This window comes from Sus scrofa, chromosome 1 (assembly GCF_000003025.6).
Source record: "Sus scrofa isolate TJ Tabasco breed Duroc chromosome 1, Sscrofa11.1, whole genome shotgun sequence".
Classification (NCBI taxonomy): Eukaryota; Metazoa; Chordata; class Mammalia; order Artiodactyla; family Suidae; genus Sus; species Sus scrofa.
This window is the reverse complement of record NC_010443.5, coordinates 146,008,825-146,258,719: the sequence shown is the minus strand read 5'-3', so window position 1 is coordinate 146,258,719 and position 249,895 is coordinate 146,008,825. Positions and strand designations below refer to the sequence as shown.

Below are 249,895 nucleotides of genomic sequence, written 5' to 3'. Positions count from 1 at the left end.
CCCTGGGTAATTTAAAGCAGCACTTACTGACCCACAGATTGCGGGAGCTGCCCTCCCAGTTACTTGCCCCCAACTTTGCTCTAGGTCCCAGCCAAAGCACCCCGAGCCTGCTTACCGGCCCCGCGCCCACCCTGGTCAAAATGGAAGTGAACGGGCACAGCAAGGCCATCCCGCTGGCTGAGGGCCCACCGCCTGCTGCGGTCCAGGTGCCCACCGGGCCCCCGACGGTGCTGAGCCCTGGCCTGGCACCCATGCTGGCCCCCCCACCACGCCGGACGCCCAAGCAGCACAACTGCCAGTCATGTGGGAAGACCTTCTCCTCGGCGAGCGCCCTGCAGATCCACGAGCGCACCCACACAGGGGAGAAGCCCTTCGGCTGCAGCATCTGCGGGAGGGCATTCACCACCAAGGGCAATCTCAAGGTGAGGGTGCGGCTTCGGGGCTTCTGCTGGGCCCGGCCCAGGGCCTCACAGTGCCGGTAGCCTGAGGGAGGCGCGTGTGCACCTGTGGGGGCAAGTGTGCCAGCTGGTGTGAGTCTGCAGAGCACATGTGCCCATGGGGGTGCATGAGCGTGTTCTCACATGTTGGTGGCAGTGAGGACACACACACTTGCACTTGTGCCAGAGGCCCAGGGCCAGTGCTGCCCTGAGTCATGGGACACTGACAACAAGAAAATTGGGCCTCTGCTCCCTACACATGACACAAACGATGCCAGTTCTGCTCAGAGGCCAGGGTCAGTTCTGTGTGTTTTTTCCCCCAAGGCAGAGTGTGTGTGTGTGGCCATGCGCCCATGACCGTTCAGCCCTGTGGCCACACCCTCAGGCAAATATGCCACCTTCCAGCCCACGTCCAGGGCCTGCTGGGGTCTCAGTGACCCCTTCGGAGACCATGGAATGATCAGTAGCTGCGGCTTCCACTGACTGGGAGGACAGAGCCACCTGAGCACTCTACTGGCCACAATGCCCAGACATTTCCTCCATGTTTGGTAGAAAACCATAGAGAGGCGAAGTGAAGTTGGGAGTTCCAAGCACAAGACCGATTAGAGGGGCAGGGGAAGGGTGCTGGGATCTTCTGGGTGGCTTGGAGGGGGCGGTCTCACACCCAAGGGGAAAGTTATCCTATCACATACCAAACTGAAGCTCACCAGGGAGTTCCTGTCGTGGCTCAGTGGTTAATGAACCCAACTAGTATGCATGAGGATGCGGGTTCTATCCCTGCCGTTGCCCCATGGGTTGGGTATCCAGCATTGCCTAGGAACTTCCGTGTGCCAGTGGGTGTGGCCCTAAAAAGACCGGAAAAACAAACAAACAAAAACCCCAAACAAACCTGAAGCTCTCATTCTGGCTTGCTTTTTGTACTTAATGAAAGGAAACGTTGCCTATTCTGGTGTCAGATGCTCAGCAGACCCGCTCACCAGGGTTTGTCCCAGAGTTGGGGGTGGGGGGCTGCTGGTCTTGCACACAGGCCTTTGGGCACTGGGTCTCTGTCCTGCTGTTGCCCGGACGTGAGGCTGGGTCTGCTCACAGCTGTCACGGACATGTCACACCATGTCCCTGCAGGTGCACATGGGCACACACATGTGGAACAACGCCCCTGCCAGGCGTGGCCGCCGCCTGTCTGTGGAAAACCCCATGGCTCTGTTGGGTGGCGACGCCCTGAAGTTCTCGGAGATGTTCCAGAAGGATCTGGCTGCACGGGCCATGAATGTGGACCCCAGCTTTTGGAACCAATATGCCGCGGCCATCACCAATGGTCTCGCCATGAAGAACAACGAGATTTCCGTCATCCAGAACGGAGGCCTCCCCCAGCTCCCAGTAAGTCTCGGCGGAAGCGCCATCCCCCCCATGGGCTCCCTGGCCGCTGGGCTGGACAAAGCGCGGCCCGGGGGCAGCCCTCCGGTCGTGGGCCTGGACAAAGCCAGCGCAGAACCAGGAGCTGGCCGGCCGTTCACCAGGTTCGTGGAGGATAACAAGGAAGTGGGGATCAACTAGCCCCGCCCTCCCTGCCGCCCCCGAGGCTCCGCCCAGAGGACATCAAGGGGTCTGGGGAGGGGAGGGTGGCGCGCTGCCCAATGGTGGTCTCACGCTGCACAAGCTGCCCGTGCAGCACACACTGCACGACACTCTCTTGGTGGTCATTTCAGCTGTTGAGAACTGCAACCTTTTAAGTAAATGTAAGTCAGAAAGACACCCTTGGAAAGCCCCTTGGGTCTGGAAAGGGCTCAGACCACATCCAGCCCCTGGAGAGGGCTCCCGCCCTGTTCCAGTAAAACTCATTCAGTGGTTTAGTTCGAATTAGTTAGGAACTTGAACTCTGTTTTGGAACTCTCATCTCGAAGACGTGGTCCAGTGCCCCTGACGCCGTGTCCCACGGCAGTACCTTATATGTAGTATTTATAATGTTAAGATTATGCGGGTAACAGACAATACAGCCCACCTTTAATGGAAGCTTTTGTACTGCAGAATTCATCAGGCTATGTGATTTTTTTTTTTTTTTTTTAAGCAAGATATGTTTGACTCTAAATAAGTGGGTCATTTCCATGCAGGCAAAATTGTGAAGTTCTGTTGGGAAAAAGCATGCTTTTTGTGTGCAAGCACCTGTCAGTAACAAGCCTTTTTTTTTTTTTTTCTTTTTTTTTTCTTTTTTTTAATTGAAATGTTTGTAGCTGCTCTGTGGACAGTGTTCTCTAGCGTGGTCTGTAGCCAAGTTACAGACAGACGTCACCGTAAATTATTCACAACATTATAGCAGTTGTGAATAAATACTTCACATTATCAAAGCTGTACAATAAAAAGGTAATGTTTGTATAATGTGGTTGCAAACTCTTAATTTATACTATTGCACTTTTAGTATTTTGTATTAGGGAGGTTTGCTATAATTTGAAAATTTTAAAAGATGTAAAGTATTTTATAAATAGTACTTTGATTGAAGGAAATGAAAAAAAAAAAAAGCTGTTACAGTCTTAGGTCAAATGATATGAGAAATTTGTGCTTCTTAAACAGAAAAGCCACCAAGACTTGTCACTTCCTCAGTAAACTAGGGCCTGCCATTTCTTAAATCAAATGACTTATTTAACTTTTCTACAGAGCTCATTTAAAAACTTGACCGGCCGTAACAAAACTTTGATGCATTAAACTTAGGACTGTGACAGCCATATGAGCCAGGAAGTACCTAAGAGAGCATAGGTGTGATCGCGCCGTCACTGCCACCGCTCTTTGCTCACACCCAGGAGCCCGGGCTGGCTGGCCTGCAAGCCTTAGGGGTCCTGCTCACTAAACCGGGGAGACGAACCGGGTATCAGGCAGAGGAACCAGTCAGAATGGGGGGCTTTTCTGAGTTCCTGGCTTATTTATTTATTATCTTCTCAGATGAGAACAAAGTGCATGTGTCTGACTGGTCAGAATGCGGTACTGAGTGGTCACTGCAAGTCGCCGTGCACTGCAAGGCCCCGTGGGGCGTCCTGCACTCTACCTCATGTGTGTGGTGCAGCGTGCTGGCGTCCGAGGCCCTGCACCTCCTCCATTAGCGTCGTCCCGGGGTCACCATGCTGTCGGGTGACGGCACGGGCAGGCGAGGCCCTGAGAAAGGAGTCAGGCGGTTGAGACTTCTCAGTGGAAAGAGAAGTAGGACAATCTTTCCAACACACCCACAGCAACAAGTCACACAAGAACAGTTCCAGAGACTCACAAATAGCAGACCGAGCAGTGACCCCGGTCACAGATGAACACTGAAGTCCCTCTGCGGCTCTGTCCCTCTGGAGCTGGGGGACCACCCATTGTATACCATCTCTTCTCATGGGATGGGCAAGGGCGCGGGAAGAGGAAACCGAGGTGCTTAGTGTTGCTGTGTTTCAACAGTGAATGTTCTTATTTATCTGTGTCCTTTTCAGTGTGCTTTTTTTTTTTTTTTTTTTTTTTTTTTGCCTAGTCTCTGGTACCATGTAGTGGTCTCTCCTCCCCAAAGGATGTGTATATAATTTAAGTACAGAAATGTAAAGAGCTGTAAATAAGATGGCTCCTGACGGGACAGTGAGGCCGACCGCACCCTATGTTCAGGGCCAGGCCGTCCCCTCCACGTGGTGAAGAGACACTATTTTTCTATTGCAACCATGTCGGGCCGGGCCTCCGGGACCAGCGGGGGATTGTTACCTAGATCCAATATTTTTTATGATGAAATCTGTGGCTTGACACATCTGCTGATTGAAATGGATGTCTTAGTCTAGGTTACTATTTTTGTCATATGGAATTGAATAAAATGCAGGATGTAATATTCTTTCCGAATGGTGTTCCTTGATTATTCTAATAGAAAAAGTGGAATTTGAGGTTACGGTCATTTATGGTGGCTGTGTATCCATGGTGTTTCCCCAAGGAAGGTCAGTGAGCGTTGATAGCTTAGATTTAAGCCATATCTAAGTGTATCTTGATTGGGCTGAACATTTTCATTTTTCACTTTTTTCTAAAATAAAAATGCATCATTCTAATAGTGGATTTTTTTAATTTACATCTTTGATGGAAGAAGATATGGTAGAAAATGCCTGATTATTAGAGACCATTGGTAGTGTCCCCAGTGACTGCACTCTGAATGACCTTCCCGTTGTTGGCATTGAGTGGAAATATCGGCTCTTCCGGTCACTTGAAAACTAAAAAGCAGTGCCTTCGATCATAATTCAGGAAGGAAAGCCGTAGGAGGAAGGGGCGAGGGCTCAGAGTCACCGACGTCGGCACCTGGCGTCTGTCTGGTCCAGGTGGAGGGTGTCCTTCACTTTAAAAGAAGCTTTACCTTGTCGATGACATTTGATAAGACTTAAAACTTTAAATAATTTAATAGCTCCTGGATTTCAAGATATATAATCCATTTCTTCTTTTTAGAAAATAACTACTGATATCTAGAAGCCACAGTGAGCTTCACTTGGCAGGCGCTGGGTGAGTTGAAAGGAGTGATGAAAATACTAACCACTAAACCACCAGGCCTTCCAGCAGGTACCATGTGGCATAAACCTTAGGAAGTAAGCCCTATTGATTTCAGAGCTCCAATAGCAATTATGAGAGATGAACTAAGTCAGATAGTAGAGTCAACTTTTTAAAAATAGGGTAAGGAAATAGCAAGGATTCCTACAACCCTTTAAAGTGATATACGTTAAAATGCAAAAAAAAAGGGGGGTGGGGATTTGCTTATTATTTCAGAAATGTTTCTGGAGTCAAAGCAGAGGTGCTTGGGCTTAACAAGCACAGGTATTCTTTCTGACATCAACTCTAGCTGCTGAGACCATATATCAAAGAATCATAAATGCCAACCATCCCCCAAATTATTTATTTAAATGTATTTCTATTCTAAGTTCATTACAGGAACCATTAGCATTTAGAACTAATTAAAAAGTAGCGCTTAAGGGCTAAAAAGCAATTGTTTTTAAACCCTCGCTGTTGAGTTTTGTCCCCGTGGGAGCTTGGAGGCAGCATGGATTCCCACCTGCTTGTCCCCTGCGTTTGGCAGTGGCTGTCCCACGCTGCCAGGGCTGAGGGAGCTAGGCCAGCATCTCGACTATGTCTTTATTCCTGGGCTGCGCAAACGTTTCCTGCTCAAGCACGTTCAAGTCACTGTGTTTCTTTGGCTCCCTGTCTGAACTGCGGACTCCACACCCTTCATTTCTTGCCTCTGCTGCCTGCTTGCAGAGGAGTAATAACACTGCAGACATGTCCTTCTGTGTCCAGCCTGTCACCCTGCAAGCACGCCAGCCAACCGGTGGGCCTCAGGGTTCAGTCCTAGTGTTTTAAGCCCTGTGCTCATATGCGAGTTACTGGGACTGACGCAGTGAGCACAGCACAGAGTTCGTTCCTTGGAAAAGTTTTTGAGGGACACAGTGGTTCTTTGAAAAACAGAGGCCAGGGAATGTTCCTATGAGCAGGTTTACTGATTTTTTAGCTGTTAAAACTTGATGCACAAAATGAAGAAGAAAATTGAATTCCCCTTTTCTTTTTCACTTAATCAAGAAATACTGTATATTATTTCAGCATATTTTTATGATGGAAAAACTTTAACATGAAATCACCATAGAAACATTCTCCTGCCGCCCTTCTGTCAACATTTTTGTGCCGAGCTAACAGGCGTGGGTATGCTGGTGTCGTCTGCGGTGGCCCAGAGTGGCAGGTTCTGTGGTGAAGCACAGGCAGGGGCAGGGCCAGGCTACCTCCTGGCTCTGGCTGTGCCCTCCTCACTCGCTTCCTTATCTGTAAAACTGGGGAGAATTTGACGATAATAAAATTTCCACTTCTAAAAGCCAGTGTTTTTTTTTTTTTTTTAAGAGAACAGCTACTAAATACATCTTTTTTTATCCCCTCGAAATTCACGAAACAGAATAATTGACAGTATTTATAAAGAGAGAAAATATAAATGAGTAAGATTATAATATGAGAAATCTATTACAAATGACTTTGCTAAAGAAAATATGTGGAATCATATTTGGACCATGAAAAATGTGTTGGTATCTTTGACTTTTTTTTAAATCATTAAATTTATTGAAGCTTTTAAAAATGCAACTATATTTAAGGTAAAATAAAATCATTCTCTGTGAACATCATGCTGACTGCATTTTCTCTCAGAAGAGTCTTGTAAGAGCAGTTTCTTGTCCTGAGCACTACACGCACGTCCTGAACAGCCCTCTGGAACATCATGCATGTATGTCCATTGACAGAGATGCACAGAAGAGGGTGCGGTTGAAAGCAATGGTTATCTCTCTTGCTCTCTTCAGTAGAAGGTTAGAGAACCTGACTGTTACCCCTGGATTGCCTGTCCTGATGTGTAACCAGGTCTGCCTTTTTCTGGCTTCTTCCGTTGCCTCAGGGGTTGTAACTGGACAGCTCTGCCTCTAGCTCATCCACTTGGGACTGAATTCGGTGTTTCACTGAGCACTGGACTAACTCAGTGGGAAGTAGCCAGAAAGCCGGTGAGAGAGGAAAGAGGCAGGGGGTGTCAGCGATGCGGGTGACACTCGTGTTCTGTTATGGTAAAAGATTCTCCACGTCATGCAGTGGAAAGCATGATTCATAAGCCCCCGAGTGAAGGGATCTGTGCGTGGCCATGTGACTCACTCGCTGTATCTGATTCAAACCTGGAAATAAATGTCCGATGACTGTAGTCCCAAATTTGATCATTTGTGAACGTGGGAATTTTGCACACCTTCCCCCCTTGAATTCTAAGTTGGTCCGATACATATATTTTTATGTTATAGTGTTATCTGTAACACCAGAGATGTGCCACAACTGCGACCTACTCCCTCCCTCTCCATCTCATACTTGCAGGGCTCACTGACTCCATTCATTAATTTTCTTTCTAGCTTACCCTGCAGGACACCTGAATTTTCATACCTTTGTACAAGTAGGGACATAAATATCTAAATGACAGACATCCTCACATCTCTCACTGGCAGATCTCTTGATTATCTGTCTCACATCGAACATTCCTATCTTATTTTACTTTTCCTATTTGCTGGCGTCAAGACAGTTTAGGAATAACTCTCGTTATGACCTAAGTTTACCGAGAAGAAATGTGTCTGATCCTCCCACAGACACCGACCCGGAGAAAAGGCAGGCAGCCTTCGGAAAAACGTTTTCCACCCTTCAGATGACGAAAGTCTTAGGAACACACACTGGGAAAGGCATGTAGGGACTCATGCAGTCACTTAATCGAAAGATGAGTTAGATTTTGAATTATTGATCCATTTTCCTTCACAAATAAGCCTAGAGTTGTTTTGCGTTCCCTAGGAAATTGGCTGGTCTGGGCATGGATCTTGGGGCAATGACTGTGCCTGAGAGCTGGACACTATATAATTTCCTTTAAGTGTGCTCTTCTTCCAGCATGTTCACTCTTTATTTGGTGTCTTATTGGGGGTTAGGTGTTTTGCTCTGCTTGTGATATTCAGTAACAGATCTCTGGGTGTGGGCCCTTAAAAGCAGAAGCAGGACGGGTGAGTATAGACCTGAAGTGCCGGGGTTGGGGTCACAGAGAAAAGAGTTCTATACCCAGACATTCCATATTTGTGACTTTCAAAAAAATCATACTGATCATTCAGAGAGGTAGGTACTCTGAAGGCACCGCCGTATGAAGGTGGACAAGCTGGTATTTTGTAACATCGTCCATAGTCACTTAGGCTGAGTGAGTCACCCAACCAGCTGGTTATTTTAGCCCCATAATGACCAGCTCCTTGTTTATTAATACATGTTGAGAAAAGACCACCAACTAAATAAGCAAACCTGAAAATTGTACCGGCGATGGAAATAAAGACTAACAGAGGCATAAAGAATATGAAACTCACTGATATCTCAGAGAGTTTTATAGCTGCATTAACCTCATAGATTTTCAATTAGGAGCTATAGGCAATCGGGGAAAATGAAGTTTATCAATAAATATTTGTAAATGATTAGCTTTTCCTTAGGAAAACCACTATTTTTCCTAATCTCATTTTGTAGGACCTGAAAACCCTGGCACGTTGTCTTAAGGTCTCCCAGATCATGTATTCACCGTGAGCTCCTTGTCAACTTGAAGACCCCCCCCCTTTACATTTGTTTCTTTGCTATCTCTTATCCAGAATTTACCTCCTGGTGTGATGGTTCTGTTTCTTCAATGTTTGTCTTAATCCTGATTCTGCTGCTTTTAAAATTGTTTTGCTGAAGTAGGACAGCAAGTTTTAAATTAAAATCATAATTTGGTCCTTTTCAAGGCTGGCCCATGAGGCTACACTCTCAGCCCAGGCATCATTTTCTTCAGTGGATGTATTACATACTCAGTTTTAGAAATATAGGCCCGGGATCTTCCAAGACATGAAAATCGTGGCCACACTTGGTATTTAATGGAAGACAAATGCAAAGTTTTCTCACAAGCCCAGACCGTGTCACGGTCCCTTGTCTGCTGGTTTCGATTTGGTTTCTGGCATTCAGGCCAGCAGGCTGCCTAACTGGGGGAGCCCCTGGGCCACCTGAGAGACACCTGCATCTCTGGGGTGGGGGCGCAGTGTGCATGCTGCCCACCCAGAGACCCTGCCTCTTGCTCCCCCAGGAGTGATTTGATCATGAAGACAGGCAGAAAAGGGTGGCCCAGTGGTTCATTTTGCCCATCCTATGTGGTTGATGGTATCTGACTTGATTCACTTTGGGAGCATTAAGGGAATAAGTATAGACAATTTAAAAGTATAAGTGCATTAAAATTGTACTTGTATCCCAGGAGAAGTTTCCATCATACCCCAAATTGAGACTTAGTCAATGAACTACAAAGAGTAGATCTTTCAGAAAAATGACATTGCCTGACTCTTGATAAAGCTCAATTTAATTTTTTATTTTTTTATTTTTTTTTACTTTTATTTTTTGCTTTTCAAGGCTGCACCTGGGGCATATGGAAGTTCCCAGGATAGGGGTTGAATCAGAGCTGCAGCTACCAGTCTATGCCATAGCCACAGCAACTCAGGATCTGAGCAGCATCTGCGACCTACACCACAGCTCATGACAATGCTGGATCCTTAATCCACTGAGCAAGGCCAGGGATCAAACCCGCATCCTCATGGATGCTAGTTGGGTTCATTACTGCTGAGCCATGACAGAATTCCTTGAAAATATTCTTAAATCCCAGTGTTTATCTCACAAATCTGTAGTAAGAACTAATTTAAACTGTTTTGATCTTCACTGTTTAGTAGAAATTTCTACTTTGTTGATAAGCTATATGCACCTGAAAGAGTAACTCTTTAAGAATCGACTTTCTGGGAGCTCTCATTGTGCCTCATGGTTTACAAACCCAGCTGGTATCCACGAGGATCCAGGTTTGATCCCCGGCCTCAATCTTTGGGTTAAGGGTCAGGCACTGTCTTGAGCTGCAGCATAGGTCACAGATGCAGCTCAGATCCCTCGTTGCTATGGGTGGTGTAGGCTGGCAGCTGCAGCTCCAATGAAACCCCTAACCTGGGAACTTCCATGCCACAGGTACAGTCCTAGAAAGACCAAAAAAAAAAAAAAAAAAAAATCAACTTTCTGGAGTTCCCTGGTGGCTCAGTGGGTTAAGGATCCAGCATTGTCACTGCTGTGGCTCAGGTTGCTGTTGTAGCACAGGTTCCAACTCTGGCCCCAGAATTTCTGCATGCCATGAGGGCTGCCAAAAACCAAACCAAATCAAACAAAACAAAACAACAACAAAAAAACCCCCAAGAATCAACTTTCTAAGGAGATGCCCTTAATTCAGTTCAGTAAATATTTGTTTCTCTAGAATAACAAGTTAAGCTTTTGAGCAGAAAATAAAACTGAGCTTATTTATATTATTAATGCATGCTATCAGAGGTGAGAAGAGGCTGGTTTCTCTAAACTTTGTATGCAGAGAAAGCAGTTGGCATATGTCTGCAAGGGTAACTTGGTTGTTATGTTGGAAAATAGTCAAGGTTTCACATGCATTGAAAAATTATATATCCAGTATGATTTGTCTTTTCCACACCTTTGTAATTAATTAGATGAGAGCTTTCCTTTGGATGCATTGGAATTCCCTTAGTGGACTGTTGGCTTCACTGTGAGTGCAGCCACCTCTGCCATTACAAGGATGTGTAGTAACCTTCTCTTTCCCAAGCAGTGAAGTCACATCCTTCTCTGCTTCTCCTCCAAGGACTATTGGTGGTTACTTCCCATCCCTGCACCTGCAGTTACCTTTGATATTTAAGGTAGAGTCCATTTCCTTTAGAAACATGAAACCAGTCTTGAGACCTTTCTAAACATATAAAGTACTTCCAAAATTAAAAGTAAAATGTGGTACAAAATAAGCTCTCCAGCCCTTGAATGCAAGGATGCCCACAGGTACTTGAAGCTACAGGTAAGGAACTCTGGTGCGCTGCTGGCTTCCATGACTTCCAGGTGCCAGGCAGGTGGAGAGCAGCTTTCTGGCTCCCTTCAAAGACACCGTGTCTGCCTGTCTGCACCTGTGCACAGGGACAGGCCTGCATCACTGGAGGAAAAACCAGGGCAGCCTGGGCATTCCTGGTTCCAGCCCCCAGGGTTCCCATGGGCATTCAGGCTGTTCTCACACCCACCCACCCACCCCCTCTGTGGTCAGGGTGTGAGGGTTCAGGAACTGAGGACAGAAAAGGATCATGAGGGAGGCAGCCGGGACACACGGGAAGCCTCAGACTCACCAGCTGCCTGGATGTGACTCATGGCCCGGGTTCAGATGGCCCCAGAAGTCCACCTGCAGCCTGCAAGCCTGCACACTCCACCCTCCAACCGATGGTACCCGCATAGGTGGAGAAGCAGCTCTGCCCCCTCCCGGAGCTGCTACCAAATGGTATCACACAGGTAAAATGTGCCCTTGCGCCAAGTACAGCCAAATTCCTGCTCGCTGGCCAGGCTCATGGCCCAGAGGACCCTGGCAGGACCTCATCCCAGGAGGGGCCCCTGTCCTGTCACCCACAGGTGCAGCATGAGCTCTTGAAGGTAGCTTCCTATCTCAGCCTCCAGAGTTCCTGCCACAAGTACCATCGGTGCATGGAGCAGGACAGTACTGGTGAGGTCACTACCTCTGCTGGCCTGGGTGTCCCAGGCCTGGCAGGTGGTGCCACGTCCAGACTGAGATCTGAGAGTGACTCGTGGGCATTAGAGCGAGGCCCCTGTGGAGGCCTGGCCTGACCCTCAGGCCCCAACCCCCTGGCCTCTGGCAGGAGATGCTTCAAGGCACCCCCACATCCCGCCCCAAACCCTGAGCTGAGCTGAAATCCGACCATCCACAGTATGCTCTGCCCTCCCCGCCCCAGGCAGGGGCCTCCTTGGGACATCCCCCTTTAACCCCCCACTGCCCACTGTGTCGCTGTTTTACCTCAAATGGGCTCCCTGGGGACTGCAGGGCCGCAGGCTTTGGGAAGGAGCGCTGATCTGGAGAGTTGGCTCGCTAAGGAGTTAGCGCTGGTCATGAAACAGAGTCAACCTGAAACCCAAACCTAAACCTAAACCACTTAGCTCTGGTCACTGAACAGTTAACCTAAACAATAAGAGCAAATTATAATACGTGAACCCACATCGTAGGGGGTGGACCAAAAAGGAAGAAAGGTTTGTGCTGGGATGCAGGCAGATGAGAAATACAACAAAACATCTGTTCAGTCCTAACAGCCCTGACTCTTCAAAAGATGGGGGTGGGGGAAGATGGGGGGTGCAGGGAGAATGTTGATGGGTAGATGGATGGATGGGTGGGTGGGGAGGAATAGTAAAGGTGGAATTCAATTCCTGCCCCATGAAGCAGCGTTTAACCAGGAGACATCCCCTGCCAGTGCCTGCGCTGTTTCACCCTCAACATTTCACACCTCCCCTCTTCTCAGTGGGTGTCTGTGGAGCTTAGCAATGGCCCTGGAGTGGAGTGCACGTCAGGATCACATGGAGGATGGTCAACTCACAGCTTCTGTGCCCACGCTGGAGGCTCTGATTCAGCAGGTCTGGGATGAGGCTTGAGATTTTGCATTTCTAACAGGTTCCCAGGTGATGCGGATGCTGCTGGTCCAGGGACCACACTGTGAAACTGCTGATGCGGTCACCAGAGCAGGGCTTCACCAGCATCAGCGTGGAGCTTTTCAAGCCCAGCCAGCCTCTCTCCAGACCAAGTGAGGGTAAAGCCCATTGGCTCTTCAATAGGATTTAAAGCTGCAGCAGGCTTTGCAAAACCATAACATGCCGACCACCTGGGGGTCTTGCTGAAAGGCAGATTCTGATTTGATGTGGGGCCTCAGATTCTGCATTTCTACCAGGATCCCAGGGAAGGCAGCTGCTGCTGGTCCAGGAACCACACTCGGCAATGACAGAGGAAAAAGGGAGCTTTGAATGTTGCTTAAAGATAGAAGTTCAGCACCACCCTGGTGCCCAGAGTCCATTCACCCTTCTTATTCTCTGAGGCCCTTTTATCAGTTAAGTTTGCACTGGGCTGTAAATATTACAGACACCCCACCTCATAGCTCCAGTAGAGGCTGACTTTTCTCATTTAACCAAAGGCCAGAATTTGGTGGTCGCTGGGGATGATTCACTTGCCCATCAGTGCCCCCAGAGGCATTAATATGTGGTTTGGCCTCATGCTACTCCCCTCATGACCACAAGTTGGCTGCTGCCACACCAGGGATTGCATTCATGCTCACACACTTGGCACCTGTGGTGTCCATGTCAGAGGCCCTCAGGTGGCCTGAAGCCAGTGACCCACCCTGGCACTTGCTGAGTGCCAGAGCTGTGCTGGGAGCAGAGATGAAGGCACAGGCCCTGCATGTAGCAGATAGTTGTGAAGGTGACAATGACCCTAGAATTAGTCTCACCTTCACCAGAGGCGCGTTCCTGGTTCCAGCTCTCACCTTCATTGCCAAATCCAAAGTCTGATAAAGACGGGCTAGTGCCCTGAACTTAGTGTTTACATGCCGAAAAGCCTCAGAATTTTGATGAGGTTTGGGTGAATCAGGAAGAAAGCCAATCTGCCAAAGAACTTAAATATTTTCTGCTCCTCCCCCTCCCACATCTCACTAGTGATTATTGACAGGCAGTGCTGAATGGCTTTTTGCGCTCACATCTCTCTGTTCAGCTTAATGATGTGGGAACTGCAGATGGAGGTGAGGGTAACTTGAAAAGAAAAGGGTATTATTGGTAAATGCGCTGGAAGCCTCACAAATTTGAGAGGATAAATTGAAATTTTACAGGACTAATGAGTTTTTGAAAACTGTTAGCCAGGCTTGTCCAAACTGTTCTCTCCCTATTTAAGATTTTCTAAATTAGAAATTCAGAAGTTGTGTAGCTGTTTTGGTCCTGGAATAAATAAACAACCAAAGTAGATGGTGTGTTTCCATTTATTGAATCTACATTGTCTTTTCCATCGTAACCTATATGTTATTTTTATTGCAATTGATGGTCTTTTCAAAGCACCTACTTTATTGAGACCAAATGTAGATAGTTTGTAACATCATTGAGCTTAGTTGTCAAAGAGAAGTGATTCTAGATGTCCTCACATTTGATTTTTTGTTTAATGTATCCTGGGGTCCTAGAACATTTTCATATAAGACTAAAATTAAATTTTGAGTTAAATGCACCATGTTTTTGTTTGCTTGGCCATGGCATGCCATGGTTTTTTGGCCATGTTTGATGTGGGAATCTCAGTTTCCAGACCAGGGATTGAACCCAGGCTACAGCAGTGAAAGCACCAAATCCTAACCACTAGGCCACCAGGGAACTCCCAAATGCACCATATTTTTGAAATTGTTGTCAATACAAACAGCTTATAACCCATTGGTTAAAACCTTGAATTTGACTATTGGGCTTAAGTCTTAGAGTCAAATTTGAATTAAAATTTATCACTGAAAACTGCTGTGAACCTGAATAGAGCCACCTTTATATATTTGAACCCAGAAGCCTCATTGGAAGGGGTGAGACTGTCAGACACTTTGAACCACTCAAGTAAACTTTATTTTTATTGCAGTTGTCAACTATTTCATCTGATACCATTGTCAGCTGTTTAAATACACCTTGCCTCAATGGTCTCAGTTTGCTGCCCTGGAGAACTGTTATCCTCATTCATCAGCTGAGAGATTGTGTTTTACTTGGCATTTATACACTTCCATTATATAACATTATGTAGCTGAATGTGAGAAAAATACTAAATATCCTTAAATTTTCTTCCTAAGCAGATCACCTGATGTTAATTTGTCTTTTGCAAAAAAAAACAAAAACAAAAACACGTTATCTGTGAAATAGTTTGTCTGTTGCCTTGAAGTGTTCTTAAGTGAAACGCAGATAAAAACTAAGTTTTGATAGTGACAATAATTTGAGAAATAATTATAAATTCTAAGTTGTGGGGTTTGTTTGTTGCCCATATCAAAAATGTAACAGGTATTTTCTTCACATGAATTCAAGTTTAATACATGCTATTGTTTCATATTGACTTTAGTGGATTCTGACATTTTACCCATCATCTTCAGATAAGCAGTTTGCACAGAGGCCCCCCCTTTTTAAATTTTATTTATTTATTTATTTATTCATTTTGTCTTTTTAGGGCCACACCCGCGGCATATGGAGGTTCCCAGGCTAGGGGTCAAATCAGAGCTAGAGCTGCCAGCCTACACCACAGCCACAGCAATGCGGGATCTGAGCCACATCTGCAACCTACGCCACAGCTCATGGCTACATCAGATCCTTAACCCACTGAGTAAGGTAGGGATTGAACCCACGTCTTCATGGATACTAGTCGGGTTTCTTAACCACTGAGCCATGACAGGAACTCCTAGGTGCCCCATTTTTTAAACTAAAACTGCATATTCATTCTGTTACCTTTGTTAAGAGAGATTTAAGGGTTTCCACCTGAGCAGTAGTCTTCAAAATGTGAGTTGTAACCCACATGTGGGTTGTGAAATCCATTTAGTGGCTCTAACCCAGAATTTTTTTTTAATGAACGAAAATACACTAACAAATGTTAGACTGCACGGCAAGTTAATACTGTCCATTCTATGGTGAGTCCCAGTGTATACCCATATATGTGTGTCGATCTCCATGTGAGGTGGTCGTGGCCGAAATATTCCAAAATCATTGCTGTATGGGCTCATTTTTTTTTTTCCTATTTTTCTGTTCCTTTTCTGTCTGTCTTGTCTTCCTTCCTTCCTTTTATGAATCAATAGTTTACTTAGTAAGGATTAAAGTCAAGTCTATAAAATCTGAGGTCTGTCAAGTTTCAAATTTGGGTTCCATCACTTACTAGCTCTGTAATCATTGGCAAGTTGCATGACCTTTATGCCTGTTCCCTCAGTGGTAAAATGGGCATAGTAATAGCACCTGCTTCATAGGCTCATTGTAAAGTTATATGAGTTCATACACATATTTGTAAGGAGCTTAGACCAGGCACGGCATATGGTGAGTACCACATAGGTTTAGCTGAAACTGTTGACAACTGTTTTTTTGTTCTGTTTTGTTTTGTTTTTGTCTTTTTGCCATTTCTTGGGCCGCTCCCACGGTTTATGGAGGTTCCCAGGCTAGGGTCCAATCAGAGCTGTAGCCGCTGGCCTACGCCAGAGCCACAGCAACACGGGATCCGAGCTGTGTCTGCAACCTACACCACAGCTCATGGCAACACCAGATCCTTAACCCACTGAGCAAGGGCAGGGATCGAACCCGCAACCTCATGGTTCTTAGTCGGATGCGTTAACCACGGAACCACAACGGGAACTCCAAACTGTTGACAACTCTTGAGTGCAATCTCTTGCTCCAATATTCACAAAGTAGCTTTTTGATTGTTAGCATTTTTCCATATGCTATATCCATTGTTGTTCTTTCAACATTACTAAATGATGATATGTACACTTTATATTAGAATTGTTTATATACTGATTAACTATTCTTGCATTTTCTGGGAGCAGAACTTTATTAGATATTAAAATGAATAATTCTTATTTGAATTTAAATATACTGGAATAAACTTAATGAGGTTTTCAATTATAAGAATCATTCACCAAATATATGCAATACTAGTATAGTGGTGAAGAATTTTAATAACATTGGATTATGAATATGCATATGGAAAGGTCTTTAGCGACTTGATAACAAAATGACAAAATGCAACAATTTTTTGTTTTGGCCTCATCATTGGCAAGGGGAATTTCCTGGGCCAGAGGTCAAATCCATGCCACTGCTATGGCAATGCCACTTCCTTAACCCACTCTGCCACAACAGGAACTCCCCGAAGCAATAATTTTTTTTTTTTTTTTTTTTTTGTCTTTTTGCCTTTTCTAGGGCTGCTCCGTGGCATACGGAGGTTCCCAGGCTAGGGGTCTAATCGGAGCTGTAGCCACCTGCCTACGCCAGAACCATAGCTACACGGGATCTAAGCCGCGTCTGCAACCTACACCACAGCTCACGGCAATGCCAGATCCTTAACCCACTGAGCAAGGCCAGGGGTCGAACCTGCAACCTCATGGTTCCTAGTCAGATTCCTTAACCACTGTACCACAACGGGAACTCCCCCGATGCAATAATTTTTAAGGCAAGATACACTCAAGAATAAAAACTAGGATCTTTTCTTGAGGTTTTTGGAAGATTATTTATAATTCATCCAGGAAATTAAGAATGTTAGCTCTAACTGTACCAAATAAATGGAAAGGCAAGGTATAACTGTCCAGGCAGAGCTGGTGTGAGATTCTGAAATAAATCACAGATAAGAAAGCTAAAATAAAAAAGATTTTTACTTATAGTAGTCTGTCCTGCAAAAAACTATCAGTAGATAAAAACCATCAGAATCTTAATTTTGTAGCTTTACTCAAACCAGATACTGGGAAGACGGTGTTGAATAGTTACAGCAAGGATTTCATCCTAATAAATGACTCCTCTGACTTTTGAAATTGTGTCTTTCTGGACAGGTAAAAAGGAAGGAAGCATAATTTGGTGACCAAAGAATTATAAGCAGAAAATTCAGGAGATGTACAATTGATTAATGGCCTTAACTTTACAAGGCATAGCCCCAAACCAGACAGTTGTCTTGGCAAACACATACTTTTTTTCTGATGATCCAAGAAATACTTTTTGTGAATTATGAAAGAAAGCATGTGCTCACTGTCTATACACATGGAATTTTCCAAGACCTTCTTTCCTTTAGTGCTGTAAATGTAGCCCAGCAGTGAAAAAGTAGCCCACCCAGCAATCCAGGACGTTTTCTTTTCAGCAGAATGGGCACAACCAGTTGAGAAAAAGATACTGTGAGTTCAAACAATTGAAGCATTTAGACACGTTCTTACCAAAATAATCTGAGCCCCACTTCACACCACACAAGGACAGGCAGGGACAAAGTCCGTGTTCCAAGCACATGGCCTCCTGGCAGGAGCCTGAGCTGCCTCCTGAGGCTGCCCTGAGGGTCAATGCATGGGGAGGTCTGGCCTGTAACTGCCTCCCACGTGCACCCCATGTGGCAGCAGCCAGGTTAAACACAAAATAGCCCCCTCGTGCTTGGTCCTCTGGCTTAATTTCTATCACTAACAGTACAGAAACCTGCATTGCAAAGTGAGCTTTGAGGGAGAGGCTGGGTGTCCAGGCTGGAAGGCGGGGATCCCCTCAGCGCTGGAACGTCCCCAGAGCACCTGGCTCTGCCAGAACCCAGAACCACAGACCCATCAGTAGCGGGCATCTGTCTGGGACAAGGGCCCAGTTGAGCTGCCTGCCTGGGTCAGAGGACATGAGTTATGTACATTCCCAGGAAGAGCCAGCCTGGGGGAACTTGCTGGGGACATGCCTCTGACAGGAGACAAGGACTGCTGCACATGTTAGAAGCAGTATCAGGACACTTCGCAGGTGAGGTAGCTGATGTTTGTGCCTACAACGTGGGAGGCGCAGTCACCAGCCCTGCGGCGTCTGCGCATCCACCTGCTGACAAGCTGCCGGTGCAGGCACAGGGGTCCAGGGAGGCTCCTGGGTCAGAGACGGCTCATCAGGTGCAGCAACGGCCAGGGTCCAGCCTCTGGCCCCCATTCCCACAGGCGAGACTTGAAGCCACAGGAGAGGCCCCAGACCCAGGCCACTGAGCCGCTTCTGCATGGCAGGAAGAACCCCGGCCCCTGCCCCCAGGGGGCTGCCGCCCTTCAAGCCCAGGCTGCTCACTATGCAGACATTCTGGAAAAGCTGGCCCACAGCAAAGGGCACTCAGCACCCCACTCACAGGATGGACGAAAACACAAGAGGTCTGTCCGGTAAAACCGTCTCCCAACACTAACTCAGCCTGGCCTACAGGTGCCTCCACCTCTCAGACGCTGCAGCCCCTGATGAAGCTGGGATCCCACAGTGTCTCTAACACTGTCAGGGGGTTTATGTGCCTTCAGATTCTGGCTCTTTTTAGATAGAAAAGTACTGGCCGTATATCGGAAAATCTGAATAAATGCCCAGGTTGATGGCTCCTGCTCCCTGGCACATGAGCCAGTGTGCTCCTCAGACCCATTTTCTCCTTTTGATTTTCTGTCATGAAACATAACGTGGAAAATAAGACAGAAACAATGCAGTCACCTTAATCCTGTGGCTAGATTGGCTAAAACTGATATCATGACGGCATTAAGAGTATTTCTCACAATTGTCATTGCCTAATTCACCTTCTCAGAATGACATTGATGGAAGATTCCTTTCAAATGGATGACTTTTATGCTGCATCAATTAGGTTTGTGAGGAAAAGAAATGAAATCCGACGGTGGGTGAAGCAGAGAAGCATTTCCAGCCATGTCACCGTGGAGAAAATGTTTCTGCCCATTGCTCTCATCCCCTTTACTAACAAAGATTTGCGTTTTGTGAGTTATGTTGACTGTATGGATCACGAGAAAAACCACCCTGACTTGTTGTTGCGTCCCCACAGTTCCCGCAGGCCACCCGCCTGCCCCCGCCCTTCCCCAAAGCTCCATACCCGCAACACTGCGTGCAGACTGATGGACGGAAGCACCTCAGGAGCCGCCCTTAGCGAGCCGCCCTGAAGGCAGAGGCTAAGGGGCCCTGTTTGCGTCTTGTTTCACTCAGCCTGTGGTTATTTCCTGTCCTAATCACCTACCCAGCCCAGTCCCAGCAAATTAAATAATTCAGTGGTGAATTATCTAACTTTTTGCTGACAAACACAAGCTTCTATGATTGAGCATGTTAAGCCAGTCTCTGGGCGAGGCTCTGTGAACCCCAGCGTGCTAATGTGGTCCAGCCCCAGACCCCACTGCTTCCCAGTGCTGCCCAGCACCCAGTCACACCATTATCCTCTCAAAGCCCAGAGTGGAGGCCAGGGTATCTCAGGATTTGAACTCAGGGCCCAGATACAAATTTGCACATCACTCTTTTTTTTTTTTTTTTTTTTTCTTTTTGGCTGCACCTGCAGCATGTGCAAGTTCCCAGGCCAGGGCTGAAACCCACACCACAGCAGTGACCTGAGTCACAGCAATGACCATGCCAGATCCTGAACCTACTGAGCCACCAGGGAAGTCCACATCATTCTTTTCTAGGACAAGGACAGAGGAGGACTCTCCTTTGTTAAAAAAAAAAAAACAACAAAAACTTGAATGGAAGGCATCTGTCTATAAGGGAGGTAAAATAAAGGACGAAGCCACAGTCCTTTGCTGGGTGGGCTGGGACACTCAGAAGCCAGGGACGCCATGAGCTCCCCAGCTGAGAAAGAATGAAATAAGTAAAACACTAACACACCGTGAATCCTGGCATTTTCCAACTTTGCCACTTCACTATCTATTCTGCCTTTTCTAATCCACATCACTATTAATAAAGCATGGACTCTAGTTTATATGAATGTATCGATATTGGCTCATTGATTGTGACAAGAGTGTCAAACCAATACAAAATGTTAATAATAAGGGAAACTGGATGTGGAGTATATGGGGATTGCTTGTACCACCTTTGCAATTTTTCTATAAATCTAAAACTGTTCTAAAATAAACTGTTTCTAAAAATAAACTAATTAAGGAATTCCCTTTGTGGCTCCGCCGTTAATGAGCCTAACTGGGATCCATAGGGATGCAGGTTCAATCCTGGTCTTGCTTGGTGGGTTGGGGACCCGGCATTGCCGTGAGCTGTAGTATGGGTCGAGGATGCAGCTCAGATCCCAAGTTGCTGTGGCCGGGGCGAAGGACATCGGCTGTAGCTCCGATCTGACTCGTGGCCTGGGAACCTCCATGTGCCGAGGGTGTAGCAAAAAAGAAAATAAATAAATAAATAAATAAATAAATAAATAAACTAATTAAAAGAATGACCTAAACCAAGTCATATCCTACATCACAGGTTGTGATGGAAGCTGGTCTATCTCTCGCAGAAACACAGAAATGACACACAAGCATAAGAATGGGGGGGTGGGGGGTGCACAGCCTCAGGTCAAAAACCCTTTCCTGCACAAACAGGAAGCAAGATGCAGTAGAAGGGCCGCGGGACACCACACAGCCACGAGACAGAAACAGCGCTGGGATGTGCCCTGCATCCCCTTTCCACAACCTGCTTCATTGGCTCTCAGAAAAGTCTGTCATGTGGCAACAGTACCCAAATGGGTGTGTCCACACAGGTCACACAAATCAGCCCCTTCAGCTAGAAAACCATCCAAGCCAGTTGCTAGAAACCTCTGCTTGAAAACCACGGGCAGCTTCTGTTTCACCCAGGGGTTAATCTCTGCAACTGACCTTGCACTAGAGGACGCCACCTCCAAATGTCTCTACTGGGTGACAAGCATATGACAACTTCAAAAAGACGGCCTTTGATCAAGTCTCCTGGAAATGTTGTCAGCATATTCAGGAACCAGCATACTAGGATAGATTGTCTAACGCGTATTATCCTCCTTCTGCCGTTTTTAATGGTGCTTCAAATATATATCTACATCATAAAATTTTTCCCCTTAGGTAAAATCGTTCCTATTTTCAGAAAACATGGTCATAATATATTAGTCCACCTCACCTCTTATAACCCACCAGGGTATTTCATGAAACTATGAACCGAAATTGCGACAAACACCCATATTCATGTGACTGTAAAGGAATGAGTATTGAAAACATCTGTATGTGTACATCACGATGTTTTAAATATACATACACACATTCATAAAAGCAGACGAGGATGCCACTTTGCAAAAATCACCTAAAATCGCACTAGTTCCATACACACAGAACGTGAACCACTTGCAAAGGGAGCATCACGGGGCAGAGAGGTCCCTCGTGTCTGCACAGCACCTCAGCGTCTTTTTCGCACAAGCTTATCCTCTCTATAAACAGAGCCTCACCGATGGTGATCCTCATGCGGCAAAGACATTGTTACAACAGCACATACCACTTGGGATATTCAAGTACATGCTGACCATCAAAAGGCTGATATTTACTCACGTTGTCCAAAGGAAACCACTCTATGTCCATTCCTCAGACAGAAAAACAAAGGGCCACAGGAGCTCTGCCATCCGGTGTTACCCTGAATGAAAGGGCTGTCACGAGAGCTTGAGGAACCGAGGGCCCAGCAGCCACCCCCTCGGCCCCACCGTGACGGGTGGTCACCCCCAAGAGCTGGGCTGCGCTTTCTGCTCCTGCCACCTCAGAGTGGTAAACGCAGATGCAGCTGGCAGCCTTGGAGGCATTGCCACTCCACACACACTCCCAGCAGCCTGTTACCATCTTGTAAACGGATGGCGGGGAAAGAACTTAAGGGGGAGAACTTACTGACCTGTGGAGTCTCCCCAGGTAGTGTCACTGTGCAGAGTAACAGGCACACAAAAGCTGGCCCTCAGGATGAGTATCACTGCTCCTCACGGCAGGAATTCTGTTGTCCCCTCACCAACTTAGTTTCCATCTTCATGTGTCTGCCATCCTGACCCCCACCTGGAACCCCTGATCTGGCACAGGCAACACAGAGCTGGGAAAAAGCATTAATGCTGTGGGTCTGAGGCCCTCCTCTCACCTAGACTCCCTAAGGAAGACTGGAGGGCTGCCCTCATCAATTCTTGAGCCAAGGGCTTGGGCCGCCCCAGATCAGCACAGGATCTGAGTGACAACGGATGCTTGCCATGTCTTTGCCTCCAGCTATGTAAGTGCCCTCCTGTAAATTCTAGAACTGCCCCCTGTGAGGACACTCAGCTACATTCAGGTGTTCTGGCCTGTCCTGCATTGATCGGCACTTCTTACCCAGGGTCTGTGTGCAGAATCACCATCTCAAAAAGGTCCCAGGTATCTGACAGAAGTGGCCCATTCTTTGAAAACCTGAGCCCAAGCATATCTGAGGTAGATTCTGGAGATCAAGGATACTAGATCTGGATGTAAATGGTCAGGACGCTCCCTGTAGGGAAGCCCCAGGCCTGGGCTCTGATGGGGATTCTGGGCTCAGACACTCAGGGCAGGAAGTATTATAGAAACACTCACAGAACTTAAAAAAACCCATGTGCCCTAATGTCTCCAAAAAAGTAACTGTAGAACGTGGCTGTGGAATATAAGATTGTATTTAACCTAAAATAGCCTAAATATTACCTACTAGTTTACTAATAAGAAGCTTGAACAAGCTTAAAATTACAAAGGAATGAAGACCATCAGCTTAGAAATAGTCACTTTGTGTCCAAGGACAGAAGGTAAAAATGTGGTGGGCCAGGTCCCGGGTGAATCCAGGAAACCACTGAGAAGCTGGTGAAGCTGGGGTCTGACGGGAAGCCCAGTCATGAGTCATTGTTTCTACTGATTTCTCATGTCCCAGCTATTGGAGTTATTGGTACAAGTCAAATTATCCAGCCCAGTTTTTTTGGTTCCCAGAAAAGTTCTGCTAAGGACTAACTAGCTGCCTGCCTCTCTCTTGCTGTGAGGCCATTGTTTCCACAATTGCCACTATAAAAAATAAAATACTTAAGGCCTCAAGAGCTGCCCTTAATTAAATTGCCAAGTTTCCTGTTGGGGGGTTATCTGCAAATTATGTTGTTTTCTTTTTTTACTAGAAATGATCATTGTTCGGAGGGAAACACTGTGAAACCCGATTAAGGATCACAGCGCTCCTGAAAGGGTATGGACAAATGAATCATGCTGATGTCCTACTGTGTGTCCTGAGCCCACAAGCCTCACAGCCGCCAGCATAGAAAGTCAGCTATGATACCACCCCCTCGGTGAGAGGGGAAAAGTGCAGCCCCCTCCCAATGCCAGTTGAGAAATCTGAAATACTCTGAAAATCAGAAGTGGTCTTGTAACTTATTTGATGGTGAACCTGAACTAAAATGAGGTCATTTACAGAAGGGGTGTGAGCACGTGTGTCTGTGTATCCAGTGTGTACATACACATACATACATGGATCTTCATATTCCCTTGTGGTGAATGTTCGCCATCCACTGCAGGAGTGTGTGATTGACTGGCTGGCCCCTCACCTCCTTGGATGCAACTGGAGGTGTGCATGCGTTACTTTGCTCAAATCCAAAAAATCCTGAATTTTGAAGAGAAAGTTCTCAATAGATGGATGGATGTTCCATGTTTGTGGTTATAAAGATGCCCATTTCTCTCAAAATTTACATAAGGACTCAGCACAATCCTAATGAAAATCCAGCAAGCTATTTTATAGAAGTTTGTGAGCAGATTCTAAAAGTGAGACGAGACAGCAAAGGGCCATGGACAACCAAGATGACCTGGAAGAACAAAGCTTGGAGATTTACTACTGGATTTTAGGACGTGTTACAAGCTTGGCTGACTAGTCAGTGTGTTCTCACAATAGAACAGTATGTCCAGAAACATAGGTAACAGAATGTGGACCCTTGGTGCATGACAGAAGCAGAGTGGGGAGGAAGGATGTTCTTTTTAATTAAGAACACTGGATCATGTGCATGGTCATGTGAAAAAACGCAGAACTTGGCCCCTATACCAAAAAAAAAAAGCCCCGCAAGACACAAAACCAAACAAAACAAAACAGTCCCAGTGAACAATAGAGTCAAGTGTGAAAATAAAATAATAAATAGAAATTACAAAGAATAATATGCCTTTATGGGCTAAGAGATTTTTCAGAAGAGAATATTAAATTGTTCATGTTTTAATGTTTCAATGACTAACATTCAAATGACTTTTTTTTTTTTTCTAATGTCTTTTTGCCTTTTCTAGGGCCGCTCCCACGGCACATGGAGGTTCCCAGGCTAGGGGTCCAATCGGAGCTGTAGCTGCCGGCCTACACCAGAGCCACAGCAATGCCAGATCCGAGCCATGTCAGCCTACACCACAGCTCACGGCAACGCCGGATCCCTAACCCACTGAGCAAGGGCAAGGATTGAACCTGCCACCTTATGGTTCCTAGTTGGATTCGTTAACCACTGAGCCACGATGGGAACTCCTCAAATGACATTAAAACATTAAAATGACTCATTTTAATTTTGTCAAAATCAAGGACTTTATTAATCAAAAGGTGAAAGACACAAAAAAGGCAAGTAGGTGAGAGGACATTAGAACATAAATAATGCACTTGTGTTTCCAGGAAGACAAGTATGTCTACACATTCCCCTCCTCCAATTTCAATGTTTTTCCTGTTCATTGTAGAAAATGTGGTGAATATAAATAAATATGAAATGTGAAATTCACCCCAATCCCACTACTGCTGAAGTATTTTGCTGACATTTCCTGTGTCCCCCCCCCAGTCTTTCTCGAGGTACAGACACCACATCTACACAGATACATGCACTGAAGAATCAGCATGGTATCGTGCCAGCCCTGGACTTTTGCGTCTGGCTTGATGACTCTGACTTGGGACACGTGAGGTCACTCCCCTGCTGTATGGATGCTGATCATTTCTTTGGGGTCTTTGTGGAACAGGCACCCCCAGTTTCTGTGATCACCTGGAAGGTCATTGTTTCATATGTTTCCATGACAAGGTGACTCTCCCAGAGAAGCTGGAAATGTGCTTGTGTGGCTTCCACGGGCCTGGCTGGATAAAAAATAAGGTAAAACACAAGTACAATATCGTTGAAAAGTTTCTTCAAATGTCCTTCCAAGGTTCCTACTCTTTAAGGACGAAATACTGAAGGTCAAATATTTAAAAGGAAACCACATCTATGACCCTAGGTGGTTTTCAATCTTTATAAATATATTTAATAATAGTTGTTCTGTCCATAGGTATTGAGTCGACACTTACAAACATACATTCTAATGTACATGCCTTGCATTTTAATTACATGGGAAATTGTTTTGAAACAGCATGGCCTCTCAAAACAAAAGCTATTAATTCAACTTTCCCAGTGCCTGTAGCTTTATTTTGTTTACCTTGATCTTTTCACACCATCATTTCTTTTCTCTGGGGAGGGAAAGAGTTGTTAACATATTATATTATGCTTCTGTATTGCACCAAAAGAGCTTTTGGGGGCCAATCCACATTCCACAATTATCCAGGTTTTGACTGAGAAGAGGTGAGCCCCCTCACAGAGGCCAAGCTCACCTGGACAGGGCCATGCTCACCTGGATGGGGGTCGGAGCCTCTATTCTGGTCTACACCACCTCTGTTTAATGGAGCAGTCGTTTATACGTTTCAGTGGACAGAATCAAACGGTGATCTGAATTTATTCCAGGCAATTTCTCCTTTTGTTTTTCCTAATTCATGAGTATTAATATTCTTTAATAAGGATTTTTTTTATTTTGAGACTTTTTTTTTAGGAAGGGAGCTCGGCTTCCATCCTTTCTGGAATGTGCGGCATTAGTGAACTTCAAGTGATGGATATTCACGAAGTGAAGAAGCAACTTTGTATAGAGGGAGGAGAGACGAGAGTGATGCTAGGTGAACTGATAACCACTACACTAGGGATATTACTGTAACCAAGGCTCCTACCGAAACACACCACCATCCCTGACCATTATGCCAGTTTGACACCCTGTCCTGCACGCTCTCTCGAGTGAGGCAGACCTGATGTGGGTACCATACTTGGTTAACAAATATCTGAGCTAAGAAACCAAGGGCAGGCGGTGCCCGGAGGAGGCTGTGGGGCGGGTGCTGCCAGGTCCAGCACAGCGCCAGGTGCCAAGTGCATATCCTCGGACTCAGCTCTGATGCAGATCATCTGAGGTTGGCACTATTATTCCCCTCCTTGGGGTAAGGAAGCTGATACTCAGAGTTTGACATGCTCCAGGTCCCAGGGAGGGACAGGGGGGATGAAAACCCAGTGGCTTACTCCCTGAGCGCTCGCTCTCAGACCACAAGCTGTATTCACTCCAAGACTTTGATAAAGGCATCACTACACCTTAAAGTACATCTGACAATAAATGTGTCATATTCTCTCATGACTGTTAAGTTTCTAATTAAAATTTTAAAAATTTGCCCCAAATTTTCAGTAGGAAGAGTGGAGATTTAGCACTAAAAAGTAACAAAATAGTAATAAACATCTGTGTGGTATGCTTTCACAAAACAAACAAACTTGTTGGAAAAGTTAAGTTCCTGGAGCTTTTCCTTGCGGGGGGTGGCAGAGGAGTGAGGGGTGCTGCTTTACAGCCTTTCTTCTTCCTAATGGGAGTGCCCCAGACACTCAGCGGACAGAGCTCAAGTGTAAGAGGTCCCTGGCTGAGGCACTAGACTGCATCCATGAAGGATGTGCAGTCTTTCCAGGTAGGCTGTGCCCCGGCTGGCCGTCAGGCTGGGCATCACCCGGCCAACCTCTCCTGGTGCCTGGGCTCTGAGATGCTGGCTCTAGGACATGTTCTGATTCTTACAAATGTATCAGGCACACCTGAAAACCCTCGGTTATAACAACTTGATAAACTTACACTGTCTGAACACCCCCAAGGGAAAAAGGGTTTTAGCTTCTGGTTTGTTTTATTTGACTATTAAAATCAGAAATACTCCAAATCTAATAGAGGGAAACATATTAAAAACTAATACTGGAAATGATTAGGAAAAAAGTTAGCATTCAGCCCTGCCCTAGGCAGCCACTGATCTCTGTTCTGGGCCTGGAACAGGCCCTGACCTAATCTGTGGAGTATGACTGACTCTGTGATGAATTGTTTATGATTTGTGTTTATCATGTAAAACAGTTTAAATAAGGATCTATCTTGACTGCAGGCCAGTGGCCCGTCAGGTCATAATAGGTGCAAAGAGGGGTTTCAGGAAGGAAAGCCAAGGGGAATAGGGGGTGGGGGCTGGTGGAGTGTGGGGAGCACTGTCTGAGGAGGGCTAAATGCTATATGGAAACAGTTCCTAGGGACTAGGGTTTTTAGGAGTTCCCTGGTAGTGGCTGGTTAAGGACCCAGTGTTGTCACTGCAGTGGCTTGGTTGCTGCTGTGGCACATGATCAATCCCTGGCCTGGGAACTTCCACATGTGGGAGGGGGTGAGACCAAAAAAAAAAAAAAAGGAGAGAGATATTGGGGTATTTTAAAGAGCAATTCATGAAAAGAGCCAGAAATGTCTTAATTATGCACTTTTTCAATAATGATTAATGAAGTTCAAGTTCTTCCTGGATTTCTAATACCTTTAAAACATCTTTTAAATGTGAATCATTAGAATCTGAAAGCAGGGTTCAGCTGGGGAATCAAGACACGTTTCTGTGACTTGCATGTTTGCTCATGAGGGGGAGCCTGGCTGGGTACCTCAGGCCTGCTTCCCACAGGGAGGTAGTACCTTAGGAACTTTGCCCAAACAACAGTCTCTCTCCAGACTTCACACAGACACACACACACACCTTGTAGATGGCGCATACACACAAGCACCCATCCTGCAGATAGCACACACACATGCATACACACACACACCCTTCAGATTGCACATACATACATACAGCGTAGATGGCACGCACGCATACACAGAGCCTGCAGACTACACATGTACACATGCACGCACCCCATTACACCCCCAAACACATCCAGAGCTGAGAGCCACAGGGCAGCCAGAACACCCTTTAAAAACATGACCCAGAGCACAGAACTCCAAGTTCCAAAGCCTCACCGACCACTCACCCCTGGAGCGAAGGCCCCTGTTGGCCACCTGCCCTGGGCCCCGACTTCCCTTTTGGCTCCCTTTTGGGCCCTATGCTGGTCCGGGAAAGTGTCATGATGGGAAGATCCCTGCTTCTTCTTCAGATGGATAGCAGGAAGGGTACAGGCCCCAGGGAACATGGTGAGGACAGCCACCTTGACTCTGGGCAAGTCGAAGCCTGGGCCACAGCCTGGCCAGCTCATCTGGACCTGCTCTGGTCCCCACCAGGCACTTCGTCCCTTTCACAGTGAGACTGTAACAGGAAAGCAGGGTCCCCCAGTGGAGTTGAGGACACTTGCTGTCAGCTGGCTAAACACAGAAGGTGTCCCCCAACAGGGAAAGAGAGCAGAATGCTATGCTGGAACCAGCTTCTTCCTGCTTTACTTTAATGTTGTGAAATCAGCATCTGGAATAACTCAGCTCTGCGTTTTCTGTCATGAAATATCTAAAAGCCACACACCAGATCTTTTAGTTTTAAAAAATGAAAACGAGTAAACATTTCTGCATCCTGACATAAAGAAGAATGTTAATGCATCTCTGAGTTCTTGGACATGACTAATATGAACATTTAATTTTGTCCCTATAAACTTGCTCAGCTGTAAACAAACAAACCATCACGAGACTGGAATAGATATTAAGCTCGTTGACTGGACGCTGGAGTAAATAATGACATCAGAGTAAACTCAAGCCCTGCAGATGTTAGACAGAAGGAAGATGTGTTTCACATCGTCACTGTATATGTTACATTCCAAAGAATTCACCCATTTAAATGCTCGATGTGGTGGCTTTACTTTAATATATTCACAGAGTCATGTCTCTGTCACCACCATCTCATTTTGGAAGCTCTCCTTCACTCCCAAAGGAACCCCCTGTGCACTGGTGATCCCACCCCTTGCCCTTCTCTCCCCCAGCCCCAGAGGCCGCTAACCTACTTGCTGTCTCCATGGATGTGCTCGTTCTGGACATTTTACACAAATGGGATCCAGCAACATGGGGTCTGAGAAAGATTATTTTTATTGTAATTTAGTAGCTCTACACCCCTACCAAGAGCCTTGCATTGCTCTTCCTAATGACAAGCAATGGAAGAGAACCTGGTAAAATTGCCCAGATGCCTGGAACTGGGAGAGAGGGAGCTCCATGGCTGTCGTGTCTCCAGCCTTTCAGCTCCTATGCGATGCTCCCACCATGTCCTTGCTGCTGGCACAAGCCGAGTAACCACCCTCATCCACTGAGTGTGTTGGAACCTCAGTTGGCCTCCAGGGATTTCCACAGTCAAGGATCACTCACTTTCGGAGTTCCTGTTGTGGCTCAGCAGGTTAAGAACCTGACTAGTATCCATGAGGATGTGGGTTCAATCCCTGGTCCTGTTCAGTGGGTTAAAGATCCAGAATTGCTATGAGCTGTGTTTGCAGATGCAGCTCAGACTCAGTGTTGCTGTTGCTATGGCTGTGGTGTAGGCTGGCAGCTGCAGCTCCAATTCAACCCCTGGGAACTTCCATATGTTTCACCTGCAGCTCCCCCCCCACACACCAAAAAAAGGGATCACTCACCCCTCACTTCACAGGTCTGGCCCAAATTGGCATCTGAGGTGTGTACACACACAGGACATTCAAGCCCTGAATGTCCAATGTCCTAGTTCCCACCACACAGTGACAGTGACCCTGCACCCCCTCAAGGGCGGCCCTACATGGAACTTACTGGGTGGGTCTATTTCTTTTCTTTCTTTTTTTGGTCTTTTTTGCCATTTCTTGGGCCGCTCCTGCAGCATATGGGAGGTTTCCAGGCTAGGGGTCTAAACGGGGCTGTAGCCACCAGCCCACGCCAGAACCACAGCAACGTGGGATCCAAGCCGTGTCTGTGACCTACACCACAGTTCACGGCAACGCCGGATCGTTAACCCATTGAGCAAGGGCAGGGATCGAACCCGCAACCTCATGGTTCCTAGTCAGTCGGATTCGTTAACCACTGCGCCACGACGGGAACTACCGGGTCTATTTCAAAGACAGATTGCTTCTTATACACAAACAGCTTAATGTGCAAGAACTCATAACCAATCCTGGAGAAAAAAAAATTGAGAAAATCACATTTTCTAACCAGTTGACAATTTTCTTTGGTGGTTAGTTTTAATTAGCAATCTTAATTCTGTATATATTTTGTTATCATCTCACTCTCTTAAGCCTACTGTATTTTTTTACTATATCAACCAAGGCAATGATTACCACTGATTATTCAGTATGTTCTCTATTCTTTTTTTTTTTTTGTCTTTTTGCCATTTCTTGAGCTGCTCCCACAGCATATGGAGGTTCCCTAGCCATTTCTTGAGCTGCTCCCACAGCATATGGAGGTTCCCAGGCTAGGGGTCTAATTGGAGCTGTGCCAGAGCTGACCTATGCCAGAGCCACAGCAACGCGGGATCCAAGCTGCATCTGTAATCTACACCACAGCTCACGGCAACGCCGGATCATTAACCCACTGAGCAAGGCCAGGGACCGAACCCGCAACCTCATGGTTCCTAGTCGGATTCGTTAACCACTGAGCCACGACGGGAACTCCATGTTCTCTATTCTCATGGTAAAAATTCAGAGTGGTAATTTTGCACAAAGGTAGTTTTATACACAGTCAATGTAGAGAGTTATAATATTATGGCACTAGGTAATTTCCTTGGTAACACGTTTCCACTACCACTTACACTGCAATTCTGCCTCTAAATCAATCAACCTAGTCTGGACTCCATCACAGAAAAAATATACTAACTTGTGAATCATCTAATTTGGAAAAAAAATTTTTTTTGAAAGAAAACATTTTAAAATCTGTTGAATCCAGGGGTTCTCATTGTGGCTCAGTGGAAACAAACCTGACTAGTATTCATGAGGGCACAAGTTCTATCCCTGGCCTTGCTCAGAGGTTAAGGATCCGGCATTGCGGTAAGCTGTGGTGTAGGCCAGTGGCTACAGTTCCCATTTGACCCTTAGCCTGGGAACCTTCATGTGTTGCCAACGTGGCCTAAAAAAAAACAAAAAACCTTTCGAATCTAAATTATTGTGACAAATGAAACACAGGTGACACAGTAGCAAACTATAACTTCGTGTAGTTGAGGGTCTTTCCCTCATCCTTCAGATCACGGAACAGGAATGGGATGCTGGCTCAGGCTCTGCTGCCCTATTTCCTTTAGAAACATCCTAAATAATGACATCAGGTTGCTATGCATTTTCCCATGACAGTTTTTTTTTTGGGGGGGGGGTTTGTTTTTTGACAATTACAAAAAGAGAATAAGAGCCTCACCTTAAAATGACTTACTTTGTACCAGGGCAAGGCCAAATGCTTAAAATATATGACCCTGTGACCTTTTCCTAACAGTCTGATGGGGAAGGTGCTACCACTGGTACCAAATAGCTAAGCCACGGGCTGAGGAGATCAGCCTGCCTGGGGGGCACGTGTGCCAGGACGAGTGATGGGGGTCTTCACTCAGCTCACGCCCTCAACCCCAGCAGCCATCGGCCTCCAGGACTGTGCACTTCTCTTGTGAGGGAAAGACATTTTCCTTCTTTTTTTTTCTCAAAGAAAAACACTAACAAGGCTTTTGGAGGGCTTTCCTGAAGCTTTGTGCTATTTTCTCATTGAGCATATGGCTTTCAGAGGTGGATGTGTAATACCCGTGGCACATTTTATAAAGCTTTTCCAGATTAAGTTCTAAACACCCTCCAAGTAGCACTTAGAAGCAATTCCTGACCGGCCAGGTCCTTGCTGTGTCCTGCAGGGGTGCGGGATTTGGGTCTGCGTGGTGGTGTTGTCACAACTGGACAGTAGCTAAGGGGAGACACTGGCACCTCCAACGGGGATGTGAGTGAGTGGGTACCAACAGCCTCAGCTTTTCCTCCAGAAAACAGTCTTGGACACATGTGATCAGGACCCACGTTCTGTCCATGGTCAAAAGACATCCAGTCCTTTTTGTCTCAACTTAGACTAAGATTTTCACAATATAAAATTTTCAGAAACTGCCTTTGGCATAGTAAGTACAAGTAATTTATCAGATAAAAGAATGTCAATGACAACTACAGTATAATTTGTATGGTGACAAATTGTACCGTCCTTCCTAGGAAGAAAGGGACACCGCTGTGCTCGGAGTGGCTGGGGGCAGGGTCATGAAGAAGCACTTGTGTTTGATGTGTGGCTCCCAGAAACACCACCCGTCCTTTCAGAGGTGGATGCAAATTACACCTAATAAAGTTATTAGACATAATTGCTGCTTCTTGTCTGCTGCACACTTGGCAAGTGAGGGGAGGTGGAACAGCCTGGAGGGAGCCATGCTGTGTATCCCAGAACGCAGACATTTGATGTGGCACTCCTGGTCATCACCCAGGTCTGATGTGGTCTCAGTTATGCAACTCAATTTATAATAGCCCCCCAAAGAATAAAATACTTGGGATAAATTTAAGCAAGGAGGTGAAAGATCTGTATGCTGAAAACCATAAGACATTGATGAAAGAAATGGAAAAAACAAATAAATGGAAAGACATCTCACGTTCATGGATTAAAGGAATTAATATTGTTAAGATATCCATACCACGTACAGCCATCTATAGATTCAATGCAGTTTCTATCAAAATTCCAATGGCATTCTTCACAGAAATAGAAAAAACAATCCTAAAATTCATATGGAACCACAAACAACCCTGAATAGCCAAAGTAATCTTGAAAAAGAATAAATCTGAAGGCATGACACTTCCTGATTTCACACAATGCTACAGAGTTAATCAAAACAGTATGACATTGGCATAAAAACAGACACAGGGAGTTTCCATTGTAGCACAATAAGATCAGTGGTGTCTAGAACACTGGGACATAGGTTCCAGCCTTGGCCCAGCACTGTGGATTAAGGATGCGGAGTTGCCACAGCTGTGGTGTAGGTCACAACTGTGGCTCAGATCTGATCCCTGCCCCAGGAAGACCATATGCTGCAGGGTGGCCAAAAAAGAACCCCCCCACCAAAAAAATACCCCAGACATCTGGATCAATGGAACAGAATAGAGAGCCAGAAATAAACCTACATATGGTCAACTAATCACTGACAAGAATGTTGAGAACACATGATGGGGAAATGATGGTTTCTTCAATAAATGGCACTGGGGAATTCCGTCATGGCTCAGTGGAAACAAATCTGACTAGTATCCATGAGCATGCAGGTTCAATCCCTGGCCTCACTCAGTAGGCAAAGGATCCAGTGTTGCCGTGAGCTACTGTGTAGGTCACAGATGAGACTCAGATCCTGTGTTGCTGTGGCTGTGGCAAAGGCCGGTGGATATAGCTCAGATTCGACCCCTAGCCTGGGAACTCCAGTATGCTGTAGTATGGCCCTCAAAAGACAAAAAAAACAGGGGTGGGAAAAATATGTGCAAAACATTTATCTGGCACAGGGTTAACATCCAAAATATATAAGAAATTTATACAACTCAGTAACAATAATGACAACAATACAACAATTACAACACATTTTGAAAATGGGCAAAGGACTTCAGTAGACATTCTTCCTATGACATGCAAATGACCTACAGGTATATGAAAAGATGCTAAATTTCACTGATCTTCAGGGAAATGCAAATCAAAACTATAATGAGATATCACCTCATACCTGCTAAGGAAGCTATTTATTCTCAAAAAGACAAGTTGGGGAGGGTGTGTGAAAGGGAGCTCTTGTTCCAAGAGTATTTCAGGACATAAGTATTTAGAGGCAATTTAACACAGGAATGTTAGGGTAAGATTGCTGGGTTATATACAAAACTGCCTAATAACCTACAGGACAATAAACTATAATCTTTGGGGTTGTCAGTTGTTGATGTGGTTACCTAGCTGGTGTAACAATGTCAGTTGTCAAGTGTGATTAACTAGCTGGCATAACAATATCAGTTGTCGACAGTGGTTATCTAGCTGGTGTACAATATCAGTTGTTGAGAGTGGTTATCTAGCTGGTTGGTGTTAACCATGTTAGTTGTTGAAGTAGTTGAGCACCTGGTATAACAATATCCATTGTCAAGTGTGATTAACTAGCTGGTGTAACAGCATTGGTTGCTGAGAGTGGTTATCTAGCTGGTTGGTGTTGACAGTGCTGTTGTAAGAGCTGAGGGAGGGAAAGATGAGAAAGTTCATTTAGGAATTAGGAGGTCACTTACCTTCGAAACCTGGGTTCATGGAGTGGTTGTGGTTGGCATCTAAGTCACATAAAAAGCACTTAAGTAGCAAACTGGCAACCAGAAAGTGGGAGTGACTACTTAAGAATATTAATTTTTTAAATGTGTAAGTTTTTAAAAATAATACATGGAAATATTTAGTCAAGATGAGTCTAGAATCTAGAATTTCATGTTGAACACACTGTTTCAAACACACAGCCATAATGGATACGTAAATTATGAAAACAAAATGAAGACACAGCAAACAACAGTTACTGGACCAAAAATAGAGTGGTGTGAGGGCTCCGCCTGCTGGCTTCTGGGTCTGGGAATAGGTGATGGGGGTGTGGACCAAGGGCTTGGGTGAGGCTGTCCTATTCAGGGTAGGAAGCTAAACAAACCCAGTGACAACCTACCAACCAACCAACCAAATCCTGTTACTGACTGCTGCCTGAAGTTTTCTTGCAGGCTGGAAGCCTAGATGTAGGATGACAAAGACCCAAACTGAAGACCAAGAATTAATCCAGCTGCCTCCAGATTCCAGGCCTGGCACACTACCCCATACTACAGCCTTGAGATGCCATGTGGGCTTGGGTTCTTGGCAGAGGATGGAAGCAGCAGCAACAACGCTAAACAGGGAGTGAGGACAGAAAGAGTCACTTAAAATGTGCCTGCAAACGAATTCCAAGACATGTGAAGAAATCTAATGCTAAGAAAGACAGTTAACACAGCAACGAGTAAAATATTTTTCACTCCAGATAATCAAAGGTATGAAACAAAACAGGTAGGCAGAAATGAAATAAAAATAAATGGATAAAAGAAAGAATGGATGAGAAATCTTTGAAATAAGTAGTGTGGTCACTGAAATAAACAACCCAAACTGTCAAAGACAAAAGTAAGTCTGAGACAAAATTAATGAAGACTGTTACAACTTTGTAGCCAGGGATCCATCTGCTGCCACTCCTTTCAGCAAGTGATCAAGGGTGTTAGAAAGGACAGCATTTCTGAGAGTAAAAGGAGGAGACACTGAGTGTCCATCAAGATGGTTTTGGGGGTGGGGGAGATGTCCTGCAGGGTCTTCAGGTAATTTTGACGGCCCTCCTTTGGCTGATTGGGCAAGTGAGCAGTATGGGGCCATTTCAAAAGAGGAGTGCTGTCGGGTATTCTGTGTTCTGCAGAACTGGGGGCTGCTGGGGCACTTCTGGAGCCAGCATCCTCCTGAGAAGTGACTGGACCGCGGGGGGTGGGGAGGGCAGCAGCCTCTCAAGACTGACCACACCTCCTTGCCGGTTCCCAGGCAGCTGTTACCAAAATGCCCACCTCCTGGGAGTGGGCAGAGCGAAGACTTCACTGCTGCACCCTGAGCATTTTGGATCTTGGAAAATAAAACCTATTCACTTAATACATGGTTTGGAAGTATGACCACGTATTTGGCCAGGAGGAAAACCTCAAATTTAAAAAGCTGAGGTTCAGACCAGATTCCTAAACTATAAATTAATAACAAACGTAAATATAACCTAATAACTTAATTGCAAAATTCAGGACTCTGAGGACGTAAACTGTTAGACCATTCATTGCAAGCAATTTATGGGAATAATGAAATCTTAGGAAATAATACATACAGGGAATTTTTTTTCAAGTATTCCTATACTTGATTCTCCAGGGTAAGGTTAGAGGCTTCAGGGAAAGCGGGGGCCACCAGTAGAAAGGCACTCGTGCGGCGCTAAGAGAGGCTGCGCAGCTACAGAACACGCACCACCAGAGTACCGCGGTCGGGGCTTTCTCAGGCAGTTCCTGGCTGGGAGCCGCAGGGAAGACGGGGGAGGGAGGCTAGCTTCAGCCTATCGAGCGAAGAGATCGGAATTCCAGAGTTTCCTCAAACACAACCTTCCCACCGACACGTGCTGGACACTCCAGACCTTCACGCTACTATGGAAACAGGAACTAGTCACCAGTCTTTATTTACCCGAGGGGGACCTGCAGGGACCGGGTGCGCACGGGCGCCACTGGACCAAGCAGGGAGGTGGGGTCGGGTCGGCCCGGCAGGACGCCGAGATTACGCACTGCGCTGAGGTGGGCCATGCTCCCGTGAGCTGGGGTCCCGGGCGTGCGCGGCAAGGCGCTCGGTGGCCTCGATCCGGTGTCAGGGAGGAACTCCGGCCAGGGACGAACCCAACCTGCGCGACCTCCCAAGCTCCAGAGTTGCTCAGCAGCCCCACCCAGCTCCGCTTTGGAATGGTCAGCCCGCCGCGCATGCGCGCACGCGCCCTGCACAGCGCGCTCGCCGCGCGGTGATGTCATCGGTCGCCGCCACGCAGAGGTGGGGCCTCGGAACCTTTGCCACACTTCTCTCACCTTCGCCGGCGTTGTCGTCATCGGGCCCGGACGCGTGGTGACGCCATCAAGCCCCGACGCATGGTGGAGGGGCAGGGCGCGCGGGCTGTGCCTCAGCCGGGTTGAAGCTGAGGGGAGAGGGAGGGGAAAGGCTGCGAACCGAGGGGGATCTGGGAGGGGCGGAAAGGTGGCGGCCAGAATATGGCGGACCAGATCCCTCTGTACCCGGTGCGCAGCGCAGCGGCGGCGGCGGCCTACCGCAAACGCGCGGCCTACTTCAGCGCAGCGGGGCCCGGGCCGGGGGCCGAGCGGCCCAGCAGGTAACGACCGGGCTGTCCCTCCTCCCGCCTCGGCGCCCCTCCCCGGCCCGGGTGGGGTGTGCCCAGGTGGGGTGTGCTCAGATGGGCCGCCCCCGGAACCCCGCCGGCGCGCCTGAGCTCGGGGAGGCCATTCAGTCTCCGAGAGGGGCCCAGGCGCTGCCCCGACACGGATGCCCTGGCCGCCGTACTCAGCGGAGAGAGGGAACAGCCTCGGGTCCCTCAGTAACACAGGCACCGCTGGGCATTCCCGCGGCTCGGATCACGCAGTTGTGTCTCTGAAACTTACTGTGTCACCATGGAAATTTGAAGCTGGAAGATACAACTTCCAAGTTAGCGTTAGAAATGCAAACCTTGTAGGGAATCACTTCCCCAAATGTAAAGAGCGAGTGAAGACATTTCAGTTTGTTTACTAGGTACACTTTTTACTTAAACGTATATGTACCAAGTACTTTTTGTGGACAAGAATTTTTGCTTTTAAGAATGGGAAACAGAGGTTCAGAAAGATTAAACTCTTTAATGTGACCATAGTTGGTTAAGCAATGGAATTTAAAAGTGCACACCTTTAGTTTCAAATGCAAGTCTCATACCCTAGTTGGTTTTAGCTCTAATTTCTCACCCAAAGGGAAGAATACTACACGTGTAAGTGATAAGAGAGTTACAAAAAGAAAACTTATAAAAAGGAGAAATAATGCCTTTTTTAGTAGTTAAAATTTTTTTCCTGAGGGATTAAAGAAGCAGTCAACCTTTAGTACATAAAGAAGGGTATATAGATTTCAATATGTAGTTGCTTCAGGATTCAAGTTTTAGAATAATTTCTGGCTTGGGCTATCTGAGAGGCTGTAACATATAGTAAAAGGAGTACATCTTAATAAAGTTACAGAGTTTAATTGAATCTTAGTTCATTTACATACTAGCTGTTTGATCTTAGGTAACTTAAACTATGAGCCCTAATGATCTTAGGTAACTTAAACTATGAGCCCTAATTTCCTCTGCTGTAAAATGGGGGAGAATAGTTTTTCTTATAGGATTGTTTGAAGATTACAGGAGAAGTTAATAGGTGTTCGTTTGTAGTGTTTGGCCAAAAGTGGATTCTCCAGAAATCTTTCTTCCTTGACATTACCTATATAAGAGTAATTGCATTAGTAATATTCTCAGGTGGGTGATTTTAGGAGATATTATTTGAAAATATGCCACCTGTTTCACAATAGGTTTTCATCAAAGCTCGCATCTATTTTTGCTTCATGTATTTTAAGGCTCAGTCATTTGGTATATATATATACATTTAGGATCCCTATGACTTCAATATGGCTTGTGTCTCTTTGGGTCTCTGGTAATTTTCTTGACTCTGGAGTCTAGTAGACTAATTTATCCGCTCTAGCTTTTTGTGGACTGTTTGCATTGTGTTAGCTTTCAACCTATGCAATCTATCTTTCAGCCTTTCTATGTTGTTGAATTTGTAGTGAGTTTCTGTTGGATCATGTTTTTCCATTATTCGGTCTGTCAATCTCTATCCTTTGGTTTACATGTTACATTTAAAGTAATTATTGATACATCAGAGCTTAAGAGTGCCATTAGTGTTTAAGTGTGAGAATCATCTGATTCTCATTCCTATTTCTCTTGCCTTCTTTTTCCATGAATGCTTTTTTGATATCTCTAAAGTATTTTTTAGTGTGAGTCTTTTCTGTGGTTTTTGCTTTGGGTATTACAGTATACATATGGACTTATCACCATAGTGACAATACACCATAGTGTATTGTTAGTATTTTACTATGTGGACTGAAATGTGTAAATCTATTCATTTTGATTACTTTATCTGCCTTCTCTCCCCTGCAATTTAAATGTCATGTGCTGAGTATTAGATAGTGTTATACTTTTTGTTTAAATAATCAAATAGGGTTTATAAAACTCATGATGATAAAGATAATTTATTATATGTACTGATATTTTTGATCTTTCTGTTCTTCCTTCTTGATGTTCCAGGATTCTCTTTTTTGTTTTGTTTTGTTTCCTTTCTATTTCAAGACCTTCCTATAGCCAATTTTGAGCCAATTTCATTTTAGAAATGTGTTTATTTCTCATTTATTCCTCAAGGATAGTTTTATTGCATACAGAATTCCTGGTTGTCACTTCTTTTCTTACTGATTGAAAACTCTTGTTCCACTTTCCTCCCAGCCTTCAGAGTTTTTGATAGGCAGTCTGTTGTTCAAATTGGTGTTCTTTTATGTCTCATTTCTTTCTGGCTGCTTTAAAGTTTTTTCTTTGTCTTTATTTTTCAGAAGTTTTAATTATGATGTATCTTAATTCTTTGGGTTTAACTCATTTAGTATTCACTAAGCTTCTTAAATCTGTTGGGGTTTATTTCACCAAATTTAGGGAGTTTTTAGCCATTTTTTTCTTAAAATACTCTTTCATTTCTCCTCTCTTTTTGGGACTCCAATGATGCAAATATTGGATCTTTTGTTAGTGTTACATGATTCCTTTAGGCTCTTTTTTTTTCACCTCCAGACTCTTTTCTCTGTGTTGTTCAGACTGTAAATTCTATTTATTTGTTCTCAAGTTTCCTAATTCTGTCCTACATCATGTTCAGTCTACTGTCGATCCCATCCAGTGAGGTTTATACTACTATATTTTTAAACTTTATAATTCTTGTTTCAAGAGAATTTGAAATTGATTGTTGAAGTATTTTTATGTTTGCTGCTTGATATTCAGTATCTGAGTTAATCTTAGTTTTGGTGTCACTTTGTTGTCTTCTCTAATTCATATTGTGAATGTTCTGGTTCTTTGTATATTGGATGGGGTTTTTTTTTTTTTATTGTTTCCTGTTATGTGTGTCAGGTGAAAAGTTTTGGAATATGATTAGGTCCTGTTAGTTAATGGTATTGAGTTCTTCTCTCCTTGCTGGTTTACTGTCTAGTTGTTTTATCAGTTATTGAGAATGGGTAGTTAAAGGCCCTTGACTGTAGTAATGGATTTGTCTATTTCTCCTTTTAGTTTTATCAATTTTTGCTTCACATATTATAGTTCTCTTGTTTGGTGCATTCATGTTTGAAATTGGTTTGTGTTCTTGATGGACTGACGCTTTCAGCATTATGTAATCTCCCTGCTTTTCTCTACTAATTTTTTTTGCTCTGAGGTTTACTTTAGCTGACATTAATATAGCCACTCCTGCTTTCTTTTGATTAATGTTTGCCAGGCATATAATTTTCTATCCTTTTACTTTCAACCTACTTATATTTAAAGTTAGTTTCTTTTAGTAAGCATATTGTTGGTTTGTATTTTTTATCCACTCTACCAATCTTTGTCTTAGGACTGATGTATTTAGAACATTTGCATTTAGTGTAGTGATTGATAAGTTAAGGCTTAACATCTGCATTTTGCTTTTTGTTTCCTGTGTTTTTGTTTGTTTGTTTTCTTTTTCCTGCTTTCTTGTGAGTTACTTGCACATCTTTTAGAATTCCATTTTGATTTGCCTATGGTGTTTTACATTGGGTCTCTTTGTATAAATATTATTTAGCAGTAGTTCTAGGTATTGCATTATATATTTATAACTCCTCACAATATACTTGTGTCAGTATCTTATCAGTTTGAGTATAGTGTACAATCCTTACCTTACATCCCTTTATTCCCCCTTATTGGTAATGTGTTATGGACATGCCTCATTATTGTGCTTTGCATTATTGTGCTTTGCATTATTGTGTTTTTTACAAATTGAAGGTTCATGGCAACTCTGCATTGATTCAGTTTATTGTCGTATTTGCTTTATTCTGATGGTCTTAAACTAAACCCACAATATCTCCAAGGTATGCCTGTATCTTGTAAAATTATATGTAAATTTTGCATATGTAGAAGTACTTAAATATTTCCCTTTCATTGAGTTAGAATTGCACATCAGTTTTTTAGTTTTTGTTTCATCTTTCAAACATAATTTAGAATTCTCAAGAGAAAAATGGCCTTTTTTATTGACCTATTTTCTTTTTTTTTTTAATTTAAGTACAGTTGATTACAGTGTTGTGTCAATTTCTACTGTACTCATATATTTTCTGTTTCTGTTGTTCTCTTACTTCCCAGTGTTGCAGAATTTTTTATTTTGTTGTTTCTGTTTTGTTTTAAGAATTCCTCAGCTATTTTTTGAGGTTAGGTCTGCTGGGAAACAAATCTCTTCGTTTTCCTTCATCTGAGGGTGTCTTATTTCCTTTTCATTCCTAAAGGATATTTTTACCAGATACAGTTTCTATCTTTCAGCACTAAAAAAACCTTATGTTACTTCTTTTTGGCCTCCATGATTTCTGATGAGAAATCTGGTGTCATTTGAATAATTTTTCCTTTGTAGGTAAGATGCCATCATTTTTCACTACTTTCAACCTTTGTCTTTAATTTTCAGGAGTTTGATTATTATAGCCTTACCATAGATTTCTTTGAGTTTATAGTGTTCCACTTAATATCTTGAATTTTTTGTCAAATAGAAGTTTTCAGCCGTTATTTGTTTAAATATTGTTTGATCATTCTTTCATCACTTTTTCTGATACTCTGGTGATAACTTGTGAGATCTTTTGTTTTAGTCCTCTATGGTCACTAGTTCTGTTCATTTGTTTTAAATCTGTTTACTGTTCCAATTGGGTGATTTCTGTTGTTCTGTCCTCAGGTTCATTGATTTTTCCTCTGTCTAGTCTGTTCTGCTGTTCAGCCTACCCAGTCTCTGTTTTTGTTGTCCTTGTTGTTTGTTTATTTTTCAGTTTCACAATTTTAGTTGATTTTAACTCATATGAACTATTGCTTTAATTAATCTATTTTTTTCATATGCTTAAGGCATGTTTTTTAATTGCCTATTGAGACATTTTTATGGTGAATGTTTTAAAACTCTTGTCAGATAATTTCAGCATCTGCTTCATTTTGACGTTAGCATCTCTTAATTCTCTTTTCTCATTCAAGTTAAGATTTTTCTTTGTTTTTTTTTTTTTTAAGGGGTGTGTGTGTGTGTGTATGATGAGTGATTTTTATTTGTATCCTGGACATTTTGGTGTTATGCTGTGAGACTGTGGACCTAATTTAAGTCGTCTGTTTTAAAAAGAGACTCATTCTGAGAACAGATGGCTGTTGTCTTATTATCTCTAAAATATTAGTGTGTTTCTTGGTAGAGACAATGCAATTTTTTTAAGTGTTAGTTTTCTCATTCCAAGTGTCTATACACGATTTTCTCTGAATCTTAAAAATTTTACACTTAGGATGATCTAAAAAAGTATTTTACTGGCATTCCCATTGTGGCGCAGCAGAAATGAATCCAGCTAGGAACCATGAGGTTGCATGTTCGATCCCTGCTCTCACTCAGTGGGTTAAAGATCTAGTGTTGCCATGAGCTGTGGTGTAGGTCGCAGACACATCTCGGGTCTGGTGTTGCTGTGGCTGTGGGGTAGGCTGGCCGCTACAGCTCTGATTGGACCCCTAGCCTGTGAATAACTGTATGCTGTGGGTGTGGCCCTAAACAGACAAAAAGACAAAAAAAAAAATTTAAAAAAATAAAAAATATTTCACTAGCTATAAAGATGAACCTTTTCCTTTGCTGTGATCATTTGCAATTGAAAGCTTTTTTTTTTTTTTTTTTTTTAAAGTACATAATGATTCTTAAGACAGCATTTATCAAGGTACCCAGGTCCAGGATTTCTTAGAATCAGAGATAAATTCTCAAAATATACAGAATTTGCTTTAAAAGGACTCTGTAATTCACTTGTTTATGAAATTCTTTTATGCTTGCCAGAATAGAGATATTTTACTTAATTTTCCAAACTAACAGTATTAACGTGAAGATAGAGTTGGTGGTTGGAACAGCACATTTTGGGCAACTGGATTGTGTATCCGGAGCTAACTGGCCTGCCCACCTGTAATTTCCAGGATTGGCATTTACATATATATTGTACCATTAACTCTACTTCAGAAGTTTGTTGCAATTTATGTATAGCATTGGTGTAATTTCTTCTTCAAGAAATTGTTTTGTAGAATATTTTATAAGAGGGATTGGTAACTCTGAGGTTACTGTGTACACAGTTCATGGCTGGGGCACCTCTCGGCCTTAAGGGACTGCCTGACCCTTGTTCTTGTGGCTTATTTTTGCTATTGATGTCAAAGCATGCTTCGGTGGCACTGTTCCTTTAAATTTTTTTAAACTATTGTGTTTATCTTCTCTGCTGTTGTAGGAGGGAGAGGGTTCCAGTTTCTCAGTAGTTCATGCAGTTTTGCTGCTTATTAATGACTCATCAGTGACACAATTGAACTTGGAAGCTGTATTTGATGAAGGAAACACGCATGTGTCTTTGTAGCATTTTGTTGCTTTGTTTTTCTGCTTTGTTAATGTTCAGGCAAAGAGGGAGTGTTTATTTTTCTTAAAGAAGGTTTAAGCATTAGGCTTATTTTAAATGTTTTTCTCACTTTAATATCAGTTGACGTCTCAGGAATGTTTCTCATCAAAATGGAAACAGTATGTCTGTTAGGTACTAAGATAAAAATGTTAGTTTAAGACCATTATTGTATTGACTTACTTTTACTTAGGTACATGTAAATTATGTGCCTTCCAGTACTTGAATGTTTTGTTGAAAGTTCCTAATTTTTTTAAACCTTTGGGAGCCGTTAAGATAGTTGTCTTCAGATCTTAGCATAGCAGTACTCTTGGGTTTGGTATCAGCTATTCTGTCGTCTTTGTTCACATTGTTTTTACTCATTTGAAAAATATGTTTCCAGAATTATACTTAATTGCTGGAAACGTTGATTTTTCTTGAGTGACAAACCAATTAAGTGTGTATGACACCAGGCAACAAAGACACTTAAGATTCTCTGCTTATTCTGTCTCTGAAAAAATCCATTATTCATCATCTTATTGTTTTTAAATACTGAGATAAAATTTTCAATACAATAGGAAAATTGCTTTGGAAATGGAATAAATTGCTTGCCAGTTCAAAGGCTCCATTTCCGAAGTTGAGGTTACTAAACATGATGTTGCTTATGTTCATTATCTTTCAGACTCATTGTACTACTTTTCTAGCATTAGACTTGATAAGATTGTGACTTTTGCTAAAATGCAACACAGCTCCTGAAAGAACTTAATGAAAAAACTAAGAAAAATCTCATTTTGTATACTATGTTATAATATATTTAAGGGCTGTTTTGAATTTTAATTGCATTTTGTATAAACATTTTCTAGATGACTATTTTAAATGAAGTGATCTCACACTGAAGTAAGAAAAAGGAATTTTTGAGAGGAAAAATATTAATTCTGTTTTAGGTCATGTAATCTTTTGCCTAAACTGTGTAAAATGATAGATAGGTTCCTTGCTGTAGGGATGTTAGTAATTGGAGTTGTCTGTAGATGATATGGAGAGATTAAAACAACTATCTCTTTGATGAGTGGAGTAAGGTATTCAAATTAGGGGTGAAAATAGTGACTGCCACCTCTAACATTGGCTTTCAGCCTGAGGTCTTCTTCCTTCTTATTTTTGGTAACAGTATGGTATCCCATCATATATTAAGCAACTCTAATCATTGATATTAAGGCTTTTCCATGCTTGTTGGGTGACCGGCACAGCATGGTGATAAAAAAGTTGTTGACATTCTTAACAGCAATTAAGAGTGTCTGGTGACCCAAGACTGTTGGCCATGGCAAATGTTACCAATTGTTTTTTTCATTTGTTTTAATTTGCATATTTTAAAAGTACTTTTTGAAAACAGAAATTCTTCCCAGATTTAAAAACTTCCACAAACTTCCCCTTTCCACTTAGGCTTCACTAAACTCTGTTTGGCTTCCCAAGCCTATGAGGCTTGCTGCTGATGTCTTCAGCTGCTTGGTGTTCCTCCACTTGGCTTACACCTCCTGCCACACTGTCTTTCTCCATTCTTGGGGCCTCTGGGCTCTGCAGCCCCTTCTAGGTCTTTTTAGTCACTTCTTGAAACTCAACTTCCTTGACCTAAGGAACATCCCTCTTGTCATTTCCAGTTTTATCACCTCCTTTATTCTCTTCCTCGCACATTTCCTGTTTTTGTCTTGTTAGTACTTCAGCCCTGTGTGAGCAGGGCTTTGTGTGTCTCTTCACTTATGTACCTGCAGGGCTTGGGAGAGCGCTAGCACACAGTAGGCACTTCAGTGTGTATGGAAAGGGTTGGAGTTCCTAACGTGGTGGAACACAGTTTTGTGAGTATAGCTATGTTTCTTCCTTTGTGAATTGTCTTTGTTCGTCTGTCAGTCAAAGTGTTTGCCTTTTTATGGATTTGTGAGAACTGCGTATAAAGAATCATTTTTCTGTCAATGTGCTGCATATATTTCCTCCAGTTTCACGTTTGCTTTAAACTTTTCTTCTTCAATGATGCAGAATACAGGCCTCCAGAGTCCTGGCTGTAATAAGGACTCAGTAAACTTTATCCATACATTTTCCCTGGCCTCTTGGTCTGAGAAGCCTTCCGGAATTCTTTTTTATTCTAGTTTATTGTCTGATTGACCAGCCTGTTCCCAGATGATCACTCACTTGAGGGGACTTGCCCATTGTGTAACAATTCAGCAGTACACTGGCTGTGGCAGCCAGTCAGTGGGAGGGTGGAGAGAAAGGGCCTCATGGGAAGGGCACATGGGGAACAAGGTAGTGATGAGGGAGTGCCCATCTTCCCATGGTTACTTGGCTGCTGGGGACCAGGGCGTCATCAGCAATATTCACAGAAATTTTTTCTTTTTAAAAAAATTGTGCTAAAGTATATGTAACCTGAGAGTTACCATCTTCACCATTTTTAAGTGCACAGAACAGTGGCACGAAGCCACTTCCCCATTGTTGTGCAGCTACCACCAGCACCTCCCCATGAAACTCTTTCTTTCACCTTCCCAGGTTGAAACTCTGTCCACACTAAACACTGACCAACCCCCCCCCCCCCGCCACCCCCCATGACCTCTGCCTGCCTCTGTCTCTGCATTTGGCTACTCTAGGGACCTCATGTAAGTTGAATCATTCAATATTTGTCTTTTCGTGTCTGGCTTGTTTCACTGAACATAATGTCCTCTAAGTTCATATCCTGGCTTGTATCAATTTTCTTTAAGTCTGAATGATATTCCATTGTACGTATGTTCCACCTTTGTCTATCAATATTTGAGTTCTTGTTCTTTCTCCTAGTAAACTTTTCTATGTCAATTGTCTAAAACTAGGGAGTTCCCGTCCTGGCTCAGTGGTTAACAAACCCGACTAGTATCCATGAGAACTTGGGTTCAATCCCTGGCCTTGCTCAGTGGGTTAAGGATCCGGTGTTGCTGTGAGCTGTGGCGTAGGTTGCAAACTTGGCTGGGATCCCTAGTTGCGTGGCTGTGGTGTAGGCCACCAGCTACAGCTCTGATTCAACCCCTAGCCTGGGAACCTCCATATACCTCAGATGTGGCCCTCAAAAGACAAAAAAAAAAAAAAAAAAAAAAAAAAAAGTCTAAAACTAGGAATTAGATGAATATATGTGAATTGCTTAGAGTGATGCCTGACAGTCTGAGCTTGCAATAACTGGTGCTGATTTCTCCCCCTCATGTCTTCCACACTGATTATTAATTTTAGGGTTCAGGACTAGCACATTTACTGTTTCTTTCACTCAGTCTTGTTTCCTGCTCAGTCTCCTTCCTCATGGGATGTACTCCCATTGTTCTTTGGAGGAGGGAGACATGGTTACCTGGGTGGGTAGGTTTGGGGGCTGCAGAGTAAGGCTCCAGATGTCTCTTGTAGCTCTCAATCAGTTCTTATCTCAGCATCCCTCCAAAGCTGCTGCAGAGCTACCCAGTGCTACCCATCCCCAGCCCAGCTTCATCCTCTGGCCTCCATTTCTCTCTACGAGAAGTCCATGGACATTTGAGTGGATGTGCCTCTATGCATAATAAGTTGTTTTTCACTGGCCGTTTTTAAGAATTTTTTCATCTTTGATTTCAGTAGTTTGATTACAGTGTGCTTTACGTGATTTTCTTAGACTTTATCCTGTTTCAGGTTTTCTGTCTTGTTTAAGTAGACCGTAGTATTATTGTCTGTCTCTTAGTTATGTTGTCACTGTAGGTTTTGTCTTCTGTATGGATTTAGAGGATGTGAGGAGAAATTTCAATTCAAGTGACAGCCCTCATTTTTAAAATCAGGGTAAGCCTATCATGAAGATTTGATGTAAAATTAAGTAAAATAACATTTGTGAATCTCTGTTATAGTTTCTGACAAATTGTAGGTTCTTAGGAAGGTAAGAGACATAATAAATATACAATTCAATATGTCTGATTAAGGAAAGATAAAATGGACTCTTGATGGTAGGCTTCCTGTGTTTGGAATCAGCAGATTGTTGAGCTTTTCTAAAAGAGACTGTGGTTGTGGAGGAGATGTTTTTCATTGACTAGAAAGTTTTAGTAAAGGGAATAACAGACAGAGGTAAGTGGGGCATAGCATTCTTGCTCTCTCTGCATGTCAGTTCTGACAGTAGGCCACAGAACCATGTTCCCACCTGTGAACATAAGACACCCACCCTCATAGTTCAGGTCACTTCCATGTCTTTGGTTGATGTGTGTAAATTTAGTCAAATTTTACCTCTCATCAATCTGTAATATAGAGTATTTAGATGTGACTTGTTGGAGGTGTTTATTTTTTGCTTTTAGATGACTAATTTTTGTCTTCTGGGATTGAACACACTGCAGGGTGGCTCTGTTGACCTGACTGCACTGTGGGGGGTGCTGCTTGGAGAGTCCCACTCATGGGAATGTAATGACAGCTTCCTTGGTTAAGTTTTTTGCAAAGGAAAGTAGTGTTACTGTGCAGCTTTGTATGGGGACAAAAGAAAAGTGTGATAAGTAGAATTGGGCCAGCTCTTGCCCTAAAGGAAACTCCGACTGTAGGCAGGAAACTGCTTGGCCTGCTTCAGTGCTTTCTTCTTACCTTTATCCAGGTACCAGCTGGAAGATGAATCTGCCCATCTGGATGAAATGCCATTAATGATGTCAGAAGAAGGCTTTGAGAATGATGAAAGTGATTACCACACGTTACCACGAGCTAGGACCATGCAAAGAAAGAGGGGGCTTCAGTGGTTTGTCTGTGGAGGCTGGAAGTTCCTCTGTACCAGGTTTGTACCTAGTGCTGCCTGATTTTCTCCGAACAGAGGTTGCATAGTTACTTCTAAGCTTAATTGCTAAATGCTTTTATTTCTATATTAAGCTAAAAAAGCTGCTCTCCAGATGACATCATGGAGCATGTTAATAGCCTTGTCAGAACCCATCAGTGCTAATCCAAAAGGGACAGAAAGCCAAATTCACATTTTGTGAGATGTTTTAATGCTTAAAAGATGGAGGAAATTAGTGATTTTGCAATTAATGCATGGTAGGATTAATTCTGATCACTGTATTGACATTATACACTCCCCTTTTTTTCTGTCTGATTTTATGTGTCCCTTGGTACCTGTGGAGGAGTGGTTCTAGGACTCCTGCAGTTATCAAAATCAGTGGAGGCTCAGTTCCCTTATATAAAATAGCCTTGAATTTACCTGTAGCCCAATACATCCTCCCCTGAACTTTAAATCATCTGTAGATTACATAAACTTTTTATTTTTATTTTATTTTTTTGTCTTTTTAGGGCCACACCTACAGCATATGGAGGTTCCCAGGCTAGGGGTCTTATCAGAGCTGTTGCTGCCGGCCTACACCACAGCCACAGCAATGCCAGATCTGAGCCGCGTCTGCGACCCATACCACAGCTCATGGCAATGCCGGATCCTTACTTAACCCACTGACCGAGGCCAGGGATCAAACCCACAACCTCATGGTTCCTAGTCAGATTCGTTTCCGCTGTGCCATGACAGGAACTCCAGATTACATAAACTTTTATCTTAAAATAAATTCAGACTTGAAATAAATTCCCTTTTATTTTGAATAAATTCAAACTTAGAGAAAAGTTGTAAGAATAGTACAGAGAATTCCTATTTGTCCTTCATACAGATTCACCAATTTTTAATGTTTTTGATTTATTTTCTTTTCTTTATATCTTACTGGTTTTTTTTGTTTGTTTGTTTTGTTTTTTGCCTTTTCTTGAGCTGCTCCCGTGGCATATGGAGGTTCCCAGGCTAGGGGTCTAATCAGAGCTGTAACCACTGGCCTGCGCCAGAGCCACAGCAATGCCAGATCTGAGCCTCGTCTGCAACCCACACCACAGTTCACAGCAACGCCGGATCTTTAACCCACTGAGCAAGGGCAGGGATCAAACCTGAAACCTCATGGTTCTTAGTCAGATTCGTTAGCCACTGCGCCACAGCGGGAACTCCTATATCTTACTGTATTTTCAGAGTCATTTCAGACTAGGCTGCTGTCTGTCTTTCTTTTTTCTTCTTTTTAGGACTGTACCAGTGGTACATGGAAATTACCAGTCTAGGGGTTGAATCAGAGCTGCAGCTGCCAGCCTGTACCACAGCCACAGCAACACCAGATCAGAGCCATGTCTGTGACCTACACCACAGCTTGTGGCAATGCCAGATCCTTAATCCACTGAGCAATGCCAGGGATTGAACTTGAATCCTCATGGATACTAGTCGAGTTTTTAACCCACTGAGCCACAATAGAAACTCCCCATTTTTTTTTTTTTTGTCTTTTGTTGTTGTTGTTGTTGCTATTGCTTGGGCCGCTCCCGCAGCATATGGAGGTTCCCAGGCTAGGGGTCGAATTGGAGCTGTAGCCGCCGGCCTACGCCAGAGCCACAGCAACACGGGATCCGAGCCGCGTCTGCAACCTACACCACAGTTCACGGCAATGCCGGATCGTTAACCCACTGAGCAAGGGCAGGGACCGAACCCGCAACCTCATGGTTCCTAGTCGGATTCGTTAACCACTGCGCCACGACGGGAACTCCCGAAACTCCCCATTTTTTATGAGAAGTAGCTATCCATTCATAGAATTATTTTCCCTTTATGTAATATATCTTTCCTTGGATGCTTTTATCAGCATTTTGTAGTTTTCACTGTGTTAAATTTATTCTGAAGTATTTCTTTCTTTTTTTTTTTTTTTTTTTTGTTTTTAGTGGTTATAACTGGTACGGTATTTTAAATTTTGGTTTCCACATGTTTGTTGCTATTGTATAGAACTATGGTTGATTTTTGTATGTATGTATGTATGTTGCTGAATTCAAGTTTTAGTGCTAAGAGTGGTTTTGTAGATTTCTTGACGTTTTCTGTATAGATACTTGTATCATCTTCAAATAGGGAGAGTTTTATTCCTCCCTTTACAATCTGTTTGCTCCTTCCTTCTTTCTTCCCTCCCTCCCTCCTTCCCTCACTGGCTGGAATGTGTGTACACTACCGAGTAGAACAGCAGTGGTGAGAGTGCATGTCCTTGCTTTGTTCCCAAGCTATGGAAGAGTGCTTTCAGTATTTCACTGGTATGATGTGAACTATGTGTTTTTTTTGTTGTTTTTTTTTTTTTTAATTCCTAAAGCTATTCATAGTTTTCTTTTATGAGTCTATCTTGTCCTGGGTTGGTCTAATACATACAGTCCTGTCAGATCCAGAAGCACTATCTACAGGTGTCAGATTGAGCATTGTTGTGATGGTGGAAGCCACCTGGAAGGATGATGTTCCTAAAAATGTCAGTAGTGTAGGTGTAGGTCTGTGAAGAATACAGGGAAGGAACTCCTTGGGGAAAAGGACAGTTTGGGAAAGGAAAACTTTTTTTTATTTTTTTTTAATTTTGCTTTTTAGGGCCATACCGCTGTAGAGGGAAGTTCTTAGGCTAGGGTTCATATCAGAGCTACAGCTGCTAGCCTATACCACAGCCATAGCAACGTGGGATCCGAGCCACGTCTGTGACCTACACCACAGCTCTCAGCAATGCCGAATCATTAACTCACTGAGTAAGGCCAGGCATCGAATCCACATCCTCATGGATACTAGTTGGATTCGTTTCTCCTGTGCCACAATGGGAACTCTGGAAAGGAAGACTATTAATCCACTTTTACAGCAGCAGAAAAAATAGGGGAGGAAGAGTGAAATGGTGGAGAAGATGGCTTTTATCTTGTTCTTTTTTTTTTTTTTTTTTTTGTCTTTGTTGTTGTTGTTGTTGTTGTTGCTATTTCTTGGGCCGCTCCCGCGGCATATGGAGGTTCCTAGGCTAGGGGTTGGATCGGAGCTGTAGCTGCCGGCCTATGCCAGAGCCACAGCAACTCGGGATCCGAGCCGCGTCTGCAACCTACACCACAGCTCACGGCAACGCCGGATCGTTAACCCACTGAGCAAGGGCAGGGACCGAACCCACCACCTCATGGTTCCTAGTCGGATTCGTTAACCACTTTGCCACGACAGGAACTCCCTTATCTTGTTCTTAATTGGGAACACGAGTTCATTTAAGTGAGGAGGTGTCTGGAATATGGATGAGGACTGAAAAAATGAGAAAATTGGTCATGCTTTGGTAGAGATCATCAATAATCAACAAAGAAAAATTAATGATCATGCATTTGTGTTGAACCCGGCATAATTTTATGACTCTCTGTCCATCAAGGAGTGACCTGAGCTGTGGAAACCAGCTGTGGAAGTATCGGGGTGGGGAGTTAGGGTGAGAGTGGCAGTCAGTGTTGTGAGCTGGGGAGATAGCTGCAGCAGAGGAGTTTTGAGTGGTACCACAATTCCAGTTTGATGGATGTGGCCTGTGGTTCAGAGGTATGTGTTCTCCATAGGCTGGGATGGAGGGGGATTGGGCCCAGTGGTGCTCCTCAAAATGAGCATCCTTACCACTGTTTACAGCCAAGAACTAGAATAATCCCTCTTGCGATAGTTAAGGGCCAAGCCAGAAATTGAACCAGGGGCTGAGTTGACCAACCAAAACCCTTCCTTGCTCTTTCCTCCCTGGATGGGAAAAGTGCTAGGATGACGAGGTGTGGTCCAAATGAGGTAGGTCTTGATTTGCAGTCTTGGAGTAGATGCATGCCTGGTCTCACCCCCAGAAAGGGAACTTGACAGGAAGGTCACTGGGATTGAGAAGACTGAGAATCTGTACCTAATGTGTGTGGAGGATTTTGAATGACACAAGTTGCCGGAAACTCTGAAATGGGAGCGGGTACTGATGGGCATAAAAGTGTAAGGACATGTCCTCGTTTTAGTGATGTGGGCTTCAAGAGGGCATTGTGTTTTTTGGAAGTGGTGTTTATTCATACCAGTCAAATAGTTGCCAAGAATTATGGACATTGTTGAATGCTGAATGCACTGTTGAATTAGTTATTTGTGGTCTTTTACAGGATTTTTTTTTTACCAGATGGAACAGAGCCACATTTTGGATTTCATTTGTAATATTCCTTTTCTTAAGGAGGATATAAGAATTTATTTGAAAATATAGATGTTAACAGCAAAACTGTTTTGGTGATATGGAAATAGCTCAGTAATATGTGCTGGCTATGTATAAGGTCTTTATCTTAGTTAATTGTGATCACGAGGGAAAAGCTAACTGAACCATCCTGGGACTTTGATCAGTCTCTGTAGCACTTGCTAGTGAATGTCTTCTTTCCATGTGGAATGAGAAGTGACCTTAGATACTGTTACACTCTACCTGTTGAGTAGGCATCTCTATACCAAGGGATTGTTAAGGAAATAAAACTTGCACTTACAGAACAAATTGTACATTTAGCAACTTATATTGGTCTTATTTTCTCTACTTCTTACACATTTCCAGTTTTGAATATTTGCCAGCCTTTTGTATTTTAAATACCAGGCATTTTAAAATTCAGTGTTACTAAGATTATTAGCGGATGGATCAAAGCGAAGATATATAGTGTTCCTTAGTCTAATGGCAGGAAGAAAATGTATTAAAGATAGATAGCCAGGAGTGAGTTGGATATATTGCAGTGTATTTCTCTTGTAGATTCTGTGAGGAGTGAGGCTTGTTTTAACATTATTCTTCACTTCAGGGATTGAGTAGGCTTTCATCTCTTCCTGGCTTAAGAACTGCCTTCTCATTTTTATTATTTGGCAAAATTTCCAACTCTGACACATTGAAAAAAATTTTCTGTAATCTGTCTTCTAAAACTTTAAATGTCCCTCACGGGAGTTATTGTGATGCACACCGGTATATAGTTCTCTGGTCAGAGTAATGCCTTTCTCACGAGATTTACATTTCACTCACTATCAAAAATCACTTTGTCCCTAGGAAAGTGGAGCCCCTGAATGGCATTTCCATATGAAGGGAGGGGGAATATCAAACGCCTGGATTATTCCTGGCTCTCAATGGCCTCTACACTTCCAGTTAATCTGCAGCACATTCTGAGTGCAGAAACATGGGAAAATGCTGATCTTTTAAGAGGACATGAGTGCTCTGTTGCTTTTGGCTTGGTAACCAAAGTACCTGTTGGACATAATAATTAATTATTTATTTTTTGGAAGGATGCTCTCTAAATTCAGAGAGTTATTTAATTATGGCTACTTAAAATTTTAGAAGACAGGATCTTGGTATATAAAGATGCTTTATTTAATATCAGAGCACTACTTTGATGATAGAGACATTTTGCAAAAAGCTACTAATCCTAACATGTTTTAAGAAAAAAGTATACTTTGCGCACAATTGGATTTAGTTTCAATTTGACTTGACAATGTAAGGCCATTTACATATAAATGGGAAAGTGTCTTCTGAATACTGAGTAATTTAGGAAATGTTGGGTGTGCATAGAAATGTTCTGGGGAAAAAGCTCCTCTTTTCTTCCAGGGGTTTCTCTTTGGTTCTCCTTCTTACTTACAGATATTTGCCAGTGTATTTTACTTATATTACTTTACCCTCAAAAGTTGAAATAATTTTATTTTCCCCCTTAGCTCTACAACTCAAAGCTTACACAGACTTTACAAGTATTTTCTTTAGTTTTTGGGCTTTTGTCCTTCACTTTTAGCATGAAAGTCACCTGTCTTCTCTTCCTGGTCATATTTTCTGCCTGCGTAATCCAGTGGCAGTTCTGAGGGAGCCCCAGGCTTTTAAAACCTTAAGCCTGTGTGTTCATTTAATATTGTGAAGTAGTGGGTGATTTAATAATGGTTTTCTAACCTCTACTTAATTCTGCCTTTCCACAAAGAAGTAGTAATATGATTTGAATTTGGTAATAGTTATTAATAGCAAAGTTTTGAATAATTTAGTTATATCCTGGAAGTCTGGGAATCTTAGTTTTTTCTATACAGGGTTATAGAGAAAAAATAAACTTTTGAATATATGTTTTTAGCCTTTGGTATTTAAATGAGAGTTTGTAGAGTGTGAGGTTTTGGATGTTAATGAGGTGTTTCATGTGCTGCTGACAGTGGTGTAGGTGTTGAGGTTTTTATTCCTGCTGATGTTTACAGTATTCGTTTGATGAAGACAGTGGTTTTGCATTTATAGAGCCTTCTGCTGTAGAATATGCTGATACCAGCATAAACTCTGTAAAGTCCACATTTGAGAAATAATATATATTTTTCAAACACAGAGCTTTTTTGCCTATCCAGTTTCATTGTAAGACTTGTCTGACTTTTGCACATTAAACCACTAAACTAGGTAATTGTGTGTTTCAGAATAGAAATTCATATCTGAATACATTCCTGGTGGCTTTTTGCGATTTTAGAGGTGCTGAAGAAGGTGTGCAGTCCGAGGACTATTCTCTTACCTGCTGAACCAGCCCTACTTTCTCTGTGATGATGGGTAGTATTCTGGATCTGTGATGTCCAATATGGTAGCCACTGGACAGGTGGCTATTGAGTCTTTGAAATGTTGATAATATGACTGAGGAACTGGACTTTTAATTTTACTTTAACAGTAACTTTTTGTGCTAATTAGTATCCTAAGGTTGGAGACATTTTGAATGTGACCCTGGAAGCAGGACGTGACAGCAGAGCTCTGAGTGCCTGCCCCGTGGTTGGCATTGTGCCAAGAGTCACAGTGTGTTACTCCCTCTACAGGTGAGGAACTTAGACCAGGGAACTGCCCCCAGCTCGCTTGCTGGGCATTCCCTCCAAAAGTATGAGTTTAAAATCCAAGTTTTTTTCCATTGAGTCTTCGTGCCTGCTCATGAATTTTTTTGTTTGTTTGTTTTTATGATAGTACCTGCGGCATATGAAAGTTCCTGGACTAGGGGCTAGGGGAATCAGAGCTGCAGCTGCTGACCTATGCCACAGCCATGGCAACACTGGATCTTAGCTACATCTTCGACCTATGCCGCAGCTTGTGGCAATGCCAGATCCTTAACCCACTGAGCGAGGCCCAGGATCAAACCCACATCCTTGTGGACACCATGTCAGGTTCTCAACTTGCTGAGCCACAATGGGAACTCCAAATTTTTCATTTATTTCGTCATCTGTTGAAGTGCTGCTGGGCTGAATTAGGCGAAGGACAGGCCCCTATGAAAATGAGCAGGAGCCAGCCTGCCTGTTATTGCAGCAGGAAGGAAGAACACTAGGTTGAGGGGGGGATTGGCAGTCAGCCATGTTGCTCTGCTGAGTTGTTTTGCTTGGATAAATCACTTCTCTCCCTGGCCCCCAGTTTGCTCTCCTGTGAAAGGTGGAGATTTGGTGTCTGTAGTGTGTAGTTGCAGATGACTGAGCCTTGGGGCACGTGTAGTAACTAGATAGAGGTTGGTGGTTGAGAGCTGCCCTGGGGAGGAGCTTGGGAAGGGCTCTCATGAGCTCTCAGCTGTTGGGTGCCACGAGGAAGAAGAGACAAATGTGGCACAGTGTGGTTTTATGTGGCTGTTGGACATGGGCTGGGGGAAGCACCCTTGTGAGGAGATCCAGGTCCTACTGTGAAAGCAATAGGAAGGTGAGCTTATTATATTTTATTTCAAGCCTTGTTTAATTTTTATCTCATTCAAGCATAAATAAGATAAAATATTACCAACATTTACTGAGATCTGCTTGACCAGTCCCATTCCCCCCAACTAAAACCCAGTAAGGGGTATTTTAACAATCTTAGTAAGGGGTATTTTAACAATCTTAAATCATTTAATAATACCCTGATTTATAACTGTTGGGGATTTAAAAGTATGCTTTATGTCTGTAGATACTATCTGTTCTGATTTAATTTTTAAAAAGTGATGGTAGGCAGTGGTAAGAAATTTCTGTTTTTGCAGAGTTGGGTCTTTGCTCCAATTGAAGCAGATGGTGGGGTATGCAGAAAGTTTTAGAGCTGATGTGCTTGGCATTTGTTTGGCATTCCTCAGCACCCTTCCATAGGACAGCTCCTCAAGATAGCAATGCTTGACTCTCCTGCAAACCCCTGTCCTTGAAGGCTGAAGAACTAGGTGGATATTCAGAAGGGATATTCTGATTTCAGCTTAAACCCTTGCATGTATTCCCCACACAGGTGCTACCGTGGATGATTTGTGAAGTAACATCTAAGTGTTTAATGTTTGCAAAGTGCATTCTAAAGAATAAAATTAGAATGATTGGAGTAGAGGGAAGATATGCAGTGATTTAGACATATAAGTCCTGTTCGGTCAGCCTCATTTTATAATCATACCTTCTAAGACTGCCATTGTCATGAAAAGTTTCATGCCAACTTTTGAGCTTACTTTGTCACAGAGTGAAGTTAAGAATTTCTGCCTCATCCCTCTTGCTTGCCATTCTAGCCTTTACTACATTTAGAAGATGAAGTTTAACATCTGCCCTTCCCTTAATAAACTTTTTTTTTTTTTTTTTTTTTTTTCCTGTGGCATATGGAGGTTCCCAGGCTAGGGGTTGAATCAGAGCTGCAGCCGCTGGCCTACCCTACAGCCACAACAACAGAGAATCCGAGCTGCATCTGTGACCTATACCACAGCTCTGGCAACGCTGGATCCTTAACCCCCTCATGGATACTAGGCGGGTTCATTACCACTGAGCCATGAAGAGAACTCCTAATAAACCCGTTTTGAGTCTTGCTCTACATTTAGAAATTTTAATTAAACTGAATTGTTAATACTGAAGTTTAAATTCATGATTTTTTAATGCTTAATAGAGATGAATTTGATATGTTTTCATAATTTTCTGTAGTATTTTACGAAAAATTATCCCACTAGAAGCTTTATACTCTCTACTCAAAAAATAATGGTTTGGAAGTCCAGGGAGGGGAAGAGTTTGTGATCCTGCAACCCTGACACTATTGGAGCAAGGGGAGATTTACAATTAAAATACTTATGGCATAGATGAAGATAGTACAATAAAGCTTTTATTACATTAGTATAGTTCACTAAACATTAGTATCCTTTCTAATTTTTTTTTTTTTTTTTTTTTTTGTCTTTTTAGGGCTGCACCCTCAGAGTATGGAAGTTCGCAGGCTAGCAGTCAGATTGGAGCTACAGCTGCAGGCCTGCACTATGGCCAGAGCAACTCAGGATCTCAGCCGCATCTGCAGCCTATACCACAGCTCATGGCAACGCTAGATCCTTAACCCACTGAGCAAGGACAGGGATCGAACCTGCATCCTCATGGATACTAGTCAGGTTCATTACCACTGAGCCACAATGGGAACTCCCCTTTCTAAATATTGAATCGAGCCATGAGTCTTAGTTTTACATTAATGCTAGTAGAAGAGTCTTTTTTTTTTTTTTTTGGCTTTGCCCTTGGCATACAGAAGATCCTGGGCCAGAGATTCAACCTGTGTCACAGCAGCAACCTGAGCCACTGCAGTGACCTCAGATACTCAACCTGCTGTGCCACAAGCGAACCCTGGAAAGTTATCTCTTAAAAGAGGAAAAAGATGACTATCTAAGAGAAGAAGGTGTCATATCCTAATTCATTGATGTCTGAGAACCTTTATTATCAGATCACTGAGTGGTGTTGAGAATTACCAATAACATATGGCAGTTCTTTTCTCAGCATGTGAAACATTGACTCATTGAGAATGTTAACAGTTTTATCTTGCCAGTAAGAGAGTCTAAACAGGGAAGAGAATTTCCCTGAGGTTCTAGAGTCATCGCACACTTAGGCAAGCTCTTTCAGTATTTTTATGTCAAATTTAAATTAGTATAGCTGACCTATTTTAAGAAAGTCCTTACAGATTAACAATACTCTACTATTGGTGTCTGGTAAATCCAGAACCAATCAGTATTGCTATACCTATGTAGATTAAAGACTTTTTAAAAAAGTATACACAATACATATCTTTTGCTTCATGCAGTTGCTGTGATTGGCTGATAAATATTTGTCAAAGGAAGAGAGAACTGAAAGCTCGCACGGTGTGGCTTGGATATCCGGAAAAGTGTGAAGAAAAACATCCCAGAAATTCTATAAAAAACCAAAAATACAATGTATTTACCTTTATACCTGGGGTAAGACTGTTAAACTTTTGAAAACAGGCTGCGTATCAGAGAATGCTAACTTTGTTTTCATTTTTTTCCCTTGTTAATTCTGTCGTATCCAAATCAGAGTCCTTTTGCTTTTGAACCATTGGTGTTTCAGATAATTGTTAAATAATTCATATGCATTTTTAGTAACTGTATGATAGAATTCAACTCAAGAAAATTTATAGTTTGATTATTGCCTTCATTCTAGAGAAACACCAGATTTATATTGTAGAAATAATCAAGTAAAGCTAAATATGGTTATCAGAAAATAAGCCTTAAATTTTGTTTGGCTGGGAATTTGAAGGGAAAAGTGGAATATATATAATGTTTACAGCTTGCCAAAGCTTTCACAGTGAAAGTAAAATAAGTTTTTACACAAACATAACTCTAATAAAATATCTATAAGTATTTATAGATATCTTTTCTCCTTTACATTATAAATTTCAGGCCTTGTTATATTGTTATATCAGTAGGTTCTCTTTAGTGGGTATTATGCTAAATTTAAATTCAGAATTTTGAATATTTATTACTTTTTTGTTGCCAAGGATATTTTTGGCTTAAGTTATAAAACAAAGATTATATACATTTAGAATAGTTGAATACTTTTTTGCTTTTTATCCATTTTTCCTATTTTAATAGACAAACTGATTTATCTTTCTAACGGCGAAAGAAAGCTGGTACTGATTATATTTCCATATCAAAGTTTTTTTGACACAGTCTAAGTATTAGCTCTTACGCTACTTTGCAGAAAATCTCCTGATTATGTGAAATGCAGGCTGCTTTGTCTTTCATATTTTGATTTAAATAACCATGCTGACTTTATATTGGGCATTGATTAGCTCTTACCATCTGCCCCCATCCATCCAGTAGCCGGCAGTTGCTTGATATCTAATATGCTCCTTTATTAAAAGACTTGGAGCTAATGGTTCCACAATTAAAAGACGGATCTTTTGTCAGGACAGTAAAATGTAAACTGTCTTTCAGGTAGATAAATATTCTCATCTTTATTGAAGAAGCTACTATTTTCTCCTTAGGTTTTAATTATTAAATACTCACAGATTGGCTAGGTATTGTACATTTCCTAAAGGCCACCGAGTTCACTCAGCAGACAATAAAGTCTGGATTACAGTGGTCTAAAACGGACAGACAGTGCAGCTTAGTCTTATCCCATTGAGCAGCGTAGCTGCTAGGATGGCTGTCCTGAAGAGACCTGTGGATGTGTCTGCACAACTGTTACCGTGGGAATGACTTCTTTCTTAGATTGTCTCTTAAATTAGTCTTTTCATCTAAAACGTAGTATTTTAGAAACATTTGGTAATTGCACAGTAGGAATTCTATGCCATTTTTAGCACAAATGGCAATTTCTGAATTGCTAATAGATATAATTTATGCTAACTGAGATTTTAAAGAAATCACTGAGGAAAAAGAGAGCTTTCTCTCCTGCTGAGATTAATTTATGAAATGATTCAAAACATTTTTAGACAGCAATTGAACATGATTATGAATATAAACGTGTTATCAGCGTAACTGATTTTTCAGTCACACAGAGAACTGTGGAATGATGTAGATAACTTCATTATATAAAAACTGTAGTTCCCGTTTCTCTAAGTCAACAATAAGTACTTAACCTATTGCTCTGCCCTTGTTAAAATTTCTATGCCTTCCAAGTTGCGTAAAAACATGGCATCCCAGGAGATTTTGATTGCAATTTGCAGGTTTGTAAGTTTCACTATAATTGTGGTGTGCTATTTAAGTTATTTTCATCTATAAACATGAGTTTTGTTCCAGTTTGAGTTTCAATTTAAATCTAATAATTTAAGGCATTTGTGAATAGAAGTCTATTAATATACTAGATCTTACATATTCTTTCTTAAAGATAATTCTATTTGAATTAAGAAACAAAAAAATTACAGGACTTGCATTCTGAAAAGATTTTATTGAATAATGATTTTTATTTGGTTTCTATTTGAAAATATTGTTGAAGGCCAACTACTAAGAGTCTGAAGAATATTCAGGTAGCTGTCTTCCTGAAAATTGGTCTGTAATTTACACATTTTTATACTTTATCATTTCTTATATTTTTAGGGAAGTAAATATGGGAGATTAATTTTTTAATGTGTGAATTTATACCTATATATGGTTTGCTTGTTCACTGGAAATTTTAAAGCTACCAGGATGTCCCCATTCAGTAAACATGGCTATCATATTTTGTTTACCCTTTCATAAATATAAGATTAGCACCAGTTTTCCATAAGATTTTCTGAGTTGATATAAAGAGATACATTTGTATATGTGCATATACTGACATAACATTAGGAAGGTTTTGCTGTCTCATTTGGTTTGACGTGAATGTAAAGATTTATAGAAATGAGTGTGGAAAACTGTAAAATTGCATACAAGAAAATAAATTTTTTACAGGACACTTTTAACGTAGTTAAAAGTCTTAATTGTCTTTTTTTCAGTTTATTTTAGGTATAATATGGGGATAAACTTACCTCTCCTATGATTTAATTATTGGAAAACCAATGTCAAAATTCATAAATTTATTGTGACTCAGCATAGTCTCATTGATGGAAATTTAGTTGATATTATGCTGATTTTAATCATTTAATTAAGGTATTAAAGATTTTCTTTGACGAGACTGTTAATTTTTTCTTTTTCTTTTTAGGTTTTATATGAACAATTCAAGTTTTTCTTGAATCTCTATTTTCTGGTAGTATCCTGCTCACAGTTTGTACCAGCATTGAAAATAGGCTATCTCTACACCTACTGGGCTCCTCTGGTAAAAGCAAAGATTTTTGAAATTCAGTTAAATTATTAAATATTTAAAATATAGTTTTGAGTTGAGACGGTCATAAGATAAATTGATAAGATTTTAAAAATGTGATATTGTTGCTGTGTCATTGAACTTTTGATAAAAGGTTTTACAGGGCCCTCTGCAGCCCTCCAGGGGTGTGAGGGCAGTGTGTTTTCTGGGGGTGCTGGAGGTGACAGAGCACCTTCACTGGCTTCTCCCTGCTGTGCTGCTGCAGCTGTTGGGAGTGATGATGAGGGTCTGTGGGGTCTGCTCAGTAACTCTGACATCCTGACAGATGGGCACTTTTTACCATTGGCTTGTGGTGACAGTTCTAAAACATCTCAGAGAAGTTCTGACCATTTCTGGTTGACACCTTGCTATGCACCATTTTTTGAAAGGCAAATGCTGTTTGTCATTGAATATTTCCATTTCAGACATGCTATCTTGATATTTTTATGCTGTTTGCTGATAGTTTTCATTAATTTTTCAATTTATATAGATAAAAATGTATGTCTCCTTCCTTGTTTTCACCTAGAAAAAAGAATTCTTCCCTCTGGTTTGCTCCCTTCTGGGCAGATCACCAGCATTATCTGGGCACAAAAACACAGTGAAATGATCCCTTTAGTGAGAGAGCCGAGCTGCACTCAGGTTTCCCACGGAGGCCCTGCCTTCAGAGCTGGAAATCTGAGCAGTGTGCTCTTGAGTTGATCTGCTCTGGTTCGTGCAGCCACACCACCTACACATTACTGTTCTCTCAGACGCAGCAGGGAGGGCTAGAAGAGGGGGCAGAAATTAGGTTTACCAGACAGGTTGAACCAGCCTCTCCCTCTTCCTGTTCTGCTTGTGTAGACTTTAGGGTAGTGAGGATCTGACAGTGAAAGCAACTTAATGTGTAATATAAATACAGAATTACTGAATAAATGAATACCTTTTCCACTTATTAAGTTGCCAGATTAAAAGAGACATTGTGCTGATGATGTAAAGCTGAGATACTCATCCACTGTTAGTGTAAACAAATCTGTGTAGCTTTTTTTGCTTTTTAGGGCCGCTCCTGTGGCATATAGAAGTACCCAGGCTTGGGGCCACAGCCATAGCAATACAGGATCTGAGCAGCGTCCATGACCTACACCATAGCTCACGGCAATGTCAGATCCTTAACCCCCTGAGCGAGTCCAGGGATCGAACCTGCTTCCTCATGGATACTAGTCTGGATTGTTATTGCTGAGCCACAGTGGGAACTGCCCTGTCTAATCTTTTTGGAGGGTAGTTTGGGAATATATATAAAATACCTTAAAATGGATTCAGCATTTTTATTTGAGAAATTTATCTTAAAGAAATAATGATAGGTGACAAAGTCTAAAGAATGCCTTTAATGTCTATATTTTTGATGACAAAATTATTTGAAAAGTCAATTGTCTAACAATGGATTATGTTATATGCCATGTATATGTTAGAATGTTGTGCTACTATGTGGCTTTGAAAATGATGCTTAGAAAAAGTATTTAATAATGCTAAATAATGCTAAAGGTGTGTATATTAGAATAAATGGGAAAAAGTGGGTTAAACCATGTATGGAATGAAATTCTTTGATCAGCCAGCATTGAGTTTGTTTGTGTCCAGCACTTGTCGAAGCACTATTCATTCAGCAGCGAATAAGACAAAGCCCTATCCTAGTAGAGCTTCTGTTCTGGGGGAGAAAGACAGTTTAAATAGATTCATGATGCTAGGAAGCCTGCCATAAATCTGTGAAGAAGATACAAGGCAGGGTAGGTGAGGGATAGAGGATGACTGGGTTGTTTTAATGGGGTTGTCGGTGAAGTCCCCTCTGCAGAGTGGCACTGGAATGACATCTGGACAGTAGGAGAGAGTGCACGGGCCCTAGACAGAACAGGCGCTGCAGGCAGAGGGAACCATAGCTACAGAAGTTTTGGGGCTGCAGGTGCTTGGTGTGCTGCCAGACTGCGTGGACCAGGGACTGTGGTTGTAAAGGGTCTGCAGGGGGATGGGCTCTCAGATTTCACCCTGAGTGCAGTGGGGACGTGTGTCTGTGTGTATGGCACATGTCACATGAAAGGGAACACAGTTGATTTAAAGCCACACAAACAAAAAGAGGGAATATAGGTGACTTTTTCTCCTTTTCTCTCTCTTCTCATTGGAGATAATTCTGAATTTGAGATTTATTGCTATGTATCTCTTAGTAATTTTGCTTCTTATGTTTGTATCATTAAAACAAGATATATTTTTCATGCTTTAAAATTTTTATGTAATGATTATCTTACTCTACATGCTTTTGCAACATGCCTTTTTGGCATTACATTGATTTATAAAATTGATTCGTGTGGACACATATATAACTACTAGTTCATTCATTTTTCTCTTCTTTAAAGTATTTCATTGTATGAATATACACAATTGATTTGTCCATGCTCCTGGGAAAGGAGACTTTTAGGTTGTTTCTAATTGTTCTCAATTACTGCTGTAATGATCAGTCCGATTGTATGTTACTCCTGATGTGCTTGTGCCAGAAATTCTGTAGGCTATGTATGCCCTCATTAAAAAGTGCTATTTAGGAAGTTCCTGTTGTGCACTAAGAACCCACCATAGTGCCTGTGAGGATGCAGGTTCAATCCCTGGCCTTGCCCAGGGGGTTAAGGATCTGGGCGTTGCTGCAAGCTGTAGTGTGGGTCACAAATGTGGCTTGGATCTTGCATTTCTGTGGCTGTGGTGTAGGCTGGTAGCTGCAGCTCCAAAATGACCCCTTATGCTGCAGATGTGGCCGTAAAAAGAAAAAAGAAAAAAAACTGCTGTTTATTTTCTCTATTTTCTAATAATAGTGGTCTAACACTACAGAAATTTTAGTACTTAAAATATGAATCTTAAAAATGTTTTTGGGTATAGTAAGAATTGTAAATCTTTATGCATTACTGTGTTCCTTTTGTATTGTTGTTACCTTTTGTCTTTTTTCTGTCTTCATTTATTGTATGTTTTAGAACTAGTATAAATTAAAGGGAAAAAAGAAAACTAAATAGTAAAAGAATTTTCCCTTTTTTAAAGTCCAGTTTTCTCAAATACTTTCTTTTATTTTGTTTTATAGGGATTTGTCTTGGCTGTTACTATCATGAGGGAAGCAGTTGATGAATTTCGGCGTTTTCAGCGGGACAAGGAAGTGAACTCTCAGCTATACAGCAAGCTTACAATAAGAGGTTAGTAAGACACTTTTAATTCAGTTTAATCATTGTTTAATGTAATTATCATTTTAGAGTTAACATAAATGCAGGAAAACATATCTCAATTTTGTTTTTGAAAATAGTGTTATGTGATTGCATATTAATTTTCTTGAGTAATACAATGGATATGATTTCAGGGTAGATTTTTATTCATTCCCTAGATGCTTGGAAGTATGTGTATGAATACAAATATATACACCCATAAACACGCACATATACATATAATAATTATAAAATGTGGTCTCTTATGGTTTGTATATAATGCATGTGTATTTAGACATATGTAAAACCCAACTGGTGTTTACACATTTTGCGTGAAGCATAATATCATTCATCTAAAGTCATGCTTTGCATTATATTCTAAACACAGTCATTAACGTCAGAAATCTGGTTCCATGGCCTTAAAATATAATTAAGGAAAGGAACTTTGAGCACCTAAAACAAAAGTTGTGATCCAAAATGGTAACTGATGTTTGCTAATCTCCCCATAACCTTCATTCAGGGCTTTAGCCCTTGCTAGTTTGCTTTTAAGAGTTGTTTATTCGGCCTTTCAGTCCATTGTGGAACAGAAGCAATGTATTAGGAAGAGAGTGGGTGGTGCTGTTACAGATGGGCATGATGATAGTAGGAAGTGTCAGTGAACCCTTGACAAGAGGGAAAACATTGAAAAATTAAATGGACGTTCATAATAATACCTTGGAGCCTGTTTGAAAGTGGAGAAGTTTAGAGTAGATTTTAGATCTTCTCTTTATACATGGACATTTGTACAGTGAACTCTTTATTTGAAACAATCTTGTCCAAAAAAATTATTTTACAGTTTATTGGGATATTTTTCACATACATAAAATTCATCCATTTAAAGTATGTAGTTCAATTGTTTTTGGTATATTCACAAAGTTATGACAGCATCATCCCCACCTAGTTTCAGAACATTTTTACATTCTAGAAAAAGCTCAGAATATATATAGCAGTCATTTCCTGTTCTTGCCCTTTCCCTGTCCTACTCCAGCCACACCCATCCACTGACCTTCTCTCCGTCTCTGGATTTGCCTCTTCCAAACCTTCCACATGAAGGGAATCATGCAATAGGTGGCTCGTTGTCACTGGCTTCTTTCACCTGACATCATGTTTTCAAGGTGCATTCATATTGGAACATGAATGAGCTGATGGCCTATACCACAGCCACAGCAACATGGGCGCCTACCCACGTCTGTGACCTACACCACAGCTCATGGCATTGCCAGATCCCTGACCCACTGATCCAGGCCAGGGATCAAACCCACATCCTCATGTATACTAGTTGGATTCATTTCCACTGTGCCACAGGGGAACTCCCCTTAGCTTCTTTTTGTTGCCAGATAGTCTACTGTGCAATATATCACATGGATAGACATTTGAGTTGTTTCCACTTTTAAGCCATTATAAATCATGCTGCTATGAACATTTGTGTACAAGTTTTGTGTGACATTGGCTTTATTTCTTTTGCGTGTATATCTAGGGATGAAATTATTGGATTACATAGTAATTCCATGTTTTTGAGGAATTGGAAAACTATTTTCATTCTTGGCTGCACCATTTTATGTTCCTACCAGCAATATAAGAGGGTCCATTTCCTTCACATGTTCAACACTTGTCATTTACCTTTTTGATTGGAGCTGTCCTAGTGGGTGTGAATGGTATTTCACTGTGGCTTTGATTTGCATTTCCCTGATGGCTAATAATGATGAACATCTTTTCATGTGCTTTTTGGCATTTGTATGTCTTTGGAGAAGTATTTATTCAAATTCTTTGCCTGCTCTTAAACTGGGTTATTTGTTTCAACTGCTGAGTTGTAGAAGTTCTTTCTATATACTGGATTTAAGTCCTGTGTTAGATATATGTGATTTGGAAATATATCATCTCATTCTGTTGGTCGTATTTTTCCTTTCTTGATGGTGTCCTCTGATGCAGAAAAGTTTTAATTTTCTTGAAGTCCAAGTTCATCTGTTTTTTGTTTTTTGTTTTCCTTATGTTGCTTATGTTTTGGGGTTGTATCTAAGAAATGATTTGCCAACTCCAAGTTGCAAAGATTTACTTCTATATTGTCTTCTGGAAGTTTTATAGTTTTAGCTCTTACTTTCAGACACATTTTCATTTTATATTTTGTGTATGGCATGTGATGTGGCTTCACATTCTTTTGCATGTCAGTACCAAGTTGTCCCAGTATCATTTGTTGAAAAGGCTATTCTTTCCTAGTTGAATTGAAAAAATAATTATTAAAAAGCTCTGAGCCTAAAAGTAGTAGCATGGTGGAGGGAAGGTGTGTTGTAGAAAACAAGGTAAGCTTTAGTTTTGGGAAAAGAATCCCCAGAAAGCCAGGTAAGTTAGGTGTAAGTTTGCTTTTTCTTTTTTAGAATACAGTATAGATCCTGGATTATGTTTTAACTTATTTTATATTGTGGTATTTGGGCTGAGCAGAGATTTGTTTCTGTGTATTGATTGTATCATTCAAAAATAAAGGCTATGGTGATGACAGAGTAGGCAGCTTCACTAATCAAGCAAAAATTGGCAGCGCTGACTTCATCAGAACTCTGGGAAATAGTTACAGTTTTACAACATCCAGATGATTGTTGAGTCCATGAAAAGGCAACCTGAAAGTAGTAGGAAAGGTTTTTGTTGTTTTCACCTGCTCTTGCCCCATCCCCTCCCCACTGTGGAGCTTGTCTTGAAGATAGCAGCAGCATGCTCCCAATTTGGAACTCTAGACCCAGGCTCCTAAGGATGTAGAACAGGACTTAGTTGCAAAGAATTGAGTTGGTCTGTCTCACCTGTCTGGGGCCTACTTAAAGGACTGACCCAGTTTTCTTGTCTTTCTCTTGGAGCTCAAGGAAGGAAAGCTGAGAAACTGCAGGTGTTTCTTGTTATGTAAGGCTGAGGGACAGCTGTAGTAGCCAGGGAGAGATTCAAGTTTGGACACACAGTCTAGATGTCCAGTTCATGCAGGAAAAGATGGGGAGAGAATCGAAAGTGCCCTGGTTTACCTGAGGAATTTTGAAAGCCATCTACAGGGCCAGAGATGGATGCATGCCCCAAATGACCTGAGAAGGTCTTTTGCTTCTCTCCATCTCTAGGCTCAGTGAAGGCAGGAGTGAAGGCTGAGGCAGAGTTGTAACAGTCTGGCTAGTGACGAAGTCCACAGCACAGAGCCTCATCTGCAAAGGCCAGGAGAGGCTCTGCTTTTTTCTTTCTATCCTCTCGTGCTCTTCCCTTCCCCCTTTTTCTTCCTCTCTTCCTTTCTCTCCTTCCTTTCCTTCCTCCCTCCTCCCTTTCTCCTCACATGCAGGGAAATCTCTTTCAAACACTGGATGAACATAAGCAAAAGTAAGAAATACCTGAGAGATCATATATGCTTGTCAGAAAAAATCAGGAAAGTCCGTAAATATAGATGGCTGCAGCATATATTAAGCAACAACAACAAAAACCCAGAAGAGTTCCCCTCATTTCCTGAGTTACCAGATTATGATACTCAAATGTCCAGTTTTCCACAAAAAATTACAAAGCATGCAAAGAGAGTGTGCCCCATTCGTAGAGGAAATGAACAGAAAATGTCTCTGAGGAAGCCCAGACATTGGACTTCCTAGGTAAACACTGACTCCTCCATCTCACATATGTTCAAGTAGCCAAGGGAAACCATAGCTGACTTGCTAAAAGATAGCAGGAGAATGTTGTATTAACAAATAGAGAGTATCATTAGAAACATGTAAGTCATAAAAAGACATGAGAAGAAATTCTGGTGCTAAAAGTACAATAAATGAAAAGAGAAACTTACTAGAGAGTTTCAGTTAAGCTTGCAGAAGAATCAGTGAACCTGAATGTAGGCCACTTGAAATTATCCATTCTGAGAACAGGAGGAAGAATGTAGAAAAATAAATAGATCCTAAGTGAATTGTGGGGTAGTGCAAATGTACTAAGGTACACATAGTGGGAATCTTAGCAGAGGAGAGAGAGAGCACAGAGAGAATATTTAAAGAAACAATGGCCATTAACTCCCCAAATTTGATTAAGAGATGCAGATCTACACATTCAGGAACCCCAGAATGATAAATGCAGAGATCCACACTAAGAGTCGTTGTAATCAAATGGTTGAGACTCAAGGGCCCACAAGAACATCCTGCAAGCAGCAAGAGAGAGGACTCATCAGATTAGGGGTCCTCAGTAAGATGATGAGAAATCTGCAGACTTCTTATCAGAAGCCTTAGAGGTCAGGGTGAAGTCGGGTGGCATTTTTAAAATTGAAAGAGGAAGAACTTTCAACATAAAATTCTGTATCTGGTCAAACTGTTGCTCAAAAATGAAGGAGAAATTAAGACAGTCCCAAATAAATTTGGAATTGAAAATAGAGAACATATACCCATGTTCATTGCTGCACTATGTACAGTCACCAAAGCTGATAACAATCCAGGTGTCCTTCAGTGGATGAGTGGCTAAAGAAATTGTGGTGTCTTCATACATTGGAAGAGTATTCACTGTAAAGATAATGAAATATCGATATATGATAAACATGAATGGACCCTGAAAATACCGTGTTTTGTAAGAGAAGCCAGAACTAAAGGTCATACACTCTATGATGTTATTTTTTTGGAAGAACTCAGACTATCTAAGTTAATAGAGATGGAATGTAGAGGATGGCTCTCATGGCCTCGGGGAGCAGGGATTCGGGGCAGCTGCTTGAGGGGCATGAGCTTCCCTTTGCGGTAATGAACAGGATGGGAACTAAGCAGAGTTGGTTGCACAAATAATGTGTACTAAATGCCACTGAATTATTTACCTTAAAGTGGCTGTTTTTATGTCATTTTCATCTAAAATACTGAGGAAGACATACTACTTTGTCTTACAGTTCTGTAATATTTAAACTCAAAATAATCTAAAAACAATTTTGGTAGCTTTATTTCAAATACAAATGAAAATTTACCTTTTTTTTCTTTCTTTCTTTTTTTTAGGGCCACACCCGTGGCACATGGAAGTTCCCAGGCTAGGGGTCTAATTGGAGCTGCCACTGCCGCTGCTGGCCTACACCACAGCCACAGCAATGCCAGATCCAAGCTGTGTCTGTGACCGACACTACAGTTCATGGCAATGCCAGATCCTTAACCCACTGAGCCATTGAACCCACATCCCCATGGATACTAGTTGGGTTCGTTTTCACTGTGCTGCAAGGGAAACTCCAAAAATTTACCTTTTTAAAAAAACAGGTTGTCATTGTTAGTGATCTAGGAAATGAACATTTTGGGTATAGGTGATGATAACGGTAGTGCTGCTTTTTGACTTCCTTTTGTATCAGATGACATTCCCAGTGTTCGTGCACATACCCGCCATCCAAGGTGGGCTGGTGTTACCTCCACCTACAATGAGAAGCCTGAAGCTCATGCTAGTAATTTGCCTTAAGTCATCATTGTTCTTTGCAGATTTTGTGTTTGAATCTGGGGCCCTCTGACCTCAAACCCAGTTTGAGGTGTTATACATTGCTTTGTGTCTGGTTATTCTTATGTTAAATGATTGATAAGTAAAACTTAGAATATAAGAAGTACAGGCTTATGCTTATTATTGAGTATAGTTTAAAATTTATTTCCTTGTCACGAATATTTTTTGCTTATCTCCTGAATTTCTAATATTTCACAATTATCTATTCTTCGGCATTGATGGTTACTTCTTTCTCTAATTTACTGTGGTTTGTTGGATCATTTTACAGCATTTGAACTTTTTATATTTGGAGTTCTCCAGCACTGAGCAAATGTTTTGTGTTATATTTTTTTCTTTTGGGAAAAAACAAAAGCCACTTCTACTTTTAAATGTGCTAATATCTTGAAGGTGCTTTGTTTGCAAGCAAAGAATATTTTAACTGTAAATACTGAATGATTTTTGGTTCTTTATTTCATTGCCTGATAAGCTGCTTTTCTTGTGTGGTAATTTTCCTTTGTTTCTACTATCCTTCCTTTTTCCTTTTTTATGACTGCTTTTATTATTCTTTATCTCCGTGTGGATACCATCAGAAGCAGAGTCAAAGAAGAGAAAATAAAATAGGTTTTCCTGCTTCTTGGCAGTTTTTGCAAAAATTCCTGATGTTGATGTGGCCATTCTACTTTTGGATTCTTGGAATCAGTGCAATTTTTTTTTTTTTCTCTTGGTGGGGAGAGGTGTTTAAATTGTATACTTTGGTTGTAATCATCCACTTGACTGATTCTCAGTTCATTTCCACAAATATTTACTAGGTACCCACTATATGTAGGCACCATGGTAACCTCATGAGATTCAAACATGATTAAGTCTTGAACTAACTTTTTAAAGAGCTCCTATAGTCAGTGTTCAGCAGATAGGATAAATTCAGCAGTCGTTGTTTGTTTGTTTTAATCAGCCACCAAATCTCAACAGGGCTAACTCAGGTCAACCACTACTAGTGTATTTCCCAAATTTAAACCTAAAGCTAACATAGAACTTGTTATTTAGAAATGAAATTTGAATTAATTCTGTGCTGTTGGGTTCTTCATACAGTTTGTGATGATTGTTTTCCATAATATCTTAGTTATTTCTTCGAATAGTTCTGGCATTTTATTGTTTAACATGCTTTTAAGTATTCAAACATAGGAGAGAGAAAAATGTCTGCGACTTGAGCCTTGTGTAAATTGTGTGTGTTTGTGTGTGTGTGTGTGCGAAGGTGAAAGAGAATATATGCATGTTTACATGTTTCTTGTGGTCCTGTTTCCTTGTCAAAAAGGGAACCTTATCTGTGCAGGATACAGACAGAGACAACTGTGTTCTTTATTCCTATGTATTTCAATATCTTCGATTCATATTATCAGCACTGTGGGGTTCTACACTTGTTAATGTTTTTAGTTTTGTCATCTTTTAGTGACATTTACTCCATTTGTGAATAATAATTATTCCTTGAAAATCAAGGGATTTAACAACCCTTCTTTTAGTGCCTTTTACATACTGTCTATGCATTATGTCACTTTCACTAAGTCTTTCTTGTCTGAACAGTATTTTAAAATAATTCATTCCAGTATTCAAGAATATTCAGCATGCATTATTACATTTTTACTCTGAGTAATATTTATCAATATTATGTCAGACACAAATGCTTTAGATTCATTATCTCATTTGTTTGGTTCTCTGGCTGAATCTGGTGGACTCAGGGCTGGAGACACGTATACAGGAGTAGATGTGTTTACTCATTAGCCACATAACCAATAGGTCATCCTAAGAGGATCTGTATGAATTCATTTCTTCAATGATATTAAATTTTGAAATTTTTTTTATTACATTGTTTGGAGATCAGGGCCTGGAAAACATGAGACTTAACTTTAAAAACTACTAGCTAGCACCCAGTACCTTCTTACACAGACACACAGGCATGGTGTGTATGTCTGGCAGTGTCCTCTGCTTCCATTTAGTAACTGGCATCCCAATACTTGTTACCTTTAATGGGCTTTAAAGCTTTCCTGGGTAGCCTCTTCTGGGAGCTTCTGGATTCTACTGGTAATTACATGGATGATATAGACTACTTTAGCTTGCGGGGTAGTTTTAGAGGGGAAGTGGCTGGCTAATATAATTTATCAGGTGAATAGCATTCAATGTTTTATCTTTAAATATTTCTTATTACCGTGTAATAGTTATTTTTCTTTCTTTCTTTCTTTCTTTCTTTCTTTCTTTCTTTCTTTCGTTCTTATTTATTTATTTTTTTTAGAGCTGCACCTGCAGCATATGCAAGTTCCCAGGCTGGGAATCAAATCAGAGCTGCAGCTGCTGACCTTTGCCATAGCCACAGTAATGCTAGGTCCTTAACCCACTGAGTGAGGCCAGGGATCGAAACCACATTCTCATGGATACTAGTTAGGTTCTTCACCCGCTGAGCCACAACGGAAACTCCACAGTATAATATTTTATTATTCTGGTATTCTTTCTAAAGCAATCCCAACTCTTTTTACTGCAAGAAAAGGAAAAAGATGTGATTGGGTTTAATTTGAGCATCTTAATTTTTTGTTACTGCTGAAGAATATTTTTTTAAAAAAACACTTTGATTATAGCTAGTGAGCGTTTAATAGTAAAAATTGGTTACTTTTGGCAAGATGCTTTATAATATTTCCCCCAGGCGATAGTATTTCTTTTTTTCATATTTCCTAGGCTGTAATTTATACAGTTCATTTGTGAATATATTTTATTTCATTCTGCCTTAATTTTACTAGAATGTAAGTTCCATGAGGGTTGGCCTTTGCACATTTTGTTCCCACTTTTGTTCTCAGCTCATGTTGGGGTAGGGTATCTGTATCCCCTGAGTAAACTGCCTTCCCTTGACATGCTCAGCTTCATCAGCAGAGGTCAGGGGAAGCCAGGTGATGTTTGCTCTTCAACTTTGATTTTCATTTTTAGAATAGTTTGAGCTAGACTAGATCCTTTGTGTTTCCATATGACTTTTAGTATCAGTTTGACAATTTCTGTTTTTAAAAAAAAGCCTGATGGGATTTTGATTGGGATTACATTAAATCTATAGATAAATTTGGGGGAGAATTGACACTTCTGACCCATGAATGAAGTATATCTCTTCATTTATTTAAATGTTCTAAAATTTCTCTCAGCAATATTTTTTTCAGAGCATAGGTCACTTTCATAATATAATGTAATGTAATATAATACTTATTTCCCAATTACCTGCTTTGCTTCATAATCTGGTTTAAGTTAGGCTCCTACTTCCACACCCACTTAAAATGTTGAGAGAGTTAGGGGAGAGTGCCATTCTTACCCAAATAGTGAAGACACACCAAATAACCTACTGATAGAGTAGGTTATCTGCCCAGGAAGCAGTACCTATTCATTTGCTTTTGACCTTCTAGAGGGCTCCTTATATGTGACCCAAGTGTTATTTTCAAAAGTTGTTTAATTATCTTCCACTCTTATCACCTTGTGTGTGTTTTGTTGGAAAATAAGTAATACATTTTCAACCATATTTGATAATGTCTTTTTCTAGTTAGAGGTGGCTTATAAGGTTATGGTCTTTCTAATCCATTCTGATACTTGGCCCATTTCAACTGCTTAGGAATAGAATGGTTGTAAATGCCTCCTGTTCTTTTAAAATGAGTTAAGTTAGGTGATTCCTGCTGTGATACAAGGGATCAGCAGTATCTCTGCAGTGTCAGGATGCAGGTTCGATCCCTGGGCTGGCACAGTGGATTAAAGGATCCAGCATTACCTCTTCTGTGGCATAAGTTGCAACTATGGACCTGATTCCTGGCCTGGGAACTCCATATGCTGCGGGGCGGACAAAAAGACAAAAAAGGGGTTAAGTTTGGCTAGAACAAACTAAACCTCCTAGAAGGGCATAGGATCTGAAATTTGGTAGACACTCCGATGTTTGAATGTTTCTAACATTTTAAGCACATCGTGTTACAGTGTGTTAACGATACCGTTGATGCTTGTGCAAGTTACAGAGACCTCATGGGGTTATATTTGCTGTGGAATTAGGAGGTCTGGGGAGGGAGGGGTTTCAGTCAAAAGGAACAGTAAGTGCGGAGAACCTGTGAGAGTAAAGCATAGGCATCACGTACGTGTAGGTAAGGTGCCAGATTAAGATGGAGCAGGAACAAAGGGAGACTGAAATGTAGTCAGCAGGTAAAGCCAGGAAGTTAATGTGAGACCAGTCGTGAAGAGCGTTACACATACTGCATATTGCACTGTCTTCTGAGTAATTGCCAAATAATGGGAGGTTTGGGGTAAAGGTAAACATAAATCTTAATTTCTGTAACTAGTCCATTTGGAATTTATGTTGAGTTAGAGAGATAATAACAGTGGGGAACATTTAGTTGTATATTCTTTCTACGGTGAAAATGATGAATGGCAGTGACATTGGTAGGCAGGGAGCATGGTTAAGACACTTTGGAGGAAGAATAGTTCTTTGAGTAATTTTTGATCTTTCTTCAGAGGAGACAATAAAACTTGGTTCATGGAACAAGTTAGATGGATGCTTTCCTTTCGTGAGAAAGAAACATGTAAGCCATCATACTTTGGAAGCGTAGTGGCAGGGGACATGTATTACTAGAAGAAATTCAGTGGAAGGATACACCTGCAGTGGCTTAGCGAGAGGGGAGGACTGTTGTAAGTGTAACTTCTTGAATATGTGCTTGACAATAAATTGAATAGGATATTTTTAAGGAAAACTGTCGGTAGGTTTAAATCCTGGCATGTGCTTTGAAGTATTTTTGTTACTGTATTTAGGACTTGCTTCTCTGAAGTGTAGCTCTGAATTTATTAAATGTGAAATGTCCATTAATAAATGCTTTGTGTTGTTGATGGTTCTGTTGGTTTGTGAGAGCAGGTGGTAGTTGTGTGTTTTATATGTGCTGTGACTTGTAAAATGTAGGGAATTTTTATTGTCACCAGTCTCTTACAACTCAGATATGAACACCTTGCTTTTTAGGATCAGCTATCAGTTCAGGTCACAAAGGGTAGCTGGAAATCAAACCACTAGTCTAGGCATGGGCTGATCAGATTAAGCAGCTGAAGGTCATGGTGCTGGGCTGTCCGTGGTGGACAGGTGCTTTCCATGGGCACAGGTAGCTTTCCTCCATCTTGTCTGCCAGTGTCCTAACTGTTCTCTGGGAAAGAGAACAGAAGAGAGGTCGGTGAGTTCGTGTGGCAAGGACCGTAAAAGAAGTGCAGGAAGTCCCCTGAACACAAGATTAGAATTATTAGAGAATTAAGAACTGTTGGATGATTTGACCAATCCTTCAAAATTTAGAAATTGGTACTTTGAACATATAAGTGAGGCAGATTATCATACTGATTTGACACTGTACGTTGTTTAGCCATCTCATATTTTATTAATATTGCAATATTATAAGAGTTGAGAACTTTCAACATTGCATTTTACCATAAACTACTTTACTTAAAAGTGTAATGGGTAGTAAGTTCCATAGAAATTAATAGCGATCAGTATATAATGCCTAAAATTAAAGGCTATTCAATATAAATTGTGTCTGTTACCATGGGAGAGGATAATGAATCTCTCAGAAGTGTAAGACCTTCATTAAGGAGTCAAAAAAGGATCTGTTTTCTCTGTTTCAAAACATTTTAAAATTATTTATTACATGTATTACATCTTGCAACTACAACTGTTTCTTTTTCTCTTCTTTTGAAATGTGTCTATTACAGAGAATGTAAAAAAGCAGAAGGAAGGAAAAGTGGATTGGACCATAGGAGAAAAAATTAAGCTAAATGATAAGATAGGAAGTCTGTTGAGTTAATACTCAGGGAGTATGAGATCAGTGGTAGTGATCTCTACTACCTGATGCTTAGCTATAAAAAAAAGACCGTAGTCGGAGTACAGACATGAAACTTAAAGTGACCAACTGAAAAAAAAAATTACAATAGGCATCCTTTTGCAGGTATGTTTTTTGACTATTAGTATATTTTTCAATTGTAAAGATATCTTAAGATTGTTTCATTTGTATTCTAAAGAACACTGCTATTTTATAAAATGGATAAAAAGTAGCTTCACCTCCCCCCCCAAGTAACTCTAGCCATAATGCATATATTGCATAATTGAAGAACATGGAAAAAAAATTTTTTTTTGTCTTCTTAGGGCCATACCCACAGCATATAGAGGTTCCCAGGATAGGGGTCAAATTGGAGCTGTAGCCGCTGGCCTACCCAGAGCCATAGCAACACAGTATCTGAGCCACATCTGTGACCTACACAACTCATGGCAATGTCAGATACTTAACCCACTCAGTGAGGCCAGGGATCGAACCTGTGTCCTTATGGATGCTAGTCGGGTTCGCTAACTGCTGAGCCACAGCGAGAACTCCACATGGAAAAATTTAATGGCAAAAATGTATTAACATAGTATTTATGAAACTTTTTGATATCCTCAAAACAAATCATTAGTTACTGGTATGGTTCTATTCAGCTGCTTTAAGATGTATTTAGGGAATCAGGCTTTATAATAAGGTGATGTGGATGGTCTAAAAGTCAGTGTAATGACTGGTATGTTAGTTTTTGATAATTTAACGTGAACTTAATTCAGTTAGCTTTCAGAATAAATTGAATATGAAAGAAGTGGACCTTTTCTCGTGTCAAAACAGTAGTTACAAAAATGTAGAAATAGATCCACAGGGCTGTTGCTGGTCCTAAAAGGGAGATTGATGGAGGAAGACAAAGATGGAGTCGGGGAGCAAGGGAAGTGGGGAGAGAAATGGGAGACAGGAGGGAGGGCGGGAGGAGACCAGGGAGAAAGAGCCCAACCCAGTTGGGCTCACCAATTCTGTGGGACGGCCTCACACTGTCCACGTCAGTGTCTCTATCCCATGGCACTAACGTTATGTAGATTTGTATGCTAGGTTCTGTAAACGGATAGAAACTGTATCCATGATGACAAATTTACAGTATACCATGTAGAAGCACCACTTTTTGTGTAAAGCTTTAGACCTTAGTTTTCAGCCCTGACCTCTGTGAACGTAGTAGTGGAGGGTGATTCTACATATAATTTTCTTTATTTATATCAGTTATGTGCCAATCAATGCCATTCATAGTTGTTTTCTGTTTTTTGGTTGTTTTTTTTTGTCTTTGTCTTTTTAGGGCCATACCCGTGGCATGTGGAGGTTCCCAGGCTAGGGGTCAAATCGGAGATGTAGCTGCCAGCCTACATCACAGCCACAGCAATGCAGGATCCAAGCAGCGTCTGTGACCACAGCTCACAGCAAGGTTGGATCCTTAACCCACTGAGCAAGGCCAGGGATCAAACCTTCATCCTCATGGGCACTAGTCGGGTTCTTAACCACTGAGCCACCACAGGAACTCTGCCATTCACAATACTAATGTAAGGACTTTACATCTCCATGTTATTCAGCTTCAGTCATCAAATAATTTAGTACTATTTTTGATCATCTGTAACTTGACTCAGACCTGAAATAATGGCAGATATGGGAAGAACCTTTCAAAAGGAATCTTCTTCCTCATTCCCACACATTCTTTGTTGGGGGATAGTAAATTATATTTGGGAGTTGACTGAGAGAATTTAATTTTAGCAACTATGTATATCTGAAAATAATTTTAAAAGTATAGTACAGATAAATTTCTAATATTTTTCCTCCCAAAGTTATTTCTAAAGTATTATTTATCAACTGAAAGTTTAACTCTGGTGTGCTATTATTTCCCTGAGTTGATTATACTTCTTCTTTTTTTTAAGGTAAAGTGCAAGTTAAGAGTTCAGACATACAAGTTGGAGACCTCATCATAGTGGAAAAGGTTGACGCATTTTTAATATATTTTAGACTTGTATATACCAGTTATTAACATTTAGCCTTATTGCAAGTAACTTTTGAATCTGAAGGAAATTATTTGAGACAGTTATTTTAAATCTTATCATCTTTGTGTAAGATTTGATATATATGAAGAAAAAAAACTAGAATTTTATATAGTCTGTTTTGCTAAAGTACTTTACAGTGTGTGCAGGTAAAGTCATATTTTTGTCTAAAATAAGACATGTTAACTGTTTAATGTTGCATTGTCAGAATTGTCTTTTGACCAAAAAAACTGTATTAGTTAGAACCTATTTATAACAGAACATGTTTCAATTCTAGAGCTTCCTTTTACAGATAGATATACGTAATTATCGGATATTAAATCTCATGGCTTAAAAACTTAAAGAAGGAAAGGTAAATGGAAGTAAAAGAGGATTAGAAAGAAAAAGTTGAGGTCAGGGTGGGAAGAAGCCATTAAGAAACCTTGTGGTGGTCAGAAGTGGCCATCGACTAGCCACTGCTGGCCCGGAGTGTGACTGCGTGGGCTCTGTGCGTAGAACCTGCACACACGGGTTTCCTGAGGAGTGCTGACTGAGTGCATGGTCTTTTTTAAGGCTGTAGAACAACACTTAAAGATAGAAAATGCTGCATTTTAATAAGGCCTCTTAAACAGCGTAGTTTGAGCCGTTGGTACCAGCCGACATCCACATGGGAACCACATGGGAACGCACGCAGCCTGAGCCACCTTGCGGAGCTGTTTAGTAAAGGAAGCCTACTTCCTCAAGACAAGAGTGGTCTTCATCTTGTTACATTGATCGCCACACAGAAAATGTGTGATTTTACAGAATGGGAGCAAATTAAACATAACCAATTTGCAAATTATTTATGTAGTATTCAGTTACATGGACACAATTAGTTACTAACTTTTGGTGCATTGTTAGATTTTGGATGGTTTTTCTTTTCTGCTATTAAAAAATGCTATAATGAATATGTACATGTATCTTTGCGGGTTTCTCTAGGATAAATGCTGACAAGAGATGGCTGAGCCATATGTTATATTATCATATAAATTTTGATGCAGTATTTTAAAAAACCCAACATTTGTTTTCTCACAGTTTCTGTGGTCAGGAATCTGAGTGCAGCCTAGCTGTACTTCCTGGCTTGGGGCCCCTCTGAAGGCTCCAGTCAGGGTGTGTGTGGCAAGTTTCAGCCTAGTAGCCATTGCCTCTGGCCCCTCTGGGCTGTAGCTGATGCCTGTCTTATTCTTGGGGCTGTTACCATGCTTGGTGCCTCTTGGAGTCAGGGCCTCAGTTCTATGAGCTGGTGGCCCAAGGCCGCCCTTGTTCCTGGCCACATGGACCTCTCCACAGGGCAGCTTACCACCAGTCTGCTGGCAGGAAGGGAGAGAGAGTGTCAGTGGTAGCAGAATGGACCAGTCTTTGAGATCTAGTCCCCGAAGTGATGCCCTGTCACCTTTGGTTTTCCTCTTGACTTTGAAGAGGATGTATAGTGTGTGTTTTGGAGTTTGAAGGTTGGAAGAGATTCTCTTCATGAGTCACATGAGCTCTGTTTATTGTTTACTTTCCTATTTACCCTTTTTCCTTACCTTTGCTGTTTAGTTTGGTGGAGCAAGGTACTCGCCTTCTTATCTTCCTATAGTTCTCCCATTTTACTGATTAACAGGTGAGCCCTTCTTGGCCATCTCATTAGACAGACAGATGTGAAAGAGAACTCAGCATCTGTTTCTGGGTGCTACTCTTCAGTGTCTCTGGCCTCACAGGTGTGTTCCCCACTAGGAAGAAAGATTGGTGAGAGACACAGGCCTTTGTAGACCTCCAGGTGAAGGTTTCCCTTTGATGTGCTGGTCGTACATCTCTGTGTTTGTCACTTCGGTGTCCAGTGAGTAGCATGTTGTGGATGATATTCCAGTGTTATATGTATATGAGCATGTGTGTTGTACCCTACACTGCTCTAAATTTAAAGATTTGGTGGCAGGATGGATTGGGAGCTTGGGGTTAATAGATGCAAACTCTTGCTTTTGGAATGGATTAGCAATGAGATCCTGCTGTGTAGCACTGGGAACTAATGTCTGGTCACTTCTGATGGAGCATGATAATGTGAGAAAAAAGAATATATACATGTATGTGTAACTGGGTCACCATGCTGTATAGTAGAAAAAAAAATTGTATTGGGGGAAATAACAATAAAAAAAATTTAAATAAATAAATAAGCCAGAAAAAAAAAATAAAGATTTGGTGGCAAAGTTAGAAGAAATACTTATAAAATATTTTCACTAACCTTTAGAAAGCATTTCTGCTTACTAAAAAAATAGGAGTGGCTCCGCTTACCTGATTTAGTTTTTTATTTGCTAATTTTACATCCATTTTTATATAAAATCTTTTCATATGTTTTACTTACCTAGAAAATTTTGAATATTCAGAAATTTGATATGTAGTTTCCAATAATTACTGTGAAATGCTAAATTTTTAGTAGTGGGTTCATGATATTTGTTAAGCCAATCTTGTGATTTTTGTAGCGACGAAAGGTTTTTTTCTCGCCGATTGACATAACCATCATAAGGAAGTAGCAGATTGGTAGCAAATGGCTTTGTCCTTTTACTTTTTATTTAAAAATTCTGATAATGCTTACCACTAACCAGAAAAGCGATTTCTCTTTTATTTAACCATGTTTCTACTTAGAAATCAGTGTTTGGGTATTTCTGTAGTGGATTTTATGTTATGTTGTAGGATAATTGTAATTTTGTATCTAAACATGGAATTAAAATTGGTACATTGGTATTCATTTTATGAATATTTCAAAGAATGGTGGTAATCAGATTGAGGTCAGTGTCTCAGATGTCAGTAGTTGTAGAAGATAAGAGGGGAGCAACCTGGGACAGAAAGTGGAAAGAGAATGATGTAGGCCTCAATGTTCACTGCATCTGAGTTTAAACTTCTAGTTCCTGACCTCATTCAGTGGGTTAAGGACCTGGCGTTGCTGCAAACTGTGGTGTAGGTCTCAGATGTGGCTCGATCTGCTGGCTATGGCATAGGCCTGGAGCTGCAGCTCTGATTTGACCCCTAGCTCAGGAACTTCCATTTGCCACAGATGCAGTCCTAAAAAGAAAAAAAAAAAAAAAAAATGAAACATAGTAAAGAAGACCTAAATGAATGGAAAGACATCCCATGTTCATGGGTTACAAGTGTTCTGTTGTTAAAAGGGTAGTACTTCCAAATCCATGTATAAATTCAGTTCTGTCTCTCCCGACATCCTCCCTGGTTTCTTAGTAGAAACTGACAGGCTGATTCTAAAATTCATATGGAAATACAAGAGATTCAGAATAGCCAAAACAATTTTTTAAAATATGAGCAAAAGTGGAGTATTCACACTTCTCCATTTCCAAACTTACACAGAGTTACAGTAATCAGGACAGTATGGAACTGGCATAAATCAAAAGTTTAAAAGAGTCCATAAATAGGAGTTCCTGTCGTGGTACAGTGGTTAACGAATCCGACTAGGAACCATGAGGTTTGCGGGTTCGGTCCTTGGCCTTGCTCAGTGGGTTAAGGATCCGGCATTGCCCTGAGCTGTGGTGTAGGTTGCAGACGCGGCTCAGATCCCACGTTGCTTTGGCTCTGGCATAGGCTGGCAGCTACAGCTTCGATTCGACCCCTAGCCTGGGAACCTCCATATGCCGCAGGAAGCGGCCCTAGAAAAGGCAAAAAGACAAAAAGACAAAAGAAAAAAAAAAAAAGAGTCCATAAATAATTAAATTTGTGGGTAATTGATTTTCACCCAGGACACCTAGAAAATTCAGTGGGTGGAACTGTGTTTGGGCGGGTGCTTATTTCTGATCAATACTGATTATGAGATTCTTCCATGGTATGTGCAGCTGTAATTCATTTTGTTGTTACATGGTATGCCTACTTGGGTTGCTTCTAAGTTTTTCTTGTTAGGAATGATACTGTGTCATATTTAACCATGGCTTTTGGCTCACACATGCACACGCTGTTGCTGCATGTATACTGAAAAGTGGACCTGTTGGATTTTGGAGGGTGTGTATATTCCACTTGTGTACCTCCTGCAAATGATTTTGCAAAATGATGCGTCAAGTTATACTCAGATCAGAGGTACGAGTTTCCATTATTCATGTTTGTCAGTACTCGGCATTGCCAACCTTTAAAATTTACCATTTCCTGTATGTAAGTAGTAGTTGTGGCATTAATGTGCATTTCTTCGAAAACTAACAAAATTAGACACCTTTTCATGTGATTTTGGATTCTTGTTTAGGAAGAACCTTTTGAGAATCTCTTGCTATTTTTCTTCTGAGTTATCCTTTCTTAATAGTTTGCAGACCTTCAAGTATTCTGTATGGGAGTCCTTTATTACTTTTATGTTGCAAATATCTTTTCCTTCCTAGTGTGCTTTATGGAACAGAGATTCTTAATTTTAATGAAGTCTACCAGATTAATCTTTTCATTTATAGTAGGTTTTAAAAAAATTTTTTTTTGGTGGTAGGAGGAAGGAGTCATGTTTCAGACATCTCTTCCTACCAAAAAGTCATGAAAATATTCTTCTGTATTATTTTTTAGGTTTTGTTGTTTTGACTTGGACATTTAGCAGTGTTGTTCATGTGGAATAGATTTCCTCTTTCAGTAGTAGAGGCAGGGTGTGGCCTCTTCTCATCTTCAGGGTTATCTGATATTCTCAGCGCTGTGTATTGACAGGATGTCTGCAGTGCTGACTTTCTTATAAACCTAATGTCTGTATGTGTGGGGGATGACTTCTGGGTTCTTTGCCCTTACGTTGATTTATAATTTCTCTCTTGGTGGAATACCATCTTGTCCTATTACTGTAGTTTAACATCTAGCTTTGTTAAATTGTAAAGTCAGCCCTCCATTGTTGTTCCTCACACTTGTCTCAGTCATTCTTGGCCTTTATGTTTCTCTGTAAATATTAGGAATATCTTGTCAGTTCCACCAAAAAACCATGTTAAGACTCTGGGTTTGTGTTGAATGTATAGATAGTTTATGGCCGCTTCACATCTTTGCGGTACTATAGATTTTCATTTCAGAATTGTTATGTTCTTTTTACTAAGAGTTTATTTAATTTCATTCAGGAACATTTTACGGTTTTTTGTTCAGAGGACTTGCCCATGTTTTATCAGTTTTATTCTAATGCTGCTTTTTTCTTATTACCAAAATGGCCTATTTTTAAAAAATATTTACGCTCTTGCTCTTTGTTATTGGTAAAGATGTTTTTATTTTCTGTGTCATTAGTTTTGCTCTTATATTTGCTTACATCCTTGTACTTTCTCTGGGATTCATTGGCTGTGTTTTTTTTCTCTTGCTTTTAAGTGGCTATTTAGGAGTACCCATCATGGCTCAGCAGTAATGATCCCGACTAGTATCCATGAGGATGTGGGTTTGATTGCTGGCCTTGCTCAGTGGGTTAAGGATCTGTCATTGCCATGAGCTGTGGTGTAGTTTGCAGACATGGCTTGGATCCAGTGTTGCTGTGGCTGTGGTGTAGGTTGTCAGCTGCAGCTCCTGATTCGACCCCTAGCCTGGAACTTCCATATGCCATGGGCGTGGCCCTAAAAAGACCAAAAAATAAAGGGATATTTAGTTCTTTGTGTATTTTTAGCCTCCCTTTTCTAGTCTGTGCAATTTAATTGTGTATATTTTCCAGTCTTTGGCTGTGTTCCACTTTTTGATATGTTTTTATTACCATTTTGTTAACAATATTTTCTAATTTCCTTTGTGATTTCTCCATTCACCTGAGAGTTTAGATCTTAATAATTGCCTTCTTTGTTCATTCGTTCTGTTCTACAGCACACTTTTCTTAGCTTTAACAACTTATATTTATTTTTGTTGCTTGCTGATTGACAAGTAATTCATTTCTTTATTGTGTATAGATAAATCTTTGCTTAAGTCTCAAAAATAGAAATAATTCATGAAATTATATGAAACATTCTTATAATTATATATTTTTCTTTACTTTTATATAGCTTTCCCAACTAATTATTCTAATTATTAGTAATACTAAAATACTAATCATTAATAGTAATAGCGATTAGATAAGTATATGAGTAGTGACCTTTGAGTTTTTTTCCTTTTCTACTTTTTAAAAGAATATCTCCTCAGGAGTTCTCCTGTGACACAGTGAGTTAAGGTCCAGTGTTTTCACTACAGTGGCTCAGATCACTGCTGTAGCACAGGTTTAATCCCTGGCCCAGGAACTTTCACAAACCATGGGCTTGGCCAGAAAAAAAAGAGTATCTGAATATCTCCTCAAATTTGTGTAGTTCTTGTGTAGTTCTTGTTTGCTCAGTTGTGCTTTTCAGCATTTACTGTGTTTTGTTTTTGGTATGCTTTGTTTTGTGTTAGGTGTTAGAAGAACACTATCCTCACTTTCCAGGTCTTACAGGGAGGACATAATTCTGTATAAGGCAGTAACTTCTCTATTATATGTATGAGTTGAGGTACAGTAGAGGCCACAGAAATGGCAATATTTCACATTTTTTCAGAAATGGAGCAGTGTTCAAGTCATCCCTAAATGCCACTTACATGGTTCATTGATGGGGGAAAAAAACCTCAGAGTTCTAATTAAATATGAATTAAAATATTCATATTTGTTACATAAATTATAAATGTTAATTGTTTCAGCATAGAGTTGAATTATGACATTATTTTAGTTGTTTTAGTAACTATTTCTCCTTTGGAATGGAATTGTGTTAATTTATAAAATTGCATAAAGATAATTAATATTTTATATTATTCTGCAGAATCAAAGAATCCCATCGGACATGGTATTTCTTAGGACATCAGAAAAAGCAGGTATTTTTATTTTTATTTATATTGCTGGTAATTGGTATTTTGGCAATTTAAGTTTCATTTTGAAAGATAACAGTTAAATTTATTCTTATAAGAATTTTTCTTTGATGATATATTAAATTCATTCATTTATAAAGCACATTTAACTGTTGATGTTTAAAGCACTGATTTACTGTTTAATATGTTTGTTTAAGAAATACAATCCTATCAGAATCTATATATCAAATCCATTTTGATGTCTAAATATTAAATGATATTGCTCAAAATTTTATTGCTATTCTGCATTTGTAGTTTTATTCATCATTTAGCAAACATTTGTTTAGCATGTGCCAGGCACTACTTGTTGCTTAGGATACAAAAGGGAGTAAAATTGAGTTGCTCCCTTTAAAGAGTTCATGATGTACTTATTTATAGAAGTACACGCATTGACACTTAGCAATGCTCTGGTTGTACAGGTAATATAAATATTAAAAGACCTGTGAAGGTAGCATGAGGGAGCAGACAGTTTGCCTAGATGAGTTGAGATGGGCTTCATAAAAGAAATGATATTTATATGACCCGAGCTTTAAAGAATAAGAAGGTGCAAAAGGGATTATGAAAAGGAAGCCTCGTGTGGTCAAGGAGAAGAACCATCAGTTGGAAATCAGGAAACCTAAAATCTAGCCTGCTTTGGCCAATTAGGCCTAATTCCATGACCTAGCTAGCTATGTGGTCATCCATTTTCATCATCTCTAAAATGATGGGAGGTTTATTCAAGTGATATCCAAAGCTGTTTATGCCTTACACCTCTGACTTTGTTGAATAAATGAACAATATTTTTATGGGAAATTTAGCATGTTATTTTTGTTTTGGAAGCTCAGCATACCTATTACTTGTAGCTTAAGAACTCTAGAAAGGACATGGTTAAATTTTATAGTTGTTGATTTAGTTTAGTTTTTTTCTTCATTTCTAAACAGCATTTTTTAAAGAACATTTAAGTCAGAAGAAGAAAAATATGTTCTCTTTTCTCCAACTTTCGTTTGATTATTTACATCCTAAGATGAGGCTGCCATTAACAGGAAAATTTAGTTAAGCCTAGTAATCAAGTGACCTCTCTACACTTGATACATTTACTTCATTGTGTGCTACTTAATGGGAGGTTTGGTTTTGGTATGGAGCTGAGGCTGGAGAGCTACTTTTCCAGCCCTTTGCCCTTTCCTGTCCAGGTAGATGGGGCCATGCCTTAAGGTCTGGCTGAAAGTCATGTGTACCACTTCCTGTCCTGGCTCTGTCCTCCTCTGCAGCCATCTACTCTTCTCTTCCCTGCACAGGCTAGATGTCTGTGACTAGAGTAACCTGTTAAAGATGGCAGAGCTTCCCTCTCTCTAGTTCCTTAGTGACTTGTGGAACAGAGTCCCCTCCCGTTCCATTATCAAATGGATTATATATGATAGAGAAGTATGATTTCTTAAGTACCAAAGTTGCAAGGTTATCTTTTACAATAGCTAGTGTTCCCTTAACGCCTACAGAGCTATAGCAAGCAGCTAACACCTCTGCCTTCCCCTTCACTTCTTGCTTGTACAAAGCCTCAAGGTCAGCCAGGTATGAGAGATTTGGGACTCTCTGGTTTTCATGGGCATGTGTGCAGCCCTGTACTAGTAGGTGGCCTTCTGGACTCTCAGGAATATGTTAAAACTTTTGAAAGCTCCCTTGTCATTCAGTTTTTCAGCTTTTATTTTACATTTTTTGGTCAGCTTGTTGTTTACCCCAGCTTTATCACTGCCTAAGGTAGCTGTGATATTAAACAACTGCCACCCATTATTTCTGACAAACATTCCAGGAGAAACACCATTCTCAGTGAATGAGCTATGGTTTGGGTCCAGTCCAGACAAGCCCAACCTGGTCAGGTGACTACAGTTCTCTGGACATGGGGTTTGGGAGTCCTGGCCCTGGTTTTTTCCCCTTATTGGCTACTAGACTGTTGGCTTTTCTCAGTTATGATGGAATTTGGCTAGGGAGGGGGGCAGGATATTGGAAATGGGACAAGTCAAAACACCGTACACTTCACTCTAAGGTGGATTTAGCCATGTTTCTAGAATAAATGCACCTGGGATTGGTGCAAGTCTTTGCTTATTTTCCAGAGTTCCGAAGGAGTTGCTTCTGACAGTACTAATGTTCTCATTACAGTTACAGAGGAATGGGTTTTGAGAGATTTTTACACTGCCATCCCTATTTATATTACCTACTTATTTGTGATTGTTTGTCTTTATAAATGTATTCAGTATAATGAATAACAAAAATGTTTGCATTTGGGAGAATGCTTTTATAGTAATTGTCCTTGTAGTGATTCTGGTAGAAACATATGTAAGATTAAGAATATTATCCTAAATATGGGAGTTCCCGTCGTGGCGCAGTGGTTAACGAATCCGACTAGGAACCATGAGGTTGCGGGTTCGGTCCCTGCCCTTGCTCAGCGGGTTGGCGATCCGGCGTTGCCGTGAGCTGTGGTGTAGGTCGCAGACGCGGCTCGGATCCCGCGTTGCTGTGGTTCTGGCGTAGGCCAGTGGCTACAGCTCCGATTAGACCCCTAGCCTGGGAACCTCCATATGCCGCGGGAGCGGCCCAAAGAAATAGAAAAAAGACCAAAAAAAAAAAAAAAAAAAAGAATATTATCCTAAATATGGAAATGGCTTTAGGTAATTAACTAAAAAAAAAAATAGATTGTATAGATTATATTAGAAGATAAAATAGCAAAATCCAGCACTTTAAAGCTGGAAGATTGTTAGAAATGTACATTTTTCAGAGGAAGAGTCTGAGTGCTGGAAAACGTAAATGCCTTGCTGAAATTTTGGAAATTCTTTCTCAGCTGCCATGTCATTGTTATGGCATAGTGAGATAGCAGAGCATAAATAGAATATTGGGGTATTAGGCAAAAGAGACACTCTTTATTGTGCTAACTTCAAGTAAATAACATCATATCCAAATTGATTTAAAGATGATTGTTTTAAAAATTTTTTTTTTTCTCTAATTTTGCTTTGTATTCTGTGTTGTAGGGACAGCTTTTCTCTATAGACTGATGATATATTTTAGAGGTCATGGATCTTTCTGAAAATCTTAAGAATTATTATTATTATTTTTTTGTCTTTTTGCCGTTTCTAGGGCCGCTCCCGCGACATATGGAGGTTCCCAGGCTAAGGGTCTCATTGGAGCTGTAGCCGCTGGCCTACGCCAGAGCCACAGCAACGCAGGATCCGAGCCGCGTCTGCGACCTACACTACAGCTCACGGCAGGGCTGGGTCGTTAACTCACTGAGCAAGGCCAGGGACCGAACCCACAAACCTCATGGTTCCTGGTTGGATTCATTAACCACTGCGCCTCGAAGGGAACTCCAAGAATTATCTTTTTGTTCCTTACAAAAATGTGCATAATACACACATATGCTAAATTTTTGAATGTTACATATTCCTGGAGACTTAATTATGGATCCAGTTTTAGGACCTTACTGTAATCTGTTTTAACTTATGGTTCTATTATGTTCCTCAGTTTTATTATTTTTTTCTTTCAAATTTAAATTGTTAAAACAATTACTAATACTCTTGTAGACATATTAAAATGTCAAATTACTATTTTTTGATATTTCTCTTCTCTTTATAAGATGGACCAGATAGCTTCCCAGCTATATAAAAATTGTGTTGTAATAATGGTTTCAATTAAGGAGTCTTAGCTTTAGAAATTCTCTTTGGAAGGAAGGAAATTATAAAGATCAAAGAGGAAATCAATAAAATAGAGATTCAAAAAACAATAGAAGAATTAAAACTAAGAGCTGGTTCTTTGAGAAGGTAAACAAAATTGACAAACCCCTGGGTAGACTCACTAAGAAGAGGAGAGAAAGGACCCAAATAAACAAAATTAGAAATGAAAAAGGAGAAATCACAATGGATACTGCAGAAATACAAAAAACCATAAGAGAATACTATGAACAACTATATGCCAACAAATTTGACAATCTGGAAGAAATGGACAATTTTCTAGAATCTTACAGCCTGCCAAAACTGAATCAAGAAGAAACAGACCAACTGAACAGACCGATCACTAGAAATGAAATTGAAGATGTCATAAAAACACTCCCTACAAATAAAAGTCCAGGACCAGACGGCTTCACAGGCAAATTCTACCAAACATATAAAGAGGATCTGGTGCCCATCCTCCTTAAACTTTTTCAAAAGGTTGACGAAGAAGCAGTACTCCCAAAGACATTCTATGATGCCAGCATCACCCTAATTCCAAAACCAGACAAAGATACTGCCAAAAAAGAAAACTATTGTCCAACATGACCAGGTAGGGTTCATCCCAGGTTCACAAGGATGTTCAATATTCGCAAATCAATCAACATCATGTCCTACATTAACAAAAGAAAAGTAAAAAACCATATGATCATCTCAATAGATGCAGAAAAAGCATTTGATAAAGTCCAACATCCATTCATGATCAAAATGCTTGCCAAAGTGGGTATAGAGGGAACATTCCTAAACATGATCAAGGCCATTTATGGCAAAGCCACAGCAAATATAATACTTAATGGAGAAAAACTGTAAGCTTTCTCACTCAAATCTGGAACAAGACAGGGATGCCCACTCCTACCACTGCTATTCAACATAGTTTTAGAAGTCCTAGCCACAGTAATTAGACAAACAAAAGAAATAAAAGGTATACAAATAGGAAGAGAAGAGATAAAACTGTCACTATATGGAGATCACATGATACTATACATAGAAAACCCTAAGAACTCAACCCAAAAACTACTTGAACTGATTCATAAATTCAGCAAAGTAGCAGGATATAAGATTAACATTCAGAAGTCAGTCGCATTTCTGTATATCAGCAATGAAGTGTTAGAAAAGGAATATAAAAATACAATACCTTTTAAAATTGCACCTCAAAAAATCAAATACCTCGGAATACACCTGACCAAGGAGGTAAAGGACTTATATGCCGAGAACTATAAAACTTTAATCAAAGAAATTAAAGAAGATGTAAAGAAATGGAAAGATAGTCCATGTTCCTGGATTGGAAAAAATCAATATTGTAAAAATGGCCGTACTACTCAAAGCAATCTACAGATTCAATGCAATCCCTATCCAATTACCCAGGACATTTTTCACAGAACTAGAACAAACAACCCAAAAATTTATATGGAATCACAAAAGACCCAGAATCGCCAAAGCAATCCTGAGAAACAAAAACCAAGCAGGGGGCATAACTCTCCCAGACTTCAAGCAATATTACAAAGCCACAGTCATCAAAACAGTGTGGTACTGGTATCAAAACAGAATAGAGAACCTGGAAATAAACCCTGACACCTGTGGTCAATTAATCTTTGACAAGGGAGGCAAGAACATAAAATGGGAAAAAGAAATCTATTCAGCAAGCATTGCTGGGAAACCTGGATAGCTGCATGCAAAGCAATGAAATTAGAACACACCCTCACACCATGCACCAAAATAAACTCAAAATGGCTGAAAGACTTAAATATAAGACAAGACACCATCAAACTCCTATAAGAGAACATAGGCAAAACACTCTCTGACATCAACATCATGAATATTTTCTCAGGTCAGTCTCCCAAAGCAAAAGATAAACCAGTGGGACCTCATCAAACTGAAAAGCTTTTGCACAGCAAAGGAAACCCAAAAGAAAACAAAAAGACAACTTACAGAATGGGAGAAAATAGTTTCAAATGATGCAACTGACAAGGGCTTAATCTCTAGAATATATAAGCATCTTAGACAACTCAACAGCAAAAAAGCCAATCACCCAATGGAAAAATGGGCAAAAGACCTGAATAGACTGTTTTCCAAGGAAGATATACAGATGGCCAACAAACACATGAAAAAATGCTCAACATCGCTGATTATAAGAGGAATGCAAATCAAAACTACCATGAGATTGATTCCACCTCACACCAATCAGAATGGCCATCATTAATAAGTCCACAAATAACAAGTGCTGGAGGGGTTGTGGAGAAAAGGGAACCCTCCTGCACTGCTGGTGGGCATGTAAACTGGTACAGCCACTGTGGAGAACAGTTTGGAGATACCTTAGAAATCTATACATAGAACTTCCATATGACCCCACAATCCCACTCTTGGGCATCTATCCGGACAAAACTCTACTTAAAAGAGACACATGCACCCGCATGTTCATTGCAGCACTATTCACAATAGCCAGGACGTGGAAACAACCCAAATGTCCATCAGCAGAGGATTGGATTCGGAAGAAGTGGTATATATACACCATGGAATACTACTCATCCATAAAAAAGAATGACATAATGCCATTTGCAGCAACATGGATGGAACTAGAGACTCTCATACTGAGTGAAATGAGTCAGAAAGATAAGACAAATACCATATGATATCACTTATAACTGGAATCTAATATACAGCACAAATGAACGTTTCCACAGAAAAGAAATCATGGACTTGGAGAATAGACTTGTGGCTGCCCGACAGGAGAGGAAGGGAGTGGGAGGGATCAGGAGCTTGGGGTTATCAGATACAACTTGGATTTACAAGGAGATCCTGCTGAGTAGCATTTAGAACTATGTCTAGATACTTATAATGCAACAGAACAAAGGGTGGGAAAAAAATGTATACATGTAAGAATAACTTGATCCCCATGCTGTACAGCGGGAAAAATAAATAAATAAATAAATAAATAAAAGAAATTCTGTTTGTTTGACTTTATGTAATTGTTTAAGTTTTTAAATTAAAGCCTGGTTTTTAAAAATATGAATGTTCATAATTTTTTGTGTATCTACTAACACTGTTAATATTATTATTTTTTAGTTTTCAGTTTGGCAAAACCTGATAATCCATTGTCTATTATATTAAGAATCTTTAAACCCTGGCCAGTACAAAAGTTAAATCTGTGCCCCATGTTTGAGTTTGGACAGTAGCCACTGGGCGTTTGTCAGTACAGCTCGGTGAGTCTCTTGGTGGCAACGTATTGACTGTGTATTAATACCGGGTTTTCTGTTGGGCTGTCAGTTGATTGTTTAGAATGTAAATGAAGCTGTTGATGGATCTGGTGACTGATGGCTTAAATTCCAATTAATCAATTGCTTCATCAGTTTCTTAATTCAGATCAAATATCTCCTGAATGCACGCAATTCTTTTAGTGGTATTAAGAGAAATTAATGCTTTAGAACTAATTTTCATCAATCTCTTATAAATGCCAATATCTTTTTCACTTGTCTCCTAAGTGATGACATTATAGTTTAAGTGTTTGGGACATATTACAATAGCTCAACTGTCACTTGTTAGTGGGTGAGGGGTAGGTAAATGACACTGTACTCATCCACATTCTCTCTGTGGTGCTATTCATCTTGCCACTAGCTTAAAAATTTCATGCAGAGTCATTAAGTCATATAAATGATTTAGAAATTAAGTTTAATGGCAAACGATCTGGTATTATATATGCAAAGTCAATGTCTATTTTTCTTTTATTGGGCACATACTGTAGCCTGTCTCTTTCAAAGCTATTGGATTTGTGAGCTGTGGCAGGCAGTCTGCTAATATATTACAGGGTAACTTATTACGATGTATGACAGACTCATGTGCTCTGTCTCACAGTGTCCCATCAATTACTTTATCACCACTTGATGCGGTTCTCCTAGGTGACATATACACTAGTTGATCTTCATTTGATTGTCATTAAACTTGTCCTTTGCTGTCAACTCTTGTCAATTATACCAAATAAAATCAAGTATTCATAAGAAGTCAGTAATAGGATATAAGCAGACCAATTTAATAATTCATTTTTACCGAGCCTTAACTGGCATCAGTTGTAGCTAGTGCCTGCTGTTAAAAAATTATTAGATATAGTTCATATAAGTAAAGTTGGTCATACTTCTGATTTTGCTACAGCTCATCCTCTCTCTCTCCCTTTAAATCATATTAGTTACTGCCAGCCTATTGATGTTAACTGTACTTGAAGATAAATAATACATCAGTTTCGTCTAAATTTTAAAAATAGCATCTAATTATTTAACCTGATGCATATCCTTTTACTTTAAAGAAAGCAAGTATATTGTGTCCAGTGTTTAATAAGTTTATAGACCTCTAGGTGAGGTATTAGTTTCACTTTTAGAAACACAAAATGTTTGAAATTTAAGAGACTCTAAGATTCTCACCTTTTTATATTTTATATGAGAGAAAGCAAACCTCAAGCAGAGCTGTTGGCATTGACACCTCAAAGTATACGTCAATACGCCATCTAATATATAGGCAGAGTCTAGAATCCAGCCCCTTTTAAGTGGCTTTTTTGCTTTATAAAACACCAGACATATGTAAACATGCATATATTTAAAAGGAAATAAATCAGTCTTAAGAAAAAGGTTTATAAAATAATGTGCACTGCAAATTTTCTTGCACTCCTTTTTAGTTGAAACCACTCAGTTATTCTCCTCATAAATGTTTTGACAAATAATGCATAAAATTTTATTTGCATACTTGCATATTTTTTCAAAGTACTTGAATCAGATGAAAGTCTCATAGATATATCTTCAGTTGATAAAATAGATGACTGAAAGGGTTTTCTTTTGCACTCCATCTTACTGCGTCTTACAAAAGTGGCATACCCTGTACAAATCTAGATTCATGTTGGTAACACTAATGCCCAGGCATAGGTAGTTAAAAGAAGGAAATGTAGAAGTCCCCATAGTGGCTCAGTGGTTAACAAACCCGACTAGTATCCATGAGGACACAGGTTTGATTCCTGGCCTCACTCAGTATGTTAAGAATCCAATGTTGCTGTGGTGTAGGTTGCAGACGCGGCTCAGATCCAGCACTGCTGTGGCTGTGGTGTAGGCCGGCACCTACAGCTCCAATTCGACCCCTAGCCTGGGAACCTCCATATGCCACGGGTGCAGCCCTAAAAAAAAGAAAAAAAAAAAAAGAAATGTAACTGGCGAGAGGGTCAGTGGGGCACATTTTAAGTATTAATTGCTGGTGGCTGTGATTAGTTGAAAGTGCATTGGCTGTAAGAAGAAAGCCTTTGGTATCTCTGTGGAGCAAGATAGCAAGAAAATGCTCATAGATGTGCAGGAGTCCATGTTTTCTAGGGCTTCAAGGGAGGGTGAGGCTAGTGTTGATGTGGATTTGCATGAACCTAGTTTAGTTTTAGAACATTGTGCAAGAGGTGTACTAGACCAAGCCGTGTGAAGATAACAGTCTTACATATCTACCTTAGCTAAATGATAAGTTCCCAATGTATTCCATTCACTGGCAGATTTTAATATTTTCTTCTAAATTTTACAGCCACTTCAAAGTAAGTCTTATTTTTCCCACTGTGCACATGAAATACTTAATAGGGTGAAGTAACTGGACAGGGAGCATCGGTGAGTGAATTAGAGAGCTAGTGCTCAGCCCAAGGCTGTCTTTTCTCACTGTGTTGCAGCAGCCTCTCCCCACCCTGCCACCAAGCTTGCAGCGGCTGGATGTGAGATCTCAGATCCTAGACCAGGAATAACACCCAGGCTGCAGTGGTTAAAGCTCTGAGTCCTAACCCTAAGACCACCAGGGAACTTCCCATGTGTTACACTAGCTTTTAATTTTTTTTTTTCTTTTTTTCTTTTTAGGGCCATACCTACGGCATTTGGGAGTTCTCAGGCTAGGGGTCTAATTGGAGCTTCAGCTGCCTACCCTATGCCATAGCCACAGCAACTCAGGATCTGAGCCGCATCTGCCATCTGCACCACAGCTTGTGACAACACTGGATCCTTAACCCACTGAGCAAGGCCAGGGATTGAACCCATATCCTCATGGATACAAGTCGGGTTCTTAAGCCTATGAGCCACAGGGGAACTCCAGCTTTTACTTTTTAAATATAAGGGCCTGGAGCAGGGAGCCACCTTCAGTACTGTTGACATTTTGGGCCAGATATTTCTTAGTCATGATGGTCTATCTCAACACACTGAAGGGCGTTGAGCAGTGTTCTTGGCCTCAGCTCCTCACTAGATGCCAGTAGCACCCCTCCCACCCCTACCCCCGGTGCCTATTGTGAAACTCAGTGGTCTCCAGAAGTTTCCTGCAGGTAGAATCACTCCTGGTTGAAAACCACTAGAGGACTTTTTTCATTGAAGAAAATCCCTGAAATAAATCTTAAGTATTCAATTATATATCATTCAGTAGTAATTGTTTTAATATTCTTCTGAGAACTTTCTTGGTGGTAAGAACAGGTTGATGCTGTGGAATTTGAGCCATGACCTACCCTGGCTCCAGTGTTGGAAGCTTCTGCTCCAAGCCAGGGCAGCCAGGAAGTCAGGGGCTCCATCTTCTTGCAGCTCCCAGGCTGAGGCCAGGGCCTCAGCCTGGGAGGGGTGCCCACCAGTCTCTCATTTTCCCCAAACTGGGTGGGCTCGGCCCAGCTCCCTGGACCTCCTTATGCTGCCCAGCTCCAACTCAGAGGCAAGAGCCCTGTCCTGGTCTTGACAGGCTAGGAATACTGGGGCCCTAGCTAGTGGTCCCCCCACCCCCACCACCTTGCTTATAGGGCAGAGGTGACATATTTGGATGGGCCCACAACTCCCCCAGTGCCCACTTGTAAGCACGGTGTCACTGATGATAAAGCTGGCTGCTGTGCCACACCCATCTCCTCTGCCTAGGCCCAGAGCTTCTGCACAGGGGATGAACAGAGATCTTTTCATCTTTCCCTGTGGACTTCTTGGGGAGCAGAGCTTGCCTAAATTCACACATCAGGGCAATGCTGAAATCAGTGGAGAGCTTGGTGGCCGGCAGTTCAAAGGAAGGATCTGTGATAACACACCAGGGAGAGACAGAGCAGCACCACCAGAAACCTCATAGGCAGGTACCGGGAAAGCGTCAGCCAGCAGGAGGCCAGTGGGATCATACCCAACCCTGTGTGCCTACCCCAGCTGGCTCTGCCCAGGGGCTTCTTGAGGCAGACCTAAAAGGCTTCTGGGACATAGGCAAATCCTTCAGCAGCTCCTGGCCCTGGGGCCTTGGCACAGTGTTTGGAATCCCTGCTCTCTTCCAAGGGCAGGTCATGCAGAGCTGAACTTAGTCGTATGCGTTCCCTTTGGCCTGCAGTTGGTATTTATGCCCAGGGCTGTGGTCTCAGGAACAGCTGAGAGAATACTTAAGCTTTAGTCCTGACTAAACTGGGGGCAAAATTATGAACTTCCTGAGATGTGAGAGTAACCTGCAAGCCACACCCATTCAAACGTAAGGGGTGAAAATCTGACCAACTAATAAACAAGTTCAAGCACGACTTTTTACCAGTAAGAGGTTTATGTGGAACCAGGAACAAGTCCTGGAAAGCCAGGGAAAAAAATCTGAGTAGGGACATCAGGGACATGCACTGCAGAGGAGAGAGACTTCGCAAAACATCATTAATAAACCAACAACTGAACAACCAGTGTCCAAGTGAAATCCCTCAATGCAGTTCAAGCTGTTTGGTAATGTTATTTTACATCACAGGGATTTGGAGTCGGGTGGACCTAGACGTGGTGTTGATTCTGTGCTTTCTGTTGAGACGCGGCGGGAGCCACCTCTAAGCCTGAATAGGGGCAGTGTTTCCTGCCACTCTGTCTCATTGGACATCAGATATCATATGTGGGCCACGACTGGCACTTAGTAGATGCTCAGTAAATAATAACTTTTCCATTTTTTAGGAGAAAGTAGTGACTTCCTATTATAAATATACACAACTTCATACATTTTTGAGCGGTCAGATCCGAGATAGTTTTTATATAAGTTCCTCCCCATAATAATCTTCGGAAGATATTTTCTACGTGAGCCAGACCAAAGAACTGTGCTTGTATTGAATCCCCGCTATTGTTCCCTGTTCCTCTGTTGTTACTTTATCCCAGACCCTCTCCTGCCTCTGCTTTGGCCCCCACACTGGTCTCTTGTATTTTGGTCCTTTGGCCCTCAGGGTTCAAAGGGATTCTGATTATGACAGAAAGAACTTTGTACTCACAGAGCTAGTGTCCTGCTTTGCTAAAGAGTCTTTCTGAATGCTCGGCATATGTTACGGGCCTTCTTTTGCTTGACTCTCTGTCATAGCTCTTTTCCAGCTGAGTCTTTCTGCCTTAGGGGCTGTCATAGAAACCCTCCACCCCATTTCTAGAACAGGGCTCAAAAACATGTGCCCCATGTAACTCAGTTTAAAGTTTTATTTTAGTGCTTTGAGGCTGACTACTTGTGGTCAATCACATACTATATGCTTCTCCTAGAATATTTTTTTCCTTTTATTTTTATTTGGTTGTCTGTCTTTAATTATTAAACTGTAACAATAACAAGATCAGTCAGAATTATAGTACCTGGAATGATGCTTTCAGTATAATGGTGTTCATCTGACCGCAGGTTGTGTGTATACCTGTAATAGGTAGGCTAGGCTGTACAATGTGAGTTAATTTTATTTATTTATTTATTGTCTTTTTTCTTTTCTTGGAGGTTCCCAGGCTAGGGGTCTAATAGGAGCTGTAGCCTCTGGCCTATACCACAGCCTCAGCAACACCAGATCTGAGCCGCATCTGCGACCTACACCACAGCTCATAGCAGCTCCAGATCCTTAACCCCCTGAGTGAGGGCTGGGATCGAACCCACAGCCTCGTGGTTCCTAGTTGGATTCATTAACCACTGAGCCACGATGGGAACTCCAGTGTGAGTTAATTTAGAAGCCAACAGTGCTGCCTTTTTATTCTTTCTCAAGTTTGTTTGTTTGGTTTTTTTTTTTTTTTTTTTTTTTGGTCTTTTTAGGGCCGCATTTGCGGCCTATGGAGGTTCCCAGGCTTGGGGACGAATTGGAGCTGTAGCCACTGGCCTACAGCACAGCCACAGCAACACAGGTTCTGAGCCGCACCTGCGACCTACAGCACAGCCCACGGCAATGCCACATCCTTAACCCACTGAGCGAGGCCAGGGATCCAACCCACTTCCTCATGGATGCTAGTCAGGTTCGCTAATGACTGAGACACTACAAGAACTCTTTCTCAAGTTCCTACTGCTCATATCTAGACATTTCCTATAAAATCTTCACCAAGTCTTCATTTTCTTTTTGTTAAAGATTAAGTAAATCTATTTTTCTTAACCTACCATTATTTACAACCTTACCAACCACTTACTTAGTTTTATTTTTGTTTGTTTTAATTATAAATATCCGATAGCATTATTTTAACCATTTAAGAGTTAAATAACCGTATTATTTCAGCTGCTTTATGGATAAGGGATGTTTAACAGATCTTATTAGATATAAATAAAACTTGTCCAGTATCACTTCTGTAGGAAGATGTTTTCTGAATCCTGAACAACTCAGAAACGGCCACACCTTGGCATCTTAGGTTCTCTCTTCACCAGTGATGGCAGCCTATAAACAGCTATGAACTTTGTAAGGCTGTTGACCTCTTGTTTCCTCTAACAGTAATGTTACTGAGTCATCTTATATCCATAAAGTTAAAACCCATTTCACATAGTACACTTAAAGTTATGTTTTCAATAATAAAAAAGAACTATTCAAAATAGTGTAAAAAACTTTTATTTAATGTTTCTGTTCTACTATAGTGATCACTATTGAAAGCTGACCTGGCATAAGGCAGTCTCTTCCTCTGGATAAAAGGGAAAAGGCCATGAGGTAACTTATTGATGAAATTAGCTGCTGAAGTGGACAGGAAATGCAGCCAGCCAGTAGTTGTCCTAGCACGAGTGCTATTAAATGACTGTGTAAGCAGTCAGCCGTTCACCAGAGCTGCATTGGTACTGAGCGGTGCTGATCAATAGTATAGTTCTACATGATGTGATGGATAGGAGCAAACACTGACAGACAGGAGTCGGGGAGCTCAGAAATACAAGTATGAGAAAAGTACAACTAAAAATAGTCTCCCTCTTTGCAGGTGTTCAAATGCAGATTTAAATGTGGGTTTCTGTAGTGCAGTTTCAGTTATTTACAGTGTTTCTTTCCTGCAAAGATTATTTTCTATATTAATCTGAATATGTTTCTTAAAATTTTTTATTTTATACTTTATTTTTAAGAGCAACTTTAGGTTCACAAAAAAATGAGGAGGTACAAAGATCTCTGGTGTACTCCCTGTCTCACAAAGGCATATCTCCCCCATTATCAACATCCCCTACCAGAGTGGTACCTTTGTTACAGTTGATGGATTTATATTCACACATCTTCACCCAAAGGCTGTAGTTTACATTAAAATTCACTCTTGGAGTAGTATATTCTGTGGGTTTGGACAGCCATCATTATATATAATATACAGAGTGTTTTCAGTGTCCTACAGATTTTCTCTGCTCTGCCGTTTACTCCCAACTCCATCCCTGGCAACCACTGGTCTTTTTATTGTCTCCACTGTTTTATCTTTTTCAGAATGTGATGCATTTGGAATCGCATTGTATTCAGCCTTTCAGTTTGGTTTCTTTCACTTAGTAATAAATATTTAAATTTCCTCCTTATCTTTTCATGACTTGATAGCTCATTTTGGTTTTTTGCTGAATAATTCTCCATTGTCTGGATGTACCACAGATGATCCATTCACTTACTGAAAGATATCTTGGTTGCTTACAGGTTTTGGCAGTTATAAAGCTGGTATAAAATCTACACACAGGATTTTGTGTGGACATAAGTTCCCAGCTCTTATGGGTAAATGCCAAGGAGTATGATTAATGGATTGTAAGGGTAGATTATGTTTAGCTTTGTAAGAAATCACCCATCTGTCTTCCAAAGTGGCTGTACAGTCTTGCATTCCCACCAGCAACGAATGAGAGTTCCTGTTGCTCCACATCCCCACCAGCATTTGCTGTTGTCAGTGTTCTGGAGTTAGGCCATTTTGGTAAGTGTGTAGTGGTATCTTGTTTTATGTTGCATTTCCCTGATGACCTATGATGGGGCTAATCTTTTCATATGCTTATTTGTCACTCTTTATCTTCTTTGTTCAAGTTTGGCCCATTTTTTAAATTGGGTTGTTTTCTTATTGTTGTGTTTTAAGAGCTCTTTATATATTTAGGATAACAGTCCTTTACCAGGTGTGTCTTCTGCAAATATTTTCTCTCAGTTGTTTTCTAATTCTCCTGCTAGTGTGTTTTGGAGAACAGAAGTTTTTAGTTTTAGTGAAGTCCAATTTATCTTTTTTTTTTTTTTTAAGGCACCACCATACCCAGGGTCATCTAGGTTTTCTCCTAAGTTATCTTCCAGGAGTGTTATAGTTTTGCATTTTACATCTAGGTATAGGACCATTGTCAGTTAATTTTTATAAAGGGCATTAGGTCTGTGACTGGATTTCTTTCTTTCTTTTTTTTTTTTTCATGTGCATGTCTGGTTGTTCTAGCATCATTTGTTGAAAAGACTAACTTTGCTAGATAGTATTGCCTTTGCTACTCTGTCACAGATCAGTTGACTATTTATGGAGTTCTATGTATGTGTTTTCTACATTCTGTGCCCTTCATCTATGTCTACTTTTTCACTATACCATCTTTGTCTTGATTACTATATCATTATAGTCATTTTTTTCAATGTTAGTGAATGGTGTTAAAATACACATAACATGAAATACACATAACCTCCAGCCCCTGGTATTCTACTTTCTGTCTATGAATTTGACTACTCTTAAGAACTTCATGTAAGTGGACTGATACAGTATTTGTCTTTTTGTGACTGGCTTACTTCACTGAGTATAATGTCCTCAAGATTGAACCATGTTGTATATTGCAAAATTTCTGTCCTTTTTAAGACTGAATAATATTTTATTATATGTATGTACCACATTTTTTTAATCCATTCATCTGTCAATGGACACTTGCATTGCTTCCATATTTTATTTATGGTAAATAATGCTACTATGAACATGAGTTTAAAAATGTCTCTTTGAGACTCTGCTTTCAGTTCTTTTGGGCATGCACCCAGAAGTGGAATTGCTAGGTCATACGGTATTTCTTGTAAAAACTTTTTAAGAAATTGCCATACTGTTTTGCATTGAAGATCTTTTTCCATCCTTTCACTTTCAACCTCTTTGTGACTTTGGATATTAAGTGAGTCTATTGTAGACAGCATATGGTTTTTATCCATTCTGCCAATCTCTGTCTTTGATAGGGTTGTTTACCCCATTTACATTTAAAGTAATTACCAATAAGGAGTGATTTCTTTCATTGTGCAGTTTATTTTCCGTATACCTTATAGCTTTTTTTGTCCATCACTTCCTAATTACTGTCTTTTTTTGGTTGACATAGTGAAATATATAAATTCCTTTTTCAATTCCTGTTGAGTATATTCTATATAGCTATTTTTGTGTGTGTGTGGTTACCATAGGGATTACATTTAATATCCTAAAATTAAAACATGATTTAAATTTATAGCAGCTTTACTTCAATAATATATACAAACCCTACTCCTTTACAGTTCTATTCCCATCCTTTCAGTTGTTGATGTCAAAAAAATTACGTCATACACTGTGTGCCCCAAAGCATAAAGTAATAGCTGTTTAAACTGTATTAGCCTCTTAAATGATGTAGAAAATAAGATTAGGAGTTACAAACCAAAGTTACAGTAATTCTAGCTTTTAAACTAATAATTTTTTTCTTTAAAGTTATTGATCTCTTAAATCACATAGAAAACAAAAAGTACAATTACAAACCATTGTTACAAGAAAGTTACTAGCTTTTATAATTGTCCATGCATTAATAACCTTAATTGAGATCTTTATTTTTCCACACATCTTCAAGTTACTGTTGATTCATTTCACCTGAAGGCCTCCCTTGAGTATTTCTTGCAGGGCAGGTCTAGTCGTCACCAGCTTCCTCAGCTTTTGTTTATTTGAGGATGTCTGGATTTTCTCTCACATTGAAGAGCAGTTTTGCTAGATATGATGTTTGGTTGACCATTTATTTTCTTTTAGCACTCCGAGTTTATTGGCACACTGCCTTCTGGCTTCCATATAAATGACTTCTCTTTCTGATGAGAAATCTGCTAGATATCTTATTGCTGATCCCTTCTATGTAATGATTTTCTTCTCTCTTGCTGTTTTGAAGATTTTGTCTTTTGGAAGTTTGCTTATAATGTGTCTTGGTGTGGGTCTATTTGAGTTCATATTACAGACATACCTCAGAGATACTGCAGGTTTGGTTCCAGACCATAGCAATATAGTGAATATCAATAAAGTGAGTTACCCAGATTTTTTGGTTTCCTGGTATGTGTAAAAGTTATATTTACACCATACTGTAGTCTATTAAGTGTGCAATAGCATTATGTCTAAAACAAAATACAGATCTTAAAAGATGTAGAACAGAAATAATTACAGTAGTAAAATCTAAGAACACTGATCACAGATCATTACAACAAATATAAAAATAGCAAAAAGTTTAAAATATTGCAAGAATTATCAAAATATGACAGAGACATGAATACAGCAAATGCTGTTGGAAGAATGGCACTGATAGAGTTACTCAGTGCAGAGTTGCCACAAACTTACAAAGTTGTAAAAAATGTAATATTTTCAAAGTGCTACCAAATGAGGTGTGTTTTACTTGGATTTTGTTAGGGTTGTTGCAAGTATATATTTGTGTCTTTCACCAAATCTGGGAAGTTTTCAGCCATTATTTCTTCAGATGCTCTCATGGTTCTTTCTCTGTCTTATTCTTCTGGGACTGCCGTGGTGCATATGTCAGTCCATGTGGTGGTGTTCCATAGGACTCTTAGTCTTTGTTCACTTTTTTCCTTCTGTTCCTCAGACTGGATCATTTCCATCGTCCTGTATTCAGGTTTGCTAATTCTTTGTTCTCTCTGCTCAAATCTGCCTCCCTCTAGTGAATTTTCATTGCACTTGATTTTCTTTTTCATTTGTTTTTAGGTTTTCTCTCTCTTTATTTATATTTCCATCTTGTTCAGTGTTTTCTTGACTTTCTCCACATCTTTCTTTAGTTGTTTGAGCATGGTTTTAGATAGTTGCTTTAAAGTCTTTGTCTAGTAGAACTACCATCAAGTCTTTTTTGAGGACTGTCCCTGTTGATTAATTTTCCCCATAAATTGGCCATACTCTCCTGTTTATTTGCATGCCTTGTGATTTTTTTTTTTTTTGAACACTGGACATTTTAATCTAATAATTTGGTAAATTTGGAGAACTGATTGTCTCCCAGTGGTAGGACAGCTTGATTCTCTAACATAACAGTAATAGGATTGGAGTGAAACTCCTCAAATACTGTAGCTCATTCAGTGCGCATGCATGCGTGCGTGCGCGCGCACACACACACACACACCCACACCCACAGCCAGACATACCTAATTGACAGTCTCCTTCTGAGGATGGTAGGGTACCTATTCATTGCCTTGAAATGTAGTTAAATAACAACAGGAATCAGTGCTTTCTTACAGGAACTTTTCCACCAGGTGAGCCAGCTAGATCCAAAGAGCAGAAGCCTCTCACTTTACATTTTTTTTTCTAGGTAAAATGTGAAAAGGGAGGTTAGACTACTGCTTTCCACAACCTCTGGTGCAGTAATGGATCTCTCTAGTGAGCACTGAGCATAAAGGGCTGGCTGTGGGCATCAGAGCAGAGCAGGACCTTATGTTTCTGGATGGAAGCAGGGCAGCAGTGGGAGGGTCGGTGAAGTCTGATCTGGGACCTGGGTGCAGGATCCAACTTATATGACCCACAGAGGGAAGGGGAGCTGGTTGGCTTGGACCGTGAGTATTCAGTCAGTGACATGCAGAACCAGGCCCTCCAGCAGATAAATTGGAAGGGGTAGGGAAGGCCTATGATCACAAGTGACTTTAAAGACTTCCCCAGAGTGGGCAAGGCCCAGCAGTGGTGCTAAGGATGCACATTTTGGTGGTAAACTGAAGCAGAACTGGGAAGTGCAAGTGGTAGTACTGCTACTTTACAAGCAGGGCAGGGGACTGTGATGGGTGGGGCTCACACAGCGTCTCCTGAAAGATCCCACAGTTGGTACCAGGTGGACATGTGCTTGTGTGGCTTTCTGAAACTATTTCATTTTATAATTAAATTTTTGAAAAACCTCAGAAGTCACTTGAATTCATTTTGTGATTTAATTACTAATTTGCTGCATTGTTTTATATGCTTACTTTTATTTTTTAGTGATCACTTTGTTAAGGTTTGACATAATTTGGCTTTTTAATGATTTTAATTGAATTATTTAAATAATTTCAAAGTGAATAGTGTAAACTAGGATGTCCTCAGAAGGGTGTTGCTTCCATTCCAGTCCCATTCCCTGTTCCCTTCCTCCGTCTGTGGTAGTGTCCCTATGTACACACACTCACACAGACACACACACATGCACACCATCCCCACCTTGTTCTTCAGGAGGTGGTGTTACTTTGTTCCCAGTATCATGCAGCTGGCGTTTTTCATTTCACAATTTATATCCTAGAGAGGTTTTGCAGATTATCTATCTATCTATCTATACACATATATATAAAATAAAATAAAATACCTTTAGTCAAGAAGGCCAAATAGGAGATAAGTTATTAAACAGTTAATGACCTATGTCTTTTTAGCAAACACATTTTGTAAGTCAAATAAATAAAGACTTGTGAGGATTTTTTTTCATGGTACCCTCTAGATATATCATTTCTGTACCCCACTGTGCCTTAAATAATGGTTTTAAGTACCTACAACTCAGGAACTTTTCTCTTATTTCAAGGTTCATGTTTTATTCGAACTGATCAACTAGATGGTGAAACCGACTGGAAGCTCAAAGTGGCGGTGAGCTGCACGCAGAGGCTGCCAGCCCTGGGGGTGAGCACTGTCATTACTCCCTCATTTATAGTGATCTTTTTCTCTATAGTAAGGTCAGTTCTGTTTATACCAATTAACTTAATTAATGGTTTGATAATTTTTGAAAATAATTTTTTCATTACTAAATTCATTGAAAATTATGCCCATGTAATTTCTCTGGTGTCTTAGACCAGTTTGAAGTGTAGTTTCGAGTGTTCCTGTTGGCTTGACTCTTAGGTTTTCTTTCTTTTCTTTCCCTTCCCTTTTTGTTTTTCTTTTAAAACCCTCTCATTTGAGTAATCTTTGAAGTTGAGGACTCTTGGTGGGGGTTAGAAGAGTGACTGACTCCAGGAGTCCTTGAGACACTGCTTTGGCAGAACCCAGATGGGCTTTCCCCTTTGAAGGGGAGACTTCTCTGAGTGGGGGGGAAGTGAAGAGTTGCTGCGTTTCAGCAGCGAGAGAAGGAGACAGACACCCTTGCTTGTCTTGCTTGGCCTGTGTGACCTGGGAAGTAGGCAAGAGGTGGACTAGAGGAAACCATGCTTATGGATTTAGAGTTCTCGGTGATTTCTCACTAGTGCTGCGAGTTTCCTAAGCTGCTAGACAGCCTTTTTTTTTTTTAATTAAAAATTTTTTTTTTTTTTTTTTTTTTTAGCAAAACCACAGTTGTGGCCATTTGGTATTTATTTTGTGTTATATGTGCTATTTATGTGAATGAGAGAAGCTTTATCTTACATGGTTTGCTGATATTCATTGGAAAGGTGAAGACAGACTGAGATTGTCTAAAGAATGACCTTGGACCCAAGCAGTTGTTGGTTAAGGGAAGAGAAGTGAATACTCTAGGTTTGGTCACTTTCCTTAGTTTGGTTGGATCTGGGTAGCAGTAGCTGCCTGTATTGCACATAGTTTATAGTTAATCACTGTGAATAGCAGGAGCCTCCCTCATTCTTGTACTTCTTGGACTGTTTGGAAACTAAATATGTTGACATGTATAAGACTTGGCAATATTTTGATTCTTTAGGTATTTTTGATTGCTTATACTTTAGGTAGTCCCTAGGTTGAAATTCATTCCTTCATGTGTTTTATATATCTTTTCCACAATCTGCTGGCTGCTAACAAGAGTTGCTTCTTCTGTCTGGTGTTATACCATTTCATGTACAATTGAAGAATCTTGCACCGTAGTCTTCCACATCCTCCTCCTCATCCTTTTTGTGTTATTGTCTCATCCATTTTACTCCTATAAACCACGCATTACTTTTTGTTTGTTTAAGGTAGTCAAGTATATTAAAATGATATTAAAAAGTGAAAACTATCTTTTCCGTTTTTCCCTACCTTTACCAGTTCCTGGGCTCCTCTTTCCTGTGTGGATGTTGTTTTCCTTCGACTCAAAGAGCTTCTTTGAACACATATTGTAGGAGAAGTCTGCTAGGTTAATTGTTACAGTTTTGTTTGAAGGATGTCTATTTCACCTGTGTTTTTGAAAATATTTTTCTATGCATACCACTGCTTTCCTGAACTGTTCTTTGTGCTTGTCCTTATCGTTTCCCTGTGGTTCTGCTCTGGGCATTTGAAAGACTTTGGTGATGGCTTTTAGTTTGTCTTGCTTAGGTTTGTTCTCTTCTTGTATCTCTGGGTTTGTGGCTTATTCTTCTCTATCCTCCTTCCTGCCCAGGCCCCACTCACTCTCTAGGACAAGAACGACACACATGTTAAACTTGACATTCCCGCAGGTATCCAGCTTCTCCTGCTCTCTTCTCTGCCTTGTTTTATTTCTGTGACTCAGTTTTGATTGTGTCTGTTGCTCTCTCTTTAAATTTGCTAATTTTATCTTGTTCAGGATCTAGTCTTCTGTTAAGACCAACTTAACAATTTTTTATCCCCAAATTTTTTTATATTTTTAATCTCTGGAATTAGGTTCCATGTATTCACTCAATTTTGTTATTGTTTAAATATTTTTCTCTCCTAATGTGTTCATAGTTTCATTTAAATCTTTCTGCAGTTTATAGTATTTATTCTTTGTCTGTTAATTCCATTGTCTCTCTTATCTCTGGGATGTCGCTTTATCCCACCCAGGGTGGGTGTTAGTGGATGGAAACAGACTCAGGGAACACTGCAGATCACTGCCACTCCTTTCCTCTCTGTTCCCTTCCATTGTTGGCACAATCCAGCTGCCATACTTCCTTGGGCTCTGTTGTTCCTAAATTTACAAAGACTGTAGCCTTCCACTTGGCTTTCCCCAGCCCCCTGGTACAGAACCTCCCTTTTATGCAGGAAGAGGCCTCCCGTGGGGCTCGCACCTGTGATACCTTCTCCTGAGGGTCATAGGCCTGCCATTCTGCCAGAAGCACTGGGTCCTGTGTCTGAAAACAGCTGTCTCATATATTTTGCTCGTTTTACAGTGTCTTTAGTGGGGCAAGTTTCATACCAGTTATAAAAATATAGCTTGTAGAAGTCCTTGATTAATTCTTAGTGAGAAATCTAAATGTCTTTCGGACTAAGCCTCATGACATTTCAAATTATAATTAAAAGATGGTCCCGCAAGCATAAGATTTTAAAAATACCACACCAGTGGGTCTTTATTATTGGAGGAGTGGCTTATTTTAGGGACACACCTGCCAGGAGGATGAGGTGCCCCCTGGGCCATGTTACCACTGCCCAGAGTGTGCTTCATGCCACTGTCCTCTCTCTTACCTCACAGCTTTCTTTGCATTTCAGGCTAACCAGCCCCCTCTCTTAGGACCCATTCTTTCAAAAATGAGATGGAGTTGAATTTTTCCTGATTATAATAGTAGTGTATGCATTGAAAATAGTATATAAATCATAAGGAAGATGAAAAAAATCACTGCTTAGCTTTGGCTGCCATTCACACATGGCACAGATTCTTCCTGAGGGTGCCCTTCCCCTTGCCACACACAGGCACAGTTGGATAAAGCTGTGTATACTTTTTCCTGTTAAGATATTTATTCAGCAGTATGTTTGGTTATGTTAGAAACTGTCCACCTCTATAGGTGCTTTTTAACTATAACTGATGTAACCAGCCTTGTATCAGTGAACATGTCAGTCAGTACTTTTGATGTTTTATGAATAGGATTAGAGATCAAAAGATAGGCATATTTCAGGGATTTTGATTCTTTTGACAAAATAGACTCCAGTGACTCATACATCTCCTATGTATTAATTAGTCAATTGACCTGTCAGTCTTCTCTGATGACTGTGAAAATGACACCCTGTTGAAATTTTCATTTAATTTTTTTGTGAAGTTGGAGATATCTTATTTAAGAAACTATATTTCTCATATTTTTATAAGTTTCTGTTGATGTTGTCTGCCGATTTTCCTGTTGTATTTTTTAAAAGAGGTCTTTATATGCAGTTGCTAATCATTTTTCATCTTTTCACTTTGCTTTAATCTCTTCTAAATATCTTTGGTTATAGTCTCTTTCATCTGCATAAAAGTTATGCGTGCTTATATAATGTGACCTACTAGTAATTTTAAAATAGTCTTTAAAATGATTACTTATATGGAGTCCCTGTCGTGGCTCAGCAGTTAGTGAACCCGACTAGCATCCATAAGGACACGGGTTCGATCCCTGGCCTCCCTCAGTGGGTTAAGGATCTGGCGTTGCCGTGAGCTGTGGTGTAGGTTGCAGATGCGGCTCCAATCCCATGCTGCTGTGGCTCTGGTGTAGGCTGGTGGCTACAGTTCCGATTGGATCCCTAGCCTGGGAACCTCCATATGCCTCAGGTGTGGCCCTAAAAGACAAAAAGACCAAAAAAAAGGTTACTTATATACTGTGATAGAGGTGCTAATAATCACTACAGTGACAATCATATTACAATACATAAATATATTGTTAACTTATATACCTTAAATTTACACAGTGTGTTATGTCAAATATATTTCAGTAAAAATATTTGAAAAATAGGTACTGTACTGCCTTTGGTTTTATGCAAACACTATTTCCACTCCATGATTATATTTCAATGATTACTTTTAAAATAATTCCAGGTTTACACAGGAAATCGCCAATCCATCTAGCATTTGTTTTGAGTCAAGCTGTGAGTAGGAAATCAAACTTAAAAACAACCTGCTGGCCAGTCACAGCAGTATGTTTGCTGAATAGCTCACTGTTTTAGCACAGATTTTAAATTGCTCTTGGTGGTTCCTGTTTTAAACTCTTGACATCACTGTGTGAGTTGTCCAGGATTCGCCAAACCTTTGCAGAGTACGTGTTGCAAATCACTTCTCCCAGTATGTTTCCTGGCTTTTTGCTTTAAAATATCTTTTGCCATATAAATGTTTTAAATTTTATTTAAGTAAATATTTATCTGTTTTCCTTTTTGCTTGTGGGTTTTGCGCTGTGCCCAGAAGGCTGTTCCCCACCATGTTCATTGATCATTCAACCACTGTGATGTTTGTCAGCGGGTAGTCTAAAAGGGAGAGGCTGGTCATTAGCATTTATTGTCTTGTAATTATTAAAATATTCCCTGCACACAGACCATGAAGAAGGAAGTTCAGTCATGTTGCTAAATCTGTGTGGTTGAAAGATAGTTTTACGAGTGAGGCCAAGTAGGCTCTTTGATGACAGCCCGCAGCTGGGCCTGAGTTTTCTCTACACCGTCTCCTCTGCTCTTTCTGGCCTCACTGAGATTCCCTGTGTTTTCTACTTGCTTTCCTTCTTTTTTTCACATGGCAAGATAAGCTGTGTGGTGCTTTGTTACTGAAGACCCCCAGCTTTCAGGTCTCAACTACTTGTTCAGATGGTTTATTTTTAATCCTGAGACAGTTGTGAAGCCTCTTGACTCTAATGTAGCTGGAGCCCATTGCTGGGTTTTTGCTGCTTCTTTTTCCACCTGTGTGTCCTTTTTTTTTTTTTTTACTCTAGCATACATCCTCAAGTAATCTTTCCAGGATTGAAGTGGGAGAAGAGATCAGGAAGCCCAAGTGACTGGAAGGGTTTCTGTCTGCCCTTAGGCCTGTCTGGGGGCTCTACTCCCAGGAGTTCCCCTGCTGGCAGGGACACCTGGAAACAGTGGCACAAAGTGACCATTTGTAATGGGCTTCACTTGTTGAGTGTTAGAAAAGAAATTCAGTGTTAAGACACTGTATTAGGAAGAATTTTTCTGAAAGAAAAACTAAAAAACAAGTATGTGATATGTGGAGCGTGGGTCCACAGTGAGAGAGACTACATGTGGAGCAGGGGCCTGCAGAAGGCAGGTAGCAAGGTCCACACCTTGATCATGGTGGTATCATAGGTGTGTACTTGTAGTAAAATGCAGAAAGTTGTACACTTTAAATATGCAGAATTTATTGCTTATAACTTATATTTTAAGAAAACATTTAAAATTCTACTGTGATATTATCTAATATCTTTGAATGGTCCCTTTGCCATGATCACAGGAAGTACATTTTATTATATTCAATATTATAAGGATGTTTTTCTCATTTTTATTCATGACAGATATGTATAAATTGCAAAATACTTAGAAAGTTAGATTGTACAGTTCATACAATGCAAATTTTAAAAGTTTATGGCTGATACACTTTGATGGAGAGTGCGTTAAGCATTTGGGTGAAATAACTGGAAAATGAAGGTATTTTCAGTTTTGATATCATAAAGCCAAAAAGCTATGTACTTTTGGGAAAAGGAAGTTTATCTGAATTTGTGATTCATCCATCAGTTTAAATTTGTACCTTCATATAATTTGGCATATTATATATAGACTTTTTCATAGAAAAGAAAGCTCTAATTTCATTATGGATATAGGCAAGGCAATTTGGTTTTTCATTTACACTGCCCATCACTATCACTCATTTTGACTTTTCTGTCTCTCTAATGTAGTGGATTTAGGGACTATTTGGTGTCATTCGCCGTTTGTCTCATCCTCAGTGGAGCATTGTGTCCATGGTGACATCAAGAATGAGTAAACCTGGAGTTCCCGTCGTGGCGCAGTGGTTAACGAATCCGACTAGGAACCATGAGGTTGCGGGTTCGGTCCCTGGCCTTGCTCAGTGGGTTAAGGATCCGGCGTTGCCGTGAGCTGTGGTGTAGGTTGCAGACGCGGCTCGGATCCCGCGTTGCTGTGGCTCTGGCGTAGGCCGGTGGCTACAGCTCCGATTCAGCCCCTAGCCTGGGAACCTCCATATGCCGCGGGAGCGGCCCAAGAAATAGCAACAATAACAACAACAAAAAAGACAAAAAGACAAAAAAAAAAAAAAAAAAAAAAAAAGAATGAGTAAACCTGCAGACCCTAGAGCTCTTTCTAAAGAACTGAGGATGCCGCCAAGAATTGCGTTGTGTTCCAGAGTAGCTAATGTAATGACAGCATTAACACCCTAGGCAGCCACTTGCTGGGAGCTGTGCTGCAGGTCCCATAGTGGCAGGTTTGGTTTCTTACTGCTGCAGAGGTGACTGGAAGGAATGCGTTTCAGGCACCAGAGACATTTGGGAAATGCGTTTCTGGCTTTTGTGATCAGGCAAATTTATTAACAACAATGAGGTCACAACAATTTTCAATAAATCATGACTTGCTGATTTATTTCAAAAGATCCATATAGCAGTAAACAATACCATTTACATTTAATTAGTTTTATTGAACGAAAGGCAATTTTATTTGTAATGAACCACATGTTATGATTAAGGATGTATTTTAATGACCTTTAAGTAATGCGAACAAATGTTGCCCTTGACCTAATAGCAGAGGCTTTCCTACATTATTGAAAACTTCAGAATGATTTTTAAATTATCATGAAACGCTTCGAATGACATTCTCATTATTGTGCCATTATTCAGTCATTTGATGTCTAATATACTAGATGAAATGCATTCTCTAAATGTTCATGTGCATGTCGAAATATGGAGATTGTTGCCAGGCAGTTCTTTATTTCCATGTATCAAAAGGTAGTCCGTTATGTAAGAACTTCATTTTTTGAAAATTGCTGTGATGGTGTAGTACTTCAATGATCGGTGATCCTCAAACTTGCCTTATCTCAGGAAGTGGTTGGCTGCTTATTAAACATCTTGGCTGTCTTTCCATATGTCTAAAATTATTATACAGTGTATTTCTTCTTGTGTGAACTAGCTTGACTTAATTAACTTGAAGAGGCATTTTTATTAGCTAACATATAATAAGCCACAATAGCAGACCCACTGTGGTGAACTGGTGTGTTTTGAACTCGGTGGTTACAGTGGCATGTTCTGTGGAGGATCATTCTGAGCGTAGCTTTGGGGGTTCAGTCATGAGGCTCTATCCCTGCCTATGATTTTGGAAGTAGTGCATCCCACGTGTTTATTATATTCTGCTCTAAGGTCTAGAGTGGTCTGTTTCCTGCACTGATACATCCCAAACCAAGAGAGGTTTCTTCTCCCTCACGTAACAGCCCAGAGGTGGGTGGTCCAAGGCTGGGGAGGGGGGTGTGCAGCTCTTTCTCCCTAAGTGACCTTCAGCTGTGCCCCAGGGTCTGCTCCCTGCAGCTGGGACATCAAGAGGGGAGAGCGTGGAGCTGGGGCCCACAGCCCCTCAGAAGGAGCTGTGTGCAGAGACCTGGCTGTGCCCAGCGCGGGATTGGAAGGTTTGCCTCTAGGAGATGGAAACATGCAGAGTAGTCTCTGTCCCACTGCCTGCGTTTGTTTTCCGTCAAGTTTCTTTCATTTCTTCCTTCACGTCCTACTGGGTGGCTTGCACTAAGACTTTTCAGTTGGTTCTCTTGGAGGGTTTCCCTGCCTTCAGAGCAAGGGGCTCCATACAGAATTGTGGTTGTGATTACCATTTTTATTAGAATCAGTTATTTCCCACTTGTTCTTCGAGGAACTAGAAGCAACTTGAAAATTTATGTCCCTCACCTTGATTAAAGTAGGAAATAAATGAAATGTGAACTGCAAAATAGTAAATATGTCTTCTAGGAAGAAAAGAAGGCTCATCATTTTTAGATTGTGGCCTGTTTCTATTGAAAAATATTTTCTGGGAGGGAATGAAGCTTGGCATCCAGCTCATCAGTCAGAGCTCCTGCTGACAGGGCCTGTGACCAGGAGGGGCCCTCCTGACAGGGAGTGGAGAGGCAGCAGGAGCCTGCATGGAAGCGACAGCAAAGGGAAGACCTGTATTGACCAGAAACTGAGCCTCCGTGAATAAGGAGTTGCAGGAACACCAAGACTGAATATGGGTCTCTAGTACATTGTAAGAAACCTGAGAGCATGTTATAGTCCAGACAGAAGCTAAGGAAAAAGGCAGAGAGGAAAGTAAGACCTCTTAGAAAGACACGTGATTGAGTCTCTCAGAACGAAGGAGGGAACAGAGTGGTGGTTAGTGGATCTAGCTTGGTCCCCAGCACTACCTGTAATCCTTTCCTCTGTGTGGTTTTTAAATGTATTGAGGTAAAATTGGCATACAATAAATTGCACTGTTAAACTGAACTCTTTAATACGCCAATGAGACCATCACCGTAGTATAGCAAAACACCTGTTGCTGCCAACCTTTAATCCTGTGTGTGTGTGTGTGTGTGTGTGTGTGTGTGTGTGTGTGTGTGTGGTCAGCGGTAGTTCCTTTCATCCATGGCCAGGTTTCACACTTTTCCACTCTCCTTTAATTTCTGATCCCCCTACCTTTCTCTCGTCAGATGTCTTGCCTTACAGAGAAAAATGATTATATCCAATGGAAATTCCCTACATTTCCCACCAGTAAAGAAACAGTGTTGTCCCTCTTGGCACCCACCCGTTTACCTGGTAACTGTTACAGCCAAGACTGGTTCCTTCTCCCCTCCTATCTGAGGGTAAGTCTTCCACACCTCACTAACCCTGCCTTCAAGACCTTGATGGGCCGGCCGCTCCCTGCCCTTCCTTTTCCTCATGCCCTTCTGCTGGCCTTGTTCTCTTGGGCCTCAGGCCTCCAGCCAACTCTGCTGTCTCACTTGTTCCTTGCTCAGTTTTAGATTGAATATATTTAGAAACCTGTTTTACTTTGTCTATGGGCTTTTTGGCTGTCCCGCTGCATTTTTCTAGTGGTTGCCAGAGGTTGCAACAATGCATTTAACTGAAAGTGTATTGTGAAAAATTAAAGTTGTATCATTTCACATTAAATTAAATTAAGAACCTTGTAATTGAATAGATCCATTTATCCCATTCATCCTTGAGGCTAAAGCACATTGTGCATTTTTTGTATGCATATATTTTTGTATGCATTTACATACTTTTTATATGAAGTATATCTACATATATCATAAACTGTTCTGAAGTTTTATCTGTAAAGAATAAAATGAAAATATGGATTTTTGTTTTTCTTTCGATAGTAACCATTTTTTGTTCTTCACCATTCCTTCCTAAAGATCTGAGTTTCTCCTGAATATCATTTCACTTCAGCCTAGAGAACTTGTTAGTATTTCTAGTAATTTTGTCTACTAGCAGTGAATTCTCATTTTCATTTATTCAAAAATATCTTTGTTTCACCTATTTTTGTGAGGAATATTTTTTGCTGAATATTGAATTCTGGGTTGACAAGTTTTTTTCCCCCAAAGCATTTTAAATATTTTGTTCCACTGTGTTCTGCTTTCATTATATGTGATGAGAAATTAGTCTTATTTTGAAAGTTTTTCCTGTATGTACTTTTTCATTTTTCTCTAGGAATTTTAGAGATTTTTCTTTATCTTTTTTTTTTTTTTGGTAGTGACTTTGATAGTTTTAAATTTTACTAATCTGTCTAGGGGTTTCCTGAATCTGCACATTTATGGCTGTCATCCAATTTGGCATATTTTCAGTCATTGTTTCTTCAAATAGCTTTTCCCCACCCACTCTGAGACTGCTCCCAGGAACCCAGCTGTGAACATGTTAGATCCTTTCTGCTCTCAGGCTCTGAAGCCAGGCTCCTTTTCAAGACCTTTTCCTCTGTGTTCTTCAGATTCAGCATCTCTTGACCTGTCTTAAAGTTCACTGACTCTGTTCTGTCATCTCCAATCTGCTCTTAAGCCTATCTAATGAATTTATTTCGGTTGTATTCCCTTCAATTCCAGAATTTCTGGTGGTTTTTTTTTTTTTTTTTTTTTTTTTTTTGTAAATATGTTTTCTTTTTCTATGCTGTGATTTCCTATTTGTTTATTCTTTAGGAGAATGTTTTCCATTAAAAATTTGAGATATTCCAATAACTGCTTTGAAATTCTCATGTCTTAATTCTGATGACTGGTCATCTCATTGTTTGGATTCCACTTGAACATGGAACTTGTGTTCTCTATTCTTCATATGTCTGGACACTTAGGTGGTAGCTTCAACATCACTGGTACATTGTAGAGACTGTTCTTCCAAAGAGTATGGAGTCTTTTGGATTGGTTTTGTTTTACCTAGTACTTACCTTGACAGAAGTCAAACCCCCCAACCCCGGCTTTCCTTTTCTGGCTGAGCTGGACTACCTGCACTCTGTGCCCCATGCACAAGAGCATATGTCTTGGAATGCGAGTGCACAGGACTGGGCCCCCCTGAGGCACTCTCCTCTCTCATGCTGCTGCTGCTGCTGCAGTCACTCTCTCTCTGACCTTTAATGTCTGGAGACCTGTGACTTTCTAAGTGTTAGCAGCCACAAAACGTAAACTCATAAAGATGGCAAACTCTGTGTTTGGAGGACCCTCAACACCACCCCCAGTTTTGATAATTCTCTTGGAGGACTCCCAGGACTCAGCATGTAGGCCCACTTGTAGCCACGATTTATTATGGTGAGAGCACACAAGGCACAGTCAGCAGAAAGAACAGGCATATGGGGTGATATCTCAGGCAGAAGCTTCCAGACTTCCCTCCCAGTGCACTCACAGGATACACTGAACACCTCCAGCAATAAGTGGAAACACGTATGGAAGGTTTCTCCTGGAGACTCACAGGGCCTTTACTAGGGGCTGGACCTGGAGGTACCCTCTGCCTGGCACATACTAAAATCCCAGACCCAGATGCAAAGCAGGCATTGGACATAGGCCATGTTGCTTGGCTAAGCAGTGGTAGGTGCCCTCTCTTACCTAGGAACAGTGGGAACTCTCCTGAGATCCACATTCCCAGGCCCCAGCAAGGGCCAGCCTCTCAAACAGGGCTTTCTCTGGCCTGCTGGGTTAGATTTCTGCACTGCCCACTCACTTGGCCAAGGCATATTTGCAGCAAGAGGACAGGCAGCACTGTTGTCCTACGATCTCGCCTGCACTCTGGGTGCCACAGCCCTTTGGGAGATGAGACAGCGCCCACTCTCTATGATGAGGAACTCAAGCTATCAGGTGTGCTGAGCAGCCCTGGGGTTTCAGATGCCAGCCTTTGGCAGAAGCTCTCGGGGCAGGAGGGCACTATGCAGGCAGTTCTGAGGAGCGCAGGTGACCTTGTCCCACTTCCTCTGCTCCTCCCCAGGGTGGGCCATTGCTTCTGCTGTCACAGCATTTTTGTGTACCAGGCAACATTCCTAACTCTGTCTTTTTAGTCACTCCCTCCTCCCCAGACCTGTCAACCGAAAGGGTTTGACACAACACAAAGCATTTTTTTCAAGAAAATATTTTTATGTAACAACCAGGAAGACACATCATGGTCAGGAATTGGTCAAGAGGAACTTCGAGTCTTTAGACTTTTTCAAGTGGCTTTCAATATCCCCTACCCCTTTCACCCTGACCATTTATCTTGGGAGTGGCCCAGTGTCCATTTCTAGAACAGAGGCACTAAGTAATAAAACTGCCTCATGAGGCATGTGTATGGGAGGAAGTCTTGGGAAGTGGGGCAGGCTCGTGTCCTCTGGGGCAGCCCCAGGTGCTGTGTATAAGTATCTTACAACTGCTTAAGACACATACCTGTCATTAGGTAGTGGATGTCCATGAGAATCAAAAGAAATCTCCACACCTCTGCTGAGCTTAAAAATTGTTTCTTTGAATTATCTTCCATCCTAATTCGTAGAGTTGGCACACAAAATATAAGAAAATCAACCATCACCTTTTATAAATAATATTTGAAAAATATTAATTGGTGATTGAAAAGTTTCCAACTAATTTTGTTTACTTATTATGTAATTAATTCAGATATTCTGCATTCCAGGACCTTTTTTCGATCAGTGCTTATGTTTATGCTCAGAAGCCACAACTGGATATTCATAGTTTTGAAGGCACATTTACCAGGGTAAGTTAAGTCTTTCATTAAACGTAAATATATTCATTAAGTTAAAAATAGCAAACCTGTATTTTGAAAGAGTAATTAAATCAAGTATCAATTCATACAAATTCTGAACTAAAATGTGAAGATCTAGAGAATGTTACAAGTGCTTAGATTTTCTGTATCAAATGTCTTTGGGATACATTCAGTGTCCCAAAGTTTTTTATTTACTTAAAAAGACAAAAAAATTTTTAAAAAATTTTTAGGGCCACACCCACGGTGTATGGAAGTTCCCAGGCTAGGGGTCGAATTGGAGCTCTAGCTGCTGGCTACACCACAGTCACAGCAACACTGGATCCTTAACCCACTGAATGAGGCCAGGGATCAAACCTGTGTCCTCATGGATTCTAGTCAGGTTCATTAACCACTGAGCCACGACAGGAACTCCCCAAAGTTTTTTATTTTAAGCACATTTATTCTTGATAAGATCCTTCTTCCTTAAGATACAGTGAATCAGTAAAATGGAATAATTCAGCTTGTTTGGTTTTGATTTTGGATCATAGTACATTATGATATCCACATCATCTCTTGATTTTTATTAACTGGTTGACTGGATGTCATTGTGTATGTGCACATTCATTTCCTTACATACACATGTGTGTAGTTCATTCCATACTCTTTGCACTATTATGGCATTTTAATATAGCCTGAAGTCCCCTCTCGCCCTGATTATTTAATAGGATATGGAAGATTCAGTAACTTTTTATTTTAACAGCTTTTACTGATATTATAATACTTAGGGATTTTAATAAATGATTATTTTTTTCTTTTTAATTGCTGCAGTTATTTTTTAAAGATTTCTGGTAATACAGTCAGCTTTGTTTCACTCTTGGTCACTTACAAGGATTGGTGAGCAGCTGTCACCATTTGAGAAAGCATTTAAGGGCATGTTGTGTTCCAGATAATGTGCAAACTATGGGCATGTGAAAATGACGAAGAGATGCCATTACTCTGTAATCTTATTTCTACAAGTGCCGCAGTAAAAGTGCATGCATGAGATGTTCGTGGCAGCTTAGAGAATAATGCTGTCCTTGTGATCAGTACCTTGTAATGAGCTCTGAAAAACTAACATCTCTGTGCTTTTGCAAAAATATTTATGAAAAAAGAATGTTCTTATTAAAGACAATTTAGCATATGAGAGAAAGTCTTAAAGGCACCCTTAGTACAATAAATTAAGAGTTATTAACATAACCACTATTAATACTTTGGAATTGTATTTGCTTTCTTCCTTTCTGTTTCACAGGTTTATTTTGCTTATCATTTGCTAAAAGTTGAAAATATTTTCTAGACAGTGGCTGAGAGTGAGTGCAAGTGTGAGTGAAGCACGGCAGAAAACACCAAGACTACAAAGTACAGTTCAGCTAGGGAGTGTGTGACTGTGTGTGTGACTGTGTGGCTGTATATGTGATACACTGTGTGACCCTGCAGCAAGTGTTGGGGAAGGAGGACTGGGAAGGAAAGCCAGACTCAATCCTGAAGGTCTTTGTCAGAAGGGAGAACTGGGAATTTCTGTTGTGGCTCAGCAGATTTAAGAACCCGACTAGTATCCGTGAGGACTTGGGTTCGATCCCTGGCCTCACTCAATGGGCTAAGGATCCAGCATTGCTGTGAGCTGTGGTGTAAGTCACAGATGCACCTCAGATCTGGTGTGGCTGTGGCTGTGGCTGGCAGCTGTAGCTCTGATTTGACCCCTAGCCTGGGAACTTCCATATGCTGCATATGTGGCCCTAAAAAGCAAAAAAAAAAAAAAAAAAAAAAGAGGGGGGGAAGAAGGAGATGAGAAGATTTTCAGCTTAGAGGAGAAGCTGTAATATTGTTGTGTATAGGATAATTGCCCTCACCTGAATTTGTTTACTTGTCACAGCTCCTCCCCGCCCCCCGGGCCCATGCACTCCCCCAGACTGCAGCTCCTACATGTAGCACAAGTGTGAGAAAGAAGATACTTCAAACTTCAGTTTATTGCAAATGGGATTAAATACCCAAAATGGCACAGTCAGCCAGGATAGTGTAGAAGAAAGTTGTTTGTGCCAGGATCCTGATTTCATCAAGGCTTTTTAGTTATTTTAAGATATACTTACCTTGTATGAATTATGGCAAGTTCTTAATAAGTATAATTCATTGCCTTCATTTGATATTCCTGACAAGGTTTTGTTTCACTCATTTTTTAATTTTATCTAACTTGAATTATAGGTTATTCCAGATGAAAAAACCGTGCTAAATAATTAGTTTTGTAACTGGAAAATGGAATTTAGTGTAATTACTGAAAATACCAACTGAACATTTTAAAAAGTGATATCTGCTTGTATTCCTTTTTAATGGTATAACGTATAAAAGAGAAACTATACATTTCTTTTGATCTAGCCTGTATAGTTAAATAAGAATCAGAGCAAATTAATTCAGGTGTCCTGTGGCAATAGACATATATTTTATTGCCCATGCAGAGTTTAATACAGGTATGCACATTGTAATTAATATCTGTATCCACTTACCTTAAAACAATGTCAGGGTTACCTAAATTGTTGATTATATGACATTTTGTATTATATAAATGATTCATTTTATTATTATTATTGATATCATTAATTTTGCTTATTGTTCAAGGCTTTGCTTTTCTCTCTGAAGTTTGGGGTTTTAAAACTGTGGCCAGTTTTAAATTGAAATATTAACAATATTCATGGTCCTTAAATCATATTCCCACTTAATCTTTTTATGATGCATTTTCTATTGTAATTTCCTTTGCAAACCATAGCATACTTATCATTGTTCATGTCTTTTCCAATCAAAATACTTTCCCTTTAAAAAGGAAATTTCTATTGTTTGTTAAATAGGGTGCACTATTGAGAAAACAGCTTGAAATTGTAGCATTTTGCATTCTTTATCCTCAAGGCAAATTTTATCTTTTCAAACTGTGTAACATTAAGGAGAAGAAAACCCAAAGAGAAAGTTATTTAGAAATAATTTCTTTCCCATCTTCTCTATCTTTATTCTGTACTACATGAGATTGGTAAAGAACTATCTTTTACAATAATTTTCCCAATATTAGAAAAATGTTTAATGTTTAAAGTCCATCATTGTTATTATAGAAACTGCATAGATCCTATGTATTTTCAGTATATGATTGTGTTAGAAATTGATAAGAAGCATTCATATGGCTAAATAGTCCTAGAACAGTAATGGGAGAACCAACTTACATTTCTAATAAAACTGAATTGTTTAGAACCTTTTATTTACAGTTTAGAAAGCCTAATAAAATTTTTCTTGGAGTTTGACACAATGGGAAAATACTATACTGAAAGATATGCATGTAATTTTAAATTTCCATATTAAGGGAGCTGCAGGAAGAGATGTAAACTAATGAAATTGTATTCATTTCTACTTTTACGGTCAATTCATGATTATCTGTTGCAGGCAGGGTGGCCTAAGGAGTTTTTAGGAGCTGGGATGGCCTAGAATAAGAGCAGACTGCTGCCATCTTGCTGAGTTCTACAGTGAGGGGTGTCAGAAATTAGAGGGAGAGTGTCTGTCTGTTCTTCCATTTATTCTCTTACTGAACAGAGGTGAGTGTCTGCTCTGTGCTCCATGCCCATAAGATCAAGGTCAATGCCATGGTTAGGTAACTCACAGTCTGGAGGGATTGCTAAACATAGGAATAGCTATGATACAGTGAAAATATTTAGAATTTATATTAAAGAATAATTTTACTTGTTTTGTACTTTCAGTGATAAATGTGTGAATCAGCAATGGGAAGCATATATATCCCAGTTATATACTCAATTTGCTAGGTCATGGCTTAAACTCCTGCATTAATACACAGTTACAGGATATTCCATGTGCACCATATTCAGAAAAGAGACGTGAGGGTATTCCACTTTTTCTGTCTCTCCAACAGTGTTTATCAGTGTTAGATTATAAGACCATCTTTGTAAATGAATCCGAAATTGGTCATTTCAATTTAGTCATAAATTTCAGTACAAAATTTTTTTTTCTTTTTTTTTTTGGTCTTTTTAGGGCCACACCCATGGCATATGGAGGTTCTCAGGCTAGGGGTCTAATCGGATCTGTAGCTGCCAGTCTACACCACAGCCACAGCAATGAGGGATCCGAGCCACATCTGTGACCTACACCACAGCTCACAGCAACACCGGATCCTTAACCCACTGAGTGAGGCCAGGGATCGAACCCGCAACCTCATAGTTCCAAGTCGGATTCATTTCTGCTGCACCACCTCGGGAACTCCCCAGTACAAAATAATTAATGCATAGAGGCCACTTTCTTTTTTCTTTAAAGTTGATGCTTTGTTCTATAACACCATTAAAATCAAGGGAAAACTCAGTTTTCCTGGATAACCTCTTCCTGAGTTAGGCAGCTTTTTTCTCTTTATCTTGAACAGCTACTTTGGTTGTAAGCACAGGGTACAAATGGTGGTTCCCTGCCTGACATTTTTCTGTGAAAGAAACAAGAAATGGTATTTGAGTACATGAGGCAAAAGGACATGAAAATCATCAAAAACAAACAAAAAAACAAGAGTTCCGGCGTGGCTCAGCGGAATCTGACTAGCATCCATGAGGACGCAGGTTCGATCCCTGGCCTTACTCAGTGGGTTAAGGATCCAACATTGCTATGAGCTGTGGTATAGGTCACAGATGTGGCTTGGATCTGGTGTGACTGTGGCTGTAGCTTAGGCCAGCAGCTATAGTTCCAATTCAACCCCTAGCCTGGGAAACTCCATATGCCACAAATGTGGCCCTAAAAAGACAAAAAAAAAAAAAAAAAAAAAAAAGACTTGAAAATCTTATGTATTATAAAGACTTTAATGATGGTATTCTAGCCTAGCCACTGTGCAGGAGCTTGATTTGATTCCACATATTTTGGAAAGCAGTAAATGTATTACTGCTATTAGTGTAACACTATATAAAAATATGGAGTTCTCTCAGCAGGTTAAGGATCTGGCGTTATCACTGCAGTGACTGGGGTCACTGTCTTGGCATGGGTTCACTTCCTGAGCCCAGAACTTCCATATGCCATGGGCGTGGCCAAAAAAAACACTATATAAAAATAAAATGGTTAAAGGTACTAAAACATTTTATAGCCTTACCATCCTATAAATAGTAATATTATTCTCTTGACTGTTCCCCACTAAATTATTTCCCATGTATGTACCTGTTTATATTGGAATAATATAGGCCTTATATTTTCCCCACTTAAAATATATATATTCCTCTAGTATTTTTATATATTAGATATCAATAGGCATTTTAAAGCTAAAATTACTAAATGCAACAAAATGGAACATTTTACTTCACAAACTATAATTGAAAGAAGTAACTCCTAAGGGACTTCGAATCAAGACAAAGTATGTATTTGTCTGCAGAAGCAGCGATTGGCCATCTGCTGGTATCAGAGTATAGAGCAGACAGAATATTTCATTGAGGGCCATCTATGGAGCTTCTGCACTTCAAGACCTAGTTTACGTACCATCATTGGAAGACTTGCTTATATTTCCTTGTTTGTACCACTGCACTTTGCTACCTTTCTCTCTCCCCCTGGGGCACTACTTTGTCCTGTTTCTGTGCTTGTTTAGCACTCACACTAAACCAGGGGCTACTTACTTAGATGAATGGCTATTTTAATTCTTCTAACACAATACTTGGTGTATGTTTAGATTCCAGATACATGTTTGAATGAATTGAATGTACTGTCCTATTTACAGATGATATAACTAAGGCATAGTTAAAAGAAACAGCAGTCTGTATTCTTAAAGTGAATTTTTTCTTTAAGAAATGGCACCCCACCTGTGTTTTAAACACATAGCAACTCCGCAAGCTTCATATTGACCAAGCCTGATACTGAGGGAATGTCTCCACCAGGTGGCAGCCTTTTGGGAGCTTGTGAAGGTGGGGAGGTGTGGGCTGCAGGAGAGAAATTTAGCAGTGCTTGGAAGGCACTGGTGGGTCTAGTTGTTTTATTGTGTCATTATTTCTATCTCTTCCTGTCCAGTTGTTCTAGCCAGCATTGCAAGGGAGATAGTAAATCTTCCCACTACTACTGTAGGCATGTGTACTCCTTAAGTTCTATTAATTGCTGCTTAATATGTTGTCTTTGGTTAGGAGCATAATTATTTATAATTGTCATCTTTTTGCCTTATTGAACACTTAATTAATACGTAATGTCTCTTGAGATCCTGTTTGATTTAACATCTAGTTTGTGTGATACTAGTATAGCCACCCCTGCTCCCTTTTGCTCACTCTTTGCATGGAATATCTTTTCCCATATTTTCACTTTCAGCTGCTTTGTGTCTATGGATCTAAAGTGAGTCTTTTGTAGATAGTAAATGGTTGGATAATTTGTTTTTATCCATTCTGCCAAAATCTATCTTGTGATTTATGAACTTAATCCATTTATATTTGAAGTAATTAGTGATTAAAGAATGACTTATTTCTGTCATTGTACTGTTTTCTATATAGCCTATAGTTTCGTTGTCTCTCATTTCCTTCGTTACTATCTTGTATTGTGTTTTGTCAGTTTTTTTATAGTGAAATTTTAAAATTCCTTTCTTATTTCCTTTTCTGCATGTTCTATAGCTGTTTCTTCGTGATTACCATGAGGATTACACTTAATATCCTAAGGTTATAACACTCTAATTTGAATTTATACCAACTTAAGTTAAATAATGTATAAAAACTCTAATCCTTTACAGCTCTATCCCCACCTCTTTCAGTTGTAGTTGTTACAAACGTACATCTTCATATATTGTGTCCTAAAATATAAACTAATAATTCTTTTAAATGCATGAATGTCTTAAATTATGCAGAAAACAAGATTTGGAATTACAAAGTTAGAGTGATACTAGTTTAGAGTAACAATTGTTGCTTCTTTTTCTTTAAATTTATCAGTCTCTTAAATCATGTAGAGAACAAGGAGTACAGTTATAAACCATTATTACAATAATATTTACTTTTGTAATTATCTTCATTGAGATCCTTGTTTCTCCATAGGGTTTTAAGGACCATCTGGTGTCCCTTTACTTCAACCTACAGGACTCCCTTCAGCACTTCTTGTAGGAAAGGTCCATTGGTCCCTCCCAACTTCCTTAGCTTTTGTTCATCTGGGAATGTCTTGATTTCTCCCTCACTTCTGAAGGGCAGTTTTGCTAGATAAGATGTAGGATTCTTGGTTGAGAGTTTTGTTTGTTTGTTTAGCACTTTGTCTATATTAGTGTACTGCCTCTAGCCTCTAAAGTTTCTGATGAGAAATCTGCTAATCATTTTATTGAGGATCCTTTGTATGTGACAGTTCACTTTTTTTTTTTTTTAAGTGAAGTCTGAATTTGCTTATTTCTTGATGCTTTCAAGATTCTGTCTTTGTCCTTGTCTTTTGGTTTGGTTTGGTTATAATGTCTCTAAGTGTGAGTGTCTTTCAGTTCTTACTTGGATTTGATTGAGCTTCTTGAATGTTTACATTCATCTCTTTCATTAAAGTTGGGGAATTTTCAGCCATTATTTCTTCAGATTTTCTCTTCGCTCTGTTTTCTCTTCTGGGATTTTCACAATGCATATATTGATTTGCTTTGTTGTGTCCTGTAGATGGATTCCTTAGTCCCTTTCAGTTTTCTTCAACGTTTTCAGCCTCTTAGCTGCCTTTATCTTACCTTCAAGGTCACTCTTTCTTCTGCCTGCTCAAAACTGCCTTGAGTCCCTTTAGTGAGTTTTTCATTTTGATCATTGTACTTTTCAGCTCTTGGAATTATTTTGGTTTCTGATTAGGTTTCTGTCTCTTCATTCACATTTACATTTTATTCATACATCATTTTCTTAACTGTCTCCACATCTTTGGTCTTTGAATATCTGTAATATTTTTCTTTAAGATCTTTGTCTAGTATATCTGCCATGAGGTCATTTTCAGGGATAATTTCTGTTTATTTATATTTTTCTTTTGAATGGGCCATACTTTTCTGGGTTTTTTTTGTTTGTTTTTTTTTTGAACACTCTACATTTGAACATAATACTGTGGTAACTCTAGAAGTCAAAACCAGAATTTGCTGGGGTTTTGTCACTGTTTTTGTTTCTTGTTCTTTGCTTGCTGTAGACTCTGCTGAGGATCATCCTGCGATGTAAACTTAATGTCTTCTTGTGTCTTTTTTGAGACTTTCCTTGGTCCTAGGCAGTCATTTTCTATTTCCTTCCATGTATGCTGTTGTTTTTGAATGTCGTAGTCTTTAATGTCTGGCTTGAAAAGGAAGAACAGAGAAAAGCAAAGGGGATAAAGGGCACTAGCCCTTGAAATCCACTTGATGGGGGAGGGGATTGCCACAATGGGGGAGGTGTAACAGCAATGGCCACCTGCCTCTTTGGCTGCATCTCTGCCATCTGAAGCAGTCATCAGCAACATAGCGCAGGGTCCTTCTTGCCCACCCTGGCTTCTGCAAACTGCTCTGGAATCGTGTGCTTGGCCTCCTGCCATGTGGCTGGGGTGGGACATGTAGGTCACCAGAATTGCCTGCAGTAACTGTCCAGTTCTTCCCTGGAATGCGTATGCCTCCCGCAGGTGGCAGACTGGTTACAGCTGACAGATTGCACTCCTGTAGTTGCCGTCCAGCTGGGACATGGTGCTGGTGCTTCCTGTGCCTCCATCACCCCAAATCCTCTAAGTGCCTGACTTTCACCCCGTTTTGCACTGCCTTTCCACAGCTTGTCAGCCAGGCCCAGCTGGTGGACTTGTTTTTACTACTGTAGGTGTCTAAAGTATGAGTAATGAAAAAGTTGCTAATTTGTGTGTGTTTTTTTTTGTTTGTTTTTTGTTTTTGCTCTTCTGTTCCTGAACAGGAAGACAGTGATCCACCCATTCATGAAAGTCTCAGCATAGAAAATACATTGTGGGCAAGCACTGTTGTTGCCTCAGGTAAGAAATAAGCTCTATTTTTAGCATGAATTCTCGTATATAGGAGATGCTTTGTGTTTTTAAGTGTCTCCAAATAAGTGTATCTCAAGTGCTTTCCCCATGGAGAGAAACACAGACCCCAGTTCAGCAGGTGGGGGACAGGCCCAGGCTTGTGCTGCTGCTCTCCCCTTGGTGCCCTTGAGGAACAGATGGGGCAGCTCGGGCCATGCCCCTCATGAAGGAGTGCATGGGGCCTTTTGCTAGGTGACGCCTGTTTCTTGATGGATTTGTTGGTGTACCTTCAAGGCTGGTGTCACCCAGAACTGGGGAAGCACACAGTAAGTTTAGAGCGACCTTACCACTCACTCATCTAACCGGATTCACGGGAGGCCAGTGGGGTGGGAGGTATGGGGAAGAAAAGCATTGGATGAGGCAGGGGCCTTGGGAGGTAGATCGGACCAGGTCTTTAGGGGCCAGGGTGAAAATTCTTCTGATGAAATTGGAGTATGTTGGCGTACTTCTAGTGGTCGAACAGGGAAGCCACTTAAATATACATTTTGGAAAGCCACTTTCTTCCAGAGGTGCTGAAAATCTAAATGATTATCACCGTTTCAGAAAGTAGGTGACCTTGCTGCTGGCACCAGGAGGAGCAGCGGGGGGCGAGGGTTATGGCGGGGGAGGCCGGGAGATACACAGGGTAAAACTGTCCGTGCCCATGCTGACAGCCCTCTTCTCCCAGAGCAGTTGTCCACGAATGGCTTTGTGTGGACTCCTGGCTCCAGACCACACACTGGGGGTGCAGTGAGGGACAAAATCCTTAAGGACCCTGTCCTCAGGAGCTTATGGGCAAGAAAGACCTTACAGAGATGGGCGAAGTATCTCACACAAGTGCAGGGTGCCTAGAAAAAGGAGCAAACTTTACCTGGGGGAGACTTTTCCAAGGAAGGACGTGTGAACTAGATTTACACCGGCATGACTAGGCTAGATGGGTGTACGGGGGCGTGGGGAGGGCCCTTGGCAGCACAGACCACCATGTGAAAGGGCACAGTGGGCTGGAGACAGTGATCCGAGGGCTGTTCTGCGTGTGTGTTCTGATGGAGCAGTTCCCAGAGGAGAACATGTGTCCCCCTTTAGAGGAGAGAGAATGTTTTATAGCTTTAAAAATGCATGATACGAACATAGCAACTTAATAGATAGAAATTCTGATCAGGGATTAGATGTTTTTTGTCGTGATGGAATTTTCAAATTTCTCCAAAGAAAAAGAGAGAGGAAGTAAGGTTAGCAACCATGAGGAGGCCTCGGGGGCCAGCTGGTCAGTCGCTGTTGAGCCCAGGAGAAGGGCTGTGGCTCAGAGGCCCACCCTTGTCAGCTCGGTCGGAGAGCTGGGCTGTAATTGGGCCAGGCTTTGAACCCAAGGGCACCATCCTCAGTGTCTGTGCCCTTCAGCACTTGGCATGTGACAGAGGTCGGAGAAGCATGTACAACACGGCACATTTACATCCTTGGTCACAGGCTTTACATCTTCTGTGTCTAGGTGTGTCTAGGTGTTGGATTCTGTTTTGTTTTCATCATATTGATCTTTTTTTTTCAATAAAGGGTCAAGATTGAGTTCCCTCATAAAGATATTTGAAGAGTCTCTTTTTCTTTATAAATTTATTTGATCTTTTGTTTGCTTAGTTACAATGTTGTTACTGATCCCCAGTACTATTGATTTCTGGCCTTTCTTCTCAGAGGGATAGAGGCACCCAAGCCGGAGGCGCGTGATACCTGGGTAATTCCTTGTGCGCAGCTTTTCTCTCCTGACCTTAGTTCTCTTGATGACCTTGGCAAGTGTTCTCTCCTAGCTGTGTACCTGAGCAACGCAGGCACAAATTAGTCATCAAAGCACATTCAGCCACATAGGTAACCCTTTCTCGTTCCTTTAGGTACCTAGAATTCTAGGAGTAATGTGAGGACTCTTACTTTCTGTACACTCAGTTACAAGTTGAGAAGGAAAGACCAGTCTTTTCAAAAACCTTATTCTTTAAAAGGTTTATGTCAGTTGAATTCAAGTTGCCTTCTAGGTGAATTCAGGCCTCCCTCCCTTATCATAGGAACTGAACATGTGGGAACAAGGACTCATGTTGACACAGACAGACAGATGCCAAGGACTGAGGGTCACCAAGAGGGACAAACATGACTTTCCAGAGTGCCCTGCTGCTTTCCCTTATTGGTTCAGAGAATCAGGAAACCTGCTGCATTTCAGTGACAGGTGGACATGGGAGATTCTGCTCATAAATGACCAAGAGCCTGGAAGAAAAGATGAGTCCTTGAGAGCAGGGCTACTGGACGTGTGTGCATAGACAAGGGTGGAGAGGGTGTCCAGGACTGATATTGATGGTGATAAAGACAGAAAGTGAGAGTAAATATTTGGAAGCTTCTAAGATTTTTTTCTTTTTAAGGTTGGGGGTCAAATCAGAGCTACAGCTGCCAGCCACAGCCACATGGGATTCAAGCCGCGTCTGCAGCCTACACCACACCTCATGGCAATGCCAGATCCCTAACCCACTCAGCAGGGCCAGGGATCGAACCCACATCCTCATGGATACTAGTCAGATTTGTTTCCGCTGCACCACAACAGGAGCTCCCAGAAAATTTCAAGAATTTGATGAAGTAATTTAATGTTAAGAAAATGGGGTCAGGTATTTTCTCAATTTTTTTGTTATTCATTTCCCTTGGATACTTCCTGTTGTGGTATTTTACAAACTAGTCCTCATGACCAATTAGAAATTTAAAAATAAAGCCTTTATGGAGTTCCCGTTGTGGCTCAGCAGGTTAAGAGCACAACTAGAATTCATGAGGATGCAGGTTCAATCCCTGGCCTTGCTCAGTAGGTTAAGGATCCAGCATTACCTCAAGGTCTGGTGCAGGTTGCAGACATGGCTCGGATCAGGCGTTGCTGAAACTATGGTGTAGGCCAGCGGCTGCAGTTCCAATTTTGAGCCCTAGCCTGGGAACCTCCATATGCCTTTGGTAAGGTCTTGCCCCTTCCCCTGCTGTGCCCAGTTAGCTGGTGGAGCCCAGACTCAGCGCAGGTGTCACAGTCACTCTCCATGTTCCCATTGGTGGGACTGGAGCCCATGGTCAAACAGGGCATACTCTGCCTTCAAGAGCACAGTAACTGCAGGCTTCACTGCTTTGCCAGGGGCACATAGTTAAAAAGGGAAAAAAGGGAATGCTTTTTTTACAAAGAAAATCATGTAACCTCTGCAGATGTATCTGCTGAGTGGTGCTGTGGCATCTTCTGTCTTCCTCTGGGTTCTGTGAAGGAAGCAGTTGGTAGTGTGGTGGGATGTGTGATATGTAGCTGTTATTGTCATGTAAACACCATTATGTAAACTGTGGTCATGTTTATTTCCCGATCCTGGCTTAGGGTTCACTAGATTCCACATGTGACATTAATGTGACATCAAAGAGTTTGTATATAATTACTATAGTTAATTCTTCAGTGATTGTTGATTTCAATATTATGGATATATTCTTTTTCACTTTCAAATTTTGAAAAAATTAGGAATGTAAATTATGCATAGCAGCAGTTCTAGGAACCGACTTCCATGGTTTTTAATTTCATATTCCAGAGATGAGTGCCTCTGATCTGAGGCTTTGAATCTATAGGTCATTCTAGGGATATTTTAGTATTCTTTTATTTTTAATTCGATAAAGCACAAAGTTACCATTGCTTCTTGACATACACAATTAGAAAACCAAACTTTTAGGAGACATGAATAAAAGAGACATCTAAATTCAAAGTCAGATATTGTTTTTATAATATTTCTCCTCTTGTTTTCATCGTATATATGCAGAAATGTCAGCAGGGCGCTTGTACCTCATAGTGCTGAGCCTTTACAGTGGAAGGTACCCTTAGACTTGTGCTCAGGGAAACAGGTTCACCTGGTATCATCTTGGCTTGAGGGCACATGACTCTGACCAGTTAAGAGTGAAGTAGGCTCTCTCCATGTTACTTCAGTGTTAAAGTTACAATTTTAATAGACATTAAGGAACAAACAATGTCACTGAAAGGATATTAGTACCTTTTCTAATGTTATGTGTCAGTAAATTAGTATTGCTTAAGAAATCATTTGAGTTTTTCAAAGATTATTTTTAAAGTTGAGATTAGATTTTATTGAACTACCAAAATTCAATAGGCTGTTGGATACATATATATAAAATTAAATGATATAATAATATTTTCCATCAAAACAGTTAATTAGGAAGTGCTCCCTGTGTCCTTCACGTTTCTCTGTAAGGACCACTTTTGTGTTTTGCAGGTACTGTGATCGGTGTTGTCATTTATACCGGAAAAGAAACTCGAAGTGTAATGAACACATCCAATCCCAAAAATAAGGTAGGCGAGGTTGAGGACCAACTGCCTTAATGCCTGCTCTTCCTCTTGGGGAGAGCACATGTGGTTCTGAGTGGCCCATGCACCTTGGCTTAGTACAGAATACAGGCAGAATTTCACAGTGTTGGTGATTTAGGGTATGAATTCTCTGTGTTTGTATAACAACATGCTCGTGTCGAAGAATTTTCAGAACTCTATTCTTGGTTAAGAAGAGTTTTATGTCTCTTAAATTTTTGTTGACATATATATATATATATATATATATATATATATATATATAATTTGCCCGTAATTTAACATTTAATTGTGGGTCTTTTAATTTCTCTTCAGTTTATTTATTTTACAACTTGCACTCTTTACTTTTATGTTGATTGTTCATTTTTAAAATAAAGGAGTCTATATTAATGTTTTTACGGTATTTTATTTGATAGTGTTATGTTATTAAACGGGTTTTATTCAAGTCATTTCCATTTCAGAAGAAGCATTTTGAAAACCAGATTTTAGTTTTAAAGACTCCGTGATTATATTTCTAAATTAATTATATTCCTTCTTCAGTCCTAAAATTGTTATTTAAGCAGTTGGTGTGTGTGTGAGGTAAATCATATCAAAAAGTTAGTTTGAATTCTCAGTAGTAATTACTTGAATAACACATTTTTGTATAAGTCATAATATCTGCAGATCTCTAGTGAATGAGATGCTCTTTCTAATGGTGCATTTACTCATTTTTCTTTGAAATACAATCTCTGTGTATCTAAGTAGAACAACAAATCCTTTCATGGAGTCACACCTTGCTTTGTGAGTAAGCAATAGGAAAGGTGCAATCTGCAGGAAATTTTAAAACAAAGCAATAGAAATGAAATAATTCTTTGAAAAGATCTTTTTAGGACAAAATGTGTTTCGTTTTTTTCATCCAAATACTATTTTAAAAGATAGTTAACTCCTCAAAAACTAGGAAGACATCACCAGTCCTATGAAACCTTGGCCTGTTTGCAGTGCCGCACTCCAGCACCCATCGTGTTTCCCATCCCCAGAGGGCCCCCACCCAGCAGGGTTGCTGAGCCACCCCGGTGAGACTGATGTCCTTTTACACGCCAGCATGTGGTAGGGCTCCAGACATCTGTATGTGACATGTTTGCAGAAGTCAAAGATGTTGAGCTGCTATTATTTTAGTATAAATTCTGATTTTGATAGTGGAAAAATCTGTCAACACATACATACATATATGTATATGTAAAACTTTGAGCAAATCATATATACTCAAGTCAGTAATTCTAAAATAGAATTAAAATTATTTTAAAGTATTAAACTAATGACAAGAATGAGAATCACATACTTGGCTATGTGTTTTCCGGTAAGTACACTGTTTTTCTTTCTTTAGGAAACAAAACTAGAATGTCAGATACTGCATATATGACTTCCAGGGTTTTTTCCATAATCATTTTACTTTTATATTTATGATAATATTTGAGGGTAAATTTAATTTTAAATATTAAGTTTAAAAGTCTTAAAACTTTTTAGTACAACTATTTTTTCATTCTATTTTACCCTTCAGCCTGCTTGTCACTTTCTCATTGTCCATCTACACAGTCATATCTTTTCTGGGTCACCTTTGGTTTTAGCTCACTGTGCTCGTTCCCTTGGGTGTTGATCCATAGTTACTCAGGTGACCTTTCCCACGTCTATGACACAGTTAAGAACTCTGGCCCTGGAGCCTGACCAGCCTGGGCTAGAGTCTGGTATTGCCACAGACCAGCCCTCTGACTCTGGGCCAGCAGCTAAATTCTGTGTCTCACTGCTCAGTAAATGTTACCTGTCACATCTGTCTGTGAAGTGATGCGTGAGCTGTGAATGGGTGCCATGCATTTCAGCCAGACCCTTGTCAGTCCAGGAGCTGAGTCTGTGCTGCTGCCTCTCCTTCTCCACCCCTAATCTCTGCCCTCTCCTTCTCCTTCCTCCTCCCCTCCTCCCTCTCCCTCTTCTCTTCTTCTCTTCCTCCTCCCCTTCCTGCTTCCTTCCCCCCTCCCTCCTTGCACTGTGCCTCCTCTCCCTCTTTCCTCTTCTCCTCCTTCTTCTTTCTCTTGGTGTGAGCAAAATGCCTCTTACCGTAGGAAGGACATTTTGGGATTTTGCAGAATGGCATCCAAGTTCTGGCTCTACCGTGTGTCAGCCTGCCATGAGGAGCACACATGCTCTTTCTGAGGCCAGGCCTCCCTGGTGCTCAGCCAGCACCTGGTGCTCCCCTTCTAGTTGGAGCCCTTAGAGCAGGGGTAGCTGCTAGTGCATGGTGGGTGCCCATCCAACCCCATCACTTGTGCTGTGTCGCAAGTCTGCTCAGTAGCCTCTGAGGAATGCTGCCATCAGGTTTAGAGCAAGGAGAGGGCCATGCAGCGCAGCAATGCATCAGCATGGTGCCCACTGCTCCTTTAAGGGCGCTGTGGGAACAGACCTCCGCCCTGATGTGGAAGCATTTTTAAAAAACCAAGGAATCGTTTTAGGAGAGAAATAAAATCTCTAAATTTGCATATGTCATAAAATCTTTAAAGTTTAAATGCCAGATTTATAAGAATAAAATTCAGAAAAAGCTTACAAGCGTAATACAGTGGGCAAAAAGTAACAGATTTAATGTATGTAGGGCAAGTATTGATACGTGTTGAATGAAAAGAATGTGTGATCCTAAGCAGAGAAAAGGAAGACAGAAATTATTATTCACTGTAAGACATCAGCTGAAAACTCCATCTCAGTGGCCTCTGTGGCTTACTAAACCAACAGACTTTTGGATTCAAAGAAGGAGCATAGACGAAAAAGGAAATATGTAAGATGTGTTGAGTCGTTGCTGGGTTTCATCACATTTCTTCAGGGAAGCTGTAGTCTCTGAGAGCTTCCTGGGTGCAGACATAGAGGGAGGGATCGAGTGCCAGGCAGTGATCTGGATGGGAAGCACATACTTAGGAATGGATCATGTGTGGAGTCACACTGTTATACAGATGGGCCCTAGGGCTGAGGCGCTCAGATGCAAAGGCAGATAGGACTCTGAAGGAGGACCCTCGGGCCAAGGGCTGTAGGATGGAAGACTGGACTTGTTGTTAGGCAGGGCCCAAAGTTCCCGGGAAGCACGAGTGACAAACCCTGACTGACTCTACTGTGGGAAGAGGGCTTTATTGATTCTGTTTATTTCTGGTGAGAAAATCAATATTGCGAAACTACTAATGCTTTCAATAAAAGAAGAGAGGGTCTTATTTTATTTTATTTTATTTTTTGTCTTTTGTCTTTTTCGGGCCACACCAGCGGCATATGGAGGTTCCCAGGCTAGCGATCCAATCAGAGCTACAGCTGCCGGCCACAGCCACAGCTACAGCAATGCAGGATCTAAGCCGCATCTGCGACCTACACCACAGCTTACAGCAACACCAGATCCTTAACCCACTGAGCAAGGCCAGGGATCGAACCCACAACCTCATGGTTCCTAGTTGGATTAGTTTCCACTGTGCCACAACAGGAACTCCGAGAGGGTTTTAGTTTATAAAGATGAAAAATATTCTTTGGAAGAGTAAGTTTCACAAGCATCTAATAGTAACACACATATATATATATAAATTAAAAAAATGCTTAATGGAAAATTATATACTGTTATATGGAGAATAGCTACCATGTGAAATATGGTATGGTTTCTTTGATTTTGTAGAAAATATTGACACTCACAGACATAGAAAATAAACTTATGGTTACCAGAGGGGAAGGAGGGGGATCAAGTAGATACACATACTATACATAAAGTAGATAACTAACCAGGTCCTGCTGTAGAGCCCAGGGAACTACACTCAGTATTTTGTAATGACTTATATGGGAAAAATCTGAAAAAGAATAAATATATATATGTGTATAACTGAATTACGGTGCTGTACACCTGAGACCAACATGATATTGTAAATCAACTATACTTCAATAAAAATAAATAAAAAGGAAATACTTACAATCATAAGTTAATCTGCTAGTATTCCCCGCCCCCCCGTCCTTTCCTCCCCCTCCCTCTTACTCTGCATTTCATTTGTTTTCTGCCTTCATTATAGTGTATATTAGAGGATCGTGTGAACTTGTAACATTGTTTTAAGTTCTTAAAAGGAATGCCAGTTTAAGGAGAAACAGTTAATGATAGTAATAGTTGGTGTAGTAAAACTGATGCAGAACATGGAAAGAGCTAGAGACAGCTCCTAAGAGCATTGAGAAAGATTATAGCCTGACAATTGAGGGTCATAAGTTATTGATCACTGTTAAGGACCCAGCTGGTGCTGAGAATCTTAAATTTATCTTGGAGCCAGTATGGTTTCCTCAGGCTGATGTTCACGAGCCCCGAAGCAGAAGTGAAGAAACAGCTGGTCTCAGGTTTTGGACTATTGGGTGGGTGTGAGAGCAGAGGGCTGACAGGAGCTCCCCACAGCAATGACACTAACTGGCTACATGCAGATGGGCAGTGAGGTCGGTGACAGCAGAGGGGTCCCGTGGGTTGAGATTAGACGTCACAGCACTCTTAGTGCCCACGCCCACTCCCAGGCCCCTATTTCTCAGTTATCCTGTGTACGGCACAGGTTTTGCATCTTTGATGACAGCTTTTCTGGAGAAAGCCATCTCCCCCTGGGAGGACCACCAGCCACTCTCTGCTGCCTAGGGCTGTGAGCGTGATTTCCCTCTCATGTGTCTGGGGCTTTCGAGGACCATCCTGTGCACTTGGTGAATATCTTCCAAGAGCTGAGTAGATGGGTTTTAGATATTTGACCAGTTTATATTGGTTGTCTCATAAAGTGTACTTTAAAACTTACTATTTACTCACCTAGTGTCCCAGGCCTTTATTTGGCCAAGTTTCCTTTTTGTCTTCATTTTGTCCACTTTGTTCTTCTCTAGCTGCCTTTTTAAAGATAATTTCAGGGGTTCCCATGGTGGTGTAGCAGTAACAAACCCAACTAGTATCCATATGGACACAGGTTCGATCCCTGGCCTTGCTCAATGGGTTAAGGATCCGGTATTGCCATGAGCTGTGGTTTAGGTTGCAGGCACAGCATGGATACTGTGTTGCTGTGGCTGTGGTGTAGGCCAGCAGCTGTAGCTCCAATTTGACCTCTGGCCGGGGAACTTCCATAAACCCTAGGTGAGGCCCCCCCCCAAAAAAAAAAAGAATTCAAGTATAAAAGTAAGGAGAAAAGTATGATCAATCATCTCCCTAGAACTAGGTTTAACACAAGTTCCCTGCTCCTTTCACCTTTTTCTGTGGTTGCAGATTTCATGCCCCTTTTTTCCAAGTGTGCGTTTTTTAAAAGAAAGCTGGGCCCTTTCTGTTGCTGCGCCTTCGCTACTTGACCACACAGCCTTGTCTCACACCCTCTGAGTGGCCCTGGGCCATTGACATCAACTTCACATCTGTGGCACTATTCCACCCCTTGGAAGCCCCGCCTCGACTTCCTGGATCAGAACCATTGGGGTCTCTGACACATGCTGGAGATTGAGACCTGCTGCTCCCTTAATAGACACCACGGTTTAAGATGTCCAGGGGATCCCTGAGCAGATTAATCACGTTGAAACTGATGTGTGTGACTCTGACAGACGTCCCACTTGAGTTCATCCTTTTAGAATGGCCTTGAAATTGGTTCTGGAAATCTAACTTGATAATTTTATGTAATCAGAATAGACAATTTTAGCTTATAATAGGAGCTTATTAGAATGCTTTTCAAAGTGTAGTGTGTTTCATCCAGACGTGGGAATTGAAAATAAAGCCTAAAATATTGTTAGACGGAGGAAAGTTCTAAGGTAAAGAGAAATTTCTGAAGCTCTTTTGCAGAGTTAGTGCTTGCTGAGGACATATGCCAAGCAGAGGTTGCGATCTACCCAAGTTTGAAAATTCAGTTTTAAAACATTGAACAAATCAAAAGTTTTTATTACTAAGCAATTACTTTTAAAGTAATATTTAGTGAAAGTTTAAATTATAAGGAATACAACTTGAGTAATGGACTGCTTTCTAAGACCTAGCTTGAAATATATTTAATAAGATGATTCTTGATTACATTTAAGAGGGAAGAATTCTTACAGACGGTTAAGAAAAATCAATTGTGACAGGTTGCCATTTTCACGCCATTCATAATAATAAGTTGCTCTGAGCAAGAACAGCAAGGATGAAATGATAATACAGATTGCTTCCAGCAGTTATTGCAATCCCTGGGGCATATTGATTTGTGTTTCTAATAAAAAGATGCTTTCAAATGTCTCATTGACAGACAGGTGATATGGGCCATTATGTGAATTAGAGCTGCTTCTCGTTATCTGAATTGTTGTAAAGGCCTTTTCAGATAATAGAGCAAAATAGAATCAGCTATGGTGTACTTGGCAAGTTGAAATATCAAGGCTGTTTTGGAGAATAGCTCTTTTATTGTAAAGGGGGCAGTTTATTAATATTTTAAAAGTTGTGTTGATTTATATTAAAATTTTACAGTAGAAAGACTTTAGTCTCTCTTTTTGTGGTTTCATACAATCATGGCACCCCTTAATTTTTTTAAAAGTTGCCTTCTTGATAAAATATATTTGGATTTAAATACTTGTTTAAAAATGCAATCATGGGCTTCACAAAAGAGCTACATTCTGCAGCAGATAGTATTATGGTCTACAGAGATAAAAAGACTTTGGGAATGTTTGTTGGGTAACTGTTATTAATATTAACAAAGCATAGTGTTTCAAAGCCTCATCAGAAGAAGATGAACTTGGGACTTCCCATCATCCAAGTTCATTTGCAGCAGAAACAAATCTGACAAGGAACCATAAGGTTGAGGGTTCGATCCCTGGCCTTGCTCAGTGGGTTAAGGTTCTGGCGCTGCGGTGAGCTGTGGTATGGGTCGCAGATGTGGCTCAGATCTGGCATTGCTGTGGCTGTGGATGTGACCGGCAGCTGTAGCTCCGATTAGACCCCTAGCCTGGGAACTTCCATGTGCCTCAGGTGCGGCCTTAAAAAAGAAAAAAAAAAGAAAAAAGAAAAGAAAAAGATGAACTCAAGAAGCAGAGCTGCAGTAAAGTAATTCGGTGGCAGGTAGACTCAGAGCCAGCCTGGCCTGGGGCTGTAGCAGCACACACCCTCCCCCTGCCCTGGCGCAGCTGCCCACTTTGATGGCCCAGTGCTGGGCATCTTCATTCAGCAGTGTGAATACAAAGGAATCTGTAACTTCAGGAAGGTGTTAAGGAGGCAAGAAGCTGAGTGGGATGCCACCGAGATGGCCTCTGGGACGCCAAGCCATCAGGGCTCATAGCAAGGTTGTAAGCTGTGAAACCCGAAACTTGTGGGTGATTTCCCACCTGAATCTGCCTATAAAGCAGGGGCTCTAAAGGGGAACACAGCACGTTTGTTATTTAAGTACTTGAATCACTAAATAGACTTAATTTTACCTAAATTTCTGAATGAGAAGGGCTTACTAATTTGTTACGTGTAAAATAACTAATTGATGATACGTCATCATTTCTGAGCAGTACAGCTGAATTCCCCATAATCAACTTCTTAACAGATAAGTATAATTTATCCAAGAGGCAAATAAGTATTTTCATAATTGCGTTTGTTTTTTGAGATCTTGAGTTCTTATCCTGAGGCCATAAAAACTGTTAGAAATTTGTGGAACTTGTGATGACTTATCTCTCATGACATTCATGACATTTCGATTTTAATTTATGTAAACTCACAAAACTAAGTATTTATTGCTCCCAGATTATCCTGAAGCATTTCTGGTGAAGGCCTTTCTGGATGGGTAAGAAACATGATCTGAAATACCTAGCGAGGCTGAAAATGAGGACGTTTCAGAACCTCTGTTGGGAACTGGAATGGACGGGTGATTGCGTTGTGAATGAAGACAGAAGAGGAAGATAATGAGAGTTTCCTGTTGTTTTCTGCTCCTCTCAGTAGCTTCATCTTCCCAGGAGGGCTGTGATACCCAGACCAGCTGGGTTTGTGTGGTCTGGATGCCCTCTGTTATTACACAATGAGCCCGCGAGGGTCACCGTGAATCTCAAATGGTTGTGTGCATGGCTTGGCTCAGAAGCAGGCTTTATTGGGGAAAATTCCAAACCAGAGGTCAGCTGGAAGGGAAGGCCTACCAGGGCAGGACTGTTGGGCCCACACCCACCGTGGTCAGGGGACAGCACCCCTGACCTGGCAGGCCAAGTAGGGTGCCGCCAGGTGAGGACACCGCCTGGGAAGTGGGTGGCTGTTCAAGCACAGATCCTCCCCCTGGGGGCAGGCAGCCCAGGCCCTGTGCCTACTGGCTCCCTGTGCAGGGAGTCCCTGGTCCACGGCTACTGCCTGTGGCCACGGTAATACAGACCCAGTGCGACTCTCTCAGGGAGACCCAGGACTCAGGCCTCCTCGTTGTGGCACCATTGCCATCCCTGCCTCCAGTGTGGTACCCCATGTTCACTGAATGGTTACATGCCTTTTCTTAAAGAGTAGTTCGTGGTTTTTTTCCTCCTTAGTCACTTTTTTTCTAAGCAGTAATTTAAAAATATGTATATTCCTGAGAAACAAATCTTACCACATTTGGTTTCAACTAAATTCTTTTCATGTGTCTGAAAATATGTTCTGGATACTAATGTGTTTTTTTAAAATTTGATTTGTTTACATTAGAGTAGCAGCTGTACCAAACTTTTTTAAAAACCTGCATTAACTAAAATACGTGTATGATAGATTTAACATGAGATTAAATTGCTTTCTTTTCTCCATGTAGTTATTAGCATTGTCAGCTAATAATTACCTTTTGCAAAACTTTAAAATATATCATGTGAGTTTTAGTTTTCCTGCTATAGTAAGCTGTTAACTGCCTGAGATTTCTTTTTGAAGGACAGTTATTCACATCAAACATTTCTGAAAGGCTTGTTTTTAAAATGCTTAATACTGGAGTTCCCACCGTGGTGCAGTGAGTTGACTCCGACTACAGCAGCTCGGGTCACTATGAGGCCCAGGTACAATCCCTGGCCCAGTGCAGTGAGTTCAGGGATCCAGCATTGCTGCACCTAAGGCGTAGGTGGCAGCCACATCCTGGATTCAGTCCCTGACCAGGAACTTCAATGTGCCACGGGTGCAGCCATAAAAAAATAATAAACTGTTTACTATCATTAATATCAAAAATTTTTTGAGGCATTGAAGTCAGAATGAAAGTTTTTGAACTCTTATTTGAACACAATTGAAACAAAAACTTCTATGGGTCAAATCACTACAGTGTAATAAATGTTTATCTTTGGGATAAATTAATTACAATGTAAATCGTGATTGGTGTGCTAGTGTATTTCCTAGTAATATTTTCAAGAGACAATAGGAAAACGACCCCAGAACATATTAGTGAAGGCTAATTAGTCCTTCCACCAGTGAACAGAGCCTTCTACTTAGAAAGCTTGAGTAAATCATTGAAATATGTACTAATGTTTTTAAACTATGGTGTCAGGGCGACATCTCAGGAAGAGCTCTGGATGGAGCAGACTGTTGCTACAGGGTCCATTCCCCACCGCCACCGCCGCCGCCTAGTGCCCCCACCCCCACCCCAGTGTGCCATCCTGCCTGCAGGGCTCACTTCCTCTGCGTCTCGGCCACTGCCCAGTGGAGAGTGTGAAAAGGAGTGGAGATCCAGAAGCAGTTTGGTCCGATGAGGATGCTTGGAAGCTTGGGTGGTTCACTTTGGAACCACTCTATCCTGTTAGTGAACAGCACTAGGTGCTCTGTGCACTGTCTCGATTCAGGTTAGTTACTGAGGACGGTTAGTTAGCTCAGTAGACTGGAACCAGTAAGCTATTTTGCTCAGTTCATTAGAATTTGTACGAATTTGAGGCCAATATTAGGAGGACCTTCAGAACACCTCTCTGCCCTGCTGAATGCTCTTAGTGAGGGCTGTGGAGCTACTTTGCATTCCTGGAGGAGGAAAGAGTGCTGGTGATACCTGTTTTGACAATGAAACACCAGATAGGTGGCTGTGATGAAGTGCAGACGGCACAGCAGAGGACGCAGCATCGCCTGGAGCATCTAAGGCTCACTTGCTGCCCTGAAGCTTGTAAACGTCCTCAAAAGCAGACAAGACACATTACAGGCAGAGCTGCAACTGAACAGCCCTTTTTGATGATCATTCTTATTTTTCAAAGTAAATCTACATTACAAAACTATATTCTTTCAAAACAGATGAAAAGGAATTGTTTATATTAAAAGTTCATGAATTTATAAAAAGGTCAAAACTTGACACTCTAGGGATTTAAAATTCCTTTGGGAGTGGAGAGAAGGAAGGATTTATGACCTGCAGCAAGTAAGGAGGACACCGAGGATCATTCCCGTAGCAGGTCTCGGACTTCAGATTCTTAAAGTCCCTGAACAGGCAATCTGTGTGTTATATAGACACACAAAAGTGTTTGTTCCTAGACCTTTGCCAAGTTAGTACCCAAGTTGCCAATCACTTTGTAGTGGTTTCTTTATCAGGAGATATGGTAAATTTAAAATAGCAGTTGGAATAAATCTTTGCTATGTGAGTGGTGAGTGGCCAGCACACCTGAGCACTGTTTACCTGGAGCACCTGGGTTGTTGTCCTCACTCTGGCCACACCTGCCATGCACCCTCACTGGTGGCCTGCTTCCTTCTCTCCACAGGATTCAACGAAACACCATTGTCCATATCTTTGTGAGTCCCTGGCCCTCAGGGCTTGTCTTGGATGTCACCACATGGTGACCATTTTTCGGACCGACTTGAGGTTCCCCACAGTCGTAGGAGGGAGTCCTTGTCCCCAGCTCCACTGTCAGACCAGGCCCAACGCAGTTCATTGTGTCTCACATCGGCCTGGCACCCTCCTGTCCCACAGCCCGCATCCCAGTGCCTGGTCCATACTGCAGGCAGCGCTGCGGGACACAGAACACAAAACTTCTACAGGGTGAGTTTCCACACTGTAAAAATTGTTCATTTATCTATGGGATCGATTAATCACATTGTAAAGTGTCACTAGTGTGCCCTTTCTCACACATAATGAAGACCACCACTCTGCCTCTTCTGGGCACACCCAGCACCGTATTTATAAGATACAGACTGGATGAGGCTAGTTCTAAGCCAGGGCCATGGCAGGAATCCAGCACCAGACGCTCTCTGCACTGTTCATGGTGTACCATCTCCCCTCCAGCTTGGAGCTCAGCTCCGGACCTCCCCTCTTCTCCCCACACAGTGTGCTCGGAGACTTGCCAGCCTTCCTGGGGCAGCCCAGGCACTGAAGGGAGGGGTGACCATGAACTCATCTACCCCTGAGCTTCTGGACCCAAAGATGGTTTATCTTCAAACTTTTGGTTCCCTGGGCAGGGTATGTGCTTGGCCAGCCAGCTCTGTTCTGTACCTGCCTCTTCCATGAGACCCACACCCCCTGGAGACGGGGTTGCCTCGCTCTTCCCTGTGCTCAGGCTCCTCGGGGCAGGAATCAGGAGCTGAGAAGGTACAGTGAGAGTCCCATAAAAAGTTGTAAAGTCTTTGTTGGAGTGGGGGTGGGGAGTGGACACAGCTGTAGTAAAAGCTAGAAGTTAGCAATGTGCTCTGGGTGATGAACGTGCTCCCATGGGGGATATCAGTGCAGAGCACACGCCCACACAGCTGCTGGGCTGTAGATCGCAGTGAGCACGTCCTGCTGTCAGGCCTTGTGCTTTTCTGTTCCTTCACGGGGTTAGTAGCTGTTACCGTCCCTGACAGGTAGCCCATAGGAGTCCTTTTGACCCTGTGTCTGTGTCCCATTACCATGAACCCACCACTTAAAAACAGTTTTTGTTTTTTTCTGCCACAAAAGGATGTTCCACACTCACCTTGTCCTTTGTTTGCCAAGCCCTGGGATCAACCTTGGGTTCATTTCAGCGGAGAGTGTTGAGAAGTCAGGGTCTGGGACCTGAGTGTGTGTTGCTATGGAGCTATGTTGTTCCCACCCCAAACAGCAGGTGGAGTGAGAGGAGGGATGGGTGCTTGGATGGACCAACCAGATGGCCTGGTGGGCAGGCTGGTGAAAGGACGAAAGGGTGGGTGGTGGACACATACCCCTGTAAGTCTGTGCTTTTACGTTTATGTGCGTTGAGCACCATGTGTGCAGACACACTCCCAGATCCAGTTCAAGTCCAAGGGGTTTCTTGCGGTTTTCTCTTTCCTATAACTCCTGCCCTGGCAGTGAAAACCCTGGTCACAGCACCATTAGTGCATTTACTTCCATGCCCAGACCCTGTGTGTGCCAGCTGCATGTGTTCCTCCTTGGACTCAGCGTGTGGGCCAGAGGCCCCCTGCCCTCTCCTTCTTCACTGCCCTCTCGAGCTGGACCACTCTGCTCAGTCCCTATGTGCACTGTGCTGAGAAAAGACATGGACACAGTCGAGCAATTAATCTCCAGTTGTTACATTTTTGTTTTTTCTTTGTTTGTTTTGTATTTTTGCCTTTTTCTAGGGCCACTCCCTCGGCATATATAGGTTCCCAGGCTAGGGGCCTAATCGGAGCTGTAGCTGCCGGCCTACGCCAGAGCCACAGCAACGTGGGATCTGTGACCTACACCACAGCTCACGGCAACGCCGGATCCTTAACCCACTGAGCAAGGTCAGGGATCGAACCCGCAACCTCATGGTTCCTAGTTGGATTCATTAACCACTGCACCACGACGGGAATTCCTTGTTTCATTTTTTTGAGGACTACAGTTATGTTTCAGATAAACACATCAGGTGCTCAGTAGAAGCTGATGGAATGCAGAGGGGTCAGTCTTTGGGAGAGTCAATGAGAGACATGTTAACTACTGAAGTCGCCATCCAAAGGCCATTAAACGAGGATAGAATAGCATCTGTAATTGATTGACACACATTATCAGAAGAGCTCAAAGTCTCAAGTGTTTCACCTGGTGAGCATACCCATGGCCTCACACTGCTGTGTCAGCTTAACAGGTGTGCTTTCCATGCGAGCCTGGGACAGAAGCAGATGCTGAAGCCTGGTTCTGCACATGCCCTCTGACCCCCATCCCCCACCGTGGCCAGACAGCTAAAATGTCCCCTTCCACTTCTGCCACCCAGTCAGCGTGCGAGCCTGACTCTGTGTGGATTGCCTGCTGCATCTGTTTGGGGATTAGGAATAAACACCACCTTTAAAGAGATTATAATTGAAAGAAGGGATCTGTTATGGAGACATTTGTCCTCTCCCTCTTTCCCTACACTTTGTGCGTAGTAAACCCTTAATAAGTAGTGGCTTACTCAAGTGTGACTTGCTGTGCTGGCATTACGAAAAGGTTTTTTTAAATGCACCAAGTTAAGTGACTTCAGAGTTAATGAACAGATTTAAGAAGCTAGGCCAGAACTCAAATTTGTCTTCTAGTGAGAAGTTGTAGCTAGATTTCTGTTCACTTTGCTACTCATACCGATGTGAAATAGAGTTTTCTTCACTGCAGCAATGTGAACGGACAGCTGACGCCCTGTACATGCAGCCATGGAATTGCCATGCTGCAGTGTGGATCCTCTCGCACAGCCACAGAATAAAGGCACAAAAATGAGAACCAGAGAAAGAGAAAGATGTACCAGCCCTTCACGCAGCCCATTAACCTGTGGAAATGAGCAGCTTGCACACCATACACACCAGAGAAGAGTTTGTTTTGTTTGGGGTGAATATTTAGTCATTTGAGCAACAATTTCCATAAGTTAAAATCAATAACTGGGCTTTTTTTATTATTACAAGTACAAAAATTGTTTCATAGCCTTAAGATAGAGACATGGGCTGAAGCACATAATGTAGAGGACAGAATTTTCATAGTGGATAACTTAATATGTTTTTAATTCCAAACTATAAGGAAAAATTATTTCTTCCAAGGTTTAATTTCAGTCTTGAATGATGCCTTTGCCCCGAATCTGAGATCCGTATGATGATATTATAGCAGCTTAGTTTCAAGAGGGTGTGTGCCCTTTTCCTCTTCAGCAGCCAGTGCAGGTGACATGAGCTGTGCTCTGGATTCCAGAAGGAAATCAGGTTGAAGTCTCCTTGTAATCAGTCCTTCCCCTAGATTCGTTCTTACACCTTGGCTTTCTGGATAAAGAATCAGTAGTTTTAAAGATAACTTATGGGTGCTAATTAAATGAAAATAAATAGGTTCTCGGACATTTTTAAGTATGTCATTTCCACAATTTCATTTCATACACATTTTAAGTGTAAAATGTGTATGAAATGAAATTGATGCTAGGTTTTAACTACATGTTCTGTTTTTGTTTCGATGCTGAGTTAGTACATTAAAGAAAAAAGGACACTCAAGATCCAAATCTCTGTTATAAAGTAAGATTAATGTCAGGTAAGACGTTTCATTTGTAAGATTTAAGGATCAATAAAGGGTAGTAGCTTAATTATTTTCCCCCTTAAAATGACTAGAATTAGTTCAAGTATTAAAATGCTGAGTTTGTTACTTTCTTCATGCTACAGTATTAGTTTTTCAAACTAAAATGTGAGTTTGGACAATCCTTTTATCACCCAGGAAGGTGGTGGCTCCACTTGCAGGTCCAGCCTGCCTCTGTTGTCTGACCTGAATCTGTTGGCTCTGCTTGTTGGGCGCTGGTCCAACTAGTTGCTGCTGTTGCAAGTTACTGTAAGGTTGTTTCTTTCTGTTTATACTCTTTGGCTACCAGTTTACCATCTCAGTTCTGTTTCTTACTAATAAAGTGAGTATGAAGTCTCCACAGTGGTCACTTCTGTCCTGTGGCACCGGGAACACTGAGCGAGCCTTCACTTGTGCAGGGCCTCAGGCAACATGAGGACACAGCTGAGCACCTTCCCTCAGGGTGGGTGATGCAGCAGTGGACCACTTAGCAGCGAACTGAACCTGGATCATCTTGAGTTTGTGGAGCGTTGGGGGAGCACTGGAAATGGACCCTCACAGCCTGGCCTACTAGGGAATTGGGGCTGAGAAAAGGGAGAGATCGTGTCTCCCCATCAGTGGCAGGACCTGGGCGCTCAGTGTTGCTGCCAGTGCATTTCCAAGGAGCGGCAAGAGCTGAGCTCAAAGAAGCAGTCGTGGCTTGTCTCGGAGGGCCTTCCCTGTGCCAGTGCTCCAGCAGCGTCCTGGAGCCAGGGCCATGGGTCACAGGGCTGGAGGCACTCCTGCAGGCTGCCTGGACAGCTCCACGAGGGCTGACCTTCCAGATGAGATGCAAGCCTGGCTGGCCTGGCCAGCTCCACTTCAGAGCTGACGTCATGCAGGGAGAAGATGGGGAGGCTAAGAGGGCCTCTCCACTGTCAGAGGCCACTGTTTTCCCATCATCCCCTCCTGAACCTAGGTCTAGGGGTGGAGAAACACAAAGGCCTGCATGCAATCTAATTCTAATCTGAAATACTAGCCACCAATCTAATGGGTTAATTAGGATAAGACCAGATTATAATCCATTAGAATAAATGTTAAGGCATGTATTTCAGGAAAATAAAAATCTTGGCACATCTAAGCCAATGTCCTATTAAAAAATGCTATTCACTACCTGAAACATACCAAACGCCGACATTCTGAGGTGCTTTTAATACTTTCAAGTAGAGAATTCTAGATGCGGTGAGATACGATCCTATACTTGGTCAAAGTAGAGAATTAAGGGTGAATTGGAACCAAGGGGAGGATCCTGTACCTGAGGACACTGTGTGATAATCCTCAAGTCTGAGTTCTGCACCTCCAAGAACAGGTATAGTCAGCAGAGGACCCACAGTCAGGCAGAGGCTAGAGTTGAAACCAAAATGAAGAAGTTTCAAGACCTGAAATCACAGATTCAAATGCAGCAGACTAATACGATTCAGACTGGAAAACAGTTATGCAACTGACTGTTTGGAGCATTGAGTGACATCGTATAGACAGAGGCCCTGCAGAATTGAAGGTGAAGACAGGTGCAGGGCAATGAACAGTCTGAGGTGGACCAGGGGAATGGATAGTCTGAAGCACAGGGCACTGAAAATGTGGCTGCAATTCAAGGCCAGGCTGGTAGCCAGGAAGAGGTAGAAGATTCTGGAGAGATGAAACTGCTGGAGTAAAATCCCAAAGGAGTGGTGCTGACCTAGATGAAGGATGTCACATGTCATGAGATAGGCGACACGGGTACAGAGGAGCTCAGGAACAGGTGGTCACACAGTAGCCCTGCACAACATGGGAAGTGTGGTCTGTCAGGGGAGAGCAAGGATGTGGCTCAAAAGTGGCAAAGACGACCCACAGTACCAGCCCCTATCAGGGGCTGGAGACTCAGTGTCCAGAGTAGTGTCTCCAGAGGAGTTCTGCTGCTTAGATGTAGAAGCGATATCCAGGTTTGGCCGTGCCTTCAGGGTGGAGGTGATTCAGAGTGAGCTGCTGTGTGGTAACACACAGTCCCAATGTGCAGAGAGGCTCGCATCTGCAGGGGAGAGCCCTGCTGGTGTGTTCTGGCGGTTGTTCCATCCCCCATCCCCGGTCCTGGTCACTCTGCTTCCAGTTAGACCGGGGGAGCAACATCAGACACACCAGCTCCTGCCTAGGTTAAAACCTTACACTGAGGCCTGTGTACCTCAGTTCATATTACATGATACCTCATGTCCCACTGTAAACAGACAAAACAAGCTGTCATCTAAAAGGCAGGGAAAACAGTTTGCAGAAACAAAGCAAACATCAGATGCAGACTCAGGTATGGCACAGCTCTTGGAATTACCAGACAGGGAATGTAGAAGAACTAGGATGGACATCTAAGAGCTCTATCAGAAAGAGTACAGAAACAGTATACATTGTGCACAAGCAGGTTGGATAGCATCATGGGACATGGAGACTAAGGAAGAAGCAAATGGAAGGCAGTGTAACAGAAATGACGGCTCCTGTGATTCTCCATCAGCTGGACGTGACCAAGGAAGGAACTGGTGAGCTTGAAGAGACTCAGGGGAAACTTCCAACTGAGAAGCAAAAGGAGAGACTGAAAGGGGAGACAGAAAATGGTACAGAGCATCTAAGAAGTAAGAAGTGTGCTTGTAATGGGAGCACCAGCAGGAAGAGAGAGGTGGGTGCAGGAGAGGTGCTCCAGGTAGAAGTGGCTGAGGGCTCCCTAGACCTAATGACAGACACCCAACACAGATCCAGGAAGCCCAGAACACTCCGAGCTGGATAAATGCCCAAAAGTCTAAGCCCAGGTGTAGAACATTCAGACTGCAGCAAACCAAAGGCAAAGAGAGTATCTGAAAGAGAGTGGAACAAGAAAGGGCGCAGAGCAATTGCTGCCACACAGGATTGTCCAGGACTCTAAATGTGGCTGCGCTAACTACTGGGGAGGCCTGGATGATGTCAGCATTGTCACGAGGAGGGATGGGAAGCAGGGAGGATGCTGGTGAGAAAGGAGTTGAAACAGTCTGGGTGAGAGCAGGGGAGGCCCTGATGGCCAAGGGGATGATGAGGACTGGCTGGAGGCATCAGGAAACTAGAATGCAGAGAGTCAACACATCCGAGCAGCTGGAGGACTTAGAGTGAAGGTCCCCCCACCTCTGCCCTCTCCCTAGGCACAAGCAGGGCAGTGTGAGACCCAAGGGGCATCCGGGTGCACTGGCGCCCTTGGAGGTGGATGTGCTTTCCCACCTTCCACGTGGGGCTCCATCAGCCCCCTGAGCCAGCATGACTCAGGGTTCAGTATGTGGTCACAGGTGAAGAGGCTGCACCTGGGTGTAGACTTCCTCAGAAATCTCTGTCAACATTTCTGCATTACGGTCTTAGATTAGTATGTGTTACTTCATCAGCTTCCCTCTTGTTTTCTGAAGTTTTAGATTTAGCAGCTTTTAAGTCATTAGTTCCAGTTTTGCACCTGAGGTCCTCTTCCTGCACTTGTCATTTGACAAGCACCTTATCTTAGGCCACAAAGTAGCACAAGCTCTGCTTCCGGTCTGCCTTGAGCTTGTGGTCAGTACTTGGAATTTGCTTAAGAGCAAGAATAATACTTAACACTTTGTTGATTTTTGTTCTTTAATTTTTGTTGACTTTTAACATAATACACAAACTTGAAAAAGTATCAGACTCGTTATCACCACAAGTGAGCGCTTCCCCAACTTGGCAGGAAACGAGCTTTTCCAGCATTCTGGAAACTTCCCTCTCCCACCTCTCCTCCCAGAAGAACCACTATCCTTGTATCTACTTGGCAGCTTATCACAAACACAGGTCTGTGTGATATGTGTCCTTTTGGTTTAGCATCCTGTGTACAGTGACATGCGTGTGGGTTTTGTCCACATTGTCATGTGTTGCAGGGCTTTGTTCACTTCTTCCTTCTATGGCTGTTAGCCCTTTGCATTGCAAGCTGCTCTCCTTGGAGCCATGTGCACATGTCTGACGTGTGCAGACTTGGGTCTCTGTCAGCTGTGCCCCTCGGGAGTAGAATTGCTGGGTCACAGATTGGCTTATGTTCATTTCAGGGAACCTAGTTTTCCAGAGCCATTGCACCAGTGTTCATTCTTCCCGTGGTGAGAGAGTTCCTCTATGACCTTGTCCACACTCGTCGGGTTTTTAAAAGTTTCAAACATCCCAGTGGGTGTGTTCTGATGTCTTCCTGTGTCTCCAGGCTCCCTTTCCCTGACGACTCATGAGACTGAGTTTCCCCCACATGCTCACCAGCCGTCTGGGCTTGAGAAAGTACCTGAATGTGTCTTTTGCCCATTTCTCCATTGGATAGTTAGCATTTTTCCCTCTTCTTTTGTAGGAATTCTTTACATTCAAGTGCTCTGTGGTAACGTGTGTGTTATTTCCTCCCACTCTGTGGCCTCCCTACTGTCTTCCTGTGTCTCAGCAAAGAGTAGTTCTTAGTTCTCTTTAGATCTTAGATACGATTCAGTTGCTCAGTCTCATCACAGCTTAAGGAATCTTTCTCTACCCGGGTCATGAAGAACTCTCTTCTCTTCTAGATGTGCTGTTGTCTGCCTTTCTCAGTTCCATCTCTAGATATCTGGCATTGGGTTTTAAGTTTGTTGTGAAGATGGGAAAGTTCCCATTTCCCGTATATATTCCCAGTGGACCCTGAAAGTTGTCAAAAGGCTGGCCTTCCCCACTGTAGTGCCAGTCCCTATACAAATCGTGTGCGTGCATGCATGGCGGGTACAAATCTGGACCCTCTTCTTTGGTTGGTCTGTTAATCCATTTCTGTGCTGATCATCCTTAATTACTCTAGCAAGTTTGACTGGCATTGCATTTACTGTCTGTAGCTCTTGGAGGAGAATTAATTTTTAAGTACTGAATTTCTTAATGAATATTGCATATCCCTTTGTTTATATAGATACTCTTCAACTTTTTTGGTAATGTTTTATGACTTTCTCTGTGTAGAGGTTTTATGTACCTTTTGTTTGATTTATTTTTAGGTATTTGATTTTGTTGTTGCCGTTTCATTTGTTACCTTTAAAATTTTTCATTTCCTGTTTGCTACTATATAAACATACAGTCGCAACAAAGCTTTGCGGGCGCTTCCAGCCCTGTCAGGGCCGAGCACTGTCAGCTCAAGAACTTGTCCTGTCTGGCCAACTGATGGCTTTTTAACTGAGTGCGTTGGCTGCACAGTGATCTGCTCACTGCAGTTAGTTCCATGCTGCCATCCTCTTGGCACCACTGGGAAGTCCATCCCCCCTCTATGTGGGGATGTTAGACTGTGGGTGCTTGGAACACCCACATGGGTGAAGCAGCTGGGCTGCTCGTTGGTCAGTGCCCAACCAGGGGGCAGCTTGGCTCTGAAGATATGAAGTCAGGCCGGCTGTGCCATCCCCATCCTTACTTGCACTCTCATGGTGGTAGGAGTGATATGGGGTTCTTTTTTGTTTGTTTGTTTTTTTAAGATGCTCTGCCAGGTCCAGAGGCCCCTGCCCCTCCCACTCTCATGGAATTGGTGAGATGGGAACTGGCTGCATCTGTGGTCACAGCCTACAGGGGCCCTGCCTGCCCTGGGCCTCCTTTCCTCTTCCCCCGCCTCCTTCTTCCTCCTCCTGTTTTTGGATGGTGACCTGTGCCAAGTGGCGAAGGGGCTGGGAACAGCCTTCTGGGGAGAAAGTTGTCTCCATAATTGGTAGATTTCAAAAAGGGGAAAGATCTGCAGTGTCAAGGTTGGTTATTTATGCAGCAGCATTTTTGCTTAGACTTGAAAGTAAGTGGGGGAAATAAAAAGTAAAGGTAAAAATCAGATCAAAGGAGAAATATACGTATTTTTGAGTTCCCATCATGGTTCAGTGGTTAATGAATCCAACTAGGAACCATGAGGTTGAGGGTTCGATCCCTGACCTTGCTCAGTGGGTTAAGGATCCGGCATTGCCATGAGCTGTGGTTTAGGTTGCAGATGCGGCTCGGATCCCACATTGCTGTGGCTCTGGTGTAGGCCAGCAGCTACAGCTCCCATTCGACCCCTAGCCTGGGAACCTCCATATGCTGTGGGAGCGGCCCCAGAAAAGGCAAAAAGACAAGAAAGAAAGAGAGAGAGAGAGAAAGAAAGACATGTATTTTCATCACATCAGTAAGAACAAAAATGATAACAGCTACTGTGTATTGGCTGTATGCCTAGGATGAGAAGGTTCATGGAAAGTGTCCCAAGAAGCTGGCCATTGAGCCCGTCCCAAGTCATCAGAGACTGGCAGTGCCCAGATCTGTTTCACCTTCCAAGAGGATGTGGGGCTTGTGGGGTCGGGAGTGACCTGTCCAGACAGAGTTGAGCTCGCTCTGACTGGGTGCCCACCTACCTGCACCCCTACCTGCACTGGAATCCTCTAGGTAAGTGCTAGTTGCACATCCCAAAACTGAAGCAAAGGTGGTGATTCTAAAAACAAGCCAGAGGAGATGACTGCACTTCACTGACTGCGCAGCACCCACCCGAGCACCTAGACCTTCTCTGGCAAGTCTATTGTGGCAGTGACAGCAAGGTGGCAGGGGGTCTGTGCTCCTGGGTATTGCAGTACTTCACATGTCTCCAGAGAATCACTGTGTTTGAATTCTAGTCATTGTGCCATTTCTTACCATTATGTCATATTTATTTTGAAAGGAAGTTGAAGAAAAATTAGCTTACCTGCAGTGTATCATTGTTTAAGAGAAATCTGATGATCAGGCCTTATTTCTTTTATCATTTTCAATTTTATTCCTGTAAGTTATATGATTACCCTGTAGGAGGAAGGTGTTTCCACCCTTGCTGTTTGGGAAGCATTGTTGCAAGGGTGGTCAGTCATCAGTTAAATACCATCACTTTGAGAGATGCTGAAGACTGCCCAGGGTATAGATTGTATCTCTGAAGGTCTGGGATTCCAGAGAGAGACCCTTGACAGCCCATGCAGGAGAGGGACCTGTGTCCTGATCCCCGACCACCTCCCCCTCCCCCGGCTGCTGCAAGCCCGGAAGAGCCTCTCTGCTCAGAGCGCTAGCCCTGACCCTGCAGGCACCCAGCAAAGTTGTCTGTGGTGGAACCTCCTTGTGGCACAGGGAGCTCCCAGGAGCAGGCAGGGCAGGGGAGCAGCTGACATGAGGTGGTTTGTCTTTCAGCTACTTTATTGGCTGAGTGTGTATTACTTCCCTGTAGTTGTTCTGGTTACAGCGCTTAATCATTTTATTTAGTCTCTCCTTTTTGCAAAGTATAGTGATTGATGCCAGCTGAGCAAATTTCATGACATTTAAATAAAAAAAAGAAAAAAATTTTTTTTCATGTTTCGGCCACCCCGTGGCATATGGAGTTCCTGGGCCAGGGATCAGATCTGAGCCGCAGCTGCAGCAATGCCAGATCCTTAACCCACTGTGCTGGGCTGGGTATCGAACCTGCATCCTGGCACTGCAGAGATGCCGCCAATCCCATTGTGCCACGGTGGAAACTCGAAAGAAAATACTTTGATAAGCAAGATCTGACTTGTCTTTATCTTGTGAACCTCATGGAAGTTTGTGTAGTTCATGGAAAGTGCAGCCAGAGACCAAGCAGCTGTGATGGTCAGGCCAGTTCGGAGACAGGCTGAGGGTTGGTTAGGCACCTTCACTCCTCAGAAGTGAGCTGGAGACCAGGACTGGGATGGAGTTAAGGCCAAGTAACAGAAATCATGCAAAACACTTTGCAAACAGTACAGGCTGTTGGGTTGGAAATTGCTAAGATAATGAGGGGTCAGAAATTAATCAGTTATAAACAGTTTAAGCTAAAATGAAGCCATTTTATGTGTCAGTTGTTAGCATGGAATTATCTTGTTAAAGGAAATTGGCCATGCATTTGTTTGTTTGAAGCATTTTTGCCCATTTTTTCTTCACGTAGGACATAGGTGACTGACACTGCAGTGGCCCGTGCTGGGCGTGTCCCGTCATGGCTCCATGTCCTGCCTCCTGGCATCCTACTGGCTGTGGCATCACAACAGCTTCACTATTGAGAGCAAAGCCTGAACAGACCACCTCCAAGATTCTGAGTCTTTCCTTAGTTCATCAGCCTCCTGGAGAGCACTAAACCAAATGCCCATCTTCCGTGTGCATGGCCCCTGTCCTCAGTGGCCTCCACTTCTGGGCTCAGCTGCAATGCCAGGGGTTGTGGCACAGATGCTCAGAGCCGCTGTTTCTGGCCTTAGCTGTGAACGGCCTTCACCCAAAGTTCAAACTTGTTGGGGGTATTGTGCCCTAAGACAATTCACTAATTACTAGAATTTTAGCTCTTTTAGTTTAGGGCAACCTCCTTGTCAATAGGTGGCACGCTTGTTTCTGACAGCTAATATGTGTAATTATGCTTAAAATAAGTGCGCTCCAAGTGACTTAACAGCATTTTGATATTAGAGTTGTGACCTCGTACTTGTCTTCCGGTGGCTGAATAATTAATTTGTGTCTGAGAGCTTTCGACTTTGGTGGTTGCCTAGCACAGGGTTTCCTTGTGGAAGACTTGCTAGCTTCCGGTGACCCTTAGCTGCCATCTGGCGCACATTCTAAGTGCTGCTGTCATCTGCTGCTAATTGCTGTCACCTGCCGCTGCAGGCCCTCCCTCCACTGAGATGGCGCAAGCCGGCTGCATGGCGCTGTGGGTGCGGGTCCTCACTCACACGACTGTGCGCCCCAGGAAAGGAAGAAAGTGGTAGATTGGGCTTTCTCAGTAGAAGCATTTTAAAGTTAATTTGCATTTTAATACACAAGGTATGAAAGATGGTGACCGTCTTTGAAGGTTATTAATTCACGAAATCCAAGTGTGTTATCTGTTTTATGACGTGTTTTAATGGCTCCAGTGCTTTTAGTAGCCCATTAGGCTGGCACGATTGTCTCCGCAGCATTCTGAGAAGACTTCTTTAATCCTCTTTCTTGAGCGGATAAGCTTTGGTCGGGGCACTAGCCTATAGCACCATATTATATTAATGTATTTTACTTGTAATTTAGAGAACAAGAAGAATGCCCTGATTTGAAGGCTGAACTGTCCCCCGTGGCACTGGCACAGCTGATAATCGCGAACTAGAAAGATGTGTATATCAAATAGTTTACAAAATGAAGCCAGCTGTGTTTCCCTACATACTGTGGCTTCCTGACATGCATCATTAAACCTTATTAGCCACTTCCTTTTACAAAGATTCTTGTAGTCTTGAACATTGCATATTAACATTTTCTGCCCCTCCAACTGGAAATTATTTGCTTTATTGTAGAGTGTCAACTTGCTCTAGTTTCTGATGCGTTCTAATTGGTACTTTAGAGTATAATCATCGTGAGATAGCACGCCATGCATTTCTTTATTTGGAAATTAATACAGACCTTTTCACTTTATCTGTCAATCTGGGCAACTTTTCACACAATTCCCAACTCTTGGGATTGCTTACAAGCCATTAAGTATGAAATGGTTCATAAAATGTCTTTGAAGACATAAAGTAACACAAAAATTTTAGATAGTTTAAAGTAAGTTACATTTTGCCAAGTTGCCAGTAATAAACCTCTCAAATAGACAGTTTTAATAATAAAAGGGTGATTAAGAAGATGAAAAGTTTATTTAACCATATTATTATGCTTATCATTCAAAAATTTCAGCAAATCTGCTAAATTCCATTTTCCTTTTCAAAAGGAGGCAAATCATGAGAACCATGGATTTTGAAAATTAAATGATATTGATTCTAAGTTAGGTGTTGGACCACTGTGATAACTTTCATTCTTTCTCTCTTTCTGCCATCCTGTGCCCACCATTCTGCCTTGCTGCCTTCAGAATTAATTACGTTTACGTCCTGTTAACTGTAGGGCGTCAGCTAGTTTATGCTCATGTGTGGGTGGGACAGAGAATGGATAACCTAGTCACTATTGAAGATAATAGCCATCCGGAGGCGTTGCCAACACTGGCCAGCGTTTTCTGTATCTTTACATGTGTTTAGTGTAATCACAAAGAGGTGATACATGTTTTACTGAGAGAGAATTTCATGAGTTCAGTGAAATAGCGACCATAGTTTTGTTTCCAGTAAATATCTTAAACACTGATCTTGTCAAGTCAGCTAATGACTCTTGATTTAAAAACACTATTGAGTGGTTTTATGTAGCGATGGGTGCCAGATATCTGGAGATTGGGGTGGAGACCTTAAATGGTCCATAAATTCCCGCATATTTACACAATAAGCCAAGAAGCATTGCAGGAGGTAGTGAACCATCTCAGCTCCTGTGGTTCGTAGCGGCTCCATGGTACCGTGGACACGCCACTGAGCTGCCTGCAGGAAACCGAGATGTGAAACGTGCTAAACTGCACCCACACACACACAGGACTTGGGCAGTGAGGCTTTTTCCTGCTAATTGTCATTTTCTTCCCCTAAGATATATTTGCTTAGAATCAACAATTTCATGATACCATGCAAGGGACTGAATTAGTCCTTAATGAAACCAGACTTTCTGGAATCTATTATGTAGAATCATCGTTAACTAATGTCTAGTAAATTCCCTTGCACAAACCATTAGGTGCATTTTACATGTCCATATGCCAAAAGAAGAATTTATTTAGATGGCAGCATTTTGAAATTAATTGCCAAATACATCTCTGACTTTATTATAGAACTTCATCTGTATCATGACCTTATGAAGACAATCTAAGGCTGGAAATTAAATTAATTATAAATTAATGACCTTGTTTACTAGTAAAAATTTAACCATTCCCGTCCCAAAATTTTGTAGGGAAAATAACCAAGCAGGTGGAAGGGTGTTCCCTCTTATTCCATGCAGTTTCTTCTGGCCCTGCCCCAGGCAGGCTCCCGGGAGGCTTCCCCAGCCTAACTCGCCTTTGCTTGTGAAAAGGGCTGTGTTCAGCGTTATCTTCTCCTAAATCCCAGACTTTCCCCATCATCTGTGGTCAACAACTCCAAGCCACTAACAGGAATAATTCCTTCAATATGTCACTTTATGGATGTTGGAAAGGTATCAAGTAATTTTTTTTTTTTTCAGCTCTTCGAAGCATTCAGAGGGCGCCAAATAGGGAAGCAGTCACTTGCTGGGGAATTCGGGATGTGATGGCACTAGCAGCCTTGGCCGTGTGTTCAGTTATTTCCTTAGCAGGCACTCACAGCCCAGATTTAGCAGTAATGTGCCTACAATATAAGAGTATTCTCTATTCAATAGTATGCTTTATAAATTATATTTGTTACTGTTTAAGAGAATATTTTAAGGGTGTTGCTAAAATGCACACACACACACACACACACACACACACACACACACACACAGAGCATTTAAAATAAGGGACTTGTCACATTCAGGAGAAAATAAAGACACATGCACATGGGCCCCAGATGAAAAATAGACAGAAAATAAACGGTGGTGAGCAGCTCACGTTTTAGCAGATTTACAAGAAGCCATGGTTTTCCCTTTCTTACTGAGTCTTACAATTTTAAGATTCCTGATAAAAGCCTTTTTTTTAAAAAAAAAAAAAGTCACCAGAACTATTTAGAGTTATTATTAGAGAAATCTGTTTTTCATGTTCTTAGGGGAAAAAGAATTTCCAAGAGTGTAAGGTCTTTTAGATTCTTCAAAGAAGCATAGAACCGTCCAAGTTCTAGGTGCACCAGTGGCCACACATACAATCTTCTCTTACCAGGGTTTTTCCAGACTGTTTTTAAAAAAACGCAAGGGCCTTACTAATCCCTAAACTCATGAGTATTGGGTTTTAGACTATAAGAATTCAAGAGTAGGTTAATGCTATTTGTAAATATCTGTTAAAATAAATATAAACTACCAAAATAAACTGCTTATTTAATTAGATTAAATTGACCTCAAATTTCACTTATATGAATGATGTTGAATGTTGAAGTTTCTGGTGTAAGTGGATAGCTTAGGTTATTGAAGTAATTATTCTGAATTGGTGGGTGGTCTCGGCAAAACCATTTAAAATTGATAGCTCCCTGGAGTTCCCGTCGTGGCTCAGTGGTTAACAAAACTGACTAGGAGCCATGAGGTTGCGGGTTCGATCCCTGGCCTTGCTCAGTGGGTTAAGGATCCGGCGTTGCTGTGAGCCATGGTGTAGGTTGCAGACGCGGCTCAGATCTCGGATCTCTCGTTGCTGTGGCTCTGGTGTAGGCCGGTGGCTACAGCTCCCATTCGACCCCTAGCCTGGGAACCTCCATATTGCCACGGGAGAGGCCCAAGAAATGGCAAAAAGACAAAAAAAAAAAAAATTTCATAGCTACCTACATTAAGACAAAAACAAGGTAAATGTATGCAGGAGCTGAAAACCACTAATGTATGCTGTTGTTACAATTTTATTGACTTTGTAGGCCAAAAATTTTTACAAAGCCTTAGCGCTATACTTCTGTACTGATCACCTATGGTGTTTTGGATGTAATATCTTTAAATACGATTCCTTATTTGACAGATTTTGATTGAGGAGATTTCCCCTCTCTATACAATTTAGCATGTTAAAGTCTACAAATTCTGCCTTGTATTCTTCATGAAAACATAGATATTTAGGGAAATATATTTTGTTAAGAACACTAAGATAACGAATTAAATATAGTGAATTGGCTGAACTGGAGATCAAAGTTCTGCTTTCACTAAAGGGAGGCTTTCGGCTTTTAGAAAAAATAAGCATCGAGCTTGAGTGCCCTCTGCTGGCGAAGCCACAACATGCACATTTGCTTTTGCTTTCTCTTCCCCTGCTAAGAAATGTTATACAAGCAGCAACAGGAGTAACAACAGGACACTCAGACAGTTAGCAGGGCACACAAATAGTATTCAGTATAGTGTTGGGTTGGCAATGATTTGTATGGTCAGGCTCCTTACGTTCCTGGTGTTCAAATAAACTGTGTGAACTACTGTAAAACAAGACCAGATACTGTACATTAGAAAATGTTTGTTTGTTTTAAATACTCTGTGCTAGATTTTAAAGTAGCTTCTGTATATAGAGTACAAATTAAATTAACAAATGGTTTCCAGACTGTTTTGCGTATTTGTATGTATCCATTTTTGTTTAAAATATGGCTTTGATGTGTCACCCTTGAACCTATTTGAAATAATGTATAATAGGGAGTACCTGTAGTGGCTCAGCGGTAACAAACCGAACTAGTATCCATGAAGACTCAGGTTCAGTCCCTGGCCTCGGTCAGCGGGTTAAGGGTCTGGCGTTGTTGTGAGCTGTGGTGTAGTTGCAGATCCCTTGTAGCTGTGGCTCAGATCCCGTGTAGCTGTGGCTCTGGCGTATGCGGGCAGCTGTAGCTCCGATTGGATCCCTAGCCTGGGAACTTCCATATGCCACAGGTGCAGCCCTAAAAAGCAAAAAAAAAAAAAAAAAAAAGTGTAATAATTATTAAAAACAAAAAATTTAACCGAAGTCATGATACTGCTTTAAATTTGATGACTTTTAGTATACAGGTTATACTTTAATAAAGGCTCTACTGTAACAGAGGCTCTGAGAGAGTAATGGGCTAGACCAAATTGTCCTGTAGGAAGGTAAAACAAGTCTGAATTTTGCAAAAACAGATCTGACATGTTTGGGTGTGCATACACAAAGTGTTCATAGACAATGTGCTTTTTTCTGGCTCTTTTGACAATTATAGAAAGTATGCTGTTGAGTGTGTATGTGTCGTAGCAAATGCTTGAGCCAATATTGAAATTCTCAACTGATGTGGAAGGTCAGCAGTTTGAGAAGATAACCTCATTCTGCACTCGAGAGGCCTCTTCAGACTTAGGAGTGATCTGTCTGTAGATTTTAGGGGTGGTTTCACCCTTAGCAGCATGTTTATTGTAGTCCAGCTGACCGAGTAACATGACAGCGTGCCTTGCCCTGAACGTGGAGTTGATTGGTACCACGTTCATGGGAACTGGGTGAGGGCTCACACTGGCTCCCTCCCCACCCCCACCCCGCACTCTCAATTCTTACAGTAATACGGGAAGCGGTTTTACTTCTTTGTTGAGTAGCTGAGCTCTGCATTAAGGCTTTTTTGGTTTGTTTATATAAAAAAATAACAACCCCATTTTCTTTTAAAATGTTAAATATTCAAGGAAAAATATCTTGTGTAATAACTATATGGCAAGCAAGGCAAAAATCTTACATGCTGAATATATAATAGTCATGCAAAGTCTGCTTGTAGGTAAAAATGCAGAATATGAAATACTCTTTCAGAATAACTTTTAAGTGTTTAGTGGTAAATATAGATTTTGACTTTTAAAAATTAAGGCGATATATTCTAATGTTAAGAATTATTGTGCTGATACTTATTTAGGGAGCTTTTAAAGCACAGATTATTGAGCCAATAGACTAGAACAGTTAAAAGAAGCACTTCTTATTTCGCAGATCACTGGGGCAGTAAATGATAATAGCTCAGACATGTCTACCGTGGGTGGTGCCCACATGGAGGACAGGCACTGAGGACTGAGGCGTTCATATCCAAAAATGAATGAATACACCAGAGAAGAAGAAAAAAAGGACCACATAGCATGACTTTAAAAAAGACTTGATACTGCAAACTAAAAAAGTCATTGCTGTAAGATTTAGAGTTAAGTGTAATGTAAGAGTTTCAATTGTTTTGAAATACAGAAGTACAAATGAAAGTCTGAAAATTATTTTTTCTTATTAAGATTCTACTAAAAGTGGAAAGAATAGAGCTGATTTATTTCAGAGATTTAAAAGGAATGTGTCTTTTATAGGAATTGCAGTGGGATCGAGCAGTACCCCTATGCCAGTGTTGTGGTCATAGTCCAAATTGTGCACCGGGAGCGTGATGGGCCAACCAGAGAATAGTTTAGCTGTTAAAGAGATAGAACAGTAACAACAATATATTGTCTTCTCTGAATGGTCTTTCACATGTAAAGCTGGACTTTACCTGTGGTGAGCTGGTTTGAGTGTAGTTGCTGTTAGACTGGAGGTTTTTCAAATTGAGATGTATTTACAGGGAAAATATAGGACAAACTCAAATGACATTTAGCTTTCTGCAGGAGTTTAAGCTGGCTTTTTGACATTTTGCTTCTGATTATTTTGCTATTTGAAAACACCTTCACGTGGCAAATAAGTAAATGTGAGTTTTAGAAGAAAGGTTGAAGTCCTTGGATGTTCACATATTAATCTAGGGGCAGTACCATGTGATGAGCAGTTGGTGGTGCTTATTTATGCCTTTCGTTGTCTAAGTTTTTATAACATGAGACTCTCACATTGATTTCTTGGAACTTAGGGGAACTCTGAGACTGGTGGCAGTGGCCTTGTGCTGCTGAGATACGGGGTCCTCTCATTGGTCCACGGGTGCCTTACAGAAACCTGGCTGATCTGCCCTTGATTGAGGAGGAGAATACCGTATTTACCCTTCTTTGTGGGTATAAACCATTATTTTACTGAGAACCATTAGCTGTTTAAAACTTGGTACATAAATTAAAGAGGAGCTAAGTGGGTTTGTGATCGTTGCCATTAGTAGCGTTTTAGATTATACAGGCAATTATTGTCTTCATTATCCCAGAGCAGCCCCTTTGCAGAACCATTGTGGTGTCTTAGACATTATGCACAGATTTTTCCCTTGGAGATTAAAATTTCCAGTAGCGTATTTAATTTTGTTATCAGAGTTGTTTCAAATAAAACAAATATTATGACAAGTAGAAGAAAATTTGCTTTACTAATATAGGAAATTATAATAAATGTTGAAAATTACTTCCTAGTATACTTAATTTACCTTTTCTTACGCAGTCAAAATTATTTTAGATGATTAATAGTATATTTCTGGGGTGAAAAGGTTTTGAAATCATAGTAAAAGGTATCTGGTCTGTTGAGGTGTTTTAAGACATTTTTTAAAGAAAGAAGAGATTCACATCAAAACTCCAGGTACCACCTCCTTTATAGAATCTGTAGCTTTAATAAGCTAACTAGTTTTCATACTGAATGGCTTTTAGAAGTCCAGATTGCAATTAGAAAAGTCGAAGAAACTTTTTGAGGGTGTTCTATAGAAGTAAGTGCAACTTTAATTGAAAGTGGACTTTAAAAAAATAGTTGAAATATCTCTCTTATTCTGACCTTGTTTTGTCAGAATTGATCCCCCAAAATGAAGTTCATACTATAGACTATAGCTTGGTTGTAATTATGTTCCAGGCAGAATAGTCATAGTTCAGAAAAGGCTCCTAGAAAAAAGCAAGGAGCAGTGCATTCCTGAGAAGCTGTGTTTTCATTGCTAAACTTTTTATTCCATCCTTTGAATTGGAAGGGATTGGAGAAGACCACACTTAGATATATTCACTAGTCAGGCAGTTGGCCGCATGTGTCCTCATCGATTAGAAAGGTATTAATACTTTGAATTAGAGACATATCAGTGCCTGGGCTGCTTTTAACATTTAGGCCCTGTACGTGGCATCCATGTGCTCAGTCCTGGCTGTTTTTGTCCCGAGCCTTCACTGCTCTGGTTCAGGGGAAAGTGTGAGCTAGTGGTTATGCATTTCTCAAGACAGTGATTCTTTATTTTATTACAGAAAAGACCAACTCTGGAAGGCCAGATTAAATCATTCCTTTCACTTTTTAATGGGATTTGGATGAATAGAGTAAAATATGCACTTTGCATTCATTGATAGCATCTTTACGTCGAGGTAATTGAGTCTTTTTTCCCTGACTGAATGAGTAATGGCTTCATCTGACCCTCAGCGAGGCCGGAACTTAGACGGCCTTTGTCACAGCCGAAGGAGCCGGGCTTTGAAACATGCTCTACTTCCCTGGCTTCATTTTTCTTCATTTTAATCCAAAACCCTATTTTTCTCAATACTTCAAGCATAAACTATGTAGTAGTTGAAGCAGCGGAAATTGCAAGATATTTGTCCTCCTTGTGCAGGTTTTAAATGGAGCTGATAAATCAGCGTGGGGCCTCAGCTGCCCACCCTCAGGGAAGCCCAGCCCCCCTCATGACAAAACCAGGGAAGATTCTAGAACCTGCAGCATGGCTCCCTTCCTGGGCACTTGTCCAGCCCCAGACCTTACTTCTAACTCGCCCACCCACTGAGCTGGAGGCGACCATGAGGAGGGCAGGATCTGGTCCTCAGGGTACTGCAGACCTGGGGTGGTGGGAGGGGTCATCTGCGGCCCGTCACGTGGAGCACATGTACCCTATCATCACTAAGATTTGGTGACAGCCCCCAGAGTTCAGAGTCTGAGCAGTGAGTGACCAGAAGAGACCACATTTCACGGGCCTGGGGCTTTCTACCTGGGGCCCTGCCCAGTGGGAAGGGGCCTGTGGAGGGGTGGAGCCTACGCCTGTGTTGGAGGGGTGGGGACTGCAAAAGCTCTGGGGCTGGTGGTGGTGGGGGTGCAGATCTGCAGAGCTTCCTCAGCCCCAACCCCAGGGCTCCCAGCCCTTGGTGCACATGCAGGGACCTGGAAGTGGAGTGGGGTGGAAGTAGAATGCACACCCTGGGCAAACTTTCAGTCATTTTGCTTTTGGGTTCCTTTTGTCCTCCTTCCCTTTTTGAAGGGCATGGGTTGTCAACCAACAGCAATGCTGATCCTCAGCTGTAAGAAGTGACTTCGTCCGTATGCTTGGTTAGAGAACATTTCTCTTTGATAGTATATATGATACTGGTGTTTGTTTATTTTTCCTACTAGATTGGCTGTTTCTTGCAGGTAAAAATCTCATAGTTTACTTATTTTTCATAACCTTAGAGTTTAGCAAAAAATGTAGTAGACATTTAAACTTGCATAGTGAATGAATTTTCTTCATAGCTGCACTTCATGGGTTTTCTGACAAGTTTTGTGCTTTCTAACTATAGGTTCTGTTATCAGAGTTTGTGGCAAATATTAATCAAAACCAGATATAAGTGAGATGTGGAAAAGGCTAGTTTTTTATTGGCCAAACAAATGGTATTTCATAAGGCAGTACAAAATAAACTTTTATGAATTAGCTTAGTAATTCAAAAAATTTTTAATTTCTGAGTTATAGTATCCCATTTATTTCATCAAAATTTTGGTAACTGTATTTTCTTTTTTAGGTATTCTCTTTCAAAATTTGTACCAGATTCAGGAGAAACTCAGGCAGCAGATAGAGAACCTGATAAGATTCAGTCTTCTGTTAGTGTCATACAAATTACAGATAAGCAGTTCTGAGAAACTCGTGCTGTGCCCTGGAGAGACAGTGAGCTTTGCTGCGGCCCAGGGCCCTGTGGGAGCCCACATTGTCTGGGCTCCTCCAGGCACTTCTGTTAGGACATAGGTAATGCCAGGTTACACATGGGGAAAGTGAGGCTTAAAAGGTATAAGAACATTCCCCAGTTAGTAAACAGAGATTCAGACCCACGTTTTGAACAACAGTGACGATGGTGGTGGTGGTGATGATGATGATGATAACAGCACACATGCAGGCTTGCTCTGTACTAGAAGCTGCGCTACCTATGTTGTGCATCATCTTATTTACCCCCCCAGGCCCTGTTAGGAAGACACTGTTATAACCCATTTTACAGATGGGAAAACTGATGCTCAGCTTGCCCGAGGCTCTATGGCCAAGTGGCAGAGCTGGCATCAGAGGAGCCTAAACTGGGAGTCCTGAGGGAACTTAATTGCCGTGTGGCATCACTTCTCCTCTTTGTGGTGCTAAAGCCTCTACACAGCCCAGTACCCCCCACCCGACTCCTCTCTCTACCCCACACCACACTGTGGTCTTTCAGCGATGAAACTAAGCAAGAAGAAAGATTTTGTGGAGGTTGCCAGGGCTGAAAACTGAAGTTGCGGGCAAAAGAGCTCTCTCTTGGAGAATGGAAGGTGTTTGGATGTCAAGTTCTTTCTTTCTCCAAGATCCTGCACAGAACGTGCACACAAAAAGAACTAATTCCTACCGACATAATTTTCCCTCACATTTTGCTCAGCTGGTAAATGATCCAGAGAATGAATTTGAGTGTATTTGAGTGTCGGGTGCCTTCCTGGGAGAACGTACAGTGTAGGACTTCTGCAAATTAACAAGTTTCCATTGCAGGCTAACTACTCCATCTGTTGCTTTTCTTCTTAATTAAGGGAAGTTCTTTTCAGAGAAGCTCTTGGCAGAGCAGGACAACAAGCATACTGTCCTGTGCCGAATTAACTCCTAAGTGATTCCCAATGGAGTGAATGTGGAAGGAAATGCATGTGTGCCCTCAGAATTGGCTGAGCTTCCAAGCCTTCTGTACGCCTGGCATCTCGCGTCCCCCTTTGCTCACTACATGGTCATAACTCCTCAGCTGGAGGAAGGATCTGAGTTTTTTGTGGTTGAATACCTTGGACTCTGTTTTCTCAGACCCTTTCTGGAAATGCTCTGGGAACCATGACTCATTTTCAGAAATTCTCGTTAAATCTCTAAGAGGATTTTCAGGAGAAATGGTAAATGTTAGGAGAAGTTTTTAGAAGAAAATAAAAGGTTAAGGGGTTCCTGTCGTGGCCCAGTGGTTAACGAATCCGACTAGGAACCATGAGGTTGCAGGTTCGGTCCCTGGCCTTGCTCAGTGGGTTAAGGATCTGGCGTTGCCGTGAGCTGTGGTGTGGGTCACAGATACCGCTCAGATCCCATGTTGCTGTGGTTCTGGCGTAGGCCGGTGGCTACAGCTCTCATTCGACCCCTAGCCTGGGAACCTCCATATGCCGCATGAGCGGCCCTAGAAAAGGCAAAAAGACAAAAAAAAAAAAAAAAAGAAAAGAAAAAGTTAATACATTTTTGTGTTCCATTATAATAAAGGCTAATATAAAAGAAATTTTAAGAATGTCATCACGTCATGTAATCAGGCTTGTAGTGTTAGGGACATTGTGGTTCTGTCCTAACTCTGTGTTCTTCTTTCAGGTTGGTTTGTTGGACCTTGAGCTCAATCAACTGACCAAAGCGCTGTTTCTGGCTTTAGTTGCTCTCTCAGTTGTCATGGTAACCTTACAAGGTTTCGTAGGCCCGTGGTACCGCAATCTTTTCCGGTTTCTCCTTCTCTTTTCCTACATCATTCCTATAAGGTAGGTTTACGAATTAAGAAAAAAGAAATGTCTAGTTTCATTGAATGTGATTTTATTGAAATGTACTTTTCTCAGTGTGAAAGTTTTATCTCCATAAAACTACAGAGGGAAGAGCCAAGGACTCTTAGGAACCTTAAGAGATCCTTCTGCAGAAAGTAATATTTAGGGGCAAAATCAGTTTTGTTAAAATAACCTAGAAATCTGATATTTTCCTTTAAATAAATGTATTGGTAATATAATCTTCAACATTGGGGAGATTTTCCTTAATATAACAAAAATCTGAATCAAATAAAAGTTGTTAATTGCTGATAGACGTTTTTGTTTCCATATGCAGTCATTTACATTTTAAAGTTATCTGCATTTTAGAGATGATGTTACATATCTGTCAAGTTAGGCAAATCATTGATGAGCAGCTTTTTAAAATGGTAGCACATCTAATGATATGGGGATATAGTTAATATTAAATGTTTACTTAATTTAAAGATTGGTATTTAAGTCCATTTTAATATATCTCCACAAAGGATGTTTTAAAAGATATTCTTAATATGTATGATTAAAATTTTTATATGAATGAGCAATTAAAAATAAGTCATGCATACAGTGTGAATCTAGAGTAACGTCTCTAACACAGAGTGGACTAAAACTATGGAATGCTTAGACACAAGGATATAATCATTTTGAAGAGAAAAGAATGTCTATTTATAGACTAGCTTTCTCTAAAAGTGTGCCGCCTTCATTTGATTGCATTATAAGTAAAGAGACTGCTCCCATCCCCAGGACACGCAATGTCTGGGGACCCCCCGCAGCAGGTCATGCGCTGGTGGCTACAGCACTGGCCCACTGAGCCTGGGACAGCAAAAGGGCAGTGCCTTCAGAGCTGGGCTGCCGTAGGTGGGGACTCCGGAGCCCACCCTCACACTCCCAGGCCGAGACCCCTGCATTGGGTCCCGCTCCTGGGGTCTGCCTCCACGCAGTACTCAGTGCGTCCCTTGCATCCTATGGGTGCTGTGTACTGCTGGCCGCTGGCTGTGCCTCGCTGACTTTGGATCCCCTCCCTCCCGAGCTCCGCACAGGGCAGGGCTGGGCTCCTTACCTGCTGGGATCTTGCCCCGCTCTGCCTGGACGCCCACAGCCCCCACCCCACCCCAGCCTGGTCTCTCTGTGGGTATCACCCTGGAGCCCTGAGAGGACCTGGCCAAGTCGCCCTGGTGTCACCTCTCAGAGCACCCAGTTCACTATGTATCCTCAGTTAGTGCTGAGGGAATGGCCCCAAAGGAAGGTAAGTTCACAGGTGTGCTAAAAGCCCCATCTTTAGGTCTTTTCACTCTTTTCCCATAATATGACACAAAGTTCAGGATGAGGCATGGTGGTAAACCAATGGATTTTATTCTATTTCTTCCACAAGTAGCTCTTGAAACCTCCCTTGCCTTAGTCTCTGTATCCACCCAATCACCTGGTTCTAGGGATTCAACCTACTGACTTAGCTTGACTTTGTTGCTCGCTGGATCAGGGACCTTGATGTCATTTCCCTTCTGAATTAGTGTCCCTGATGGGTGGGCTTCCCAACTCTTATCACAGCCACTTCTGATGCATCGGCTACATTGACTCCTTCTAGGAAGTGAATGTGTGCCCATAACATGCACCCCCATCCTACCCAGAAAAGAAGCATGTGCCTGGCAGGGCACATGCCCCTCCTTTCTGGTAGCCTGGGCAGCACGGCTGGCATCTAGTGCAGAGCCTTAACTTTGAACACATTCTTCCCTCCTGGCCTCTCTCGGCCACCTTCAGACCCCTACCCCATCTCCCTTCTTGGGAATTCCCAGGGTCTTCCTGTGCTTTCATTAATCTTGTTTTGCTTCATTTCTGTTGCTTTAATCCATTCTGAAATGCTGTGTGAGGCCACTCGTACGATGCTGAAGGTCCAATAAGGCCTTGGTTCCTTCTATTTCTAGGGCACTTCTGTCTTTAACTGATAGAAACCATTGAACAACATTCAGATTTTATTACAGCTTTTTAATGTTTTATTTATACAGACCATCTTTTGATTTTTTCTTTCTTAGTAAACTGACAATGTAAAGAGACTTGACTCTTTTCCCCTCATCATATGAACAGGAAAAATGATAGTCATGAAAGTTAACACATTATAAGTATTTTCAAACAAAAACTTATTATCATTTTTTCATATTTCAATTATGCATACTTATAATAAAAATAGAAAAGAAAGGGAAATAAGTATTAGAAAGGGAAATAAGTATTATCTATAGTCTCAGTAGCTCTTGATAAATTCTCTGAAGCCTTTCAGATGTGGGGTTGATACAGGCTTATTACTATGGATGTGCATATTTATATGTATATAAATGTACCAGCATTCACACATATTTTTTTTAGTCTATGTCCTTTTAAAAAGTTTGATTACAAAATGAGAAAGGTAGCAGGCTTTCTGCAAGACTGGCTTGTTTAGTTTCCACAACAATTTTACATTTTACATGTCCAGTCAAGGTTGGAGAGACAAACTGGACAGAATTGTGACTGCACCTCTGTTTAGCTCTGAAATATCTCCCACCTACTCAACATGATACTTTCCTTCATTTTTCACAGTCTGAGAATGAAGTTACACAGACTAAGCAGAAGGGATGAAAACTAAAATGTAGAAAAATAGAGGACATGGATTTAGGGACGTAAGGTTTATGTTTGATTCAACCAAGTTTGTTTTCCTGTTGCAAAGTTTTCATGAAAATATGAATAAAAATACATTGTAGTATTTATTAAATATGCTTCTGAATTTAATAAAGGATAGATTTTAAAATATTTTTTCGTTTCCCAAAGTGCACGATTCTGAAAAGTAAAGTGCCTTATCCCTCTCCTGACCTAACACTCTGAAAAGGCTTTTTCAGGAGCTCCCATTGTGGCTCAGTTGGTTAAGGACCCGACTTTGTCTCAGTGAGGATGAGGGTTTAATCCTTGACTTAACTCAGTGGATTAAGGATCCAGTGTTGCCGCAAGCTGCTGTATAGATTACAGATGAGGCTCCAACTCCAATCTGGAGTTGCTGTGGCTGTGACGGGGTTAGCAGCTACAGCTCCAATTTGACCTCTAGCCTGGGAACCTCCATATGCTGCAGGTGCGGCCGTAAAAAGAATAAATAAATAAGTAAATAAACAATATGGTAATTATTTATTCCTTGGACATTTACACACCAAGGAGGCTATGTCAGCCTGAACATTTTGTTGTGGAAAGATCTTTGACAGAGTTGACATCTTTTTTTTTTGTTTTTTTGTCTTTTCTGGGGCTACACCCATGGCATATGGAGGTTCCCAGGCTAGGGGTCTAATTGGAGCTGTAGCCCCTGGCCTACGCCAGAGCCACAGCAATGCAGGATCGGAGCCTTATCTTCAACCTACACTACAGCTCACGGCAACGCTGGATCCTTAACCCACTGAGCAAGGCCAGGGATCGAGCCCACAACCTCATGGTTCCTAGACAGATTCGTTAACCACTGAGCCACGATGGGAACTCCGACAGAGTTGATATCTTTATTAGTTTAAATATATTTCTTAAATAGTCACAGTTTAAATATTAAGTTAGAAAACTTGATTTCATATTTTTAATTTCATCTTGAGTCAGTTTTGAAAAGTTATCGTTTTCAAGAAATATGTCAACTGTACCTAAATATTAAATTTTGTGTATTAAAGTTTGTTCATAATATTTTCTTTTCTTTTTATATATAGGATCTGCAGTATTGATCCTATTCATTCTTTATGCTTATTTCTTCACTTTCCCTCTTTTTTCTTTTATTAATCTTCCAGTGATTTTGTCAACTTCATTAGTCATCAGGAAAATCTGCTCTTGACTTTATTGATTCCTCTGCTGTATAATATTTTCCAATTTTATTAATATTACCTTTATTTTTTTCCTCCTACCTTCTTTGGTTTGTATTATTCTTCTTCAGATAGGTACTTAATTCACTGGTTTTCCCCCTTTCCCCCTTTTTGAATATTTGTAGTTGAGGCTGTACTTTTCTACATAAGTACTACTTTGGCTGCATCTTAAAAATTTTCATATGTAGTTATTTTTGTTATTGTCAACTATAGAATGTTTTTTAATCTCTACCTTGATTTTTTTCTTTGACCCATAGTTATTACAGCCATATTCTTAATTTCAAGCACATTTGACTTTTCTAATTGTGTCTTTGTTCATATTTGCATTAATTGCATTGTTGTCAGAAAACATACCTTTCATTAGTTCAGATCTGCAAATTTTGTGTGAAGACTGGTTATGGGGTCCTATATTTAGTTGGTATTTGTGAACATTCTCTGTGTACTTGAATGTGGAATCCGAAATGTTGGTAGCAGTGTTTCATATACAGCTATTAGGTCAAGATTGTTTATTTTGTTTTTCAGTTTGTTTCTACCCCACTATTGTTGTTTTTTTTCTACTATGTTTCGTAACAGTTATTGAGAGTTGTGTTAAAGTCGTCCATCAGTATTGTGAATTTGTCTATTATTCCTTGGAATTCTGTCTATTTTTGGTATTATATATTTTGTGGCTTTGGTATTGGCTATATACAATTTAAATTGTTATATATTTCTGCTGAATTAGGCATTTTCTTATTTTAAAGTGACTTTCTTTGTATTTGCTAAAGCTTTTTGCATTAAATTCTACTTTGTTTTATGTTAATATTATAATGCCAGCTGGCTTTAATTTGCCTAGTATGTCTTTTTCCGTTTTTGTACTTGTACTTTCAACTTTTCTGTGTACTTATATTTATTTGTAGCTCTTGTAAATAGCGTAACTTTTAATTTTATCAACTCTCAATTTTTCATTATTTAGTGTGTACACAATTATTGTAATACTGTTATAGTTTTAGTTTAAATCTATCATTTTGTATTGTGATTTTAATGTGAACTAACTGCTCTATACTTTTCTCCTTTCTTACCATTTTAATTATTATTTTTTATAATTCTACTTTTTTCTGTATTAGTTTGTAAGTTTTATAAGCAGTGTCTGTTCTTTTAGTAGTTATCCTAGAAATTTAAAACATTCTTAATTTCTCCAAATATGGTCTTAATCATCTTCTTTGCATATTACCTGAGAAGTGTTTAATTCTACTTACCTCACTGATCTAATGCCATTTTTGTCATTTATTCTTTTTTTTTAGTTCTACCAAAAAATAAATACCATTTATTTTTTTAATGATTTTTATTTTTTCCGTCATAGCTGGTTTACACTGTTGTGTTAATTTTACAGATACAGAAAGGTGACTCAATCACACTTACATATATACATTCTTTTTCTCACATTATCATGCTCCATCATAAGTGACTAGATACAGTTCCCAGTGCTGCTATACAGCAGGATCTCATCGCTGATCCACTCCAAATACAATAGTTTGCATCTGTTAACCCCAAATTCCCAGTCCATTCCACTCCCTCCTCCTCCCCCTTGGCAACCACAGGTCTGTTCTCCAAGTCCATGATTTTCTTTTTGTGAAAAGTTTCAGTTGTGCCGTGTATTAGATTCCACATATAAGTGATATCATATGGTATTTGTCTTTCTCTTTCAGACTTACTTCACTAGTATGAGAGTCTCTAGTTCCGTCCATGTTGCTGCAAATGGCATTATTTTGTTCTTGTTTATGGCTGAGTAGTATTCCATTGTGTATATATACCACATCTTCTTAATCTATTCATCATTTTGGTTGTTTCCATGTCCTGGCTATTGTGAATAATGCTGCAATGAACATACGGGTGTATGTGTCTTTTTCAGGGAAAGTTTTGTCTGGATGTATGCCCAAGAGTGGTATTGCTGGGTCATGTGGTAGTTCTATGTTTAGTTTTCTAAGGTACCTCCATATTGTTTTCCATAGTGGTTATACCAATTTACATTCCCATCAAAGGTGCAATAGGATTCCCTTTTCTCCACACCCTCTCCAGCATTTGTTATTTGCGGATTTATTAATGATGGCCATTCTCACTGGTGTGAGGTAGTAGTTTTGATTTGCATTGCTCTAATAATCAGTGATTTTGAACATTTTTTCATGTGCCTGTTGGCCATCTGTATATCTTCTTTGGAGAAATATCTATGCAGGTCTGTCACCCATTTTTCCATTGGGCTGTTGGCTTCATTTTTGTCATTTATTTTAATTGTAGTTATTCTTAAACTCCAAGATATCAAGATATTACTGTTTTACACAGCCTTTTTTTTTTTTTTTTTTTTTTTTTTTTGTCTTTTTGTCTTTTCTAGGGCCGCTCCCATGGCATATGGAGGTTTCCAGGCTAGGGGTCTAATCAGAGCTGTAGCCACCAGCCTACACCAGAGCCACAGCAACGTGGGATCCGAGCTGTGTCTGCGACCTACACCACAGCTCATGGCAATGCCAGATCCTTAACCCACTGAGCAAGGCCAGGGACCGAACCTGCAACCTCATGGTTCCTAGTTGGATTTGTTAACCACTGCACCATTATGGGAACTCCAAACATTCCCTCTTAAATTTGGTTTATCCTTTTGTTCTTTTCTTCTTGCATTTCAGATTCTTCCATGTATAATAATTTTCTTCCTTTCAGAAATTTATTAAAGGCTGGTTGTTGTTGAGAGCTCTCTAGATTTTTCTTGGCTTTTCTTCTTGAAAAATAGTATCCCTTGTGTATAAATTTCTAAGTTGTCTCATGCACCTTACTCTCTTTGGTTTCTGTGGTTGCTGATACATGGTTGCCATTTAGGTCTTATTCATCTGTGACCCTTCCCGCTCCCTTCAGATTTGCTTTGTTGATGTCCTGCTCTCTGATAGTGGGTCTAAAAAGAACCTTTATTCTTGAACCTTTATTCTTGAACCTTCTTTATTCATGCTAGGAAATTCTCAGTTTGTTTCTTTAAGTACTGCCTTTGCCCTCTACCCTTTGTTTCTCCTGTGCTTGCCTTTGTATTTCCCACCTTCTCGTCTCTGTGCTTCATTCTATGTTATTCCTGGTGACTTGTCTTACAAGTCTCTAGCTTCATCTTTGAAAATGATGTTGACATCTTAATTTCAGTTATTGGTGTTTTTTAGTTAAAAGTTTATTTATTTATTTTTATTTCTTTGTCACATGGATTATTTCTCTTTTTTTCCTTTTTTTTGGCTACACATGCAGCATGCAGAAGTTCCCAGGCCAGGGATCCAGCCCGCACCACAGCAGTGACCTGAACCACTGCAGTGACAACACTGGATCCTTAACCTGCTAAGTCTCATGGAAACTCCAATTATTTCATTTTTATATATGCCGTTCTATGCAAGTATGTTTCTAATTTTCCTTATGTATCCATGTGTTTTATAGTCTGTGTCTGTCACATGTAACATCTGATACCTTTCACAGTTTTGTTCTCTTGTATCTTTTCCCTGTGGCTCTTGCTCAGGTTTGACTGTGTGCTGTGTGGTTTCTGTTGTTGTGTTTTGGTTTGGTTTATTTGGGGTTTGTAATTAAAGATGAAAATATGTTTTTCCAAGACAAATACACTTGCTTCTAAACTGTGTTCTTGGAGCTACTATCTGTCTTGGAACATCTTCATCCAAGTTTGAGATTCGCAGTTTGAACTATTCAAGGTGTGTGTGCCCAGCTCCGTCTCCATGTGCAGGTGCACTGGTCCTCGTTCTCCCCAAGTCTGAGGGCACAGCCCTTTGCCGCCCTGCCGGTCGTTTTGCTATTTTTATGTAAAAGAAGTTATACAAATTTGACTGATTAACTTCCATGGCGGTACTTTCCAAGGGTAAAATTCTGAGGTCTCAAATGTGATAAACCTTATTCTTGAGAATGCACAAAGCTTTCTTTTAATGATACAGTACAGCTATATCATAGAAAACCTGCATAATGCAATCTTTAAAAAGAATATCATTTGAAAAACAAACCATGGTGTATCTGTACAATGAATGCTGTCCATCAATAAAAAAGGAATAAAAAACTGTTGATACATACAATAACTTGGATATTTATAGCATCTTTGTAGTTACAAAAGTATAATGATGGAGAAGAATCAGTGGCTGCCGGGGCTTGGGGTTGGGGCAGGTGTGACTGTGGGGATAACAGGGTCATGTCCTTGCTGTGGTGGAACCACCTGCATCCTGGTGGAGATGATGGACACCATGGACTCTGTCCCTGGGCACGCAGAGCACTGAGTGAGTGTAAAAACTGGTGCTGCCCAGATCAGGTCTACGTCTGGGTTAAGGTGTGGTGAGCTCAGGTCTGTGTTTGCAGTGTGCTGCGGGCATTGTGTTCACAGTGTGTTCAGGTTTGTGTTTGTACTGTGCTGTGGTCATGCAGACTGTCCTGCGGAGGAGACCAGGGCAGGGCCCATGGGACTCTCTGACCATTTCTCATGCTCCTTGTGAGTCTAGACTCTCAAAACTCAAAGTTTTTGAAAAGCACTGTGATCCATGAGAATGGATGCCTGACTTGGAGGCAGGGACCTTAGGCTTTTGCATCCAGGGATAAGAGCTTGCATCTCGTGTTGCTGCCACAGCGGCTGTGGCTGAGGGTGGGCTCCCAGCTTTTACCTTGGGTTTTCTCTTCTCACCTCTGTCTCTGGGGCCACGTGGTGTTTAAAACAACGTGCCGTTGTCCTTCTGGCTCATCTTACACTCAACTTCCTATATCGGCTTGAACTGGCTTTTATAACAATGATGAGTGCTCTTGTGTTATCAGATGTACTTTCTGCCTCATTTGCCTTTTAACAAGACTGCGGGCTTTTTCATAAGAGATCCACAGGTGCAGTTTTTAGATCACGTGAGTGTAAGTTAAAGAGGGGGGTTTTACATGTGGAACTGCCACTGGGTTGGGCCAGGCATGACCAGGCAGGGCTGGAAGGGAGCCTGTTGCTGCTTGTTCCCCAGGTGCTCCTCACCTGGCTGTACAGATGGTGCTGGAGGCCTCAGGCTCATGTTCTGCTGAGTTACACAAGTGAAAAGCCAGTACTGCTTTCCTTTTTATTTTTAAATTTATTTGATTTGATTTTTTTGGCCACACTTGCAGCCTAAGGAGGTTTGAGGGGCAGGGATTGAACCTGTGCAACAGCAGTGACCACACTGGATCCTTAACTGCTGGTCCACCAGGGAGCTCCCTCAAGTACTTCTTTTCAGCCAGTTCAGGAAAAATCCTGAGAGTGCCAGCCCCCTGGCGTCATGCTGGCCTGTGTGTAGTGTGGTCCTACCAGGCCTGGCACTCTTGCCATCCTTGGAGCCAGGGGTGACGCTCTTGTACCCAAGCCCGGTGGCCCAGCAAGGGGGCCGCCTCCTCCCAGGCCTTTGTCTTCCCTACACAGACTCGTAGGATTGAGAGCTGCACTGAGCTTTTCCAGCCCTGGAAAGCTCCTGACCTTCTGCTCAGCTTTTCCATAATTAGCTTTGGTTTTGATATTCTGACTCAAACACCACTGTTCCATCTGGGGTGTTTTCCCTGTTTGCCTTTGCCATGCCTTTAGTCTTAGACTTTCGGAGACATTTTATTTTAAGGTGAATCTATTAAATTGCTTATAATTGGTCTATTTACTCATTTACAAAGTAAAAGAAGTGCTAGCCTTTTAATAGGAATGGTTATGCCTTTCACATTATCGACGCAGAATATTTGGCCTCACTTCTGCCATCTACGTTGCTGCATGGGTGTTTTATATGCAGGTATACACACACAGACACACACACACACGCTCAGGTCTGGCCCACGTGCAGCAGGAGCAATGAGTGTCCTAGAGGCCCCTCACAAAGCCTGTGATGATTCTGAGTGTTACGGACACCACGCATTACTGTTTGATTCATCCCAACATTTGCTCCTGTGATCAGTCCTTGTGGCTCCTGAGGGGCAGGGCTGACATCAGTGTGAACAGAAGCTCCCCACACCCACCCACCCCCGCACCCAGTTGACTCTCCCTGAGGCACCCCTTGAGTTTGGCCCGTCATCCTGACTATGTAAGACACTCTCTCAGAGTTTCGGACCCATGCTCCTGCTGCACCTATGGCCTGTGCCAGCCCCTTGCTCTCTTTGTGACCTCCAGGCTTCTCTAGTTCAGTCCACTGTGGACACGGCTGCTCAGTTCATTTTTCCTGGAATACTACCTGATTTCAGGTCCCCCATCTGCCCAGGCCCACTCAGAAACTTAATAATGTAATTGACAGCTCCTCTCATACCAGTTTCAGCTCCTTTTCACACTTGGCGGTTTTCCGTTACTTAGGACCCAGAACTACACTTTGTTCACCTGCGGGTCTACTGCAGTGGATGCAGCTGTGGGGATACTGGGAACATCTGGGTCTAGACCTGCTGGCGTCCCAGCTACAGAAGGTCCATGCCTTCAAAGCCGTGGAGCCTGGCTGACGCCTGGAGGGGCCCTGACGTGCCTCCCACCCCATGCTTTGCATTTCAGCTCTGCCTTTTCTGTGAGGCCTTCTCTGCCTGTTCAAGCCCCAGACCCGCCCCCCCCCCCCGCCCCACAACGCATTACTGCTGACACGTGACATGTACAGATGCTGTCACCAAGGCTCAGAGGGAAGGAGTTGACATTAGTCCACGATCATGGAAATTGGGGATCCACATCAGTCGTACATAACATTCCCTTGCCCACGTCTCCCCCATGGAGTAGCTTCAGAAGAAGTTAGGAGGCTGAGCTGACAGGAGGGGACTCTCTGGAAGAGGGATCTGGGCGCTGACCAGTGACACCATTCATTGATGGCAGAAGCATTTCCTCCTCCTTGAGTGAGAATAAGTCTTTGTTTTGTCTGGCACAGGTTGAGGAGGAAGTGGGAAAGCTGCACAATGCGTGGCGCTGGGTGAAGCCACTTAGTGTAAACATTCTGGAGCCACCCTGCCATGCGTGGTGTGTTGTGAAAAATTTAAAGAATCACAGAATGAATAAGTTTGGCGGTGGGGGGGGGATTCTGATAAAATAGCATCTTTGCTTTAGCCTTTAAGTGACAGTTTACAGAAGGTTTTATTTACTTTTGATAGAACATGTCATTTAAATGACTTTCCTTTGTTTAGATTAGGATCTAAAAATACGTCTCACTTATGGAGGAATGCATGTGAATTCTTGAAGTAGTTTCGTCCCTGAGGGGCTCGGTGTGCACTGAGATAAATGCTGCAGGACGAAGTGAAACAAATCGAGTTGAAATGCTGCAGGCACATGGGGCCAGAGGGATCGCATTGCATGTTCTAGCAAAGTATACCTCATACACACTCAGGGTCCAGGTTGTCTCCTCAGACATGTCTGTAGCTGCAAGATGAGACGACTTGGGCAGGAAAGCACCACCCTTTAGACCGTCTTTTGTATGAAAATCCACCTGTGCTTTCCTACCGTAGTGTAGAACAGGCCCATACACATTCCCCTTGGGAACACTTGCGACACACTGGCTCCTTAAGCCAGTTTAGCTCATCCTTCTTTTGTGACAGTAGAGGTCACAACTACCGCTGGTCCAACTGACATCCACAGTTGCAGGCAACGTTTCTACTTCTTTGGAAGGGGCCTCTAGATAATTTCACACTTGTTAAATTGACAATATAATGAGCTTAAAATGTGTATATGGTACCTCTTCCTTAAAATCGATTACTGTAATACTCAAAATAGTAGGCTTAATATATGTGTGTGTGTGTGTGTGTGTAGTTCACAAGTCATGTTACTGTAAAGTACTAGTTGAATAGAGGTCTAGGTTTTGAAATTCCTTAAAATTACAACATTAAAAAGTAAGCTAAATATGGTGATGATAATTACTGTCAACTTGATGTTTGAAGTCTGAGCTTCTAGAAATTTTTACCATTAAAAAGCAAATTGTTGTACTAACATTTGATCAAGATAGACATTGTGAATTGGCAAATGTAAGCTCTGCTCCCTATATGCATTAGTGTCTTAGTTGAAGGTATTTTTCCTTCCTGCTTTTTCATGTGTAAACTGTGAACTTACGTCCTACAGTAGTTCTCTGTTTCTATGAACCTAAAGATTGTCTCCACCCTCCCTCACTGGTAGCTGCTACCTCATACATTCTTGGAGACTGTAGCGAGCCTGAGTGAAATAGTCATGGTATTTATTCGTGGTATAGTGTCTCGTGAGGCAACACATTCTTATGACTCCAAGACAACAGCGGCTGTATTATTAAAGCACCACTAGCCGTGGGAGAGCGTAAGTGGCTGCACTTTGGCTGTCTAAGTGCACTTTGGCTGCATGCCCAGGGCCTGCCGTCCACCCCTGAAAGGCCTCCCGGCCATGGCCAGGAGCCCAGCCCGTTAGCCCTCAGAGTGCTCTCTGGCTGGACATTGCGAGGAGCCCCCAGCACCCAGAGAGTCCTCCTTCCCAGGAACCAGCCAGACCAGCCTCATGGTGTCACCTGTGAACATTATGGACAGACAAGTTGTGATTATTTCAATCTGCTTAACTTCCCCACAGGCTCCTTCACTGACCCAACTCCTCAGATGGCTCTTGAGGTGTGTGTTTACCTGTGTTGTCAGTGAGCAGCTTCACCACATGGTGTAGGCATGTCCACCCCCCTTTTTCTTGATAGGATTAAGTTAGGCTCAGATCTTCTCAAAGAATCTGAATGGTCTTGGGTTAATGAAGATCATGAGGCCAGGCTGGTCAAGTACTAAGGTACAGTGCCCTGTCCTCATTCTGCCAAGCAGTTGTCTGAGACTCTGGCTCCTTTGTGACCCAGGGTTTCACGAGTCTGCACCCCAGATGCTCGGAAGGGCTGCTGCTCATGCCCTGTGACTCAGGTTCTGCTCACCGCAGAAGTGACAGTCACCCCTGGGCAGCTCGCATTCTTGAGAGGCAGTGACACACACACACACACACACACACACACACACACACACACACACACACCTGTGCCAGGTGTTTGCTCTGTTGCTGCGACCACCCTGTCAGATGTGATGTTTTCCTTACTGGTTCTCCTAATTGTAGCCTCTTGAACAAACAATGTTTAATTTCTATTGTAGAAAAATCTTGTTATCTCTACACCTAGTGCCTGTTTTCATGTCAAGAAGGGACCTCTTGTTTATCTTCACAGTTCTTATTTTTCACTGAAACCCAGGAGCCCCTCCAGAGGTGGCGGGTGGCTTCTATGCTGGACTCTTCACACTAGTTATCTCTGCGAGACTTCAAGGCAGCCCGTTTCCTTCCGTCAGGCCATTGCTTCAGGGTGATGTCCCATGGCCCCGGGCAGCTGCCCGCCTGCCCGCACAGCCCTGGGATCTTTCATTCAGGGTTTCATTAGCCAGATTTCACTCTATGCCTATATTTTGCATTTCACATTCATGCATTCTTTCAATCAAATGAGATCAACATCTTGTAAATAAAAATATTTGGGAGTTCTTTTCATGGCTCAAGCAGAAAATGAATCTCGTATCCATGAGGACACGAGTTCGATCCCTGGGCTTGCTCAGTGGGTTGGGGAGCTGGCAGTGCTATGAGCTATGGTGTAGGTTGCAGATGCAGCTCGGATCCCAGGTTGCTGTGGCTGTGGTGTAGGCCGGCAGCTGTAGCTCTGATTCAACCCCTAGCCTGGGAACATCCACATGCCGCAGGTGTGGCCCTGAAAAAAGGACAATAAATTAATTAACTAAAATATCCTATGTTAAAAAAAAATTAGACTTAACTGAGCATTTTTGACATGGCTGTGTGAGAAGGTTATCCCCAGCTGGTCCGTAGGGGTGCCTGTAAGCTGGGCCTACCCCTGGGCTGTCATCCTGAGTGTGTGGCCTTACAGAGGGGCTCGTTAGAATTACAGGCTGACTCCCAGAAGGCCATCTAGCCAGTCCTGTGCTTCGGGCAGGACAACAAAATTGTCTAAGATAGGTTGAACCATCCTTTGCTTTTGAGTTGCCCTTGAGATACAACTGTAAATTATGAAATTTCTAAGATGCATAAAATGTTCGCAGTCTGGTGACAGATGCCCTTGTGTTTTTCATAGATTCAACATGATCAGTCTTTGCTTCGGACCCTTTTTATTTTTAAGAAAGTAGATGTAGGTTATGGACCTTCCCACTCTCTGCTCCTGAACTTGGGGTGGGTCCTTTCTTTCATGTCTTTATGGCCTTGGTGCATGTGGTGGGGCCCATGAACATTAGTAAGTTTTGCGTATTTTTTTAAATTCACAAATAGTACTGTATTAAGTCTATCTACTTGCATCACACTTTTCTACTGACCCAATTCCACCCACACCAGTGCAGGTGGCCTGGTGCTCTAAGGACCAGCGCCTCTCTGGCTGTGTCCTCCTGTGCACATGGGCCTTCTGTGGTTGCATCACCGAAGTGGTGATGCTGCGCCCCTCTAGGTAAATCTTCACTTTACTTGTGGACAGTCAACAGTTTGTCCCCCTAGACATGGCAGTGTGGTGGGGGTGTCCTGGGAACAGCCAAGTCTTAATCAGGCAAAGATGAAGGGGTGTTCAGGGAGCTGGCTTCAAAGGGTCAGCCACAAGTGCCAGCATAGGCTGGGTGGGTTCTGTCGGCTCTTGGGGGGGCAGGGCCGAGATGAAAGGGGCAGGGCCTCCAGACAGGCCAGCCTTCCCACCCCAAACCTGCCCTTGTTGTGCACAACCGGAATGTATAAAAATAGGTCAACAAGAAAAATGAATTTTTAAGAATTATGCACATGTGCTTAAGACATTTTACATTAACCTAATTCATAGAAATGTATGTTCATTCATGAGTCTTTCATTCTCACCCAGGCCCTTTTTTTTCTCTAGTGTGTTTTGTAAATCCATGTTATTTTTCTCATGCAAAGATATAGTTGTAGTGCATTGTGTGTAATTTCCACTTTGGGTTTCCTTAAGGTGAAAGGAAAAGGATATTACACATCTGTCTGGTGAGAATCTTCCTGAAGACTTATGTTCCTTCTTTAATGTCTCACCCACAACTCATTACAAATTTTTTAAAACAATTCATTACTATCCAGTCTTTCAGAAACACTCCATTTCACATAAGTGGAAAAACAATCTCTTGATTTTGGTTAATAATCACATTTCATCAATTGTATAACATGTCTTGTGTCCGTCCGGTCGGCTGGAACTAGTGGGTCATCACTCTGCAGAGGGCGGCTTACTTGCCACAGGGGCCTGGGGCAGGGGCAGGGGTGGCCGGGCAGAGCTGTGGGGCTGGCCAGGCGGACAAGGGTGCAGCACAGGATGCAAGTCAGGCCATACTCGGCCTGCTCAGAGGCTCCTGGTTCTGACCATCAAGTCCAGGCTCTGAGAGGCCTGCTGACCCCACCACCTCTGGTCCCCCTCCTCCCTGCCTCCACATCCCTGGACAAGTGGCCTTTGTGCTCCTCAGACAGGTGACAGGACTGCTTCGGAGCTGCTCTGGGAGGGCCTCTGTCCTGCCCTCTGCCCCAGAGCCTGTCCCTCCTGCAGGGCCTCAGTCAATGTGGGGAGGCCTCATATGTTCTCATCAAGTGAATGGAGACCCATTCTAAATATTGATTCCCAGGAAGACACGCCCACTTCCTTAGACGGGACTCTCCTTAGAGCCCCAGGCACTTGGTGTCTGATGGGGCCTTGCCACTGGCCTCCTCTCCTAGGCCCAACTGATGACTGATCTCGCCAGCCAGGCTGGAATGCTGTATGAAAAACCCACTTTACTGTCAGCTGGGAACACACTCTGGGCTGTGAAAAGGTCTGTTGACTTAAATGTCAACAAGTTCATTTATTTTAAAGTCTAGGAGTTTCTGTCGTGGCACAGCAGAAATGAATCCGACTAGAAACCACGAGGTTGTGGGTTCGATCCCTGGCCTCACCCAGTGGGTTAAGGATCCAGCGTTGCCATGAACTGTGGTGTAGGTTGCAGACGTGGCTCGAATCTGGCATTGCTGTGGTTCTGGTGTAGGCCGGCAGCAGTAGCTCCAATTAGACTTCTAGCCTGAGAACCTCCATATGCCACAGGTGTGGCCCTAAAAAGATGAAGGCCAAAAAAAAATAAAAAAACAAAGTCTGAAATCCAGTATGATCTACCTATTCCAAATAAAATTAAAGATAATGCATCTAAGTAAATAAATGTATATTGAAACCATGGACGTGAAGTGTCGGATCACGCTGATGACCTCAATGGTTTTCTTTGGCAGTTTGCGTGTCAACCTGGACATGGGCAAGGCAGCATATGGCTGGATGATTATGAAAGATGAAAATATTCCTGGCACAGTGGTCCGGACCAGCACCATCCCAGAGGAGCTGGGGCGCCTGGTGTACTTGCTGACGGACAAGACAGGTACCCCTCAGAGCACCTTTGCCATCATGATCCCGGCATGTCTGTGACCACATGTTTATGGTGTGTGTGTATGTGTGTGTGTGAAACACAGTATTGAATCCATACTTGGAACTTCCAGGTTTTGCTCTTGAAACCGGCCTCCAACTAATCGTTATCTACTAATGCACCAGGATCATCAGAATTAGCAACATGTGAAATTCCTAGAGATTTAAAAGATATGTCTCTGTATTTTGAGTTTTCTATAGCCTTACATTTTTTTTTTTCTATGTAACTGGCTTTATTACACCCCTCTAGTGGCTTCTTAAGAGTAAAGGTGGCTTATTATGGAATGATAGTTGTGAGCTATTAGAAGAAAATGACAATTAATAATGTGTGTGATTCTGATACTAAAACAATAACATAATCCTAAAGAACCTTACAGATGACTTATCCCATTCTGTGTCCGTGCCCCAAATTCTCTTTATCCTGATTTTGTTTTTTTATTTTCTCATCAAAGAAGTTCCATCAACCCCATAACATACTAAGTAAAAGACAGATTGAATCCAGTACTATAATAAAAGCTGTACCTAAGGGCTGAAATCCTTTGAGTTGTTAATTTAAACTTGTGGTTTAAATTCCTGGTAGTTCTTAGCTAACTAGAAATAGAGGGATATTTATATAAATGGTAAAAAAAAAAAGTATCAATTAAATTTAACATTATTTAAATAAAATATTAGAAAAATCTTTTCTGTAGTCAGGAAGAAGAAAGTCTTTCATTTAACATGTATTACTCCAGCCATTGCTGTGAGACAGGAAATAGAAATAAGATATTACCAAAAGAAGAAACAAATGTTTACAGACATAATGGTCAAGCAAGGAGATCAACTGCTAAAAATAAGAAATCAGTGAAGTGACAGATTACAGATTAAGATAACAGTAAGCAATAAAGATAGCCTCCTTGTGTGTAGAATAGACTGACAAAGAAAGATCCCAGTCATGACGCTCAAGGACAGTACAACACGTGCGCATAAACTTGAGGACCCGTCTATGAAGAAAGTGAGCAGACAGGACAGAGAAACAAGAAAGACTGACATCAGTGGAGAGACGCAGCATGACCCTTACATGAGAGTTCCATGTTGTGCAGATGCAGTCTTCCTAAGGGATTTACAAGTTTACTGCAGTTCAGTCAAAATCCAGTTGATGGATTGTATTTGGTTTTCATCGAAGCTGGTCTTTGTGGGATGGTAGAGATTGACCAGTAAGATGATGCTCAATAAATCAAAACACTCAGAAATAACAACTTGAGGGGCCCCAGGTCAAGAAGGTACACAGAGAAGATGCCTCCCAACTGCACCACACCGATGGGAAAAACGTTAAAGAGCAATCTCTGACAATACTAGAAAACAAGCAAAAGGGCCACTAGATGAGCCAGAAATGGAGTTTTTCTGGAAAACAGCCAGACTTCATTTGATGGAAAAGCCAGAGAACAGCAAACCCCAAATCAAAATGGCTCCTAAAGAAATGTAAGGAACAGAGTCCTGGACACATGCTGGATTTAAAGCAGATGAGGAGAATGCGCTTCGAGGAGCAGGGCACATTGCACTGCCCATCACCAGGCTGCCTGGTCCTATTGATAAATGTAATCAGAAGCCAGGAGCCACCACCATGAGGTCAAAGTCCCAATATGAACAACGAGCTGCCCACAAAGAAAACAAATTCTGTGATTGTTAACATAGAAACACAAACCATCAGGAAAATTTTTAGAATTAAAAGATAGTCTAATTACATATATAAACACTGCATCAAAATTAAATCGCATTTCTCTCTACCAGCAACAGTTGGGAATGCTTAATTCTAAAAATGCCAATTAATAGCAACAAAAAGTATAAAGAATTGAAAATAAATTTTAACAAATATGGGTAAGAACTCTATGACTGTGTGTTGTTAAGTTTTGAAAGGCCTTACAGAGACCTAGTGAAGGGGCAGACACAGATTTCGTAAGTAGGACATCTTCTGCAGTAAGTGTCACCCTTTCCAAACTGAAAACCCTCTGTGTGCTCAGGGACAGGTTGGATGGGACATTTTGTTCTTCATGGTGGGGCTGATCAGCACAGCAGCTTCCTGCCAGCCTCTCCCCCAGCAGACAGCTACCCCAGGGGACATCTCAGCATGGTCACAGCATGGCTTTGGCTGCAAACCAGACTGGGTGCAGCACAGAAAAAGTCACCATCAGGAACATATACACGGTGGAATGTTCTGCAGGAATAGGACACAGCAGTGACCTCCTCATGGATGGTTGGCACTGTGGGTAGAAAGACGCAGGAGGATAGCGGGCCCCTCAGGCCTGGCTCTCACGCTGGCTCTCACGCTGCCATCCCTCAGAGCCCCTCGGTCGCCCCCCTCACCATTTACCCAGTTATGGTCAGCAGGTCTTGTCTGAACCAGAAGTCCTTCTGTGGCCATTTAAAATCTGCATGCAGTACTCCTGGAATGATACTGACCCATATTCCACCGGAACTTACACACGGAAAGCACATGCCCCAGAGCATACAGCAAACTCGAGCCTCTGTGTCTCTGCCTGTTTGATGTCAGTAAGCAGAGGCCTGTGACATTCTTTGTCCTCAGAAGGCTAACTTTTTATTTTCTGTTTTAACATGATGAGATTATTATTTTGTAGCTCCTCCAGTTTTTTGTTGTTGTTGTTGAATTTGTGTTACATCTGGGGTAAAGATAAGTATTTTTTGGCACACAGTTCACTCTGCTACTTTTAAAAGGCAAAAACAGTGCTTCTCAAGGTTTTAGCCTGATAAGTAATCTAGGTTCTTGAGGTTTTTTTTAAATCACAGAAAAATGAAATATATTACAGAACATATTCTGCATTTCATTTCCTAAAAGGCTTCTTTGTACTAGAAGTAGTGGGAGGAAATTCCTGCCATGTGTTCCTGATGTTGAAGCTGAGTGGAGTTTTTTTTCACTATTAAAAAAAAAATCTTTTGGTCTAGAATTTTTTTCAGGCCCTTCCTCCATAATCTCAGGTGGTTGCTGCCTGGGAGCCCCACCGGCAGTGTCAGAGGCCGGTGGCAGGCAGTTGACCTGAGCGTCAGATGAGAGGGGCCTTACCCAGCCAGCGTAACTAGAAGTGGCCCTTCGGATGGCTATAAGTTGGGTTTATGCTTCATCAATAAGCTTCCTGACAAGAAGCGTCCATCACCGGCCTCTCTTTTGCTGAGCAGAATAGAGAAGGAAGTATCCCCATAATTGCATTATAGTTTCCTCCTTGTGGACGGGAAAGCATGTGCTTTAATTAGGTTTGATTGGAGTGTGTGTTTCCGGTAGGATCCGAAGTGAATGATGTTGCTATAGTGACACATCTGTGGCCACCAGTGCGTGAAACATAGAGGAATTCATTGGACACGAGCAGACATCTGTTAACCGCCAGGGTGCAGGGTGTGCTGACACTGACCAGAAATTCTGGCATCTCGTGATCAACGAGCAGATGATGCTGAAACTGGAGGACAGGTCGTTGTCACTTAGCCTATTGAGAGCACGTGCACCTCCCCCTGGCTGTACTGACAGCACCATTGTTGAAGAACAATGCTGCAGAGGATGCGTACATTTTAAAACTTAACTCGGCACAGCCACACATTAATTCCTTTGTTAGGAGTTTTTATCTTCACGTAGAACAAAGCCATTACTGAAACACCCACTGAAACAACAGGTTTCTGGACTGGTTTTAATTACAGCGTCCATTTTCCACCATGTCACCTTATTACACTGAGCCACCCATCAGTTCTCAGCACCTCGGCGGCAAGGTGGCCAGTGCTGTGTCCCTGGTCTTGAGGGCACCAAGTGTGTGCTGTTAGTGTGAACGCGAAGGAGAGTGTTTGCCACTCAGACCCGGGGCCCCTGTGGTCTCTCCTGCCCAGGAACAGCCACCAGGGTCTTAGCCCAACAAACAGGAAGAGCTTCACTGTCCAGAGGTTTGCCAGTGTGAGCGCAGGAGACAGAGATGCTGCACAGGCCCAGGTGCCAATGGCGCGGAAATCGTCTTTTTCTAAAGCCTCATGCACAGCAAACGGAATATGTGACCCTGCATTTAATGACATTCTATAAAATGGATATGCATGGTACAGTTTGATGAATTAGTCTTACCATTTTCAAACATCCCTGCATTGTAAGGTCTAAGTAGCATGCATCCCAGCTCGTTGTCGCTTGGCTTGACTAGAATCTTCTGGAAGGTCTGCTTGATCCAGGTGGACTGTGCCCGCACAGCTGCTCCTTGCTGAGGCCTGTGTGGCCAGGCACTGGTGTGAGACCAGGCCTCGCTCGGGAGTGTTTGAGCAGAAAGCCTGGCGTCTGCTTCCCCTGCATCCCCTCCATGTGCCCGTGAGTCATACCTGTTGCCACCTAAGAATAATGCTCTCATATTCTTTCTTCAGAAACAAATTTTCTTTTTGCCTGCTTTGCTCATTCTAGTCCAAAAAACTGCTTTATTAAAGAGCTACACTTTTTTTTTCCTCAGGAGTCACAAACACTTTTGTCAAAAGACATTTTCAATACCTAGAGCCACCATATTGGCCAGGTCACCATAAGGCTCTGTGACGTGGTGCTCTCTCGGCCTCTGACTGCCTTAGCCAGCCCTGCCCTCTTCCGTGTTTCAAGTCTGGGACATGTTAACTTGTGTTGTATTAAGATGACAAAAGTTGTAGTAACTATCAGCTGGCTGAAAATGTGAAAATCATTTAAGATAAGATTTGAAGAGTTCTCGTCGTGGCTCAGTGGAAATGAATCTGGCTAGCATCCATGAGGGATGCAGGTTCGATCCCCAGCCTCGATCAGTGGGTCAAGGATCCAGCATTGCCATGAGCTGTGTGTAGGTTGCAGACGCGGCTCGGATCCTGCATTTCTGTGGCTGTGGCCAGTGGCTACAGCTCCAATTTGACCCCTAGCCTGGAAATCTCCATATGCCGTGGGTGTGGCCCTAAAAAAAAAGACCAAAAATATAAGATTTAAAAAATAATTTTCTGTTATGGAGGCTTTTCATCTTTAACTGTTAAATCTTAACCTTACTTGTTGACCGAGAGGGCCCAAGCACTGACTTCCCTGCTCAGCACTTTACAGAGTTGTGATGAAGGAACAGCACCACTGACATTTAAAATGCTTGTGTGATTCATCTTAATATGTTAAGTAATTATATGTGACAATGTCTGCCTCAATATTCCAGTTTCTTTAATTCAAAGGTTGTGAGTACATTTATTCAAGTGGCAAAATAACGAATATTTTATTATCTATTTGTGAGAAATGCTAGTCATTTCCTCAGGGACCCTTGTGGAGGGGGCACTGGCACCAGGGGTGTGTGTGTGCACGCACACATGTGTGTGCATGTGTGTGCCTGCACATGCTCGTGCATGTGTGTGGTGTCCCTTCGACAAACGAGGAGGGACCTGGAGTCCATCTTGGCATTCCAAGTTTCTCTAGTTCGCAGTGGAACTACTCTGGCTATAGGCACTCACATGTGTACATGCGCAAATGGGGGTTCCAGGGTGTGTTTCCCCATGTTAAACGCTTTCGTTACCGGAAAAGAGGGACATTTGACAATAAGACATCCCAAATCCACATTTTTCTCTTCAAATCAGCCTCTTACTTAAGCAGCATTGATACGTTGGCCACTGAAGAAGAGCTGGCACATAATTATGTTTATAACTGTCTGCCTTACTCATTTAAGTGGAAGAACCCTTCATTTTCAATTTCTCCAAGAAAGCCTCATGTCTGTAAAACTTCATATCTGAAACTTTCAGAAGTTTTTCTTTTCTTTTTTTTAAGGTCCACACCCGAGGCATAAGGACGTTCCCAGGCTAGGGGTCCAATCAGAGCTATAGCGGTCGGCCTGCACCACAGCCACAGCAACCCCAGATCTGAGCCACGTCTGCGACCTACACCACAGCCCACAGCAACGCTGGATCCTTAACCCACTGAGCGAGGCCAGGGATGGAACCTGCAACCTCATGGTTCCTAGTTGGATTCGTTTCTGCTGCACCACAGCGGGAACTCCTCAGGAGTTTTTCTTACTCCTCTTCTGCCCATGGACATGGAAGTCAGTGTGCATGGGCGAGATGTATTTGGTGTTTGAAGCTCAGTGTTCACACATAAGCCAGGCCTCTGTCCCCATGTCCTTTCTAGGTACGCTCTGTCTCCTAGTTGCAGTCACACTGCTGGGGTTTTTGGTTGATAACTTAAGGGCCTGTGGTCCCAAACAGTTAACGTGAATACATGTGTTTTTTCTCTGACATGCTGTCGTGTTTCCTTCAAAAATGTTTGCATTCCTTGAAGCTGTTGGCAGCACAAGTGAGGACAGTTTGCAGAGTCAGAGGGCCCTCCACCACTTTGTCCCCTGCTTCCCGCCACTGCTTTTATAGACCATTAGCATCCTCGATTTATTCTTCTGGTCAACAGTTTTGGCTCCTACTGAAGAGGCAGGTTCCAGAGGTGGAACTGGCACAGTGGACACTGGCCACTACCTCAGGAGCGTCCAGCTGGCAGGGAAGGCACAGCCAGCAGCTGAAGACACAGAGCTGGGACCACAACCCCAGTGATCTTGCAGTGCAGCTTGGCTGCTCTTGGGGCCACAAGCAGTGTCACATGTGTATTGAACACGTACTTTTATAGCGAGTTTTTAGTGAGATTGGTGGTACATGCAGCTTCATGCTTTTGCCATCATTCTGTTTGTCCTCAGCTACTAATTCAACTTCACTTCCGTCATGTGTAAATTTGGGATTGGGACCTAGCAGGCCAAAACTTCTCTTCATTTGCTTTGTCGTGGTGTTTTAAGTGGGGGTGTTTTATAATGGGAAGTAAATGTGATGTGAGGCAGTGAGATAATTGCTGCATCATTTACATGGATTCACACCCATGATGCAGTGATGGGGAGACGCACATGAAGAGTCAGCTGTGATGCATGCTCTGCAGCTTCTGTGATTCTGGAGTCATTTCAGAAGGAAGAGAGAAACGCATATGACCTGGCAACCCCATGCCTGGGCACATACCCAGACAAAACTACTTAGAAAAGATGCAAGCACCCCAGGGTTCACAGAAGCACTGTTCACAACAGCCAAGACGTGGAAGCCACCTGTGTCCATCGACAGATGAATGGATAAAGAAGATGTACATATATACAGTGGAATATTACCTAGCCATAAAAAGAATGAAATATTGCCATTTGCAGCAACATGGATGGAACTAAAGATTCTCATGCTAGTAAAGTAAGTCAGACAGAGAAAGATAACTACCATATGATACCACTTTTATATGGAATCGAAAATATGGCACAAATGATCCTATCTACAAAACAGAAACAGACTCACAGACACGGAGAGCAGACTTGTGGTTGCCAAGGGGGAGGAGGAGGAGGAGGAGGAGGGAGTGGGATGGACTGGGAGTTTGAGGTTAGATGCAAACTATTAAATTCAGAATGGATAAAGAGGCATTCCCATCGTGGCTTAGTGGTTAACGAATCCAACTAGGAACCATGAGGTTGCAGGTTCAATCCCTGGCCTTGCTCGGTGGGTTAAGGATCCAGAGTTGCTGTGAGCTGTGGTGTAGGTCACAAACTCGGCTCGGATCCCACGTTGCCGTGGCTCTGGCATAGGTCAGTGGCTACAGCTCCGATTAGACCCCTAGCCTTGGACCTCCATATGCCAGGGGAGTGGCCCTAGAAAAGGCAAAACGCCAAAAAAAAAAAAAAAAGGAATGGATAAGGATTGAGGTCCTACTGTACAACACAGCGAACTATATCCAATCTCCTGGGAGAAAAAGAATGTGTGTATGTGTATGACTGGGTCACTATGCTGTATAACAAAATTTGACAGAACATTGTAAATCAACTACAATAAAATTTTATTTATTTATTTATTTATTTTTAAGGGCTGCACCCACAGCATATGGAGGTTCCCAGGCTAGAGGTCGAATAGAGCTGTAGCCACTGGCCTACACCACAGCGGATCCTTAATCCACTGAGCAGGGCCAGGGATCGAACCTGCATCCTCTCATGGATACTAGTCAGATTCATTTCCACTGAGCCACAAACGGAACTCCAAAATTTCTTTCTTTTTTTTTTTTTAAAGGAAAAGAGAAACAGAAACAAACTGCTTGCTCTCAGATTGGCAAGTGTGAGAAAGGCCTCTGGTGAGCATGCTGATGACATGATGACAGAGAAGAATGGTTACATTTCTTTCAGAATGCCATGTTTTTTATATTTGAGGATATTAGGTGTACACAAGTTTAGAATTATCACATCTTGGTAAACTGAACAGTTTATTAGCCAGCTGAAATCATATATATTTTCAGCCAATACTGTAATTTTGTTAATATTCTTTTATCCCTGTTGTACCATTGTTATTATAATGATTGGGGAAATCAAATTTTATAAGATAAAAATTTTTAATTTTCATTAAAATATTCTACTTAAGAGCATCTGATATTGCTATAAGGCTCTAAGAACATCTAATAATTATGAAGTGCTAGCCAATACACAAATATGTCTATGTCTTGAATGCTATCTAAGTATGCCAACAGTATTTTTTTTATAATTGAAGTATAGTTGATTTACAATGCTGTGTTAGTTTCAGTTGTTTAGCAAAGTGATTCAGTTATATATATGTGTGTGTATATATATATTTACGCATATATAGTCTCTTTCATATTCTTTTTCATTATAGGTTATTACAAGATATTGAATATAATTCCCTGTGCTACACAGTAGGACCTTATTTTTTATTTTATATATAGTATTTTGTTTCTACTAATCTCAAACTCTTAATTTATCCCTCCCCAACCCTCTTTCGCCTTTGGTAGCTGTAGTTATGTTTTTTATGTCTGTGATTCTATTTCTGTTTTGTGAATAAATTCATTTGTATCATAAAAAAAAAGAATATCATGTTTTCTTTTAACCAGAATGTGTTTATCTAAAAGCACATTTCTCTTACTTTTTGCCATCATTTCAGTGATCTCTGATAGTTGTTATTTTTTTAACCAGAGAACTGTAATTACAGTGATCCTCTCGAAGTTCACGTTCCCAGAGCACAGCCTCACCCCCAGAAGACCCCTGCCATAGGAAGTGCAGCTCAGCAGCCCTACTCTGCCTGCCTCATCCTGGCCACAAACAGACAGAATTTGTTTTATGTGTTCAATGTCACGTGTGCCAGTGAAAACAACTAGTTACTAACATGTGGGATTTTTGTACCATGTAAAAAGTCCAGCTTTCACCGTGATGGCTTGGCTGTCTGGTCACAGCCACATTTACAGCCACATCAGTGTCCGTGGGTAACCCTCTACTTTGCAGCAAGGGCAGAAATCCCAGGGGAGATGGCACAGCATGTGTGGCTCCCGGGGCATGGAAACCCCGTATGGCTGTGCTGTAAAACTGGAGAAGCAAAAACCATACACCTGGGTTCTATTACATTTTCAGACTAGGTGATGTGCGTGCAGGTTTTAGGGTCTCCTTTCAGAGCTGTGAGATAAATAACATTGGGAATTATGTGCCACTTTTTCTTTTTTTTTTTGGCTTTTGTCTTTTTAGGGCCACACCCATGGCATATGGAGGTCCCAGGCTAGGGGTCTAATCAGAGCTGTAGCTGCCGGCCTACGCCAGAGCCACAGCAATGCCAGATCCGAGCCACGTCTGCGACCTACACCACAGCTCACGGCAACGCCGGATCCTTAACCCAATGGGTGAGGCCAGTGATCGAACCTGCAGCCTCATGGTTCCTAGTCGGATTCGTTTCCGCTGAGCCACGACGGGAACTCCCACGTGCCACTTTTAAGGAAAATTCACCAGGTTCTGAATTATCTCTGGCTGATTCTCTAGTCATGATTGTTACTTCACAACATTTGGTTGTGTCCCTGGCTGATAGAAAGCTGAAACCGTGAAATCTTATTAAAATTGGACTAGGGCATGCCATTTCTCTACAAGTGCCTGGTTGCACACAGGAGTGAAGCATGGTTCGCAGGTTAGAAACCAGCTCGAGAAGTGGCTTTCCTTCCTCACCTCCTCTCTGTTGCTACACATGAATGCCGGCTTTAATTGCATTGTTTCTGTTCAGTGAAAAATACATCATTTTTCTGGAGTTCCCATTGTGGCTCAGTGGTAATGAACCTGACTAATATCCATGAGGACATGGGTTTGATCCCTGGCCTCGATCGGTTGGTTAAGGATCCAGGCATTGCCGTGAGCTGTGGTGTAGGTCATAGACATGACTTGGATCTGGCATGACTCTAGCTGTGGTGTAGACTGGCAGCTGCAGCTCCAATTCAACCCCTAGCCTGATAACTTCCATATGCTGCAGGTGCAGCCCTAAAGAGACAAAACAAAACAAAAAACTTCTTTTTTCAAAATAGATTTATTTGAGATAGATAAATGCGCCAGTCTGGGATTGGGTGATGTCTTTGGCAAGCAGCGTTCTGGAGCAGGGTTACAAAGACAGTGAGTCAGTTTTCAGTTTTGTGCCTGTCTCTTTGGGAACAGACAAGTTTGCATTTGTACCAAGTGACAGATCTCAACTGGAAGGCAGAGACCAGACTGTCCACAGAACTCGAACCCTCCCGTTATTAAAAGTTACTAAAAAGGGGAGTTCCCGTCATGGCGCAGCAGAAACAAATCCAACTAGAAACCATGAGGTTGTGGGTTCGCTCCCTGGCCTCGCTCAGTGGGTTAAGGATCTGGCGTTTCTGTGAGCTGTGGTGTAGGTCGCAGACATGGCTCAGATCTGGCATTGTTGCAGCTCTGGCGTAGGCCATCGGCCATAGCTCTGATTAGACCCCTAGCCTGGGAACCTCCATATGCTGCAGGTGTGGCCCTAAAAAGACAATAAGACAAACAAACAAACAAACAAAATTACTGAAAAGGCAACCTGGCATTGTCAGAAGGAAGTTCTTGTCCTCACTAGTGAAATGGAAGGACACAGTGCAGGTAACACTTGAAGTCAGACGTGTAGCCCTGATCTTCCTGATGCTAAGTCCTGTGCTGATTGTGGTGTTGCTGCTTCTCTCCCAGGAACCCTCACCCAGAACGAGATGGTATTCAAGCGGCTGCATCTGGGCACCGTGTCTTATGGAACAGACACGATGGATGAGATACAGAACCATGTCAGGAATTCTTACTCACAGGTGAGCTCACTCTATTCTGCCTGTGATCTTGGCCAGAAGTGTTGGGTGAAACTGAGCCTGTCCTGTGCTGATCCAGAGCCCTCCTGGCGTGACCCCTGCCCCACCCAGAGGTGGCACATCTCTGATTAGGTTAAAACATAGCATTACCTCACTCCTTTACAAATCAAGACACCGTTTGCAGACTAATTTTAAATAAGAAAGTCTATATTATATATTTGTAGGCTTAATGACCTTAAATCATTTATTCATGTTAAATTTTCTTAGTTATTTGTAAAAGCCATTCAGTAAACATAGAATTTCTAAGATTATTAATTGGAACACTGTGTCAGGTATGTTTCTTAATGGTCCCTCTGTTTTTCTTCATAATTAATAAGACTTCCTCACATTTTTAAAGGTATGCTTTTTTTACCTTTTCAGTAAACAAAAGTAGAGTCCACAGCATTTGTGCCCTTTCAGCTTCAGTGCTTATCATTGTAGGGCTGGTTTTCCTTTGTCACAGCCATTGTCCTTCAGCATGTCATTTTGTAGTGAAACTCCCATATAACATCACGTTATTTCATCTGTAAATATTTAGTCTGTATCTCTAGTAGGATTATTTTTGGGGAGGGTAGGGGGACAAAACCTAAATCTTGTCTTTTTCACTGGAGTCTCACAGCCCCTGCTGCCTGAGGTCTCGGGAGCAGGAATGGTTTCTTTCCAGAAGGATGCAGCCTACTGGTCACGCTTGTGCCCGCCCGAGACTTTTCAGGCAGCGAGGGCAGGCATCTGGGCTCTGGGCCTCCAGGCCTGCCAGGCCCCTGACGTAGATGCATCAGGGCCGCCGGGGTGCCATGGGTCAGTTGAAACCCCAAGGGGTTGGAGACAGGACCATTTCCTGGTTTATTTCAGGCTGCATGGTTTCCAGGGCCCTGTTCCCAACTTGTGTTTTGTCTGTTTGTATTTCTTCTTGCCTATCGTGTAACTCATGATCGCTGATTCCGGTCATCAGACCTAGCCATCCACGGGGGTCAGCCAGGGCACCCAAGTGCGGGACTGCAGTCTGTGGAGGATCATCGCTTCCCTAGGCCATTCCTGCCTCTCTGTGCACTTGTCCTCGAGCTGTGTCACCCCCCTAACTGCCAGCCAGGTGTCGCCTGGGCCCCACCCTGACCTCACCCACAGAGGCTGGCACACTGTGTTTGTAGGCATTTGTTTCTGACTTGATTTTGCACAGACTGGACTGAATTACACGTGACTTTTGCAGTTCTTCCCTGACAGAAGGCAGAATATTGTCAGCCTCCTAGTCAATTTTGTGAAAACAGTCTTTTTCTTCTGTAATGTACCCTGGTTTGGCATATATTTACCTTTGAGAGTCTGTCAAATGAAAACAGGCTTATATGGGTATATATTTATCACCTGGGTGATCATACACCCCCCAGAAGCACAGACACTTAAAACCATGCACTGTATTAATTGGATGTCATTCATTTTAATACAGAGGATTTTACCACCTAGAACATTTATTCATAGAAGGAAAATTTTAAAGGAGAAGGAATAGGACTTAATCTGTGTCTAGATTAAATAGTACCAGTAACATCTTTAAAAAAAACTATTTTATATTATCCAAAAATATGATTTTAATAGCTCAAGTTATTTTACTAGAAAAAAATTAAAAACAGTAAAGGTGAGTCATATAAACACAGCAAGTGGTATTTCATTGAAGAAAAATTTTAAAAATCTTTTTTACTGAAAACTGTGTGTTGATTAGCTGGTTAGACAGTACCTTTTATTCCCTATGTTGTGTTTTATTATTAAGATGCTAAATTGCTACAACCCGATTTCCTTTGCCCTCTGGCAGGGAGTGGTCACAGAGGGCGGGGTCTCTAGTGGAACTCGTGTGAAATGAGGTCGTTCAGCTATCAATGAACTTCATGAAGCTCAGAGAGAGGAAGTCACCCAGGGCTGTGTGGGCAGAACGTGGGTGTGGGATGTTGGGCGTGGGCAGGAAGGGGCACCACCTGAACAGAGAGGCCCTGTCACCAGCCAGCCCTGCGACTGGAGGGCAGAGCAGGTAGGGCTCAGCACATCAATGTCTGACAGCCCAGGACTCGGTCCTCCCACACCCTCCCCTGGGGAGGCGGCAAACTGGACATCAGACCGGGAGTGTCCCCAGAGTGTGGCGATGATTGTATTTGGTTATTATTATCTGCAACACTAGACAGGCAGCTTCAGAGACTGGTGCAAGCTGGATGGCCTCACAGGACTAAGGGAATGTTCATAACCATTTCTCCTGCTTTTTGCTTTCTGCCGTTTTACACACTATTTTTTTAAAGAATAGTGAAAGCAGTTGAGAATATTCCATTCCATTCTGTTGTTAGCTTTACTTTTAGAAGTAATGAATAAACAGGAATTATTAAGCATTTAGCAAATTCATGCCAGGCTAAAGTAAATCTGCTAAAAGGACATTATCAGATTTTGAGTTGTTGCAGTGAGTTTTTTTGGTACAACCAAGAGACATCACTTTGTAATTCAAGGATAAGGAAGTAACCTATCATTCCAGTAGGTGGTTTGTGGAGGTTATCACCTCTTGCTTTTCTTACCCTGAGCTTATAAAAATTATGCATGTCAGCCATCCCAACATCACCGTGTTAATAATCCCAGCATTGGCTCTAATTTCTTGACGTCCCATATTTGACAGACTCCTTCTCAAGCCGGTGGAAACAGCACCAGTTCAACGCCTCCAAGAAAATCTCAATCTTCAGCTCCCAAGGTTAGAAAAAGCGTGAGCAGCCGAGTCCATGAGGCAGTGAAGGCCATCGCCCTGTGCCACAACGTCACCCCTGTGTACGAAGCCCGCGGAGCAGCCACAGAGACCGAGTTTGCCGAGGCAGACCAGGACTTCAGCGATGACAACCGCACATACCAGGCCTCCAGCCCCGACGAGGTTAGTGGGTCCCCATCCTTGATGCAGACCCTGCCTTCCCATCACCCCGAGGCCTGAGGGCTGGACTTGGGCATGAGGAAGGACCCTTACAGTGATTCAGAGCAGGCTTTAGCCGTGGCCCACAGAGCCATCCAGAGCCCTCCTGGCGTGACCCCTGCCCTACCCAGGCCTTCGACTCCATGCCCACATCTCAGAATGTCTCAGAGTCCATAACAGGAAAAGTATGAGAGGGGTTTGACCAATTCCATAAAATCTGCAGGCTACATCCTACGTCCGGTTTTCTCTTCTCTACAGTAAGTCATCAGGTTTGTGTGTTCCATTTCCAGCTCTTTTTGCCAGAATTTAGGTACAGTGTATCTATTTCAAAAGAGAATTGGGAAGTAAATAATATCCAAAATCTACAGAAGACAGAATTGGTAAAAACTTGAATATGGTAAATTAGTCATTTCTGACTCTACATTAATCATTGTTTGATATTTATGTTGAGAAAAGCTAGTGTTAATTTATCCACTTCCCATACAGTCTCAGTATATTTTATATAGTTTTCTTATCTTCTTTCCACTCAAGTTTCTTCTGAGAATTCTGTGAAGTAATCAACCAACCATGGATGCAATGTAAGCAGACGGACTTCTTCAAACACCTTATAAAATTGCATTTTATGAGTGAACAGCCACTCAAAAAAGTACCTTTAATCAAAGGGTTTTTTGCTTTATTGGAGTTTATATAGGTTATTTACAGTGTTGTGTCTGCTGTTCAGCAAGGGGATTCAGTTGTATACACATATACATCCTTTTTCATACTCTTTTCCATATGGTTTATCCCAGAATATTGAATATTGTTCCCTGTGCTATATGTAGGACCTTGTTGTTTAATCATAGTTGTTATTTTCTTTTTTAGGGCCACACCAGAGCATATGGATGTTCTCAGGCCAGAGGAACTGCAGCTGCCGGCAATGCCAGATCCTTAACCCACTGAGCCACAATGGGAACTCACTAATCAAGGTTTTTAAAAACCTGGTATGATATTTTAAGGAGAGGAGCCTGGTGATCCCAGTAATGAGTTTATTTCCTAAGGGAAGAATGCTGTCTGGTAACACTCACTCCTGGAGGCCAAGGTCACACTGGGAATGAGGGCAGCTTGCCTCTGGTCGGGTCTCTTGCCTACAGGCAGCGCCATCTGGGCAGACTTCCTGACTGGGGACAGCAGGTACTGTCACTCCTCTTGTGTCCATGAAACGATGACTATGTCCTGGCAAATGGTTCCCAGAGGTCCCCTCACGTCTTTGTCTGCGGACTACAGGTAGGTACCCTGGCAGGGGCTCTTACTCTAATGGACTAATGGTTTTCTTGACTTTTTTATCCTTTCTGTGTTCTGCGTACTCTTACACACTCAGTTCTAGAAATGCTGGTACTTCTCTAGGCCTGGGGGGCTGATACTTCGCCACTCTGAGAACCAGTAAGCTGCATTCCCCTGGGAACCACTGAGTCTTATAAATCTTTCCTTTGACATCCTTTGAGAATATGAGTCGAAGGCTGCAGAAGACAGACTGGTGGGGCTGGTGCTCAGGGCTGCACCTCTGACGGTCCCAGGGTGGAGAGAGAGGACTTGTTATCACCATAAAGGACACGAGAAGAAACCCTAATGTACCAGCAGCTCACAGCTTTTGCGGAGCTCCTACTGCTGCTTTGTGTTTTGAAACCAGATTTATTTTTGAAGCTTTAGTTATATAGGTATCTACTTTTTTTTCAAATTGAAGTATAGTTTATATACAATACCATGTAAGTTACAGGTGTGCAATATAGTAATTCACACTTTTTCAAGGTTATACTCCCATTTATAGTTATTGTAAAATATTGGCTATATTCCCCGTGTGTACAGTATATCCTTACAGCTTATTTTATACCTAGTAGTTTTTACCTCTTAACCCCCACCCCTATCCTACCCCTCCCTACTTCCCTCTCCTCAGTAGTAACCACTAGCTTATTCTCTAAATCTGTAAGTCTGTTTTTTGTTATATACCTGTTGTGTCTTTTAAATTCCACGTATAAGTGATACTATACAGTATTTGTCTGTCTTTGTTGACATATTTCACTTAGCATAATATCTTCCAAGTCTATGCATATTGTTGCAGATGGCAGAATTTCATTCTTTTTTATGACTGAGTAATACTCCATTGCATATACATACCACATCTTCTTTATCCATGTCTCTGTTGATGGGCACTTAGGTTGCTTTCTTTTTTTTTTTTTTTTTTTTTTTTTTTTTTTTTTTTTTTTTTGTCTTTTTGCCATTTCTTGGGCCGCTCCCGCGGCATATGGAGGTTCCCAGGCTAGGGGTCTAATCGGAGCTGTAGCTGCCAGCCTATGCCAGAGCCAGAGCAACTCAGGATCCGAGCCGCGTCTGCAACCCACACCACAGCTCACGGCAACACCAGATCGTTAACCCACTGAGCAAGGGAAGGGATCGAACCCGCAACCTCATGGTTCCTAGTCGGATTCATTAACCACTGTGCCACGACAGGAACTCCTAGGTTGCTTTCATATCTTGGCAATTGTAAATAGTGCTGCTGTGAATAGTAGGGGGTGCATGTATCTTTTTGAATTAGTGTTTTCATTTTTTTCAGATATATACCCAGGAGCGGAATTGCTGGGTCACATGGTAGTTCTATTTTTAATTTTTTGAGGAACCACCATACTATTTTTCATGGTGGTTATACCAATTTACATTCCCACCAACGGTGCACCAGGCTCCCTTTTCTCCACATCCTCACCAGTACTTGTTATTTCTTGTCTTTTTGATGATGACCATTCTGACAGATGTGAGATGATGTTTCATTGTGGTTTTGATTTGCATTTCCTTGATAATTAGCAATGTTGAGCATCTTTTCATGTACCTATTGGTCATCTGCATGTCTTCTTTGGAGAAATGTCTATTTGAGTCCTCTGTTCATGTTTTATTTGACTTGTCTGTTCTTAATGTTGAGCAGATGAGCTGTGGATATGTTCTGGATATTGTCCCCTTATCGGCTGTATCATTTGCAAATATTTTCTTCCATTCAGTTAGTTGTCTTTGCATTTTGTCAGTGGTTTCCAAAAAACTTTAAAGCTTAATTAGGTCTTATTTGTTTATTTTTACTTTCATTTCCTTTGCTCCAGGAGACAGATCAAAAAAAAAAAAAAATTGCCGTAACTTAGGTCAAAGAGTGTTCTATCTATGTTTTCTTCTAGAAGTTTCATGGTTTCTGGTCTTACATGTAGATCTTCAGTCTGGTTTGAGTTTATTTTTGTGTGAGATGGTAGGGAATGTTCTACTTTCATTCTTTTCCATGTAGCTGTCTAGTTCTCCCAGCCTTTTTTTTTTTATTCTAAGTATTTTATTGTATGCTGCTGCCAGTGCATATAAAATAATTACCCTTGTGAAAAAGAAATTCATGAAAATTCAGAGAGGTAGATGTTAAGGACTGACAAAAGTATAAGTTTGTTTTGTATAGTAAGGCACGTGTTATAGAGATAGGCTTTTATACAGGCTACAAATTCACCTCTCCTTGGGATATTCACTGGTTCATGAAAAGTGGTTTAGAAAACCTTACTACAGAAAGGAACAGACTTTCTGGAGTCTGAAGGGATTCGTTACTTGAAGAGACTCCAGTCAGCAGGGGGTCATGTTGAGCATTTTGTAGACAGAACTGTTTCAGATCTGCAGCTGCCTGGGAAACCTTCACGCGGTTGAGCCCAGAGTCCCGCCAGAGCTGCTGAACCGCTTTCTTCACGGTGGCAATGCTGGAGGAAGCAGACATGGCATGCTCAAGGGCCAGACAGGTTGGCCGTCTGGCAGGAGTCAGTTACATTTATGTTTTTTCAGGAAGTTGTCTTACTGTAACCCAAATAAACCAGTTTAGAAGTTATCACAAGTTCGTTGTGCAGGAGCTTAAGGTGGTGCAGAAATAGTACACAGGTGAGAGCTCATCTTTTCCAACATGAAAAGATGAGAAGAGCCTCTTGGTCACTCGTCTGCCAAAGCTTGGTGCTCACTCCTCCTCCACAACCTGCTGAGCTTCCTCTCTTCCCCACGGTCACTCTGTGACCTCAGGGTCACATGGCCATACGGCTTCCCCTGGCATCCGTTTGCTCCAGAACCCAGGGTGCCTCCCTAGCACCCAGCACCTTCCTGCTTCACAGCACGTGCCTGGGCCTTGCTGTGACTTCCAAGCATGAGGCCTTCAAGTCGGGCCTTGCAAGCGGGACCCCAGGCCTGACCTTGGCCCCTGGGCCTCTGTCCAGCCATGCCCAACAGAAACATCTTCCTAAGCTTAAGCAGCTGAGGGCTGGTGCGCCTGTGGATGGGGGCCAGGGCGCTGCTCTTTTCTGAACACCATGACATTACTATTTGGGATCGTTGCAGTAACCTTACTACTTTTATAATTAGAGCTTTTGTGCCAAACCAAAAAGAATGAGAAAAGCTGAAGAAAAAGCAGAGTCTCGAGCCCACTCTATCTTGAGCGACTGTGGCCTCGGCAGTCTTTGTTCTCCAGGCGCCCTTGTGGTTCTGTACAAACTATAAGGCACATCCCAGCCAAGCGATATGTCCACTGTGCTGTGCTCTGTGTCCGGGACACTGGTCTCTGCCGACAGAAACTCTGGCTTAGGAGGTGGTAGGAAGGTGCTGCTGATGGGCTTGGAAGGGGATAGAGAGTTCAGTGACCCGGATAAGCCTGACACACATATGGGCCCTAGGGCCACGTCCCCCACAGGCAGGCCAGGGAACAGCCCCTCCCCACGGTGTAGACCACGGGGCTTTGGGGTGGATGCATTTGCCCCTTTGTGAATCACAAAGCCTCTCCTCCCAGGGGTTGTGGGTGTGCCCATGCCTGTGGTGATATCGGCTGTGCCAAGCCCACATGTCCGAGTCCTGTATCAGGGAGCTAGGGACTGGGAACATGAGTCCTCCCAGCTCTCATCCTCAGGGCCCCATCCCAGCTCAGGGTCCCTCCTACCATCAGCACCACTCTGTTTGATAGATTGAGACAACCAGCAGGTATATAAAAATCTCTCTACGGCCAGAGTCAGTATGACCTTTGGCATCGCATACTGGGCGTCACATGTTTTCTTTGGTGACAGGGAACCTAGGAAGAGGTGCATGGCTTGGTGCTCACAGCAGACGAGGTGGTGGTCAGGGTGCAGAAGAGCTGCATGGTGCCCTTTCCGCATCCTGGGTGGGCCCTGAGACACACACAGGTCCCTCCCTTCCTCCTGCATGTTGCTTTTCATAGTCTTGCATTTTAGACATTCTCGCCAGGTCCATGTGATTACATATTGGAATTATTTTCCAGCCCTGAGTGTGGGAATTTAGATCACAGATGTTTCCCAAGGAAAATTTTCTTAGAAGGTTTAAAAGTCCTATATTACATATTTACCTTATTACCTGCCAAAAATAAATACAAGGTTTGCTGAAAATATCTGAGGTATGGTTTTTTGGGTTTTTGTTTTTTGTGGGTTTTTTTTTTTTTTTTTTTTTTTTTTTGTCATTTTTGGCCGCCCCATGGCATGTGGAGCTCCTGGACCGAGAGTCAAATCAGAGCCAAAGTCACGACCACAACTGCAGCCACACCAGATCCCTAACCCACTCTGCTGGTCCAGGCATCCAAACACACGTCCCAGCATCTTCCAAGATGCCACTGATCCCATTGTGCCACAGCAGGAGCTCTGGGATTTTTTATCTTTAAGTTTTTATATAACACTTTTGAAATCTTAAATTAGGAATTCAGGATAGAGAGGGATTTCAGTGATATAAAGATTTCCAGAACTAAACACTGCTAATCTTATATTTACATTTTTTTTACTTCAAAATTTCTTTCTCTTTTGGAAATTGGACAGTAATTAAAAATGGCAGACAACTAAATAACCTTTAAGAAATTACTAACACATAATTGTAATGTATACATGTAAGGATAACCTGACCCCCTTGCTGTACAGTGGGAAAATAAAAAAAAAAAAAAGAAAAAAAGAAATTACTAACACATTTTAAATCTCAAAATGAAAGGAGTCAGCTTCATCATAAAATTTGCAGGTTTATTTTGTCTTTTTAGGGGCACACCCACGACATATGGAGTTTCCCAGGCTAGGGGTCAAATCTGAGCCGGCCTATGCCACAGTCATAGCAATCCAGGATCTGAGCTGTGTCTGTGACCTACTCCACAGCTCACGGCAATGCCAGATCCTTAACCCACTGAGAAAGGCCAGGGATTGAACCTGCGTCTTCATGGATACTAGTTGGGTTCCTTAACCACTGAGCCATGCTGGGAACTCCAGCTTCATCATAATTTTTAAGGCACTCTGTTGATGCAGTGTTTGCAGGTCGCCAAAGCCCAAGGAAAACCATCTGAACAGGTCGTAATTTTGCTTATTGAACTTTGCTGCAGTTAGGTTGACAGATGATGGGACTGTTTCCCAATCACCAAAATACTGTTTTAAAAGCATTTTTTATTGAATAGAGAGCTTAGAATATTGTACCCTGGGGCTTTACTCAGGGAAGTGGCTCAGTTGATGTTTTGTTTGCCCTCAGCTTTGACCTATCCTGACGTGAATGGTTAACGAGCTGCCTTCTCATTTGGGAAACTTAACTGGCTTCACATATTCTGTACCAACACTGGACTCCCACAATCTCTGTTTGTTTGTAGCTCCTGTGCCATCTTAGTTTTCATAAAGAATATGAGCTACTGAGTAGAATGTGCTAGTTTTTGTGTCTCTGATATTGCAGCAGCTCTTCATTTTTCATTTTCCTGAAAATAGGATCTTCTACCTTACCTGTGCACCTGCACAGATGCATTTACAAATAGTGGAATTCTCAGGAATAAACTTTAAGTCCCCGAAGGCTCTGAGGTATGTCACTGAGCACCTTCAGGGATGTGTGTTCGGTGCTTAAAAGTGCAGCAAGTGCTGGGTGTCAAACAAAGTGTGAGTGCATGATTTCATATTCAGAATGTGGAGCCTGCTTTGGCCCCAGTCGCTTTTTCTTATGATAAGTGATCAATGTTTCATTTTCTCTGAGAGAGTAGAGTTTCGCTTGCCTGTCTCTTTTTCTCTACAGCCTCAACATAGCAAACGCAAGCTTAGCAAAAGCATTAACGTTGCCTGCAAATTCCTGGACAAAGTTAAAATCCAGGCCTCTTGAGTTGTGTTTCCAGTGCAGCTGGAGAAAGCTGCCTAAGCCCATGTCACCAATGGTCGTCCGCACCTGTAAGCTCAGGAGACATCCTCGGGCACCAGGGTCCTCAACTCAAGTAAGCAGGGCACAGTGTGACACAGGCCTATATATTAATATGATTTCATAATGTAGGTACCATCTCTTCATATGGACATTTATGTGCAAGAAGCAGCTAAAAATCTATGACAAACCATAAGCAACCCTCAGCATTGCCTTTGGGTTTACCCTAATGTATACAGTGTGCTATAGTTTTAAATTCATTTTATTATGTGTACTTATTTGAAGGAGGAATAACTGATGTTTTGTCATTATGTTTGTGGGTGGCTGGTAAAAAGAAATAAGTGAAGTTGGCATCCAACTAAAAAGTATAGAAGAAAAAGGCAAAACCAGAGGAAAGTAGGAGAAAGAAAAGATAAAGGAAAACATGAAAGTAATGATTAAGCAGTAAATTCAAAAGCTGATCCTTTGAAAGGTAAATAAAATGGAAAAAGTGTTGGCAAAAATAGTGAATAATACAAAATAGTGAATGCAGACTAAGTATTCATACATAAAATTATTCATATGAAGAGTGTATAATAGATGAGCCTTAATTTTTATATGATAATATTAAAACACAGACCAAATGCTAATATTTTTGGAAACTTCATTAAATAACTATGTTCAGGAAAAATAGAAATTAGTAAAGTGGAGTCTAAAGGACTGTATAAAACCTGAGTAAGAGTGATTCAGAGTCATTAAAAAATAGTTTTGGACCAGACAGTTTTATAGGTCAGTTATTTTGACCCAGAAAAAAAAAAAAATCCCTCACTATAAAAACTTTTCTGAAATAAGGGAAAAATTCTAAAGCTTTTCAGTCATTTTGTGAAGCCAAATTAATCTTACATTCTAAAATCTGACAGGATGACACACAATAAGAAAGAAATTTATAGATTAACCTTATTAACAGAGATACAGAAATCCTAAAATAATGCAAACAAATCAAACTTAAAGTATATTGAGAGACCATGACAAAGTGCCATTTATTTTGGGAATATAAGAATGATTCAATACTAGAAAATATATTAATATGGCTTTATATCATGGAGGTCACATGATAATCTCATTTCCATTAGAGGCTTTCAAAGCATATAAGCTAAAAAGTCAGGGGCCATTCCTGACTAACACCACAAAGCCAACAGTAGTAATAAATCCAAAATAGAGAGGTCCTTTCCCAACCTGATTCATGGTTCCAGTCTTAAATCAGCACTCACCATCACACCAACTACACTTAGTCTTTCCAAGTGAAGAGTGAGACAAACACATCTGCTGTCAGTGCCATTTCATATTGTCCTGGAAGTTCTCTCCAAGACAGGATGTCAGAAAAAAAATCATTGTAATTATTAAAAGGAAATAAAGTGATCCCTTACACACAGTAAGACTATGTCTAGGAAAGCAAAAGAACCATCTGCAGAGGCACTGGAATTCATGGGGTCTCAGTATGTTGTCTCAGTGAGAATACGGGTCCATGGGTGGTGGTCCTGTGGTGCTAAGGACCAAACCCACCCCATTTCGCAAAGTCTCAGCCATAAAAACACTCAGTCATGAACCTAAATAGAACCTAAATAGAAATATGCCGTGTGAACAACAGCTAACACTGACTGCTTCTCACTGTGTGACCTCCATCCACTCACTTAATCCTTTCAACGACTTCTGGAAGAGGTGCCTCACTGCAATTATGAGCAAAGCACAGAAAGTACAGTTGTGTCCTCCAAGGGCAAGGAAAATCTGTTTTGTTTTTTTCTGCCCGACAGTGTTCAAATAATGGTCAGCCCTCGCCATCCTGCAGAACTATCTGGAAGTTCTAAAACCCTCCAAAGTATGGAATTCTCCCAAACCTACTGAAAGAGAATCAGTAGAATTAAAAATTTCTCACCAATTCACTGCATTACTTCTAGATAGTTGATCTGTTTTAAAAACAGTTTATTTGTATTATAATGTTTTAGCTAAATGTGTATAATGAAATATACATCGTTCAATAAGTTAATATCTTCACACTACTCTTCTATGAATCTATGTTTTACCAACACAGAAGACCCCTGGTGAGGGCACTGGGTGGGAAGCCAGTAGTTCCTAGTTATAGAGATTTCAGCGCACTTGTCCAAGGAGAATAGGCTTATATGTTGACATATATTAGAGATTTCAGATCATCCCTAGGCCAGCTCTCTAACAGTCACCAAAGCATCCTAAGTGTGTCTCAGGGCCTTTACCTCTTAAAGAAATTTGATTTGCAACTAAAAACCTTCCCACAAAGAATTTCCAGGCCCAGGTGTCTTTGGTGGTAAATCTACCAAACATTTAAGAGGAAATAATTTAGTATCCAGACTCTTCCAAAAAATAAAAGGGGGAGAAATACTTCTCAGCTCAGTTTGTGATGCTGGTGTTAATCTGATTCCGTAATCAGACTAAAGCAATACAAGAAACTGCAAACCAATAGCACTTAGGAACATACATGCAAAAATGAATTTAAAAACATAAGCAGGTAAAACCCAACAATATATGAAAAAGATAATACACCATGATCTAGTGGGGCTTATCACAGGAATGCACAGTTGGGTCAGCAGTTGTAAATCAGTCAGTGTAGTTTTCACTATGGACCGACTAAAGAGGAGAATCCTTACCGTCATTTCGTTAGCTTCAGGGGGGAAAACCACCTGACAAAATCAAACACTCATTCCTTATAAAAACTCTCAAACTAGGAATGAAAGAGAACTTCTTCAGCCTAATAAGGAGTGCCTATGAAAACCTGCAGTTCACATGATATTTAATAGGGGAAGTAATCAATCTCCTTCTAGTGTTTGGAACAAGGTCAAGACGTGCACCTCCCACATCTGCTCAGTATCATCCAGACTCCAGGCCAGAGCAGGGAGGTGAGAATAGAGAAACAAAAGACATGCAAGACAGGCAGGAAGAAACAAAACTGTCTCTCTTTCTTTAAAATAGATATGATTGGAGTTCCGTCGTGGCGCAGTGGTTAACGAATCCAACTAGGAACCATGAGGGTTCGGGTTCGATCCCTGACCTTGCTCAGTGGGTTAAGGATCCGGCGTTGCCATGAGCTGTGGTGTAGGTTGCAGACACGGCTCAGATCCGGCATTGCTGTGGCTCTGGCATAGGCTGGCAGCTACAGCTCTGATTCAACCCCTAGCCTGGGAACCTCCATATGCCGCGAGAGCGGCCTGAGAAATAGCAAATAGTCAAAAATAAAAAATAAAAAATAAAAGATAGATATGATTATCTCCGTAGAAAATCCCAAAGGCTGTACTGAAAAGAACCCTACTAAGATGTTATAAGTGAATTTACCAAAGTTGCACATGATAATATCCATACACAAAAATTACTTCTACTTGTATATACTAGCAAAGAGCAATTAGAAATTGAACAATTTTGAAGTTCCATTTATAAAGCACAAAAACCCCAATAAATACTTAGGGATAGATCTAAAGTGTGTGTAGGATTTGTATGCCGAAAAGTATAAGACAATGAAGGAAAATCAGGGACAGCCTATATATGAGAATCTGTTGTGCACATGGATTGCAAGACTTTCTGTTACCAAGGTGTCAACTGATTTTTTTTTTTTTTTTTTTAAAGATGGACAGGAAATCCAGGGTGGAAAGGACGGTCATTTAGATAAATGGGGCTCGGAACACTTGAACAGCCATATGCGAAAAGAGCCTAAACCAATCTCTCACTATTACAAATATTAAATCAAATTGGTCATATGCCTAAATGAAAAACCTGAAAGGATTCAATTTCTAAAAGAAAACGTAGAAGGAAATTTTTGTAGGCATGAGTTAGGCAATGATTTTGTAGGACATAACAGTACAGATTGTAAAAGAAAACAGTTGATAAATTGGACTTGATAAAAATCACATTCTTCAAAAGACAGTATTAAGAAAATGAAGACAAACCATAGATTTGTAGGAAGTTTGCAAAATGAATATCTGATAAATGACTGGTAAAAAGCATATGTAAAGAGCTCCCAAATCTTAACAGTGAGAAAACCACCACTCAGTTTAAACAGCACAAGATTTGAACAACTATGTCACCAAAAATAGATGTGAATTTTTGGAATTTTAGAACTGAGTGCGCAGTACCATAAAACAGCTTCTGTCGGGTGACTGGCATTTTGTTAAAGGCGAGCTGGTAACTCCCAGGGAGGGTGCAGATTCTCAGACTCAAAGCCCATATTACCCAGCCCAGCCTCATTCCCCAGTCTCTTCCCAGGACATGAGAGGGCCTCACACAAGCAGACACTCAGAAATGATTCCGTCCCTCCTCCCATCTTAGGTGTCTCTTTGGACTTGCCACTGTTAAATCACCTTAAATAAGAACACTCGTTGATGATTCAGGAAACGTAGTTCTGGTTCCTGAGTCTTGAGTGGAAAGGACAGGGATGGGGGCCTGGGCGCCGAGGTGCAGCGAGACACGTGCCTGCAAAGTGAGGAAGGGGCAAGGCCCGGGTCTTAAGGGAGCCAGCAATAGGGGATCAGCCAGCAGCGGGGGGCAGGCAGAGGCCAGCCCAGGACCTGGGGAAAGAGAGTATGCCGATGCCTGGGACAGGTGTGTGGCCACAGAAGCTGGGGAAGCTGCAGGCTTGCTCCAAGGCTGTTTGCACTCTCACCTTGCTGCTGTCCAGCTCTGTAACTGGTCGGTCTTTTCCGTCGTAGGGGAATTCTGAGTTTGTTGTTTTCCCTGGATCTACGTGCCGGCTCCCAGGGGACACTTGGCCGGCAAAGCCTAAACTCCTAACTTCCCTCCAGTCACCTGCGGAATGTCTTCAACACTGCGGCAATGCTGTTCATGCTGCTTTAGTAGGAGGCTTACATGCTTTCAGAAAGTGTTTTGTTCTCATTGCTGCAACATCTGTAGGAAGAAAATAGAGTCAAACTGTTTGAAAATTTCTTTCCTTTGAATTCTGTGTTTAATATCACTGGATATAAGTCATTCCCAAGAACCTTCTGAAAAGAGCATCACTAATTATGTCAAACATACAGAGAACGTCCTGAATTCTGAGTGGGTTTCCTCCAGCCCCACTGCCCTGAGACAAGGTGGGAAGCTCCAAGCCAGGAGCTGTCCCATTGGCTGTGGGCCTGGGGCTCTGTGTGGGGCTACATGGCAGCCGAGAAGGTACTGCACAGTGTCGGGTGGCCTGACGTTCTTCGTGTTCTTGCTCATCCTTTGTGGCTGTTTGTTTATAGGCCTGTCAGAAATGTTTAATTTTACATTATCAGAGATAGTTATGCCCAGCGCTAAGCAACTTACATTAGTTACAACAGTAATTAAAGCATCATTCTGGTGAAAATTTTGAATACTCCCTTTCTTCTGGTTGGTATTATAGAGTTAAACCTCAAAATGATTACTGACTAAAAACAGTTGTACAGAATGCTAGGCTAGGTATCAGAAGGCAAGCTGATTTTTGTTATAAGCCACTACCTCAGATGGGTTGTGAAACCAAGCATAAACTAAATAATAAACAGATGGGAGTTGCCAAATATAGAAGCCTTGCGTCCTGACTGCAGCGGGACACCGTGAGATGATAGGGTGTTTGCAGGAAGATACAATTTACAGGTCAGGATGTAATAGTAGCCTTTCACTGTGCAAGCTGAAAACTAACCTTGGGGTGGGGATCATTTGCAGACATGGAGAAGTTGCGTAGAAACAATGTGTGGAGTTTCACTTGACACTTGCAGTGGCTTGTGAGGTTGTCAGTTGGCCCGCTGTGGGTGAGTTCTCACTTCTGAGACATTTCTGTCTCTTTTTAATGCTGTAACTTGGAGCCTATTGCTGATCTTCTAAATTACAGACCTAGATCACCGGAGCATGACATGGGGACCTTGGCCTTCAGTATCTTAGTGACACTTTGGAAGGCCAGGGACCTTGGGTTCTAGTGCAAGCACCACACTGACTCACTGTGTAGCGCTTAACATGCACACGGGATGAGTTGTATGTGTCCTTGGAAAGGTAACCTTATCTGATCTCGAAGCCCATGGCTCAACTTCAGGAGCAAGACCAAGCACACACATCACTGCTGCTGCTGCAAACTACCCAGAGCTGGGACAGGAGAAGCCATTTCAGCAGATGCCTGGCGCAGGGATCAGGAGTCGGGGGCCCCCACTACCTTTGGTGTTGTCTGCACTCATGAGTTTCCGGGAGATGGGCAGTTAACTGGGGCCTCGAAGAGGAGTGGCTGTGTCATAGCATGGGGAGGAGGCAGCTGTGTAGCCGGCCACTACGAACGTCTCCTGGGTTTGGCAGCCAGTGGAGGAAGTGCCTGTCTGCACACGGTCCTTGCCTGCCGGCAAGAGCAACACATCGTGCATCAACTCATAAATTTCTTACAGTGAAGTTACTTTTAAAGGAAAATTGAATTTTTCTCTGAAAATACTTATTGACATTAAAAAATACTAGTCATAAATTATTAATGCCAAAAATTATTTTCCAGTTATGATTTTCACATTTTAATAATAAATGATCTCTTTTTGAGTACTTGCCACATGTCAGGGTGTTTACTTTGATCATTTCCACTTTAGGACGACTTGAAATACTTTTTCCACTTGGCAGACAAGGCAGATGAGCCCCAGCAAAGCAAAGGACCAGGTCACAGGGCTTCTAACTGTTGGGGTTGGGCTTGGCCCCCAGGCCTGCTCTCCCTGCAGGCACACTGACTGTGGAGCCCCACAGTCACCAGTTTATCTGTGACTTAGACACAAGAGGCACCCTCGAGCTGAGCCCTGCCCTGTTCTGAACCCTCCAGCCTGGCAGGTGCACCGCCCTGCATTTTAAATCTTTTAAACCTGGACTCCAGGCAGCAAGTGACACAGATCCGCACAGAAGTGTGGTCACTAATGGTGTTTCTCAGCAAGAACAAGGCCCTCTGTCTCACTGCGGATTCTTTCCCCATAGCAGGGAGTTGCTGGACTTGGCCTCCTTGAGCCAGTCCAGGTCCCTCGCCTGGTGGCGTCAAAGCAAGCTTGCTGACCGCCAGCCTGCGGCTCCCCTTCCTGGGGAGTGAGTGGCCTCACGTCTCACTGGTCTCCCACAGGTGGCCCTGGTGCAGTGGACCGAGAGCGTGGCCTCACCCTGGTCAACAGAGACCTCACATCCATGCAGCTGAGGACGCCCAGCGGCCAGATCCTGACCTACTGCATCCTTCAGACCTTCCCCTTCACCTCTGAGAGCAAGAGGATGGGGGTCATTGTCAGGGTACGTGGGGGTCATCATCAGGGTATCTGCCACGTCCCCACAGCGCCTCCCTCAGCCTTGCCCTGATGCCACACTGGCCACCTCAGACTCACTCCAGGGCTTTATGCTTCTCACAGTGTTTTTAAAAATAAAATCCAAACCAATAATTTATGTGGAGAAACTGGCGTGGCTGTAATGGTAGTGATTTAATGCAGCTTTCCTAAAGACAACTCAGGCAGAGTAAGAAGGTGTTACTTGGGAATTTTTGAAACCAGTTCACGCTGCTCTGTTTAGCACAGCAGCAGGCAGAGGAGTTTGATTGAGGATGACTTAGGACCATGAAGTTGCTAAAATATACCCCTATTAAAAATATTCTAGCAAATACCACAAATACATCTCAAAAGGTGCTACACTAGGAATCTTATTCAGTCAAACTGTGAAAACTTGAGAGAGTTAGTGTTCACCTTGCCATCCAAGGTGTATTCATTTACAAATTTGATTTCAGAAGCCTCAGCACGGCCTCTCAGACCTCACTCCTGCTCTCCGTCCCGATCGCCTGAGCATTCAGGGGGGGAACGTAGCCCTGTAGGAAGTGTCCGAGAGCCTCCCCGGGAAGGCGTAGCTTCTGGGAGAACTGCGTGTCCTGGCGCATCCCTGTTAGAGCAGCTGTTCCCTGCAGGGGGCAGCGTGGCCTCAGCGTATGTTTGCTTCCTCTGTCACAGGACGAGTCCACGGCAGAGATCACGTTCTACATGAAAGGTGCCGACGTCGCCATGTCCACCATCGTCCAATACAATGACTGGCTGGAGGAGGAGGTATGAAATGTCCTCACGATACTTGGGACAGTGGCAAAAATGGCGCCTTTCTCTGACATACTACACTCACTGGCCTCATTGGACCAACTGAGATGCCAGGTTTCAAACCAGATACTGATAGGTCTGTAAGGCAAAGGGGACGGAAAGGCTGTTAAACAATAGCTATTTGGGGCTTCTGTGTGAGTGCAAGTAGATACGTGTAAGTGGGTTCTTGTGAAAAAATGCATTTTTTACATGAGTGAAAAATAGAAAGCATTACTACTAATCATTCACTAAAAAATTTTGAAATATTGTGTATATAACCAAAGGTGTATTTTAATATGATATTTATTTTGTAACCTAAATCATTTACAAGACGATCTTAATTAGAATTTTAGTCTAATTCTAATTCGTGCATAGGATTCGTTTTAAACATGGAAAATAAGATACAAATATTTCGTCAGATTCTCCCTAAACAGAGATGATTTGTATTTAGCTTCATGAGGTTGAATTATTTGTTGTTTACATGCATGGATTAATAAAAAGTAGATTTCAAAATAACACTAAACCATTAAAGTTAAAAACGTGACCCTCTTGGAGTTCCCTGTTGGCTCAGCAGGTTAAGGATCCAGCACTGTCACTGCTGTGGCACAGGTTTGATCCCTGGTCAAGGAACTCAGGCACAGTCAAATAGAAAGATTAAAAAAAAGACCCTCTTTACTGTGTACATGTTGTTGGTGGGGCCCAGAGTGCCCCTGCCCTCAGGGTGGGAGACCGTCTGCCAGGCCAGGGGCCACACCCCCATGGCCATGATGGTATTGGCCATACGAATCAATAGCTCCTTCAGGCACTGAATTTAATCAGGGACATGAATAAATTAAATTCCCTGAAGACCTAGTAAAATGCCATAAAAATTACTTTTGGTCATAATGATGTGCAATTAATTATAAAATACTTGTTTAATTTATTTAGCTTTATGAGGTCAAATCGATAAATGTCTTGCAACAGACAGATAATGTCAGATTGTTTTTCACAAAGATAACTTTATTAAAAATCCTTTGCACATTTATTCCCAACATTATATTTTCTTCCACAGATAAATCCTCTGAGCCTCCACCCTCGTCTTTGTTGTAACACCCTTACCGTGCTAAAGCCTTTCCTTTGTTTAAAACCCAGCCCAGTTTACAGGGAGCTTTCCTGTGTCACCAGAGCTCCTGAGTTGGATTCATGGCTGTAAAGTTGTGTTCTCCAAATACTGAAAAATAACACAGCAGCATTTCTTCTCCTATGAGGGCAAGGGCCAATTCTGTCAAACCTGCAGTGAGCACACCCACTTGCAAGATGTGGTGCCCAGGTTCCAGGGGAAGACGTGCTGTTTTATTCCAAAGGACACACGGGGTTAGATTGGGGCAGGAGCCAGGGAAGGGGCACGGTGACCTTGCCCAGCGAGATCCCTGGGCCCCGAGCACTGGGAGGTGGGCCTGTGAGCTGGGACCTGTCTGCCCTCCTCCCGACACAGCCTGCGTGTGGGACAGGAAGCACCAGATCTAATCACAGGATGGATTAGCAAAGAATTTTAAAACCCCGAACCCCGGTTGGTCCTTCGTTGATAGGACACAGATGGTAATACTTCGTCACCGAGTGTAGTTAATGAGCTTTGCTGTACGAGGGCGCAGTTACCAGACACAGAAGATGCCAGGGTCTGTGCATGCAGCCGGGCAGCGGGGAGGGTGGAGGCAGAGGGTGTCCCTGGGCCAGGCGGGGTGTCCACGTGGTCCCAGGAGATCAGACACTCCACATCTCCACTCCCTTGGTGGCTGTGACTGCCTCCTGCTGACCTGTGTTGCCGCATCTTTGCGTCCAGCAGCCCACTGCCAACAGGACAGGTGACACTTCTAGCTGTAAACTGTGGCAGGGGTGTTTTGAGAGAAGTTGCCCATTGCCTTCAAACAAGTTTGCACCAGTCTGACACCCCTCTAGCGGAGAATCAGCCTTTCTCGAGCCATCTCCACTGCTCTGATTTTTCCCTGAAGCACTTTTCTGTGATTATGAGCAGAGTGGACATCTTTCTCAGACTGTTGGATGTGTTTCCATTTCTGGTTTTAAGTGCCCATTGGCTCTGCCTATCCCTGCAGGGTGCGGCCCCTCTGGGTCCGGCCAGCTGCCCCGCTGGCCTCTGCACCCCAAGTCCCCAAACTAATATCCACCACCCATCAGACACTGCAGCTGCCCACATACTCACCCAGCCACCCGCCCATTTTACTACAGATCAGAGGACCGGCACCACAGGACCTGGTACAAGGGGTCCTGGTCCCCGACCCAAGGTCAGCCCTTGACCAGGGACAACCCTGCTCTCAACCATGCTGACCGATGAGGTAGCTGAGGCCCAGGAAAGCTGGTGGTCCTCCAGCTAGTACGGGGGAAGGCTTTAGGGTCCAGGATCTTCCCCATCCTGCCCTGTGAGCTCCACTCGAGGCCTTCCTGCCTACCTGGCCTCACCTTCCTTGCATCCCATGCAGCCAGGGGTCAGCCTCCAAGACCTCCCAGCTTCAGTTCAGCCCCTGTAATCCCATTTTTGGAAAGGCCTGATTCGAGGGGGAGAAGAACTTGCTTGTTGTCCAGGGAGCACAGGGTGGCACCGACTTGGCCATTCCCTCTGCATCCCACCCTGTAGATCAGAAAGAGCAGGGCCCCCCCCCCCCAGGGGAGGGAGGAATGGTCAGGTGGTATGGAGGTGAGATGCGAGCCTTCAGGGTCCTCTGGCCATGGCCAGCCCCAACTGTCCGCCCGCTGCCCTCACGTGTGTGCCCACACAGGTGCAGGACTGGCCAGCTCAGTCAACAGAGGGACGCGGTCATTCCCACAGGAAGCAGTGGACGAGGCCTCAGGGCCCTGTTGCTGTCATGGTCAGGCTGGGCCGTGTGTGACCTGCATCTCCTTTTCCAGTGTGGAAACATGGCCCGAGAAGGCCTGCGTACCCTTGTGGTGGCCAAGCGGGCGCTGACGGAGGAGCAGTACCAGGACTTCGAGGTGAGCAGGCATCCCGTCACCAGCGCCCTTACCACCTGTGGGAAAGGGGCATCATGGAGGCAGCCCAGTGGATGATCACGTCCTCGTGGGTCCTGCATGACCAACAGCACAGCCTGTCTGTCCTCAGAGCCGATACAGCCAGGCCAAGCTGAGTCTCCACGACAGGGCGCTCAAGGTGGCCGCGGTGGTGGAGAGCCTGGAGCGCGAGATGGAGCTGCTGTGCCTGACGGGCGTGGAGGACCAGCTGCAGGCGGATGTGAGGCCCACCCTGGAGATGCTGCGAAACGCCGGCATCAAGGTACTGTCCACGGCCTGGAGGCTGCCCTGTGCCACTCAGCTGAGACAGTGGCAAGTGAGGGGCTTTGTGAGCAGGGGGTCTGCGTGTCTCCTCGGAGGCCAGCCCCCTTGTCTCGCAGACACAGTGGGCCCTTGGGGGCGTCCTCACAGCTTTTGCCCTCCCAACCCACCCCAGCTTCTCCCAGGCAGGCTCCACGCCCTCTCCCTCGCTCCTGGTCCTGGATCCTCCACACCCAAGCCTCCCTGCTGAGGATGCAGGCCTGGCAAGGTGCTGGTCTTCACCCACAGCTGCCGCAGTGTCCCACAGAGCTTTATGTGGCAGGACCAGGGGGTGACGAAGGTTACTCAGAAACCACTGTGTGTCTTCTTTTACTGATGTGCGGTGATTTTCTCCACAAACCGCAATGCTTCTTGCCCCTGCCTGCTGTCCTGCTGTCCTGCCATCCTTCTGTTCTTTTTTAACAGTTTGTCTTTGACTACAGGGAAACTTAGCACTTTGTGGTGTAAGTTTTAGTTTTCAGTTTTAGTTTCTACTTTCTTGTCTCCTGTGCTCTCACGGAAGCTCAAAGTTCAGCTATAGCCTGGGTGGGAGAGTGTACCTCACTGCTGCCTCAAGGATCAGGCCCACTGTTGAAGATGATAAAAGTACAGCTTGCCTTTAAAAGAAATCCTTGTATCTAGCTTGCCCAGAGAGCGACCAGAGGAAGATGTCAGGAGGCAGAGCTGTGCTCAGCTTCAAATAAAATGTGCCCTCGGCAAGTTTTGATGTGACGTGCAGACGGGGGTGCATCCCCGCCATCCTGGAGTCTGGGGCTGGGGGGACACTGGAGATTCCCCACTACTCAGGTGGGTCTGCTTCCCACATTCCTGTCCAGGTGAGAGTTCAGAGTTAAAGAGCGCAATTCAGACTTAGAACATTAGGTGCTCTGAGCCTGATGGTTTGAACTGTGCAGCCAAAGATGTGGGTGCAGAGATGTGATTAATTAGAAGCAGATGACTGGCTCATTTTGTCATAATTTCCATAAGCTTCCAGTCAATCTAGCTCTTGAGTGTCCCTGCTAGACTGTCAGCATGGCCACGGAGTGAATGCTTCTTGTATAGAGGTTTGTGTATTTGTAGTAACTGCTTGCTAAACTCCAGAGTAAGACTTTCTCTCTGAAGAGGTGGGCTCCCATCTCGTTTCTCAAGAAGGTGATTCCACCCAACCTCTGGGCCTTAGAGGTGGTGCTCAGCCAGGTGACACTCAGCCCTGTGTTGTCAGCAGCAGGAGTTCTTGTTCTTTGGCATTAATTGTTCCCAGTCTTGTCATGACAATGTGGTAACCTTAGGTCCAGGCTCAGTAAAGTTAATATAAATGTGTAAAATAGGGAGTGCCTGTCGTGACTCAGCAGAAACGAATCTGACTAGCATCCATGAGGATGCAGGTTCAATCCCTGGCCTTGCTCAGTGTGTTAAGGATCCAGTGTTGCCATGAGCTGTGGTGTAGGTCACAGACCAGCAGCTACAGCTCCAAGTTGGCCCCTAGTCTGGGAACCTCCATATGCCTCTCACGTGCGGACTTTAAAAAAAAAAAAAAAAAAAAAAAAAAAAAAAGACGTGTAAAATAAATAAGAAACACAAATCCTCAAACCAACACTGGGAAAAGCCACAAGTAGATTATGCCGAGAATCAGTATACCATGTAAGGTTTTTGTTTCCTTTTTCCAAAAATGCATATTAATATATGATACATAAGACATCTGAAAGTGCAAATGATAACAAGAAATTACTGAAAGCTTTCTGCCATCCTATAAAATATAGATAAATCATCCTGTTATGTATTAACTGCCCTGATGTTGCTCTCTTTTCAGTCTAGGTGTATTTATACACGTTATATGTGTGTGTGATTTTTTTTTTTTAAGTGAAAGTAGTGTTATTTGACATGACTTACTTGATACAAACAACTTTCGGCGTAAGCATTGCCCGTTTACCCATTTTGCACCTTCATCTTCAACTGAAAATTCCCAAGTCAGAACAAGGATCGCAGGGTCTCCCCAGCTCTGCAAACCCTCAGCCCTGGAATCCTTCCAGCCCACTTACTTGGCCTGAAAGGCTGTGTAGACATCTCTTGTGACACACACAGGTACCCTCATCAGCCTCAGCACCAGGCTCCGAAAGCCCTGTCCTTCATGTGCCTCCCGATCTTGGCCTCTGTGTCCATTTTGCTCTGAAGTGTTTCTGTTAAGCAAGTTGGCAGAGCCTTTGTGTGTGTGTGTGGTAAAATGTGCATAACATAAATTTACCATCTTCACCATTTTTAAGTGCACAGTGCAGTGGCATTAAGTACACTTACGCTGTTAGGCAACCACCACCACCATCCATCTGCCTTCACTCTGATGTAAAATTGAAACTCTGACCCCATGAAACACTAATTCCTCAGCCCCTCCCCAGCCCTGGTACCTGCCTTCCTGCCTTCTGTCTCTATGATCTGACTCCTCCAGGGCCCCCACTTAGATGGAATCATGCAGTAGTTGTCCTTTTGAGACTGGTTTATTTCACTCAGCATCATGTCCTCAGCGTTTGTCTACAATGTAGGGGGAGTCAGAATCTCCTAATCTCCTGCCTTTTTTTCCCCCCAGTCACCCTGTGGCATATGGAGTTCCTGGGCCAGGGATTGAATCTGTGTCCTGTTGCTGCAGAGACACCACCAATCCCATTGCACCATAGCGGGAACTCTTCTCCTGCCTTTTTCATATTCATTGTTTGCATGAACACCTTCGTTTTATCCATCCATCTGTCGATGGACACTGGGTTGCTTCCATGGTTGTGGTGAGTCTTGATGCTATATAAAAGGTAGATGTGCAGATATCTGTTCAAGGATAGACACGTTTAAGAGATGAAAATGTGATAGTTTGCGGGGTTCACCAGCTTAAGTTGTTTCCTAGATATGGATGCTGACAGGTGACAAACTAGAGACGGCCACTTGCATTGCCAAGAGCTCACACCTGGTGTCTCGGACGCAGGACACTCACGTTTTCAGACCAGTAAGTATAGGTCTAAAGCATTTCGAATTTTAAATGTCTTATGTTACAATTAAAACTTACTGGTTTTGTGAGAATGTATATGCAATTATTCATTAATTACTAAATATCCATTTTTAAAGAAAATTTTCATATTCAATTTATAAAAATAGATTTCAAACTAATACAGCATTTTAAATCAACTATAATGTAATTTTTAAAACTTTAAAAAATAGAGATTTCTGTTAGTTACATATATTAAATACGATAAAGAGCTGCTTTTGATAGAGCGAAACAAGGTCTAAATTCAAAAGTATTTTTCTCTTGTACTATGAGAATCATTTATTAACAAGTAAATATCTGTTTTAAAATGGACATACAGCAGTCATCTATTCAGTTTATAAAAATTACATTTGTCTGTTAGTTATACGCCCTTCATGTGGTCCAGGGGCTGCTTTTGTGAGATAAGCTTTAAATACAAAGTAGTTTAATTGACTACCATTTTCAGATTAAATGTTCTTCCTTAATTAGATCAAAGGAAAATTAATAGAAATGATCTAAATTTATGTGTTTACTGTATCTATTAGTTATGATGAAATTTGATTCAAACAGAAAATAAAAGTTTCTTGGGTCTTGATTGATGGCGGCTGCACAGACATTGTGTGTCTCTTTCTGTTCCAAATGAAGCTCTTGCACCTACAGAAGTAGTGATTTGAATATAATTTACATGTAAATGTAGATTATTTCAAAGCATCAGAATCACAAATTAGGCCCTGCAGACTACTATTTGCAATTAAATTATTAATGATTCTGATAAAACTTTAGATCAATTTTTGTTGACTTTTCAGTGTTATAGCCCCACAAATAAAATTCCACATTAAAACATACCTATTTAAAGATGAGTCTGGGTTTATTTTGGACCACATGAAGCTTTTTTTTATTTCAGTCTTGTAATATATCATTTCTTTTATGCCCTATAAAATCTCCACAGAAAGATTCTCAAAAGCTAATACGTTGGTTTCTGAAATGTTTTCATCCTAAAATTAATATTTCAGGATGACTCAATTTTACTCTTTTAAATCATGTAATTCTCCAGATATTTGGTTTACTTCAACTGGTAGAATAAGTTGAAAGTCATGGCAGAGGCCACATAAGTAGTTTTATAAAAGCATTCTACTGAGATAAGAGGTGTCTTTAAGTGAAACCTAGATTTCAGGTCATTCAACCCCTTGCTGCCGTGTGGCTGTGTGGAGCTCCGTTTCTTGGGCTCTGCCTCAGCCTTTGTGTTCACGTGTGACCTGGAGAGCCTGTCACCCCCACTCACTGCCCCTCTAGCCACATAGATGTTCAATGGACAGCTGTCATGCTTTCTTTCTGGAACATACTGACAAGAGCCAGCAGACTGTCACCCTTGCTACATGAAGGCAGCCCTTAGTTTGTGGGGGTGGTGTCTCTCTTTCTTGACAAGCCAGCGTCTTCTGTTCACTTTATTTCAGTGTAATTGTGGAACTTGCGCTGACATTACGGGTAGGTTTCTTGCTCTCAGTTGCCACAGGTTGGAAAATTGTGGTTCATGTTGAATAAGTAGGTATTTAGTCCAGGCACTGTAGAAGACGTTTGAAAGAGCAGCTTGTAGTAGGATTTCTTGGTGTAAAAGACCCTCTGATTTTACAAGTGTCCAAAGATCTAGCTGAGATTTGTAAGTCAGGGCTTGTTTGTCTGTGCCTCTAATCTAAATCCACTGTAATTTGGGTATTTTTCCCCTTTTATGGAGGTGACCAGCCGGGGGGAGGCCCACTTGGAGCTGAATGCCTTTCGAAGGAAGCATGACTGTGCACTGGTCATCTCCGGGGATTCCTTGGAGGTGAGGCTGGTTTTGACCAGCACGTGTTTGTCTGTCTGTCTGTCTGTCTGTCTGTCTGTCTGTCCTTCTCCCTGGAGGTGAGGCTGGTCCCCGCACTGGCAGGACTGGTCAGCTGCTTCTCCAGAGTCCACATGGGGCCATGGAGCCTAGATGGTGGGGGCAGATGGTGTCCCTTCCTCAGGCCACTGTCTGAGGACAGAAGACTGGGAGGGTGCTCCCTGCCCCCCACGCATCCCCAGGAGCTGACCCCAGGGACCCCTTCCCAGCCTTACTGGAATTTGCTGCGTGTGTGGTTTTCTGAGAGCCCTGTAGTCTCCTTGTTTAGAGTCATGTCCCCCACCCCCACTCCCACTCTCACTGCCTAGGCTTGGGCCTCCTCTTAGGCATTTATCTTCCACGATATGAACCACAGTGTCTGCATAGCAGTTGTTGGTGCTAAGCTTCTGCTTGGGTCCTTCCAGTGCTGGGCCTGAGGCTACAGATCTCCTCCTGCCCTCGGCCTCCCTGGAGCATGCAGAGTCTCGCTGTAGGGTGGGTCCCTCTGTTCTTGCCCCTGGGCCAGCCCTGGGGCTTCATGGTCTCCAAGGTCTGAGCCCCACCTCCTGCTCCAGGGGAGCCGCCCTCTGACTGCCTACCTGGCCCTGCCTTCCAGACCCACTTGCACTGATGTTGGGCCTGAGCCCTGCTTGAATCCTTTCTTTCCTTTCTTTCCTGGCCCACCTGCTTTCTTTCCTTTCCTGGCCCCACCTCCTCTCCAGAGCAGGAGGGCACTGGGACCCCAGCGGGTGAGGCCCAGTTAGGGTCTGTGTGCCTAGCAAGTGGCAGTCCCCTCCATCCCAGTCCCTGGCAAGTTCTCAAGGCTTCCCCACCACTGGCTTTGGGTTTCTCACGGCTGCCAAGCCACTTAGCGCTTGTTGAAAATGCTTTGCTGATTTTTCCTCCCTTCTGGCCCCTTCTGGTTTATGACTTTTTTTCTTTTTTTGGCCACATCCATGGCATGTGGAAGTTCCCAGGCCAGGGATCAAATCTGAGCTGCAGCTACAACCTGTGCCACAGCTAAGGCAGTGCCGGATCCTTAACCCACTGTGCCACAGTGGGAACTCTGGTTTATGGTTTTTTTAAAACCTCTTTACAGTTTTAATGGGACGTGGGAAGGGGGCAAGACTATCTTCTTGTATAAAATCCGTGATCTTTTATGAAAATGTGTATATTGTACATGGCAGCCAGGGCACCAGTTTGGAGAGAGCGTCCTCTGCCAAGCCTGCTCAGTCCTCACCTCCCTTGGCTGGAGATCCATGGGGTCTCCTCTCCCCCCTGAGCTCCTCCTACCTCCCGGGTTTTAGGTGGCAGAGAATCCTGCACAGGGTCCCTGTGGGCAGCCGTGACCACAGGGATCAGAACCCTCATCTCTGATGGCCTGTTGGTTGTGCTGGGGCCACTTTGGGGATTTCCGTTCAGAGAGAGGACCCACAGCCCTCAGGCAGCTTTGGGGAATTTTTATTTTCCCAACCAAGATGGGGAACTTGGATCAATGCTGAGGGTGTTTTGTGGTAACTTCTCAGCCCCTGGAGGGTGGGGCTGGAATGGCCTAAAGGAGGGTGGGCTGGTGGGGAAGCTTGAGGTGGGAGGGGCTCCCTTCTGAGACCTGCACACCTCGCCGCCCACCAGCCCTCCTACAGAGACCTGGGCACTGCCCCCCTCCCAGGACGCCTGTCCACCCTGCCCCCCACCTAGGGGACCCTCGGGGAGGAGCCTGTCCACCCTGCACCGCCCTCCCCCCACCCCCCGCCGCCCCCAGAGGAGGAGGCTGAGGCCCCTGTGTTCCAGGTCTGCCTGAAGTACTACGAGCACGAGTTCGTGGAGCTGGCCTGCCAGTGCCCGGCCGTGGTCTGCTGCCGCTGCTCGCCCACCCAGAAGGCCCACATCGTCAAGCTGCTGCAGCAGCACACCGGCAAGCGCACCTGCGCCATCGGTAAGCGCCCAAGGCGCACACTGGCCTCCTGGTGGTAGTGGTGGCGCCCAGACAGGCTGATGTCCTGATATGGCCCCCACCCGGTGGATTTCATCTATGTCACTTGGCATTTAATGGTGTCTGCTGGTCAGCCAGGAGGGGTGGTCCCTGACAGGGTCTTACTTCTGCCGGTTTTCCACGCTTCCAGGTGACGGTGGAAACGACGTGAGCATGATCCAGGCGGCCGACTGTGGGATTGGGATTGAAGGGAAGGTATGTTGTCTCCCTTCCTGTTGGCCTCACCCTTATCAGCCCAGGATGCAGCCCAAGGGCATGAGAGAGGACAAGCAGTGAGCTCAAGATCCGGCTCCTCAAGGGTCCTTGCTCCTGCAGTTCCCCCAGACCTCTCTCTGTCCCACCACCCTTCCACTCTTCGCACTTGGCCCAGTGTTCAGGCCTTCTTGTCTCCTGGCTGAGTGAGAGCTGTGGCGTGTCTTCTCTGCCTGTGTGAAGACACCCAGAGTGGTCTGGACTCGGGCCTGCCCTGGGGCCCTCTGTTACCTGGCCTTGACCCAGCTCTGAGCCCTTGGCTGTGGGGTAACAGACAGGCAGAGCTGCCTTCCCAATGCCCAGACTCCTGCCTATTTCTGAAATCCTCACTGTGTTAGAGCTGGAGCCTTCCCAGGTCCTGGTGGGCAGCTCCCAACACAGTGGACAACCCCAGATGGGAGCCCCTCGCAGAGCTGAGAGACGTGCCCCCAGAGGCCTGAGGTTTCCTGAAAGCTGGCTTCAGGAGCTTTCCTGGGGGCCGTGTCCTGAGATGGTGCCTCTGTTCATTGCAGGAGGGGCGGCAGGCTTCCTTGGCAGCCGACTTCTCCATCACGCAGTTCAAGCACATCGGCCGGCTGCTGATGGTGCACGGGCGCAGCAGCTACAAGCGGTCAGCAGCGCTCGGCCAGTTCGTCATGCACCGCGGCCTCATCATCTCCACAATGCAGGTTCGTGTGCCAGAAGGGTCTCTGCGGGGTTGTCCGGGAGTGCTCATTCATTTGCTGTGACCACGAGCTGGGCAGGCTGTGACTAACAGCATTACTCTTTTCTCTAAGGCCGTGTTTTCGTCTGTCTTCTACTTCGCATCCGTTCCTCTGTACCAGGGATTCCTAATGGTGGGGTAAGTGGGCCCATCCTGTCCCTGAAGATACAGCAGCAGGTTGGGGAGTAGGGGAGCCACTGCAGAGGTTGCTCGAGTGGTTTGTTCCTGCACAGTCAAGTTAGAATGAACGATGCTAATGTCAGAAGCGAAGGCTTTGCTTGAGGGAACTTGAAGGCACCACCTGCCTGTTTATCCCTCTTGTGACCCTGCTGTTAAGTGCTCTCTCTTGAGTGTTTTCTTGAGGAAACCATACCTTGTCAGGAGCTACGTGGGATCAGAGATTTTTATTTTTATTTGTTTGTTTCTTTTTTTTAATGGCCATACCTGCAGCATATGGAAGTGCTGGGCTAGGGATTGAACCTGAATCACAGCTACAGCAATGCGGGATCCTTTAACCCACTGCACCGGGCAGGGGATTGAACCAGTGCCTCCACAGTGACCTGAGCTGCTGCAGGCAGACACTTAACCCACTGCATCACAGTGGGAACTCCAGCTCTGAGGTTTTTAAAGTGCTGTGTGGCGTGATGAGGGACAGGTGATACATCCTCGTTGTGGGAGCAGGGAGCCCCCTCTTGAAGCCTGCTCCCTCCTGGAGGAACAGCATTGATCCTGGTGGGATGAGACCTAGCAGCAAAGACACTGAGAAAAGAAAGTGCTGGGACAGGGCCTGCCCTTCCAGGACAGGCTCTGTGCGTTCCTGCGACTAATGGCACTCACCCTCAAAGATGGCTCGGGAGCTCAAAAAGGCCACAGGAGAGGAGGGCAGTGGGTTGTGCCACAGAATCTGCAAAGCTGGTCGCTTCTGTTAGATGTGATGATATGGGCTTCCCTCTTCCTCATCCTCTGTGGCTGCACCAGGAAGACGAGTCAGGGTGACCACCGATGTGCAGTGGAGGGGAAAAGCGCCCTCTGACGCCCTCGTCCCTAGCTGCCGTGAAGCCACGTGGCCTCAGAAGATGTCAGTTAGCCCCCGTGCCCAAGCACTGTTCTGAGTGCCATCCCATCCCCACTGCATCCCTAGGACCCAGGCGTGTTGTCCCAGGCCCTGTAGCCCCCGTGTTCCGGGCTCCGGGCCCACAGGAGCCCCGGCCCCTCTCTGGCCTCAGCATCCAGCCAGGTCAGCAAGGGCGAGCCCGTGGGCTTTTTCCCGCAGCATGATAGGGGAGGCGCTTATGTGCCATTAGCAGAAGCGGGCAGTGCGTGAAGATGCCAGAAGGCCCTGCCACGTGGGGTATGCCCAGCTCTCCTGCAACAAGGACTCACCCTCACCCCTGTGTGCCCAGAGCCTGGACCCCTGTCACCCCAGGCCCTCTGCCAGTTCTCCCTCCTCCCTTTCCCGTGTGGCTGGAGCAATTGTCTTCTTGTGAGGATTAGAGTGTTTCCTCCCCCAAAACACACGCTGACCCCCCCACCCAAGTCCCAGTGGGTCAGCACCCAGACCTGGCCCTGACAGCCTTACGGCCCCCACACCAATGCTGGGCCAGAAGCCACACGGCCCAGGCCCTGGTCAGGACTAAAGAAAGGCTCCACCTGACAGTGTGGTGCCCAGCCACCTCCCGGGTCCTGGCCAACCTGTCCTTAACCTCAGCAACATTTAGGGTGCTTCAAAGGAAGGAATCCTGAGGGAATGAAAACCTCCAGCTTGTCTTTCTGTTTTCTGTTGCTTGAGTCTTTACAATAATTAACACAGAAAACACTTGAAATAGCAGAGAATTTGCACAGAAGTGCTGCTTCCATCTTGAACTTGCCCAGTGCATTGCTTCCTTGGAAGCCAAAGAAAAACATAACTATGCTCACCTTCTTCCCATTTACAAAACCATGGGTTTGCAGCTTTAGGAGTTTTTAAGGGACTGTGGTGATTACTTTTTAATCACTGCCCAGGGTAACGAAATTACACCTCAGGCCCAAGTTCATTCTTCTCCTCTGTAGCCTAAGCTCTCTTGACATGAGCATCTGTTCCTTTTAAAGCTCTCTTTCATACTGGACTTGATTGCACATTTTGTTCTAAGTTTCTCTGCATGTCCATTACTGAAATTAGGTGTCTGTAAGTCTTTTAAGCCTTAGTACCTGGATTGGGTAGGAACGGAGGAGATGCTTTTAAGTTAAGCTTCTTCAAAAATAAATAATAGGAGTTCCCGTCGTGGCGCAGTGGTTAACGAATCCGACTAGGAACCATGAGGTTGCGGGTTCGGTCCCTGCCCTTGCTCAGTGGGTTAACGATCCGGCGTTGCCGTGAGCTGTGGTGTAAGTTGCAGACGCGGCTCGGATCCCGCGTTGCTGTGGCTCTGGCATAGGCCGGTGGCTACAGCTCCGATTCAGCCCCTAGCCTGGGAACCTCCATATGCCGCGGGAGCGGCCCAAGAAATAGCAACAACAACAACAACAAAATAAATAAATAAATAAATAATAAAACAGTTTTTCCATCACCCTAAAAACAAATATAAAGGACTGGGCAGGAAGCAATGTGATGTTTTTATCAAATAAGATCCAACCAGACAAATTACTGCCCTTTGAAGCCAGTGGAAAAACTGGCTCTAGAAACAATAGGACAGTGGATGGAATTCAGCCCCCACCCCCGTTGTTGGTTTTGTCCCCGTTCATGTCACACTCTTTGTAGGGGTTGATGGCCCAGGTGAGACACCACCTGGACTGCTCCTGACTTTCTGGAAGCAGCCCCTGTGCCTTATCAGGCCCACCTGGCAGCACGCAGCCCACCCACCCCCTACACTTAGCCTACACTAGTGTTTGCCCACCTAACTGAGATTCTGGGAGAGGCTGTCCCCACCCCCCCAAAAAGCCGCCCCTAGCAAGATCCTTGGGGAAGCACCACATGCCACAGCAGAACACGGAAGGTTCATTAAGGCCGACTCAATATCGTCAAACCAAATGTCTCCGTTGCCCAGCGCCTGCCCACATACCATGTTCAGGCAGCATACTTGGGGACGTGGTGGTCTGCACTAGCCGAGGTGTCCCTCAAGAGAGGGCAGCAGCTCCCAGGAGACGCCCCCAGGTCACCTTGTGGTCTGAGTTCCCTTGGGCACAACATGTATGAACTGTTCAAGAAAATGTTGGCAAGGTGGGCTTCATCAAAGCCAGTCCTCACTCTTCTAAAGACAACAGTAATCAAGTAAAAAGGCAGACTGAGAAAAAATATTTTCAGTATGTATATCTGATTAGAACTTTGTATCCAGAATATTTAATGAGCTCCAGACAAGTCAATGTTTGAAGAAAAGGCTAAAGATTTGAACCCATTACAAAAGAAGTTGTAAGAATAGCCAATGAAAAGATATTAATGACTCAGTTACAGGAAACAAACTTCAGCCCTCAGAGCTAGCACTTGGAAGCCTGCTGAGTGGCGCCTGGCCTTTACAGTTCCTGGCAGGAATGCAGATGCTGAGGCTACAGAGAGCGGTGGGTTGGTTTTTATAAGACCAAACACACCCTTACCTACGACCCAACAACCCCCTCATCTGGTTTACCTGTTGCCACAGGAAGAATGTCCGTCCTTTATTAATGGCAGCCAAAGCCTGAGTAGCCCAGACGCGCACTGCTGACGGCCAAGATCCAACCGTGTCACTTCTCCCAGCCCAGAGGGGCAGCGGACACAAGGCCCACAGCGTGCTGTCCAGTCCCTGGGACTTGCAGGGAGCAGGCCAGCCTGTGTGCTGGTGATGGCGGGGACTGGGGGTGGTCGGTGGGGTGGTCGGTGGTGGGGCTGAGAATTCAGAGAAGCTGGTGGGGATGTAAAATGGAGCGGCCACTCTGGAAAGCAGCTGGGCAGCCTCCTATAAAACCAGACATGCAGCTGCCATGTGACCAGTGCCTGCGCCCCATCTGAAATAAGTGAAGCTTCATTTTACAAAAGAACCTGCACAGGGAATGGTCATAGCAGTTGTAGCAATCAAGCTGGGAATGGCCCAGCTGCACTCTGGGGAGTGACTGGGGTACGGCACTGGGCCATCCTCAGCACCGGAGTGGCCTTCTACGGTCACACCTCATGACCCTCCAGGGATGTGGCCTGAAAGAGGAGCCAAACCCCAGGGTCACCTGCTGATGCACACATGTCACCCTGAAGGGACAAGTTACAAGATGAACATATGAGTGGTTGCCGGGGCCTTGGGAGTGGGGGAGAGAACCTGGCTCCAGGGCCCGGTGGGGGTGGGTGCTGTGTCGGACGTGCCTGTGGGCATCCTGGCCGCCAGATGCTACCACTGGGGGAGGCTGGTCAAAGGGCCTGTGGGGTCTCCCTGCGTTACCTCTGATAACGTCTACAGTGATAGCAAAGTAAAAGGTTTTATTAAACAGGAAGAGATTGATTCCATTTATGGCTCAGAGACCTTCTCCCATGATGCGTGTCAGATTAAGTTTTAGGACAAGACTTACTCGGTTGCCAGCTTGTTTCTGTTCTCTTTAGGGTTTGAACCATTGCCTCTGGCTCAAGGAGTGTAACCTCCCTCTGCTTCCGCTCCAGGTACGCGACGGTCTACACCATGTTCCCCGTGTTCTCTCTGGTGCTGGACCGAGACGTGAAGCCGGAGATGGCGATGCTGTACCCCGAGCTCTACAAGGACCTCACCAAGGTGCGGCCCGTTAGCCCCCAGAACACCCACAGAGCCGCCCCGCTCTAGCACTGGTAGCACACTGTAGCCACCTGCAGAACCTCTGGGAGTTTAGCGCCCAGTGGCTGAGCGCTCACTCCACTTTCTGGGCAAGGGATGAATCTGAGCTGGGGCTCCACCCACTCCCGTGGCCCCTGGGCAGGGCCTACTCCCCATCCACGTGGTGCAGGCTCAGCTCCAGCAGCTAGAAATCCCATAGTCTGGGATTTCCTGCCGTGGCACAAAGGATTAAGAATCCAACTGCAGGAGTACCTGTCATGGCTCAGTTGTTAGTGAACCCAACTAGCATCCATGAGGATGCAGGTTTGATCCCTGGCCTTGCTCAACTGGTTAAGGATCCGGTGTTGCTGTAAGCTGTGGTGTAGGTCACAGACGTGGCTCGGATCCCAGGTGGCTGTGGCGTAGGCTAGTGGCTACAGCTCGATTGGACCCCTAGCCTGGGAACCTCCATATGCTGTGGGTACAGCCCTAAAAAGACAAAACAAAAAAAGACCAAAAAATATATATATATATATCCAACTGCAGTGGCTCCGGTTGCTGCAGAAGCTCAGATTCCATCCCCGACCTGGCAGTGGGTTAAAGGATCAGTGTTGCTGCAGCTGAACTCAGATTCAATCCCTGGCCCAGGAACTTCCATATGCCATGGGTGCAGCTATTTATTAAAACAAAACAAAACTCCCAGAGTCTGAGCAGAACCTCCAGGATGCCCCAGTCTTCTCTAGTTGTGCATTTGAGGATTCTGCCCGAAAAGGGACAGGCAGTCAGCGTCTCCCCTGGACCTGTAGCTGTGGTTGGGCTGATGCTACCGAGAGAAAAGTCCCCTCCCTGAGACTGCACGGGACAGCCCAGCGCTGTGCTCTGTTAGGATTAAGTATCCCTGGAAGAACCTTTAAATCCTACTTTTCATGAAAGCATGTTTTGTAGCATGGAAAAAATGCTCCCTGCATGGAAGCCAAGCCCAGCTCTCCGGACGCCAGCTGTGGTGACTTCAGAACCTTCCCACACAGAACAGAATCCACTCACCTCAGTTAAATTCCGATTTCCAGCTGATAACCTGAAACGATCGCCTCAGATTTTTAGGGCTGTTGTAGTGGGGTATTGTAATGGAGGAAGAATTAAATCAGGTGTTGCTAGTACAACGGGAGTCAGCCAACCTCCAGCCAGGCCCAGAGGTGCTGGGCAGTCCTCAAGGAGATACTTGGATTCGATGGTGTTACTGCAAGGTTCTGATGAGTTTAAGATTGTAAGGTCCCTTGGAAAAAATATAAAATGCTCATATTACTTTTATAATCAGGGCAAAAGTGAAGCTGGTTCAACAGGGTGGTATCAAGTAAGATAAAATATCAAGCATTGTACTTGATAATGAGATATAGACATAAAGCAAATATAAAGCATTATTAGCATAATGAAGGTATCGCTTGTTGTGAGTTTTACAAGTAGAAGAGAAACTGTGGTTTAATATCCTAAAATGATAGCCACCATCATTCTGTAAAACAGAAGAGGAATGATGATTCAAAATCTACAGGAAGCTATTGTGAATAATTATAACTAGCAGATTGTGTGTTTTCTTATTTCCAAAAGCCCCAGTTTCCTTCACAAATGTGAAGGAGAAACAGGCTTTTCATCAATATAAACTAGGTGAGCTTCCTGAACATAGGTACTTGAGGCTGATGGCGTTAAGGTCACCAGGTCAGCCCAGGTGATGCTGCTGGATGGTCCAGGCAGGAGGAATTCTCAGGAGGACTGCATGTAAATGTACCCACAGTTACAGGACAGTCCTTTTCACTGCTTCCAGGGATTTTGGTTATGCCCCCTAGAGCTGTTCTTTGTAGGTGGCTAAGTTACTCTGGTGACAAGAGAGCACAAGGTCACAAGCTCAGGAGCCAACCACCTCCAGCTGTAGCCGCAGGTCAGTACATCCGTGTGTTTAGCTGATACACTTAACCTTGGGGGTGTCCAGAAACCACGTCCAGTTCTGATTAAGCTGTGTCTTGTTCAGGTGCCAACAATAGAATATTTCAGGATCCTAAAGTCAGGACATCGTGCCAGAATTGTTTTGACAAGAGTTCAGTCACTTATTTTCTCTGAGATCTATGCTTTTTCTTCATAGTCTATGTTCCTTTATACATGGAATACACTTTAGAGCCTTTGAAGCTCTAAGTAGCACTAAGGTACTCAGCCAGTCACCTCGATAAAAAGTGAGCATTTTTCTTGAAGCTTCTGCACCTGCAGGCATGGACACGGGAGCGGCTGTCTACTTCCACTGAGCAGATGAGGGAGGGGCTGGGCCAGTTTCACAAAGAAGCAACATTCCCTTCCTCTCCCCAGCCCATGTGTTGTTTTCATTCTTTCCGGAAGAGGAGCATCTGCACAGTGTTCTGGTGTCCCCTCTTCTTCTGGGGGCTCAGTCAGCTATAAATTATTAAGCTTTACTCCTGATGAATCCTGTCGGTTCTGATTTTCTGGGTGCTGCCAGCAGGAGAGGAAGCCACATGCTCACCCCTGTCCTAGCTGCAGAGGTGACGCCATTTATCCTTTTATGAAAAGCATCAGAGCCCGAGCCCAGGATCAGGACTTATGTGACCGTGGTGAGCTATGCCAGCCCGTGTGGTCTTGAGTAGTTCAGATTTGTAGCTGTGAGTTCAGTTACCAATTCATAGTGTTATGTTAGGGATAAGTTAAACCACTAAGTACAGAGACCTGTGAGTAATAGTTGTGCTGATTGTCATGATGCCAAGTAGGTGATGAACAGTCCTTTGTAAAATTCCTTGAAGCCTTTAGGCAAGAAACTATCAAGGCTACTGCACAGTTTTTATTTTCTGTTGAATATTCTCAAAATGATTTTAACTTTTGAACTATGTATTTATAGCCTTTTATAATTTAAAAGATAATTGATGAAGAAAGGGAAATGAAAGGTATAGAAATTAGAAAGGAAGAAATAAAAATATCTATTTACAGATGCCGTGATTGTGTGTGTAGAAAATCCCAAATAATCCACCAAAAAAAAAAAAAAAACAACTCTCCTAGACTACTAGTAAGTTTAGTAAAGTTGCAGGATACAAAGAAAACAAATATGTTAAATTATTTCTAATTTTATATGGTAGCAACAAACAATCAAGATCTGAAGAAACTTTTAAACACTGTTTTAAATAGCATGAAAAAGTGAAATACTTTCGTGTAACTCCAACAAAATATGTTCAGGATCTTTATGCTAAAAACTGTAAAACCTGCTGAAAGGAATTTTAAAAAGACTTAAATGAATGTTTGTGGTTTGGGAGATTCGGTGTTGTTGAATATTGACAAGCTGATTCTAAACTTTATATGGAAAAGCAAAGGAAATAGAATTACCCAAAACAAATTTGAAAAAGAGCCAAGTTGGAAGACTCACAGTACCGAATAGCAATCAAGGAACGTGTCCTGGCAAAGGACAGACGCGTGGGTCAGTGCATGGAAGAGAGTGCCCAAGCGTGCAGCCACTTATGTCAGCCAGTCTTTGACCAACACGAATGGAAATCCGCCTTCTTAACAGGTGACATTGGGCCAGCTGGCCACCTGTTGACCACAGCCCAGGTCTTAGATATAAGTTCAGTTAACATGCGCCACAGACCTAAGTGTAAAACGTGAAACTGTATATCATCTAGAGAAAATATAGAAGAAATTGTGCATGATCTTAGGTTAGGCAAGGAGTTTTTAGATATGGGGGTCAGAAACATGATTCATAAAGGAAAAATTGATAAATTGGACTTGCAGCTTAATTAAAAATGTTATTTCTATGAACTACATTGTTAAAAAAATGAAAAATATTTGCAAAAGACACTTTTGATAAAGGACCTGTGTTTAGAATATATAAAGAACCCTCAAAACTCAAAAAGAAAACTCCCCAAGTCTTTAAATGGGCAAAAGACCTAAACTGACACCACTCCAAGGATGATGATGTACAGATGGCAAGTAATCACTTTTATGAAAAACGCTCGATGTCATTTTTTATCGGGAAATTGCAAATTAAAATGAGACACCACTACAGCCTATCAGGATGGCAGAAATCTAAAACGCTGACAGCACCACATGCTGGCAGGAATGCACAGTGGTAACAGCACCTCTGCAAGCTGGTTCGGCGGTTTCTTGTGCGGTTAAGCATACCCTTACCACATGACCCAGCAGGCCTTCTCCAAGGTGTTTACTCAAGAGAAATGAAAATGTAAGTTCTCTCAGAATCATGTGTAGAAGTGCTTGTGGCAGTTTCATCATAATTGCCCCAAAGTGGAACAGCTATTGTCCTTCATCCAGTGAGGATGCAGCCGTCAATGGAATAGCATCAGCAGCAAGAAGAAAACCCCCAGCAACATAGATGAATCGTGGATGGGCTTTGCTGCACAGAGGCAACCAGACTTAGAAGTTTGTGTGACCCCCACTTACCTGGGAAACACAGGACTGGTGGACAGAGTGGGGGGGTTGCCAGGGGTTGCGGGGGAGGGAGTGACTGGAGAGGGGTGAGGGGACCCATCTGTGGGCAGATTGCTGGGCCTGTGCCTGCACCTGCATGAACCCACAGGCCCGCCCACCCCGGAGCAGGAGTGCAGACTTGACATGGGCTCCATGCACAGGACAGGAGTGGCATATACATAGCAGGGTGGGTAGGGGGTGCTGGGCTGAGCTTAGTGATAGGAACCAGGCCTCCTATGGGAGGCAGTTGGGCTGGGCCAGTGTGCATGCAGGGCTGCAGCTCTTGGCTTGGGGCAGAGATGTCAGGGCCCGTGTTCACCAGTCACTCCAGCAGCAAGGAGACTGCGTGTAAAAACCACACAGGAATCGGCTGGAAGAGCTCCTGGCAGCCAAAATCGAAGCAGGTTGACACCTGAGTAAGGGTGGTGCTAGGTCATAACTGGAGATGAAAGAAATGCTGGCTCCTGTGCTTTGTGAGGAGAGCACATGCCCCTGAGGAATGCTCTCAGCCATGCATTCTCAGCTTGACACTGAGCTGACCTCAGCCTGACTTGGGTAAACACCCAACTGCTGGTGTTCCTCCAGCTGCAAGTGGGAAGGGGTCTGCCTGCTGCGAGAGGCCGAACCTCAAGGGAGGGGGGCAATTCGAGGAGTGCACATGACAAGCTTCGACACCCGTGGCCCCCACGGCCTCAGTGAACCCACAGGAGCAGATCAGGGTTTGGTTTGTGACCTGGGCTTCCTCCTTAGAAACGTCTCCAAAAGTGTGGTCAGAGCAGATGCGGCAGAATAAAGGGTGTGAGGGTTACTGTGAGAGAAACCCTTGTTTGCATTGGACTTACCTATGTGACATCTTCTCTAGAAGGGATCTTGGATTTAAATCCTGACTTCAGTTGTGGTAGACTGTCCTTTTTCACTAAAGAAACTGAGAAGCAGCAGGAGTTCCCGTCGTGGTGCAACGGAAATGAATCTGACTAGGAACCATGAGGTTGCGGGCTTGATCCCTGGCCTTGCTCAGTGGGTTAAGGATCCAGCGTTGCTGTGAGCTGTGGTGTAGGTCGCAGATGCAGCTTGGATCCTGTGTTCCTGGGGCTGTGGCTGCAGCTCCAGTTCAACCCCTAGCCTGGAAAGTTGCATATGCCGCGAGTGCAATCCTAAAAAGACAAAAAAAAAAAAAGAAAAAAAAAAACCCTGAGAAGTAGATAGAGGAAAACTTATTCCTGAGAAATAAAGCGAAGGGAAGTTACCTTGACGACACAAGAAGTTTTTGTGCCCTGGCTTATTTAAACATTTATGCGTGTCGATCCTGGGTTACTAGGAAGCCAGGGAGTGGAGCACTGTGGCTTAAAGGTCACCAAAGATCCAATACAGGATTCCAACCACTTTACCATAAACCACATGGAGTGGGTGGCTCGGAGCACAGGCAGGAGGCTGGATCAGTATTTGGACTGAGCTTGGGGACAGGGGTATTACACAGCTTACCCATACCTAGTGCTCCACCTTTAACCAGCTCTTCCACTGTTTATCCAGGGGAGATCCTTGTCCTTCAAGACCTTCCTTGTCTGGGTTTTGATCAGCGTTTACCAAGGTAAGACAGGCCCTACTTTCCCGAGCTGAGAGTTGGAGTTCTGTTAATACTGTTGTCTTGGGAGTTCTCATTGTGGCTCAGCAGTAATGAACCCAGCTAGTATCCATGGGGATGCAGTTCAATCCCTGGGATGCCTCAGTGGGTTAAGGATCTGGTGTTGCTGGGGCTGTGGTGTAGGCAGGCAGCTGTCGTTCAGATTCTACCCCTAACCTGGGAACGTCCATGTGCTGCAGGTGAGGCCCTAAAAAGCAAAACAAAACAAAAAAAAACAAACAAACGAAAAACAGTATTATCTTCACCTCCCGGTTATATTCTCAAAGCTGAACATTTAGGAGTGCCTGGGTGGCTCAGCAGGTTAAGGATCAGGTTTTGTCACTGCAGTGGCTCAGGTTTGATCCCTGGCCCGGGAAGTTTTGCATGCCGTGGGCACAGCCAGAGAAAACCAAACGGACCATTTCCTCAGCAGTTGCCTGTTGCCTTCTATTTATATTGTAAATGATATTCCAGCAACTGGTCCTGCAGGCCTCCTCATAGTGTAGTATGGGTGGCATCCTTTACCCAAAATCAGGCCTGCTTTTAAAGAAATGACGATCCAGAGACATTTAATAGGCGCTTATCACTATCTGCCCCACAGCATGGCTTGCTTTCTTGGTGTGATAGCAGGATTTGGAGAAATCTGAGTTATGCCATCAGTAGCCAGCTGCCCTTGACTTGGTGTGAGGGTGATTGTGGAAAGTGTCACTAGTGACGGATCCGGGAGCTTACGTGAAACGCATGCTGCTACGCTGGCTGAACTGCTGCTTGGCTGTCCTCCCGAGCCCTCTGCCCACCCACATCTCACTTTATTCCTAGTCCGGGGTTCAACACATCCTCAATCAACATGAGCATGAGTTGTTAGTGTCACTTAGCGGCTCTGTGATGGCCTTGCCACGGCTGCCATAGCAACAGAACTTGAGCTCCACACGGGCCAGCTGCTGAAGCCCCCCTCACTTGCTGTTTTCCAGGCGGCATTCTCATGTATGGGGCCCTGGTGCTTTTCGAGTCCGAGTTTGTCCACGTGGTGGCCATCTCCTTCACAGCCCTCATCCTCACGGAGCTGCTGATGGTGGCCCTGACCGTCAGGACGTGGCACTGGCTGATGGTTGTGGCCCAGTTCCTCAGCCTGGGCTGCTATGTAGCCTCACTTGCTTTTCTAAATGAATATTTCGGTAAGTTGCTTTGAAATCGTCTATTATTGGCTTTTAAACATTTTTCATTTTTACATCTTAATACATTATCTTAGATTGCAGATCACAGTAAAACCCCCATCAGTCAGCTTCACAACACAGAGGCTTATTTTTGTGGAAAGCATACACTCCTCACAGTAGTAAATAAAATTGATGTTTCCACTGTCTCAGCTTTTAAAGAGATTGAAGTTGTTTGGAATTCTCCCCCCCAAGAGCTCATATCTGTCCCTTTTCCTAATTGAAGCAGCTGACGCCACAGGAGGGCTTCCTGGGTGGAGCCAGACCCCAGGGCCATGCTGAGAGGTCACAGAGCCTTTGTGGCCTCTGCCGCCCGCAAGCAGCCCAACTGCCTGCATCCTGCGCACCCTGTCACATTGCTGCCCTCTTCTCTCCTGTCCACACCTGCTACCAGCAGGGACCCTGGGAAGCAGCCTGTTTGCTAGGGGTGAGCGCTGGGCGCAGGTGGCAGTGGCCGTGGGCATCCCTCACTCCACAGACAGAAGAGGCACTGACCTGGGATGTGCACCCCGCTCCTGCACATGACTGTCCTCAGCCCATCCGTGACTCCTGCTGCCCATCCACAGCTGGTGCTCCAGCCCACCCTCATCCTACCGCCTTATCAGAGCCAGCCCCACGCTCCTCTGTCAGAACACTCACCCAAGGCAAAGCCTTGCTCCTTGAAATGCAAAGTCGGCGTCTACTTCCTGTCCCTAAGGCGAGCGGCCTGACCAGAAAGACAAGAGCTCCACGTTTGTGTCAGTGGAGGAGAGCAGTCCGTGCACCATGAAGTGATTGTGACATCCAGACACCGTATTTTGAGTGTACCATCCTCCTCACCAGGACCCTACAGTACAAAACCAGTGTCTGCCTGGCAAGTTTCAACAGGAGGGATTTACCAGTTTTTTTCCTCTTGCATAACTTTAGCATCTTATAGGTGGTAGAGAAGTGAAAGGAATTCCATCATAAAAGCAGAAGTTGGATGAATTCACATTCAAGTACCTAACACAGTGGTGAATATAGAGCTAGAAAAAAACTCAAAATTCATGGTTTTGTATTAAAAGAAACATTCATCAAAAAAATAGCTGTGGTGCAGAAGAAATGCTTATTTGCAGATTGCAGTGTCTTAGCTATTTTGTTTTAAGAGTAAACATCTGCTTTCCCGTGTGAATGTGAATTAGTGCCCGTCTTATTCTCACGGCTCTTGGCTCCGGCTGTGCCTCCCCCATCCTGGTGTAAATAAATGCACCAATTACACAGCAGAGGTCACCCTGGGGAGCAGCTGGCCGGTCGCCCCCAGGCCCTTGTGAGTCCGGCAGAGATGACAGGAAGCAGAGGCCCAAGCACCCCCCCAGGACCCAAGGAGACATGTTCATGCATGGGGTTCAGGACTGGGGTCCCTCGAGGTGCCTCGTGCATGCGGACAACAAGCAGGTTTTGCATTTTGACACTAAGTGGAACTTTATAGGTGTCATCCAGACGGGCGTGTTTGTTTCCAGGCAAGATACAGAATCTGTTACCGAGTGCAGTTGTCCCAGAGGGTCTTGGGGCTGGCTCCAGACAAGGACAGCAGCCACAGATGCAGCCTGGCCCACAGTCGTCTTTGCTCCACTCGCAGGTTGAGCACGTCCAGCACCCTGACACCCCAAAGCATGTCCATCATGTCTTAGCCCCTGTTTTGTCTGGAACAGGTACAGGCAGGGGGTCTTGGGTCAGTGGAGTTGTCACTTCTTTCAAGAGTGTAGAAATTAAGAGAACAACATTGACCGAGATGCTTAACTGATGAGAATTCATTGTTTCTCCTCTGTTTGCTGTGGGCTCTACCCGCCTAATGGCCGTGCAGTGGCCCTGGGCCCTGTCGGGGTTTGAGGCTCATCAAGGGGTGGGTGTGGGGTGTCCCACATCCACTGACGAGCACTCATGTCTGTAAGGCAACTGTGTGCCTTTTAATTTTTGTGGTTGACCCCCTGAAGACACTTTTGGGGTTTTCAAAATGTGGTTTCATATAGCATGGGACCCCACGTGCACCATGCACTGGCCAGTGAGTGGTTCCCTGCGCTTTCCTGAGCCCCCAAGTCCCTGACTCCCACTAGGGAGATTCGCCCCAATTCTGGTGACATCCTGCAGGAGTTTCTCATTTTAGTTTTGAACACATGGTCCAGCTTTGCATCTGGCTCTTCTCACCCAGAAAGGTGGGCCTGTTACTGCGAGGTCGCCAGGGGTGCGTCCTCTGTCCCAGAGACTAGGGGCTTGGGGGCAGGCAGGCAGGGACAGCAGGGTGGCTGGTCCTGCGGTAAGATAAGGGGATGAGCCTGGTGGTCCACACCAGTCACAGGGGTTCCCTCAGGGGGCACTCGGGTCTGAGTCCTCTGTCCAGAGTTCATGGTGCCCTCACAGGGAGGGCAGGGCTCCAAGGGCACAATTCAGAGAGGGCCCGGGTTCTCTCCAATCCGGGTTCTTACTCCTGTGCTGGGTTTCTTTCTCCAGATGTTGCCTTCATCACGACCGTGACCTTCGTGTGGAAAGTGTCAGCCATCACCGTGGTCAGCTGCCTGCCCCTCTACGTCCTGAAGTACTTGAGGCGGAAGCTGTCCCCTCCCAGCTACTCCAAGCTCACCTCCTAGGGCTGCACACCTGCCACAGACAGGCCAGGCCCCGGGACCACTGGATGTGGCCGTGCAGCGGCCACTGAGGGACGCGAGGAAGGCCCAGGAGGGAGCCCCAGACTGGGCGCCGGGGACCGGCCGCGCCTTATCCATGCAGGGGCCAGATGTCCTTCCTTTCTTTTTTTATTGTTTTTCAGAATTTAATTTCTACATCGCAGCAGCTTGAGTTTCTATTGAGAATGAGCCCTCGTCGTCTCACTGCTGCTGTAAAGCGTTCATCTTACTCTGGCACACTCAGCACTCGGAGAAATGAAAGTTTACTTAATACGCTGCTGTTTCCTAACATTCAAATTCTTTCTTTGATGTCATGATAGAGAAAGTCATTCCTTCTTAACTCAAATAAAGTCTAGATGCTGTCACAGCCAGGGTCTGTGCTGCCACCCTCATGCCTCCCAAGGGTGCTTACACGCTCCTCAGGCCCACAGAAGCCACGTGGCACAGAGAGATGAGTATGCACTGTAGCCACATGCTGCTCAGGCCCCACTGTTGGCCAAGCCTGTTTCTGAGCCTGCTTCTTTTACATCTGTAATGTCACCCTTAGACTCCCAGCCACTCCATGTCCATATGCCACTGCCTGGTACTCAGTCATCACCACGCGCCTCCCTGATGTTGGGTGGGAAGCCTGCCTTGTCTCCCGGCTGGGGCACAGGCTGCTGTGCTGTGGACAACCCGGGGCGGCTCTGGGGCTGACTCTCGGGGCACCTGCTCTCCCAGGGGATGGGGAGTCTCTGGGCACTTTGGGCTTCTCCACCCAAGGGCTGCTCCAGGCTGTGGGTCTGTGGTCCCACACCAGCTCCTCCCAGGCCCCCCCAAGCCGCAGATGGAGGTGGGCAGAGGATCTGCTCCTTGGCCCACCTGGACCTTTCCTGGTGGCCGTTCCTCCACCCCCCACAAGGTGTCGCTGTTGCAGCACCTCTCAGAGCCACTGGTTTGCATGGACCTGCATCCTAAGGGAGCAGCTACTGCTCAGCCCCAGAGGGGACTCTGGGAGAACTGATACGGTGGGGGAAGAGGTGGCGGGTGAGGAGGGCTCAGGCTGTGCCAGCCCCATTGCCCTGAGAAGTCCCTGGACATTTCACGCAGAGAGAGAAATTGTCCTCCGCAAGTGTGATAAAGGCAGAGAAACATGAGGTCAAGGTCAGTGGGAGGGTGTGTGTGGGTCTGTACATGTTCACAGGCAGTAGAGGACACTCAGCTGGGTGGTCAGGAGACATGACTGATGCAACGTGGATGGCAAGTGTGAGGAGCCTGGCCTAGAATCAGGTTCTCAGGTGGGTGGTGCCACCAACCCCAGGAACGCAGCCACATTCCGGGCGCTCAGCCTGGCTGGACCACAGTTCAGGGGTCGCTGTCTTGTGGGCCTCCCAGTTCATGACACGAGCCCCCTGGGTGACCTCAGTACCCAGGGCCCAGTGCTTGGACGTGTCCCCATCCTGGGACAGTGATGTCAGGTGTCATCTGACACCTAAGAAAACCCTAGACCAACAATGAAGGAGGGGGAGAGACTTGGCCTCTGTGAAGTTTTAAGTGACCTGGCCCGTGGCTACATCCCCACCCCATGCAGGTAAGATCTGGGGGGACATGGGGGGATAGGGTCACCAGTGCCCTCAGGCCAGGGTCAGGCTTTGTTCCCCTGAAGCGCCACCTCTCCAAGGCGACCACGCATGCCGTTCCTGGCGAGGGGGCCGCAGGGCAGGCCTGGAGTGTCCTCAGTCCAAGGTGGGAGGGGTCCTTCCCAGCTCTGCCTGGCCCCGTGGCCAGGTCCACCCCGCAAGGCCTGCAGCTGCCAAGCCCTCAGCTCCCTTAACACCTGTTCTGGACAGTCCTGTGTCCCCCTCACAGCCAAGCCTGGACTGCTGGGAGGCCGCCCACCAGTCTGGGCAGGTCCATACCCTGGTGGGACCTTCCTGCATGTTCTCTCCCAAAGCTCCTTATCTTGGAATCATTTTCCACTTGGAGCAGTTGGCGTCCACACAGGAGGGGCTGTGCTGGGTTCCCTGACTCTCCACTAAATCCTCATCTGTCCTAGTGTCCCTATGTTCTGGCCGTGGGGAGCTGGGCAAGGAGCATGTGGCCTGAGTTTTGGAGTGGGGCTGGGATGGGCCCAGGGCAAAACAGGCAGGTGACACCAATTGGTGACCCGAGGAAGGGGGTGCCATAGCTACTTTCCTGATGGCCCCAGGTCGCGGGTTTTTTGGGACCAAGCAGGCCCTGCTCCTCCAGCTCCTGCAGGCACCAATAAACAGGAAACGCCTTGGCCACTGGCAGCAGCTGTAATTGCAGGCGATTCCAGAAGGCGGTGCTGGAAGCTCAGAAATGCGGCGTGGCAGCAGCAGGTCCAGGCTGCTTCCTCTTTGCTGAGGAATCAGGGTGTCTGTCTCCTTGGGCTGGAACAGTGCAGAAAGTGTGGTTCCCCGAGGACCTGGACTTTGTCACCTGGAATAACCTGCCTGCACCCACGGACGTCTGGATATACGTGGCGCCTTCCCCTGTGAACAGCCATGTGGCTCCTAATCCCTTCAGGGAGACCTGCCAGCCGGCCCCACCTCCCCCGCCCATCCTGGGCCACAGCCCCCTTCCTGATGGAGGAAGGCTCCAGGTGAGTCTGGAAGGTTCTGTCCTTAAGTCTCAGACAGTGGCTGAGCGGAACCGGGGGGCCCAGAAGGACCGGATCTTGTATCCCTTTTCCTGAATCTAAAAACACTCAATAGCAGAATTTTCCAAATTTTATAGCTACATGATTTTAAAGACAGAGGAACCCGCCACCCCTATGCTGTTTTCCAACTCTGTTCCTGGAAATGGCTTCCAGGCCCACCCACCCTCACCTCTTGGCCTCAGCTGGAAAGGGGGATGCCAGCCAGGTCCCTGCAAGGTCCCTGAGGATGTGGGACCCTCGAGGCAGAGGCCCCCACACTTGCCCTGATGAAGCCTGAGTGGCACAGTCCTTGAAGACAAATGCTTTCAGCATTTTGAAGGTCTGTTCCCCTAAAGTCGACCTGGACAGGGGCCACAGGACTGCTCTGCTGGTGGCTATCAGGATCCTGGCTCCCAGGAGGCCACAGAAGCTGAGTCCTGCGTGTGGCAGGGCCCTTCAAGGACACTCGTGGATGTGGATGGTCACCACCTGTCCTCTCTGCCAGCAGCATCTGGGTTTGGTCCCAGGCCATTGAGGCTCCCACCAAGGGCCACTGGCCACCATGGGACATGTGGTGTCCACTTCCAGGGAGGCGGGCACCCCTGCAAGGAGGCCAGGACCTACATCGCCCCTTGTCCCCCTCCTCCAGCTGCCTGAGCTCTGCCATCTGTCCCCTGGTGCAGTGGCTGGTTGGGTCTGGAGGGAGAGCTGGGTTCGAGGCCAAAAGGCTCCGGGCTGAGGCCTGGGCAGGGCTTTGGAGCTCCAGGGGCCAGAGAGCAGACACAACTTCTGAGCAGAGGAAGAAAAGGCTAAACTCAAACCGGCCTGGGAGGCACGCACCCAGAAGCCAAAACACAGGGCCCCGTGAGAAGGATTCCTGGGTCATGGTGACATCCCCCACCACAGCGGAGCCTCTCCCCCACTCACCCCCACCCCCCAGCAGAGACCAAGGGGCTGTCCCAGGCAGGGTCCCAGGTTCCGGGTGGAGGCCTTTGGGCCCAGGATCCACGTGTCGAAAAGTTCCCCGCTGGGTTCTGGGGGAGTCAGGAATGACAGTGTCCAGGGCCACCATCCCCTGCTACCCCTGCTCCAGGGGAGACCCTCACGCCCCTCCCCAAGTGTCCTGTCATGCTCCTGGCTGTGGCCACACCACTCCGACCTCTGCCTATATCCTCACGCCTGGGCTCTCTGCATGTCTGTGTCCAGATTCCCGTCCTGGTTCTGTGAGGACACCTGTCTCACAGCCTCTAGGATAGCCTAGTCCTAACTACTTGCATCCACAAAGACTGCTTCCCAGTCCTGAGACTCTGGGTGGACAGGAGTGTGGCCACGGTCCTGCCCAGCCATGGGTGACACCTGGGCACTGTGGTATTGTTCGTTCAATAGCAAAGTGGCTCCTGTCACATCACATCAGGCTTGTCTCTTCCCAACCTGAATGTGCAGCACTGTTACCGGCCAAGCACAGACGGTTTTAAGTCTATGATGTAATAGTGGGCCAGGATCTGGGGCTGTGGCCTCATGACCATGTTGTGCCAGGGACCTCCTCCCCATGTCCAGCATCCTGGGAAAAGTCAGACACCTGGGTGGTTAAGTGGAGCCTCTGAGTTTAAACTTGGTTCCCAGGACCTGCTTTGTGGTTTCTGTAAAGCCCGGGGCTTCTTGGCACAACCGCAGGGGGCACCATCCACACATAAGTGAGCTGACCATGAAGTGTTCAACTGTTGTCTCAGGCACCTGGACCCTATGTCCATCAGACACCGAGATCTTCTTGTCCTGAGTGGCCCTGATTGTCACTCCCTGATTGTCACTCCTTGGTCCTTATCAGCAGGGTTCTCTGAGCATCTGGAGGCTGTTGTCATGATGATGACTTTGGGGTCTCATTCCAGGAGAAAGGTTGCTGTCATTCTTACTATTTTCCTCAAACAGAAGCAGGAAGGCAGCTGTGCCTTCACTCAAACCTACCACTAACTGGACCACATCTCACAGCCTCTGCCCCAGCCTGGAAAGTTCTACTGTTGTTCACAATCATAGAACAGAACAACGAACAGATGTCAAGTTTAACTGGCACACCCCCCCAGCCCTCCACCCAAGCACTGCCTTGGGACAGATCCTGGAGAAATTCCTGGAGGAGGTCCTGAAGAAGGTCCTGGAGAAGGTTCTGGAAAATGTCAGCTGGGCCAGGGAGGGGATGTACCATCACCGCCTTCCAGCCTCTCATCTCGTCAAAGTCCTAGGAGCTGCTCTTGTTTCTTTATGGAGCCTGTTTTCAGTCCCCATGGTTGTGAGGCAGTAGCACCTGGGGCCCCCTGGGGAAGTGACAGCAGCTCCCTGGAAGTGATACTGACAGACCGTGGGTGCATCCAGCGACCGACCCCAGCTGGGCTGTCCATTCCTGCCCCCATCAGCCACCTCTAGGCATGAAGCCCGTGGCAGGACCCTCAGCAGGGCTGAGGGCCCCTTGTGACCCAAGACTCTTCTTCCCACTGAGTGGCCGCCTCCTCCCAGCAGGGCCTCCCAGGGGACCAGGGACCTCCCCCCTCATGGGCACACATTCTGGGCCACTGATTCCACACCCGCACTGCTGGGACATTCTGACTGCCTCTGCCCACTGTCCCACCAAACACTGGTTCCCTCAGGAATTCTCATCCTTCTCTCCCCTTCTCTCCTTGGCCCCCTGACCGCACCCTCCCATCCCCAGTTTGTGATCAAATGGTAAGAAACTGAAATGGCAGCAAGAAGAAAGCAGGTGCCCTGGCCAAGCACTGATCTCCCTCGTCTGCCAAGTGGGTCCAGGTTTGGGCTCAGCTGGGGGTGGCCCAGGGCGTGAGAGACCAGGCACCCGTGTAGGCCCCACAACACAGGGGCAGGTGACAGAAAGGGGCCCGGGCTGGATCTGGAAGCAACGCTCAGAGGGGTCGGGGGGATCCCAAGTCACAGCCAGTGAGGCAAACCCTCCCTGGAGGCCCCCGCAGCCTGGACTCCCACTCTCCAGTCACCCACCCACCCCACCCTGACACCCAGCACCTGGTCCTAAGGGTCTGCAGGATGAGCTGTCCTCAGAGCCTCTAGCCCGGGGCACCCATGTGAATCAGGAAACAGGGTCACCATGGTGGGGACAGGTGGACGGGCAGGTAGACAGCCAGCTGGTGTGCCTGGTGGACACTGCAGCCATTTCAGTGACACTGCCCCTTAGGCTGGTGGGTGAGCCACTGGGCTGCAGACCCCAGCCTCCTCCCCTGCTGCCCTGACCCCCAGGCCATTGTGGGCCCCATCACACTGCCTAGGAGGGGCCGCCAAGGCTGGCTCTGGCCCACCTGGCAGCTCTGTGCCCAGCTTGAGCAGAGATTGATCTGGAGGACACTTTCATGAGGACCAAGGGTGTGAGCTCAATGTGCTGATCACACAGCAACGATGAGGGGACGAGAGACAGAAACAGAGGGACAGGGACAGGCAGAGGGACAGAGAGACAGAGGGGATAGAGAGACAAGGAGACAGAGGGAGAGAGGGACAAGGAGATGGGGACACAGGGGAGGCAACCACAGAGCTCCTTCTGACCAGGACCAGAGAATCCTGCGCTGTTTCTTAGCTTCAGCCAGGCCCTGAGCCCCTGCAGGTGCCACACTGCCTTTTGCTCCCAGGCCCAGATGATTTGTTCTCGTCCTGTGCCGTGACAGGCACTGCATCTTCTCTGAAGTGGCTCCAGCTTTGAGCTGACCGCACCCCAGGAGCAGCAGCCTGGGGCCCCACCACCCCTCCCCGCTGCATCTGCACCCCTGAGGTTAGGCTGCTGGGGCCCTGAGAGGTCTCCTCCAGGGGTGAGTCCTTGCAACCTGAGGCTGGTACAGCAACACCTACAAGGCCAGCACCAGCCAGTGTCCCCAGAGCCAAACCCAGGACCATGCACAATCCTGAAATCCACTCCAGAAGGTGGGGTCTCAGGGGAAACCTGCACTGGTGCCCAAGGCAGGGAAGGTGGAAACAACTGAAGCCCCGCCCCTGGCTGAGCAGACGAATGTGGCTCATGTCCCCAAGGGAATGTGATTCAGCCTCGAAGAGGAAGGAAATAATGACACAAACCACAACCTGGATGAACCTTGGAGACGTGACGCTGAGTGAAATAAGCCTTTGCCAAGGGACAAAGCCTGTGACCCCACGAACAGCAGGGCCTGGACACAAAAGCAGGTTCACAGAGAATGGACGGGCGGGAGCTAGTGCTTCTTAGGGCCGGGTTTCCTTCTGGGCCATTGAGAAAACCCTGGAGACGGTGGTGTAATGGCTACACACGGGGCGAGTGTGCCTGACGCCGGGACATATACATGTAAAAACAGTTAAGATCGTCAATTTTGTTATGAGTATTGACACAATTTTCAAGAAGAAAAGCACAGTGTAGGTGCTCTTGCTGTCTGGGTGCCTGGGGCGGGGGTGTTGTAGGGGGAGTCCCGTGGGCTGTGCTGGCCATCTGGCCACAGCTCCCCCTGCCCGGAGCCCCCCTACCCTCCTCCCAGGGCCCCAGCAGCCCAGGCTCTTGGGTGCGGATTTGAAACAGCATCTTCCCTGAGGGTTCATGTCCATTTATGCTTTGGCGAGATGCCACTTCCTGTTTCCAAGAAGGAAAAAAGGCCAAGCGGGCTTGTAAAAAGCCGCCTTCTGCTTGGACATCAAACGATTCAACACAACATCTCGATGAGTTAAGTGTAAATGAATCAGAAGCACATGGATTAAATTTCCCTTGAAATACACTCTGGTTTAAAAATTAATGGAAAAAGTGCCTGGCAAAACTTGTTTAGAGCTTTATTGAACCAAAAACACTTTAAAAATAGTTTGGGAAGCTCAGCAGACCCAAGCCGTGGGTAGATTCCACCTTGCTGGCTGGGGCAGAGCCCTGTGCCATAGCCTGTGCCAGAGGGCTCCTGCGCCCAGCCCCTCAGGAAAACTGCCCCGTGTGTAAAATGAAAGTCAATTAGAAGAGAAAAAGGAAGTAAGAACAGCCTCCCTGTCTAAGGCTGGTGGTGAGAATGGCTTGCCTTGGGTTGCTGCTTAATTAAACAGATTTGGAGTTCCCGTCATGGCTCAGTGGTTAACGAATCCGACTAGGAACCATGAGGTTGCGAGTTTGATCCCTGGCCTCACTCAGTGGGTTAAGGGTCCGGCATTGCAGTGAGCTGTGGTATAGGTGCAGATGTGGCTCGGATCCTACATTGCTGTGGCTCTGGTGTAGGCTGGTGGCTACAGCTCCAACTGGACCCCTAGCCTGGGAACCTCCATATGCTGTGGGTGCGGCCCTAGAAAGACAAAAAGACAAAATAAATAAATAAATAAATAAACAGATTTGCTGCTAGAAGACTCTTATTACTGTTATTATTTTGCAAAAGGGAAGTATTGCAAGTCCACAGGGGCAAACCCCAAAACAAGAGATGGAACTTATTTTCCAAGGGCCAAGGTGGTGGTCAGAGAAGATGCTGTGATGGCCAAACAGAGGAACCCAAGGACCCCTCTCCTTTGCACACCCTCTGACCTCTCAGAACTAGAGCAGAGCGCAGGACAGGCTGACATGTGGGCCTGAAGCTAGCGGGTGGGCATGAGTGGGGGAGAATCAGGTAAATGCTGAGGACCCGGCCCAGTGCAGGCCATGCCTGCCTCCCTGTGGCTCCTTTTGTATCTGCCTCTGAGCCGGTCTTTTCTGTGTTTATCCTCCTGGCCGTGTTTAGCTGCTGTCCCCTCTACCTGCGATAGCCACCCGCCTCCATGTGATTGGGAAGTCTTGAGCTGTGGCAGACCCCACATCAAAATGGACTCAGAGAAAAAGGGAAATGTCCCTTCACCCACAAGAGACACTCAGAGGTGGGCTTTCAGGTGATCAAGGCCCACAAATCTGCCACTGGATGTGGCCTTCCTTCTCAGTCTCCATGGGCCTGGCTTCCCCGGGGTGCTACAGGCTTACCCCCCACAACCCCAGTGGCTGCAGAGGCACCAGGAGGAGTCCTCAGAAAGCAGGGTGGCCTGTGCCCCACATGGAGGGGTCCCTGGGCAAAGTCACCTACACTGGAGAAGAGGGGCCTGGAGGCAATTGTCCCAATGCATCAGAGTCGCTCCCACCAGGCTGTCAGTCAAGCTCCACAGCAGGTCTTTGGAGGGAGCACTGGGTGGGCATTTCATGGGCCACAGGCATTTGAGGGAAGGAGACAGGGTAATGTGACCCAGCCTGGTATCCTGGAAGGAAATAGACATTCCCTGCCATTTGTGTTGATTCCTTGGAGCTGACATAACTTAGTGCCACAAACAGGAGGCCTTAGACCAATAGAAACTCTCACTCACTGCTCTCTCAAGACACCAGCAGGGTTGGGCTCCCCCTGAAGGCTGGAAAGGGAAGGCCTCTCTGACTCTTCCTGCTGGTGGTACTGGCATCCTCAGTGTCCTTGGCTTGTAGCCCCAGCCCTCCCTCCATCATCTCCTCTTGTGAAGACAACAGCCACACTGTGTCAGGCCACCCTAATGATCTCCTCTTCACTGATCCCATCTGCAAAGACATATTTCCACAAAGGCCACATGGCTATCAGGGCTTAGGACCCCAACACCTCTTTTGGGCAGACACAATTCAACCCATGACAGTATGGCTCTGAAATAATTACATTTATTGAGCAATTAGTAGGGGGCAGTCACTGCTATAAACATATGTTTCCTTGTTTAACACTGACAGCAACCCTAAGATGTGAGGACCTTTATAATGGGCTCCCATGGGTGTATGTACACATCACATTAAACAGAAACTGTAACTGAAGACAGAGGAAACTATAGAAACTAGAATCAAATGGAAATTCTAGAGTCAAGGTATAACAAGGAAAAGACTCACTAGAAGGGCTCAACAATGGTTTTGAACTGGCGAAAGAAAGAATTAGTGAAATTGAACATAGGCCAATGGAGATATGGAAGCTAAGAACAGGATGAGGGGAAATGAAGAGAGCCTTAGAGAAATGTAGGTACCATGTACCAGCTCATGCATAATGGGGCTCCTAGAAGGAAAGAGGAGAGAGAAAGGGAGGGAAAATATTCAGAGCAATAATGGCTGAAAACATCAGAAATTTATTGAAAAACAATAATGTACACACCCAGGAAGCTTGACGAATGATAAATGCAAAGAGACCCACCAGTTGATGCATCACAGTGAAAATGCTGAGAATCAAAAACAAGAGAAAATCCTAAAAGCAGCAAAAGGAAATGGTGTCACTTACAAGGGGCCCCCAGTAAGACTGCCCCCAATGAGACTGGCCTTTTAGTAGAGACATGAAAGGACAGGAGGCAGTGGGTAACATAGTCAAAGTGCTCAAAGGAAAAAGAAAAAAAACCTGTCAACCAAGAATCCTATACTTAGCAAAGCTATCTTTCAAAAATGAGGATGAAATGAAGATTTTCCCAGATAAACAAAAACTGAGAGTTTGCTGCTAGTAGACCCACCGTACAAGAAATAAAGGAAGTTCTTCAGGCTAAAAGCAAGTGACTCCAGAAGAGAAATTGAATCTACATGAAAAAACAGAGTGCTGATAAAAGTAATTATGTAATTTCATAAGGCAGTACAAATGTATGTTTTCCTCCTTTCTTCTAATAACTGATTTAAAAAGCAATTGTATAAAATAATATAGATATAATGTAATGTTGGGCCTATAATTAGTGGAAATGTAATATATGTGTAATATTTTCATCAAAGTACTAAGGCAGTAGGTGGAACAGAGCTGGACTGGATGAAGGAACTGACTAAAGATGGTAAAGGAATTACAATTCCAATGTACCATTGGGTTTACATCATTACTATTTGTCATTTATATAACATAATACCATTAAAGGGGGGGAAAGGAATAAACCCACATAGGATTGATGTTTATGCATATCTCTGGAAACAAGCTAGTAAAAATGTGAAGCTGATTGTGATGTTAAAATATATGTGGTGAACCACTAAAGAAATAATTTTAAGAGTAGAAAATCATTAAAGAATTCATAATGCTACATTAGAAAACATTCACTTAACATAAAAAAGCAAAAAAAAAGTGGAATAGAGGAATAAAACACACATGAGAAAAACAGAAAACAAAAAAGTGAAATGGCAGATATAAATCCAACTATGCCAATAAATATGGATGAATATAACAAGCTGATCCAAAGGCAGAGACTGTCAGATTGGACAAAAAACATGATCCAACAACTTTCAGCTGGCTCAGGAGGCACACTTCAGATTCAAAGGTACAACTGTACTAAAGGAATGGAAAACATATATTATGCAAAGAACATGTACAGGAAAGCTGGGGTGGCTACACCAATGTCAGACAAAGTTTGCTTTTTTTTTTTTTTTTTTTTTTTTTTTTGCTTTTTAGGGCCACATGTGTGGCATATGGAAGTTCCCAGCTAGGGGTTGAACTGGAGCTGTAGCTGCCTACCTACACCACAGCCACAGCAACTCAGGATCCAAGTCGTGTCTGTGACCTACACTGAGGCTCACAACAATGCCTGATCCTTAACCCACTGAAGGGAGGCCAGAAAGTGAACCCACATCCTCATGGATACTAGTTGGGTTCCTTACTGCTGAGCCACAAAAGGAACTCCCCAAGATAAGTTTTAACACAAAAATTGTTGTTAACAATAAAAAGAGAGATTTCATAATGATAACAGGGCCATTCCATCAGGAGGACGTAACAATTATAAACATATGTGCATCTAACAACAGAGCCCCAAAATACACAAAGCAAAATCTGATGGAAGGGAGAAACAGCAGTCCTACAACAATACTGAAGGCATCAATACCTATTCCACTTTCAATAATGGATGTAACCACCAGACAGAAGACCAACGAGGCAACAGAAGATTTGAACCACCCCCATAAAACAATCAGGCCTATCAGACACTTGTAGGACAGTGCACCCAACAGCAGAATACATGTCCTCTCACAGTCACATGGAACACTCAGAGAGAATACGTAGGCTCTGTTCTAGACTATAAAGCAGACTCAGGCTGCCCAAGGTCACCACACCAGAAGGCAGTGAGAGGCAGCTATGGAGGTGGACAAAGATGTATCAGATGGCAATAAGAATCCAGGCGGGGGGTGGGGGATGAGGGGCATGGACTGGAGGAAGGCTCTGGAGGAGATGACTCTCAGACTCAGGGTGGGCTGCTCCAGGGTGAAGGACATCAGGCAGGGGCCATGCTGGGTACTTTGACTTAACCCTGATGCACTGACCATGTGCTTAGGGGAGTTGACTGATTAATGATATGGTTTTAGACCTGGTGGTGGTGCTCAGATTCTCAGATTCTTGGTCAGGTGAGTTCATGCAGGGAGACGAAGAAGTACTCTGCAGGGTTCCAGAGAAGGGGTAGGGGACGGAAGAGAGACTGCACATGTGAAAGCACAGTGTAGTCTCCAAACCCTAAATCTATGGGCTGAAAAGGGAAGTCTGGGGGTGCTGACACAGTGCAACCCTTCTTTCTCAGCTTCAGCCACAACCTGGAGATTTACCTACACTGGCTTTTTTAAAACCTCAGCCAAGTTTACTTATAAGTAAATAACCTCTTCATATCTCAGATTTTAAACTTAATGCCAATCTCCACACTCTGGCTAAATGCCAGTGTCCCCAAGCATACCTCCCAGCACCTCTGTTGAGCGTGTGTGTTTCTCGTCAGCTGGCAGAAGGTGCTGCAGGAAGAGGTCACACCCGCCCTGCAGAGTCACATGCTCAGAGTTCCTAGATGGGAGAATTTTTAAGTTGGCCACTGCCCTGGATTGGAAGTGGGTCCGGCAAGAACAAAGCATTTACATTCAACTTGCAGATTTTTGAGGTGATTTTCATGAATAAGAAGTGACAGCTGGGTATTGGGCTGAGACAGGAAGAAAGGGTGGACCAACTGCACCTGCCCAGGAGCCCCTGGCAGGGCAGTGCTTATGGAAGCAGCGGGGGGCGGGGGGGGGGGATGGAAAGCCCCAGGCCAGGTGGGCCCAGGGCTGAGGGCACAGCAGCCACCTTCAGGGCGGCTCCAACCAGGTCAGGGCTTCGCAGGTCCTTCTGACCGCCCGCATCAGGGAGGACGGTGTCTCCATAGTAGTTGTGCTTAAACACAAAACCCCAAGCAACCGCCGCTGCAGAGTCTCTAGAAAATATTGGGCAGGGTGGATGAGGCCCAAGTGTGCCCCAGGAGAAAGGATTTGGCATCCAAAGGGACTTTGAAAACGGTAAGCGTCTTTGGGTGTATTTGCCCCAATAATCCACAGAAACAACAGTAATCTAAAAATAGTCTTGTTTTCTGTCCTAAGCTCCTTTTAACTTCGTTAGTCATCACCAATTCTTAAAATAAAATCCGTGTAACGTCTCTCCTAGTAGCGGCAATAAACACACCTCGAAAGGAGGCCGGAGGACCCGGAGAGGCGGAAGGGGAGCGCGGGGGGCCGTTGCCGCGGGACGGAGGCCGGTGGCCCCGCGGTGGCCGCAGGAGCGGCCCGAGGCGGACACGGGGGCGCGCTGGCCGCGGAGCTGCGCCGCCGCCTCCGGAACTCCCTGCGCCCTGGCGCGCGGCCACCGTGGTCCCGGCAACGGCATTAAACAGAGGGAAACAGACGGGGATTCCGTCACCCGGGCGGGGGAATAAGGAGAGCATTGAGAGCAGACAGGAAAAGAGCCTTTCTGGATGGAGTGAAAATTATTTATTGGAGGAAGAGAAGGAGGAGGAGATGGAGGAGGAGGTGGAGGAGGAGGAGGAGTGGAGGTGGCCAACAGCCCCCAGCTCGGCCGGTCCGCAGTCAAGGGGCGCCCCCGGCCGGAGGGGGTCGCACTGCTTCCAGGTCCGCTAGGACCGCCGGCGAGTGAAAGCGTGAGAGAGGCGGACGGGAGCGGATGGGAGTCGTTCTTTATTTTAACACAACTTTCCAGACGTCCCTTCGCTCCTCACGACTCGGCCCCCTCCTCCTGGCCTGTCCCTGTAATGCGGCGGGAACTCTCCATGCAAACTCTCCAGGCAAAGCCCTGGAACCCAGGTCTGGGGACACCAGGATTTGCCGCGAAAAGAACTTTTTAAAGAGGCGGGGGAGGGGTGTGGGGGCAAGAGAGGGGCGTGAACTACCCGACCCTGGCGCCCCCTGGAGGCCTATAGCTCTGGATGCACGCCCCACCCCCTGCGTCGGGCATCCTCACCGGGTCCCTCCCAGCCTCAGCATCCTCGACGCTCTCCCTACCCTCAGCATGCTTGTGGGGTCCCCCACCTCCCCGCCACAGCATTCACGCGGGGTCCCCTCTCCCTGCGTCTGGGGCATGAGGCCCGTGTCAGGCCCGGCTCTCGGTGTGTGAGCAGATCCCCAGGTAGTGGCACCTGAAAATAGTTGACACCCACCCGCCACCCGAAGGGGAAACCTGCGCGGAAAGGCGTGTTTCAGTCCTGTCAAATCGACGTCCCAGGGGTGAACCCATAACCCGCGGTGGTGTCGTGGGCATCGACCCGCTGGGCCGCTTCCTATTGTTTAATATCACACCCGAGGAGCCAGCGAAACCCACCAATTGGGTCAAATATCGCGGGTCCGGGGCGCGAAGTCGCTCCAGGCACCCACTCGCGTTCTGCAGGCCTCCTAGTCCCAGCAGCAAACAAGTCTTCTGCTTTGGGTTTATTTTAAATCACATAGGGTGTCGTGCCGTAGATTTATGATTTTTGTACACCAGACATTTTAACCGCTCCAACACTCCAGTCCCTTCTATCCAAGGCCAACAGGAAAATATGGTCCTGTTTTGGCCGCTGATCTGCGCCGAGGAGAAGCAGAAGGCTTTGAAAGAGGAAAGTGTAAAGTGAAACGGCCGGCGTTAGAGAGGCTTCCCTGAGCGCAGGCTCTCAGCTCTCAGACCAACCCCCCATCC

At 43.4% G+C, this 249,895-nt stretch overlaps 2 protein-coding genes and 1 pseudogene across 2 annotated transcripts in view; 2 read left to right on the top strand and 1 right to left on the bottom strand.

Annotated features, from left to right (window-relative positions):
* SALL3 (spalt like transcription factor 3) overlaps positions 1-7,129 on the top strand; it is a 22,188-nt gene extending 15,059 nt beyond the window's left edge. The window contains 2 exon segments of the mRNA XM_021099018.1: positions 1-422; positions 1,560-7,129. The exon segment at positions 1-422 is cut by the window's left edge and continues 1,890 nt beyond it. Coding sequence (XP_020954677.1) covers positions 1-422; positions 1,560-1,991 — 854 coding nt within the window. The 3' untranslated portion in view covers positions 1,992-7,129.
* ATP9B (ATPase phospholipid transporting 9B (putative)) lies at positions 29,873-235,745 on the top strand. The gene is given in 30 exon segments (XM_013985712.2): positions 29,873-37,220; positions 48,135-48,308; positions 58,315-58,465; positions 61,149-61,262; positions 64,372-64,480; positions 77,721-77,779; positions 84,563-84,614; positions 104,270-104,364; positions 116,379-116,459; positions 125,315-125,390; positions 129,677-129,753; positions 163,907-164,067; positions 180,130-180,272; positions 191,299-191,411; positions 194,089-194,334; positions 208,619-208,643; positions 208,646-208,779; positions 209,481-209,573; positions 212,499-212,582; positions 212,710-212,880; positions 215,803-215,901; positions 217,652-217,741; positions 219,569-219,713; positions 219,901-219,965; positions 220,535-220,690; positions 220,799-220,863; positions 225,317-225,425; positions 231,438-231,495; positions 232,500-232,703; positions 235,206-235,745. Coding segments are annotated over 30 exon segments (3,405 nt in total). The 5' UTR covers positions 29,873-37,101; the 3' UTR covers positions 235,343-235,745.
* LOC102167646 lies at positions 197,923-199,847 on the bottom strand (annotated as a pseudogene).